Genomic DNA, 288,358 nt, shown 5'->3' on the forward strand with positions numbered 1-288,358 from the left:
ATGAAGTTTATTCCAGTAGACCCGATCTGAAAGATGAACCATTGAAAAATCCAGATGTTGTATATTACACTGATGGTAGCAGTTACCTGCATGAAGGTGCCAGACGAGCAGGATATGCTGTGGTCACCAATGAGGAAGTTGTGGAAGCTGAAGCTTTGCCTGCCGGCACCTCAGCACAAAAAGCTGAACTTATAGGTTTAACTAGAGCTCTGCAATTGGCAGCCGGATGTAAGGCAAACATCTATACTGATTCTAAATATGCCTTCTTAACCCTGCATGCACATGGAGCTCTATGGAAAGAAAGAGGTCTAATAGGAGCCCACGGGAAGGCCTTGAAATATGGACCTGAAGTAGAAATCCTGTTAGAAGCAGTATGGGCTCCAGAACAGATTGCTGTAATGCATTGCAAAGGTCATGGACGAGGAAGGGATCCAATAACCAGAGGAAATCATGCGGCTGACAAAGCAGCCCGAGAGGCAGCCCAAAAGCCTGTGGGAGGATTTATAGCAGCCCTCATACCAGAGGTAGTTCCAGAAGAAGTTAAACCTCACTATACCCCAGAAGAGAGGAAGTGGGCTGAACAGGAAGGAGCAGTTGTGAAGGACGGTTGGATGATCCTGCCGGACAATAGGATTTATGTACCTCATCATCTAGCAGGCACAATTGTAAGAAATTATCATGAATCTACTCACCTTGGCGGTACTGCAACCAGAGAGAGTCTCAGTCGGAAGTTGTATATTATTAACCTATCACAATTAGCAACTTGCATTTCACAGAAATGTGTTCTTTGTGCTAAAAACAATCCCAGGCAGGGACCGGTACAACCTCCTGGAATCCAACATGTGGGATATGTCCCCATGGAAAGTCTAATTGTGGACTTCACAGAGCTGGTCCCTTCTAAGGGATTCAAGTATCTCCTTGTGTTTGTAGACACTCTTACCGGATGGGTTGAAGCCTTTCCCACCCGAACTGAAAAGGCACGAGAGGTAACTAAGAGACTCCTCACTGAATTGATCCCGAGGTTTGGATTACCTAGATGCATTGGAAGTGATAATGGGCCAGCGTTCATTGATCAAGTAGTACAAGAAGTATGTCGAGTCCTACAAGTGAAATGGAGACTGCATGCAGCCTATAGGCCTCAGAGTTCAGGGAAAACTGAAAGAATGAATCGGACTCTGAAAACCCAATTGGCAAAATTAACCCAGGAAACGGGATTGGGATGGGTAGATGTGTTACCCATAACACTGTTTCGTGTTCGGTGTGCACCCACAAAAAGACTTAAGTTGTCACCTTTTGAGCTCCTGTATGGGAGACCGCCCTCCTTTGTTCAGGATATTCCAGCTGATCTTAAACAAATAGGAGACTATGTGACACAGGGACAAGTGCAATCTCTCTCCCGTGTTTTTGTTTCTCTTAACAGGTGGGTCCTCGAGCGCACGCCGTGCAGCATTGCCGAGCCGATTCATCAGTTCCAGGCTGGCGATAGCGTATGGGTGAAAGAGTGGAAACGTGATCCACTCGCACCTAAGTGGCGTGGACCTTACACCGTCTTGCTCTCTACTCCAACAGCGGTGAAGGTAGCTGAGGTGACCCCCTGGATTCATCACTCTCGTTTGAAGAAGTCCGAAGGCAGTTGGACGTGCAAAGGTGACCCCTCTAATCCTTTAAAACTGACTCTCTCCAAAAACCCCTGTATCTAGCCCTACCGGGAACGGGCTAGGTCACGGGCAACATTAGACGACCGGCCTGCTGCAGCCACAACCTGGAAGCTGGCTGACCTGCGCACGCCTGAAGCTTGAGGAGCGTCTGAACCAGCGACTGTGAACGGGAAGATTCTCTTATACAATTGATTGACTGCCCCCCTTGTGGAACAATTATCAGAGATATTACTCACTGGGGATCCTTGGGATATATGTTTTGGTCTTGGTGGTTCCCCATTCCTGTCACTGGGGGAATTATATTGGGACTAATATTTATTTGCTATCACAATAAGGTACTCTTCTGTGGAAGGAATGCATATGCTAGACATCAACATGATTCTATTATTAATCCTGATCCCTTGGGAAGGGGAAGGGTCCTTGAATCTGACCAAATTGACTAAATATGGATTCCGCCATGACCACAATATGTGGGTAGGTTTAGCTGAAATGGTAGCCAATGTTGCAAATAGGACCAATTGCCTTGTTTGCTCTCTTGGGCCAGATGATTCAGAGGGAGGTATGCCCTTATTACCGATACCATTAGATGCCATTGGTATGGTAAGCGAAATACCACACCAAACAGAATTACAGAATTTCCACGGATGGAACTCAACTAAACCATTACGAGTTATACCTGTACAAGGGGAATTCTGTGTACATAAATCATCAGATGCAGCTGATTCTATCATGATAGGCTCTTCTCATTGTCACTATACTTGGGATTATTTTAAGAATAGTCATACCTGGGCACACGGTACTACCTATCGAACTCGGAATACCTTGCCCTGTGCACCTCCTTTTATTCATGCATGGAAAGTGGTATGGAACATAACTGTGACAGAAAAAGGCAATCTAACATACTGCACTGTGAACTCTCTACCTCTTTTGATATTTCGCCTTCTGTACTCCACGTACCAAAAACCTCAGACCCGATGGTTGTGGTGGATATGTGGAGAATGGGCATACAAGAAACTCCCTTCCAAATGGAGTGGGACTTGTTTCCTGGGATGGGTATTACCACCAATGTGGATTATGCCTACTAATTTGGCCAAGCGTACACGAAGAAACGCTGATATTTCTCATATAGCAGGAGGAAGTACCCAAAGTTGGAGCGGTACTGATGATTGGCCACCAGAGCGCATTATAGCCTATTATGATCCTGCCTCCTGGAATCCTGGTGAGCTCATACAAGGGGCACGGGATCCTATCTATAATCTAAACAGAATAATTCGATTGCAAGCAGTAGTGGAACTTGTAACCAATGCAACGGCCCAGAGTTTGAGACTTATTGCACAACAGTTGGATGAAAGTAGAGCCGCCATTTTGCAGCTGAAAATGGGAATGGATTATGTACTTGCCAAGCAGGGAGGCCTATGTGGAGTCTTGAACTTGACAGGGAATGCCTGTTGCTTTAACATTTCTGATAATGGTGAGGCAATCCGTGTGTTGGCTACAAAGATGGAGAATATAGCACATGTCCCAGTACAAACATGGGAAGGATGGGATATGGGATGGCTCACCAATTGGTTACCTAATGTCACAGGACTCAAAGGGATACTATTGTCTTGCTTGTTTTTCTTGACAGTAGTGGTAATGGTTTTATGTATGATGCCATGTATCATTTCATGTTTTAGAAGTACAATTAGCAAGATGGTTTCAAATGAAACTCTACCTCATATCATGGCCCTATACAGAGCTTTACCTCAGGAATATGATGAAGGTCAAGCTATCAAGGACACTTGGGACGAAGGTCCTTGAGCTTGAAAGGGGGGAATGAGGCATCAGGCATAAGCCTGCATTTTATTAATGTTTGATCAGGGCTTGTATATTAAAGAGGGCTTAGATTTTTAAAAGTTTCACGCCAGGCAAGAAGGCTAGCTGCTTAAGAAAACACTGACAGTGTTTTCTTCCTAGACAAGGGGCCCCTTGATTGATAGCAGAAAACAATTCTCAAAGTCGTAAAAGCTGGAATTACAGACTGAGAGCAGGACATTGACCTACATGTTACAGAAGATAAAAAAGCAGAGATAAACATAATTAGGAATGAGTAAAAATGATACCATGAGCCTCTCTTAAACCTTGAGCTGTATTTTCTAAGGCCAAGAGCAATGGAGAAGCATCTAGCTGGCAGAAAAAGAGCATTTCTGGGAAGTCTTTTTTAAAGGCAGTTTCTTTCTTAAACTGAGAGAGTTAAGAGAGCAATAAATATTGGGAACAGCTAAAGAGGAGAGCAGATGGCTGAAGGGGGGGTAAACTGAAAGGGTTCCTTTTAAAACCTGTTTTTTTACTGAGTTCCTTCCTTTCTATTTTGAGAAGCTTTATTCTTTTAAAAGGTTACCTATGATAATGTATGAAATATATTAGCTTAAATATATTGGCTTAAATGTAATTATGCAAAGGATTTAAGAAATGCTAGATTTTTATTTCATATAGTTGTAAGAGTTGTATTTATCCTGAAATTAAGTCAGTCACCAGCCTAGCCCCCTGCTAGACAGGAAGACGCCATCTGGGCGCTCCTGATATATGGTTGTCAGACATTTGTTTAGAAACCTTCAAAATGAAGGAGATCTTTCAATGTTGATGTGAAACTCAAGATCCTTGACATATGTTTAAGATAAAAATTTAAGATTAACCATTTGTTTTAGAGGGCAATAGGGCAAGAGGTGAGCTGGTAATTAATATTCCTTGTTGAGACACATGTAAGATATATTACTACTTATTTGTCATTTATAGATGTAACAATATATAGCTCTTTGTGCTCCATATAAGGACAGGAGGATGTGGGTGTATCTTTTGTGATTGGATATAGCAGGCAGCCAATAGGAAATCCAACCAGGCTGATTGGACAGATGCAGCCAAGGAGGAGCAAAGGGGGCTGGATTAAGGGAATATAAGTGCTGGCCATAATGGCAGGAGGCCAGGCCAGAGCTTGGTAACCATATACCACTGTGCCTCTCATTTATTTGTCTGACAAATAAATTATTATTTTAATTTCTCTATTGCTGCGTTGAATATTTCATTCCAGCTAAGCGTTAACCACAAGCAGGGTGCTACATAATGGGAGAGGGCAGCCTTGCTGCAACAATAGTACCTTTGTCATGAGTGGGAGGGGGAAGTTTAGGTCCTGAAAGAGATGTGGGATATGAGCTCCAATGCTGGAGAGAGGAGGGCACACATCCTTCAAAGAAAACAATTATGGGCCCCACCAGACTTCCTTTTTTATTGTGCATTCATGATGATTTGTGCTCATGTTGGCATTGGGGCGATTATATGTGTTCCTGCTTTTAATATTGCTTGCACCTGCAAAAGTTTCAGGGTTGACATACTGCTTCATTTCCAACTGCTGGATGTTCCTGTAGCTTCCTGCTGAAATCCGGCAACTTTTCAGACCAGAAATATTTGGAGGGAGGGGTTGTCCTGCCTTTGTTATACCATAGCGCCAGAGTGCCCCATCAGATATCCATAATGTGGCTACCTTGGGGGAACTTCACAAAACAACTAATAAAGCAGAATGATGTGTGGATGCTCTGGTATAAATCCACCACAAATGCTGTTATTATTGCAGCAATCAAATGTTGTGGACACCAGTCTGGGGGAAAAAGAAAGGTTATCAAACAATGAGGTAAGGCTACAGGAGAAAGTGGCTCACCATGTTTTTTTTGGGCATAGGCAAACTCGGCCCACCAGATGTTTTGGGACTACAACTCCCATCATCTGGTCCTGTTAGCTAGGGATGATGGGAGTTGTAGTCCCAAAACATCTGGAGGGCCGAGTTTGCCTATGTCTGGGTTAGAATCATAGAATTGTAGAGTTGGAAGGGAGCCTGAGGATCATCTAGTCCAACCCCCTGCAATGCAGGAATCTCAGCTGACAGGTGGTCATCCAACATCTGTTTCTAAACCTCCAAGGAAGGAGAGTCCACAACCTGCCAAAGGAGACCATTCCACTGTCGAACAGCTCTTACTGTCAGAATGTTCCTCCTCATGCTTAGTTGAAATCTCCTTTCTTGTAACTTGAAGCCATTGATTCAAGTCCTACCCTCCAGAGCGAGAGAAAACAAGCTTGGGAAACACTGTATGTGGTACAGAGGAAGCACTTTTTCTGGAAGGAACTAAAATAAAAATACATAAAATTCCACAGATATAGAAAAGATCTTTCTTGTCATCACTGATTTCACTGTCCTATAGATGCACACAACAAACAACCCATCAGGTTTAAAAAAATTAAATTTCATTGGCAGTGGAAGAAAGGGCATGGTGTGCATTTACATCAGGAATACCAAATTAAAAACAAAAACATTTTTTTAAGAACCACCAACCCAGATATGGAAGTTTGAACTAGAGGGTCAATTTCCATATCTATTGGTGAGGGGTGTGGAATAAAAAAATGTAAAAAGTTGCTTGGGTAGTATCATTCCCTAAAAAAAAGACATCCTCTACACCAGCATTAAGCAATAATAGAGAAAACTGCAGTTATTACAAGCCAGTATAATAATTTGAGGTGAGGACTAGTGATCTCCTCATCATACTTTGGGGTTAGAACAATCACTATTACATAGCTACAGGGTTTATTACAAAGAATATCCAAGATGATTAGGGTCTTGATTCAAAACCTATTACAATCAATGGAAAATACAGCATTGACTTTAATAGGGTTTGGATGAGGTCCTCGAAGAAGAAAAATGTAGAAAAATGAGCATATTTCACAACTATCACATTAACCGGCTAAGGCAAAACCATCCATCTTTTCTAATGGCATTTTACTAAAGATGGATTTGATCTATTATTGTATGTAAAAGCTGACTCCAATGTCTCAGGCAAGAGGCAAATTCACAAAACACATATTCTAGAATAGGAGAGAGAACCGAGCTATATTGTCAGTGGTGTTGACTAATTTAGTAAACAGTCAACCACCTTCCCACTATACTTTCAGAGTCTGTATAAAACTAGTTTTATGGTTGCTCTTATTAAAATCACGAGAGACCACTTCAGATAGTCTTGAAGGAATGGGTTTCCCAAACCCCAAAACTGACTGTGCAGGCAGTTTGAAACTGCACCCAAATCCCTATTTTTCCTTAGCTAAAATGCTTTAACTTGAGCTCTTGAGCCGAAACCCAGCTGTATAAACAAGTGCTCAGAGCCCTCTCCTTTATCAGTTTGTGATGGCAAGTATGGCCTTGACTGTACCAGTAGAACAGGGAAGACACGTCTGTTGCCTTATCTTATATCCTGACCACAAAAGATGCACAGACCTAGTCTGGGAACAGCGCCAGAGGGTGTTCTTGGAGATGGTAATCTCTTGCTCCAAGATAAGAGTAGGAACAGGAAGATCCTTTTATGGTCAGAAGTTCAGGAAGGAATATCCTTTTATGGTCAGAAGTATAGGAAGGAATACCCTTTTATGGTTAAGAGTGCCGGAGCAGGAACATCTGTGATGTCAACCTGCGTGTACAAGCTGACGTGGCTGGATTCCTGGGGAAGGGGGAGAGGGTGCCTGGAGGATATATATACTGCATGAAATTTCTCATTTCTTTGGACTTGCTGTGGACTGACCACGCAAGTGCCTTTCTGCTGTTCCGGAGAGCAGAAATAAAGAACTCTTTCTCTGAACCAACCCTCGGTGTCATTTGACTTCCTTCCTCCTGACCGGGAGCAACACAGACCCAATCGGTGAACCCCAATAAGGCTACAGTCTCTCCTTCAATTGGTCACATCCACACCGTGCCTTTAAAGTACTGTTATACCAATTTAAACCGCCATGGCTTCTTCCAAAGAATTCAGGGAATGTAAGGGGTTCTATTGTTTGACTATGCACTGTGTAAAGAAGTATTTCCTTTTTTAAAACTAATCTTACAACCTTCAGCTTCATGGGATGTCCACAAGTACTAATTTCATGAGAGAGGGAGAAAAACTTTTTTCCCTATCCATTTCCTCAATGCCATGCAAAATTTTATAAGCTTCTATAATGTCACTTCTAACTCGCCTTTTCTCCAAACTAAAAGGTTTCAAGTTAAAGCTATGGTTTTCCCAGTAGTGATGTATGGAAGTGAGAGCTGGACCATAAAGAAGGCTGATCGCCAAAGAATTGGTGCTTTTGAATTATGGTGTTGGAGGAGACTCTTGAGAGTCCCATGGACTGCAAGAAGATCAAACCTATCCATTCTTAAGGAAATCAGCCCTGAGTGCTCACTGGAAGGACAGATCCTGAAGCTGAGGCTCCAATACTTTGGCCACCTCATGAGAAGAGAAGACTCCCTGGAAAAGACCCTGATGTTGGGAAAGATGGAGGGCACAAGGAGAAGGGGACGACAGAGGACGAGATGGTTGGACAGTGTTCTTGAAGCTACCAGCATGAGTTTGACCAAACTGTGGAAGGCAGTGGAAGACAGGACTGCCTGGCGTGCTCTTGTCCATGGGGTCACGAAGAGTCGGACACAACTAAAGAACAACAACAACAACAAAAGGTCTCAAATGCTGCAACCTTGATGTTTTATTGTGATGCTATCCCCCTTTTTTGCCAATGGGTAGGCTGTTTGTTTCAAGAACATGGGAACTGGAATTGAGAGCTCATCAAACCTGTGATTGAAGATTGGATATTGGAACCAGTATATTAGATACTTCATAGATAACACTTCCTGTGAGAGATTTGAACAACCTCTCTGATACAACTGGGAGAGATGAATTGTGTCATTGTGACATCTTATCTGACTTTCAGGGAGCTTCCAGAACAGCTGTTTTATTGGGTATTCATGCTAGTACAGTCACAAAAAACTTGTGCAAAAATTATACATTGTCACCTCTGACATATTAATGCAGAGGTTATATTACATTGCCAGTTGGTGGCTGTTATCCCACACTTTTCAGTGCAATTTGACATTGTTTTTCTGAGCAGACCTTTTGCAGTGACAGGGTAATTCTCCTTCAAAGTGTGGGATAACTACCATGCATTGTACAAATAAATAAAAGGTCTGGAGGTGCCTTCTGTCTCTGTGTTTATTGCAGCAGAAGGGTTATGACCAGCTTCCTCCATCCAGGTCTTAATAGCTAGACTGTTCTTGCTGTGTTCATTTAATTAAGTATAGCCTCCTTAATCCCAGCTCTTGATGTACCTCTTCCTTTCCCTACGAGGGGAAAGTTTGAAACTGATACTGCGAATGTTCAAAGGCAAGAGTAAAAAATAAATAAATACAGCTATATGGCAATTTGTGGAGGGACATCTTGGGCGATGATCGCACTGAAGGAAGATTGAGCAAACAGTTGAAAAAAGCATTTAGACATTCTGTGCTTGCTACATGTTCTCGTTTCTCAGCTAGATGGCACTATAGATGTTGCCTCAAATGACATTGCACATAGTAAGAAGAGCGTGTGTCACTTTCTTCCTTCTTCCTTCTTCCTGGATGAGGCCTTTCAAGGGTTGTGTGTGTGTGTGTGTGTGTGTGTGTGCGCGCGCGCGCGTATGCACACATGCACACATGCAGGGAGTAGCAGTAGTACTGATACGAGGTTAGCTTGCTGTAAAGAATCTGCAGTAGCCGAAATATATATTCTTGTCACTCAAAACCCAGTTGTGCAAAGATACTTTTTGACTAGGACCATTTTTTCCAAGTAAATTTCACGGCCAAATTCACTCACAGCAAAGGAAAGCATTCCCTGGGGGAAAGGGTGCAACTGCATTTCTGAATTAATCCAAATTATTACTCTTTGGTTGGATTGCAAAGAATATATATATATATATATATATATATATATATATATATATATATATATATATATATATATATATATATATATAAAACACCTGTCACTTGGTAAGATGTCAAGTATCAAGAATGATGGAATATGTTGATGCCATATGTCCATAAAGTATTCTCCACATTTATCAACATTACGCTTAACCCAATTCTGATATATGGAGGTTTGCGGCTGAGACAGGCAACTTGACTGAGATTGATGGACCCCACTGAGGAGAATAAGAATATAAATCTTTGTCTTATCACAAGGCAAAAGGAGAGAGTAAGATAGGTATGAAGCAGTGGACATAATCTGTTTAGGTTTCAGAGAGACACTTGACATACTATGGGACTATAGGATAATATATCTTCAGGCTAGTAAGCAGAGTACAAAGACAACTACATACAAGCTTGTTTGCTTCTCTGTGTGGCAATGTGTGGTGTCACAAAGGGCGGACAGTCCCCCCACAAACCCATTAAAAACACACACACACATTTTCATTGTGCTATTCTCCCTTCTGTTTAGCTTTCTTTACTTCCTTCTTTTGTCTTTAGCAATGTTTCCCTCTCATAAACTCATTTCAACAATAGCAAACCTGAGCGTTTATGACTAGGATTTGCCCACTAAACCAGGAGATGCAAAAAAGGATGCTACATTCACCATGTTCTTGCTGCTTAGAGACTCCCAAGCACTCCAGCTGAGAGGAAAACCACTTCTGGGGGTCAAAGCAGGGTTCCTAGTGCCATTCATGTCAATGGGTGGAGTCAGTGGCGTAGCGTGGGTTGTCAGCACCCGGGGCAAGGCAAGTAATTTGCGCCCCCTAACCCGTGGATTTGCGCCCCCTAACCCATGGATTTGCGCCCCCTAACCTGTGGATTTGCCCTAACCCCAGATGTTGCGCCCGGTGCGGCCGGCCCCCCCTGCACCCCCCACGCTACGCCACTGGGTGGAGTGGCAGCCTCTCAGCAGCAGAGTCTCTACCGTTTACCAGGATTTGGAAAGGTGAGGTCAGGGCTTCACAGTCACACCTGCAGAGCCATTATACTATAAGAGTCACACAGCCACACCCTTGCTGTCCTCTCCTACCTGGTAAGTGGCATAGCATGGCTTACCGTGTCCCATTTTATATATTACACATGGTGCTTTTTTGAAAACCTAATGTACCTGTTGTAGGTGGAACACACAAATGCCTGCATCAAGAAAGTCTTTGATGCCCTTTCACTTTTCTATAACATGTATGTGGATGTGATACAGGACCAATGGAAGACCACTGCTGTACCTCCACCCCATCGGCAGTGGCATAGCAAGGTCAGGTGGTATCCGGTGCGAAAAATTTCTTGTCACCCCCCCCACACACACTTTGAAATCTAGTTGGACTCCCAAGAGACTGCGACCTACTCACAGAATAAAAAGACTGGCTGTGATCTACCCGTTGTCATTGCCAGGAGTTGCTGAGTTTTTTTTATGGAAGGATTGACCAAAGTTGTTGCCTGCCTGCCTGCCTCCTACCAGTGATATCCAAGGCAACACAATGACCAAGTACAACAATGCAATGTTGTCGTCGTTATACAATTCCATTCACCATATAGATGGGTTTATGAAGCATTTCTGTATCCTTCTGCTGTGCTGAAGAATAATTCCATGAAACAGTAGGTGTATCCAGAATCACTGGTCACTACGTCTGTTTGCAGACCACTTCGGCAGTGTTGGACGTCATAAAACATAGTTTTATGGCTTGTTTTCACCAGATAAGAATCTGACCCATTGCTTCTTTCAGAGATTTGCATAGTCTACAAAGACTTTCAGAGACTTATAAGACTTATGTTTATTTGGTTCTATGTTTTCAAGAGAATCCATCAAGAGTGGATATTTTGTGACTTTCAGAGATTTATAAGATTTCTGTTTATTTGGTTTTGCAGAGAGTACATATTTCATATATTTCATACAGTTCAATGTTCTGTATAGATTATATAAAGAGTTCATATTGACATCGCATTGTTGTACTTGGTCATTGTGTTGTCTTGGATATCACTGATAATTACTTGCAACACAGAGGTTTAATTGTTTGGTTACTGCAAGCCTCCTACAGCAGCCTGGGAGCGCAGGGCTGTCAAAACAAAGGGGGGGGGGAGGCTGCTGGCAAAGCAGCAAAGCTCCACCCCTTCCCACAACAGATCACGGTAGGCAGGAATCATGAGTGGGCAGTGCACCAAATGTCACACACCCCCCCCCCCCAGTAAAGACAGCCGGGGCGATTTGCCCCCACCGCCCCCACCTTGCTCCACCACTGCCCATTGGGTGTGCTGCTCCTGTTTAAAAGGCATGAGTTGGGGGGGGGGAGCTATTTTTCATATACTGTAGGTGTATTTGAGGTATGATGGACACAGTTGAAAATACATCAGAATCGCTGCTAGCCCAGAGATGGAAGGAAGAGACAACCCTGACCAAAGAAGAATGGCTGATCAAGTTGATGGACTATGCCGAAATGGCAAAACTATGAAAAATTTGGAGAAGTATTGATATGCAGATGAAAACAGAATTAAGAGTACCCATGGAAGGGATGGGGGGGGGGGGGGTGTTGTCAGAAGATTCAGAGTAATCTCGATACGGGAATGTGTATGATATTTTGATGTAACTTTATTCTTTTCCTTTTCTTTCTTTCTTTTTGAAAATCAAATAAAAAATATTTTAAAAAGAAAATACATCAGAATGGAGATGCTTATTGATCCCAAAGGTGTGAAATGTATTTGGGTGCAATCTATTGCAGGGGTGTAGCATGGGGGAGGCAGCAGGGCCATGGCCCCAGGCACACAATTTTGAGGGAGTGCAAACCAGGTATCCCCATGCAGGGACCCCTGTCCCACCCTGCCAGTCAATGGAAGTCTCTGGGCTCCAGAACCCAGCTTGGCCTCACCACCACATCCCTGCCCTCCTTGTTGAATGGCTGCTCAGCCAGTGGTGGCTCGCTCCTCACTCAGACGATGAACAGTCGCAGGCAGAGGGAGTTGGGCAAGGAGTAACCCCAGCATGACTCAGCGTGAGGCTGAGGCATTGGGGGGGGGGTCATCAAGGGGTGCATTGGCCAGGCTCCCCCCTGCATCGGTGGGCAGGCAGTGCAGAGTGGCCCCTCTTGGCTCCAGTGGCTGGGCTGGTGCAGCTGGCTCACCCTCCACGCCCGAGCACCGGCAAACACCACTACACCACTGATCTATGGTAAGGTAATCCTATGCCAGACCCATTGAAATGAATGGGATTAGGAACATTTTTCTCCAGAAATCATTCATTTCAATTGGGCTTGTGCTGACCTATTGCTACTGATCAGTCCCAATAACTCTTTGTCCTGGGATGCCGTTCCTGGCTTTGTTAGAAAAACAAGATTGACTCGCCACTTTTATTGAGCATGCCAAGTATTTTATATATATATATCTATATATATATAGATATCTTAGCAGCCTTGTAAATTAGGTGGTCTGTAATTTTAATTTCAGAACATCATTGTATCAGCAGTGTTACATTGAAGATGTCAGTACTGTTTAGACTGCTACACCAAGAAAGGCAGGCCCTGCAAAATGTACACTGTCTAGTGGTAATGAAAAGTATATCTGTAAGTGGTTTTGCAAATACTGATATACAAGCAAGCCAAATTGAGACAAGGAAGGATGTTGGTCTTTGCCAGCCCAAATGATTTCTTCTATCAAGTGTCAGATTTAATGGCTAAAACAGACCAGACCCTACTTAAATCTATCCTTTGACAATGCTAATTGCATATTGTATATCAATTTGTGCGTTTTGTTGCTGTCTATCGAACATTTGGAGAAAGAGGGTATTTCCATCTAGAGATAAGCTTGTTGTTCCCCAGAGAGAAGGTGTAATGAAGAATGAAGCAACTAGCCAAGAAAAATTGCTTGTCTGAGTGCATAATTAAGTTTGATTAAAATAGGAACTCCCTGCATTATCTGCTATAGGTCCGTATCGTTGAAACACCAGGAGAGGTACGGTGTTAGCTGGATTTATGAACTGAACTAAAAAGCATTGGGTTCAGAAAGTAAAAATAAAAATGAGAAACTTCCCAACTCAGATGTAATGGGATTTTTGGCTTTTAGCAATCTACGGTAAGTGGAGGAAATTCAGTAATGAAGAAATGTGCTGTACACAACAGTTGAGAAGAGATTGTGGAACAAAATTGGAGCAACCAGCAAATGCCTGAAGATGCCTATAGGGCAAAAGCAGGGATGGTTTTATGTTCTCAACCCCCAACCTGCAATGTGTAACATGGTCGTGTAGGGAGCGCTCTCTTTGGACATTTGGAAATTAAGTAGGAGTGGCCAATGTTCAAGCTGTCCATCAGCATTTGGCTGGCTAACAGGGATGCTGGAGTAGATGGACCATGGACCTAACCCATCAGCCTCCTTGTGTGTTCTTAGCATTGATGCCTGCAATTGGCAAGAAGTATATAGATTTTAGATTGGTTAGACCTGGTGTATGTTCATTTATTTGGTTTCTACACCATTCTTTATCAGGTATGACCTCAGGGTGATTTCCAAACATGAACATGATTATTATTATTAAGGATTATAGTGTTCTGCCCCATGGAGGCTGGTGCATTACAGAAAATGGGATGCTGCCCCATGAAATTCAGTCTGCCCTCAGGTAGCCCTTACCCACCTGGTTTCTTTCCACAGTGGTACCTCGGGTTACATAGGCTTCAGGTTACATACGCTTCAGGTTACAGACTCCGCTAACCCAGAAATAGTGCTTCAGGTTAAGAACTTTGCTTCAGGATGAGAACAGAAATTGTGCTCCGGCAGCGAGGCAGCAGCAGGAGGCCCCATTAGCTAAAGTGGTACTTCAGGTTAAGAACAGTTTCAGGTTAAGTACAGACTTCTGGAATGAATTTAGTACTTAACCCGAGGTACCACTGTACAACTGGTCCAGAGGATGGTTATGGCTGTCAGCTTCCTTCTTTTTTATTCTCCAGTGTTGGCTTTGTATAATTCAGCAGGGAGGAGGATGGGGACAAAACTAGAATTAGTTCTTCGTCATTGAGATTTTATGTAAAACGAAGGCATTGCATTGTTGCAATGATACCTTACATTGAAAAGTACAGTGCCCGTTAAATAGAAGGAAGGGGGGGGTCGAGAAGCTCCTCAGTAGGTCTCCAATTTCAGCAGGTTGCATTTTCTACGTGATGTTAGCTCTGTGGATCAAGCCACTGCAGTATTAAGCTCTTTGTTTTTGCACATTGTTACACTGGTAACTAGATGCCCAGAGAAATGTTTTGCTGTTGCCTGTAAATCTATAGCCATTAATTCAATCCCAACTCCCTCAAATGTAGTAAGAGTGACTGCAATCCTCAGTGAGTCGTTGGCAGTACGGTAGTCACATATTTTAGATTAGACCTCCGTTCCTTTCTGAACCAAGTTCTGTACCCGAAAAGCAACAACAGCTGGTCTCAGGAGCTGCAAGTGCCTGTTGTTTTTTTCAGATTGAGCATATGCTGCCAGTATTGTTGTTCCACCTGAGTCCAGTTCCCTTACAGCTTGCGTTGTCATCGTCATCGGAGTTTATGTGCCCGCGAACACGTAAAATGGTCTATGAATCCTGTCTTGGATGCTGTCCAGCATAATCATAAACTCTCTGGGGTCTACAAAATTCAAACGTCTCACTTAGTACCTGAGAGATGGCTTGAGTAATGAGGAAGAAATCTTCTTCCTTTCCTCCTGTCAGGCATAGCCCGTGCCAAATGAGCAAGCATCTGCTAGTGGAAGCAGACTCCCCTTGCAGCAGAAATCCCTTCATGTAATGCGAGGAGATGGGTTATCATGAGCGCAGTACGTGGAGCGCTTGGGGGAAGTGATGTCCCACTTTTAGGTACATTAGAAGTGCCTGAGGAGGGGGAGGGATCACTCGTGGATATTACAACTCTTACTGCTTTGCATTCTGGTTCATCATTTGCGTAACGACTTTGTAAAGTTGTGGAGCGCCTTAGTAATCTACTTACTGGGCTCGCCTGCACACGAATCTTTGCTGGAAAACCAATTCAACGCATTATTCTTCCTCAGCTTGATGGTTCCCAGATCTTTTGGTCTACAGCTCCCATGTGCAAGAATGGCTGCGATGGCTGATGGGAATTGTAGTCCAAAACATCAGGAAAACACCAAGGTGGGGAAGAAGGCTGCTAGCCATCGCTATCATTCCCATCTGACGGTGGCCAACTATGTCTGAAGGATAGTCACACCATCTTATCCAGATATAGAGCAGGTATCTTAGAAGATGCATGATCTTCTCCATGGGTAGGCAAACTAAGGCCCAGGGGCCGGATCCGGCCCAATTGCCTTCTCAATTGCCCGCGGATGGTCTGGGAATCAGCGTGTTTTTACATGAGTAGAATGTGCCCTTTTATTAAAAATGCATCTCTGGGTTATTTGTGGGGCATAGGAATTTGTTCATCCCCCCAAGATATATATATATAGTCTGGCCCCCCACAAGGTCTGAGGGACAGTGGACTGGTCCCTGCTGAAAAAGTTTGCTGACCCCTGGATCACTTCTCCCTAGCATCACAGATCTGAGTTCATTTTTTTTAACCAAAGGGTTAAAAGTTTTTCATGTCCTCTCTCTTTGCATATGGATTAGAAAATACATATTAAAGGCTTGCTGGCAGCTGTATCCTTTTCCTAAGGTCCACTTTTGTGCAGCTTGTCCTGTGACTCTTTCTTCGGCCAGTTTAAATGGCTGTAATTTGCTTCTTTGTGCTCATTGCCACGTTCCACTTAGCCCCCACTTTGATGGCATGAAATATGTACATCCCTTGGCAGGAGTGAGCCACCTTGGCCTGGCTCCTCTCCACCTCCTGTCAACTTCTTCACAGAAGTCAGTTCTGCCATCTTTTTGATGTTAAGCACCAGCATTCCAGCGGGACCCATCTTTTGTTCAGGCTCATCTTGTTCCAAAATGTCCCGCAGTCTCCAAGCATTTGGAAACCATACAGAAGCCAGTGTACATGTTAAAGGCCACTCTGCACATTACACAGAAGGCACACAGGAATTAGTTGGATACCCCTGGACAGATATGCTGACCACATTGGTTTTCATTCCATTTAGGAACTGCTTATGCATCGGATTGCTTCACATGGTGAGCTACATGCCAGTTTTGTTCAAATCCCTAAGCAGATGTATATTTCATGATGGAATTTCAAAATGTGCTGTGAGTTTCCAGTAGAAGTGAGATGGGAATGAGGGGCTTGCTGTTTTGTAATTCTGTTATCTACACTACACCATCAGCCTGAGAAGGAAAAGAAGATCGAATATGGGGGACTTTTATCAAAGGGGCAAAAAATGGGCTAAAATATTGAATTCAGAGAAGCCCCCTTGATTTGTCCTGTTCATCTTTCCCTAGGGAGGAATTCAACTCTGAGGCATCTAGGATAAGTATCTAGAGATTAAATTAGAAAGAAAGAAAATCTTCTTTAGTAGAATTAAAGGCAGAAAACAGATTTGGCAACATTATTTATTTACCAAAATGTATATACAGCTTGGTTCTAAGTGGTTTACAAGAACTATTAAATTCATTGATTTAAACAATTTAAAACACTTTAAAATATTTAAATTTAATTATAATTAACAGAAAAAATAAAAAGTTTTAAACACATCAACCTTGGGGGTGGGCAACACTGCTTTGCAGTGGTTCCTGTTCTATTTAGATGCTCATTTCAAGAGAGTGTTGTCTGGGGAGTGTTATTTGGCCTCATGAAGCCAACTTAGTGCAGTTCCTCAGAGTTTGGTTTTATCCGCCATGCTGTTGAACATGTACCTGACACTGCTGACTGGGGTCATCCAGAGTTTTAGAGCACATTGTCCACAATATGCTGATGACACACAGCTCTGCTTCTCCTTTACATCTGCAGGTGAGACAGTGGATGTGCTGAACTATTGTATTGCCTCGGTCATGGACTGGATGAGAACCAGTAAACTGAAGCTCAATGCAGATAAGAATGAGGCATTGTTAGTGGGTGGTTCCTAGGCCAGATGGATGGAAGGTGGCCTGATTTTGACGCAGTTACACTTCTGAATCCATTGCTTTCTCTTGCATACCCTCCAACATCTCTCAGAAGAAAATCAGAATGTGCGTCTTTCGGGCTGCACTCTCACATGAGTCACATGCAGTAATCCAACATCAGTAAAGTACACATAATCTAGTAAAGAATGAAACCTCTCCCATGAGTAATTAATTTTTTTCTTCAAAATACAGTGGTACCTCAGGTTACAAACACCTCGGGTTACAAACAGTTCAGGTTACAGACTCCACTAACCCAGAAGTAGTACATCAGGTTAAGAACTTTACCTCAGGATGAGAACAGAAATTGCATGGTGGCGGCAGTGGGAGGCCCCATTAGCTAAAGTGGGACCTCAGGTTAAGAACAGTTTCAGGTTGAGAACGGACCTCTGGACCGAATTAACTTCGTAACCAGAGGTACCACTGTATTTTTTATTTGATTTTACAAATATAAAATTATAACAATACAACCATACACATCCACAGTTAAAAGATTCTTCTGAATCTTTAGACTTCCCACCTTCCCCTCCATATGTTCTATTATTACACCTTTTCTACTACATCTTTTTCAATAGTTCATGTTTTATATAACTCCTTTAACTCCATACTACTTGCTACATAACAAGTGTTATTGCAGCCCTGCTAATTGGCTTACAGTGGTTTCAAAGATAAGTTATAAATTCCCTCCGTTCTTTGTTGAAATTTTGTTCTTCTTGGTTCCTGAGCTTTCCAGTCAGCTTTGGTAGGGACTTTATCTTCTTTCCATCTAACAGCATCTGTGCGGACATCGTTACATACACAAAGAGACTTTTCTGCTCCATGTGAGTAATTTTCAGGCAGAGTATAAAATGTGAATAATGAGGGAAAGAGGCAAATCTTGGGTTGTGATGGGGAAGAGCAATGAAAAGCTGAATTGAAAGAACAGCAAAGATTAAAAGGTGACGACATAGGTGAGTAAAATGCTTGCAAACAGAGATACTGTGAAAGCAGATGACTTAGTGAGGCCTTGAGTAGTCCCTGTGCTTTCAGTTTGGCTATGGGGTGTGATAATTTCTGCCCAAGACAGCAATCTTATGCACACTTAAGTGGCAGTAAGTGAACTCAGTGGGATTTACTTCTAAGTAAATATGCGTAGGACTGGGCTGTAAAACTCTGGAATTTTCTTCTGCCAATAAAACACACCAATAACTAAACACAAGAGGCTTATCAGATGTGTCAAAAAAATTCTACTTGATGGCAACGGGGGCTGTGCTATGACTTTGCTGCAGATTTGATCAGTCTGCACTATGTAAAATATTTTTATCTTTTAACAGAGGAAGGAGCGTTTCTTATCTGTTGAAACTATCAGATGTGATTTATTTTTATCGTTTGAGTCCTCCGCTGTTCCTGTGCTTGATTAATTTATATTAACATTGCCTGGGAAGAAAAGCAGCTCAAAATATAAAATGTAAAAATGGGAGGTTAAATACTCCCCCACCATCCTGGCTCATTCCTGTCTTCACAGATTGGTCCCACATCTTGGTTTTCGTACAGTGGTGTTTCATAAAGTACTATTTAAAATAAAACAGTATGTTTAATAAAAGCTCCATCGTACTTAGCACAGAAGAGATGGTGTCTCCGGGAAATAATTTGCAGCCTCTCTTTCAACATGGAAATGAAGGAGTGGTGAGACTGATGCCACTAGCAGGAGGTTAACAGACTTATTTGCAAGGAAGCTGCATTAATGTTTCTGTGCAATCCACCCACTGAACTATGGCTAGGGGTGCGGGAGAAATTCAATTTGCTTTACATTTTAATGTGAACCTGGCCCATATTATCAAATCTGATTCCCCCTTATGTTGGCGGGCTTGTAAGGTACGGGGAACATATTGGCATATATGGTGGGGATGTAATTATGTACACAAGTTCTGGAAGCAGGTTTGCAATGGAGATTGCCAGCAATAATGCCCCAAAATTAACCTTGGATGCTAAACTTTGTTTCTTATCCGGTTTTGATGATGTCAATAGAGACCTTACATCTCAACAATTAGTTCTGTACTGGTTTGTTGCCTCTCATCTAGTGATCTCTCAAGGGCAGAAGGATCCACCTTGTTATTCTATGGATCTATGGATTTAAAAAGTCATATTCATTGCAATTTCTGAAAAAAAGGGCTGATAAAATTCGAGCCACTAGGGGTGATGCGAATCGCCTTGCCTTTACTTCTGCTTGGGGAGCTATTTGTGATTTATATGACCAAACAATTTCATGGTTGGCACATTCCTACTAAATATGAGTTTATTTGGCAACATTCATGAATATTTGGTAGAAAAATGCACCTTGTATTCCATGATGGAGTATATTTTATGCCATTTTTTAAGCTTTCTGTGAATATTATGATTATTATATGATTATGTTACATATTTATTCTTCCTGTTTTCATGACTGTTTTTAGGTACAGATACAGTGTAGCTGCAGAATCAGCTGGCTGCCTCAATTAGTCCTTTGGAATGTTTTCCTCTATTAATGTCACTTTTAAGGAAAAGGCTTAAAAGGAAAAGGCTAGTATTGTGATGTTTTAATGAAATGCTCTGTATGTGATTTTTATATGTCTGTATTTTGTGTGTGTGTGTGTGTGTGTGTGTGTGTGTGTGTGTATAAAGTTTTTCAGGTTTCTAGGGAGATTCTGATCCTTATTTTCCTGTTCTGCTAGATTAGTAAATGCTGGTTTCGGTGAATGGAATTTGTCTAGGTAGCAAATGTTAGACAATGAGCTTTGCACCAACAAAACCTATTTAAGACAGCTTCTAATGAGATCCTCATAGCAAATAGAAATGACTAAATAGATGGATATAAGACTGAGATTAGAGGAATGCAGTCACGGACTCTGCCAATCTCCTTTAAGCTTCAAAAATCTCTTAATTATGTTACTAATCAAGGATCAAGATTGGTATGGCCTGCAAGAAAGGAAAGTGGAGACAGAAACACCATCCATCTGTTTCAATTTAAAATGAAATGCTTTTGTATCTCTGCAGCTCTTTTAATATATCTCTGGAGTTCCAATTCTTCCATTCAGATTTCTGCGTGTAGCAGGTGAAAGACGAAGTCAGGATTTGCAGGGACTTGTCTCTGGGACTTGTTTTCAATAGGACATGTTATGGAAGAGAGTTTCTTTGAGCATGTGCAGACTGGTGCTCCTGATACTCTTGCTAAGATGACCATTCTTTTGCTGAGCCCCCGGTGCTCACATTTTCTTGTCTGTGTTCTGAATTTTCTAGCCCTGCCTTTCCCTCTCGGGGGAAACTATATTTCTACTCAGTCGTTTCAAGCAGGCAATTACAGCTTTTCAATGTAACTCTAAATCCTTTGTACCAGAGCCTACAGTGCTTCAAAGAGGGGGGAGTCGCAAGCCAAGGAGGAGGGAGCACAGTGTACAAAAGAATTGCATGGCATGTGTTAAGTGGAGAGGTGCTTGTTTAACTTGTACAGAAGAATCAAGGACAGCCTTTTAGAAGCACTAATTTGGATTCAAGTTCAGTGTGCATTTGACTGGTTTGCTGAGGATTGATCCCTGCCCTTTCACTAAGACTCTGGTGCCTTATTAAAATATGACATCCTAGGAGTATATAGACTATTGTAAATGAGAGAAGTGCTCTTGCCTGAGATGTGATCCTATCTTTGTACTTCTTTGGAGAGCGGGAGACTATTGTATAGCTCTGCCTTAAGAGCACTGACATTTCTTATGCAATTTCAGTGGCATATGGTGAAAAGTAGTTTTCTGTACACATTCGTATTATTATGCTCCCAACATTTGCAGCCCAGAATTTTAATACTGATACCCAGTGCTTTTTTTCTAAAAAAATAAAATAAAAATGTTTACGGTACTCTCATTTTGACTCAAGAAAATCACCATTTTATAGTTCAAATCAGGGGAAATAAATACAGTAAATGGACAAAAGTACAAAGAACATGCGGGTGGCACTGTGGGTTAAACCACAGAGCCTAGGACTTGCCGATCAGAAGGTCGGCGGTTCGAATCCCAGCGACGGGGTGAGCTCCCGTTGCTCGGTGCCTGCTCCTGCCAACCTAGCAGTTCAAAAGCACGTCAAAGTGCAAGTAGATAAATAGGTACCGCTCCGGCGGGAAGGTAAACAGCGTTTCCGTGCACTGCTCTGGTTTGCCAGAAGTGGCTTAGTCATGCTGACCACATGACCCGGAAGCTGTACGCTGGCTCCCTCGGCCAATAAAGTGAGATGAGCACCACAACTCCAGGGTCGGTCACGACTGGACCTAATGGTCAGGGGTCCCTTTACCTTTACAAAGAACATGCATTACCTCATATTGCACGGCTGACAGCTCACATTAACTTCCACATTGACATGAGGTTGTGTGCACTAACACCTTCCCTCCTACTTCCAACACATTTAACGCTCGCTTCCATCTGAGACTCAGGAAACACTATGACAGGAAATGAGGCTGCCATCGGGGGTAGCAACAGAACTGACGATTCACCGTGCTAGAGAAGAAACTATTATTTTATTAAAAAAAATAGTTTCTTCTCCCGTTAGATTCACAAAATGTTTAGCGGTATGTGTACCCCTGCGCCCCCCCCCAAGTACTGCTGATATCAATATATAGACTTGTGTTTAGCCTCTTGGTTAGTTGTCTGTGGTGAGCAATAATCATTTCTGGGTGGTCTCCAGCATTATACAAAATTGGTTCTTGTCTCCGGTTCAGTTATGCATTCATAAAAAGCCCATTTTACTGGTGAATGTGTTTGTGGCTAGTAACTTATTTGGGCTTCTTTGTATAATTTAACCTATATATGCAGCTACCAGCCCCAGACACAACCCATCAAGTCCTTTAATGATATAATCATAACTTTGTGTGATGCTTCTTTATGTAGACTTGCTTCCTGTTTCGTGGTCTTTAAAACAGCCATGCAAATATCCATTCTGTGTTTCTGCAGTGATGCTTGAAACTTTTTCTTAATTTAACATTATTGCAAAAATGCTTACGGATGTGACTTCCAATGATATTAGAAGATGGGTTCTCAGGAAAGGAGGTAGGCCTCCTTATGAAAGCACAGTCACTAGAGGAAGCCCAGGTTCCTTCCTGAACTCCATTCTCTTAATTAGTCTTTCCCAACCTAGTGTTTTTTAGCTGATTTTGAACTACGACTCCCATTAGGGAGAACTTCATAGATTTTATGGTAGTTCTAACTGAAGCAGGAAGCAAAGACCTCGTTTATGACTCCTCACTTATCTCTATTTGCAAAATGTGGGTGCAAAAATGAATAAGCCATCAATGCTTGGAATAGGCCACCTCGCTCTCTTTGTTTCTGTGGGCTCATCAAGCCCTTTTTCAATCAGGCTATAAGATAGGGCTGAGACCAGACTGTTCCCTGTCTTCCAGACAATGTATTTTTCTGCAGTTACACAGAGAGAAAATATTGCCCTCCCACCTGAAAATGTTGAATATGAATATTCTGAGCATGCTCACAAAATTCAGATTTTCACGCCAATAATGAAAACACCCGAAGATCTATGAAACTGAATTTCAAATTCACTTGTCATATTCTAAAAAGATTATTTTGTTTCACAAACTCGACATTCCAACTACCCATAATCTGAACCTCAGTGCTAATAGATATATTTTGTTTTTATATAATGAGCTCTGTCTTGAAGGTGTATTTTATATCACAATCCTATGCATTTCTGCTTAGAAGTAGGTAAGTATGTGTGTGTTATATTCACTTTCTTTCAGCTTCTGTTTGCCCCAGTTCTGCATCAATTTGCAATTCTTTATAAATAAATGTATGCATGGAAATTCACGTTGTCAGAGCTGCCTCAGGTCCCAGCTCACAGAGGACCAACGCCAGTCCGTTGTTATATAAAATAGTCTTTATTGAAGTTCAGTTTCTCTTTTATAGCCACGGCGCGCAGCTCTACGTCTTAAACCCTAGACCGCCGAAGCTCCGTCTGAGTCTCCTCCCCCCAGACACCAGTTTAAGACCCTAGCCTTGCTCCACCTCTTCCTCTGCTCCCTCCTCCTCTGGGTCCGCTTGTCCGCCGAGGTCCTGCCCTTCCTAGACTCTTCTGACGCTGAGTCCCCTGAGTCTTCCCCCTCCCTCCGGCGAGCTTTAGGACCTGGTTCCCAATCCAGGCTTTCCGCTGTCCCGCGCGCCTGTACATTTGAACTTGGCGCGCGCGCCCAGCCTGCCACCTTCCTTCTGACCGTTATACTGCTCCTGTCGCTGCTTCCCTCTTCGGGGATGCTAGCTGGGTCTGACTCCTCCTGCCTGCTTGCTGGAGGAGACGCTGACTCTGACCTATGGGGCTCTTCCCCCCCACTATGCTCTGGTGGGGAAGCTGGTCCTGATTTCCAGCTACTGCTTTGGGAGTCTCCGCTGGCCCCCTGCTTCTGGTGTGTCCCCCCTGGAACCCCCCTTGCCCTGGCCATCGGCGCCCCCTTCTGGGAATCTTCTGATTCACTGGAGAGGCTTATGGAATCTCTCGGGTCACTGTCATTCTGCCCTCCGCTGCCCTCAGATTCTTCCCCTTCGCTCTCCATTTCCTCTCTCCCCTGCGCCTCTGCTCCTGAGCCCCTGACACATGTGCACATTTGCAAGGCATCTTAATTAATGCATCTTAATATAGGAATTTTTGTTCACAGTTTGGCCTGATATGAACATTTTTTGCAAGTAATTTACTTTCCCCCTCTAATATATGCAAGGCTTGCGTACTTTTTGGTTGGAGAACTGTACCACAAAACTGAGGGAAGTGTGAATTTCAAAGGATAGCTGTGTTTCTGTTCACCTATTGATGTGGGAAATTTGGTACATTTCGATTCAGATGCGAACTGAGAAAACCCTCCCTGATACCTACTCAGAAGCAAGCCCCATTAAGTTTAATGGGACTCAATGTCACAAAAGTGTGCACACGATTGCAGCCTTAAGAAAGCCTTAAGAAAATAACAAAGCATCGAGGATATAATTCTGTGATTCTGTGATTCTATGATACATGTGCTGAAGCTTCCCCATGCCTTCATGCATAAATAGCATCACTTGCAACAATGCCTGCCTTCCTGTCAATCACCCAGGCTTCTTTTCGAGACTCCCTGTTTTAACAAGCACTGAGAACAAACTGAGTTTTTCTAAGCAGGAAAAAATAGGATAGGATGGAAGAAGCTGACCAGATGTCCTAGAGCTTTGTGCAACATCTTTCATGCAGACATCTGTAGCATCTCTTCAATTTTACTTCAGGTGGGAGTTATCTCAAGAGGAAAGGTATAGATTTTCTTTTCTCCCAACATAACTCAGGGTGACCTTGCGCTTCAGGTTATTACTGCATTTTAATCTCTAGACTGGATGCTTAAACCCAACAGAAAAGCAGGGAGCTGCACATTGTTTAGAAAAGGATGTTCAAGTTGAAAAGGATCCATTCTTGGTGTTTAAAGTGCCATTCTGTGCCTTAAGGGGATCTAGTATGAAAACAAGAGTTGCTGTGTTGCTCCCATAGAATAAAAAATATCAAAGGTAGGGTGGTATATCTTCTAAAACACGTAGATTGCATGAATGTTACAAAATTCAAAAATGACAGTGAACAGAAGGAGCGGTTATGGAGTGCAAATAATTTGCCACCACGTGATCACATCCAACAGTGTTTTATCCTAGACTCTAGTCTAGATCAACGGTAGCCAGAACGGAGCCTTCCAAATGTTGCTGGAGTGCAACACTTATCATTGGTCATGGTAGTTGAGCGTGATGGAAGTTGAAATCCACAATGCTAGTGTATCTGTCCAGAACAACCTCTGAAGTTGTGGGAGTCTAGGAACACAAAGATAACCATTCATATGAGAGATAAAGGAATATCAGGTTGTATACAAATTATCAGGCCCTCCCTGCCATGCTTGAATACTCTACTCTGCTTGTCCTATGACCATGGGGACAAGGTATCAATGAACATGCAGATCTCCCAATTATTTGAAAACAAGATTTCCTAGTTCAGCTATTCATTTTCCCCATGATGTGAGTGGGGCAGGAAATGGGTGGATCCAGTGCTTTTTTTCCTTAAAAAAATGTTTAGAGGTACTCTCATTTTCCTACTCATATTGAAATACTGCCCCTCAATGAGGCCAAACGTAGGTGCACAAAATGTTTAGGTGTATGCAGACCCCTGCGTACCCCCAGAAAGAAAGAAAAAAAGCACTGGGTGAATCAGTAGCAGACTTTGGGCTCTCAAGTTTCAGTGGCAACCTGTGCGATGCTAACACTCCATTCTACAGCCTTGTGGTGGCGCCCCTCCTGCCCCCCCTGCAGCCCTGTGCCAATGCCACCTAACTGATCGCTACACCCTAAAACCGCCTCCAGGTGGATCCAAGGTCCATTTCAAGCAAGAATTTTTGGAGCTAGTAATGATGGGAAAGGCCTGACGTTTAAAGCTGCGTGGGATTCTTCACCTAGTGTTATGCAAGCATCACAGACTTGTGGCCTTGCTTAATCAAAGTTTAAAATTGGGATCGGGGCAAAGGCATGCACACAGGCTCATCTTCAGTCTCACAAGGATATTTTGAGCGTGTTTCTTCAATGCACTTAGCAGCTCTCCTCATGACTGGGACAACTTATGAGTCCTGGCTACAGGTACCACTCAGCTGAACATGCTTAAAAACCCTCTTCAGACCTTTGTGCTAATCACAGCAGCCTGCACACTTGAAGATGTTCAGGCAGGACTGCATCTCTGTTTTTACACCAAGTCTATTTAGGTGAATGCCTGAACATTGTCCCTGCTGGAAGAATTTACAGTGCTTTTTCTTGTCATTCTTGTGTCTACACGTAATTATTTCTTTGGCATGTTCCTTTTTTGGTGGCATTAAGGGAAACTGTGTCATGTTATTTTTCAAGGAGCAAGCAACTGCCATTCACCCAGATGTGGAAGGGTGGTAATTTTTCATTCCTTCCCATAAAAAAAAAATTCTGAAATTCTAGGCCAACAGGGAAACATTCTGACTGTACCACATTGGGAGGCTTTCAGGTTATTAAAGTACTGCGTATGTCAGCTGTCAAAACTCTTACATCCAGATGCCGTTCTTTCTAAGGAGCTTCTGAAAATGAACTTTCTGCACTCCGAGCTCAGCAATTTATGATTAAATTGGAAAGTTGGAGAAAGTCTCTGGGAAAAAAAGGAGTAAGACGTAGAGTAAAACAATTAGCCGTAAGATTATGGGGTGGGTGTTTATGTGTATAAGAAGCACCACAGACCAAGCAGCAAGTGTGATGTAGGAACAGATGCATTGATTGAATACATCCGATTCCTGGGGGTGGGGGTGGTGAGGTTCATGCAGATATATTCTTAAATTATTGTACTTTTCTATGCATAAGATGAGGTTTATTTCTTATGAAATAATGTCAAAAATGGGGGGTTGTCTTATAGACGGATAGTGCAGAGGTGGGACAGGGGACTGGTTGCTGCCACAAGCAGAAGATTTTCTGGGGTGATTGGGCAGGTGATTGGTAGCTGCGGCAAGGGCTGCTGTCGATTGGCTGTTGCCATGGCAATTGGGCGGGCGATTGGTGGCTGCTGGTGGCGAGCAGGCAGACAATTGGTGGGTTTAGCAAAGCACACGATTGCCATCGTTGGTCTGGCGGGTGAGTTTTCTTTTGCAATCCTCTCCCCAAAAGAAGCTCAACAACTCTTGGCAATCTCTCTCCCCTCCCCCCATTTTCTTAATTTTGTGTCCCCCAACATAAAAAGGTAAAGGGACCCCTGACCATTAGGTCCAGTTGTGGCCGACTCTAGGGTTGCGGCGCTCATCTCACTTTATTGGCTGAGGGGGCCGGCGTACAACTTCCGGGTCATGTGGCCAGCATGACTAAGCCGCTTTTGGCAAACCAGAGCAGTGCACAGAAACACCATTTACCTTCCCGCTGGAGCGGTACCTATTTATCTACTTGCACTTTGACATGCTTTCGAACTGCTAAGTGGGCAGGAGCAGGGACCGAGCAACAGGAGCTCACCCCGTCGTGGGGATTCGAACCGCCGACCTTCTGATCAGCAAGTCCTAGGCTCTGTAGTTTAACCCAAAGCGCCACCCGCGTCCCTGCCCCCCAACCTAGGTTACATCTTATACACAGGGTTATGTTATATACGGAAAAATACGGTAATATGCAGTTCTATGCATCCTTATTTCACAATACACCCAACAACCAGGATCAATGGGGCATGCTTCTAACTAAGGACACATCTGGTGGTGCTCTTTGGCCATGGTCCAGTGATAGCTTCTCCTGCTGCAGCCCAACTGAAATGAATACCCTTGCATACCTATTTGAGTTCCATGAGGCCTGAAGCAAAGTTTCTGGTGATGATGCAAGAAGCCACAGGTAAGCAAATGCTCCCCTGGAAAATCATTTCTTCCCACCCGTCACTGGAAGCATCTGCAATTGCGATGGTTGAACAAAAAGGTAGGTTTTCTTTCATGTTGACATCTAACATCCTATGCATTTGAGACTAAACTTGTCTCCACAGAACTTCCTCTGCCTTTTCTCTGCCACAACCTGCTTCTCTCTAGTGGTGCCACTGAATGGATTGTACTTTAGATCTTTCCCCAAAGCTGTCGTTTTATGAAATTGACATAAAAGATGCATAAGATCGCCTCTTGTCAGGAAGACAGTAAATTGGATTTCAAGTCTATGAAGTGTTTGCCAGTAGGTGTAAACAAGTGTGTTAGGCAGATAAGCTGCAAGAAGAGGGCCTAATATTACCGTGTAGCAATAACCCTGACCTATGTGCAGTAAAACGAAATGTACAATCTGGTTCAATAAGGTTGCTGCTGATGTTGGAATGATTTAATCGCCGTTCTCAAGATTGGTAAAACCAAGTCAGTGCTAAGATTAGGAAAGGTTTACTGAGTTACAAGAACACACAATACAGGAAATGTGGAGGTACAGAAGAATAAACGGATCCATGTGTGCCCTGAATCATCCTTAGGAAAGAGAGGTATCCCAAGCACGAACATAGCAAACAGAAATTTTATTTTTCTATCCATCATTCTCCAATCGATACTTTTCGGACAAGTTAGTCCTCACAAGCTCCTCTTTATTTATATATATAAAAAATCATATTTTCTTAAAATTTGGTACGGCTACACCAGGGTTTCCCAAACTTGGGTCTCCAGCTGTTTTTGGACTACAATTCCCATTATCCCTCACCACTGGTCCTGATAGCTAGGGATGATGGGAGTTGTAGTCCAAAAAACAGTTGGGAAACCCTGGGCTACACAGTAGTATGAACTGCTGGGCGCAGCCTTGGGATACATCTGTGCTTTTATGGCCACATTCAGGCTATACATTTAAAGCACTATGATACTGGATTAAATAGGCATGGCTTCCCCTAAAGAATTCTGGGACCTGTTGTTTGTTGGCTAGGAAGTAAGTTCTATTGGTTTCCTTAAGATTTATTTCTAAACAAGTATGTCTAAGATTGTGCTGAAAGGAGAGTTGCATAGACCTATGTGTGGAAGAATGGTACAATTGCCAAGTAAACATATTGGTCAGGTAAAGGTAAAGGGACCCCTGACCATTAGGTTCAGTCGTGACCGACTTTGGGGTTGCGGCGCTCATCTCGCTTTATTGGCCCAGGGAGCAGGCGTACAGCTTCTGGGTCATGTGGCCCGCATGACTAAGCCGCTTCTGGCGAACCAGAGCAGCGCACGGAAATGCCGTTTACCTTCCCGCCGGAGTGGTACCTATTTATCTACTTGCACTTTGACGTGCTTTCGAACTGCTAGGTTGGCAGGAGCAGGGACGGAGCAACGGGAGCTCACCCCGTCACAGGGATTCGAACCGCCGACCTTCTGATCGGCAAGTCCCAGGCTCTGTAGTTTAACCCACAGCACCACCCCCGTCCCTTCAAACATATTGGTCACTTTCCCCTTTATTTTCACAGGCTTAACTGTTTCCCCTCATTTCATTTCATTTCATCACAGACAACATCAAATGATCTTTCCTTGTTTGGTATTCTCAGTCTCAAAAACCTAACAGAGCGACACTAAGAAACCAAAAGGAATGTTATCGCTTTCTTCTTTGTCCTATTTCACACTCTTTACTTCATCTTATTATTAATTCTCTTTCATTGCAAGCTGTGTGTGTGTGTGCTATACACACCCTCACACATGCACTTTGCATTGCTTACTACTTCCTGGGCTGCTATTAGCAGACAGCAAATTAGATGGGGCGGGGAGTGGGGGATAACACCAAAATTACCATTCTTTATTCAATTATTCAGCATTAATTAGCAGGCTTGGTAGTTCAGGGACTGCTTCTCCTCATGTCGGAGCAGAGGTTTTCAGTTCAGAATGGCATCTGTCTCCCAGTGTTAGCGCAACAACAAAAATTAATAATGTATGGATTATGTCACAAAGGCAGAGGTGCCGCATTCATCTGTCTCCCTGGCATTTGAATGTCAGAAACTGCGAGCGAAACATTGCTGTCTACTGCAACCTCGGGGGTGGGGGGAGCCTCTGCACGCAGGAATAAATATTGATACTTAGAGCTGCATTAAACTTCCTATTTCTGACACATATTTTAGGGGTGGGAAATGATTCATTCTTTTTATAAGAACAGGACCTCTGAGGTGAAATGGCCATCAGACACAGAATTTTTGAAGAAGCTCATCCTAGACTTCATTCTGGCCTTTTCAACCACACACACACACACACACACACACACACACACACACACACACACACCTTTGAAAAGCTACCCATGGAAAAGAAAAGAGAAAGTCAAGGCTGACCAAAATGGCAAAGGCATCCTTTTGGGCTTGAATGCTTTTCATCACAATAAATTTCCAACAGTCTGCAGAATATACTTTCCTTCATCAACCCATTGTCCTTGGCCAGATTGACACATGTCTGAAACGAGAATGGCAGGTGGCAGCCATTTTGCCGACCATTGACCTCAGCAGAAAGTCACAGAACTCTCTTGCACCAATCGCAAAAGGGATTTGATTTTTTATTTATTTAAATGATTAATAACCTGATATTCATTGTTGACACAATTCCAGAGCATGGAGCAACATTAAAATGCACAAAAATGATATTTAACGTAAATACAACTTAATATAAACTCAATAAGTATACGAAGAACATTTCCAACGTTCTAGCCAAGTGACTCAAGTCTGAATATGATTCCCACCAATGCAATGTGAACTGGATGGTGTTAGTGCATTCTTGCTGGTTCTGTTGGAGCTCTGAGAAGGTTTAGATTCCAGCAACTAGGGTTGCCTTCTGGCAGGTCTGTCTGGAATGGGAACAGAGAGTAGGGCTCTGAAAGTCATTCTCAATCAAGTCTGACTAGCGCATTAAATGGTGGGGAGGATAGAGGGTGGCATTTTGATACCAATGAAGCCATGTGGACATGTGCAAGGACCACGGATCCCACAATAAATATCCATCTTGAAGAAACCTTGGTCCTTCATTGATTAGTTTCTGTTCATAGCACTATGAGGTTCACTGTGTTACATTTATTCCACTCCTTGAAGAAGATCAGCATAGGACATTTTCATCTCACAATACACCTTGGTTGTCAAACAGAAGCCATTCCAGAAGTCCATTTGACTTCCGAAAACGTTTGACAACCAAGGCATGGCTTCCGATTGGCTGCAGGAGCTTCCTGCAGCCAATCGGAAGCCATGGAAGTCACGCCAGACGTTCGGGTTCCAAAGAATGTTCGCAAACTGGAACTCACTTCCGGGTTTGTGGCATTTGGGAGCCAAAACGTTCGAGTTGCAAGGCGTTTGGGATCCAAGGTACGACTGTAGAATGCAGGTTCTCAGCTGTGATTTTTTTTCTTGTACTGGTATGTTATGAAATCACTGTGGTTGTGGCAATAGCTACCATGACACGAGGCTACATTCAAAGGAACACGTGATCACATGCTATATCCTCCATGCACCTGCATTACCAAGCATGGTTGGGCTGTGGCACATGGAGGAGATTTGAAGCATGTGAACAGCCCTCAGACAAACCCAACACATACTGAACTCCTTTGCTATAATTCTCTGCTGCATCTTCAAACCCCTAAGTACCCTCCATCTTCCATTCAAGTGGCAAAGCTCCTCTTGATTTTAATAGAACTGGACTGTGTCTTTCTAGATAACCTCAATAGTATGAAGTCAAACAGCTTCCTCGTTCCCTGGCATCCAGCATTTCCATTGCCACCCATGCATTCTCCAGTTTCAGAGCGCTGGATACTGCCCCTGGCTTTCCCTTTTGCATGCTGGTCAGCTTTCTGCTTAACCGAGGGAAAGAAAATAAAGAGGTAGGAAACCTATGCAGAAATTCTGCTAAGTTGTTTGCATTCCACTGAAATACTTCTTTAGCTGAAGGGAATCAAATCAATGAAATATGATGAAACCATATGCTCATTATTTCAAAAAGAGAGCAGCTGCTTCAGGGAGTATTGAAAAGATTTATTAATTCTACCAGTACTGCTCATTAAGAGTAAGTATCTCCGTACCTGTCTTGCTCGACAAAAACTCCTCAAAAGCAAAAATCCACCCCCACAGAGTTCACATGGATGTTCATTCCTGGCAGTGGTCCCGGCATTATTTTAGGGCAGAGAAAACAATATGTGAAACGGATGCTACTGGCAAAGTAGCGTCAGAAAAACAAGGAAGGAGGGGAAAAAACATAATTTCACAGGGTGGCAGAGGGAAGAGTTGTATAAGTGCCATTACAGTGTGGAAGGAAGACTGGCATAGAGGAATTCTTCCTTGTTAGGGGGCCATATGCGCTTTTAATTGAGTTTGCAAGTTTCCAGGCAGGCTGCCAAATGGAAGTCTTCCTTCTGGCAAGAAGGATCGAGCCTCCTCTCATGCTCTACTCCCAAGATGTTGCTGCAGAAAGATGTGTGCCCCCCCCCCAAAAAAACCCCAAACATTATGAATCTGGTAATTGATTATATAGGCCAAGCAATAAACAGGCCACTAGTTAATGCCCCAGAATTTTATCAAGGTCACACCTATTTGCTAGCGATGCAAAGAGGTGAACAATATGGGTCACAGTGGTACAGTCACCAGGGAAACTTTCAAAATGCAGGTGATCAGATGCTTGATTGTTATATCTGGAGCCTCACATTGACGCATTAGACATGACTTGTAACCCTTCTCCGGAGAGCACCGGAAGAGAGTGATCAGCAAAATGATATTTAGTAACTGCAGAGCAGTACAAATTGGGAAACAACCATTTTAACTGTACAGAGTATCTTATATTAGCTCTTCCCTATGAGAACGATTTCTCCAGCTATGTAGATTTTCTTACAAGCTGGGAGAATTCCTCAAAACTTTGCTACCTAAACAAATAGGGAAAGTTGGGGTGAACTTGGTACGTGTGATGCTAGTCTTTGGAAGTGTGAGCTTCTGGATGATGTCTAAATAAAGAGAATATTATTATTTCACTGGGTCACCATAATACAAGTTGGGAAACCAATTTTGGAGCTATCATAGGTTCTAAGTGTAGCATACAATAGCAGCAGCCAATTGTTATGTGCACAGCACTGAGTTTGCTTCATTATACAGGCAAAGAGTATGATGACTCAGTCACTGGAAAAGGACTTCAGTGGAACATAATTCCACTGGAATTAAATGGAACATAATTTAACAGATCCCAGAAACAGGTGAGATATCCATAGACAACTGATAGCACAGTCCTTGTCATAAGAAACAGAGATAATTGATTCCATGATATATGGGAGGGTAAATGAGAGGGGAGGAGAGGGTGGTGAATGAAGACAAAGGAAGGACAATGCTAAAAATCAATATTCAATTATTACATAAAGCTACGCACACAGACTGATAGCATGGTATGTTAAAAATGAAATAAAAATAAAGGCACCACAAAGGCAGAATTCATTTCTTCTTCATCATCAAATGTGCCACAAAAGCACACAGGAGGGATTAGTATGTGAAGAGGAAGTTAGTTTGCCAGAACGTTGAGACAATCGGACTTTTTAAAAAATGTTCCCAATAGTAGAGAATATGTTGCAATATGTCTGCTTTAAATATGTTCCCTGGGTGATAGTGGGGCTTGTCATGAGATGAGAGTCTCTCATTTGAAGGTCTCTAGGCTTTAGGATGCAGAAATTAAAATGCATCCCCGGGAAGGCTTCATGATGCCTCTCCTGATGTCACTAACCTCTGCCACATTTAACGAAGTCCCAGGCTTTATGGCTTCTTCCCTTTCTTTGATGGTGATTGGTTTTCTGGATCACCTCACTGCGGAGACACTTGTCCTCTTTTGGAGACAGTAAACTGGGATCGGACTAGGAAACTTCCCCAAACCTGATAGAAGTCAGCATACTTTACTAGATCATATTTATATGGAGTTTCATATATCCAGAGGAAACAAAAAACAATTTGCAATAATAAAGCAGTACAAATATAAAAATACTAGGAGTATGCACCCAAAGCGTTGGGGGGGGGGGATAATCTAAAAAAGCATAAAATATCTGCACCCTCCAGACAGAATGAGCAGCAGTAGCCACCAGAAAAACCTATTTTCATCAGTGTTTGCAAATACCCATATAAGGTGAGAAGTGAGAGTCTAGCATATAACTTTGAATGGACCTGAAGTCCTATCCCTTGATATAAAACGGCAGCACTAGAGGTCTCTGTTTGTTTGGAATTCAACCAGCTGCCTGAGGCTGAAGAGTAGCAAGAATAGGGCTTTTTTCCAGCTAGAATGGTCACAGTTTTAGAACTGTCTCCTTATCAGAATCCAGATGGTTTTATGGCCTTTAGCAGGCATCTGACCTTGCAAATTGAGATGGAAGTGGAAAGCACAGCTCAGACTTAGATGTCAAGGTTGCTAGTCCTGAATTCCTTTATCCTCCCTTATTTAGCTTTTGCTATCTGCAGAACCATCTGTGAAATAGTTATCTAGGCCAGTGGTTCCCACACTTTCCGCCTCTCATGGACCACTTGAAAATTGCCGAGAGTCTTCATAGACCACTTAATGATTGTTCTGCCTGTAGTAGCATTTGTGATGCATTGTTTGAGAAGCTGTATGGTTTTTAATAGTACTTTCATTGCTTCTTTTATTTCTTAGATATTGTATTTCCGTGCATTACAATTTACAGAAATTCAAGTTGTGCAATAAAATACATATGAGAAATAAACTTAACAATAAAAATACAATTAAAAGCAGACTGGATATTTAATGTGAGGCATTTGGAAGGTGTAAGATGGATTTGCTTCCCTCTAATAAAACAATTCTCTGATAAATGACCTTGATTGACATTGGAACAATATGGCCTTTATTTTGCACGAAATGAATAGTAAATCTCAGCCTTTTTATTTATTTATTTATTTGTGTTTTATTATTTTGCATGATATTTTCATGTCAATTTTTACCACAGTAGTGGTCCCAAGTCATTTTCGAGACCAATAAAACAACACCAATACTACCATACATTTCAAAAGGTGTTTTTTTTTTAATAAAAGGCACCATTTTAAAAACGTTCTCAATAAATAAATAATAATAACAAAACAAATAAATAACAGAAAACAAGAGTGAGTTCAGAGGTAGTGTGTACAAGGACTCCAAAGGCCTGGGACAACAAGAATGTAATACAGTGGTACCTCGCAAGACGAATGCCTCGCAAGACAAAAACCCCGCAAGACGAAAGGGTTTTTTGTTTTTAGAGCTGCTTCGCAAGACGATTTTCCCTATGGGCTTGCTTCGCAAGACGGAAACGTCTTGCAAGTTTGTTTCCTTTTTCTTAACACCGTTAATACAGTTGCGACTTGACTTCGAGGAGCAACTCATAGCACACGGTGTGGTAGCCTTTTTTGAGGTTTTTGAAGACTTTGGTGATTTTTGAAGCTTTTCCGAAACTTTTCCGACACCGTGCTTCGCAAGACGAAAAAAATCGCAAGACGACAAAACTCGCGGAACGAATTAATTTCGTCTTGCGAGGCACCACTGTAATTTAGTAAAGGAAAACTATTAATGGTGTGGCCATCCATGACTCCAGAGGTAAGGAGTTTGTAAGTTTGTAGGAGAACATCTGGAATTGTCGTCATATCTGACTGAAATAAGCAGGTGCTGGGGAGGAATTTCTTCTTCTCTGGGATGAAGATGACTTTAGTCTTCTTTTCTTCTTTTCCCTCTCTGTGTCTGTGGGCAAGGAAGGGGAAGAATTTTGATTGGGTCTGCATTTAAAGGTGAACTTACCTAATTCAGAAACCACACACAAACCAAAACACAGCCACCCCCCTCAATATGCGCACTTTGCGCCAGTAATGAATGCTCCACCACTGCCCTCTCAGCCTCAATGATGTGGTCCAAAGGAAAGCAGAGCAATGCATTTGGCACCAGCTTGACAAGCCCGTCACTTGTCAAGCCTGCCCGTCACTTCCTTCTTACAGCACATGAAGAAACTGCCTTCTTGACCGTTGGACCCACTATTGGTCTTATCCACTCAATCCTCCAGAGCCTGTCTTCACAAGCAAGGGAAGTCCCTGAGGGTTTGAAACCACCTGGTTTAGTCAGCCAGTTGAAGCCATTCCCAAGGTATGGCTGCTGTCACATGCTGACAGCTTCTAGGAGACACAGGTGGGGACCAAAGGTGGACAAACTACCCCAAAAATAGCATGACATGTCCCTCATCAGAGGTACTGTCTTCATCCTATCACCACATACACCCCCATTTCAATATAGCACTGTGAATATATAGCACATGACCAAGCTCCTGATATAATATCTACTCACAAGTAAATTACATTCACCCTAGTTGCCTCAAATAAAATAAAAAATGTTGTTTGAACCTCAGCTTTCTTTTCTTCCCATTGATTCTTCCCATTTTCTTCTTCTGAGGGATTAGGGACTAATTTTCCCTTGGATCACCTTTCTGTAAATTGTCACATGTGAGTTTACCATGGATGGGGGGATGTCTTTAACTACTGATATCCTCACATTATTTTTTTTTTAATGTTATTAAATGGAGCAATTGAGGCTGGTCCATTAGAGTGCATGGGGCACTGCTGTATCAGCGTCAATCTGCCCACAGCCAATCCTCATTTGCCTGCCTTCTTACAAGTCCAGAGGTCAGTGTTGCCTGTTTAGTATAGCTGAAGAAACATCTCCACTCCCATTCTTCAGCCTGGACACTGAGGTCCAGCTCCTAGGGCCTTCTGGCAGTTCCCTCCCTGCAAGAAGTGAGGTTACAGGGAACCAGGCAGAGGCCTTTTCAGTAGTGGTGCCCACCCTGTGGAACGCCCTCCCATCAGATGTCAAGGAAATAAACAACTATCTGACTTTTAGAAGACATCTGAAGGCAGCCCTGTTTAGGGAAGTTTTTAATGTTTGATGCTTTATCACTTTTTTATTATTATATTCTGTTGGGAGCCACCCAGAGTGGTTGAGGAAACTCAGTCAGATGGGTGGGGCATATGTTATTATTATTGTTATTGTTAAACTCTGCAGGAAGGAGAGCCATCCATGACTCCAGAGGTAAGGAGTTTGGCAGTTCGTAGGAGAACACCTGGAATTGTCATCATATCTGCCTTCCCTCAACATGCCTTCCCTCAATATGCCCAGCTGCCCCTAAATGGAGGTGCATGTAACTCAGGTTTATCTCACGTGCAAGTTGATTTTATAACATATGGAGCACAGTTCTTTTCATCACATGTGCACCACTTTACACTGAGGTAAATTCTGTCAACGTCATTGGGATTTTACCAATGTAAGTTGTCTTTGATTTGCTCCATTTATCTCCGGTTGGCTGTGGGGGGAAAAAACAGTCCTTAGCAGAGGGTGTAATTTGCTTTGACATTCAAGTTACAGGCAATAAGGGTTGATTGCCAGTAAATTATACCAAATAAGCTCTGCCAGTCTTGATTTTGGAGCAATGATGAATAGAAAGCTACCATCATTTCATGAATGGAAATATTCCTGTGACACGTTTTAGAGGTTTTAAGGATAAAAATGCAGCAGAAAAGAACGTTCAAAGTGTTTGCACTACAAGGCCCTGCTCCTCTCCACACACAGGTAGTCAAAAGACAAAACATGAGTTGGTAACAGGCTGTAGTGTCAGCGTTAACCTGGCAAAATTCTGTATGTCAAAGGTTCTAGTTCATGGGGTCAGCAAACTTTTTCAGCAGGGGCTAGTCCACTGTCCCTCAGACCTTGTGGCGGGCCGGACTATTTTTTTGGGGGGGGGGGTGAACGAATTCCTATGCCCCACAAATAACCCAGAGCTGCATTTTAAATAAAAGCACACATTCTGCTCATGTAAAAACACCAGGCAGGCCCCACAAATAACCCAGAGATTCGTTTTAAATAAAAGGACACATTCTACTCATGTAAAAACATGCTGATTCCCAGACCGTCCGCCGGCCGAATTTGGAAGGCGATTGGGCCGGATCTGGCCCCCGGGCCTCAGTTAGCATACCCATGTTCTAGTTCAATCTGTGACTTCTCCAGATAGGGCGGGAGGAGGGGGGACTCTGTCTGAAATCATGCAGAATGGAAGTTTTCACACTTTTCACTCCCAGGACCACTTGAGAAAATTACCGAGGTCCTCCAGTCACAAAATGGCGACCCATGGAGGCAGAGATTGACATAATCAGCTATCATTTTCTATTGATAGCTAATTCATCCAGTGGTGCTGACTTGGCCCCCAGATTGTAGGTGCCCAGCGGGGCATCACCTGCTGCCTCGCCTTCCGATGGCTTTCCAATAGTACGGCCACGGCAACTGGGGTGGGCCCTCCACCTCTGCTGTGGGGTCTCTGTTGGGCACCCGCAGTGGAAAGTTTGTGGATGCCAAGATACCCAGGACCCCCCAGAGTTGAAACCTATGAATTCATCTTTCTTAAATACTTTGACACAGCATTTTCCAGGTGCCAAGGAGTTCCATAGCTCAGCTTTCTTGTTGTACAGGCATTTGCTCTAGAGATATTGTGGCTCAGCCTCCCCATTTTAGTCAGAATTCACTGCCAGAGGCTCTAAGCAAAGGCCTCTTATTTTTAGTTTTCCCTTCCTACTGTGTTACATGCCTTTCAAAGTTGTTGTTTTTTTTAAAAAAAACTCCTGTAATTTCTTCTCCTGTTCTCCTTTCACACTCAAGTTGTACCTTATTCTTAATTTTCCATAATTTCTTTCATCCCTCCTCCCTGGTCCTTTTCATTAGCTTCTTCTTGCTGTAACAGCTTTCCTTTCTTTTCTCCTCTCTTTATATTCTCATTTTGTTTGATGAAGAAGAAGATAAAATAAATATTAACCTTTTACTGTGTATAGGGTGTTAGGAGTGGGGTAGTGCCTTTGGTAGGGGGCGTGCCATGTTCCTTCTGGGCTGCTTTGGCCTTCCTTGTCACCTAATCTAGTTGTGTTTGGCCACCTCACATTATCTTGTGGTCATTTTGTCTGTGAAGGGATACATTTTTGCTTATGTCACAAACAGTGTATGGAAAAGTGGAACTTTCATTTTTTTTTCCATTTTTACTTTTCAGATGTATACATGATTTTACAATCATTTTGACATTTTAAGAAGTGACTTCCTTCCCCCTCTTTCTGCAGTTCCTTAAATGTATTTTTAATATCTTCTGCATATCCAAATTAACTTATTTATCTTCTTTAAATATATGTTCCTATGCAATGCAGGTTATTACAATAATCCTGCCAGTGTTTTTATCTGTTTACAATTTATCTGTAAATATTCAATAAACCATTTCCATTCTTTTATAAAAGGTCTGGTATCTTGATTTCTTATTCTTCCAGTAAGTTTCGCCATTTCTGCATATTCCATAAGTTCTTGTATCCGTTCTTCCTTTGCTGCGACTTCTTCTTCTTTCCATTTTTGGGCAAGTAACATTTTTGCTGGAAAAGTGGAACTTTTGAAGACAGAGCCGAAAAGCAACTGACAGGGAGAAACAGCGATGGAATTATAACTGGCCTGAAATGCTTTGGTGTTACATCAGTCTTCCCTGAGCGAGATGTTTCAGATTTTTAGGACTATAGCTCTTGTTAGTCCTAATCAAGATGGCCAATAGTGGGGGATACTGGGAGTTGTATTCCAAACCACCTAGAGGGCATTAGGCTGGGTAAGGCTCTGTGTTACATGATCAAGTTTAAACAGAAACAAAAACCCTCTAGCGCAAAAGCTAGAAGAAGGGACCTTGCTTTTAATCCAGCAACTGAAATATAAATCTGATACTGGGTTATGTCTAGGGGAAAAAGAGGTTAAGTACTACATGAAAAGATATATTACATTCTTATTTGTCCGGAGAGATTCAAACCGTAGATTAGGCTTCCTTTGAAATGCTCGTTTTAATGACGTTTTTGCCCTTTTACACAAAGCCAGGGCATCCAATCGATAACAATGCATGGAAAAGGAGCACCATCGCTTTGAATCACCCACACACATACTTGAAACACATGCTTTTATTTCTTTGTAGGGCTCCTTTGAAGTACTGACCTAGCCTGGCTCTATCTAGTTTATGAAATCTGACATAATCACACTGCAGAGTAAATTTCCAGTAAGGAAGGAGGGAAAAAGAGGATTTCTGCATCTCCCCCTAACCCTTTCAGCTCCTCCTGTTCTGTTCCTCTGCTACAAATGTATGGAAACGCTACAGGGTATACAAAAGCGGCGATGTAGTATTTATAATATGGCACCATTTGTTTGGAAATGTATAAGAAAGAAGTTTAATTTGCACACTTTGAATTGTGTGCTGATAGTCGAAAAGCAAGACAGCATATGGCCAGGAATATTATAATTCTTTGTACAGCTAACATTATTAAAACTCTTATACTCTCTGAATAGATAAAAATCTTACTAAAAAGTTTTAAATGTGCAAACAAATTGCTGAGGTCCCTGAGTCACAACGCAATAAAAGAGCATTTTTAATTTATAATACTCCAGAGGGAAATGTGTTTAGCATTGCTTACTCAAAGAGAATGTGAAAAGCAGAAATAATTCACCAGCAGCTGAATGTTTGGAGTTCTTCAAAATAGTCTCTCTCAGACATTATGAAATCAGGGCCTTTCTTTGAAATTGATTAGATCTTTTGCAAACACACCATCCCTGAAATCTTCATTGGTGATACCCACGTAATTTCTATGCTGTGCACTGCCTCACAGTGATGCCACTGAACTTTTTAATTCTCTGACTTGGAATACAAAACTCAGCAACTTAGAATGTTTGTCGTTGTGTGACCTCATAGTTCCCTCCCTGCGAGAAGTGAAGCTACAGGGAACCAGGCAGAGGGGCTTCTCAGTAGTGGCGCCCACCCTGTGGAATGCCCTCCCATTAGATGTCAAGGAAATAAACAACTATCTGACTTTTAGAAGACATCTGAAGGCAGCCCTGTTTAGGGAAGTTTTTAATGTTTGATGTTTTATCACATCTTTAATATTCTGTTAGCAGCCACCCAGAGCGGCTGGGGAAACCCAGCCAGATGGGCAGAGTATTATTATTATTATTATTATTATTATTATTATTATTATTATTATTATAAAACCAAATGAACTGAAGGCAACTTACAACAGCATTATACCAATAGCACTTGCCAAAGGAAGGTGGCTGTAGGTGTGTTTTATTTTGTTTTTTAAGGTAAAAAGCTGAGTGAGTTGAGGCCAATGAGAAATTTCTTCCAAGGATATGCATTGTGTGTGTGTGTGTGTGTGTGTGTGTGTGTTGTGATCTCCTCTAGAGTACACTGTGAGGAGGAAAAGAGGAAAAGCCTCCAAATGTTGCTAAGAAATCATTCTTTATCAAACATAATTCTTGTAAATAAGAAGCCCAACGTGTTTTGGTTGTACAAACAACTATCTTAAGCAACACTTAGGGAAGAGAAAATACAGTTATTCTATCAAAGTAACATATCTCTTGGCTTTTGCTGCTGGTGCCCCCCCTTTTTTTTCTTACTGACTATGTGCCTCATTTTCTCCAAGTCTAAAATCCTCACTTTCTTTTGCCTGAGGTAACTGGCCTTTACCAATCAGAACAGAACTTGGACTTCCATTCCTTTCTTTCTGCAATTTCTCTACATACACTATGGCGAATTGGTACTTAACATATACACACCAATACTGAAATTGAAAAATAAATAATGAACTGTATTTTCAGCATCACTCAGACATAATGCACCATCTTTTCCAAAACTTATTTAGCAGGTCGTTCATGCCCCACCTACGCATATGCATGTGTTTTGATATACATTCACACCATTTCATTGATGGTCATAGCAGGGACCGTAATGCAGAATACTAATGGCTAATGTATAATACTAATGATTAACAGGGAAACGCGAATTGTCAAAATGAAACTGAAAAATTCCTCTTCCTTCCATGATTCTCACAGTTGCCGCTCATGATAGCGACACACAGATGCTTGGCAAATGGTACACCTGGCAAAACTGCCCAAGCATTGAGGCCAACTTTTGAAACCCTAACTGTATCTCCCCTTCATCAGAAGAATTTCAGGACCTGGGACAGAACCTTTTTGTTTTATCTGTAGAATAGCCTCCCTTGGAGGATTCCCACCTGGCTATTGAATTTGTTGTGTACATTGTATTATATATTTAAAGGAGGGAGACAAACACACCTCATCAGGGTGGGTATTTCATAAACAGGGACCACTACCAAGAAGGCCCTATTGTACCGTAAGCAAAAACTGAGCAGCACCAAACAGCAGCAGCACCAACTGATCATAAGGTTGTGTATGTGTGTGTGTGTGTGCTTGTGTGTGTGCTTTTTGAGGTACTTGGGTTCCAAGGCTTTGTACAGAATGCCCAATACTTCAATTTGGATCTGCTAGCTCACATGCAGCCGGGGCCATGCATTTAAGACTGGATGAGTCATGGTCCTACACCATCTGTCAGGCAAATTCTGCAGATTCCAGACCATATTCAAGGGCATCCCCCAACTCAAAATTGATTTTTAAATAAATGGCAATAGCAAAATATACAAATGTTTAGTCAGCCCTCATGGTTCTTTTGTGTGTAGGGTTTGATTTGGTCTTCAGTTGTTACGGCTGGATTATGCCTTCAGTAAAAAATTTCTTGTTGTTCTTTCTCTAGGCAATGAATGGGGGGAAACTTCTCTTTTTTGGTATTCAAATAAAAGACAACAATAGTCTCCTCCTTACATAAAGCTGAGCATAGACAAAATAAACCCTGGATAAAAGACAAATGAAAGCTTGGAGGCACAGAGATGCCGCCTACCTGCAATGCAGTTTTGTAATACAAAGTGTTTGCATAGTTAGGAATATTGTATCTCTGCACTGTCAGATTAAATACAGATGTTACTAAGAATCTACCCATAAACATAAAGTTTCATTACTTCCATATATTGCGCCAAAAACCTTGCTTCTCTGTTAGGAAGCTGTAAAGACAAGACAGGCATGGAATGCTGACACAACATGTATTTAACTAGCATTTACTCAGAGTAAACCCATTGAAAATAATAGACTTAAGTTAGCCATGGCCATTAATTTCAATGGATCTACTCTGAGTAAAGTTGGTCAATACAACCCACACACTCCAAGCTAACACTAAGATAAGCTCAAAACACTGCACTCACCAAAATGATTTTAAAAAATAATCTAGAGGACCCCGAGAATGATACAAAAAAGTGGAAGGTCCTTTTCACAGGAGTACGCTCTCAAGATATAGAACATATTTCAGCACAGCACCACCACTGACAGAAAAAGAGGATTCTTTTCCAGATTTAGCCATGATTCTGTACTAGTTTTCCTCTCCTACAAATTTTCAGAATCTCTCAGTATGCATTTCGAATATCAACTATATTGAATGATGCTCAGCAGAACAGCTGAGGAAACATTACTGAATATGCATTAGGAAAGTTGGAATCCCTTTCTAAAATTAGTTTCCCAGGTTTTCAGTATCATACATCATCTGAACGAGTCCACTGTGCTTTCTCCACTCCAAGTTTACTTTGGAAGTACCATTTTTCAGCATAATAGCTGTTCTTTTAAATTTTAATTTTAATGTGAAGTGTGAAAATGACAGTTTAAACCAATAAAAAGTCCATCCCCTTTCTGTCTGTAAGTTACATACATCATGTGTGGTTCTCCTGATGTTGCTGGACTGATGCTCTTATTTTCTTCTTCTTTGGTGATCCCTCGTAGCCAAGTGAGATTGTCTTCCATAAACACGGTTTTAACTATGAGTCCGTAAGTGACTGTGGAGGCCAATTCTGGATCCACATGTCCTTCCACAGTGGGGACATTGGTTTCCGGGCGGGAGTTGATCACGGTGTGGACTTGCCAAGTCTTAGCACGTTTCTCCCTTGCGTCTTGAGTTCGAGTGTCTTCAAAGCCCATGACAACTTTGGTAAAAGCTCTTCTCCAACTGGAGCACTTGCAGGCCAGTGTTTCCCAGTTGTCAATGTTTATACTACATTTTTTTAGATCTGCCTTGAGACAGTCTTTAAACCTCTTTTGTTGACCACCAGCATTACACTTTCCATTTTTAAGTTCGGAATAGAGTAGTTGCTTTGGAAGACGATCATCAGGCATCTGCACAACAGGACCAGTCCAACAAAGTTGATGTGGAAGAACACTGGTGATCTTTGCTTCTTCCAGTACACTGATATTATTTCGCCTGTCTTCCAAAGTGATGTGTAAAATTTTTTGGAGACACTTGATGGAATCCTTCGAGGAGTTGAAGATGGCATTTATAACTGGTCCATGTTTCACAAGCATAAAGTAAGGGTGGTAGTACAATAGCTTTGTAAACAAGCAATTTATTTTCCCTGTGAATGTACTGGTCCTCAAACACTCTGTGCTTCAATCGGGAGAAAGCCGCACTTGCAGAGCTCAGGCGATGCTGGATTTCGGCATCAATGTTGGCCCTTGTGGAAAGATAACTGCCTAGGTAGGAGAAGTGATTGACATTTTCCAACGTTACACCATTGAGTTGGATTTGTGGCGCTGCAGAGGGGTTATTGTGTAAATGTTAGTGCAGAACTTTGGTTTTTTTGGATGTTGAGTGAGCCAAGCTTTTCATAAGCTTCTGCAAATATATTTAGGGTGGTTTGGAGGTCATCCTCTGAGTGTGAGCACACTACGTTGTCATCAGCATACTGAAGCTCTTTGACGGAAGTTACGGTAACCTTACTCTTTGCTTTCAGCCTGCTCAGATTGAAGAGCTTTTCATCTGTTCGATACATGATCTCTACTCTGGTGGGGAGTTTCCCTTTGACAAAGTGTAGGATCATGGCAATGAAAATAATGAATAGAGTTGGGGCAATAGCACAACCCTGTTTAACACCTGATCCCACTGTGAATTGTTCACTCTGAGAGCCATTGTTATCTGCAATTGTTGCTGTCATATTATCATGGAGGAGCCAAATGATGTTTACAAATTTCTTTGGGCATCCAGTTTTCAGAAGTACAGTCCACAGGGTGTTACGATTTACAGTGTCGAAAGACTTAGTCAGGTCAATAAACACCATATACAGGGGTTGGTTTTGCTCTCTGCATTTTTCTTGAAGCTGTAGAGCAGTGAAAATCATGTCCAGTGTCCCCCTAGAAGGCCGAAAACCATTTTGGGTCACCTCGGATATGGTTAAGAGACAGTTTGCTAAGATCCTTGCAAGAATTTTGCCGGCTGCAGCTAATAGAGAGATGCCTCAATAGTTTCCACAATCAGTTCTGTCACCTTTTTTTTAAAGAGATTGAAAATTTTGGCATCCCTAAAGTCTGCTGGGATTTCTTCTCTTTCCCAGATTTTTTCGATGAGCTTGTGAAGTTGTTGTGCAAGTTCAATTCCGCCCACTTTGAAGATGTCGGCAGGTATCCCATCAGGCCCACTGGCTTTGTTGTTTTTTGTTTGGTTAATAGCTGTACACAACTCTCCCAGGATTGGAGATACTGCAAGCTCATCTCTAACTTGTTTTTGAGGAATTTGTGAGACGACCTCAGCAGCTGCTCTGCTCTCAGTTCTCTGCTCTCATCATCCCTGGCTGGGGCTCTCAACATTGGCCATGCTGGCTGGGACTGATGGGAGTTGGACAACATTTGGAAGACCATAGGTTCCCCACCCTGTTCTGCTCAACTAATAACACTGCGGTTTGGTGCACTTTATGTTCTTCTACGTGGATGTGGCTTTGTGACTTTCATCTTGGTCCTCAACTACAGGGGCATTCAATGAGATGTGCTTGGAGCAGTTAACAAGACATCCTTCCATAGATGAGCAGGGCATCAAGTGTTTGCCCTGATTCTGAAAACTGTGGCAGCTTTCCCCTTTGCTTGCCTGGAGGCAAATAAATTTATCTCTAGCTGTGGGGAAGCAAAAGCATAGGAAGTTGCTTCATACTCAGTCAGACCTTCTTGGTGACTGCTCCCAAATTGTGGAACTCTGTTCCTAGAGAGGTTTGACTGGCTCCCTCCTTGTTGATCTTCTGCCAGCAGGTGAAGACTTTCTTGTTACAACAGCTTTGGAAGCTGACGTCTTTTAATGAAAAGGCTGGTGCTGTGCTGCTTTTATTGTAAGTATTTGAATGATTTAAGAGAGAGAGAGAGGGAGCATTCTATCAATGTTTAATTGTCTTTTAAAAGATGTTTTTAGAGGTTCTTACCTTGTGTCCCTGTCAGGTAAATTGGCAGGAAATAATAATGATAATGATGATGATAATGTTGTAATAATAATAATAATAATAATAATAATAATAATAATAATAATAATAATTGTCTATCTCAGTATTGTCTGCACTGATCATCAGTGACTCTCCGGGGTTTCAGATCTGTTGTTCTCTCAAAAGAAATTGACTTTGGGGGGAAAATAGAATCCAATATTACATTCATTACTTTCTGATTAAATATATCAGTTAGCATTATGCTAAGATAATGGCTATGGAAGCAATCACAACTAGCTCTCTATTGCATATATTGAGGCAGTTGGTTTTAAAATGGAACCATGGTAATGGTTGCAGTTCATAAATACGGGCATTATTTCATCAAATTTCAGAGGGAACTGATCTTTTGTAGAAAGAGGTTATATGTTGGTGGGAATGCTCTTAGTATTATCTGCATCTTTTGATTCACGCTGGGCCTTTAAGATGACTTTTTTAAAAAGACAATGTTTTGATTGCTGTCTTCATTATGCATCCTCTGTGCGTCACCTAGACTGAGATGTTGTAATACTTATTATAATCAGAGGACACGTCTGTTAATTGACAGCCCAAGTTGATAGTGAACTTTGGTAAATGCAATCTAGAGACTACCAACATCATAATTAGACGACATCAGCTTGTTTTGTAACAGATAAAAACTCCCGGGGCCAATTTGCATGTTCATTTTTTTCAGTTTTGTGAATACAAGAGTCATGCTTCTGCATATCTAGAACAAAAAAAAATGGTGTGCAGAATGGTAACACACAACTGGTAATTCCTACAATTCACTGGAGCACACAGATCTCAGACTGCTGAGAATGTCGTGAGTTCCTACTTAATTAATTGTATTGTAGACAAAGTGTGCAGAGAGGTGAGCGGCCTCTAAATTTGCAAAGTATGAAAGCAAAGGTCATATTTTAACCAATCCTATGTCTTCTGGGCTCCAGGAAAACAATACGGTATCATCAATTTTCACTTGTTGTCTTGATTAGGCTTTTTTCTAGCTCATTAGCGATTTCACACATTTGTTGAGGAGAGTCACCACTCCACCTGATATCAAGGACCACAAGCACAATTACTGCCTCAGCTTACTCTTCGCTCTGTTGGCATGGGACTTACTGAGTTGTATCCAACGCTAGTTTCCTCAGAGTAGACCCATTGAAATTAATAGGTATGACTAACTTAAGCCCATTAATTCAAATGGGCCTACTCTGAGGGCTGGATACATCCCCTAGATGGGAATGTCAGAGAGGAGTAACCATGAATTTGGCTAGGGTATGAACACCGCTAGGTCTTGCAGCCACATAGCACAGTATCCTGTCAGTATTACTGTATCCATGTGGATTTGCTTTTTGTTTGCAAGCTGCTCTGTGTTGCTCTAGGTAAGATAGAGTGACTGACGAATTTAGTTAATAATAATTATAATACTAGTATGTTTCCCATGCTCTGGTTTCCTTCTCACTCCCTTGCCCTAGAAAAGAGAGGGAAATGCACACTCAATTTCCTCAGGGAGCTCACCAGATCACCAGCAGATTCTTCACACTTTGCTGATTTCCCTCCATCTAACCTTTTGCTAGGTAAGCTGTTCACCAGTGTATTGTGAAACGCCAAATTTCTCAGAAACATTGTCCTGGTGAAAGCATTATTATGAAGATGTTTCTAACTGCGAAGTTCCCTTGTACTGCCTATCCAGAAAAAGATACAGCTGGGACCATGTTTTAGTGACCCAGCCACGAGCTGAGCAGGGGCAGATTGTGTGGGGCTGCCCCACAGAGTCACGCTCTTCTTGGGGGGCAAGGGCAGTTCCCTGGGAAAGACTCCTGAGATCTGCTCCATCTACCGTAGGTGAGGAGCTCATTTTAATGTTCTCCTAGCTATATGGGAGCTGAATCATTGTATAATGCGATCTCCAGTTGGTTTGGAGAATGTCTCGGGGGCACCACAGAGCACAAACGAACTGATGACCTGCTCTGAAATTCAAAGAGTGCTTGCCTTTCAAAAGGGCAGGAGGCACATCAAACATGCTGTCCTTTGCGCTGGCCTATTCTTCTTAAAATAAACCATTGATTCCAATTCTTTTCCCTTCATGTTCAGCTTTCTCCCGTGACCTTTGTGCCTTAGGCCAATCCCCAAAGGCCGCAGCTGCCTCTTAAGGAAGATGATATTATCGACCAGATTCATTTCCTGCTAAATAGTATTCATCAGCATTTGAATCCCAGGGATGTGGTCCTTTAGGGACAGGGCTAGCCAATATGGTGCCCTCCAGATGTTGTTGGACTACAAATCCCATCAGCCATTGTCAGGATGGAGATGGTGGGAGTTGTAGTCCAACAATATGGCCATCTGTCATGGATGCTTTAGCTGAGATTCCTGCATTGAAGGGGATTGGACTAGATAACCATTGGGGTCTGTTCCAACTCTACAAATCTATGATTCTAATATCTGGAGAGCACCATGTTGGCTACCCTAGCTCTGATATTTTAAGCTGCCAAAGGTCTTCCTTCCTTCCTTCCTTCCTTCCTTCATTGTTTTTTGAAACAGCAGTTTATCTTGATCCAATAAGGAAATTTGTTTTGTTTTTTGTGTGTGACAGGGTTTTTGTTTTCTTTTTTGGCTTAGAAATTTTGTTAAAAGAGCTAATTCAATGTAAGCGCAGCAACTGTCAGTCCTATCCCTGGCTAATATACAAACACCAGTCTTTCCCTGGCAGCAGTGCTGTCATCAAGTTTGAATTGACAATAATGACAGCATACATATAATTTTAGGAAAACATCTCCTTACCTAGAAAACCACCGGTGCTAAAGCAAATACAATCTCTGAAATGTGGGGGGGGGGGGGTCAGACAAGGGAAGGAATTGATGAAAATAAAGTCCTTGGTGCTGGTTCTTGATGCAAGGCTATTGAAAATACACACACACACCCTTTAGCATTAAAGTGATGACCACTCCAACCTTGCCTATTGTTGTTGCATGATTTCCCTATCCGAGCACCTGTTGTACCATCTGTACAATGTAGACAATTGTGCATGATATCTGCTGAAAGGGAATTGAATAATGTTAAATTTTTGTGGAAGAAAACCTAATAAAATATATATATTATAATAAAAATATATTTTTAACATATTTCAAACATTTTGAATACCATTTTTATTCTACGTCACCTATTGATGGTGGCTGCTGGCACAAGGAACATTCCTGTTCCTGGCTTCATTTTGCTGCGTATTGTGTATTCTTGTTTTTAATTATTCTGTATTGAATTTTAATATTCTTTTGTTCTTGGCTGTGCAGGCAATATTTATTGCTTTATCAAGAACAGATAATCCAGTGGAACACAAGAGCCAAATAAAAACGATTACAGTCAGTGTGGCATTGTGGGTAAATCTGCTGACCTTCAATGGTTGGTGGTGTTGCAGCCAATGGTTGGTGGTGTTGCAGCCAGACCGCAGGCCATGGCTGTGATCTGGTGAAGGGCTGGGTCAGAGGGCCAGCAGGTTTTGGGTGGGCATTCCCCAGGGGGCGGGTCCAGCCAGCCAATGAGCACTGCCCAAGTCTGCTGGACTAGGACTAAGTTGCTGGACTAGGACTAAGACCTAGGAAACTCAAATTCAAGTTCCCATTCAGCCATGAAGACTGCTGAGTGACCTTGGGCCAGTCACTGTTTCTCAGTTTAATTTACCTCATGGGGTTGTTGTGAGAATAAAATGGAGAGGGGGGGAGTGTGTCCGCCACCTCACCCTCCTTGTAATCATAAATAAAATAAAATAAAAACAGGAGGGCAAAGAATCAAATCAAATCACAGGTCAGAGGTCAGAGGTCTTTCTACATTTTTTTTAAAAAATGACAGAGAATAAAAATGGTATTCAAAATGTTTGAAAGATGTTAATACAGTGGTACCTCGGTTTAAGAACAGCCTTGTTTATGAATTACTCGGTTTACGAACTCCACAAAACCGGAAGTAGTGTCCCGGTTGGCAAACTTTACCTTGGTCTAAGAACGGAATCTGAATGATGGAAGGGCACCAGCGGCAGGAGGCCTCATAAGGGAAAGTGCGCCTCGGTTTAAGAATGGTTTTGGTTTAAGAACGGACTTCCAGAACAGATTAAGTTCGTAAACCAAGGTATCACTCTGTGTGTGTTTGTTTTTGTTTGTGTGTGTGTGGTTTTATTAGTTTTTTTACACAAAATTTCACATTATTCAATTCACTTTCAATATACAGTAATAATTTCTTACATTTTTACTTCCCATCCTCACATCTGTGATTTTCCTGTTGTATTCCTGTATCTGCTGCCATAACTGCCATTTATTTCCCATTGTATCCTAACTTATGTGAAGACAGTGAAAAGGTCCTCATTCTGTTGTTGCCCGAAGCACTTCCTTTTGTTTCTCTTGAATCTCCTACAATGCAGCTTCACTGGATGACCTTAGGCTCTAAAACTACGAGAGAAGGAGAAAAGAGGTCTTCCTATCCACTTTCTCCAAACCATGATGCATCATTGTATACACACCTCTATTATTTGCTCTGTTGTTTACTTTCCTTACATTTTAAAAAGAAGAGGGACGGAGACAGTGTGTTGAGAATCAAGGGAAAAGGGCATCTAATTGGGGTGATTCCCCCGCCCCAGTTTCCTAGAAGGGTCAGTCAGTGAAGCATCTAATGAAGAGAGAAAGAGAGGGAAGGAAGGAGAAACATTCTGTATGCAGCTGAAGGATTCAATGTAGGATTCGAGAGCTATTGTGGCAGGATATAAAAATGTACTCATAAGAGCTGACCTTAGCAATGCTCTCAAGGTGAGACAAAAAATGAAATTGCCAACAAACATATTACAACTAGCGATTAAGTGGCTTTTTATACACTACTGGGAACACTGGCACAGGCAGTTCTGATGCAGAAGACAAGGTAACTTCTGATTACCTCCTGCTGTCTCTGTGTGGTGGTCTGATACCCAGATTTCCAAATTACTAAGTTTTCCCTCCCACAAATCCCCCACAAGATAATCTGGGGTAGTTTGTAGGAATTCGTGAAATTGGTGTTCTGTGAGGTGGGTGTGATTAACGCTGTCGCAGCTTATTCTTCTGTGTGCTAAGATTATATTTATGGGTTCACAGGACTGGCATCTGGATTTAACTAAGGTAAGATACTCATACAAATAATTTTCTCCAAGGGCATGCAAATATTGCGAAGCAAATTGATAGGCCTCTTCACTAACTGAACAATTTTACTTCATAAATTATCTGCCGATATGATGGAACACAACACTAGGCTCTTCACATTAACACTGGTCAACAACAAATTTGTTGTCTGCATTTTTTCAGCTGATTTAGGATGAATCTGATGCGCTGAATCCAAAAATCACATTGGTTTTGCTCAATCAGGTCAAGTTTTAGAGCTATGGCCACATGTCCTTTTTTACGTTTTTGTTCACATGTACGCTTGTGTGGAGCATTTTAGAAGAAGTTGGTGGGGGTAAAATGCCATGTCGAATAATTGTTTTGATTGGAAATGATTATTTTAATGACAAGAAGTATTCAGGTCCGATAGTTCTGGGTGATTATGTCGAAAAGGGATCAGTTTGAAGACATTAAAACCTCGAAATCTTCCATAAATTCGTGCGGCTGTATAAATTGGTGGGATCAACAGAAAGAACCGGAGCAGCCTCAAGTATCCTGATCTTCAATCAGCACGTCATCATGTAGCTCATTGTGATGAAATTCCAGTGCCTGTCTTTGGAGAACTTCCTGACATTAGGGACGAAGATGCCTCCAGTGTTGAAAGACATGAAGAAGAAGAAGTGGTTCTTGAAGATGATGCTCCACATCCATTTTCTCAAAAGGAGTTGAATGATCTAGTTCACGACCTCAGCTTGTCAAAGGACTCTGCCGAACTGTTGGCATCCAGATTGAAGGGAAAAAACCTCCTCTCTGACAGTGCTCGCATCAGCTTCTTCCGCAACAGGCATCAAGAGTACCTCTGTTTTTTCTCGGAAGAGAAGGACTTAGTGTACTGTGCAGATATTGCGCAGCTTCTGCTCAAGCTTGGAGTGCCACAGTATGAACCCAAAGATTAGAGACTGTTCATTGACAGCAGCAAGCGATCACTGAAATGTGTTCTGCTACACAACGGCAACCAGTTTGCCTCTATATCCCTGGCTCACTCGAGTACACTGAAGGAAAACTATGAAGCGGTGAAGTATGTGCTGGAGAAAATTGGTTATGATTAGCATTAGTGGTTTATTTGTGTTGACCTGAAGATGGTGAACTTTTTGTTGGGACAACAGTCTGGCTTCACCAAGTACCCATGTTTTCTGTGCATGTGGGATAGTAGGGACCGTGCTCAGCATTACATGAAGAAGGACTGGCCTGTGCGGGAGGAATTGGTCCCTTGCAAAGAAAGGAACATCATCAACGACCCTCTGGTGGACAGAGACAGAATACTCTTCCCACCGCTGCACATCAAGCTCGGCTTAATCAAGCAGTTCACCAAGGCTCTGGACAAGGATGGTGACTGCTTCACTTACTTGTGCCAGGCTTTTCCAGGATTGACCATGGAGAAGTTGAAAGCTGGCATCTTTGACAGTCCTCAGATCCATCAGCTCATCAGAGATCCAGAGTTCGGAAAGTCAATGAACGAAGTGGAACTGGAAGCGTGGAAGGCATTTGTTCTGGTAGTGAAGAACTTTCTTGGCAACAATAAGGCTGGAAACTATGCAGAACTTGTCAACAACTTGCTGACTGCTTTCAGAAACCTGGGCTGCAACATGAGCGTCAAGATGCACTACCTATTTTCACATATGGACCGGTTTCCTGAGAACCTGGGTTCAATGAGTGACGAGCAGGGGGAGAGATTCCATCAGGACATGAAAGAGATGGAGACCAGATATCAGGGTCGGTGGGACACAGTCATGATGGCTGACTACTGTTGGACTCTGAAGAGAGACCTCCCTGCCACTGAGCATTCATGGAGTTGCAAGAAACGGAAGTTCAAGCCCTGAAGTTTGAAAAATGGTGAAGCAACATGCAATTTACGTGTACTTACCTTTATCAATGCCCACCATTCAGTTTACAGTAAACCTGACCTGATGGAGAGAAACGGATGCCATTTCCTGATTCAGCAGTGCAAAAATACCCTAAATCAGTTGTAGAAATCTAGACAACATTCAAAAAGTAAAAAATTGTTGCCCAGTGTTATTTATTAGCACCAAAACTTCCGTATGCCTTTCTGAAGTACTAGATCAGTTAAGATATATAATACAGTTCCACGCTTTGGATACGACAGGCAACTGTAAAATAAACAATATGGGACTGGCCTATCAGCACAAACAAGAGGGAAGGGCAGACACGGCTATTAAAGCACTGGGTCTCTGAGTGTAAAATGATAGTGCAGAATCATAAAAGCTATGCTTCACCGTGATCACACTTTTACAGTAACCTACCAGAGCCAAAATTGCTTCCAAAATCAATTAGTACACTGCTTAAATGAAGAAAACCTCAGGGAAACTCAGGAATGGGGTTTTCGTGTGAACGGGCTGAGTTTTGTAGTCGAAAGAAACTACCAGACTGAGAGAAAGTTAGAGGTGCTCTGTTTATTTCTTAAAAGTATATTTGGCCTCCTCACTAAGCCGTTATTTTGAATGTGTTTTCTTCATTTTTGAGATCAATAGAAAAACACCTAAAGCAAGGTTGACTGAAGCTTCAAACCCATGTTGGAATGGATGCAGCATTTACGAAAGCCAACAGCACCAGTAAAGCATCAAACATGAGCATAGCCATACCATAATAAGCACAAGCACACTGAGCTATTGTTATAATTGATGCTGCCACCAAAAGAGCAAAAAGAAAGGCTTCTTTTAGCCTCTAAGTTTCGCTGAACGGTATTATACATCAGGTATTGATACTCTGTTTTGTTCTAATTTATATAAGTAATTTGAATCACTTCCTAGCAACAGAGAATAACTCAAAACAAAATTGTACTTTGCCACTGACTCCACACAAGTGAGCAAAAGTATGCCTACCACAGCAAAATACACATGTGTATTGCATGCAGGGGAGCAGACTTGCTCCCCACATTGAGGGGGCTGGTGTTACATGACCCATCCTGTACCCGTCCGGCACACCAGTGCTCTCCTGGCAGCGCCAGAGGCTGGGGAGGGTGAAATTTGCCACTGGGCAGGTGACTCTGAAGTTTTAATATCAATAAATAAATGCCCATAAGTGGGGCAGGAACCCAGAAGTTGCAGTGCTTGTTGACAGCGGAAAGATCTTGGGAAAAGTTTCTGTGTCTCTCAAATTGTCTTTGTTTGTCCCTGGCTAATGTCACAAACAAAAGATATTTGCAGGAAGGTGAACAAAATGATGAACGAGATTGTTCTCATGTTTAGATGGCTTCAGGCCAGTTCACACATGCAGTTGTTTTGGAATCACAGTGATTATGGAGCTCCTGCCAGGCTTGTATCCATGGGCGGCAGAAACAAAAGCTTCTGAAAAACAATTGTGATGTCCCGTTGTCTGCTAAAACAACAGCAAAGAAAATGGGAAATCAGTCAAAAGGGGAAGGAAGTCTTCCAGCATCAAATCGTTGGGAATCATCTTGTAATTCTTTGGAAAGCGGCCCTGGCAAAGAAGTGGACTTTAATTAATTCCTGATGAATAGACCCCTAGTGGAGGAAGCGGAGGAGTCTGCAAAGAGACCAAGCAGCCAGGAAGCATAAACGGAGAATGTCTTGTGCCTCAGAACTATTTCAGATGGTAAGACAAATGCAGTGATGTTCAGGGGGAATTTATTTATAGGCAAGCATAAACAAAAGAAGCTGAATGATGAAAGGCCTTATTGGGTGAAGTATTTTGAAAGTTTCAGTCTCAACAAATCTACGGCGGCAGTATTGTTAGTGGGTCAACAACTCCCTCCAGCTTGTTTATTATTGGTTATTAAGCATCAACAGCATGTTCTTGCTTTGTAGTTGAAATGGAAGGACCCAATGAAATTGTATTTATTTGTTCATTAAATTGCTATTCCACCCTTCACAAAAACATACAGCATGATTGCAAATGAAAACAATACTCCAAATACAGGCAGAGTTTAAAAGGCCATAGAGAAGAGGAATGTTTTCACCTGGCACCTAAAGATACGTAATGAAGGCGCCAGGCGAGTCTCTGTGGGGAGAGTGTTCCACAAGTGGGGAGCCATCACAGAAAAGGCCTATTCTCGTATTGACAGGAAATTGAAGGTTGTTCAGAGTTTTCAGAGTTGTTCAGAAGGTTGACAGAGTTTAAAAGGCCATAGAGAAGAGGAATGTTTTCACCTGGCACCTAAAGATACGTAATGAAGGCGCCAGGCGAGTCTCTGTGGGGAGAGTGTTCCACAAGTGGGGAGCCATCACAGAAAAGGCCTATTCTCGTATTGACAGGAAATTGAAGGTTGTTCATTAGCTTCAGCCGGTGCAGGATCACCCAGACCAGATGAATTTATCATTGCCATATGAAAATTGTACTTTCCAAGAATCTCCAACTCCAGTTGCCAACTGGACATGTCAGCAATCAGATGATAGAGGTGTGTGCATAGAAGCAAGATATGGAACTCCAAATGTGTGTCTGCAAAAAGAGCACATTTATAGGCCTCTACGAACATGAGTTTGACCAAACTGCGGGAGGCAGTGGAAGACTGGAGTGCCTGGCGTGCTCTGGTCCATGGGGTCACGAAGAGTCGGACACGACTAAACGACTAAACGACTAAACAACAACAACAATAGGCCTCTACGCTTTCTTATCAAATACAGGCAGAGTTACTTCCTTTTATCGGAGAGAGGATCTGTACATTCAACAGCTGGGTGGGTGTGTTTTCCAAACATGGGGGGGGGGAGAGTTCTGGGTAAAGCTATTGAACTCGTTCATTCCTGCTCCTTATACACTTCCTAAAATCACAGAGACTTTATCATAAAAAGTGGCAACTTTAAACACAGGAATTGTTTAAAAATATAGGTTTTGCCTATTTTTCTTTGCTTTATGAGTTTAAGTTTCTTTATGGATGCCAATGTAAATTCAAACAGTTTCATGGCTGAGGCAAGAAACAAACAAACACTTGAAGACATTTATCTGTGCAGTCAGAAGCTAACTGAACTTTTGCAGATGGGTGTACAATGCACCCTCTAATTTTCCTTGGGGACTTCCACCAAATCTCAGGCATTCTTCAATGTACTGTAAGTTTTGAGCACATCACTCTCCCCTGGTTCAAGACTATAAATGTATCAGCTTTTAAGGATGCACCTGTTTACACAGGCATTTGCTTGATCCTTCAACCTGGACCTCCTGTTTTAATTGCTGTGCTGTGTATTGCAGTGGTTTTCAACCAGGGTGCCGTGGCACCCTGGGGTGCTTTGAATGATAGGCGTGCTGCAGGCAACACTGACCTCTGTCCCTCTTTCCTTCCCTCTCTCCTCAGATGCTCTTTTGCATCTCTGCCTCCCAAAGCAGCCCTGGCTACAAGCTCCTCAGGTGAATGGTGCCTCTGGGGCTGGCCAGGGGGTGCTTCCCAGGCCCCTGTGGGGCAGTGTGAGGAGGCACCTCTCTTTGGGGCAGGGGGGACAGCTCAGAGACCAGGGAAGGCAGCAGCAGCTGCCCAGAGGACTCCAAAGGAGAGGGAAGAGGCTGAGGGAACACTCCACAAGAGAGGGTGTTCAAAAAGGGGTGAGGTGCTCCCAGCTCTGCAGGCAAGGGGTGACATAACTGGGCTCCTGAGCCCCACAAGGTTGCTGCAGAAGGAATGTAGTTGGTCAAGGGAGCCGTGGACTCAAAAAGTTTGAAAACCTCTGGAGTATTGTACAGTGGTACCTCGGGTTAAGAACTTAATTTGTTCCGGAGGTGAGTTCTTAAGCTGAAACTGTGCTTAACCTGAAGCACCACTTTAGCTAATGGGGCCTCCTGCTGCTGTCGCGCTGCCAGAGCACGATTTCTGTTCTCATCCTGAAGCAAAGTTCTTAACTCGAGGTACTATTTCTGGGTTAGTGGAGTCCGTAAGCTGAAGCGTATGTAACCCGAGGTACCACTGTATTGCATATTTGAATGGTGGATGTTTATCAGTTAACTGGAATGTTCATTGTGTCTTTTAATTATGGATGTTTATATTTTAATGTTTGTGTAACTGGTTTTTATATTTTGTATACTGCTTGGAAGCCTATTTTTTGTAGCATCATTACTAACAACAACAACAACAGCCTGTCAATGCAAAGAAGCAATCATCTGGTTGATAAATCACATGACCCCTACTTGGGGTGTTTACCCTTCACTCAATTACAAGCATGCAAATGGGAGAACAGGGTTGAAAATACTGGTCGCATACCCTCCATTGGTCTAGCCCAGCTTCGATCCATACCTTCGGGGTAAAGATTTGAAGGGGGTTTCTGTTGCACACACACACACACACACACACACAGGTTCTTCACATGATTTAGATATAGATAGATGATGATAGATGATGATATAGATGATGATAGATGATGATCTAGATGATGATAGATAGATAGATAGATAGATAGATAGATAGATAGATAGATAGATAGATGATAGATAGATAGATAGATAGATAGATGATAGATGATAGATAGATAGATAGATGATAGATAGATAGATGATAGATAGATAGATGATAGATAGATAGATGATAGATAGATAAACATAAGACTTTTATATTTCAGAAATTCTTCAAGGAGAAGAAGTGAGAGTTTTAAACTATGGTAACTTCACCATAGCTGGACTTCAGAGAGCAAGATTCGCACAAAATGTTCACATGAATTATACACTTTGGCCAGCCAGGGAGGTGGGAGAACCTTACAAAGGAAGATGATGTGTCTACATTAGGTGTTTACATTGATTATCACTGCAGCTAAAGCCATCCTTCAATTATAAAGATCAAACACCTCTTCTGCCTCTCACAGTGTGGAATAACAAATACTGCTCCGGTGAAGAATGCTCACTTTGCCTGGTTAAACAATCAGAAATCATATATGTAAACACTGCTAGAGCTATATATGCATTTCTCTTTGTTCAAAAGTCAACGAGGAATGCCAGAAAGGACTTTGGGTTCTTTCACATGGGTAAAATTAGCCTATTATTAAGGTACAATAGGACTAATTTCACGCTATGTGTGGCCTCTGGATGCATGGTGCATTGGTAATTGTGGATGTTATTCAGTATGAGCATTTTCACTGCAAACATCTAGAAGTAGAATTGTACATGCCGATGAACCATTTTTGACAGATGAAATCTTCACTATAGCAGTTGAGTATCCCCCCTTGCAAAGCCACACTTCCCAAATCTTTAATATCCCAAACCGAGCCTTTCAAGTCTAATTGGACATTCTCTCCTAACAGTAACTGAAAGTTTTTGTCTTCTGTGTGTATGCATTAGGTCTATTATATTGATGGGTTTATTATTGGCCCAGAATATTGACAAATAAGAAACATCTCTAATATAATATGAAGTAAAATCGAGGAATAATGTTGAGAAAGATGCAAAGTTTGTTGAAATGATATTTGAAGTTGTATTTTGATTAAATAAGACTTGTAGGTCTCTTCTCATGGCTAAACCAAAAATCCCTGCTACACCATTCATTGGAACATCTTTCCCCAACTTGATGAGCTGTATATATTTGGACTACAACTTCCATCAGCCACAACCAATATGGCTAATGGTCATGAGATTATAGGACTTGTACTAGGTTGGGGAAGGCTGTATTAGGGGGAAAGCGAGGATGGATTGAATGACCTGAGCCAGCATTGCAGTTGCCATCAATTGTGGTTAACAAAACACTTTGGAAATAACAAAATGCCTGGTAAATAAAATAAAAATGTGGCCATGAGCAGTAAAAGTGAAAGACTCTCCTGGATGATCAAACAAAACCATTACCATTTATTTGAAGACAGGAATTATACTGATATATACTTTTGTGGAAATTAACATCATCTTGCATTAAGAAGCAGAACAGGATGAAATAATTTATTTCATCCATTTAAATATCTCAGTTCTATTGACTAGGGCCCTGAGGGACTTGACATCTTTCCACAGGGCCTGCAAGACAGAGCTGTTCCACCAGGCCTTTGGCCAGGGCACAGCCTGACTCCTTCCTTTGGCCATCTTCACAGAACTCTAGCCCAATGGTTGCCATCAATTTGATTTGAATTAATTTTATAATGAAATGATTTTAGAATGTTGTATTATTTTATTGTTGTTAGCTGCCCTGAGCCCGGCTTCGGCTGGGGAGGGCGGGATATAAATAAAAATTTTTATTATTATTATTATTATTATTATTATTATTATTATTATCAGAAGCACCAATAAGAACATAAGAAAAACCCTGCTGGCTCTGGTCAATGGCCAAACTAGTTCAACATCCTTTTCTGACAGTGGCCAACTAGATGCCCATGGGATGCTCAGAAGCAAGTCCTGAGTGCAGCAGCATGCTCCCCAATTAAATGGATGGAAGATGATATAGAACTCTCCCAGGTGAGAGATGGGAGAGGTGTTAGATGGTCCTGCAGGTAATGCACCCACGAATGCTTCAGGGGTCGGGAGAATATCTTACGTAGGCAGTGTTATTTTTCTAGAAAAAGAGGTGCCGGAACTCACCATGAACACCTCCCTCATTATCTTAGAATGGCAATGGCGCCCACCTGAGAGGTGCTGTAACTGAGTTCTGGCGAGTTCAGGCTGGGAAAAAAAGCCCTGCACATAGGGATGCTTGGCAGCGTTCCTTTGTATGTGGGTAGTAATGTTGCAGAGTATAATTGGTTTGCATGTGAGTGGTTGATTGATAGAGAAAATGTGTGAGATAGTGAATGACAGTAGTGGTTGGGTGGGATGGATGGTGAGAATGAAACTGGGCAGATGGTCATATGAGCAGCATGTTTTATATCGTTTGCGATTGTACCTTATGCTGCTCTCCCACTTTATTGATTCTGTGTTAATGGATGCTGTTTATGTATTTGATTTTGTTTCTTATGTGGACCATTTTTACATTGTACTTATTGTGTGTGCTCATCTCTGCTTGTGTATCTATCTAGAACTATTTTTTTCCAGATGTACACATAATTACATTGTCCACAAATGGCAACAATATTAATAATAATTCCTAGCAACCGGTATTCAGAGCTGTACTGCCTCCAACCGTATTTTCATGTGAAATCTTTGTTGGCCATCTGTTTTGAAAATTGGACATAATTGTTCAGTCCTGAAGCAAACATTAGATGTCACTTGTACAGGATTGCCGCTACCCTAGAAGGAACCACCGCTTGACATTGGATAAAGCTGCTGCTATTCTGAATAGTTCCATGGGGATCTTATCCCTCAGCCGAGGGGATTAGCTATCATTTGATGGAAGATGGACTACCGACTATCTGTGTTTTACACAGTTACTGTGCGCCGTGTACAGTATATCTAGCAAGGTGTCATCCTAATGGCCCCTGGGTTTACCCTACTGTACTATCCAGCCTGCCACTTCAGCAAAAAAATAATAGCTCCAGCAGCCCTAGTAGGACTCGAGAGGTTGTGAGAAGCCATTTTAACTAGAATGAAAGGGAATCCGATCACATTGTGAACAATTGCATTGCGGTATTGTATGTAATTACACTGGAACATAGCTTTGCTTTTAAAAAAGAAATCGCCTAGGTGGATTTCGGCGTTATCTCCTTAGTGCATAAGAGTAAAAGTCAGCCACACTGTCCAACTCAAATGCTGAAAAGTAATCTGAACAAAATGCTTCAAATAGTGACTTGTATCTTCCCATTGCAGCTTAATCTGTTTCCTGGCTACTCTACACACACACACCCTTTCCTCTCCCTCTCCCTACAGCGTAGTTCACATAAGCAGCAAAAGAGGTGGTAATCATACCTGCGAAATGTACTGCCAGGCTAAAGATGGGGGTTTGCAAGGTGTAATGGTCCCCATGAGAAAGAAAAGCACAATTGTTTCAGGAGCGGCATACGATTGCAGAAACTATAGCTGATCCTATACATGCCTGCTCAAAAGTAAATCTCTATAGGGCTTACTCCCAGTTCAATCAGCACAGAATTGCAACCTAATTATATGTAATTAATTGATTCAATGGGGGGGGGAGTGTATGGTCAAAACAAAAATGTCTGTGAGAAAGATGGTCACACCACTGTCAGACTTCTATTACTTTAAAATACCCACTTCCTTTTTTTAACCTGATCAAAATTTTATAACAATCTAATCGATCAAAAATCCCAGCTTTAATTCATAGACATGGAAACACCCTGGTGTTATTTAATCAGTCATTCATTCGTCAGCCAATCAATCAATCAATCAATCAATCAATCAATCAATCAGGGGCAAAGTTAGGCTAGAATTCTTCTCTCTGACACCTAGCTTTCTATGTGTGGTGAATAAATACTAAGACTGAAACAATTGTGTACTGACTTACCTGAGGAAACCCCAATTAAGCCCAATGAGATTTATTTCTGAGTAGGCATGTGTAGGGTTGTCCTTTTAAGGAGTTGAAAACTGCTATGCCCCAAACTAATTTAGGCTGTGATACATGATCCATTTACATCAGAGTACAGTGGTACCTCGAGTTAAGTACTTAATTCGTTCCGGAGGTCCGTTCTTAACCTGAAACTGTTCTTAACCTGAAGCACCACTTTAGCTAATGGGGCCTCCCGCTGCCACCGTGCCACCGGAGCACGATTTCTGTTCTCATCCTGAAGCAAAGTTCTTAACCTGAAGCACTATTTCTGGGTTAGCGGAGTCTGTAACCTGAAGCGTATGTAACCTGAGGTACCACTGTAGTTCCATTAAATTTCACAAGGTTACTCTCAATAGGCTTCCTTCAGCCAAAAGGGTGAGGGCACCTCTGGAAACGTATCTGCACAATCCTATTCATTTTTGTTATGTTGCCATTAAAAAAACAACTGGGTTGCCATATCCCATTGCATTCGCTTGACTTTATAGCGGCAAAGAATTGTTCAGATCATTGTCTGCTAATGCAGTTCCAGTATGGAATTATGTTGTATTGCATCTGGGAAAACAAGCTTCTCTCCTTGTCTGAGACCTCTGAATGAATTACGTCTTCAAACAAACAAACAAACAAACATACTAATATGTGAATAGCTCAGTTCATTAGAGTGTGGTGCTGATAACGCCAAGATTTCAGGTTCATTCCCTGTATGGGACAGGACATATTCCAGCATTGCAGGCGGTTGGGCTAGATCACGGGTGTCAAACACAAGGCCCGCGGGCCGAATCCGGCCCGCCAGACCTCGTCATGTGGCCCCTGTAGCTGCCGCCGGCCGCCAGCCTTCACCTTTTATTCTCGCTTTTTTTTTTTTGACACAAGAAAGCCGCCTCTTCAGCGCATGCGCGGCAGCCTACAAGTCAGAGAACGTCTGCCCCCTAGCGGCGCCGGCTGTTCTACACAGGAAACCTCCACTTTACATTCATTCAGGAAACCTCCACTTGTTTTTATATTGAGCGCATGCCATCCTGTGATGTGACAGATCCAACGGCTGCCTGAACCCTTCTCTCCTGTACTGTAAGTCCTACAGATACAACCGGTCCTTTGAGGGTGACCAAACTGCTGATGCGGCCCCCGATGAATTTGAGTTTGACACCCCTGGGCTAGATGATCCTAAACGTCCCTTCCAAGTCTACAATTCTATTTCTTTCCCAGAAACAATGTTCCTCCTTTGTTACCAACGGACATAATTCCTATTAGCCAATAGGTGGCACTGGAAGCACTTCACATTACCTAGCAGTCCCCTTTGAGAGATAGATGTTCTGTTTCACAGAAGTAAAGGTATATTATGCACACAAATTAAAAGCCAAGGCACATTTAAAATTCTATCATTAAAAACATTACACATTTTCAGATCGGAATTATGGAACTATGGAGAATTGAAGAGAAGCCCTGTTAATATGAACAAATGGACTACGTTATTTGTAGCTTTGCTATAGAGAGTTTGAAGGCAGATTGTCTAATAATGCAGTCAAAGCCAGCGACATCCTGGGGAGCTTTCTACTACGAAGCTGAAAATCTAAATATCTGGTGGGAGTCAGGAGCTTTCTGGAAATTGGTTGATATTATTTTGTGGTGCCTGCCCAGATACCAATTTGCGATTCCTTTAACTGCTCTCATTGCTAAATCCTTGGAGAAAAGAGAGAAAAATGCATCACCAAGTCATATAATTTAATTTTTCCTCACCTGCATTCATCTGAATTTTATTAAGACTCAATCTCAACAAGCAACCTTGTCATTCAATTCCCGAATTGTTCTATGAACAGGCAGAAATAAATTAAATGTTTCTGACTGCATTTCAAAGAAGACTTGGTGGGCGGGTGTTAGGAATGGGGAGGGGATAATTGTCCAACTTGGACTATGTTTGCTGAAGTAGCATAGTTTTTGGTTCAATCAAATGACATCCCAGGGTCACTGGACAGAAGGGTCCCCTCTCTTCACCAGCTACCCAAAACAAAGAGAGAATCCGTGTGCGTGTGCCAAGACCAAACAGAAAAAAGGGGAAAGGAATAAATCACAGATTGCTAAAACCACATTTTAGGTCAGCAAAAAAGCTAACTGGAAATGAAAGAGTTTGCCCCCCCCCCCCCGAAAAAATCACTTGATGTCTGAGCATGAAGAACTACTTGAAAAAAATGGTGGGCAGCTTACTAGGGTTCAAGCATAGGGTAAAAGGTAAAGGACCCCTGGACGATTAAATCCAGTCAAAGGCGACTATGGGGTTGTGGCGCTCATCTCGCTTTCAGGCCAAGGGATCAGGTGTTTGGCCACAGACAGCTTTCCAGTTCATGTGGCCAGCATGACTAAACCACTTTAGAGCCAGTTTGGTGTAGTGGTTAAGAGCGGTAGTCACGTAATCTGGGTAACCGAGTTCGTGTCTCCGCTCCTCCACATGCAGCTGCTGGGTGACCTTGGGCTAGTCATACTTCTTTGAAGTCTCTCAGCCCCACTCACCTCACAGAGTGTTTGTTGTGGGGGAGGAAGGGAAAGGAGAATGTTAGCCGCTTTGAGACTCCTTAAAGGGAGTGAAAGGCGGGATATCAAATCCAAACTCTTTTTCTTCTTCTTCTTCTACTTCTGGTGCAACGGAACACCGTGACAGAAACCAGAGCACACGGAAACACTGTTTACCTTCCTGTCGCCTTGGTACCTATTTATCTACTTGCACTGGCATGCTTTTGAACTGCTTGGTTGGCAGGAGCTGGGACAGAGCAATGGGAGCTCACCCCATCGTGAGGATTCATACCACCGACCGGCAAGCCCAAAAGGCTCAGTGGTTTAGACCACAGTGCCACCTGTGCTGTACTGGGCCGTACGGGGGTTCAGGCATAGGACCTCTATACAGCTTTTTGTTTGTCACAGTATATCTTCCCCCTTTCTCAGCATGCCTGTGTCTTGCCTCCACAGAATTTTCTACATGATTTCAGTCCAACTCCATGGATTTACACTTGATCTGGATCCACACAGATTAGGACATCCTAGGCCCTAAGCTACATCAAGTTTAAGAGGCTCTATAGCTTTAGCAAATTCTATATTATTATGAAATCATATAAAACTTTAAGTTTAAACCATTTCATTAGAGGCTCCTAATAATAAGAGGATCCACTGTAAACTTTTGCTTACTTAGCTTGTATTTCAAACTAGCCCTGGATTCACGTGACTTCTTCATTTCCTTGTTTATGAGGGGCTCTCTTTATTTTTCAGTTTTTCACATGAAACCATTGTGTAAACCAGAAGTGCTAACGGAATGTATTCACCAGAGGTCAAACACAGGTCTCCATGCTAAAGAAATGTCTCCCCACCACCCAAATTCTGAATGATTGGCACTCTCTGCCAGAAGTTGTTGTTTCTTATACAAATGCTTTCCCTTTGGCAGTCCTGGAAATGCCTTATGATCTATACTTAAGAATCAGCATAGAATCATAGAATTGTAGAGTTGGAAGGGGCCATGAGAGACATCTAGTCCAATGCAGAAATCTTTTGCCCAACCCACAACCCTGAGAGTCACGGACTGAGCTATGACTACACTAGACTACAATCTTCCAGTACGTAGAATTAAAACATCTTTTAACCATCTGTCTCCTTCCTTCCCCCATCACACACAGTAAAACATGCCATGTTTCTTACCCAAGATATGGTCTGAAGTCACATGATGTTACCACCTTGCTGAAGCTAAGCAGGCCTGGGCATGGTTAGTGTCTGGATGGGTGACCACTTGAGAAAAAAAACATATATGCTGCCTTAAATTCCATGACAGAAAAAAGGTGGGATTTAGATGTGTTAAATGAAGAATAGGGAACATGCGACCCTCCAGATGTTGTTGGATTCCAACTCCCATCAGCCCCAGTGAGTATGGCTAATAGGAATGAGGGGAGTTGTGATTCAGTAACATCTGAAGGACCATAGGTTCCCCACATCTGTCTCAATTAAAAAAAACAAATATTTACCCAGTCTACAGTGGAAATTTCCTCTCCTTAAAACACAGCCATAAGCAATAATTTTGAAATATTTATATTTATATTTATATCCCAGCCTTCCTCCCAAAGGAGCAAAGGATGGCAAGCAGCAAAACAATACTTATTTCAAAACAGTTTAAAACATTTAAAACCATTAAATGTCATACCCTCCAACATTTGTCCGATGACGATAAGGATGTCCTATTCAGCAACAACAACAACTTTGTTACAGTATTTATACCTTGCCCATATGACTGGGTTGCCCAAGCCACTATAGTATAGTATAGTTATTTATCTCCTTGGCTCAGGGTGGCATAACTCCATATTATCCAACATTTCTCTGATGAAAATAGGGGCGTCCTAAGGAAAAGCGGGACATTCAGGGATCAAATCAGAATCTGGAACTGCTTCTGTAAACCTGGGACTGTCCCTGCAAAATAGGGACACTTGGAGGGTCAGAAATGTTTCAGAGTTGCCACAATGTCCGTCATCTTTATCCATAGATTTTGGAGCTTTTGAAACAGAATTTTAGTTCTCTTGATGACTGCACAAAGCTGTTTTAAACCACAATCTACATAAGGGTTTGTTCACAAACAGCCGGGCCAAATGTAATTAGTTCATTAAAAATGTTGTAATGGGAAGCCCCTGTAAGACATGAAGTGAATAGTTTTCAAATCGGCGCATGCATCAAAAGTAAGTCACTATGCGGTAAGGTATAGTAATTTCTGCGACAGTTCATTAGAGTTGTTTCCAGCTGTTACCTAGTCCCAGGAATTTCTGGATGCTTTGAGTAACTGCTATTAACATGTTCATCAAGGGAAGAACATTTCTGGGCTTTTCGCTCTGTTAGAATGCACTTCGTTAACAATAAGAACAGTATTTACAAGATATTTGCATTGACTCAGCACTACAGTTGTACCTTAATTACCATTACAAGGAGCTCTTTATATATTTCTGCCTGCATTGTCTGCTGCCATCAGGAAAATTAATGCCTCTTGTACAAAGCAATGCATTATTATTGCAGTAGCCTTTTGCAATGGGCAAGTCAGCTGTATTACTTGCTAACGAATCAGAAAGGGCCCAGGAGAACTGGAATACTTACAGTTAAGTTTGGTAAGCTAATTTTCATTTAAGAGGCAAATCGTTTTGAGGTATATATATATATATATATCCAGGAAACGGCAAATCAGGGCTCTCAAGTATTGGGGTTTCAAGCTGGATGTGAAACCATAATTGCTATTGCATTATTTTATTTTATTTTGCAAGTGCAAGGCATTGGGGGTAGGGACCAGATCAGGCCTCTGGCAGAAGAGTTTGTTCTCTGCTGGTTCCAGTCTAGCTCAGGGGTCTTATGCCTTCTGTTTGCACCCCATTGATGCTAATTCTGTGAGTAATGTCATGCCTTATTTGGTCCTCAGGTTCTCAGAAAAGCTCTGGAATATTGTAGTGATGTCCATTAACACAAGAACATAGATGGTAAAGGTATGGAATGGGGAAGTGAATTTAGGAGAATTTGGGAAGGGGAAATGAAGAGTGTGGTTAAAAATGGGTTGGGCTTATAAAACATGGAAATAAAAAGAAGTGCTGGGCAGACATAGGAGAGCTGAGATATAATTTGAGATATTTTACTGGAGGGTTTGACTGCTTAATGGCCATTGCAGGCATCATGCTCTCAATCAGGTCCTTTGCTAACTGCAGGTTTGGGATGCAGGCCATGTTGCTGGGCACGTTCATTGTGGCCATCACTTATTCAAAAACAGGGCTGGTTTGTTTGTTTTCCATTTGAGGGTCAAACAGGAGTTGGAATAAATCCATAGACAATAGGAGGAGGAGGAAGGTGGCTCTCTAGATCACAGGTGGGGAACTGGATCTGGTCAGAGAGCCACATCTTTATTGCCACATGACCCTGTGCTCCTAATTTGACAGGAGGATGGGGCAACCCAGCTGTCAATCACCTAACATCACAATGATGTCAGCTGACCCGTTTTTGCCTGCATAGTTAGAAACCAAAACACCCAGGCAAAAACCAAAATGTGTGCAATACTTTCCAAGCACCAGCAACTAGCTGATAATCGCCACATGGGACGCACTGTGCAAGGGGCTTTGCAGGCACCAGGAATCAGCTGCCTGCAAATCCAGTTTTGTCTAAGACCTGGCCACACCTGATGACTGTATAGGTTAAATAGGGAGGCCCCTGGGGCAGAGGTTGCCCACCCTTGCTCTAGATCAACAGGATCCACATACAGAAGGACTGTATGATCATTGTGAGCATGGGTTCGCTGACTGCATCAGGACCCAACACCTTGGCCCTCTGTACCTGAAGGAGCATCTCCACCCCCATCATCCAGCCCAGGCACTGAGGTCCAATGCCAAGGGCTTTCTGGAGATTTCCACACTACAAGAAGTGAAGTTACAGGGAACCAGGTAGAGAGACTTCTTGGTAGTGGCGCCCACCCTGTGGAATGCCCTCCCATCAGGTGTCTGTTAAGTAACTGTTAAGCAACTATATCACTTTTAGAAGAAGAAAGACCTGTACAGGGAAGTTATTAAATGTTTGAAGTTTTATTGTCTTTTTAATATTTTGTTGGGAGCTGCCCAGAGTTGCTGGGGCAACACAGTCAGTTCGGCGGCATATAAATATTATTATTATTATTATTATTATTATTATTAAAGAAGAATCCCTTCTCCAAGTGTCTCATGCATGCTCAGGCCAGGTAAACTGTTCACAGTTTTTAAGGCAGCAGCAAGTAGTTATGGGGAAAGACTTCTCAACTGAGAAGAGTTAAGAAATTATTACTGTAGAAATGATGGAAAGTATTCCAAGAGGTACCATGCTAAGAGGTACCAATTCAAGTCAGCAATTGGATATCTTCTGCAGAGCAAATCTGAGACCTACATAGCATCTAAATAGTAAAGAATCAAATTGAAACATGTTCAGCATCAAGAAGATAACACCACTTTGTCTGGCAAAAAAACCTATCTATACTGTAACTATTGTCCAGGAGCAATTCCTCCCAGGTATGAAAATTCTCTGCTTCCTTGTTGCCGCAACATCCTGTGTTCTTGCATCTATTGCTAGAAAACGCTTTTGTTTCCTACTCGCCGTTCCTTTGCTCTCCTGCTCTGACTTAAATTAATGCCTTGGATTTCCTTGTCCTTCTGGTTTGTACTCATTCTCAAGCTGTAATCCTTGGTTCATCTCTGACAATCTCCTCTGACCTTCAAGGGCTGATATGGATTGGCTTCTGCCCAACACGCCTATCTATCCAGCTTGATTTCCGACAACAACACATTAACCTTGATAGCCTTGAAGTTGGCCACCCACACATTGAAGGGAAGTAAACATTCCTTCTGACCGGTCATGCATATGAGGGTATGCATGTGTGCAACGTTTTTAGAAGAAAGTCTGTTCATTGTATTCATCTGCAAGGCTGAACCACGATCAGAAATAACCACAAATCCTGATCATAAAGTTGGAAATGAGCAGATATCAAGACATGTGTTCAAGCTGAATATGCAGCTTGACTCATAAAATGCAGGGAAATATTATATCTTGTTCATGGTCATTGACAATCTCTACACCAATTCTAGTGTAGAGCCCATTAGGAATGGTGGAGATTTTCACAGTAATCAAACATTAATGCAAGCTCCATGGTGCTCTTTTGGTCTTCGAAGGAGTGAGTCAGGGGTAGGCAATCTAAGGCCCGTGGGCCGGTTGCGGCCCAATCGCTTTCTCAATCCGGCCCGCGGACAGTCCTGGAATCAGCATGTTTTTACATGAGTAGAATGTGTGCTTTTATTTAAAATGCATCTCTGGGTTATTTGTGGGTCATAGGAAGTCGTTCATCCCCCCCCCCAAAAAAAACAATAGTCTGGCCCACCACATGGTCTGAGGGACAGTGGACCAGCCCATGGCTGAAAAAGGTTGCTGACCCCTGGAGTGCGCTGATTGGGTTTCATGCAAGTACCAGCAATATGTAACAATGCCTATTTTAAAAAATCTCAGACACAACATTTTCAAATCTAGGCCATTATACTAATGATACTCGTTTGTTGTCATTCTTCTGAGTTACATCAGCACTGATGTGCTGAAATGCGCATTCCTTGAACTCTGTTTTACTTAAGTAATTATAGTAGCCATTAACATTCACTGGTATGTTTCTGGCCCTGTTGTTTTGTGTGTATAATTCTCCATTACATGATTGTGGGGTAGGGAGGTAAATGGTACCAGTAGGCTTATAATAACATAGGGAAATAAAGTTTAAAAGAAAGAATAGTTCTCTGAGCTTCTCACAGAGGTACTTGAGGTAATCCTTTCAATGAAATGGCTCACTAATCTGCACAATCAATGTTGCTTAGAAGTATATGCCCTGAAGCAAAAAAAATATCATGGACAGGGTGAGGATGAGAGAGTACTGGAGAAGGGTGGTGATGGCTGGAAGCAAACATTTTATCTATACCATCGTAGATTAATTTGCTGGGTGGAGGATCCAGCATTATCAGTTGTGTGGGGGGTGTCACACTTCAATGTCAGACTAGGTAAAGGTAAAGGGACCCCTGACCATTAGGTCCAGTCATGGCTGACTCTGGGGTTGCGGCGCTCATCTCGCTTTATTGGCCGAGGGAGTTGGCGTACAGCTTCCGGATCATGTGGCCAGCATGACAGCTTCTGGGTCATGTGGGCAGCATGACTAAGCAGCTTCTGGCGAACCAGAGCAGTACACGGAAACGCCGTTTACCTTCCCGCTGGAAGACTATGCAACCGTAAAGTCAAGAGAAGAAAGCCAAGTGCTACAAGTGTTAAAGAAAAACTGTGCAGACAAACAACAACAATAATAATTTATTTTTTTGTACCCTGCCCATCTGGGTTGCCCCAGCCCCTCTGAGTGGCTTCCAACATAATATACGGTACAACAACACAACAGAACATCACACTTTAAATGAAACCTTCTCAGTGTCACCAGCATCCTCAAAAAAAACCTGTTAGGTGCAGCAACACAAATGGGGATTGATGGCTGAGTAAACTTTAAAAACAGAAAAACAGTAAAACAAAAGGACTTTGTTCAGCTGCATACACAAGCCTCATTAAATTCCTTTAAAAATCTATAAAAAAAGGGAACAGGACATGTCAAAATTCATGTGACACAGCAAGACCGATAAATTACAGTGTTCCTGGAGGCATGCAAATGGTTACTTGATGATGGGCTATGAATAGCAGTAGCGGTACTGTAAACAGTGGTATTCATTATGTAAGCAAGGCTTGCCACATTGTCATGGGGTTCAAATATAATACAGTCATTTTCTCAAAGCACCAGATCAGAAAAGGGAAACTAAAATGCTCATGTGGATGGACTGACTCTCCTATGAAGAAAACGTTTGGGACCTTTCCATTTAGAGAAAAGGCATGGCAGGAGTTTATAAAGTTATGCATGCCATGGATGGAGAAAGTAGATGGAAAAATGTTTCTCTCCCTCTCCCATAGCACTTGAATTTATGGACATCCAATGAAAGAAAGTACTTGGAATCATAGATTTGAGAGGGTCATCTAGTTCAAGCTCCTGCATTGCAGGAATTTTTTGACCAACATGGAGCTTGAACTGTGAGGATACCCAGAGCTTACAGGGTTAACAGCTCAAGGGAAATGACATCCTGTCACTGCGGGGGGGGGGGGTGTTCTCATCTTTGTTATGTGAACATTTTTACTTTCTGTTTTGGCTGCGATTAGGAGAGGCATCATGTCTTTGCTTTCTCCTGGCTGAACCCATGAGATTTAAAGTCTCATGCTCTACCAACTGAGCTATTCAGAGGACAGCACATAGGACTCATCAGTGGCGGAGGAAGGGAGGTGCAGGCCACTCCAGGTGGGCATACAACAGGCTCACAAAACTTTTTAGGAGTGACATGGTGGCTTAGGTGCCTGCAGGTTCCGTGCTGCCTGAAACGGCAGCATGGGACTTGCCTCTGACTACTGCTTCTCCCTCAGCCACCCTACAGCAGAGGGGGAGGCGGCAGAGAGGCTGCAAGCGTCGGAGAGGCTCGCCCCGCCTTGATGTGTGGATCGCCCCACCCCCAGAAGCAGGACTCCCCCCCCCCGCACCAGGCAGCTGAGCGGCTAGCTACGCCGCTGAGCTCATGCACATTTACCTTTTGCGCCACGCTTTCTAGGCACAGGTCTGTGCTTTAAAGTGCTACGTCTGAGTGTTTTTAGGGTTGTTGTTGTTTTTTGTCTGTCCCGACACTTTCGCCACCTAAAGCCATTTTTTTCTGATTCAAACAGCAATTCGGATGAGCCCATAATCAAACTGAGGTCCAGCACCAAGGGCCTTCTGGTTGCGAGAAGCAAAGCTACAGGGAACCAGGCAGAGGGCCTTCTCGGTATTGGCGCCCGCCCTGTGGAATGCCCTCCCATCAGATGTCAAAGAGATAAACAACTACCTGACATTCAGAAGACATCTGAAGGCAGCCCTGTTTAGGGAAGTTTTTAATGTGTGATATTATAACATATTTTTAATCTTTGTTGGAAGCCGCCTAGAGAGGCTGGGGAAACCAGCCAGATGGGCAGGGTACAAATACGTAATATATTATTATTATTATTATTATTATTATTATTATTATTATTATTATTATCATCATCATTATTATTACAGTGGTGCATCGCAAGACAAAATTAATTCGTTCCGCGAGTTTTTTCGTCTTGCGATTTTTTTCGTCTTGCAAAGCACAGTTTCGAAAAAGTTTTGGAAAAGCTTCAAAAATCACCAAAGTCTTCAAAAACCTCAAAAAAGGCTACCACACCTCGTGCTATGAGTTGCTCCTCGAAGTCAAGTCGCAACTGTATTAACGGTGTTAAGAAAAAGGAAACAAACTTGCAAGACGTTTCCGTCTTGCGAAGCAAGCCCATAGGGAAAATCGTCTTGCGAAGCAACTCAAAAAACCAAAAACCCTTTCGTCTTGCGAGTTTTTTGTCTTGCGAGGCATTCGTCTTGCGAGGTACCACTGTATTATTATTATTATTATTATTAACTGTGGGACTTGTTCCAAACAGGAGCCAGAAGTGGCCACCAACCTAGATGGTTTAAAAAGAGGATTAACCGCATTCATGGAAGGAGAGGGCTACTGATGGCTACTCATCACGATGGCTTTGCTCTGCTTCCACATCTGGAGGCAGGTGCTTGAAGCCACGTGAGGGCAGAGGGCTCTGGTGCTCTGGTTCCACCTGCTGATTTCTCACAGACACCTGTGAGAACAGGATACAAGACTAGATGGGCCAGTGGCTATTTCTAGTCCTCAGGAACTTCACCAATTAAGCATATTGTATCTACCGGGCTTGCACAACGTGTGACCTGTCAAGTCGCATGCAGCCCAGCCATGCATTGTGGCAATAAGGACTTTGATCAAGTTCCTGCTTTTGCCCCCCCCCCCCCACCACCACCACCACAGTGCGCACCCTGGAAATGATCTCTTTCAGCTACCACCTTCTGGAAGAAGGTACAGGGTTATAAAGACTAGGACTAGCCGCCTGAGAAACAGTTTCTATTCAAATGTGGTTTTGGTTTTAAAGGCAATGTAAGGTAGTCTCTAAGGGACACAGGTGGCGCTGTGGGTTAAACCACAGAGCCTCTTGGGCTTGCCAATCAGAAGGTTGGCGGTTCGAATCCCTGCGATGGGGTGAACTCCCGTTGCTTGGTCCCTGCTCCTGCCAACCTAGCAGTTCGAAAGCACGTCAAAGTGCAAGTAGATAAATAGGTACCGCTCCGGCGGGAAGGTAAACGGCGTTTCTGTACGCTGCTCTGGTTCGCCAGAAGCGGCTTAGTCATGCTGGCCACATGACCCGGAAGCTGTACGCCGGCTCCCTCTGCCAATAAAGCGAGATGAGCGCCGCAACCCCAGAGTCAGTCACAACTGGACCTAATGGTCAGGGGTCCCTTTACCCTTTACCTTTAAGGTAGTGTCTATGGAAATATATTGTATTTAATTATGGGGTATCAGAGTTTTTAGGGGGCTAACCAGGCTGGGATAGCTGGGATAGCAGGCTTGTTGGTTTTTGAATGTCTGATGTAGATTTATTTCAGTTTCGTTGTTCTGTATGGGACAATAACAATAAAGATTATCGTATTGTATCGTAAAAAAAAAAAAAAGCCTAGCAGGTCCTAATATGTGGCTGGGGCTCTTGGCTTGGCTTGGCTGAGTCACAGGTTGTGAGCCCAGCCCATAAGGACCACCAGGGAAACCAAAACACCAGGGAGACCATAACAAAACAAGCTCTGCTTTTGTGACACATATGCTGCAGAAACAATAATTCGTGAGTCTGAATTTGTTAAAGGTATGTGGCTATTTCTATTGGTACTTTCCAGGTTAATGATGAAAGGCGGATCCTCACTCTAATGAGGGATTCGACATGCTGCAGTCTGAAGAGGAGACTTGTTAATAAACTCTCATTGAATGATCACCCGCTGCTAAGTGAACAGGCTTGGCAGGCATAAATAAGAGACAGTAGCTGTTCCAAACTGCCAGAGGTCTTTACAAGGGGATGTCCATGCTGCTACACAAAATTATTAAGGGAAGTGACTGGGAGCGGGAGACACAGTATCCAGCTAACTATCAGAGAAATGACTTTTTATCTCTTGCTTCATTGCATTCAATCTCCAATTAGCTACTAGACAATGTTTAAAAATATTTCAAATGTGGGTGGAATAAATAGAAAAGGAAGCACTTTTCTGAATATTGCATGCAATAGTGTGGATCGAATGTGGTCATTAATAATATAATAATTTTATTATTTATATGCCGCCCAGCTGACTGGGTTGCCCCAACCATTCTGGGTGGCTTCCAACAAATTAAAACATGAAGCACAGTAAAACATCAAGCATTCAAAACTTTTCTATACATTCATACCTCATGTTGCATCTGCTTCAGGTTACGTGTTTTTGTGTTGTGTCCTGCAGCAACCTGGAAGTACTAGAATGGGTTACTTTCTGGTTTCGTCCCTCACACATGTGCAGAAGCGCTAAATTGCACAGCACATGTGCACAGATGCACCACTTTGGCTTGCATCAGTTCCGTGTTACGGACGGGCCTCTGGAACAGATCCCATCTGTAAGATGAGATTCCACTGTACAAAACCTGGATGTGATCTATGCCTTCATGTGCATTTTGGGTACCATGTCTTTGTTTGTTTGTTTGTTTGTTTGTTTGTTTGTCATCTCTTCAGTAACTGCTGTTGGCACCCATCTGTCTTGGGAGAGTTGCACCTTTGCGGTTGAAGTCAAACTGTTGGAAGGTTGCAGCACCTCCTGTGGCTGTAGAGATGGATAGGGGAGAGACATGTTTTGTTGCAGCTGGGGCAGATGAAGGTGTCCGTTTGTGCTGCTGCAGATGCACCATGACATTTCTTCTCTCTGTGCTCCTCCCAGCAGTCATTCCTTCTCAGGTCACCGCTATGGATGACCATCTATCTCCAGGTACTGCAGTTACAACATGCTGCATATACCATTATTCTCTGCATTTGTCTTCTAAGGTGGCATGGATGATATTGGATCTGAATGTGTACCAAACGCCAGAAATTCTTTTCCAATTAAGGTCTGACAGCAGCCGACTGACTTCCAACTAATCAGAGTCAGATACAAACAACAGACTGAAGATTTCCACAAATTCAGATGCTACAAAAACAGAGGTCACTTAACCTGGCAGTGAAAAAACATGCAATGTAGGCATCATTTTAGAGAAGGCATTCCACAACTAGGGTGCCAACACAACCAGTAACCAATTACACAGCACACTTCCAATAAAGAAGGCAGCTGAAGAAGAACTTCAGCAGAAAATCTCAAGATATGGGTCCTAAACTGTTTAGGGCTCAGGTAATAAGAGTTTGTCAATACTTACGTAAGTATATCCTAAAGCCCTCAGCCACAGTAATAGTTCACATGAACATTTTCCAACATAGGTTTCCCAGCCTGCCAAAGCAGATCTTGTCTAGCATCAAGAGTGCAATTTTATGTGAATTTTTAAAAGCAATGATGCTTCTGTTAACCCAAAATTAAATAGATTAATGGATGAGAATGATGCCCGACTGGTTTTTTTCTGGCTTGTTGTGAAACATCCAGGGTTCTGGCCAGATTTATGTTTTCCAGTCTGTGGACTCTGCCGGTTTGTACAACCCAATCATCATGCAAACTCAGTTTCAATTGCTATTGCCACAGCAGCCTTGAGGCATCATAGGAACATTCTATTTACAAGGCAGTTTTGGGGAAGACTCATAATGCAGCAAGAAGAGTTTTACAGAGAAATAGAAATAGAAATTGAAGGTTTCAGCGTAAAAAGAAATAGCTAGAGGAGCGATGAGACAAAAAGAAATGTTAGATACCATCGCATCATTTGAAACACACAAGATGTTGCAAGGGAGCAGTCAACAGGCCCTTTGCATCTTGTGCCTCAGTAATATCAGAATACAAAAGATGTTGTAGGGTGGTATTTCTAACAGGGCATTTTTAAACATATAATGTGTGGATTAAATTCTTTACCCCCTTCCAAGCCCTCACGAATCCCATCCTGTGAACAAAACCACACACACCCCAACAAAGTGCTCTTTTATACAGCTGTACCTTGGAAGTCGAACAGAATCCATTCCAGAAGTCCATTTGACTTCCAAAACCAAAGTGCAGCTTCTGATTGGCTGCAGGAAGCCACAGAAGGCCCATCGGACGTTCAGCTTCCAAAAATAGTTTGCAAACTGGAACAGTCACTTCTGGGTTTGCAGCATTCGGGAGCCAAAGCATTCAAGAACTAAGCTGTTCGAAAACCAAGGTACGACTGTACAATGATCTGAATAAGTATAACCCCCCACTTTCATAAAATAAATCAAGGTGGTTTACAAAATTAAATCCAACCAAAGCAAAGCAAAACATAAACCAGTATCTGTAAAACCTATTTTTTTGTGAGCTGCACATTGAACTGATGCAACCCCTCCACTCTTTAGCAAAGAGGGAAACAAAGGGGATTGGGTGGGGTTAATGCCACAGCTAGTTTGATTTTCACTGGGATGACTAAGTTCTCACCATCTTGCAGGAAGAAAGAGCCCATAGACGTTGGTACATTCAGTCTCCTTGGAAGTTCAGTGCTTGCATTTCCTTTTCGGCCGCTGCTGCTCTGCAGGACCTTTGTTATCAGTGGTGGACACTGGGCCTGGTGTTAGTGAAAACAAAATATCAATATCTGCGTGTATCTGCTGAGAAGAGGGAATTGTTTCAGATGAAGCTTTTGGAAGGTTCACCAGAGACTATCACATTGCCACATTAAAATGCTAAGGTTAATTAAATATGAAGGGTGGCGTAACTGTGAACTCCTGACATGATTCAGCAAAGTTGGGTGTTATAAAACGACAGTTTTATAACACAGTTTTTGCAAAGATGAACACTTTCAATTAATTCTGAGTCATAGCGAGCACACAGACTTTTGGCTTGCACACATAACTCCCTGTGGCATGGAGAGAAAGGGAGGAGATCTGCATAGTGCAGTGCTCATTCTGCTTCTCAGAGTGACGAGAAGTTTCAGTGCTGTAGCACCTATCTGGGTTAGGTTTCCTTTAGAGGGAGGTCATTGGAGGCTTTTTGGTGTTTATTTGTATTAGGGACGCGGGTGGCGCTGTGGGTTAAACCACAGAGCCTAGGACTGGCCGATCAGAAGGTCAGCGGTTCAAATCCCTGCGACGGGGTGAGCTCCCGTTGCTCGGTCCCTGCTCCTGCCCACCTAGCAGTTCGAAAGCACGTCAAAGTGCAAGTAGATAAATAGGTACCGCTATGGCGGGAAGGTAAATGGCGTTTCTGTGCGCTGCTCTGGTTCGCCAAAAGTGGCTTAGTCATGCTGGCCACATGACCCGGAAGCTGTACGCTGGCTCCCTCGGCCAATAAAGCGAGACAAGCGCCACAATCCCAGAGTCGGTCATGACTGGACCTAATGGTCAGGGGTCCCTTTACCTTTTTAATATTTGTATTATGCACAAATACATAGGTTGAGCATAGGTTAAAGCACAGCATAGTGCTCATCCAGACTTCCTTTTGTGCTGGATTTCTAGGCACAGATCCATGCTTTAAAGTGCCATGACTGAGCACTATTATTATTATTATTATTATTATTATTATTATTATTATTATTATTATTTGGCCCGGTGCTTTCCCCCTTGCTGATTGGCTGGTTTGAAGGGTCCCTTTTGTCAGGAACCCACCCTGCAACTCTGAGGCCACAGGGCATTCCCAACAGGTAAGGTAAAGGATCCCTGGACGGTTAAGTCCAGTCAAAGGCAACTATGGGCTTGCGGTGCTTATCTAGCTTTCAGGCAGAGGGAGCTGGCATTTGTCCACAGACAGCTTTCTGGTTCATGACTAAACCACTTCTGGCACAACTGAACACTGTGACAGAAACCAGAGCGTACAGAAACGCCATTTACCTTCCCGCCACAGTGGTACCTATTTATCTACTTGCACTGGCATGCTTTTGAACTGCTAGGTTGGCAGAAGCTGGGACAGAGCAACAGGAGCTCACCCCATCACGTGGATTTGAACCGCTGACCTTCTGATTGGCAAGCTCAAGAGGCTCAGTGGTTTAGACCACAGTGCCACCTGCGTCCCTGCATTCCCCACTACACCTGAGAAGCATGTGAGGCCAAGCGGCGGGTATCGAGTTAGGAGCACGAGTCACCACAAACGCTCCCCACCGGGAAAGTGGTGAGTGGCCATTTTCTGAACTTGGCACTGCCCGATTTTTCTGCACTAGCCACTAGCTGATGGCTTACTTTGTGCAGCCTACTTGATTCATGCAGGAATGTGAGAATAGTGGAGAAGGGCCATTTCTCAGCAGTAAAACACCTGATTTGCCTGCAGAAGGTCCTAGGTCTAATCCTCAACATTTCTTGGTAGGGTTGGGTGAGACCTGTGCCTGAACTCTTGTAGGGTTGCTGCCAGTTCATGTGGACAGTCCTGAGCTAAATGAACCCCTGGCATGGCTCATTATAAGGTAACTGCATATGATCCTAGGTTCCTATGCTAACATGAACTTTAAATCCGTGTGCCTTCAGAAATTTCATAGGGCCAGCTGCCTCCATGCTCATTTCAACAGGTGGGATTAGATAAATGCTTTCTAGATGACCTACAGATACCTGTGAGTTCCTGCTTCTCCCATTGTTTGCAGTGGGATGATCTAAGTCTCACTTGAATCCTGACTTTGCTTTTACCACCAGAGTCTTTTACAGTATTTTCCTTTTTGCAAGTCTATGGGGTTCATCCCAATAGCAATTGTTTGATGATAACTTCTGTGTTACAGTAGCAAAGCTTCATCTCTCCTGGTATTAGCACTCTCCCCTGTGTGTGCAGAATGCACAGCACTGCCCTATCAGATCAATCACGAATCCTGCACTTTCTGGAAATCCTGGGAGGAAATTTGTCGCCTACAAACTGCATGCTAGCAAAAGCTACCTGGCAAGCTGTTGGAGGCAATGTTTTGCCAAGCCGAGTTGTAAGGAGCAAATTATTGCTCCCACTTCGCCAATCATTCCATGCAGAATGCTTTCCCTGAAGTTGAAATTTCACTGATTATAGTCAATAGTCCTTTGACTCACCTCGTTCATGGTGTTCCTTGAAATTTACTGTCTACAGTTAGCATGCTTTGTGCTCGCAAAGGGGTAAGTGCCCTCCACAACTAGGCACAGCTGTTCAACGCAGCTCTCTTTCAGGCTCAGGGAGTCTCTCCTGTGATCTAAAACTCTACTACAATTTACTTTTGTTGGCTTGAAGCAACCGTCAATTTGAAAGGGATTTTGCAGCTTGGTAACTGAACTACGTGATGATGTTGGAAAAAAAGCAGAAACAGCAGCCGCCACCTGCTGATCTGGCTCATTTTGTGTTTTAGCAAAGTTTCCAGCTAACACGGGCTATTGAAATTTGAACTGGAAGAAATGTTTCTAGATTGTAATCAAGAGAGGTCTGATCATCACCCCAATGGAGATGAGGATGAATGGGGAAAAGGAATTTGAAAGAACCTATTAGTGACTATCCAGATAAAGTGTTTTCAAATGGAGAAGCATATTTAGCGCTGATCTCCTCAGGGTTCTTGGAAAGGTTAACAGAAACTCAATAACTGATCAGCCAGTTATACACTCATGCAGTAGCAAAATGGGAAAGATCAAGGAAGACTGATAGAAAGTCAGTAAACCTATGGGTTAGTTCCATGAAAATGTCAACATACATGCCCATTTTTCATTTTCATACATGTTTAGCATGTTCTGTATCTTTCTAAATGTAATTATCTGAAGTCTCATGATCTGGCAGCAGTTTTACAAATGGCCTTATGTATGAACAGAACTATGTAAGATGACTCAGAATTTCTATTCCCCCCACCCCCCAAAAAGGTTAAGTTAAAGGTGTCTCCAAGAAATATGCAATAGGTGAATGGCCCTTTATTGTATTAATAGTTTTGCTTCCTTATTCAGCAGAAAATAAATTGATGTTAGGAACAAAACTTACGTTGCTCGAGTATGCTACACTGGCCACAAAAGCAAAGCCCTCCCTCATATATTAATGGAAGGGTGAACCAAGCACCACAAATACACTGTTTGTGAGTTTAGATTTGTTGTACTGTCGTTGCTTTCAATCTGATACTTAACCCATCAAAGAGACAACTACTGAACCTGGTTGCAAACCTTGCACTCCATACTTGAAGTGTCTCTGCCCTTCCTACTGAAAGCTGAAATTCCATTGTGTTAAATAAATAGCTCATTGTTTTCAATTGTAATTAGAACAGCATTTGTTTCCCTAAACCCCTTCAGAGTTGGAAGATTCAGGGCAGTTAAAAAGAAGTGATTCTTCACATGCAGCGTATTGTAAAACTATGGACCTCTCTCCCACAGGGAGCCAGTGAAGGCCACCAACTTGGATGGCTTTAAAGGGGGATTGGACAAATTCATGGAAGAAAGGGCTACTGATGGCTACTAGCCATGATGGATGTGCTCTGCCCTCCACGACTGGAGGCGGCAATGCTTCTGAATACCAGTTGCTGGAAGTCACAGGAGGGGAGAGGGTCCTTGTGCTTGAAACCTGCTTGCTGGTACCCCACAGGCATTTGGTTGACCACTGTGAGAACAGATGCTGGCCTAAATGAGCCATTAGTCTTAAATGAGCTCCCCAATGAGCTCCCATTACCTATGTGCCACCAGCAGCCAGAGAGTTTTCCGGCAAATCGTTGAGATTATATTGCAGTTCAGCAGTGCAATTCTTTAGGTGTATATTCAGCCATTCTGCTGACTTTTAGAGGGACTCACTTCTAAGTGTGGATAGAACTGCTGTCTTAACTATTCCGTGTTTGTTCTGCCTCTGCGGGTTACTTGGGCTGCCTTTCAGGTTGGTTGCGTGCTTGTTTTCTTCTCCTTTTAATACTATATTCCAATTGCCTTGAGGCCCTGCCTTGTGAGTGGCTATGTGAAGGGCTGAGCCTTGAAAGGCAGGATACAATTACCGAGATAAAGAAACAAACATCTGCAGCCGAATTTGGAGCTACGTGTGCTGGAAGACTCGGGACAGACAAAAGAAAGTACTTATTTACGCACCATGTAGTTAAGACTATGGCATTTGCTCCCATAAGACACAGTGGTAGACACCAAGTTGGATAGCTGTCAGGGGCTGGACTGAGGAGGAGTGGTGGGAGCTGCCACCCCCTTTCTCTGCACTTTCCCAGGAAGAGGAGGACCATGTACATTTCGAACAGTGGTTTGCTGAAGGGCAGAGTTCAGAGGCTGACAAGGGAAAAGGCTGGGATATCTTGGGGGAGCAGGAGGAAGGAGAAGCACCGGGGGAGAGTGTGCTGGGCCTGGGGATTAACCCAAGCAACACAGTCCAGCACAGTCCAAGGATTCCACGAGGAGTCAGTCCAACAGTGCCAAGGCAGGAAACCAGGCTAGGTAGGCACAGGGTCTCAGGCAGGTTCTAGCAAACAGCAATGTTGCTCCCGCCACCTGGGGTGGGGTCTGACAGCCTTTTATGTTTGTTGGGGTAACAGCCAGTCCTGATCCCCCAGCGACTCACCTCCCTGTTTCGCTCGAAGGTGAGCACTCCTCCTGCAAGTACTCAGGTCTCTCCTTCTCTCAGACCTCAGTCTCTGCAGCTCAGGAGATATCAGTGGGTTACTAAACTCAGAGGCTGCCTCAGCCTCTCCTGACCAAACCGGTAGTGGAGCTGCTGTAAGTGATGGCCCAGCTGAAGGCAATGAGGTCATTCCCAAATCTGGAGCCAGGGTAGGCTCAGGCCCCTGACTTGGCCCAGCTGGTGTTTGTTGCAGGGGGACCTGTGCAGCCTGGGGCTCTTCAGAATCAGGCCCCAGACTTGGTCCAGATGCTGCCTGAGGCAAAGGATCCAGTGCAGACTGAGACTCCTCTGGTTCCGAGTCTGAGTCTGAGTCCCAGGCCATCACAGAGAGGCAGTTAACAGACTCAGTGTCTCCGTAAAGCAATCCTGACCCACCCTCTCCCCAAACCAGACAGGCTATGCGAGTAGCAGAACATAAATTTCAGAGGCAGAGAGCATTGATGAGCCTGCACAGGGGTGATGTAGATTAAGGGGGACCGAAGGGGTGGGACTTGACTTGGAGCAACGCCATCATTATAGAGACAGTGCTCCTTTGTCGCTCTCTGTGAATACTGAATAAATTACGTGGTAAGAGCTCCTTTCGGTTATCTGCCTCTGGATTGCCACCAGGGGAGGGATCATAATTCCATTAAGCCTTGCCAGAGCCTTGACAAAGGCTTTAAAAGAGGATGAAATAAATTGGGGGGGGGGGTGTTACCCACAGCTACTTGGCACAATAGTTCTTCCTCCATAGTGGGTGACAGTATACTTCTGAATACCAGTGTGCTGGTCCCGAGGGCTAACCATGTGGCGAGGTCCAAGTCCAGTCCAAGGTCAAGGGTCCAGTATGGAGGCTGTCCGTCAAAGCTGAAGCAGGCTCCAAGGCAGGGAGTCGGGTGAGGTCAGGAACTCTGGCAGAAGAGCAGGACAGGTTGCAGGCAGGAACAGGCTACGAACCACATTGCTCCCGCAACCTGGGACTGGGGCTGACTGGCTTTTATCTGCCCCGAGGCATAGGGCGGCCCCAGTCCACATGTGACTCGCCTCTCCTGGCCTGGAGGTGAGCACTCCTCCTGCAGGAACTTAGTTCCCTCCGCCTCTCTGCCCTGAGCCTCTGCAGCTCAGGAGAGGCTGGAGGGTTACTGGACCCAGAGGCAACCTCCTCTTCCCCTGACGGGGCTGAGAGTGGAGCACCTGCAGGCTTCAGGGGCCAGAGCAGACTCAGCTGGTGCCTGCACCTGATGATCCAGCACAGGTGAGGACCCTTCAGGCTCAGGCCCCAGCCCCGGCTCAGCTGGTTCTGGAGGCGGGGACTCCTGTGCAGGCTGGGATTCCTCAGGTTCAGCCTCTGAGTCCGAATCCCGGGCCATCACAACCAGTTCCTGGAAGCCACAAGTGGAGAGAGTGTTGTCATGCTCAGGTCCTCTTTGCAGGCTTCCCACAGGGATCTGGTTGGCCACCAAGAGAACAGGTTGCTGGACTAGGCGGGCCATTGATCTGATACTGTAGAGCACTTCTTATGTCAGTTCTCTTGAGTTTTGTGTATTTATTTACTTATTTTGAAAGGTGCTTGGAGACTCAGGACAATATGATGAGTTTGCCACCAAAGTGCCGATCTAGTTGCATCCTCCTCTGTGAGCAAAAGGCTGCTTAAAATGCCGTAACGTGGGTTTTGCGCAAGAGTGTCTTTTCACATAAAGGAGCGCAATCAAGTAAATTAATATACTGTATAGCATGCTACAAGAACAAAATCCGACCTGTCATTTGATTCTTGCTTATGGTTCTGTGATATACTGCAGGAATTGTATGGCTGGGAAGAAAACAATTCTTTATGCATGGAGGTAAGCATTCCATCTTGAGCTCAAGGGAGTGTTGCAACGAAGCATAATTAATTATGCTAATACAAGCCGAAACTTACCAACCTCGTCCCTAGTCAATTTATTTCATGCTTTGTACTGACTATGAAACATTACATTTATGTTGCAATGGACAATCAATATTATATTTTCTAAATTAGTTGTGAATGTTCTTTTTTCTTCTTCTCCCTCTTAGGGCTGCTTGGGTTATATTTACTTAAATCATCCCCCCTCCTCATTTCCACAGTTCCAGTTTCTGTCTAGGAAGAAGGGGGAACGAGACTTTCCTTTTGAAGTACCGGAAAAGAGTTCACTCAGGTAAGATCTCTTATTGACCAGCCTGTGGAAATGTTTCTCATATTCGGTGATGAACTAGCTTTGAGATGGAGAGCTTGTGATATATGAAAGCCTTTTGGGGTGTTGGATTTGCAAAGTAGACCAAGGAACTTTGCAGGGAATATCAGTGCCCCATTCTCACCTTCCAATGAACACATGAAATCCTACTGTGGCAATGCCAAATATAGAAATCTAACAAGGATAGGATTTTTCCTTGCCCATTCCCAGGGGTACCTGAAGCCTGTCCTACATGCTTTAGTTTTTTATTTAAAAAAAATAAAATAAAAAATTGAAAATATTTCAGTTAAACAAAATACAGTCGTACCTTGGATCTTGAATGCCTTGCGACCTGAACATTTTGGCTCCTGAACGCCACAGACCCAGAAATGAATGTTCTGGTTTGTGAACATTCTTTGGAACCCGAACATCTGACACAGCTTCCATGGCTTCCAATTGAGTGCAGGAAGCTCCTTGCAGCCAATCAGAAGCTGAGCCTTGGTTGTTGAATGTTTTCGGAAGTTGAACAGACTTCTGGAACAGATTCCGTTTGGCAACCAAGGTAAGCTTGTAAAGTGAAAAAAATGGAAAAGGAAACCAAAAGCTGCATAAAAAAACCTATAATTCTATACATATTTGTCTAAGACAAAGATATATAAATGAAATTATTATTCTAATACATATACATTTATTTATAACCTAAATTTTTATAAATGCTTTCTGGTTATAATATTTGTCCATACACAGTCTATCCCTATGAGTTCATATGATGCAAGAGTTGTCATGTCTTTTATCCATTGATTAAAGGGGGGCATAGATCTATCTTCTCAGTGGATCAATATCAGTTTTTTAGCCACAGTGAGGGCACAGAGAATCCTTTTACATTGACCAGTTGTCAAATTCCATGTTGTGGGTAGGTAACTTAAAATAATATTATCCTCTGACATTGCTAGCTTCCCCCCAAAGTAATATTTAGACAATCTAGTACTTTCTAGTACTGGCATTGATGAGATTCCTGCATCGTAGAGGGTTGGATTAGATGGCCCTCGAGGTCTGTCCCAACTCTATGGTTGTATTATTCTTTTTTGTAAACCGCTTTGAGGCTTTTCCAATCAAGCAGTGTATACACTTTAAGGAATAAAACGTGAGCTACATAAATAGTAAAACAATGAAGGATGTGCAGAAAAATGCATCTATTAGTGAACCATATTGGAGGGAAATGCTTGCGAAAATGTGTATGTTAGTCAAATCTGCACACAAAACTGCATTTACTGGGATAAATTTGAACTAAAGTACCAATGAATGCTGGTGAATTTTTTATTTTATTTTTTTTAAAAATTGCCAGTTGCTGTAGAAATGTGGAGAACTGGATTTAAGATTGGAAAGATGAGAAATGGAAAGAAGCTGAAATTGACAGACTTGTCTATTCCTAGACGGAGTCAGCATCCAGGGATGAAGGGAACTGGATCCCAACAACATCTGGGGTTAACCCGTCATGCACAGGGAACGACCCAAACAAGTGCTGCTTATGCAAAGCTGTGTATGCTTTAGGCCTTGTTTTTTCCCCTTCCTGTTGTCTGAATGTGAAAAAGCAGTTAAAGCAATGCAAACAATTAAATCCCAAAAAGACCAAAGTGAAGGGAATAATTTGTAACAGAGTGTCTGCTGCTATATGGTTGATAAGCCTTCGGTGTGCGTACCTGCAAGAAATCACCAGGAGCAGGCAGTGTGTACAAACAGGCTTCTCTTGCTAGATGAATAGGACAGGAAACATCTGGCCGAATGGGAACTCTTGCAGTGATTAATTTAGCCGCGAGACAGCATTTTCACTTCTATGCAGAAGGGGGAAAACACTTTCATAGTCAAACTGCGGTCCAATATTTGTCTCTGCCGAAGGAAGCGGAAAGTTTAACGTAGGCGAAAAACACTCCTCTTTTGTTTCTTTTTTTTAAAAATAAATTTTTATTGGATTTTCACATACAAAGTCAATTTAATAGACATAAAGAATGTTTCATTTCTTCTCTTATATACAGATGAGGGTTCTCTAAGTCAGGCACACATTGAAAACATTGTACTCAAACTTACATGGCAGAAGTAGCCTGACCAGGTGTAATAATGCTCCCCACTTCACACAGTCACCCTCCAGCTCATAGAGGGTGACTGTGTGTTGTTTTCACCCTATTTCCAGAACACCTAAAGAGGACAACATGCACACCCCTCAATGTGTTGTCCATATCCCCATGCTATACAACTTCTGAAGCCATCAGAACTGTGTTCACAACTTTCCATTCTTGAACCTAGTTATTGCCAATTGCTCAACTAGGTGAATGAAAATGACCTTTCTTTTCCAACATTTCTAAATCTTGGAAGCAGCGCAGATGTTGCTGCAGCCAGTCCTGCAAAAGTTATATGATGTCAAAAGTGAAGGCTCATGTTGAATCCCTCTTTCCCTTCTTTGAAAAGTAAACCACAAGTATGAAGACACCAGGCTGTGGATGTTGCATTTTGGAAAGGGGGTCAAGGAACATGAGAGGAGGGCTGTGGGGGGTGAGCTATTAGCTCTGCCCCCATCCTTGTCATCTTCCCTGAGTTGGAGAGTGACTGTATGGAGGCTGTGAGAGTCACAGATGTATTCCCAATAGATTGTTTACTTTGTATATAAAAGAGGCTGCATTATTGTTTCTGATCGCCAAAGGTTTACTTTAGGCTTTCTATAGAAATGGGTAGTGGTGTCAAATGACCAGAGCTCAAACTATGTAAAATGTAATGTAGACAACTTAAATCATGCCAGATTTTATTAGATATGATTTAGCTGATCAGCAGCAGCACTACACGATTTCACGTTTGTCAGAGCTGCCCGAGGTCCCAGCTCACAAAGGACCAACGCCACTTCGTTGTTATATACAAAAGTCTTTATTGAAGTTCAGTTTCGCTTTCACAGCCACGGTGCGCAGCTCTACGTCTCAAACTCTAGACCGCCGAAGCTCCGTCTGAATCTCCTTCCCCAGACACCAGTTTAAGACTCTAGCCTTGCTCCACCTCTTCCTTTGCTCTTTCGTCCTCTGGTTCCGCCTGTCCACTGGGGTCTTGCCCTTCCTAGACTCTTCTGACGCTGAGTCCCCTGAGTCTTCCCCCTGCCTCCGGCGGGCTTTAGGACCTGGTTCCCAATCCGGGTTTTCTGCTGTCCCGCGCGCCTGTACATTTGAACGTGGCGCGCGCGCCCAGCCGGCCACCTTCCTCCTGACCGTTACACTGCTCCTGTCACTGCTTCCCCCTTCGGGGAGGCTAGCTGGACCTGACCTCCCCTCTGTTCCCCCACTCTCCGATAGAGGCGTGGTCAGCCCTGACTCATCTTCTCTCCCTGCTGGAGGAGACGCTGGCCCTGACACATGGGACTCTTCCCCCCCACTGCGCTCTGGTGGGGAAGCTGGTCCTGATCTCCCACTGCTGCTTTGGGAGTCTCCGCTGGCCCCTTGCTTCGGGTGCGTCCCCCCTGGGACCCCCCTTGCCCTGACCATCGGCGCCCCCTTCTGGGAATCTTCTGATTCGCTGGAGAGGCTCATGGAATCTCTCGGGTCACTGTCATTCTCCCCTCCGCTGCCCTCAGATTCTTCCCCTTCGCTCTCCCTTTCCTCTCTCCCCTGTGCCTCTGCTCCTGAGCCCCTGACAACGTTGATTTTGCTTAACTATACATTGCCTTCCTTGTAAATCTGCCATGTTAAGCAGAAACTGCTTATTCAAAGAAATAATAATAAAAAATTGGGTTTAAAATAAAATCCAATCAGTTCTTTCCTTTCAGAGACCAACAACATTGACTATTGGAGTCAATCAGGAAAACATGAATTTCACTGGTGTCTGGCGACTTGAGCCAATATATCCTGCAAAACAATTAGAACCATCTGTGGTTAGCTAAGCATTTGATGAAGATTATAGCCAACAAATTATAGTTTTAGCATGCAGGGTGAAGAAAATGTGTTTACCTCCTGATGCGGAAAATAGTTTATGCTCAAATATTCTTACCTGTGCCAAATACAAATGAACAACGTTGGCAAGGTGGTGGGAACATAGTCCTCTTGCAGGAAGAAATTTGTCAGTAACTTTTATGGCCATCCTTCCATAAAGTCTGGAGTGTGCCTTACTAGGTTTCTAATCTATCATTATTGATGTAGAGCAGGGGTGGAGAATCATTTTTCAACCCAAGGGCTGCATTATGGCAAACCTTAAGTCAATGGAAGACAAGGCAAGATGCAAAAGATGTGGGTGGGTGGTGTGACAAGAGTCAATGAGTGGGTGAAGCAAGAGATGTGACCCATTTTTGTCCAGTAGGCAACACTCCAACCACCCAAAAGTAAGAGGTTTCTAAGCCCCTCCTCTCAATATTTCCATCCAGGAAAACAAAGGCAGCATGACAAATTCCAGTGATGCAAAAGAATTTGAGGTCATGGAGCAGGGCTGGTGAAGAGGTGTTACATTATATATTATAGAAGCCAGGGGAACCACATCTGACCTCTTGGTCTGAAGCTCCCCGTTCCTGACATATGGAGATCCTTTTGCATTGCTGGAGAGGCCAAGTAGTCACTTTAACCATTTTAGCGACTGCACTGCATGGCTGGCTCAGGTTCACCTAGTGTTGCAAGTCAGACTTCACTCATCCTGTATTTTTGTCTTTGACTTGTGATGCCTAAATGCAGAACTTTCTATTTATCTCAGTCAATTTCATCTTCTTGGTTTCAATCCAGAGGTCTAATCTGTTGAGATAATTGTGAATCTCGATCTTGTCTTTTATGGTGCTAGCTACGTACACCTCTCAACTTCACATCATTTGCACATTTGAGAAGCAGCCCCTCTCCGCTTTGTTGCCCAAGTCATTTATAAAGTACAGAGCCTAAGAGGGAGCCCTGTGGTACTCCACCCAAGGCCTCCAGGTTGATACAGAACTTTGGGGCATGGTTGCTCCAAGCTGATCCACCTAACAGTGGCACCATCCAGCCCACATTTTACCAGGTTGACATCAAGGATATCATGGGAGATCATGGTCAGGAATTTATGAAAGGTAATAAACATACCAAAGTCTTTTGGAGTCAAAGAAAATTGTATGCATAAACTGACATGGGAGGACAAGATGAAGAAGGAGGAGTCTTCATCTGAAAATAATTTGCCACGTTTGCAAAGCATAGCTTAATAACTGAAGGTGTTGTGCTTTTCAGTAACTTACAATGGAACAGGTGGAAAAAAATATCACTAGATATTAGAGAGAGCCACTTCCCAGGAAAGGGTCATTGATGGGGAAACTTCTACATGGCTTCATTTTCACATATTACTCTTAGTATGTGTGAATGGGGTTTAATTCTACAACTTTGCCAAATAACAGTGATCCGGACTGATTTTGTCAAAACCATCTTCCTCTGTTTCTAAAATCTGGTCCACCTACTTGTCAGAGCCTTAAACTCTGCATCTCCAAAAGATTTGGGTCAAATCTTTTCACTTACTCCCCATTTCACAACTGAATGATATTTGAGAGAAACATGATCCTGGGCAAGGTCATTTTGTTAGAATCGTATTTGTTATCAGGGAATAATGATCATACTGCCATGTCAAAGTGACAGGAGTGAGAGTGAAGGCCTCATTCTATCTAGTAAAAAGTAACGAATCAGCAAAACGCTCTGGACTGAGTAGGAATGGGTGATTTGGGTGAGACAAGCTTGAAAATAGATAAAGTGAGGCTTGTCCAAGATGAACACTTCTCTGGCAATGCAAAAGGAACTACACACCTCAGGAGTGGGGAACATCAGACCCAGAGGTCAGATGTAGCTTGCCAGGCATCTCTAATATGGTTTTGTGAGTCTCCCCAGGCCACACATCTTCACCAGTCCTGCTTCATGTTCTGAAATACTTTTGCATCACTGGAATGTGTCCTTGAACTGTCATGCTGCCTCTGTTTTCCTGGGTGGGAAGATTGGGAAGAGTGGCTTAGAAACCTCTTAGTTTTGAGTGGTTGGAATGTAGCGTATTGAACAAAGATGAGTCAAATTCCTTGCTCCACCTGTGGAATGCCCTCCCATCAGATGTCAAAGAAATAAACAACTATTGGACTTTTAGAAGACATCTGAAGGCAGCCCTGTTTAGGGAAGCTTTTAATATTGGATGAATAATTGTATTTTAATATTCTGCTGGAAGCTGCCCAGAGTGGTTGGGGAAACCAAGCCAGATGGGTGGGGTATAAATAATAAATTATTATTATTATTATTATTATTATTATTATTATTATTATTATTATTCACCTGCTTGTTGCCTCTTGCCCTTTCTACCACTACATGGGACCGCTGGAAGGTTTCCCATAAAAAAGAGCCCTCAGACTGAAAAAAGATTCTTCTCCCCTGGCCTACATCAATAAATATGCTGCAGAAACCTAGGGAGGTAGAAAGCACACCTGAGATTTTATGGAAGGATATCCAGTGATACTAATCAATGTTTTTAAAAAGTTGCCGATGAATTTCATGAGGACTATGTTCCCACCACCTTGTATTTGTTGATGGTGAGGGCTCTGCATTTAGGTAATCTCATTGATGTTATATTTAATAACTATTGTTTGCTGCTTTTTAAAATGGTTATAAATTAATGTTAATGTTTATTGATTTATAATTTATTTAAATCATACACACACACACACACACACACACACACACACACACACACACACGTGTCTTTCCACTTATGCACAATGGACTCACGCATGACTGTGTATATGCACGATGCCAGGAAATAAGTAAATAATTCAATTCAATGGTGGGAGACAGCTGGAGAGTCCTTGTGGCTCGTGAGGAAACCATGAAGCCCTGAAGAGAGCAGAGGCAGAGCGGGGCTTTGTTTAGGCTGCTCTGCCTCCCCTCCTAACAGTTGGCATGTGGGGTAGAGCAGCCGCTTTCCCATGCATCCTCCAGCCTCCTGCCTCAATTCTAGTTGTGGAAATTTTTGGATACAGTATTTTTGGTGTGGATTGAAGAGAGCAGCAGGGAGGGCATTTAAAGGATGTTTTGAGAGTGCCCCCCCCCCCACTTTATGTGACTTCACTTATGTGTGTGGGCCCCCTGGAATGTAACTCCTGCATGAGTTGGGAGTACACGTGTGTGTATGTGTGTGTGTGTGTGTGTGTGTGTGTGTGTGTGTGTGTGTGTGCCATCCTTCCTCTTGGGATCTTACTCAGTGCAGCAAAATGTAATTTATAAAATAGTTGTACAGCCATACCTTGGAAGCCGAACGGAAGCCGTTCTGGAAGTCCATTCAACTTCCAAAACTTCTGACTTCCGAGGTATGGCTTCTGATTGGCTGCAGGAGCTTCCAATCAGAAGCCACGGAAGCCGCACTGGACGTTTGGCTTCCAAAAGAACATTTGCAAACCGGAACACTCACTTCTGGGTTTGCGGCATTCGGGAGCCAAAACGTTTGACTGCTAAGGCGTTCATCAACCAAGGTACAGCTGTGTTTATAAAATCAGGGGGGAAACACAAGAAAAGCAAAATTACAGCAATTACTAACCACCAGCAACCATTCTCAATAGCCTGGATAAAGATCCATGTTTTGAGCTGGTGACTGAATGCCATTACATTGGACACCAGCCAAATTTCAGGGAGCAAGGATTTCAAAAACCTCCCCAGTTTCCAGCACCCAGGGTCAGGAGCAGCCTCTTCACTTGCCTTGGCATTGTGCATGAGCAAAAGTTTATAATACACTTCATAAAGGGACCCCTGACCATTAGGTCCAGTCGTGACCGACTCTGGGGTTGCGGCACTCATCTCGCTTTACTGGCCGAGGGAGCCGGCGTACAGCTTCCGGGTCATGTGGCCAGCATGACTAAGCCGCTTCTGGCGAACCAGAGCAGCGCACGGAAACACCGTTTACCTTCCTGCCAGAGTGGTACCTATTTCTCTACTTGCACTTTGACGTGCTTTTGAACTGCTAGGTTGGCAGGAGCAGGGACCAAGCAACGGTAGCTCACCCTGTCGCAGGGATTCAAACTTCTGATTGGCAAGTCCTAGGCTTTGTGGTTTAACCCACAGCGCCACCCGTATCCCTATACACTTCATACTTGACTTCAATTTACATGTAAATACCGTACGACACAGCACAACCAATCTGATGCCTATCATTACAAAAGAATATATCTAGGAGGCATGCATGATGACACTTGTGTAGCCGCATTCCACTGAGATTCACATCAGCATGAAGGGCAGTGCTCAGCTCTGGGCACTGCAATTTCCCGTATGCTGACATACTGGAAGTTCCCTGTGCATTTAAAGAAACTGAGCCAGAGAAAGGCTTTCCTTTTTTAAAACTGCAGTTTAGTGCTCTCTGCTTGGTCTAGGCTTTCCCCTTAGCTGCCCCACGGCTGTTACAAATACTAAGGATTGAACACTGTGGCAGACTGTCTTGCCAGAGTGGTGCATGCTCTAGTTATCTCCCGCTTGGACTACTGCAATGCGCTCTACATGGGGCTACCTCTGAAGGTGACTCAGAAACTGCAATTAATCCAGAATGTGGCAGCTAGACTTGTGGCTGGGAACAGCCCCCGAGACCATATAACACAGGTCCTGAAATACCTTCATTGGCTCCCAGTACGTTTCCGAGCACAATTCAAAATGTTGGTGCTGACCTTTAAAGCCCTAAACGGCCTCAGCCCAGTAAACCTGAAGGAGTGTCTCCACCCTCATCATTCTGCCCGGACACTGAGGTCCAGCACTGAGGGCCTTCTGATGGTTCCCTTGCTGCAAGAAGTAAGGTTACAGGGAACCAGGCAGAGGGCCTTCTCAGTAGTGGCGCCTGCCCTGTGGAATGCCCTCCCAGCAGATGTCAAGGCAATAAACAGCTACAGTGGTGCCTCGCAAGACGAAATTAATTCGTTCCGCAAGTTTTTTCTTCTTGCGAGTTTTTCGTCTTGCGATGCACGGTTTCCCATAGGAATGCATTGAAAATCAATTAATGCGTTCCTAGGGAAACCACCTTCAGACCAGGTCCGGGGACAGTCTGTTCCCCGACCTCTTCTGAAGGCTGGGGGGGGGGGGAACAAGGGCTTTTTTCCCACTGCCAGCCTTCAGAAGGCTGTTCTGAAGGCTGGCGGTGGGAAAAAAAGCCCTTCTTCCCACCTCCCGCCCCGCAAGCTCCGGGGACAGGAGGGCTTTGCTGCCGACCGCCAGCATTTTAAAAGCCCCTGCTGTCCCGGGGCGATTTTAAAATGCTGGCGGGCGGGAGCGAAGTCTCTGCTGTCCCGGGGAGATTTTAAAATGCTGGGGGGCGGGAGCGAACGCTTCGCTCCCGCCCGCCAACATTTTAAGATCGCCTGGGGCAGCAGAGACTTCTCGCCCAAAGCAAGGGGAGCTCTCCGAAGGGCTCCCCGTGCTTCGGGCGACAGGCTGCCGCCCCAAGCCTCGCGCACCCGGCGGGACCTCCTGCCGGGTGCGCGAGGCTTGCAGACACTCGCCCGAAGCAGGGGAAGCCCTCCGGAGGGCTCCCCGTGCTTCGGGTGACAGGCTGCCGCCCCAAGCCTCGCGCACCCGGCGGGACCTCCTGCCAGGTGCGCGAGGCTTGCAGACACTCGCCCGAAGCAGGGGAAGCCCTCCGGAGGGCTCCCCGTGCTTCGGGTGACAGGCTGCCGCCCCAAGCCTCGCGCACCCGGCGGGACCTCCTGCTGGGTGCGCGAGGCTTGCAGACACTCGCCCGAAGCAGGGGAAGCCCTCCGGAGGGCTCCCCGTGCTTCGGGTGACAGGCTGCCGCCCCAAGCCTCGCGCACCCGGCGGGACCTCCTGCCGGGCGCGCGAGGCTTGCAGGCACTCGCCCAAAGCAAGGGGAGCTCTCCGAAGGGCTCCCCGTGCTTCGGGTGACAGGCTGCCGCCCCAAGCCTCGCGCACCCGGCGGGACCTCCTGCCGGGCGCGCGAGGCTTGCAGGCACTCGCCCGAAGCAGGGGAAGCCCTCCGGAGGGCTCCCCGTGCTTCGGGTGACAGGCTGCCGCCCCAAGCCTCGCGCACCCGGCGGGACCTCCTGCCGGGTGCGCGAGGCTTGCAGGCACTCGCCCAAAGCAAGGGGAGCTCTCCGAAGGGCTCCCCGTGCTTCGGGTGACAGGCTGCCGCCCCAAGCCTCGCGCACCCGGCGGGACCTCCTGCTGGGTGCGCGAGGCTTGCAGACACTCGCCCTAAGCAGGGGAAGCCCTCCGGAGGGCTCCCCGTGCTTCGGGTGACAGGCTGCCGCCCCAAGCCTCGCGCACCCGGCGGGACCTCCTGCCGGGCGCGCGAGGCTTGCAGGCACTCGCCCAAAGCAGGGGAAGCCCTCCGGAGGGCTCCCCGTGCTTCGGGTGACAGGCTGCCGCCCCAAGCCTCGCGCACCCGGCGGGACCTCCTGCCGGGTGCGCGAGGCTTGCAGACACTCGCCCGAAGCAGGGGAAGCCCTCCGGAGGGCTCCCCGTGCTTCGGGTGACAGGCTGCCGCCCCAAGCCTCGCGCACCCGGCGGGACCTCCTGCCGGGCGCGCGAGGCTTGCAGGCACTCGCCCAAAGCAAGGGGAGCTCTCCGAAGGGCTCCCCGTGCTTCGGGTGACAGGCTGCCGCCCCAAGCCTCGCGCACCCGGCGGGACCTCCTGCTGGGTGCGCGAGGCTTGCAGACACTCGCCCGAAGCAGGGGAAGCCCTCCGGAGGGCTCCCCGTGCTTCGGGTGACAGGCTACCGCCCCAAGCCTCGCGCACCCGGCGGGACCTCCTGCTGGGTGCGCGAGGCTTGCAGACACTCGCCCGAAGCAGGGGAAGCCCTCCGGAGGGCTCCCCGTGCTTCGGGTGACAGGCTGCCGCCCCAAGCCTCGCGCACCCGGCGGGACCTCCTGCTGGGTGCGCGAGGCTTGCAGACACTCGCCCGAAGCAGGGGAAGCCCTCCGGAGGGCTCCCCGTGCTTCGGGTGACAGGCTACCGCCCCAAGCCTCGCGCACCCGGCGGGACCTCCTGCCGGGCGCGCGAGGCTTGCAGACACTCGCCCAAAGATTTTAAAATGCTGGGGGTCGGGAGCGAAGCGTTCGCTCCCGCCCGCCAGCATTTTAAGATCGCCCGGGGCAGCGGAGAAGTCTCCGCTGTCCCGGGAAGGCAGGCGGGGGGGAGCAAAGACTTTTGCCCCCCGCCAGCCTTCAGAAGAGGTCCAGGACCTCTTCTGAAGGCCGGCTGTGGGCGAAAGTCTTTGCTCCCGACCGCCAGCAATTTAAAACAGGTCCCCGGAGATTTCCCTATGGGCTTTCATGTTGCGAAGCAAGCCCATAGGGAAATTCGTCTTGCGAAGCGCCTCCAAAACAGAAAACCCTTTCGTCTTGCGGGTTTTCCGTCTTGCGAGGCATTCGTCTTGCGGGGTACCACTGTATTTTACTTTTAAAAGACAACTGAAGGTGGCCCTGTTTAGGGTAGTTTTTAATGTCTGACGTGTATTGTTTTTAATATTCGGTTGGAAGCCGCCCAGAGTGGCTGGGGAAACCCAGTCAGATGTGTGAGGTATAAATAAATTATTATTATTATTATTGTTGCAGAATCTTAGAACTATAGAGAAGGAAGGGATCCAAAGGGATCTAGTTCAACCCACTGCAATGCAAGGGCACTTCTGAAACATTGAGATCATGCCCTCCAACATTATGCAGCCCAAATCCGGGACACCCACTTCCTGGCCCAAAATCCCTTGTTGAGTCATATGACCTGTGCAAGATCGCAGACCCAGAAAAAGCACTTGTTTGGGCACAGTGCCCAAAAATGTGCATTTTGGGGTGCCGTGCAAGATCAAGGACCTGAAAAAGCATTTCAGTGTGAGATCCTGGACCAAATTCATGCAAGAGCAAGGAGCCCAAAATGACGATCATGCTCTCATAGGGAGAAAACAGGGTGTCCTGGTTTTTCCAGGGCAGTTGACAGGTATATGATATGCCATGATAGTAGAATGACACAATGTTCCTATTAAAAACTGATTGCTTCTATCAGCATTAACGTAAGTGGGCAAAATACGGTTGGAGATGTTGATGCTGGAGTTTCAGAGCTGTGAAGCTTTCATAAATTAACACCATCACATTGGAAAGGGCAATGTATTTCTGTGACACACTTGTCCTCTCCACAGGCTGAACTATGCAGCGGTGCTGCTGGAAATTGGTTACAGATATAAAAAAGAGGAACTAGCAAGGAATTCTTTCCAAAACACCACAATTAAAAACAAAAAACAGTTCCGCTTTATGTTTTCCATTACTCTGCCCTCTTTGGGTTAAAGGATGCAACATGGCACTTAACCTTGACTGCTTCTGTCTAGATCAAGTATCCGTGTTTTCCGTTTTCCAGGAACTATCTGTGGTTCTGTTCTTGTCACTCGTTTTCTGCAGAGAGATACACTGTGCACGGCTAGCTGTTCCATGGAAAACAGCTGCCAGTGCTTGTCATGCCATCTGTGGTGTATGACTTTGGGACATAAGCAACAGCTCTGTGGAAAAACTGTGCCAACTTCCATTCTTAGTTACAATTGCTACCCCATTGGCATCAGTGGGATGGCACCGATACAACATAGGGATCTAGCCGATTGATTTGAGCCGGGAAATAATGAGCACCAAGGATAACCTTACCATCAGGTGACTCCAAGCATCTGCTTACAGTGACACATTGCAGGGGGCTTGTACACTGACAAAGGCAGTTTCAATTCTCAACACGACTTTTGCACATCACCTTTTTGTGAGGAAGATCAGAATGCATGGACCGCCGGCCGATCTGATAGCAGGCACAATAGTTACAAGCCCTCCTTTGGATCCTAGGTGTCGCCCCAAACATGTGAGGTGGGATCCAGAGGCAAAGTGAATCACAGTAAATATTTCCCATGTATTTCTGAATGCTGCTGCAATAATACACAGAAGTGAAAAGACCCTGGAAATCATGGAAAGTGTAATACTGATTCCTGAATGCCTACCATGATGCAGCTTTTAACACTTCCTGTTGCCCAACCTTATTAAGTAATAATAATAATTTATTATTTATACCCCGCCCATCTGGCTGGGTTACCCCAGCCACTCTGGGCAGCTCCCAACAGAATATTAAAAATACAATATAACATCAAACATTAAAAACTTCCCTAAACAGGACTGCCTTCAGATGTCTTCTAAAAGTCACATAGTTGTTAATTTCCTTGACATCTGGAGGGCATTCCACAGGGAAGGCGCCACTGTCGAGAAGGCCCTCTGCCTGCTTCCCTGTAGCCTCACTTCTCGCAGTGAGGGAAGCGCCAGAAAGCCCTCAGAGCTGAAAAATGGGGGTGGAGACACTCCTTCAGATATACTGGTTATTAAGTTTAACTCTGGGACAGAGAATAGGTGATAACTATCTGTAGGGCACAGCAGGCATCTAGGAAAAGGCCAGATTGGGTCTGATTCTGAACGGATCCCAGTGGAATAATGGAAATCCAGTGACCAAACATAACTCACATGGTTAGTTTGACATGTGCACATTAAATCTGTGCAAGAACCCTAGTTGATCATACAGAAAGAGAGAAAGCTAAATGTAGCTATGAAACAGATCATTGCTCAGTCGGTAGAGCATGAGACTCTTAATCTCAAGGTCGTCGGTTCAAGCCCTACGTTGGGCGAAAGATTCTTGCATTGCTGGCGGTTAGACTAGATTACCCTTGTGGTCCCTTCCAACTCTACAGTTCTAGGATTATGTATTTTTTATTGTATCGACATAGATTATAACAAAAAAAAAATGGTAAATAAAAGAGTGCTTAAAACAAGGTTCAAATAATCACTATGTATCAAACTGATCATTATATAAGCAAAGTGGGTTAAATCAGTGCAGGCGCTACATCCAAACAGCTCAGATTTGTTTAGCACTGGGCAAGCACAGAAAGTAGCAGCAGAAAAAGAAACACAAAGATCTGTAGTTTTGCACGTTGCCTGGCCAGTCCTATTTAGACTGGGCTACCTGTGCTGACCTATTAATACCCTGATCAGCCACATGGAATAGCAGGTATGAAACAAATCCCAGAGTTGTCAGGTGCCAGCACCAAACTGATATACCTGCAATACCATCTTGCTTGAAGGTCTGCATCAAATAATTGTCTCTTTTAGACCATAAGAAAAATCGATAGGTCTTACTAGGTGGATTCTCGCAAGTATGGTTTACCTTTCAGAAATGTAATCTCCAGAATGCAAGAAGGTTTTCATCATGCACATGCTTTTTCAAAAGTCCCATTGAATTCCTTGTGAGTAAACAAACTTAGGATCCATGTCACTGGCAGCACAATCCTACACACGTTCACTCGGAAGCACATTCTGTCCTGTTCAGTGGGGCTTACTCCCAGGGAAAGCGTGCATAGGGTTGCAGCCTGGTCTCTGGCTGTGTACACACCATATGTTTATAGCACCCCACCAAAGATTAACTGTAGTTTTTAAGGGTGCTGGGAGCTGGAGTCCTGCCAGCAGGTGAAGATCTTCTTCCAACAGGCTTGGGGGAATTGACTGCTTTAAATGAAAGGTCTGGAACTGTGCTGATTGTAATTATGTGTATGTTTCAAACTGATTTTATATATGTATGCAGTTTCAATTCTATTAATGTTTCATTGTTTATTAAATGGTTTATTTCTTTATTTCTTTTTTTAAGCGATTCTTGTTTTTATCTGTAAGCTGCTTAGAGTCCTGTAAGGGAAAAAGGTGGGGTATAAATAAATCAGGAGTGCCTGGCCAGTGTGGTGTAGTGGTTAAGAGCGGTAGTCTCGTAATCTGGGGAACCGGGTTCGCGTCTCCGCTCCTCCACATGCAGCTGCTGGGTGACCTTGGGCCAGTCACACTTCTTTGAAGTCTCTCAGCCCCACTCACCTCACAGAGTGTTTGTTGTGGGGGAGGAAGGGAAAGGAGAATGTTAGCCGCTTTGAGACTCCTGAAGGGGAGTGAAAGGCGGGATATCAAATCCAAACTACTCCTCCTCCTCCTCCTCCTCCTCTTCTTCTTCTTCTTCTTCTTCCGGCGTGGTCTGGTCCATGGGGTCACAAAGAGTCGGACACAACTAAACAACAACAACAACAAATAAATCAACAACAACATGTAATGTGAATTCCCAGCTATTAACAGGTGTCCCTGTGTCACTGTGAGCGGAAAGCAGAGAACTATTTTCAAACAGAAGGCACATTCCAGTTCACATAGGTTTAAAATAAAGGAGAAAAACAGGGAGAACTGCTCTGAGGGCTCCTCCAGACCACCTGTTTATTTAGCATTCATCCTGATTTGCTGGTCTTTATTGATTTTTGTTCTGGTTAATTTATGGGGTAGTTATACGACTGCACTCATCCTGCTTCGCTTGCAGGGTGTTTACACAGATTTGTTGTGCTGGAGTAGTAGGGAATGAGGTGGGATGCTCTTCCCGTGCCAGTGAGCAAGGAGGCCAAAGTGGCTGTCGTAGATCTCTCCATAGGGAACACCATGGAACCAACTCTCCCTGACTTGGGTGTCCAGAAAAAGGCGGTTTTCCAGGGAGGAAAGAAGAGGACATCCCTCATTGGTGCTGCTGAGCTGCTACAATTTGTACTGGTGGTGGCAGGCACTCCCATTCATTCAATGGGGCATTTGAACCTGATGCCACTTGGAGGCACAGGAGCCAACTTCTAGGGGCTGAGGTAGCCCCCCATAAAATGTTTGAGTGCTGGACCCCCATGGGCAGGGGAGGCAGCTGCCACCCCCAATCAAGTAAATAAAAAAAAATACCTAACTAACCAATCACACTGCAGATAATTCAGTTCTGCTCCCTAACAATACATCAAGGTATACCTCAAGGACTGCCTCTTCCCATGTGAAGCTACCCGGACCCAGAGAACATCTTCTGAGGCCCTCCTTCGTGCACCTAGAATCATAGAATCATAGAGTTGGAATAGACCACAAGGGCCATCAAGTCCAACCCCCTGCCAAGCAGGAAACACCATCAGAGCACTCCTGACATATGGTTGTCAAGCCTCTGCTTGAGGTGCAGAGGGTGGCAACACAAGAATTGGCCTTTTCTGCAGTGGCTCCCCATCTGTGGAATGGTCTCCCTAGGAAAATCCATCTGGCGCCTTCATTATACACCTTTAGGCGCCAGGCAAAAATGTTCCTTTTTAACCAGGCCTTTGGTTGACCTGATTGACCTCCTATACCCTTTTAGAATGTGGCTCTTTTTGTGTGTGTTATTGTTCTTATTTTAATTGTATATATTGTGATCTTTTCTGTGAACCACCCTGAGACCTCTGGGTATAGGGCGCTATATAAATTCAATAAAATAAATAAATAGAATAAATCCTGGCTATGCCCACGCATCCCTCCAAGTTGATGGGCACCGCCATTCAAATGGTGGGTGGGTGTGCCCTGCCGTGTGGGGTAAGGTAAAGGTAAAGGACCCCTGGACGGTTAAGTCCAGTCAAAGGCTTACCTGCAAACCCTGCCCCACCCCAATACAGTGGTACCTCGGGTTAAGAACTTAATTCGTTCTGGAGGTCCGTTCTTAACTTGAAACTGTTCTTAACCTGAGACACCACTTTAGCTAATGGGGCCTCCCGCTGCGTGATTTCTGTTCTCATCCTGAAGCAAAGTTCTTAACCCGAGGTACTGTTTCTGGGTTAGCGGAGTCTGTAACCTGAAGCGTATGTAACCCGAGGTGGTTGTTGTTTAGTCATTTAGTTGTGTCCGACTCTTTGTGACTCCATGGACCAGAACATGCCAGGCACTCCTGTCTTCCACTGCTTCCCGCAGTTTGGTCAAACTCATGCTGGTAGCTTCGAGAACACTGTCCAACCATCTCGTCCCCTTCTCCTTGTGCCCTCCATCTTTCCCAACATCAGGGTCTTTTTCAGGGAGTCTTCTCTTCTCATGAGGTGGCCCCTTCATGGATCACTGCCTTGCCGTGGCGAAGGGGCTTGGATAACTCAGAGAAGCTATGAGCTATGCCGTGCAGGGCCACCCAAGATGGACAGGTCCTAGTGGAGAGTTTTGACCAAACGTGATCCACCATGAGCAGGAACCGGCAAACCACTCCAGTATCCCTGCCAAGAAAACTCCTTGGACAAAGACAACCCGAGGTACCACTGTATTTTATTCAAGTTAGCACCCCTGCTGGGATGCGTGGCCGAGGATCCAGGACGTGGCCAAATGGTTGCCCCCCACATCCCGTCCCTACGATCCTGATCTAGTTATGGGGCAATTTGTGTCCCCCCCCCAACACCCCCAAACCCTTCAGGGCGCAGTTCAGCGTCCTTAGGCGCGCTCATGGCTCGGCCGCTCGCGTGCCGCCGGGCCCTGCCTTCCCTGCCGCGTCCTCGCCTCTTCTCCTCTCCCGCCGCCGGGAGCCTTGGAGATGTTGCGGCTCAGGCAGCAGGCGCCTCCCCGCCGCCCGGCAGCCTCCGCCCCACTCGGCGAGGGCGGCGGCGGTGGCAGCGGCTCCTGGTCGAGCCTCCCCGGCTGCCCTTGACACCAATCCCCCTCGGAGCGGCAACAAAAAGCAGGCAGGGGCAGGTGGCGGAGAGGGACGGCGGCGCGCCTCCTCCTCCTCCTCTTTCTTCCGCGCGCGGCCTCCCAGCGACTCCAGCCCGAGGCGGCCGCGGCGCACAAAAGGCGGCGGCGGCCTCTGCAGGCCACGTCATGGGGAAATAAATAAATATCGCCCCATTCAGCCAGTGGCAGCGAGCAGGAACCGGCGGCGGCGGCGGCTGGAAGATTAGGACCAGCCCACCCAAACTAGACACACAGAGAGAGGGAGACCAAGCCAGGTAACGTAAAACGGAGCCATCCAGTTCATCTTTTTTTTTTAATTAACAAAATAGATGGGCAGGGCGGCCGGGTTTCATCTAGGCAGAAGGGGGCCGCCGTCTGTTCCAGCCCCATTGTCTCCGCCGCTTCGTGTTTGAATGTCCCTGCTTCTGCCGCCCGAGTGTGTTGCTAACTGTGTCGGAATGGTGTCGCTTAAGCAACGAGAAGAGCGCCTGGTCTGCTGCTGCTGCTGCTGCCGCCGCCGCCGCCGCGATCGCGTTGGCTTTGGGATGCGAGGCGCCCAAGTCCGAGCTCACACTGTGGATGATGCATCACACACGGGGGAAGCGGGCAGAGCAGGCGCGAGGGGTGCGGGGTGGGCGGGAGACCCACACTATGAACGGCCGCCGCCGCCAAAGGAGCAGCGGGGAGTTGCAAGCAGAACACGGTGTCCCACCCCCCGCGCCCCCGTGGATGAGAAGGGCTTGGCTACCACCGGCCTTAGGGACGGATGGATGGGGAGCGCGATCGGAGCTCGCCTCCCTGGCTGCCCCCGTCCGATCAGTGACCTCCAGAGATGTACCCCGTGGAGAGAGAGCGCAATGCCACTCACCCACGTAGACCCAAGTGACAGATGCCCATCCCAACCACCATACACCCCTTAGAGCCACTCCCACGCTCCCACGTAAGCCCCCCCTAAAACATAGCAGCCAACATAATTTATTGGAGGGGCCGCTCCCAAAGTGGATGGGCATTGCCGTGGTGCGCGCGCGCGCGCGCTGCGTTCGTCATGTGGCCTGGGGCTCACCTGAGCGCCCCCGACATTTTATTCAAGTTGGCACCCCTGCACCACGTTGCGTGTGCGCGCCCGATCACAACCGATCCCCCCCTCTCCTCCCCCCCCATCACGTTGCTCCCCGGTTCCAGTATAGTTCTTTAGCTAGCGGGAAACGCACTCCCTTTTCGGAGAGGGGCTCTTCTTTCTCTCTCTCCCCCCCCCCCCAAAGGAGCCATTTTGAATGGGGGAGTGGGTGGCACGGTGGAGAAGGAAGGCTGCTTGCCTGGGCCGGGCACCGTGGCTTGCAAGAGCTGCGGGTTTGTGGGTGGGTAAACAGAACGCGTGCCGCTACGTCGCTGGTGCGCCTTTGTGTCTGCGCTGCCGCAGCAGGAGGAGGTGGCTAAGGCATCGCTCGCGTGTGCGCGCGGGTCTCCTTCTGGAGCTCCTTGCCGAGCGCGGCCCTTGCCTCCGCCTCCGCGCCGCGAGGGGACTCGGGGTGGATAGGATCAGGCGGTGTATTTCTGGGCAGGCAGGTCTGCGTGGGGCTGGCTTTTCTTTCTCTACCTCCCCCCCCCCCCCCCCCGCTTCTTGGTAGTCAAATCCTCCAAGGGTCAGGCGCCTGGAGCCGGATGATGCTCTTCGCGCTGGGCGGGGAGGCGGCGCGTCAGAGGCGCGCCTTTGCGCAGCGCGTCTCCTGGTTTCCAAGGCCCCACCTCGGCGGCGGCCAATGGGAGGCGCGCGGCGGCCAGCGAGGCTTGCGAGGGGATGAAGGAAGCGAGAACTCGATCCGTCGGCGAAGGGAGGGACGCCGACGTCACGAGAGAGGGGGGCTTGGCCGGCAAGCTGCAGCCGGTTGGCTCTGGCGGGCGCCAGGCCACGTGGAGCGCGGCGCAGCAGCCGCTGGCACCGTCGTCGGCCCGCACGCCGGAGAAGGGCACGCCAGGCTCCTCGCGGATGCAGCCTCCTCATTCATTGCTGGCGCCTCCGCAGGGCAGCTTGACCTTGCCGGGCAGTTTCCGTTTCGCGCCGCCTGCAGAGCTCCGGAGCTGTCCAAAGAAATCGTGTGCACGTTTGTTTTTTTTGCGGGGGGGGGGGGGAATCGGCTCCAAGGATCTGGAGGGGGCTTCCTTCTGAGTAAATAGATCAGGCAGTAAAGGAGGAATCTAACGTAGGATGGTGGGTTTTGTCATGGACGTGTGATCCTCAATTCATTTCATTTGCAAGGTCGTTGGCTTATAGCGGACCGTCAGTATAGTGGCTTTGCTGCTGGGACTTCTGTGTGAGGCACCGAATAGTGGTGGCCTTAGGAGTCGACTCCAATAAGAGTCTAAGGACACCTTAAAAACGTGATACATTTCTTGTTACTTGAGCTTTCCAGTACTAGAGCCTACTTCTAGGTGCATGAAGTGCTTTGTTCCAAAAGTATGAAAAACAAGCATTGCATCATATAGTAGTTGGGCTGAACTGGGTGGGTGGGGGAGTGGTCAATCTTGCCCTGAATATAGAAATATTTAACCAAACCAGTTTAGCCAGTTCCATTTCAACTTCACTTTTTCCTTTCCTCAAACTTAAACCACACAACCTTAATATAAGAGCTGTTGATAAGGAAATCATTTCTTTAAGCAGAGTGGTTTCTGAGGCTTTAAAGAAACAGCAACATAGAAGTGGTATTTAGAACAGAAAATGTTTTCTCAAATCCATCTGAATTTCATTGTTTTACATCAGGACCCATGGCCAATAAGCGGTGCATCAGTGGTGGGGAACCTGTGACCCTTAAGATGCCATTAGACTCCAGTCTCCATCATTCCTGGCCATTGGTCAGACTGGCTGGGGATGATGGGAGCTGGAGTCCAGTGACATCTGCAGGGCCATAGGTTCCCCATCCTTGTAGTCAGAAGAGTCCCAAGTCATCTTGCTGCCTGAGGCAGAGGACAAGAAGTCATTCCCATTCTTAGTACCAAGGTGAGCCAGATTGGCGGTTGCATCTTCAGCACTGGTGATGGACGGCATCCTTTGCTGAACCTGAGGCAACAGGCTAGCTTAGGGGCACAAGGCAGATCACATGGAGCTCTTTCCTCTTAACATCTTGCTGCAGCATCCCAGCATTTGCCTCCCGAGGCAGCTTCATCACACTGTCTAATAGTAGGTCTGGCCCTGCCTGTAGCAGACCCACTAGTGAAACCTGCTGATGAATCTCACCTGATTCCTTGGGCACCACAGGTCAAGATGGTGCCCTCAAGGGCTGAATGGTCCTGACATCCATTGAACTTTATCAGAAATAAAACCATACAGTGCACCTTAACCATGCATAGCAAAATACAAAAGGAAGATATAATCAACATTGGAGAGACACAGGTGATCTAGGCTTTTTTGTTTGGTAAAGGTCGGCTGATCTTCTAAAAGAAAAATCTGAATTTGTTGCAGTTATTTTGTTTCACACAGAAGAATGGCAGCCCTCAAGTTAACAATCAAGGGCATCTCTTGTTAAATAACTCCATTTGGCAAACTTGTGAAAGAATTCTGGCTGTGACCCTTGTCACCAGACAAAGTAGCTCATACTAGGCTAGATGGTCCAATGATCCATGAAGGCTTCATATGATAAAGGTAATGAATAGAAAACACCCTTAAAATGAGACTTGTCACATTTGTCATGCATTTCAGTAGAAAAAATGACAAGAAAAGCTTGTTGTGAGGTGGGGAGTCAAGTTCTGTAGTCCTACAACCATGTATGCAGTGGCCTCCACAGCCAGTGCAATTTTGGCCCCCCTGCTACTGCTACTACTACAGTGCAACAATATGTAGAGCATCATGAGTTCAGCATAGATGTCCACACACCTGGAGTTTCCTGTGGTTTTCTGAGCCCTGCATTTCAAAACAGACTTGCAGAGAGGCACTCAGATGTGGGGAGAAGAATGTGCCATTGCAGATTTTTGCTTCACAGTGATTAATATACAGTGGTACCTCGGGTTACATACGCTTCAGGTTACAGACTCCACTAACCCAGAAATAGTGCTTCAGGTTAAGAACTTTGCTTCAGGATGAGAACAGAAATCATGCTCCGGCAGCACAGCAGCAGCAGCAGCAGGAGGCCCCATTAACTAAAGTGGTGCTTCAGGTTAAGAACAGTTTCAGGTTAAGTACGGACCTCTGGAACGAATTAAGTACTTAACCCGAGGTACCACTGTACAAATTGGTTATTTAGCATGCTATTTGTGTTAGATGAATCTTAAGCAGTAACTTTACTTCTTTATACATTTTTTTAAAAAAATCATTTTAAAAAGACACAAAAACCCCACACCTACATACATAAGTCACCATGTCCATAAATGACAAACCTTTTCTGTTAGCGAATTGCCGTCTACCTTGCCCTTAAAAAAAAAAAAAGAGAGAGAGTATCTGAGTTTTCAGTGCCAGTGCTGCACTATTCATGTACAATCTTTTTTTCTAATCCATGTTGTGTCCTGGGACGCAACAGTCCCAGGGAAATAACCAGGAGTCTAAAATGATATAGTTCTCTCAAGCAAAAGACCTTTTGGGTTGTCGCCAAAGGCTGCACCTAAACTCTTATGCAAGTGCACTTGGGCTCCCTGCCCAACAGTTTGAAAACTCGCAGGCTACAGTTGTAAGCTCACAAGAAACGAAGCTTTAGCAAGAAGCCAAATGCTGACAGTTGCCTAAGGTACTAACGGAAGGTTAAAGTAAGAATGGGGTGGGGGTGGACATTCTCACATTTTACCTGTTCCATTATGTTTGCATGTGTTCCTGCAAGTTCTCATTCCGGAACTGAACGAGAAGGTACGTGCCGTGTTGAGCAGCATTGATCCAGTCAAATTTTAGCTCTTAGTTTTGGGTGCAGTTTCAAATGTGGCAAATTTTGTAAATCGTAGAGAATAGCTGGTGCGTGATATTGATAAAGCATAGCCATGTGTGTGTTTTGGACACTAGGATTTCAGTCCTAACAGCATGTATGTGAAAGTAAATTCCATTGAAGTCAGTGATATTTACCTCTGAGTGATTATGTTTTAATATCCCTTTTTAAGACTCCCATTTACATGCACAAGCATGTACTGGTGGACACAGCACACCCCAGGAGGAAGAAATCAAATATGTAATATCAGTGGAATTGTAGGAGACTGTAATGAGATGAGATAAACTGCTTATAATAGAAGGCTACTTGGCCAACCATTGAGGCAAGTAAGAATCACTTCCAGGGGATCATATAGAAAAGCGTTTATATATGGAAGGGAAACAGTTCTTCCTTTTCGCTTTAGACTCTCAGTGTGCCACAAATGGCTATTGTGTGTACATGAGAGCAAGTATTCTAGCTCAGAATCAACATTTTGAAAAGTAACATTTGTGCTTCTGTTTGTGAGGCTCTTGCCAGTCCTCTCACCATTGCTTTATTGTTCTGCAACGGCAATTGTACGGTGTTGTCTTTTCCTTCTCCTGACTTGATTATCTCTGTTCCTGAAAGATAAGCTTTGTATCATAGGGGCTTTCCTGTGAAGCTCATCCTATTTTATAGTAGGCCATAGCAGGCTTATGTTGGGTTAAGCAGCTAGGCAAACTATACCTGAGTGTAGACTTTGAAATGAGCATTTGCAGCTATTGAGGGGGCCATTGCTTATCCCATCCTCTTGTCTGTCTTGCATCTCCCCCACCATCTCCTTATGTTACGTTCATCTTTCCACTCTGCCCCTTTCCTCTTCTCATTTTCCAGAGGAAGAGGAATGCATGTCAAAGACAAAGAAATCATTAGTGTCCCCAGTGATGGCTCCTTTCCTAAGTCAAAAGTGAGAATTGGTGGTGAGGAGTCTTACTAAATATTTAGCGAAGGGATAAGAAAGAAGAAGATAAGAAATGTATGTGTATTTGAAGGCAAACCAGAACATTCCATTCCAAGATTAGGCAGAGAGGGGAATACAGCATTATAGCTGGCAAATTACGTCGTCTAGAGTGGCTTTAGCAATTCAAAATCGATAAGCACAGATAGGGCTATCGTAGACTTCATTCCAACAGCTAGAAGGCCTCCAGTGTACAGAGGGAGTGACAGTTTACTGCCCTATGGCATGTGGAGCCTGCCCTATGGCATGTGGAGCCCCCCCCTGCACTGCTTTATGTCCACCTCCCATATATTTTTGTTAGGTAAAAGGAACTACACTAAAGGAGTTCCTGGGCTTGCTCTAGAAATATATCTGCCTCATCAGAAGCTATGGTTCTGACCTGAATTCTATGGGTGGTATCAAACAAAGTAGTTCTGCTAGCACAATGGGTTGCACAGCAGAACTTCACCCCCTCTTCCGTCCCTGTGTTCCCTTCTACCCTCCTCAGATCTGGTGCAGAGGGTTCAGATAACCCCCTGAACAGATTTTGGAAAATGGGGGAGGGGAGAGAAAGGGGAAGTTCTGTTGTGCAACCCAAAGTCCTTGTGCTAATGGAACAACTTTGTGCTAATGGAAAAACTACATTTTACTTCGTTGTGCAGCTGTGTTTTGATTTCCCCCGATCTTAATCTTCTCTTTTGTTTTAGTGTAAGGAGATACAAAGTATTGTGTGCTTAGCGGAAATGAATGAATCTGTCAATTTCAGTTCTCTAACTTTTTCAGTCTCCACCCCACAACTATTCCGTTATCCAGAATTCCATGGTAATTTGCTTTTTAAAAAAATCATGAGTTTTTGTTTGCATTTCAGTTTGAATTTCTCCTTATAAACACATTTTTTGTCTGCAGCTTTGACTAATATGCCCATTTTTGCAAATAATTTCTGTTAATGCAATGCATTTCAAATGGTTATTTTCACTAATACAGTGGTGCCTTGGATTACAGACGCTTCAGGTTACAGACTCTGTTAACCCAGAAATAGTACCTCGGGTTAAGAACTTTGCTTCAGGATGAGAACAGAAATCTTGCGGCAGCGGCGCGGCAGCAGCAGGAAGCCCCATTAGCTAAAGTGGTACCTCAGGTTAAGAACAGTTTCGGGTTAAGAACTGACCTCCAGAACGAATTAAGTTCTTAACCCGAGCTACCACTGTACATGCATTCCCTTGTGCTTTCCATCCTAATATATTTATTTTTGTGCACAAGTGTTTGGCTGGAGAACTACATCGCAAATTTCAGAGTACGAATTTCAAAGCATAGCTGGGATTTGGTTTGCACATTGGTTTGAGAGATGTGGAATAAGTAGTTTTTTGTTAAAATGCAAACAAAATTGAACTTCTCCATCCCTAGTGGTTAGTCAGAGGAGGACTGGCGAAAGAAACTATGTGGTTCTGATGCTACAGAAATAAAATGTATGTCCCTATCCCTGAATTTTCTGGTGCAGTCTGAAGTGGAGGTAACTGCTGTGGCTTAACGAAGCAACAGAGCCTGCTAAAAGGGAGTCTTAGCATAGGAGGCTTGTTTGGCACTTGAAGAAGCCTGTATGTTACTTGGAGCATGTAAGGTCAGAGTGTTGACACTCAGGAGGCAAAGCTCTTTCATGCTATCATTCAAGAACAGCTGGGATAGCAAAGGGGATGGCGCTCACACATCAAACTCAGTGGTGCAGTGTGTTTTCTCAATAGAAGCGTGAGGCCAAGCAGCGAGGCAGTGGTGTGTGCAATGGTGTACAGGGTGGTTGGTCAAATAGATTTACTGCTTGGCTGTCTTCTTGGGAGCAGCTGCTACATCCCACAAAGAGCAGACAAACTGCACGATGGCCTTCTTGTATCTCAAAGTAAGTTTCTACACAACAAAGCAAGCAACACTCATCCGTATGTGCCAGACTTCCAGTTACAATTCAGTATGCAACTGCAATTTCTCGTATAGTACAGAAGCAAGGGTTACCGATGACGATAAGGTTCGAAAATACATACGAGATGTAATATGTGTGCATTAGGTAGGGATGACAGTGAACTTGTCGGGAATAACTATGAGCTCTGCTTCCTGAGCAAACCCAGGTGCAAAGCCCAGGTGTGCTCAGAAAGCTCCTTAATATTCCCTAAACCATCAGCCTGATCTCGTGCCCTGCAGGTGCAGTTAGAAGTTCACCTTCGTGCCACGGCTGTAAACAGCTCTGCACATAAGTGGAGATGCAGTCAAAAAAGTCTTGCTTTAGTACTCAAAAAAGTGCTTGATTTCATTGAATTCGGAGTGCTGAAGACCGTTTTTCTGCCAACTTGTTGGTTAGAAAGGAATGGAGCTGTATGGTGAGGCATGCAGTTTGAACCCGTGCATGCTTGCTTGAGAGTAAGTCTTCGTGGTTTATTCAGGAAAGTGGACGAAGATCAGGATTGTGAGCTGGGGAGATAGAAGTGTTAGAGGACTGCATATTGTCCTCAGCTGCTGTCATTGCAAGCTTGACCACAAAGTACTTCTACTCCAGAGATTTTCTGCAGCAGGGAGCTCTTAACAGTTTTGCTCGTGAAATTATTGCCTCGTGATAAAGTGCCATGCAAATTGGATGGACAGAAACATGCACAACAAAGCATTAGGCAGATCGAGAGAGTAATATCTGCTTTTCCACAATGGTAGATTTTAAATTTATTTCAGCTGACTGTTTATAGCAACATGAATTGCATAAGACCTTAGCGGCTGCTTAGAAACTTCTTTTAATGTCAAGTGCTGGCAGGCAGGCAGGCAGTCAACAATGCAAGACTCAAATGCCTCACATTAACTTTGGGGTGAGGGCACATTGTGGTCCAAAGTTTCTGTTCTGGGATTATTGTGATTATTTTTAAAAGCTCCCCCACCCCAACAAGTTTATTGTTACCTATGGCCGTGTTCTCGTTTCAAAAAATCTTTGAAGCAGAAAGAGTAATGTTTATGTCCAACGATTTTCTGCCAGACCACATAGGAACCCAAAGGAGGAGAAGATACCAACTTCTAAATCTGAACACTAATGTTTAGTGGAATTTGGAATTATCAAACGGCATGAAGCTCAGTGAAAGGTCTAAAGAAATTGATAAGCACATAATGCTTTGTACATCAGTAGGAATCCCGCTTGAAATTGGGAACAAATCTTTTAGTTCTAAAACCTTGGTCTGGTTTTTGATCTTGGTCCTAAGTCTGACATTGCCTTCTTTCTTCAACGAGCCAGTATGGTGTAGTGGTTAAGAGCAGTAGACTCGTACTCTGGTGAACCGGGTTCGTGTCTCCGCTCCTCCACATGCAGCTGCTGGGTGACCTTGGGCTAGTCACACTTCTCTGAAGTCTCTCAGCCCCACTCACCTCACGGAGTGTTTGTTGTGAGGGAGGAAGGGAAAGGAGAATGTTAGCCGCTTTGAGACTCTTTCGGGTAGTGATAAAGCGGGATATCAAATCCAAACTCTTCTTCTTCAGTGCTGGCAAGAGGAATGTGAAGAATATTAGACGTTCTCTGTCTGCTCCCACCCCCCTATCCTGTTGTGTGAATTGGATCCCTTGGGTTGTTCTTGTTGAGCTGCCTTGTTAACCTTTCAGGTCACCACATCCAGCCAATTGTTTTTGCAGTTTAGACAAAAATCACTCTTCATAAAGGCTCTGTTTCCCTGCAAACTCTTTCTTATTTATCTAGCTAAAAATGCTGCTGCAGGTTACCAACCAAGTATGCATTCCTGACCTTTTCTTATTACTGCCACCCAAGAAAGGTCACCCTGCTGGGTACTGCACTTTAGGTATAGAATTGCCCGACCTGAATGCATCTGACTGAACCTCATTTGGTCAATGGTTCAGCATACTTGAGCATTTCCAAGAAGCTAGCCATGATCACCCACCCTCTGTTGCGCAGCATGTAGGTAGCAGAAAGGACAGAGTATGTTGCATCAAACATCTTAAAACTTCATAATAATTTGGCCTCCATTAATTATCTTTTGGTGCACTGCTTTTGCGTGTACAGTGCTACCTCTGGTTAAGTACTTAATTTGTTCAGGAGGTCCGTTCTTAACCTGAGACTGTTCTTAACCTGAAGCACCATTTTAGCTAATGGGGCCTCCTGCTGCTGCCGCGCTGCCACCATGCGGTTTCTGTTCTCATCCTGAAGCAAAGTTCTTAATCTGAGGTACTATTTCTGGGTTAGTGAAGTCTGTAACCTGAAGTGTATGTAATCCAAGGTACCACTGTATTTTCCTACTTCATTTGCCCTTTGCGCTTTATGTCCACCATTTTTGTTTTTTAAAAACAATGTTTTGACCATTTTTTAGTACTTATCTAATTGAAAGATTTATGGGGATGTTTAGTTAGTCTGACAGCACCAAGCTGAACTCTGTAGCTGAGTTCCAGTCTGGTATGACTGGTAAAACAGCATGTACTTTTGGCCGTTCTTTCGGTGTTGTTCAAATGATGTCAGGAATCACAGTGAACAAGAAATGAATTGTTTCCCCATTGAACCTGTTTGAGAAATTAGAAGCTGCTATTTGAACTGTTGCTTACCAGCGTAATTTCTAGGTACAAATTTATCTTCATATTGTAAGTTCTAATAGTCTGGGGGGGGGGGGAGGAGGAGATATCCATAGGTTTTGAGGGTTACTGATTTATTTGTATGTTTTGGAATACTAATAGTAAACAGAAACAGAAAGATCATTCTCGACAGCGGAAGCAGTTCCCGCCTTGTACAGCTGTGGGCAACTTGTGGGCAAGGGCGAGAAAAGCTTCCCATGCTATTGGCTGGCCAATGTCATCAGCCCCGGTTGGCGGTGGGGAGTGACAGGACTCCCCTACCTCTTTTGACATTAAATTGACCAATCAGAAGCCAGTGGAGTGGGAATTTGGAGATGGACCTGGGAAAGTCTGTTTCCACCCAGATCCACGTCTCCAAATTATAAAAGCCACCTTCCAACAATCCCCAGTGAGCATCCCATCCTCCCACTCTCTTATAAATTTGGCTCCACTTGAAGGTAAGCAGGTGATGTATGTGTTTATGACCTTGTTGAGGAGTGACTGAGTTGCCATATTTGTGGCCAGGGAAGAATTTGCCTGCAGACCAATTGGGCCTGTTTAGAGGTTTTCCCTGCCTCGCAGCAATTGCCACAACGTCTTGGTGGGAAACGGCATTGGGTTGCATCTTTCGTCTAATTAGGGGTGCGTGAAGGAGCTATGCCCCCCTCTCCTCAGGATCAAAGTATCAGCACCCTGGTTATGGAGTCCAAGGAGGAAGATCCTGTCCATATGCCCAGAAAGGGACTAAGGGGCCATGGAACTCCCCAGTTGGCATCCTGGAGGGGTCACCTGTATTTGATGTGCATCATATGGAGATCCTTAACCCAGGATTGACCCTGATGGAATTAATCAGCCAGCAACCAGGATGGCATGCCCAGTGCTAAAGCGAAAGCCTACTTACATCTGTAATCAATAAAGTAGCCAGTTTGATCTCCCCCAAAGGTTGCAATGTTGTTTATTGCTTCCTATGCCCCTCCCTCAGCAACCTCAAGCTTCCTGCGATTGGCCTGCAAAATAATTTGCCAGAAGCAATTGTTTAAGGCTTTTAATGCATTTATTTAATACAAATATATCCAATAGTTTCTTGGTCAGATTTAAGTTAAATGTCTACTGGGGATAATTTGTGTGTGTGCTGCTAACAAGTGGAGTAAGTGAGAAATCTTGGATGCATTTCTGTAGCCAACGACACTGAAATATATGGTGCATATATTTTCACTTTGTGTCTATCTAAAATGCTGTATCCGTGAAAAGCAAATGTATTCACTAAACAGCTAAACAATAGGATTCTGCATTTTGTTTGATGAGTGCATTTGAAATTGTTGTTAGTCCTAGAGATGAATCCAGAGGATAAATGCAGGCGACATATTCCTTATTCACCCCATCTTTCTAATGGGCTGGGTACTTTGCTCTGCTCATCAGAAGTTTCTTACGGCAGTTTTCTCCCCCATATAATATTAATCTCTTCTCGTAAAGTGTTTTGAACTTCATTTATGAAAAAAGGTCAAATAGGAGGTATCTATTATTATTCTAATCGTTGCCATAAATCAGTTCGGGTGTCACTCTGTTCCATGCAAATGAACACAGCACAGCTTGTATCCTAGTTGATTTCCTGTCCTCGTTTCCCTTCCTCTGTTCCTTCTGCCAGTCCCTTAGGAAGTTGTCTAAAAGCTGACTCTTAGCACTTTAGAAATGGTGGCACTAGCCATTTCACTCCACTGTCAACCTGAATGAAAGAAGGAACGAATGAATGAGCACATTAATGAAGGGGGTGGGGAGGGGGAGAGCAGAAACTTATGAAAGGAGAAAGACAATAGGGAATGGCAAGAACATCCCTTGCACAAGGTGAGGATGAATGCTGAGCACAAATAGGGAGGGAAAGTGAAACAGAAAAGATTTTTTTAAAAAATAAGTTGTCTAATTCATTGCGTTCAAAAACCCTCTCCTAGAGCAACTGAACCAAAGCTGTAAGACAGGTGGGGAATAGGGTCCCTATTTTTTCCACCCTCCCATGTCAGCTAAAGGTAAAGGTAAAGGGACCCCTGACCATTAGGTCCAGTCGTGACCGACTCTGGGGTTGCGGCGCTCATCTCGCTTTATTGGCCGAGGGAGCCGGTGTACAGCTTCCGGGTCATGTGGCCAGCATGACTAAGCCGCTTCTGGTGAACCAGAGCAGCACACGGAAACGCCGTTTACCTTCCCACTGGAGTGGTACCTATTTATCTTCTTGCACTTTGACGTGCTTTCGAACTGCTAGGTGGGCAGGAGCAGGGACCGAGCAACGGGAGCTCACCCCGTCACGGGGATTCGAACTGCCGACCTTCTGATCGGCAAGTCCTACCTGATGTCATAATGATTTCCGGTGATTGACACTTGTTAAAGCTCAAAAGGAGGTTGATGTAACCCCTGATCAGTGGTCACAGTAACCTCTTGATGGCACAGCTTTACGGGGCATGCCTTCAGAGGGGCTTGCTATAACTGCCAATCAGCTGTTTACAGGGATTCCTTGTCAAGTCAGTTTGGAGGAAGTGGTTTGCCTTGTAACCATCTCCTCTGTGTGATACGTTTCCCCCCTCTGCAGACATCTGCGATTTGAGGAAGTGGTTTAAAACCAAACTGCTTCTCAGCTGCGCTTGCGTCCTTTATGAGGAACTAACTCCTTAATGCAGTCAAGCCCAGCAAGGCTCCCAGTATCGTTCACTGTAAGCTCCCGATGGTTCCTTTGCAGCCGCAACTGTACCTGCTCTACACCTGGTGCTCTTATAAGAACCGAAAAATAACTGTCACACTAAAATAGTTAACATGCTAAAGAAGAAGGCCACCTAAACTACTCATTGCCGTATTTTAGAGTCTCCACTGCTATGAGAGCAGAGATATTTCCAGACCCCCCAAGTGTCCCTATTTTCCAGGGACGTCCCTGATTTAGAGAAGCCATCTCAGTTTCTGATTCGATCCTGAAATGTCTCACTTTTCCTTGTTGTTGTTGTTTGGTCATTTAGTCGTGTCCAACTCTTTGTGACCCCATGGACCAGAGCACGCCAGGCACTTCTGTCCTCCACTGCCTCCCGCAGTTTGGTCAAACTCATGCTAGTAGCTTCGAGAACACCATCCAACCATCTCGTCCTCTTTTGTCCCCTTCTCCTTGTGCCCTCCATCTTTCTCAACATCAGGGTCTTTTCCAGGGAGTCTTCTCTTCACATGAGGTGGCCAAAGTACTGGAGCCTCAGCTTCACGATCTGTCCTTCCAGTGAGCACTCAGGGCTGATTTCCTTCAGAATGGAGAGGTTTGATCTTCTTGCAGTCCATGGGACTCTCAAGAGTCTCCTCCAGCACCATAATTCAAAAGCGATCAGCCTTCTTGATGGTCCAGCTCTCACTTCCATACATCACTACTGGGAAAACCATAGCTTTAACTATACGGACCTTTGTTGGCAAGGTGATATCTCTACTTTTTAAGATGCTATCTAGGTTTGTCATTGCTTTTCTCCCAAGAAGCAGGCGTCTTTTAATTTCATGGCTGCTGTCACCATCTGCAGTGATCATGGAGCCCAAGAAAGTAAAATCTCTCACTGCCTCCATTTCTTCCCCTTCTTTTCCTTAGGATGTCCCTATTTTCATTGGAGAAATGTTGGAGGGTATGGAGTTATCCGACCCCCAAGCTGTCTGAAGGCTATCCTGTATAGGGAAGGTTTTTTTTTTATAAAAAAAATTATTATGTTTTTATATACAGTGGTACCTCAGGTTAAGAACTTAATTCTTTCTGGAGGTCTGTTCTTAACCTGAAACTGTTCTTAACCTGAAGCACCACTTTAGCTAATGGGGACTCCTGTCGTGCCGCCGCTGCATGATTTCTGTTCTCATCCTGAAGCAAAGCTCTTAACCCGAGGTACTATTTCTGGGTTAGCGGAGTCTGTAACCTGAAGCGTCTGTAACTCGAGGTACCACTGTATGTTGAAAGCTGCCCAGAGTGGTTGGGCAATCCAGTAAGCTGGGTATAAATAGTAAAATTACCATTGCAGAATGGGACGTCCCTATTTTCATCAGAGAAATGTTGGAGGGTATGTATTTTACCCACAGGCCCATAAAGGGTTGGACATAATAAGATGAGACTGCTGGAGGCCCTCCTAGGTTAGCACCATGTTCTCACAGTGGCCAACTAGATTGCTGTGGGAAACTTGCACTCTGTGGGAAACAGCGTTCTACATTTTGTAATTTGCAGCAACTATTCAGAGCCTGTGACAATGTAGGTGGAACCTGGCCATCATGGCTGGTTTCCAAGGAACTTTCTTTCAAATTAAGCCTGACTCGGATCACACCTGAGGGCTAGTATCCTGTGCACATTTACTTGGGTGTAACTGAACTCAGTGGGAATTGCTTCTGGGTATGGATTGTGGTACTGAAGGGGAATATTACTCCTAGTTTTCTATTAAGTAATAAAGAAATGTTCTTTGTACCATTTCTGGTAAAGGAGGCTTATTGGAAATATTTGCAGTGTTGGGAAATATCATCAGCTGATTCATGTGGGAATCCTTAAAGCACAGTCTGGAGCTCTTAAGTTGACTAACTGGAGACAAGTTATCGGCAGAAGGTGAACCCAGGATCTATTGCAGTTCCAAAGCCTTGCTTAATACTCTAGCAACATTTCAGCAACACCACTGGAAGAACCACTGGCCAAATATTCAGCGATTTTCTTTTTAATCCTTTTACCCCTTTAAATGTTTACACACTGAATGTTTTACAGGGGGAAATCAGCTAAGTAAATGTTTGTGTGAGGAGATGGAGGTTTTTGCCCTGTCTGTAATCTTACTTAGTGGTAAAAAAAGGAGAATTTATCGGTGTGTGCACACATAGAAGAACACAGTTGTACATAAAACAGGGTTGGACAGAGGGTAACATTATTGATATATCCCTGGGTGACTTGGTAAGGGTTTCTATCTCCCAGCTTTTTAACAATAGCAGCAACAAAATGACTGCCCTGCCCCAAATTATACAGCTGATAGAGAGCTTGGAAAGACCAGGAGTGGTGTTTTGGGTTCAAGGATGTTGGACATCATTTGGTACTGCTCCTCCAGTTCCTAGGTCCAGAATAATTTAGTTTTTAATGTCTTACTGTTGTGCCAAGCATGGAGTAACAATAATAAATAAAAATGGTATTAGTAATAATTAGGGCAAAGGTTTTGTGCAATTGATATATTATCCAAAACCAGTTTGAAGTCTATATTGTGATATCAGTTTCATAATTTTTGACCTGGCAATATATTATGAATCATGGTGTGTGTGTGTTTGTGCGTGTGTGCTATGCAAAAATCACAACATGGGAAAAACCATGAAGCCAGCCAATGCTTCTCTCAATTCCTGCAGCCCCTGTTAACTCTGTCATCTCAGTTCTCCCCTGCCTCATGCAGGGGGCAGTGAATCACAAAGAGCAGGCGCTGGCAAAATTCACAATGCAGGAAAAACCATGCAGTCAACCAATGCCTCTAAATAGCTCCATCCTTATTTGAGACATCACGATATGTCAGTATATCACGATGTTTAGCTGGTGATCTGTTACAGTGTTGAAAACCAGATATTGCCCAGTCCTAGTAATAATAACAGCAAAGTAGGAACAGTAAGCGTAAAGTCTTCGTACTTCTGGTGTAGACATGGGAGAACTAGTTCAATAGTGTTAGGGCTAAATGTGATGCATCCCTTGAACACTGCCTGTTTTCAATGACACATTGTGGGTTGACCCATGAACAGGAATCGACCTTCCTGTTGTATTATGCTCACTGGTTTTAAATTGCACAAAACAAGCATGGCCCCAAACTCTTCTTTCCAGTCTTCTGAAGGGGCCTGTTGTAGGGAGACCTATATTAAGTAAATAGAAAAAGAACAGGAGGAGGAATGCTGAACCATATCCATACTTATAATTTCTGCGACAGTTAACACAGAAATAGGAGATGGGACCCTGCCTTATTTCCAGGGTTAAGACTATACAAAGCCTTGTGCGAGATCAAATGATGGGATGGGTGGATTTCCCACAAGTCGTTCTTCCGATGTAAGAGAACTCTGTTTTCTGGAACTAGCCAGCTGGGATTCTTGGTTTCACAATTCTTACTGCTTCAGTGGGTAATTTCAATTGTGTTAGTTGACTCCTGCCAAGTTCATTAACCTTTTGTGGCTTCCCCTTCCTCCCGCCTCTAACAACTTCCAGAGAAAGGAACTGTTTGTATTTGTTTTGCTAAAAGGGTGGACTTGAATTCTTGAGATGAGCCCCGCTGAGGACGGAACTTCTTGTGTTTGGTTGAACTCTTACCACCAAGGGTGACACAGTTTTGCTCTTTTGACTCTGCCAGGAGAGAATCCATCTCTTTGTTTCCTCACCTGCAACAGTGTTTATTTGGATCCTGCTGTGGGGAGAAATGGACTGTCTACTTCCATGGCTGGAAGGAAGCCCTCAGAAACTGTTCACTATCCAGAAGAGAAACGGGCTTATTTCAAATGTCTTTGTCTCTCCCTGCAGCCGAAGGATGAGTGAGCCTTTGTGTCAGGGAACATGTCTGCTGGCGTGACTTTTCTTAGAAGCATGAAGGGACAAAAGTGGAGGCAAGGAGACAAAAGAATGGTAGTAGAATAGAATTGTAGAGTTGGAAGGGACCACAAGGGTCATCTAGTCCAACCCCCCTGCAATGCAGGAATGTTTTTGCCCAGCTTGGGGCTCAAACCTATGACCCAGAGAAGAGAAAATTTTCAAATAGCTTACTTCATATGGTTCTCACTTGGAGTCAATTCCGGCAAATGCCTGGCTAGTGTAGTAGCATAGTGGATAAGGGCTAGATAAGAGATTGTGCTTTTGTGTTTGATTACCAGACTGTGGTTTATCAGTTAGATAAATTACTGTTTGGTGATTAATAGGGAGCATGGCATCTGCAAATAGTCTAAGACATTGCAATGGAAACTCCCATAAATCTCAGATCAGATCCAAATTATAATACAAACAAACAAATAAACACCTAGCATCAAAAAGAGCCTTCCATGATAAACATAATCTATCCCTTCTTTATGATCTTTTCAGCCATAGGTCAAGGCAAATAACTTTTTATGCATCCAGGTTTTGGGGTTTAAAATGTTCATTATGCTGCCTCTGTGCAGGAATTTCATTTTTTGCGCTCTCTCTCTCTCTCTCTCTCTCTCTCTCGGTTATTGTTGGTTTTTCCATTGTCCCTTAGTTGGATTAATTCCATAAATTTAATTCAGTCAGTTGCTTGATCCGTTTTATCTGCCCAATTTTTCATCTGAGTAAAACAATAAGTCTGACGAAGAAAAAGGCTTTCTTTGTTTTTAGATGATGTAGGGGCACATCATATCAGGCACTAGCTTTGAAGAAGTTTCCCCTGATGTATGTCATAGAAGGGGAAAGCTTCTTTTAAAATGGTGCCTGCTGCTTACAGTTTTTGAAAGTAATTGCGCAAAAACAATTTACAAGTTTTTTTGTCTTCTAAAAAACAAAAACAAAATTTAAGATCTGCCACTGTGTTCATCTGTGGGACCTTTTTGTTTTATCAAGTTGTTTTTTTTTAAAAAAATGAATGAACGGAAACAGTTCATTGATTGAATTTTCAAAGTCTAGCATTCAGAAGATGTGTAATGCTGAGCTGCGGTAGGTCACACCCAGTAGCTGATTCCACTAAGCAGCAGGTCATTGGAGACACCACTAAAAAGAGATATCAATACAGTGGCACCTCAGGTTAAGTACTTAATTCATTCCGGAGGTCCGTTCTTAACCTGAAACTGTTCTTAACCTGAAGCACCACTTTAGCCTATGGGGCCTCCTGCTGCCGCCGCACCCCCGGAGCACAATTTCTGTTCTTGTCCTGAAGCAAAGTTCTTAACCTGAGGTACTATTTCTGGGTTAGCGGAGTCTGTAACCTGAAGCGTATGTAACCCGAGGTACCACTCTATATAGAAGACACTCTGAACAAGATACATATATTCCAAGATTTCTGTTTCATGACTGTCTCTGTCTGTCTGTCTTTCTGTTTTATTTCTCACCCACCTGTGAGCTTAGTCCAGGACTGGTACACCGTAGCCTGCATTGAATTCTTTCTGATTGGTTGATCAAAATTCCATCTTATTAATTCCTATTACCTGTCATCTAAAACTTCAGTCAGGACACAGCCAATGTCTGGGTAACATGATGAGCTTTTTGGTCGACAAGAGATGCTACATATTGATTTGAATTGGTTTTGACTTGAACTGTAGCCTAAACAGCAGATTCTGACACCTTTTGCCTTACCTCTCAAAATACCTGGCCCTCTGTGTTACAAACTTATGGGCAGTATCTGGGGATGTTGTCCAGCTTGCAGTGCACTGGTTTGCAGTACTTTCAGGGTAGGGGGTGGGTGGGTTAAAGGTCTGTTGCAGAGACCCATGGCGTGTCGTTTTGATAATATGTGGTGGCTTACTGTCTGGATTCCTGTTAAATTCAGGTTCATTATGCTGGAATAACAGCCCTGGTATATCTTGTTTAATATGGAGCAAAGGTTAAGTATCTAATAGGTGGTAAGCAGGACTTTGCATAAATAGGGCTTGGGAATGACTTCCACGAATGAACATTGTTAAGGAATGTGTCCATTGTTGTAAACAGAGGAGCCCGCTGAGCTCTATGCTGTGATTTTGTGTTATTTCTGACATGATTTCCTTATATAGTTCTCTCCACCCTGAAAACTCTGTGCTTTTATAACCATAATAATTATACTGGATGCCCTAAAGAAATTTATCTTATGATCACATAACACTGGAAAAATAAAATGTTCTCTACCTTTTAAGCTTTAACCTTTGTCCTACTTAACACAGTCAAGCATGCAGCTATTAAATAATTCTGATACCCCTGTCTTATTATTACTTAATCCTGGCATGCCGCTGTTATCTAAGCTAATAAATCTTCAACTGTATGTGTTGGAGCTATGCAAATAATTCATTAAAAAGTTCTTTGTTCGATGACAGTTGCATCCTTTTTTCCCTCTTTTTTGAAAAAATAATGAGAGACTGAGAAAGGTATTCTTTCTCAATCAAGACACTCCTTTAGTTTCTATTGCAAGGTTGTTGTTTTCTTCACCCAGGTTTGCAAGCCTCTGTTGCACTCACCAAGTTCAGGGGAAATATTTTCCATGACATTTCCATGCTCAGAAATGGATTTGGTCACTACTGGATGTCTTAAAAGCTTCCAGCTGGGCCCCAAATAAGTGGGGGTCTTGAAGTCACCAAGAGACCTTGTTCTCTCAACTGCAGCATACATGCCATGGATGGATCTCTTCTCTCTTCTGATACAGAGATCCCAAGGAGAGCCAGAGCCACACCAAGCAGGCTGCAATCATTTCAGAAGCTATGCTTTTGCATACACAGATCCTGTTGCAAAAAAAAACCCTGCTGTTGCCTTTGCCCAGCATAACTTTGCATGTACATGTTAGGTAGTGTAAATGACTATTCTGAGAGCCAGTGTGGTGTGGTGGTTAAGAGCGGTAGACTCGTAATCTGGTGAACCAGGTTCGCTTCCCTGCTCCTCCACATGCAGCTGCTGGGTGACCTTGGGCCAGTCACACTTCTCTGAAGTCTCTCAGCCTCACTCACCTCACAGAGTGTTTCTTGTGGAGGGAGGGAGGGAAAGGAGAATGTTAGCCGCTTTGAGACTCCTTCGGGTAGTGATAAAGCTGGATATCAAATCCAAACTCTTCTTCTATTGCTTCTGAACAGCGATAGTGCATGATCCTGGATGCACAGAAACAGGCAGGATACCAGCCTAGACTATAGCCTTGGTGCAGTTGGAGTCTTCCCTTCTTTCTCTGTCCCCAGATGACTCAGACTGGTTAGCAAGGAAGCTTCATTCTGCACTCCGCTTCTAAGCCCAAGTTTGTGCCAGTACCTAGGCTACAAGACCGAGCCTGTCAGGAATTCCCCTTAAAAACTAGTCCTGTCCTGTTAATCAATTTCCCTTGGTGGTAAGATTCCATTTGAATGTATGCTCACAGTAGTAAAGTAACATTACAGTTGAAAAACCAAACTGTGGGTGTTATAAAAGCAGAATGCCCTTTTTACTGCTATATGACAAGGGGGTGGGGAACATGTAATGGCAACAGCTGCCCATGAAGTATGTGGTATCATATTCATCATATGTATTTGGAAGGTTCAATGTAGCACGTATCCTATATTCCTTTTTTACCTCCAGGACAGTTTATTAGTAGAAAAGGGACAACTAACAAGTTTAGAAGATGAACAGCTAAGAAGGATATGGTGGTAAAATAACCACCATCATATTAGGGGATTATCTAGTGTTCTGAAATATGAAGGTTGCTGTGTGAAAACCAAAGCAGCTAACAAGACATTTAGTATCAATATGTGCACTCAAAATCATTATAAACGTAAACTTGTCTTTCTGGGAAAGCCTGTAAAAGTGAATATTTGCATTCGTATTTTATGGCATGTATACCATGCTGGGTCTTTTCTAACTTGTCTTCCACAAGGCTGGTTGATGCCCCAGTGCTGAAGGACCCGATCCAAGCTGCCTCAAAACAAACCTTTCATTGTGGCACCACAAGGATGTAGATGACTGTAGTGAATGGGCAGGTATAGTGAAGCTAAGGCAAGTCTTCAACTATGTTAGTGCCAAGTTGTGCAGGGGCTTTGTATACTAATGGTAAATTCGGTCCGTTAGCATATTGGCTTCCTATCCTATGCAAATTGTGTGGGGCTTGGTATAGACTGTGACAATAGTGGGGGGGGGGGCTGGGAAATGTTAACCCCTAACTGCAGTCCCTGTCCCTCCCCTACATCTGTTCAGAGAGTTTAGGGAGCCTTCCAAACAACATGGACAATTGTATGAGAGGGGCACAGGGAGGCTGTAGGGGGAAAGGAAGAATCTGCAGAAAATCACCTCTGCTTCTCTCACACTAGCACACCTTTCCATTATATCAAAATCCATCACACATAATGATTCACACACGCCCTCTTAATAAGACTTGCTTCTTATCCTCTTAATGCACAAAGTCTGGTTGAAAAAAGATGGTCTAGTTTTCTAATAAAGTCTGACCCAAGGAGCTGCTAAATTCTCCCAAATAAATGCTACCCTGCAATAGACTTTGCAACGCTGGAGGATGTCATGTTGCTTATATAAGGAAACTTAATTTTTATTTTACTGCTGCATTTCTGAGGTTATAGAAATGATTTTCTGTGTCACTTCCACATGCAGCACCATTGCAAATATATATTGTATAATTGTGACTATGACTCTTCTAAACAACGGTAGTGTTTCATTCATTAAAAATATAATACTTCAGTGCTTTTAATAAATGATCATTATTTCTGTGAAGTAGCACTAAAGGGTTTAAAAAGAAGTCCTCCTAACCTTCTGCACTAAGTACTCTGAGATGCCTTTTCAGTTTTCAATTGGTTGCCTAAAATAAACAAACAGCATGCTTTATCACTGACCAATCAGGATTACAAAAGGGCTTTAAATGCTCATACTAAAGTTTCTATAGCCAGGAGAGTTAATTATTGTCTTTGGACAGAGGTCTTCTACCAGGTAATTCACCACTTTCTCTTCCATTTTTACTTAAAGATAGCAGACAATGTTGGACCATAATAATGGATATTAATAATTAGCAGTAATGAAATGATTATGGGTTGTTTTGCATTGTGCTAGCATGTTGGTGTAATTATTTAACTGCATGCATCGCATATATATTAGGTCATTTAGGCTGCAACTGTGTAGAAACTTACGTGAATTCAAGTTCCATTGAATTCAGTGGGGCTTACTCCTGAGCAAATGTGTTTACATACCTCTAGCCCCAGCCTTTTCAAAATCAGATGTGTTCCTAGTCATTTCAACATAACAAATGCGACAATTTTACTGTGTTACAGGTGATGATGGAAACCTTTTCATGAATAATTTGAAGAGTATGTGAAAGGCCTGGTTATGAATTTTTCCAAGTTCTTATTTTTTTCCGTAAAAAATATTTTTAAGATATTCTTGTGATATGGTTTCATTTGGGAATCAGTCTATATATGTATTCCTTCTTTCAACTGACTGTGCCTGATTTATCAGTTCACCAAAGCCTTTGCCTAAATTAGAGAGCCTAGCAATTTTCATGAAAGCTAATCACTTATGCAGCTAAAAAAAGAAAAAAACGCTCTAAAAATTAATCAACCTCTACCTGTTTCATCAAATTGGCAATACCTTTGAGTAATTAATGAAACGCTACCTGCTACAATGATGAAATGTCTGCAGAATTCACAAAGGGCTGTGGTTATTTTGCAGATTTGACAAATGAGCTTGAAAATTCACCAGTTAGGCAGGGGATTTGCTTTATTCCTTATTTGTTGATTCCTGAGATTAGGCTGAACTTTAGTTTATTTCATGACCTATTAAGACACTGCTGATTTCCCCGAATTAGTCAGGGACTTCATTTAAACTGTGAGAGTCAGGCCGAAGTAGTCAGAATTTTATGTTGCAAGCAGAGGAGTTTCTTCATTTCAGCAATTTATATACTGCTGAAACTTGCTCTAATTACCACTATTAAACATTTATTTAGCGCCAATCGTTGTGCTGTATGATGTTACCAGTTACACATGGAAGAACTTTTCATGACTTAAAGTGGTATTTTGATTTTAAACGTAAAACCATTTATGATTACTATTTTACAAATATAGCAATTGACAGTATACTTTTCACAGTGCAATCCCAAACATGCATACATAGAAGTAAGTTCCATTGATCTTCATGATGTTTAAACCCAGATCATATATGAATGGAGCCTTATGGTGTAATCCAATTCTCTCTTACCTGGGAGTAAACTCCATTGAATTAAATGAGTAGGCGTGTAGGATTGCATTGCCAGCATGTATACATCTGTAGATGGCAATAATCTGGGAAATTATCCATTGTTATGCATATTGAAACTACTTCCAGACTAGATTTAGTCAACGTATCTGTGCATTAAGTGAAACCGAGTGGGTGGAGGATTTAATTAATGCATGCTGGATGGAAAGGGGGAAATGGATAGACTAGGCAAGTGAAAAAAGAAAAATGAGGACTGTAAAGCAAAATTTATGCTGGATTTCAAGGTGAGGACAAAAAGTGGAAATATAAAGTGAAAGGGACGAGTGGCAATAAAAGAGACCCGACTAAAGAGCTGGATGTGCTTGAAACAGCACCCAAGAAATATGTTGAATGGTTTCGCAGAATAAGAAGGGGGAAAAAGAGACTCATAATGCAGGACATCAGAAATGAATAATCTTTTATGAAATAGTCCAACTTTTATAAGCATGCATTGCCTTGTTAAATAGATACATCTCAAGGTGAGACACCTGATATGATTTCTGCCAAGACCACCGTTATTTTCCCAATCCAGAGATCCACGTGTGCTTCTGAGACAAACAAAATTATTTGAAAACATTTATCTTAGGCCTTTTTAAAAAGGGGGTGGGTGTTTTAGAAGTTGCATTTGTTTTGGTGGCACACAATTTCATATCACTTTGGTGCCCAAACTATACACTTTCATTATAGCATGCTTACTAACAGCCTTTGAGGGTGCTGCAAAAGAGATGGGCCAGAAATCCACTGTGCTTCAAGGCATCATCTTTCTTTCATTTCTAGACCACCCATTGAGCCAAGTCCTCTGGGCAGTTTACAGAAACATAAGCAGTATCATATCATCCATAAAGCCATATCAATGCAAAAACTCAACGTCCACTATAAAATGTTACCAAGAAGCAGCATAAAAACAGACTAGCATAAAATTAACAGGAAAAACCAGCAAGAGAAAGCATTTCATGCCTTGACATTTTTTAAAAAAATCAAAACATATAACTGAAACTAAAAGACCCTGTTGAATAAAAAAAAGTTAAATTCGCTTGGCCTTGAAAATAACATAATATAGGTGCTAGTAAAACCTTTTTTTGGGGGGAAGATATTCCATAATTGGGGTGCAACCACCAAGAAGCCTCTCTTGATGCCTGGCCATATACAGGCTGGGAATGTATATGAGAATCCTAACATAGTCATGTTTGTACCACAATTGGACCTGCTGTCCTTATTGAGTAAACTTCAAAATATTAGCACTGAGCATGCCATTTGAAGAGATGTCCTCTTCAGATGCAAAGTAGTTTATACCACCGCTCCAGGTGAATGTTGAGTTCTAGAGATTACAAATAAATTGTTGATCATTCGGAGAAGGATACAGTTAAGACACTGGCATTCTTGCAGGATCTTGGTCAGATCCAGCCAGGCACCTCTTACATTCTTAAATGATCCTGAATATATCAAGGTAAGATGAGCCTGGTAGATCAAGCCAAAAGTCCACCAAGGTGGTGAACAAGAAGAATTTGAGTGCAGCTGCACTCTCTGCATCTGTAATTCCCAGCAATTGGTATTCAAAAACATACTAACTCTCACAACAAAGGTGGAACAGATCTATTGTGGCTAGTGGCCATTGATATTCCTTCACCTTTAAGTAGAACTTTAAGATCCCCAAAGCCTGCGTCTCTGTTTAGTATTCCTTATGCTCTTAGTGGTTCCTGAAAAGTTGCTTTAAAAGTAGCACACAAATTGACTTGCCAGGATACCTTCCCGTTTTGTCAAACAGCCAGAGAGAGAGAACAAGAGACTTAGTTTTGTAGCATTTTTCAGTTCCTCCTGGGTAGCCTCAGAGGAAGGAAACATCTTGCCTGACCCACTTAGTATCAGACACATTGGGATGTAAGGTAGGTGGGATAAGCAAGAGCACACTGTGCCATAAAACCACACTAGAATAATAAGAAGGTGGTTGGTTTTATGGTACTGACATTGCGTCTGACAATCCATTTTTGATCTCCTATTACAATGCAAGGAAGTAAGGAGATAAAAATTATCAGGAAACCAAGAGTATCCAGAAACTGCAGAAACACAAACAGGAAAGCAAGATGGGATGAACTGGAAAAAGCAAGGGATTTTTATGCAGAAAAAAAATTCCTATTTGAAACTGAGGTTGTCTATGTGCTTACAGGGCACCCCCAGGGAAGCACATAAGTAGGTTAATGTCATAACATGTTTTGCAAGAAAGGATTAGTGTTAAGTTGCAGGTACAGTGGAGCATATGCTTTGAATGCTCAGGCTCCCAGTGAATGGGGCAACACAAATGATGTGAGAGAGAACAAAAAGTTTAAAATGGCATATGGATCCAATAGTGTAACTCTACTAATAGGACCGGGATGTGGGTGGCACTGTGGTCTAAACCACAGAGCCTAGGGGTTGCCGATCAGAAGGTTGGCAGTTCGAATCCCCGCGACGGAGTGAGCTCCTGTTGCTTGGTCCCTGCTCCTGCCAACCTAGCAGTTTGAAAGCATGTCAAAGTGCAAGTAGATAAATAGGTACTGCTCTGGCGGGAAGGTAAATGGCATTTCCGTGCGCTGCTCTGGTTTGCCAGAAGCGGCTTAGTCATGCTGGCCACATGACCCGAAAGCTGTATGCCAGCTCCCTCGGCCAATAAAGCGAGATGAGCGCCGCAACCTCAGAGTCGTCCACGACTGGACCTAACAGTCAGGAGTCCCTTTACCTTTACCTTGTGAATTTTTCGCTGATTTCTTGCAGCCCCCTGTTTTATCCCCAAGGTTGTTCCCGGGGGGGGGGGGGGTGTATGGAGAGATCTATGAAGGTCGCCTTTCCTTTCCTCCAGCAGCAACCTCTGCTGGCTCGGAATCCCTTGCATAATGGAAGGAGCCCTTCCATTCACAAAAGGGCATGGCTGGATATGTCCCAGAATCTTTCAATGGCATGATATATACAGTCACATGTAAAACATGACAATGCTTAAGTTTAGTGTGGGTGATCTTTATCACACACAAATTTAGTGGCAAACAACCTATATCGTAGGAGAGAATTAAAGCCATAATGCTGCTTTCCCTTGTTTGTTCTTTTTAAAATTGAAACTACCCAAATCTTATGCCTCCATTTTGCATTTAAGCCTGTAATCCTAAATACACTATCTTGGAAATAAATCTTCCATGAATTCACTTACTATATGTGCACTTCATTTTCTTATTTCTTGAAAGGAATTCTGGACAATTAAGTCTGTCTTCCTACACATGCAGAGAACATCTAGTATGTAAACAGCATTTGGAATAATATTATGAATGCTTTCAAAAGAACAAAGTAAACTCACTGAAAAGCTTTAAAAGAAAATACCATTGTTCTGACTTGCCTTTTATTTGTGTAGCCCAAAGTAGAAATCACCCAAGTTGTTTCTGAGTTAATTATATTATTTTTACTTTAGATGACAACATTGCAGTTGGGAAAGAGGAAGGGAGGAAAGAGAGATCAAATGGGCTTTGCTGAAAAATATAGGATTTAAACTGTCAACTTTGTAGGTTCCATTTGTGCTACGCTATTATGTGAGGCAATGGTTCTTACTACTTTACTTGTTCTCAAAATGCAGTAACTCTCGCCTACTGAAAATGCTTTGGGGTTGAACCAATAAAAATAATTTGAATTTTCTAAATAACTATTGCTTTTAGAGGATGCATTTGAGCAAGAAATCAGCTCCCCACTTCAAAGAATAGTTAATGGTCTTCAGATTCTTCTCTCTCCAGGTGCGCCCTGAATCATAGATTTCACTGACATGCGCATGAAAATGTACCGTTCGTTGTGAGCAGGCAATTTTTACCTCAGTCTTTTATGTAGTTTTGAATAAGTGTGTCTCTGTTGCAGTTATAATGAACTTTGTTGAAAATCTACGGTATGTCCATTCGTACATGGAGGATTAAGGCAAGAGGGAAATGGCTGCCATAGCAGATCAACACTATCACTGAAGGTATTACCTGCCACAAATCTGCCAGGGATATGCCCTCTCTCTGTTAGCTCTGGTGCTGCTAATGTCACTGCAGGCAACGACTGAAGGGAGAAAGGACAGTATATGAAGTATCCGAGAGAACAGGAGATAGAGCCCCTATGTATCTCAAGGCAACCTTTCAGGCTGCATGCCCTGCACGTTATGAACTAGGCAGCACTTACAAAGAGCATCCAAAAAGGTGACAATCGGGTCCGTAAGTCAATAAACCAGAACATGGTTAAATTCCAATACATGGAGAACCATAATGGAAGGAAGCATGCACCCACTTGTCCACAGCACAAGTCAATTTTTGACCCAGAGGCTTTCAGAGATACAACTCAACTCATGGCACTTTAGGAAGTGGAGCCATTTCAGACAGGTATGGAAGGGAGAGGTCAAGTGATAAGGAGAGGGAATGTCAACATTTCCATGGTCAATAGCTTAGTCGTGTCAGGAGGCCCCAACCCATTGATTTCACAGGCTGGAAGGCCCATGTTCTGTCAAGTCAGGGGTCAGAGGTTTGCTATGACAACAGGCTCTCTTCATATTATTATTGGAATGCCCTTCCACTTCCCTTTTGTGAGGCAGAAATTGGGGCAAGCTTAAAATACCTTCTGAAGATCCATCTATTTAAGCAGGCTTTCCCTTGCTCATAAGATTCATCACACTGCTCTGCTTTATTATGCATTGACATTTAATTGATGCCTTATGTGTTATTTCTAATGTATTTTTTTGCTTATCTTGTTGCATGTAGACTTTTTAAAATAACCTTACTGTGTTTTTATGTATGCGTTTTGTATGCTTAGGAATTTGGCTATTAAGTGGTACATAAATGTACATAAATCATCTTCCTGTTTATTGGCTGAAAATAGGAGTATTTAAAAACAACAACAACCAGGTTGACTGTACACCAGCCATGTAGTTCTTAAACATACACAAAACACATACACAGCTGCAGACAAAAAACGGCTTGAGAAAGAGGTAAAAGACATGCTTTGCTCAGTTATTTCTGGTCAAAGCACTGTTGCCCCTGTGTTAAAATCTACTGGGCAAGGTCAATGCAAAATGAGGAAAATTTAAACACCTTGTATACAGAAAACACTTTATTCTCAAATGCCATTATGCATTGAGCAGATCGACCAAAGAGCTGTTCGCACAGCTGCAATTCCCCATTTTCCTTTCAAAATTTGGGTCATAGTCATTAAAAGTTGCTGCATGGGAGTTTGCTATTACCTAGGCTGCAAATAATTCCCAACTTGTAGCTGGGCATTTTATTCGGGGGGGGGGGGGCGGATAGAGAACTGAGAGAGCCCTCATAACTGGCTTTTTAAAGTTCATTACACCTTCATTCTGACACAAACGCTCCTCCAGCTCTCAGATGACAAATGTTACTGAGAGATTTTTATGGGCTTGTTGCAATTTTAATTTTAGTGTGCATTGTTCTACATTTTCACTTGAGGGAATTGCATTATAATTTTCCCGCTCTTGGTACTGGTTTCTTCAGACTTCATTTATTACATTTATATTTTGCCAAAATGTATCCAGAATAAGAAAGGGGGTAACAAAAAAGAAAGTGCTTCAAAAGAATGTAAGTTTTGTTAACCCCAAATGACAGTAGTAGAAATCTTGCCCCAGGAAACAAAAATGGTGTTTTCTTTCTGCTATTTTCTTCTTGCATACACTTGCTGTAAGAATTTCTAAAGTCACATTTCCCCCAAACAATTGTCCAAAAAACCCCACAAACTCTAGCAACAATGAATCTTTCTTTTTCTCTTTTGTAGTAATGAAACCACATTTGTAGAATTTTATGGGTCAAGTGGGGAGGGAATACCTGATAGTGATAAAGAAAGGCGGGGGGATCAGTTTTAGGTGCCATTTCAGTTTAAGAGTTTTCTCAGTTTGCTTTGAGACAGGGCATTTATGGGATTGGTCAGGATGACGCACACATGGTAACTCAAACTGTGAACATGAAGGAAAGTACTGGGAGGAAAAGAAAGAGAAGGAGATATGTACAAATTGAAATTGATGCCCAAGGTTCCTTAGTAATGGATTTTTGTTGCCATTATAAAATTTCCAGGGAGAGATTAACAGCATCTTGTCTGCTTCTAGGACAACTGGAAGTGTTCTGCGGCTGACTAGGAGAGGTTACAATGACTCCCTGGGACATTTTTAATGTCATCTTGTGCCTCCAAGTCAGGGACACTCTAAAAATGAACAATAGGGTTCAAGACTAGCACAGTCCAGCCACTGAAATATGAAATTTGGTTTACCTAGAGGTTTGTGAACACATTGTGAAGAACATTTGTGCCTCTTAATACCACAATTGGAAATAAAATAATTAGAAAATGTATAATTAGGAAATGTCCAACTGATTTCAATGGGTGCCCACTAAGTATAAGTCTGGATTCAACCTGCAAGTAGCATTTGAGCAAAAACTTAGTTGTTCTTCCTTAATTAGAAGCGGGAGCTCAGAGTTTTCAAATAATATTTCAGTAGTACATATGACTGTCTCATAGCAACCCTTCTCGCTTATATCAGCTTGACCTTCTCCAGGTCAACTGATGGTCAAAGCTTGTGGTGGCTGGAATGCCAGATGACTAAGAGCAATGCATTCAATGAGATTGCAATGGAAGTCTTTCCTAACATGTTAGTAGAACTCCTTCCCTGCCAACGAGTTCAAGAGGAGCTTTCAGCAGGTTTATTAATTTCTATTTATAAACCTTGGAAACATTCTAGCACACTGTTCGCTCTCACTGAATAAAGGAGAGCTAAATAAATTGTACCCAGTCAGAAACTGGTGGTGTATTTCTGAACGCTTTATGTTGACTTGCTATTACACAGAATTGGAAAAGTCCCATAACGCTGTTTCATAGATTGTGGGTACAGTAAGCCTTGGAAAATAGATGTTAGCAGAGAAGGCTATCCAACAGGTACGTGCCATTAATATGAGACTGCCCCTAAAAAGTACATTTCACAGTTGGAAAAAACAATGGTGTGCAGGAATTATGAAGATTGAGGCTAAGGTAAAGGTTGGTACTTAATGGGGTCAGCATTGCAATTTGCAGTTCTTGGTGTCAGAAATAAGGGAATGAAAAAGAATCTTCTGTTGTCTTTGTAACACGAAAAGAAACAATGTTATCTTGCTGTTGAACTGTTTGTTGCTTCTTGATATGAAGAAGAAAAGGCTTTTTTGTGGGGTGGGTATGGAGTTGTTCTACTCCAAGTAGACTCATTGAAATTAATGGAGTAATATCAGTAATGTCTATGAATTTCAATGGGCCTACTCTGAGTATGACTCACAATACAGCCCGTTGTTTTGTGTGACATACTTAGTCTACTCTCGCGAGGCATCCCAAATGAGCAGCTTTGGGGAGCTGTGTATGTGTGCACTCCTCCTTGGAGACACGACACATGAGTTGACAGTAGCCATGGGTCTATCTTTGGGTAATGACGGTGATCAACAAGCCCATGAAAAGATCTCCCAGGCCTTTAAGATGATGATTGTGAATGGAAATGTACATGATGGCAGCCAACCACTGTCTTCCAACCTAGTAAGATGGGATGGTTTCAAATGGAGGCCCTAGAAGGCCTAGACCCTTTGACTTTCTTCTAGCAACCCCAGTCCCAAACTACTTTTCTCCTGGTCTTTGAATGTTGGGGTCAGGTCGGGAGGGAAGGATGTCACAGTGGGAAGTGATGAGCAGATGAAGGTTCAACATGCTGCCTATCACTAGGATCCTGTTTTTTCAAGTGTTTGGTGGTGACCTGAGGACCAAACTACAGATAACACTAAAACTCATAGTTTGTCCCAGCTTGTTTTCAATTGATAAATGGTAACTGGGGGGACCCATTGCAGCGTGATTTGGGTGGTGGTGACAGGATCATCCTTTTACCTTCACACACCATGGTCTATTTCTGAAGCTGTTATTTGCATCCACGGCAAAGCTACACTTGCTTCTATGGCAGCTTGACTTCTGGGTTCAGTAGCAGATTTGGAGGGGGGTTTTTGGATGGGGGGAACAATGAAGGAAGGGTTTTTAAACTTTCTATCACAGGCCCAATCCTGTTTAACCCTTTTAATCCTGACAGTTGCTATTTAATGTCATTTTAAAGCAAAATAAAAGAAACACACAAGGCCAAACCATTCAGTGTAGTGTGCAGTTTGGCTCTGAGTTTGAAGAAGCAAGCCTTCTGCCATCATGCGTAGTCCTAGACATCATGGGAATGGAAATGCCTGAGAGCTGACAGGCGAAACTTTAGAGTTTATAGGAAGCTGAGACTGATTGATGTGGGGGAAAGCTGGAAAAGAGTAAAGTAACATTCCGAAAGTGTTAATAAAGTTATTAGGGTCCGTTGTGCTGCATGTTATCTAAAGCCAGGAGAATGGCAAATAGAAATGCGGCAGGGTCTATGAATATGTATACCAAACATGACACACATACTAAGTAGAATCACAACAGACCACTTGATTGTATTATTTTGTGTAAATTTTGCCTCTCCCTCAGTTTTTGGTGTTAGGTCATCTGACTGGAAATTCAAGACTCATTAGATTGTAAATTCTCCAAGGCGGGCACTGTGACTTTCATTTGTCTGTGAGACACTTATTTTAATAATACAAAAGTCTAAGTAATGCCTGTGAAGTTAACAATGTTTCCCCTGTAAGTTATTTCTCTTTCTGCAACATGTTGCTCCCTAATCCAGTGAATTTGTATAGGCCACTGAGCTCTGATCTGGACCCAGTTTCCCAGACTAAGGTGGGCTTCCCCATTGATTCCAGTGGGTGATGAAGACTCATGTGTACATATTTTTAACCTGAGAGCTGCATCCACATCTGGACTGGGATCTGCAGTCCACAATCAATTTTTTTGGTGTATACTAAGGTAAAAGCCTCAGCGCCTAGGGCTTGCCGATCGAAAGGTCGGCGGTTCGAATCCCCGCGGCGGGGTGCGCTCCTGCTGCTCGGTCCCAGCGCCTGCCAACCTAGCAGTTCGAAAGCACCCCCGGGTGCAAGTAGATAAATAGGGACCGCTTACTAGCGGGAAGGTAAACGGCGTTCTGTGTGCGGCTCTGGCTCGCCAGATGCAGCTTGTCACGCTGGCCACGTGACCCGGAAGTGTCTTCGGACAGCACTGGCCCCCGGCCTATAGAGTGAGATGGGCGCACAACCCTAGAGTCTGTCAAGACTGGCCCATACGGGCAGGGGTACCTTTACCTTTACCTTTAAGTGTATATTAATCAAGTGTATACTAAGACTATGTGAAGTTTGATCATGTACATGTGCTGGGGCAGGGGGTTGCTGCAGAAAATGGCAAACCTTTGTCACGCTCCCCATTCTTTCTCCTCTAGTTATGGCAATATGGAATACCATCATGATCTGCATTTCTCCATCCTTCCTCCATATCATTGACTTTTGTGGGGAGATGCAAGAAAGCTAATGATGTGGAACTCCTCGTGGAGTTCACATTCTTGGCAGTAACCTCACATTCATTGTCATTTTTAGTTTTGCCCTAAGTCTCACCGAAGTTCCCTGGGTGCACATTAATGTTCATCCAAGTGGCAGTTTCCATTAGAGCTGAAATGATGGAATCAGAAGGGTGTCAAAGGAATCAAATAGCATAAGGTTTTGGAGCTAAGATTCTCTTTGGGATTGGCTGTCCATTCAACACTTTCTAGATTTTGGCCTAACATTCAGACCAACAATCAGGGGCTCATATTTGATTTCACAGCTAGGAAAAAAAGTCAAGATGAAAAAGGAAAAGATTAGAAGAAATATGAGAGAGAGAGAGAGAGCGCACACACTATTGTTACAGTTCAAGTAGAGTTATGTTAAGGCTGTGTTTACACTAGCACGCCTAAACTGGGTACACACCAGACATACCCTGCTGTATAACTGACCCACACAATTTGCGGTGTACCAATTTGGTGCAGAGTGCACGCACATCCCAACAATGTGATTGTCACTGCAGGTAGGCGATATTTGGAGCGATTAGCATCTGAAGTGTCAGAAGAGATGTCAACAGTGACTTATCCTGTGTTACATCTCTACAAGCTTATGTTAACCCATAGCAGCACTGGAGAAGAAGCTGTAGATGCAGTTAAAGGGGTAACAAGTAGGAAACCCAACAACAACAACAAAATACAGCATGCCATTCCCTTCAGGGGTTGACTAGTACAATGGCAAACAAATATTAGAATGGTTTCTGCGATGCTACAGATAACTGAGAAGTGAACAGCTCTGAGCAAAGTTACATAAAAGGTAAAGGGACCCCTGACCATTAGGTCCAGTCGTGGACGACTCTGGGGTTGCGGCGGTCATCTCGCTTTATTGGCCGAGGGAGCCAGCGTACAGCTTCCGGGTCACGTGGCCAGCATGACTAAGCCGCTTCTGGCGAACCAGAGCAGCACATGGAAATGCCGTTTACCTTCGCGCTGGAGTGGTACCTATTTATCTACTTGCATTTTGACGTGCTTTTGAACTGCTAGGTGGGCAGGAGCAGGGACCGAACAACGGGAGCTCACCCCGTTGCAGGGATTCGAACCGCCAACCTTCTGATCAGCAAGTCCTAGGCTCTGTGGTTTAACCCACAGCACCACCCACGTCCCCAAAGTTATATAGCTTTTGTTCATTGTCCAATGACGGGGGAAATGAGATAGCAAGTTACAACAAAGATGCCAGATGGAAGAACTTAAAAGAACAACGGAAAGAGAGAGAACAGAGTTATTTAGAATGATAACTTAGAAGGAGTTTAATTAGAGAAGCAGCGAGAACAAGCACTTTTAACACCAGCATAGGATGTTGCAATGCAGTTTCCTCACGCCACAATGTCAAGCTGTGACCTGACAATAACCCAGAGGAGTGTGGAAGGAACTTTGGCAGTGGCTGCCTGTGTCCTTGTGAGTGTGACTGTGTCCTCCTGCTTGAAGGAGAGCGGCAGAGTGTCTGGCTGACGGGAATGTCTAGGGTGAAGGGTCAGATAATAGCAGACTGCGCAAATCATGAGGAAGGGTGCATGCCGTGATAGGGGAGGCGGAGAAAATGTTTTCACCAGACACCTTGTTCAGTACAGCTGATATTTTAATGCTAGCTTGGCAGAGAAGTCAGCAATGAGCACAGAACTGACCAGATCCAAGAAAACAAGGTCCGTTGTGTGTGTTCATAATAAACACAATTGCTTGGGACTAGACTGTCACGTTGGAGAACCTCCACCCACCCCCGACCCTGGCTTTTACCTGAATGCTTAAGGAAGAATGATTATAAAAATATTATTTATATTACAAATATTATAATAAAAGTAGTGTGGAAGATCACTAAGATCCATTTGAAACTATGTGGTGTTGTTGTTTTAAAAAAGAGAAATGGACAATGTTTAAAAGATACCCAAAGAGAGCAATTCTGACCCACCTTACCTAGGAACAAGCTGCATTGAATTCCATATGACTTACTTCTGAGTAGAGATGGGAAACCCAAGTGCCTATTAGTATATGGTATGATAGCAGATCACCAAAGAACAAGTTCCATCCCCAACCCCATCTTCTACCCCACCCTTTTTATTGCTCTTCACATGATTGACTTAACCTCAATATAGTTCAAACCTTTAGTAGTTTGGAATGAAATTATTTGTTCTGGATTTGGTGGTATGGGAGGGAGCTTTATGTTGTAGGTATGAAATAAACAATAAAAGTTTATTTTATTTTTTCAAGAACAGCAGCTAGAACCTTAGAGCAAATATTTGCAAAGAGGGAGTTTACCAGAGGCAGGTCTCAAATACAGCCAATGCAATCATGCAAATAAATCTACACAGTTTACTAGTGCACCAAAACTAGCAGTTATTACTGAAATAAAAGCCTGTTGCGCATGTATACTTGTCTTATAACCCAATCCATATATATTTAGTCACTGAGTTAAATGGCGCTTACTCCCAGGTAATAGGATTGCCTCCTTAGTCCTCTGTGGTGCAACAATAGTCTAATCAAAAGAAACCATGTCTCTTCCAGTTTACAAAATCTTTCCTTCCTATTCACCTGGAATCAAGTTTTTCTTACCATAGGACAGGTCTAGGCAAACTCGGCCCTCCAGATGTTTTGGGACTACAACTCCCATCATCCCTGACCACTGGTCCTGTTAGCTAGGGATGATGGGAGTTGTAGTCCCAAAACATCTGGAGGGCCGAGTTTGCCTATGCCTGCCATAGGAGATGTGGCAAATGCCATGTAGGGTAACTTGATTGTTTTGTTTCAAAAGGATTTAGACTAAGCCTTCGGATCACCTGATGCTGCCATGTTTAGCAGTGGAACAGACCCTGCAGGTCCAAAGAGGCGTCTTCCTCCAACTGTGACTAGTGGCCACAGGAGGCATTTCGTCTTCACCAGGGTACACGCCTGCATATTAGAATGCAGTCCCTTTAACTACCTAGTAGGCTTCCCCCATGATGGCAAAGCCATACCCACATCTCTCTCTGCAGGAATATCTAAAACATCAGATGGCTGTAGACCAGTGCTGAAGCAACACACCTCATTTCCTGCTGAGTCTAGCACCCAGCCCAATCCTGACTTTTGTTCTGCAGAGAGCTCTCCATGGTCCTGACCCCTGGCTGCCTGACCTCTGCCATGCCATACTATGTGCCTGATCACCCTTATATCTTCCGGCCAATTTTCTCAATTTGAGAAGATATATTATGCATGTTGTTTGTTAATTGTTCAAATGAAGTGCATTCACTGTTGCGTTGTCATCTGCTCCTGACAACCACCAAAAACAAGTGGAGGAGGTTGATCATTTGCCTATACCAGGATCTATTTCTACAGTAGCAAAACATGTCCAGTGGAAATATAACAAGCTTCTCTTGGCTCAGTTAACAAGCAAGTAGAGTTTCCAAGTGCGTGAAGTCTTTGTTTCCCCTCCAAGTCTTGAATAACAGCCAGTTGAATAAGCAAAACGCCTACCCTTAGCATGTAGAGTTTAGCCTTTGTCCAAAGGAAATGGAAAGTCACCTTCACCACCTGAATTAAGATTCAGTTGCTGTCCTGTGCATACATACATGTATCTGTTGATTTCCATGTTTTTCTTTGATTTCCATAAGGCTTACAGCACAATCTTAAGCATGTTCTTTTTCCTTTCAGAAGTAAACATGAATCCCACTGAATTTTAAGGATTTTACTCTCAGGTAGGCATGCATAGAAGTGTAGCCTTACACTCAGTTAAGTACTATAGGGTTGCAGCCTTAGAGTTCAGTTGTAACACACAGAGTTAAGCACTGTTACAACGGCTCTTATCTCTAAGTGAGTGTATATAGTGTCTCAACCTTAACCACCTAGAACTACAGTTCCCATTATCTTGCTGACTGGGGCTGATGGAAGTTGGAGTCCAACAACATTGAAGGACCACATATTGCTTATCCCTGACCTTGTCTACAAATCCCTGACCTACAGAATATTGTCACTAAACAGTTATCCATACCTAGCACCAAAAACTTAGGTGAGCTGAAGGAAGTTCTTCTTCTCAGTGTCACATGAAAGAGGAAAACAATGCAGGTCAACACCACAATTTTCCTACTAATATTACCAAGCTCTTGGAAACTTCCAGGACTTCTGTTTTGATTTAAGATTATTCTGGACTTCCAAGAAATCAGGACAACCTGGAAATATATTGCAGAGCCAATCTAAGGATGTCAGATATACAGTACCTTGCTCATCTACATAACTCCCTGCTAGACCCTAATATTACTCCACCCTTTGCTTAGCACAGCAGTGATGGGAGAACTGGAGGGGGAAATCTCCTCTTCCTTCCCTCTCTGTCACTCCATTGTGCTTGATAACAGCTTTGGGGATTAGGGAATAGTGACGAGAGATGTGTCTGGGGATTTTGAAAACATGAGTCAGGGGAGAATTTTGGAGCTTGTGAAGTACAAGTTTGGAAGCGGACTTATGACAAGACACAATGTTTATTTCCCAGCTTGGCTTAGGAAAACTTCACTGGCATCTCTGCTTCCCTTACATGTGGCATCCTTCATTAGAATAATGGAAGGTAGGATTGAGCTTGTTCCTTGCTAAGTGACTAGACAGAATACTGCCTGAACGTACTGCTTTGTATTTTTGGATCTACACGGGCAACAGTTGACTATAGAAAAAAGGCTGGGTGTCCTGGCCAAATAGTGGTCCACATGCTTACTAAATGGCATACACAGAATTTGGGCAAATCCTAAATTGGTCGTATGGCAAGTCCATTGATCCGAATGCATCGTAAATGCATTTACAAGACTGGGTTGTCCATAGATAACTAGCACGGGTGACTCAAACAAGTATTCCTCAAACAAGTGGGAAAACACACCGTTTTGTGAGTCATGGTGTCTTTAATTGCATATTATGCAAGATAGATTATATACTCAGCTTTAAATTGAGAAACGACAAGGATTAACATTTTATTGCATCAGATAAAATATTGCATTCAATTAAGAACCTAAGAAGAGCCTGCTGGGTCACGCTAATGGCTCACCTTGTGCAGCATCCTGTTGTCACAGTAGGCAACCAGATGCCCGTGGGAAACACAAGCCATACCTGATCACAGAGGTGCAGCACCGTATTTTTCACTCTATAAGACGCACCAGACCACAAGACGCACCTAGTTTTTGGAGGAGGAAAACAAGGGGGGGAAAATCTGAATCTCAGAAGCCGGAACAGCAAGAGGGATCGCTGCGCAGTGAAAGCAGCAATCCCTCTTGCTGTTCTGGCTTCTGGGATAGCTGCACAGCCTGCATTAGTTCCATAAGATGCACACACATTTCCCCTTACTTTTTAGGAGGGAAAAAGTGAGTCTTATAGAGCAAAAAATATGGTACTTTCTCTGTTTGTGAAGCCCGGCAACTGGTTTTCAGAAGCATTTGCTGCCTCTGTCCACTAAGGCAGAGCATAGCCATAATGGCTAGTAGTCACTGATCACCTATCCTCAGTGAATTTGGCTAAGCCTCTTTAAAAGCTATCCAAGTTAGTGACCATTGCTACCTCCTGCAGGAGCAAGTTCCATAGTTTATTTATATTCTATAGATTAAGCCAGGCTTCCTCAACCTCGACCCTCCAGATGTTTTTGGCCTACAACTCCCATGATCCCTAGCTAGCAGGACCAGTGGTCAGGGATGATGGGAATGGTAGTCTCAAAACATCTGGAGGGCCGAGGTTGAGGAAGCCTGGATTAAGCAATGGAGATACTATTATTCACAATGCGATCCTAAACATTTTATAAACAAGCCCCATTTTGTTCCATGGGACTTACTCCCATGTGTATAGGATTGCCGTTGTACAGTGCAATCTTATATATGCTTACTCAGAATTAAGTCCAAAAGGCTTGCTCCCAATCAAGCAATGTGCTTGATGCATCTTCCCATCTCTTCTGTTTCTCTGTGAAAGTTACTAAGATGAATGGCTTGCAAAGCAAAACAAAAGCTTGCCTGCTGGTTCATCTCTCTCCTTCCTGAAGCATCAAATGCCTTTCCCATTTAAGCATTGCATTTGGCCCAAACGATCCCACGTTATCCCCCTTCGAACTTGGCAGGGGATGATTTACATGAGCAGCATGTACGTAACATCTGGTTGGGAAGGGTAGCTGAATAACTTTGTGCAGTAGAGGCATGAAATGAAAATGGCAAGCTAGTGTACATAATTTGGGGCTCAAGGGCCCAGTTTTTTTCCTGAGCAAATCTGGCTAGGCAGATCTGACAAAAAAATAGTGCCAGCTTGAGACATGTTAATGTGGGCAAATATAATCAGCTCCCAATTTTAAGTTAGACTAATTCAAACAATGGGCAGATGCTGTTGGAAGACAGCAGAGTCATTTCCCATTTAATCAAACTATAGTCTCGAACAGTACTTTACTAGCAATGACAGCGTTGCCCAGTGGTACACCTAAGCTTTAAAGGCAATTCAGGAGCTTCACTTATGGCACAGGCAGTAGATGCCAGGAGGTAAGAGAGGCACACTACTGAGCCATCTCAGCTTTCGAAAAGTAATTCTGAAAGGCCTCTCTTGTAGAGCGAGGAGAGCAGGTAACTCTTCACAGTGAAAGAAACTTCACATATGAAAGAATAGGCTTAAAAATAAGAGCAAACAATCTCAGAAGGATATCTTAGAATACCATCAAGGGATGGCAGCTGTGTTCCATTTTTAGGATATCAAGTTAACAAACGTTATGCTTTCAACAGTAGCAAAATAATAATGCAGAAAGCACTATTTCCCTCCACTAGATCCAGCATCTTACAATACACATGGCTTTCTTCTCCTCCATGCAGACAGGTTGTCATTTATCTTCTGATGTCTTCCTTTCCATAGCATAGATTCATTCATGGGTATAGTCAGCACTATGTGCTGATTTATACAGCCACCTGCTGTTGTTGTTGTTGTTTAGTCGTTTAGTCGTGTCCGACTCTTCGTGACCCCATGGACCAGAGCATGCCAGGCACTTCTGTCCTCCACTACCTCCCACAGTTTGGTCAAACTCATGCTGGTAACCTCGAAAACACTATCCAACCATCTCGTCCTCTGTCGCCCCCTTCTCCTTGTGCCCTCCATCTTTCCCAGCATCAGTGTCTTCTCCAGGGAGTCTTCTCTTCTCATGAGGTGGCCAAAGTACTGGAGCCTCAGCTTCACGATCTGTCCTTCCAGTGAGCACTCAGGGCTGATTTCCTTAAGAATGGATGCGTTTGATCTTCTTGCAGTCCATGGGACTCTCAAGACTCTTCTCCAGCACCATAATTCAAAAGCATCAATTCTGCTGTTGAGTCTCTCTTAAATGATGGGAATAGGGATTCACCTTTTCCCACAATACATAGTAAGGCAGCATTGGGAACATCTGACCTCGGGGCCTCATAAGGTCAGCTAGGCCTCCCAATTTGGCCTTTGATGTCATGCCTCTGTACCAGGCTGAGGGGAAGCGACTTTTTTCTGTCTCTAATCTTTCCTCTCAAACCTCTTATGAGGGTTGTTGGCAGGCTGCCTGCGTCATACCTGACAGGGGTTTTGAACAAAGGATATCAAAAGTAAAGCCTTTCCCCTGCTCATTCTGGTCAGCCATTCCCTCTTCCCTTACTAGGCAGTGTCAGTCCTCACCACAATATATTTTTATATAACTTTTTTACAATGGGTGTACTTTGGTCAGACAGAGCAAAGCTCCAAACATTTCATCTAGCCCTCTTCAGTTTTCAGAGTGCCTCTGGACTCACAGAGAGCTCAGAGACATTTGAGGGAGACCCATGCCCACTCTTTAAAATGCTTTCCTTTTTTGTCTCTCCCCCCCCCCCCCAGCACTGTTGTCCATTGTGGTACCATCTTTTTATGGGGAAAGGAAGGGATTGTGGGGTCTTAAGTCTGTGCCCAGTGGTCCAGACGTACCAGGCAAAGAGAATCAATGTCTGGTTGCATGTGTAAATTGTGGCCCAGTGCCATTGCTCGGACTTTGTTCTGCCCAAACATCTGCTTCGTAAGAGAGGCAGTTTGGGACACTGGTTAGAGCAGGAGCAGAGAAGGTATTCCAGATATTGTTGAACTCCAGCTCTGATTGTCTTCAGCTATGGGATAGTCAGTGTCTGTCCTATCCTCTATCACAGGATTGCTAGGAAGAAGGGAGGAAGCTTTCCCTGCACTCCCAGGAGGAATAGGGCCACTGTAAAAAGAGAAAAATAAATATAAATTTAACACACACATGGACCTCATTACAAATCAACTAAATAAAACCAGACAGACTTCCTGTGGTGTTTCCTCCCCAGAAGTTAATACCGTCACTCAAGTGCATTTTAGAAAGAAACCCTTGAGTTGCTTCCTCTGTTATTTTGAAAAGCTGCAGCCTTGTACAGTCGCTGCTGTGACTGAAGAAGAATGATACAATAAAACAAGGACTGCATTTGTTCTGCAGAGGTGGGGTGGGGAAATGTGCAAGGCCAAAAAACCCACAACAACACCACCTTTGGGGTAGCTGGAACACGTAAGCTATAGAGTTTGTGCTGAGGTGGGTGCATGTATTAGAATGGAAGCATTATGTGTTTGCATATCTTTGGAGAATGGAGTGAGCTTTGTGTTTTTAGCTACATCGGTGCCTCTGAAAGAGTGACAGCAGAACATGGAATGCAACACAGAACTCCTGATGCCAGTGTAAAGTGGCACCTCACCAGAGGGCAGCCCAGAGCTTAGTGGCAAAGTGTCTACTTTTAATGCAGAAGGTTAATTTCCCCCCAAACTCCAGGTAGGATGCTTGAAACCCTGAAGAAGATCTGCTAGTCAGTGTCCAACAGGGTGGGCTACTTGTGGCCTTCCAGATGTTGTTGGATGGACTACAACTTCCATCCAAGTGACTTTTCTCCGTAAGATCCTTGGTGCCCCTAAATGCATGAGTTATTTAATCTTATGTGCTGAAACTTGCCAACATCTGATGGAAACCAAAGCATGGCTCTCTACAATCAAGGCCTGGCTGAAAGTCCACTTTAGAACAACATCTAACTCCTTCTTAATCTCTATGCTTGAAGACTGCATCTCATCCAGATGGTATAGAGCAAGTCAAGACAAAATCCATAGTTTGGGCATTGCTCTCGAGAGCCTTGAAGCATGTGATGAAAATCACATATTCCAATTAATCAAGCAGTGGCCCTACGACCACAAAAGACAGTGCTTGTTACCTCATACTCCGAGATCTTGTTCTCCTGAGGCCTTAGGTATTACAACACCCTACGGAACCTATGTCAAATATCTAAAGGATTTACTACTCCCTTCCCATCGAAGAACCTTTATGCTCGCAAGATTAAATGCTTTCCCTTCTGCAGTGACTAAAGGCAGATTCTCACACACTCCATATCAAGCCCGTTTGTGTGGCTGCAACCAAGACGTACCAGATTCAATGGACCACATTCTGTTAGATTGCCCTTTACATACCAAACATCACCAACTGATGCTGAGTAAAATGTTGGATCTCCGGCCCACAACTCCGAGAAGAAATCAAATGAGGTTTCTCCTGGCAGATCGGGACAAAGATACCACTGCTCTAGTAGCTTCCTTTTTAGCCACAATTTTACCCGAAAGGGTTACCAACGAACCATCCCTTCGGGAAATAGACTGGGCATAGCAGAATATCTAAGTGCACACAACCACAGTGTGACCTTATAACCCTTGACAGCTTCACCCGTGTCCTTTTAACCATCCCAGAGATTTGAAGCATTTTATATTGCGATGCCAATAAAGGTATTTGATTTGATTTGACTCCAACTTCCATCAGCCTGGTATCTTGGCCCAGTGATCAGGGTTGCTGGAAGTTATAATCCAACAACATCTGGAGGTTCATAGGTTCCCCCACCCCTGGTGCAGATGATACTGGTCGACATGGGTCTGACTCTGTATAAGGTAGATTCCTGTGTTCCATGGAAGTAGCCTTCATTGGGTCCGTTGAGCCCAGACTGGTGAAAATAGACTCTGAATGTGTGGGGAGGCTGTAGGAAGGGCTGTGAAAGCAGCCTCGTTTACAGCATGGGTGCACATTTACACTGGACTGTTAACATTCGAAGGATTTGAGAGGCAGGTGAATTTTGTCCCCTATCACATGCCTCTGCTTGTCTGACGCATTTTCTGAATCATGTGTCCTCCCTCACCCAAAAAAGAGAAGGGCAAGCCAAGCCCTTATATGTATGCACCTTTTGTCATCTGTGACTTTCACAGGGAATCTTTCAGTGTCCTTTACAGTTGCTATAAAAACGTGTGTGTGTGCTGGAAACCCGAAGCTGTGTTTGTCACATGCTTTCAAGTAGGAAAGAAAATGTTCCTCTGCTTTCACATAGTATCACATGACACCCATCCTTTATCTGGACGTAACTGGCTGAGAGTGGTTCAGCCAGGTATTCAACTAACATACTTTTCTTCCTTGTTTTGTTTTTTTTTAATTATTATTTAAATGGGGCCATTAGCTTACTTATTACAAGCAGTTACCCAAGTGTTTTGGATTTGATAACAGGAACTAACAGAGAGGCATGTGATAGTTTCCAAGGAAGAAAAAAAAAAGAAAGAAGAATCCAGCTATGCAGGTGTCTTGCAATAATAAGTTTGAGCTGCTCCTGCAGTTTTGCCATTCAAATCCAATTGTGCCTTGGCCTTGGAGGCATTTTCCCTCTTAATATTGCCCTATGACATTAATTTCAAAGTGAAATGCCATTCCCATGTCATACTTGGAAGAATTCCCTCCCTTAAGTTGTTTCGGTTTGTTAACGCAGAATTTTGGTGGTCTCGGTTCTTTTTACTGAGTTGCATCAAATATATGTGCCGAGGCACAAGAGAAACTGTACTTTCTCAAGTTTTGAATCTTTTCTCTCTTGCCTTCTTGGTCTCATTCCCACGTGTCTAGTGTGCGTTGGTGAGCTTTTGAATCAAAAACAACCCCTTTGTAATCTTCCCATGCAAAAGTGAATTTTCCAACATTTTTTTTTTAAAGGCACACAACATTAATAATGTTTCAAAAGCTATACTTCTGCTTTCTGCTCAATTTCACAGATCATCTAGTTTCAATAAAGGTAAAAGGTAAAGGTACCCCTGCCCGTACGGGCCAGTCTTGACAGACTCTAGGGTTGTGCGCCCATCTCACTCAAGACGCCGGGGGCCAGCGCTGTCCGAAGACACTTCCGGGTCACGTGGCCAGCGTGACATCGCTGCTCTGGTGAGCCAGAGCCGCACACGGAAACGCCGTTTACCTTCCTGCTAGTAAGCGGTCCCTATTTATCTACTTGCACCCGGGGGTGCTTTCGAACTGCTAGGTTGGCAGGCGCTGGGACCGAACAACGGGAGCGCACCCCGCCGCGGGGATTCGAACCGCCGACCTTTCGATCGGCAAGCCCTAGGCGCTGAGGCTTTTACCCACAGCGCCACCCGCGTCCCTCTAGTTTCAATACAAAACTACACGTTGTTTTTTTTCCTAGTTTCAATACAAAACTACAATTAGGATGCTTTTTAAAAAGTATACTGAAACTAGCCACATTTATTCTAAACCGGGGGGGGGGGGCACTTGTGGGGCCCTGATCTGGAATGTGCTCTCTCTGATCCAGATCAGGGGCCTATGCCAGTTTCCTGACTAAGTAGGAGAAGGGTGTCAGTAGGTAGGAGACAAGGGGTGGTTCCCAATCTAGATCGGAGCTGTGTGACTTCTTTTCCCCCCACATAAAAAGCATGCCTAAATAGTATATTTTAAATAAACAATTCTGTTTCTCATAGGGTAGTTTGGCCCTCATGCCAGCCGTTCCAGGGCACGGATTTCCTGGCAATCACCTTCTCTTTCTCTTACGTTGTTGATGACACATATAGAAGGATACTCAACCCCAAGCACACCGTCTTGCCCCAGTGATTGAGGGAGTCTGGGCCACGCAATGTGTGGATGCCATGTGTGCAGGCCACGGGGCATGCTGACATCATGTGCACACGCTGCACGATGTGCTGACGTGTCGTGACAAGTTTGGGAGACATCTTGCAACCTTCTGAAAAGTGTGTTGTTGTTGTTGCAACCTTCTGAAAAGTGTGTTGTTGTGTCTGACTCTTCGTGACCCCATGGACCAGAGCACACCAGGCACTCCTGTCTTCCACTGCCTCCCGCAGTTTGGTCAAACTCATGCTGGTAGCTTCGAGAACACTATCCAACCATCTCGTCCTCTGTCGTCCCCTTCTCCTTGTGCCCTCCATCTTTCCCAACATCAGGGTCTTTTCCAGGGAGTCTTCTCTTCTCATGAGGTGGCCAAAGTATTGCAGCCTCAGCTTCAGGATCTGTCCTTCCAGTGAGCACTCAGGGCTGATTTTGCCCTTTATGACGTTCCCTCCAAGTAGATAAATTGAACCTATCTCTATTGCTGTTGCTTCTTTCTCTTCTTCTTCGGTACTGATAAGAGTGTTGAAGGCACACATTTTCTTTAAAGGAGGGTTATGCAGGAATAAACTAACAAGAAAACATCTTTTTTTATGGAAAAGCCTGTGAAATTGCATCTCATGCATGAAAGAAACAGTGAGGTTTAAAAACAGTACAGTCCCTTAAGAACTGGGAAGAATAACAGCCCATCTAGAACACACATGTTGTTGCTGTTTATAATTTTTTGTTGGAATTTCTGTGAAATAAAGGGCATCTGTTTGGCACCGATTCAGCCCCAGCCCTTTGCAAAATCAGCTGAAGTTATCTGTTCCACTTTCACACTGATTAGTAGAGGAAAGGGAAAGATGGAAAGCGGGGAAATGAGTGTAATGCAGTCCTCATGTAATTTGAATAGTGTGTGTGTGTGTAGACCATTTTCTTATGATTAATTTTTATCTTGTAGCTGTTTATCAGCTTCAGGTTTAAATATGAAAGAAGCTAGTTTACCTGCTGCTGCAATTCCATCACAGCCCAGTTGCCTGATGGAGCAACACACTGTTGTTTATTTTTTGACAGAATTATAGAAGCATAGAATTGTAGAGTTGGAAGGGACCATGAGGACCATCTAGTCCAACCCCCTGCAATGCAGGAATATTTCACCCAATGTGGTGGCCATGACCTTGCGATTAAGAGTTTCATACTCTGCCTACTGAGTTTATTTTGTCTACATTTTGGGATACATAAGAAGTCTGTCATCAGGCATGCAGACATAGCAGTGAAACAGATAATATTCTTGATTATACACACAAACATCTAAAACAACTGCTTATGTACAGCAGGCTCTTGTGCATTTAATTTCGCTAGGCAAGGGAAGCATCATGCATGCTGGTGGGACCAGTGTTGTGCCGTAACACTTGCACAAAGGGGCGGGTTCTTTCTTTGGGCAAGTAGCGGGACTTTGGTGCTAGTCATTAGCCGCCTTGGATACTGGTTTACGATATCAGGCCTTAACCTCATTTTTTAAAATGCTGTCAGCTTTAACAACAGCATCAAGTTTAACAAGCCTTCACACACAGAGATTATTGATGGATGTTCAAGGTTTTAGAGTTGCAGTAAACAATGAAATGGTTTAAAGCCGAAAGATTTTGAAAAGCACCTGGACAGTAACAAGCAGTGATGAGCTTTTGAGCCCTTTGGGGATTGAGGGCCAGTTCTGCTTCACAGCTGACTACGTGAGAGGGTCAGAATAGTAGACTGCAACAGAACAGAACAACAGCATGAGATCCATCAATTGCAGATGTAATGTTCCTTCTTGTCTTATAACCTCCAACACCCTGTCCCATCTCCATGCCTTGTTGGCAACTGCAGCTTCAGGACAAGGGGATTCCATTTTGACATCATGCCCACTCTAGTGGAAGTATTATTTATTATTATTTATTCAGCTTATACACCGCCCTGTGCCCGGAGGTCTCAGGGCGGTTCACAACAAGACCATAACATATAAAATCAAGCCAAAACCAGAAACCCAATACCCCCCCCAAAAAAAGCCACATTCTATTTTTTTTTTTATTTTTTTAAATATATATTTATTAAAGTTTTTCACATAAAACATATATTATATAAACACAAATCAACATTGTCCATTTAGCATCTTTCAATTGTTACATAAGACTCCCCCACACCTCCCACATACACTTGCATCATTATTAAATTAGTTTCAAACAAATTATTATTTTACTCATAATCTTGATTTAGTTAGCATATAATTCATCCTTAGATCTAATTTAGTGATAGACAGTTATTTTCGGCTCTGGCATCCGATTCAGCACTCAACCAAATTACAATATTTTTGTAAATAAGTCTTAAATTTCTTCCAATCTTCTTCCATCCTTTCTTCTCCCTGGTCTCGAATTCTGCCGGTCATTTCGGCTAACTGCATGTAGTCTATCAGCTGCATCTGCCACTCTTCCACAGTGGGTAGCTTCTGCGTTTTCCAATTCTTGGCGATCAATATTCTTGCTGCTGTTGTTGCATACATAAAGAATGTTCTGTCCTTTTTTAACACACCCTGGCCTACAATACCCAAGAGAAAGGCCTCTGGTTTTTTGGTAAAGGTGTATTTAAACACCTTTTTTAATTCATTATATATTGTCTCCCAGAAGGCCTTCACTCTAGGGCATGTCCACCAGAGGTGGAAAAATGTTCCTTCATTTTCCTTACATTTCCAACATTTACTATCAGACGAATGGTATATTTTGGCTAATTTAACAGGAGTCATGTACCATCTATACATCATTTTCATCACATTTTCCTTCAATGCATTACATGCAGTGAAGTTCAACCCAGAGGTCCACAACCTTTCCCAATCTTCAAACATAATATTATGCCCAATGTCTTGAGCCCATTTTATCATTGTTGATTTTACCATTTCGTCTTGTGTGTTCCATTTCAGCAGCAAGTTATACATTTTTGAAAGTACTTTAGTCTTAGGTTCTAACAGTTCGGTTTCTAACTTTGACTTTTCCACTTGGAATCCTAACTTTTTGTCATTTTTAAACAATTCTTTAATCTGAGCATAGTGTAACCAGTCTCGCACTTTGTCTCTCATCTTTTCTAAACTCTGCAATTTCCAGTTGTCTCCATCCTTTTCTAGTATTTCCCAATATTTTGGCCAGTTGGCCTCCATATTGGCTCTTTTTCGAGCCTTGGCCTCCAGGGGTGACAGCCACCTCGGAGTTTTGTTCTCCAGTAAGTCTTTGTATTTTATCCAGACATTAAAAACTGATTTTCTAACAATATGGTTCTTAAAGGCCTTATTTATCTTAGCTTTGTCATACCATAAATACGCATGCCATCCAAATGCATTGTTAAAACCTTCCAGATCCAAGACATCCGTATCTTCAAGAAGTAGCCAATCTTTTAGCCAGCAGAAAGCTGCAGCTTCATAGTACAACTTTAAGTCTGGCAGGGCAAAGCCCCCTCTTTCTTTTACATCTGTTAATATTTTAAATTTAATTCTGGGCTTTTTGCCCTGCCAGACGAATTTAGATATGTCTTTCTGCCACCTCCGGAAGCACTCTGTCTTATCTACAATCTGTAATGTCTGAAACAAAAATAACATTTTTGGTAATACATTCATCTTGATGGCAGCTATTCGGCCTAACAAAGAAAGTCTTAATCTTGACCAACTATCCAAGTCTCTCTTAATTTCTGACCAGCATTTTTCATAATTGTCTTTGAATAGACTCAGATTTTTTGCTGTTATATTTACCCCTAGGTATTTGACTTTTTTAACCACATTTAAATCTGTCTCTTTCTGAAACCGTTCCAACTCAGTATCTGTCAAGTTCTTCCCCAACACCTTAGTTTTTTGTTTATTTAGCTTAAATCCGGCCACTCGACCAAAGTTTTGTATCAGTTGTAATACATTTTTCGTACTAGATTCCGGCTCCTGTAATGTCAGAACTAGGTCATCTGCAAAAGCTTTAAGTTTATATTGTTTCGCTCCGACCTGGATCCCCTCCACCAACCGGTCCCCCCTAATCATATTCAGTAGCACTTCCAGAACCGAAATGAACAGTAATGGGGAAATCGGGCAGCCCTGTCGTGTGCCTTTTTCAATTTTGAGCTCTTCAGTAACCACATTGTTAACTATCAGTTTGGCCTTTTGTTCTGAATATATTGCATCAATCCCATTCTCAAACCCCCGTCCCACTCCCATTTCTTTTAGGTTCCCCTTCATAAATCTCCAGGATATGTTGTCAAAGGCCTTCTCCGCGTCTATGAAAATTAAGACTGCTTTAGTGTTTATGTTTGTTTGTAAAAGTTCCAATATGTCTATAATGTTCCTTGTATTAGCAAACATGTGTCTGCCCGGGAGAAAGCCTGCCTGGTCTTTATGGATTATCTCACTTAGAACTTTCTTAAATCTTCGTGCCAGAACATCTGCAAATATTTTGTAATCCACATTTAAAAGGGAGATGGGACGGTAGTTCTTAAGTTGTGTCTTCTCAGTTTCCGACTTTGGAATCAATGTGATAAATGCTTCTTTCCACGATTCAGGCGCCTTCTTCCCCTCCATTATTTCGTTACTGACCTCCAACAGTGGCTGTATCAAGTAGTCCTTCAATATCTTGTAGTAGTTAGAGGTCAGTCCATCTGGTCCTGGTGATTTGCCCTGTTTCAAACTCTGGATGGCCTGCTCGATCTCTTGTCGTGTTATTTTGCCATTCAAAATTGTTCTGTTTTCTTCTGACAGCTTTGCTAGTCCATTTCTCTTCAAAAATTGTGTAATCTCTGTTTCATCTTGTGGCCCTTGAGTGTATAGCTTTTTAAAATATCTCTGGAAACACTTTCTAATCTCTCCCGGATTCTGGATGTTCCTTCCTTCAACCTCTAAGTTCGTTACTGTATTTAATCTTTGTCTTCTTTTCAACTGCCAGGCTAGCAGTTTCCCACATTTATTAGCCGATTCAAAAGTTTTTTGTTTCATTGTTTTAATCTTCCATTCTATTTCCTGATTTATCAATTTAGAATATTGTGTCTGATGAAGTTTGATTTCTCTCAGGATCGGTTGGGACTTCGGGTTAGATCTTAACTTCTTCTCCAACTCTTTGATGCTTTCCAAAATTTTATCTTTCTTTTCATTTTGCAGTCTTTTCTTTAAGGAATTCTGTTGAATCAGGAACCCTCTCATCACAGCTTTGCTTGCGTCCCAGATAGTTCTTTTTTCCACCGTAGTATTCAAATTAATCTCAAAATAGTCCTTTAAGGTTTTTTGGGCCTTCTTTACAATTCTTTGATCTCTAAACAGGCCATCATTCATCTTCCATCTAAAGGAGCCGGTTGGAGTCAGTATCATATCCATTCTCAAGGCGTTATGGTCGGAGCATGTTTTGGGGCAGATTTCCACCTTCCTCACCTTAGGTGCCAGACTTCTAGTTATCCATATTTGGTCGATTCGTGTCCAGGTCAGTTGGGCTTCAGAAAAGAATGTTCCCTCTCTTCCCAAGGGGTTTCTGACTCTCCAAATGTCAACCCAGTCCATATTGTCGGTCATTTCAAAAAAAGTCTTAGGTAATCTTCCTTCTTTAGTGATGTTTTGATTCAATGACTTATCCATGTTCGTTGATACGACCCCATTCATGTCCCCCATCATGATGACGTTGTTATAATCCAGATAGTCCAGCATAGTCTCGTGCAATTTCTTATAAAAGTCTGATTTGCCTTCATTTGGAGCATAAATTCCTAATATCAAAATTTTTTCTCCTTGATATTGTACTTCTATTGCGAGGATTCTTCCACTTTCATCTTTAAAGAGAAATTTTGGTGAAAGGCTCTCTTTTGCATAGATCACTACACCTCTCTTCTTGACTATGTCCGATGATATAAATTCTTGACCAAGCCTTTTATTTATTAACACCTTTCTATGGAGCCTAATCACATGTGTTTCTTGTAAACATATAATGTCCAATTGTTCCTTTTTTAATATATGAAAGATTTTAGACCTTTTTTCGGGGCTGTTACAGCCATTTATGTTCCAACTCAAAAGCTGCAGAGACATCCTGGGCAAGTCCGGTTATTCTTTCTGGGGTGGTACCTTGTTCTCTGGTCCTTGAGGATCCGAGGGGGCGGGTTCCCCTGGGGGTTCCGGCGCTGGCAATCCAAGTCCTTTATGGAGGTATTCTCCGTGTGTTCCCAGAAATTTGTCTCTGTCTTCCGCTGTTTTAATTTTGATCTTTCTCCCTCTATAGGTAAAGGATAATCCTTGTGGAAACTCCCACCTGAAGAAGATTGCGTTGCTTCTTAACAATCTTGCCAGTTCTGTGTAGTTAGATCTGAGATCCAGCAACTGTCTAGGGATGTCCTTGTAAATTTCAATTCTCTTACCCAAAATGTCTAGTGACCTTTCGTAGTGCAGGCCCAAAATCTTGTCCCTTTCCTCCTTTGATCTCAATGTTATCAAGCAGTCTCTGGGCCTCTCTATCCTTTTGACTCTGCCAAGCCTAAAAGCAGATACTATTTTGAAGTCTTTTTCCTCTAGATTCCAAAACTTGGCAATTTCCTTAGTTAGGAATTCAGTAAAATTATCTTCTTCCACCTCTGGAATCGACCGTATCCTCAAGTTGGTCTCCTTACTTCGCAGTTCTGACATCAAAAAATGAATCTGGTGTTCTCCAACTTGTTTGCTAAGTGGTCTTACTTCTTTCTCAAGTTTTTCCACTCTTTGACCAGTATCTTCAGCCAGTTTACGGTTTTCACCTACAGCCTCCTTTAATTCTCCAATAGCCTGGGCATTCTGTGCCACTTGCCCAGTCAACTTGTTCAAACTTTCTGTGTTCTGATCAATTTTAGCTGTATGTAGGTCAGCCTTCTTGTCCAAAACCTCTAACTTCTCCAAGATTTTATCCAAGACAGAGCTACTTGTCCCTGAAGCCATATCTTCCAAGTGCAGCTCCTCTGTCTCACCCTCCCCTGTTTGTAATAGGGAGGCCGCCTCTATGTCTGGAGGCAAAGCGGAAGGCAAGGCCGGCACAGATGATCTACGCTGTGAGGCTGCAGATAAAGTTAAAGTTGTTTGTTTAGTTCTTCCTCTTCTCCTTGCGCCACTCATTCCAGAGTTGTCTGTAATCCAAGGTCAATCCAAGTTGTTCCCATGAGAGAGTGAAGTCCCAGGTGCAGTAGTCAAACAAAGGCCAGGAAAGGGAAAGTAAAACAAAGTCACTGCTGTAAGTCCAAAATCCTCTAGAGGGAGCTTAATACGTCTTCAGGGAAAAGATCAAATCCAAGTTAAACTTGTAAATTTAAGTCCATGTCCACAGCCTCCACAGTGTATTATTTTTAGCAGAGTAAACTTAAAGCAAAACAATGTTTCTACAGTGCCTTGACTGCATCAGTTTCAATGTGTTCAATTCCAGCTCAGAATGTTTCAAAATTGAGTTCAATGTAACCAAAGTTGCAGACTGGTGCTCAGCCAGGCAGCTCCAGCACCAGGGGTTCTTACTTATTTTGTAATCCACTGGTACCACAGAAGAAGAATATCAGTGCACCCCAACTATCCCAAGAAGAATCAATAGCTCAAAGTCTTTCACTCAGAAATCTGCTTTTAAGGGTGCCGGCAATTGGTTAAAGCATAACTTTTTGTCTCCACTCCTCCTGCTCTTTGCTTAAAGTTCAGTATAGTGGGAGGCAGGCTTCCTGCTTATCCTCACTCCGTTTTCAGCCAAATTTCAACTTTTTTAAAAAAGTTTTGAAAGTTTCAGAAAAGTTCTCAAAAGTTTCAAAAAGTTGATAAAAGTTTCAGAAAGTTTTCATCGTCCAAATTTACTCACGGGTTGTAGTTTCCAAAGTTCCGAAAAGTTGCAGGAAGAAAGGACAGCGCTGACCGGGAACAGCAATGCGGCTTCACTCCGCTGTTTGCGGAACGACCCACAGCGCCGCTACCCCCTCCGCGATCCGGAGCCCCTTACGGGGTTCCTTCAACGTTTTGGGGGCTGCTTTTGGCGCCCGCCGGGTCCCGGGACCACAGGCTTCTGCTACCTGTGGTTTGCCTAATTGGGTCTCCGCTTTGCCGTAGCGGACGACCCTTTCGCAGCGGAGCTCCTTCTCCTCAGTCGGAGAAGGCAGCCATTGCCGGTCGCGCCGCCTCCGGAAGTCAAAAAAAAGCCACATTCTAAAAGGGTACTGGATGTCAATATGGTCAACCAAAGGCCTGGTTAAAAAGGAATGTTTTTACCTGGTTCCTAAAGGTGTATAATGAAGGCACCAGACGGACTTCCCTAGGGAGAGCATTCCACAGATGGGGAGACAATGCAGAGAAGCCCCGTTCCTGTGTTGCCACCCTCCGGACCTCTCAAGGAGGAGGCACATAAAGGAGGACCTCAGAAGATGATCTGAACCTGGTAGGTTCATATAGGAAGATGGGGTGTGATGGAAGAACTCTATATGCACAAATACTGCATACACAACATCTGCAACATAGGCTGTAGTAAATCCCTTCCACCGTGACATGGCTCTAGGCATGTTACTTCTGAAGGAGGAGCAAAATCTTTCACCAGAGTTCTGAAGTTGAGGCAGTTGTATGATTTCTGTAGGTCCTTGTAGACTGCTATCCAATTCCAGCATTTCAAACAGCTTGAATCAGACAGAATTAATGTCATCTAAATGCATCATCTGATAATCTTAAATGGAATATTTCCCTATGACAGATTCAAATGTGACATCCACGTATCATATCACATTATATCCTTGTGAATCTGGTTCATCAAATATATTAAATGATACAGTTGGTTACTATGCAATAAGGATGGATTTGATTTTAATATTTCCATGGATTTAAAAGCACTGGACGTGTTCAACTCAGGACTTGCTATTCTTTGACATAAAATCTTCTCTCTCTCTCTCTCTCTCTCTCTCTCTCAACTCTTCTATTTGATGTTTATTTGATGTTTTCTTTCTCCTTCTTTATAAAGGGAAAACCCTATTATTCCTTGAGCATCTGATATCATTCTTCCTTTTCACACTGAGACTTGAGGACTGTCTGCCATAAAGATTGCTCATTTCCTTAAAAGTTCACCCAAATCACATAGCTTCTTTTGTACAGTATATAGTTTTGCAGCAGAGGTTTTGAAATGTTCATGCATCTTCTTGGTTACATTAAAAAAGTAATATTTCTGTGAGTTAAAACAGAGCAGAACAACTGCATTTCCAGACCACAGATTTTTTGGTTAAAGTATTATCCCCCCCTTCGCCTCCCGGTAAGCAACAATTACGATTTCTTATCATAGCATAGCTTAGCCAACCTTGTTTAAATACAACCCTGAACCTTTGCCTGACTTAACACACTGAACTCAAGTGGCTGCAGGGTCGATGAGGCCGAGCGACGCTTAGTCACAAGGATATGAAGGTGACCTTGCTCAGCTGTGGCGTCAGATATTTTATCTATATCTTCCAATGAGTTCCCTAGCTGTATCCCTGAGTTGGTAGCACAGATATTAAATATAAAGAACCTCTTATAAATAAGGAAAGCATGTCGAGAACACTGGATTCTGTGGATGGGAGATGCAATTAAAGGCCCTGAGAAATATTTATGCAGGAAGCATTCTGATATGTCACTTTTGCCGGTATAGGTGATGCCTCCCCCCCCCCTTCTTAAAAAATAGCGACAATTAATTCTGTCATTCAAAACAGACTCTGTTCTCATTTCCTTTCCTACATTTAATACAGATGCATCTTTCCATTATGAAGTACTTTTTTTTAAAAAAAAATGCTTCAATTAGCAGGCTAAAACTTCAGGCACTTAGGAAATAACAAGTCCAGAGCGTTCCAAACTTTTCATGTCAGTGCCACACTTTTAGACATGCATCATAATTCAGTTTTACTAGCAAACTGGAGGTTAAACTAACCCCTTTCCATCTTTGGTAGGAGCGCGGGGAACATTCACACGACACACCCACACACTGCAGCCGACACACTAATGTGTCGCGACACACAGTTTGGAAATTTCTGCCTTACACCATCCTCCTCTGGGCTCCATGTAACTCCACAATTGATGTCCCAAATTAAGGTCAGTTTCCCTGGTAAAGGGTCTGGCTCAAGGATAGTCATCAGGAGAAGCTTTAGTAAATCAGAAGACTGGGCATTCAGTTAGGATGCAGCATGAGTCAGAGGCAAGGATCCCGTCCTCAGGTATATTTGGGCCACTTCGGAAGGAGCCACACAGCTGAGAACACTGAACCTTCAATTAGTTTGGAAATAGATCAGCTACTGTTTTGTAGCCTTTCAACGTTGGTAGTTTGTTGGCAGTGGCGTGCGGTCAATGGACTAGGGGGACTAGACTAGTCCCTTAAATGTTCCCCTGGAGCCTCCTTCCCAAAGCTTGGGAAGCTTCTGCCTGGCTAAGAAAGGGAGGCACGATGCTCACATGCACAACACTGCAACGTCACATCTATATTGTGGTTCGAGGACCCGACCCCCGCGAAGTAAAATGAAGACACAGGGACACGTGATATAAGGTTAATGGGCTGGAAAAGGCCACAACTTTATTGATTACAGCAATGAAAAAGGTATTGGCTTAGGCATTGGATCGCGAAACAAGTGGGTTTATTCACCAGGGGGTCAACACCTGTTGATGCTAATCCAACTATAGGCTCACCCCTGATGTCACCGAGGGTTGTGCCATGGCCTCCCGCCAAGCAGGCTTCGGACGGAATACACGACCGCCAGATTCCTTTAACGGAATACCCCTAGAAATTGAAGGCATAGGCGATGGCCACACCTAGCACTTCGACACACCACAACACATTATTCCAATGCCTAACCTACCCACCAATACCACCAAAAAGTTGTGATGATTGCTACGAGGTAGGCGAAAAAACCAAAAGGCCTAATGCCAAATGGAAAAACTCCTACCAGGCCCCCCGGGCAACCGGGGCGACCAACCTAAGGTCCATAGCAAGGCCAATGACCTAAGCCTAACTCAAAGGGAGTGGAGGGTGGGTGACTCGCACAGGACGACAGAGAGAAATGAGGCCGGGGAGAGGCTGGCACTGCAGTATAAAGGCTGCTGGACACGCCCCCCCCATGGCACCTGGTTGGACGGCCTCCGGGGGGGGCGTGAGCGCCAGCCAGGTGAGCTGGAAGCAGGGGGCAACGCCCCCTGCTAGGAGCGGTGTTCGGGCTCCCGTCCACAACCACTCCCCTCTCTTTCAGGGAGGAGAGTCTTTGCCCCAAAGCTGCAGCCTCTGGCCCTGACTGTTCCCCTACAAAAAAAATCACTGCACACCACTGTTTTGTTGAGCCATTTGGGATTGACCAGCTGCAGGACTTCCTATTTTCCTTTGAGGCCAGAGTGCCACTCTTTTGCTCCTTCTCCTTTGAAATACTATAAAAGACATTGCTTCTGTTTTCATACTGTGGTGGCATGTGGGGGTAACCCCTTCCTAGCTAAATCCTTGTCCAATGGGCCTTTCTATATTCCAGTACATTTTGGGGGGAATTGAATTCATGAACCATGAGTGCGGGTCTGTCGAAAGCGAAGTAAATGGAAGAGTTAAAGACATGTTGTAAAATGTGCCGTTGACATAAAAGTGACTTAAAAGCACTTTGCTTTGGCTGGATTCAAATGTCAGCTTCATCAAGCAACCCACTGGCTTTTGATAAGCCACTCATATTTATGTCGTTATCATTAGAACGGGAATTATAGAGGTGTCCTTCGCTATATAGCTGCGCAGAATTCAGATAAATACATCCCCATTCTGAGTGTTAGAATTTTAAAGGGCTAGAATTATCCTTACGTATCCGTAAGTGGCTGACATGCTCAGAAATGTTTGAGTACACTTTAGCTTAGCAAATGAGCAAATGGCTGCATGCTGCTCCGTTTTCACCTCAAGCCAATGTTTCTCTTGGCCTGGGGAGACTTAATAAATTTGTTCACATTAAAGCACGTCTATGAAGTACATAAAAAGAGCCCTGCTGAGTCAGACCAAAGGTCCATCTAGTCCAATATCCTGTTTCTCACAGCGACCAGCCAGATGCTTCCGGGAAGCCTGCAAGCACCCTTCCCTGCTGTTTTTGCCCCTCAGCAACTGGTAGCCAGCTCAATCTCTCTCTCTCTAAACACGGAAATTCCATTTAGGTATTGAGGCAAGGAAAAGTTGATAGATCTGTGTTAAGCTGCATGAAAAAGAAGAAGAAAAACCTTTAAAATATGTAGGTCTTACAACTTTACTGCACAGAGGGCAATTAAAAGAAACCCCAGAGATGCTAACTATGAAACTCAGGACGGGAAGAAATGGTTGGAAGTGCAGCAGCAGAGATCATTCCGTTTGTAACTGAAAGGTTAAGTCTGTTATCAGTAATTCAGCTGGACAAGAGGGGTGTTGGAGGTGTTGCTTAGCAACCAGGCAGTGAGGCCTAATATTTGATGAGGGAGCATGTGCCCTGATTAGCTGGGTCATTCAGGGGGTGTTTTCCTTTGTATGTTTAGTTGAATGTCTTCCTGCTGTGTATGTACAAGGCCAGAGTTAAGAAAGACAAAACCCCTCTGTGCCTTTCTTTTCAAGCTATACACTGTGCTTTGTTCAGTTTCCTTAGTGAAGTGCTCCCAGAATTTCTCTTCCCTCTGGACTCTCTGGTCTCCTTTATTGAAGCAGCTTTGCTAACACCAGTAGCAGAATTTTAGATCACCCTGCCTGAAGTGGGTGTAACATACAAACAGATCTTCCTTCCTAATGCCGGGAACCCTGTATATCCATTCTCTTCCTTCAAAGAAGTGAATGTTTGGACAAAGGCATACAAGCAGAGATGTGCAATTTGGGATTGTTCGAAACTGTCATGTTTGAGCAAGCTGTAAAGCCTTGCCTCATCTTCATCCGTTACCACACACCAAAGCTAATGTCAAAAAGGCTTTTCTTGCTTAGGCAAGTTTTATTTTATTTTTTCACAGCCAGGCTTAAGCAGGTGTGGAATAAGGGCAATCCATTTTAATATAGCATTGCATCTCTTTTTATTTGGTATTTCATTGTGTTGCCTTGATTGCGTGGTGTCTTTAAACTGCCGTTATGAGCTTGAAGAGCCCTAGGGGTGGGTGGAATAGAAATTGAAGTAGAGTAAGTATATGAGTGGATATTCAGCCTTCATTTTTCCCTTTCTTCACATGTGCCCTGAAATTGGACCTGTCTTTCCTACCCATATACCCCTGAACATATCTGAACACATCTTTTTGCAACCCTGCAGGGATGTTCACATGGCCCACACTCATACACTTTCACTGAATGCCATTGAGAGTGACTGGGATGACACTTGATAGTCTCTGCACTCCAACATGGGCACCAGACATGACACACACACATCTCCAGTGGCTGCACAGTCATGGAATCATGGGATGGCGGAGTTGGAAGGGACCTAACAGGTCATCCATTCTAGCCCCCTGCAATGCAGGAATCACAGCCAATCCAGCAATTAAGTGAAGAGATCTTCACAGAGTACCGTATTTTTCCGTGTATAAGATGATACCTTTTCCTTAGAAATAATAGGCAAAAATTGTGGTCTTATACATGGATAGCAGAGGGGGGGGGGGCAGGTGATTGATGGCAGCAGCCAGCAGGAGATTGGCAGTGGCGATTGGGCATGTGATTGGTTGCTATGGCAAGGCCTGCTGATGATTGGCTGCGATTGCAGCAATTAGACATTGATTTACAGCAGTGGCGAGGCGTGCATGCAATCAGCTGTGGTTGCGTCGAGTGGGCAGGTGGGATTTTGGCGGCGAGTGTGCAGATGTTTGGTGGCCGCGGTGATGCGTGCGATTTGCAGTGATGGGCAGGTTGTAGAGCTATTGCGGTGGTGACCCCCCCAAAAAAGCTTAATAACGCTGGGCAATCTCCCCCCAATTTTTTTTTGTGGTCCCAAAAAATAGGGGTCGTCTTATACATGGGGGCGTGTTATACATGGAAAAATATGGTATGTATGTGGAAGCATGTGCATAGGAGTTCCTGTACACTAGCAGATCAGTGCTCCTACCAGCCAGGAACAGCCGCTACAACCATTCATTGTACTCATGGTAGGCCTCTTCACCCTGACACAGAACTCCTAGCCAGCTAGAACATGGTCAGTGCACACATCAGGGGAAGGGGGAAAGTTAGGAGGACAGGATAGGTGGCAAAGGCTTGCTGCCCCTTCTGTGAAACACATGGAGGGCATTCAAGTAAATTCCCTTTGTGCCCTTGACTCTGACACTTGGAGGTTCACTTGAGTGCCAAGAGTGAAATTCAAGAGCTCTTAGAAAGTATCCACAGATTAGTGGGGAATTTTGATGGGTCAGGGGTTTTATATTGCTTGCTATAATACAGTTCAGTGTGAATGAATGCTTCACACTTGCCAAAAGGCTTTTAGGGACTGGACAGCCTTTGGATGACTCTGGTGTTTTTCATCTTGGCCCTCGTCCACAAAGCAGGTCAAAGCAATGAGTTATATGACTAGTTGTTGTTGTAACCACTTCACGAGCTGCAGATGGTTTCTTATTACATAATGAAGCACTATGAGGAGGTTTTATTAACCAGTTAAACCACATATTTCACTTTTACTGATCCTTCATCCAAGTTGCTCAGAATGGTACATAACCATAGAACTTTACTTTGCTTACTTACTCCTCCCTCCCAATCAGCACCCCCCATGTCTTTTGGAATTGGGGTAGCCCTCTAGATGATGCTAGAATACAATTCCCATAACTCATTGGCTGTGCTGGCTGGAGCTGATGGAAATTGGGAGTCAAACAACACGTTGGCCAGTCCTATTTTAGACCATAAGCCTGAGGGAAGCCACCACCAACTCTGGAGCAGATTATGAGGGTCTATGGTGTTGGGGGGGGGGGTTGCTGCTGCAAGGAAGAGGAGAGGAAATTCTGATGTTCAAGTCGCAGTCTGTTTCATCCATGGGACTGCACCATGGGACACAACCCTATGCTGTTTATCAAAGAGGAGCTGCTATACTGTGCTCTTGGAAGATGGGTCACTGTTGTTTACCAAGAGGCGGAGGGGAGAGGCAGCAGGGTACTGGGTGAATGCATTGCAAGGAGTGCTGGATTGGCTCTGCTGGTGTGTTTGCACCACACTGGCATCTTCACCACCCTGCCTTGCTCCTTCCTGGGAAGCAATAGTAGCATACCTAATAAGAAGTGAGCATCATGGCTCACCCTTGTTGAGCCACTTCTGATGTTGTTACACCTTCTTCTGCTCTTATGTGTACTAATATCCAAACCCCTAAAGTACCCTGCCAGTGCATTTCCAATTTCAAGGAATGGTCTTGGGCCCAGTGAACAATTCTTTGGAAATCTAAATTCAACCACATCCAAATGCTTATCATTAAGAAAATGCTAATGTTTGTGTTGGGGAAATTAACACAGATGGACACGCAACGTTTGGCTGGGGTCATGTGATCAAACATTTATGCAAGTCGTCAGATATTCTGGCCAATCTGAAAAATAATCAGTGAAACCATCTGTCCAGCCTGGCATCTTCCTCAGTGTCAGAGGCAGTTAGATATCGATACCACTGTGGGAGTCAGTGTCTATCGTTGCTTAACAGAGGAGTTATTTATAGCAAATGATGATGATTGTCTCTAGTTATTAGTTCTCTGGTTAATTATAGGGAGCATAATTGCCACGTGCATTTTCAAAACAATGTCAGGCTTTTCAGGTGGCACTCTAGGTAATTTGTGCAACAATAGGAAAGTATTATGGACAAAGCACAGACTAAATGAATTTTTGTAGGAAAATTGTGGCATTGCAGGCACCCATCACATTTCCCGCATGCAGCAAAATGCAGCTTGGGGAAGTGTTTTTGATGAGAAAGATGTCTCTCAAAAAATAAAAATAAAAACATTTCCAAGTTTATTTATTTATTTAAATTGCATTCTCTGGCAGTTGTTTTGCACTTTAAGAACACCTGAGGAAATCATTCATTCGATGTCATGCCCTGTGTAAATTAAGTGCAGTGTGCCCAATCCTTTGGCTTATGTGTTCCCCCCATCACCTTTCCTGGTGTAAAGGCATAGAGGAGATTGGAAGCTTTTCTCATGGTGTTCAACAAACTGCTGTTGTTGTTTTTTTGGTTAAGTCCAAATTCAGGCAAACCATAGTTTATCTATAGCTTATGAATAAGACAGGATCATAAACCATGGTTCGATCCTGGATTATTTAAAGACATTTTTGTGATCATCAGCAAGGAAATGAAATGAATGTGTTTATTCACGTAGCCCATCTCCCCCCCTCCCCCCCCCCCCCGGAACTGGATTGTAATGGAAGTACTTTCTGCATCCTCTTTCCTTTCCAGCCTCCTACTGACAGTTGCATAAAATGAATGGGTCAGCATAAACCATTAGCTAATCGTGGGGGGAAATAAGTTTTTTTGTTGGTGATGTAGGCTTCCTATATCTAGGTTTATGGTTTAATCCCACAGAGCAATTAAACCAAGAAACTGAATGCACATGCACACAAGTATATATACAACTAACTACAAATATCTTTCCATATGCTTCTCAGTGGGATTGTTACAGTGGCCTCCATACAATGCACAGATACATGGTACACTGGTGCACTTTTCCAAAGAGAATAGTTTTTTGTTAGAAATGTCTTTTGTCATTTTTGCCCTTACACATCCTATACAGTACTACTGTTGTTGGCATCCATTTGTCTTGAAAGACAATGGAGTGCACCTCCAAGGGTGAAGTCAAACTGCTGTGTTTGTAGTGACCTTCCCAGGGTGCAAGCCTGGACAGTGAATATGGATGTCCTGGGATTCCCAGGCAACCAGACCCCTCCTTGGCCTCGCTGATGCGGTCCAAAGGAAAACAGAGAATATGTTTGGCACCACGTTGGCCGCAGGAGTTGCAGACTACAGTGTATACACAGTTCATGCTTATACAATTATGCATAGCATCGTCCTGAATTTTCAAGGCATTAGACTTTTGATTAAAAAACTGCAGTTTTGAAGGGTACAACCATATGTGAAAGTAAAAACCACATATCTTCCATCTATTCATAGCTATAGTCGGGGGGAAAAACCTGCAGAATTAACAGTTCAATCCTATACAGGTCTACTCAGAAAAAAAATCAATTGATTTCAAAGGAGCTTGCTCCCAAGTTAAGTAAGGGGGTAGAGGATTACCTATTAAAAGACCCTTTTGTTAGCCCCTGCCGTTATCCACTAATGCACATGCTATTGTGTGTGGTGCACATAAATACCTGGATTTTAAAAATCTGGCCAAATTATTTATTGCTTTTGAATCATTATGGGGGGGGATGGAGACAAAAACATCCATGATATTTGTGCCCCCCCCCACTGTGCACACAGAAAAAGTGTGGGTCAGCATCCTTGTAAAAGTTGATGTTCATCATCTCTGAAGATTCTAGGAATAACAATGCCATCCTTTGCAGAGCTTCTGCCTTACATCATAACGAACACATTTTTACAGCAGTAGCAGTTTGTGAACCCATCTTTCAGTTCTCATCCCAGTGCAAGCACACTCCAGTGCAGACAGTCTGGGGATTATCACTGTAGAGAATGGGATAATAATTCTTGCTGGCTCTGCCTGACCTCCAAAGATTGGTCAGGTCCTTTGCATAGAACCTGCCCATATGGAAGACATACCAATGAATTTTTGTGCATGGATGCAGGGGAGTTTGTGCGGGGAGAGCCTTATGTGCACACATTTTATCCATTTTTAAGCTCCAATCAGTTTGTGTGCATCAGGAGCAGGGTCAGCAGACATGATCTGGCAATATTTTATGTGCACTGATTATTCCTATTGCAGTAATCTGCATAAGGCTATAATGGAGTACAATAATCAAGTGTAGCAAAATCAGATGATGTACATGCACATCTGAAATGAATTCAGCCTAAGAGAGTCAATGTAGGACACTGTTACAGTGCTAGATTTGGGTATGAAAGGACCTCAATCAAATATTTCCTCAGCTGTGAAATTCACTGGAAAGCCTTGTGTAAATCATCATTAACCCTCCATTCAGCTTCACAGAGTTGTTGGGAAGCTACAGCATGCCATGGATCCCAGGGATAAGGTGGAAAGAACATGCAGGCATTTTTTTATATTCTGTATAGATTGACCTCTAGTGGAAATTTTAAAAGAAATCTATGATAGCTGTAGTCTGGTTAGATAAACAGGTATCTGAGTGTCACTAGAGAAAAACATGACTCATGCCTTTCCCTTACAGATCTGATTAAATTTCTCTCCTGAAACTGACACCAAAGTCATTGCACAGATTGATGTTCACTGTGTCCCGCTTTCCAAAAGAATTTGCTTTTCAATTTATTATGCTTCTGCAACACATGACTCACCTGGTTTGTACTGCAACTGCTTTCCTTGCTGCTCCTCTGCTAATTTGAAAGCTAACTGGTTAAGGCCAGAGTTTCACTTTTCACATTCATTTTTCTGGCATCAGTGTCCAGAGCATGACCAAACTTACATTCACACATGACACAAACCGTGTGACTTGGATTCATGTGCTCCCCCTTCTGTCTCATCCTCCAGTGTGGCTGCGAGTAAGGTTGGGGCTGAAATTTGGTTCAGTGTGCATTTAAAGCAGAATCTATTAAATTAGCATGGCAATTAACATTGCAGGGGGTTGCACCAGGTGACCTGCTGGGTTCCTTACAATTCTCTGATTTTATTCTGCAAAACAATACATGAATTGAAACACACCATCCTTCCAAATTCGCACTTCTCTGAATTTTGCAATGCAGTTCTCCCTCCAGGTGCGCAACCTGAACATAAAAGCATGCACTGGGATGAATGGTGCACAAAATGCATCTATTTGTGTAAATAACATGCAAGCATGCATTATATTGAGATAATTGGCTTTGCAAAAATGGGCAGGTTTAAGGGAAATTGCACACATATTATGCAAACTTGCATACAAACGCATGCATGAGGAGGAGCTTGCACAAAATGTTGTTGAATTTTTAGGAGGTCTTTTTAAAAGCAACTGCAAGCTGATGTGGAAATGCAGAGAACTGAATGCTGGGAAACAGAAGGAAACCAACATTGACAGATTTGTCATCACCTTGCCATGAGGAGGAGTTTGGGAGACTTCACTTACTTCTGTTTACAACTAGCCCCTGCCCCTTTGATAATGTCGAAGTTAAAAATGTTGGCCCATAATTCAGTTAAGCATTTATCCTTGGCACTCACTCCGAAACCAGTGGTGCTTAACTTTGGCTGGGTCGTGCCCTTAACGCTGGGGAGTTTTTATTTATAGATGTGTTGTAGAACAGCCTGTATTGATGCTAAGATATTTCAGTCTTTCGATCTCCATTTGTTTTACCTGGCCACAAACGCTGGCTTATACAACAACATGTTTATGATGGTGGGGGAATGTGAAACTGCTAAGGGATTGGTTTTTAAAGAAAACGTCAGAGTATATTCCCATTTGATGGGACTAAATCCCATTAAATCCAAGCACAAGTTGGCTGTGGTTTGAGCTAATAAAATGAAAGTTACCTCTTCAGGGGGGTGGGGGATGGATCTTCAGTAAGGGATGCTCAGAATGTATTACTTGCAGTGATACTATCTAAAAGCATTTGCTCTCGTTTATGCTATTATGTGCCAAACAACTTACACCTTCCGAAACAGAAACATGGCAAGTGATGAGTGGGATTGACAAAGTTACCAGCTCTGCACAGAGTTAATTTGAAATTCAACAATTTAGGCAATAACACTGTTACTGCCAGCAGGAGATTAGCAACATCCATCCAGCAGTTTTCTGGAATGTGATTTTCTCACTGGGTATATCCTTAGAAAGGAGCCTGTTTTGATACTGGTAACATATTCTTTCTGTATAGTCTCAGAAAATGTATCTAGGGCATTTTTTTGAGTACCAACACTGCATCAATTAATGACATGATACAAAATTTTAAAAATTCACAGAAGAAAATTTCTTAAAGACATGTACATCAAGCTGTTCTTACCATTTCATATGTGATTTGGTGACAATAGGTATTTTATTAAATATTATTTTTTTATTACAGTTTTTACTTTAAGGAACTCAAAGCAGCACACCCCCCCAATATTATCCTCACAGTGATGGATCTGCAGTCGCCCACAGTTTTACTCGAGTGGGGATTTGAAATTGGATCTTCCTGGTCCAGACTGTGCTCACATTAATTTGAATCAAAGGTGGTTGGGGGAGAAATGTATCAAAATGCAGTATTTACTAAGGAATGACATAGTAGATACAGTTACAGATTGTGATAACATTGTGTTTACACAGTTTTCTAGTAGTGGCAGCGCATTGGATGCAGAATAAAATGGCAGTGGGTCCACAGCCCTTGTCTGAAATCTAAGCACTACACTCCTCTTCCTCTCCACAACTCAGACGATGCCAGTGTATGGTGGTCCCATTTTTGCCAATGACAAATCTCCCACAGATTTCAATAGGTCTAGATTTAGTAAGCTAAGCCCCGGCATCTCATGCATTCTGAGAAACAGTTTATTTCCCATGCTTATTGTCAGAGTTCTTTGAGAAGTGTGTGAGCCCTATTGCATGCAAACAATGAGTTGTGGGCAAAGGCTTTTGAATTTTCAGTGATTGGAGGGAGAGGACTATTGCCCTTATGTTCTGCTTCCTACAGGTATCTGGTTGGCCATTGTGAGAACAGAATACAGGGCTAGATGGACCAGTGAGCAGCCTCTCCTACATTTTCCTCCCAATGCTGCCCCAAGAAGCCAAATTATTATTATTATTATTATTATTAGGCCATGTGGGGCATTCACAAGGTGACCATGTATGAAACATCAGCCATACCTCCCATTCTTTGTGTGAAGTTGGCCTGAGAGACCCACTGGTGTGTGTATTAAGGCATAGGGAGCAGGGAAATAAAAATGGGCTGAGTATGTTCTGCATACACAGAAAGATGCTAATAATTTCTAGGGATGCTAGACTGGAAGTGCGACACTATGGGTTAGATAATACAGGGGTCAGCAAACTTTTTCAGCAGGGGGCCGGTCCACTGTCCCTCAGACCTTGTGGGGGGCCGGACTATATTTTGGGAGCTGGGCAATGAATTCCTATGCCCCACAAATAACCCAGAGATGCATTTTAAATACAAGCACACATTCTACTTATGTAAAAACGCGCTGATTCCCGGACCGTCCGCAGGCTGGATTGAGAAGGTGATTGGGCCTCACCCGGCCCCTGGGCCTTAGTTTGCCTACCCATGGATAAGAACATAAGAAGAGCCCTTCTTACATTCCCACATGCCCCAATACCAGATTAATGTTTATCTTCCGCCCTCTCCCACTGTGGTTGGTCTGACTGCATATGGCCTATGTAAGCAAAAATCTCCTTGGTTAAAGAGAAGGAAGGGGGCCTTTTAAAAAAGTTTTATACAATGGCTTTATAGTGAAAGATTAAGGCATCTTGGGAGTTGAAAGCAATTTGTGTGTATATATTAGTAGGTAGTTCTTTAGTTCTCAGACCAAACACATAGTAAGTTTGCAATTCAACATCCTTTCCCCCACCCTCCCCAGAAATAAAGTACAGACTGACGTTTTTCCTTCCGTGCATTTATATTTTCCTTTGCCCCAGTAATTTTAGGGGTGTTTTTTCCCCTGCGTACTTCAAATGAATTCTTTATATTGTCCGACTTTCAGGTGGATAAACACACATTTTTGACTACGTAAATGCCACTTTGTTTAGTTTGCCATGCTGAGGTGAAACATCCCACCACTCAGTACATGCTTAGTGATTGCTTGTGCCTTTCCAGGCTAACTACCATGGTTTGGTCTATCGCACAAATCCCATTCAGTTCTGTTGGAGGACTTAAGAAGGACTTCCAGGTGCCTTAAAACTGTTGTTAAATCCCAAGGAGATTCCAAGCTAATATTTGTTAAACACCCTTCTTTCTTTAAATGTTGACGGCAGTCCTTTTAAACTGCCCTTAGCTGCTGTAATACAACTTGGTGTACTTAATGCTTGTGAGGCACGGGGATTTAAGGAATAGTAAGAATGATTAAAATAGACTGATAAGTGGATCAGGATTTCTGCTGCAGTGACAAGCCAGCAGTTTGAACTGTGAAGAGAAAGGTTAGCTGACCCTATTAAAGCAAGTGTGGCGGAAAGGCTCTGAACAGGTTTGGGTTTATATTATTTTATTTGTGGGTAGGCAGGACCAGGGAATTGTCAAACAGCAAAACGGCATTTGATCAGTTTTATTCTTATATTAACCGTTTCTGCCAACTTAAGGAGTAGTCCCCATGCTATTGGTGTCCATATCATCTTCTCAGCTTATTTTAGCTCCCTTAATCACTGATCCTTCGGGCAACTAAATGAATGGAAGATGTGCTCTTTCAAGTCCCATTCATTTCAGTGCGCCCCCATGTGGTTGTTTCCCTTGCTTGAGGTTGTCAAGACTGAGCCATGGGCAGCTGTTGGAGGTGATCCGAGTCTGGGAAAGGGAGCTGAGGAATACACCTGAGTACAGACCCAGTTCATGGCCCGAGATTACTTCCTTGCCAGGGAAATGTTCCTAGATGCAGTTTGTTTAGCTCACCCCATAGGACAGCTGCATGCAAAACCAAAAACCTGGTTCTAGGAATGTGTGCAGTTTGAAATACAAAGCAAGACAGAGCCTGTACTTTGTATAAGTGGGGTTCAAGTCAATTCGGTGAGCAGTTTTCTCCACTGTACATTGTTGCTGTGTCTTTGGAAGCATGTTGAACAAGTTTATTCAATAGATTCTTAAGTCACTGTGATCCTTGCAGCTCTATCAGTGAGGAACTGCAGAAGTTGCACACTGGTAAACATAAAGGGCAAAAAAAAAAAAAAAAGGCCACCCCTTGATATTATCAGAACTGTAGCCTATCCTACAATAAATACGGAGAATTTGTAAAAATAAAAATAAAAAATGGGAGAGAGTCGAGCATTTTCGGAGCTTCTCCTGACAAGCTATTTATTGTATTGAGAGTTGATTTTGTCAGTTGGCAAGCAGAGGAATATTAATGAAGCATTTGCAGACAAGCAGTCTAAACAGGTTGATCATGATTGACTAGAATCTACAGTGCATGATATCAAGATGAATTATTTGTCATGGCTGTTTCTCTGACCTTGTTATTTCAGTTTTCATCCTTTTAAAATGTTTGGTATGGTATTCATTGCTGCCTGTCTTTGTCAACCAATCCTATTGCTGCGGTTCAGACATATTTGCTCATTTTCAATATGGATCTCAATTATACCTATCGGTCCCGATCCAACTGGTCTCCATTGCATCTTCCCATCCATTCATGCCAATCCAAGCTAGGGGGCAATATGATGTGTGCGGAAAGCCACTTCTGACCTCGGGAGGAAGTGGTGTTGTGGGCTTCATGCCCTCAACACTCGCGCGGAGGCTGGTTCCCAGCCCGATGCGAACAGGGGAATCCTCTGGGCCAGCCAATCGGCTGGCTCGGGGTGTGTGGCTTGCCACATTTAAGGCAAGCGCGGCAGAGGCCCTTCCTCTTTGCCACCAATCAGCTGGGGAATTTCCCACCCCCCCCACCCAGCCTATAAGGTTTCTCCTTTGACCTTGCTATGGACTTCAGTTGGTTGCTGTTAAGGGGGCTTGTAGGAATTTTTCCACTTGGCAAATTGGCACCAGCCATTTGGTTTTTTTGCCTACCTCGTGGCAAATCGTCACAACTTCCTCAGTTTGGCGGTTAGGCATTGGTAGGGGAATTGTTATGTAGATTAACGGGGGGGGGGAGGAGTGCCATCACCTCCCCTGGTTTATGAAGGGTAGTCCAGTAAAGGATTCGGGAGGGCCTGGCCACGTCCAAAGCCTATGGAGGCCAGGGCCCAAGGCACGCCCCCGAGCGGTGACCCTGGGGGAGTGCCTAGTTGATGTGCATCAGCAGGGCTCCCCCTGCTGGTGTTAACCCTTCCCGGCCTTCAGGCAGACAGACTGAAGCCGGATAATCGATTAGGACCAATGCCTAAAGCCAATACCGCTCATCACCTGTAACCAATGAAGTTGTGGCCAATTTTAGCCCATTTAGAAACAACGTGTCTCGTGTCTTTATTTTCACTGGTGGGAGGCGGGAACTCACCACACAAATCAGAATGACTATTTACAGCTGGATGGGGTAACACCTGTAGTGGCCACTGAGTTGATGTGGAAGGAGCTCTGTTGCTCCCCTGGCTTGCCAACACAGCAGGTCACTGGTGCTTCCCAAGAGTGCAGGGGAGAGGGTCAAGTCAGTGGGGCTTGGTGTGGTGCAGGCACGGCATAGATGAAGCATCAGGAGCATCAAACAGCAACCTGCTGTGTGGGGAAGCCAGAAGAGTAACAGAGCACCACCTTCCTCACCACCTCACTGGCACCTACCAGGTACAGCGCATACCCAAGGGTGCTGTGTGCACCCTTCCTCTTCCTGATCTGTGCATGCAATGCCTTCCAAAAGCAGAATGATACTACCCGGCTGTTCAGGAGAGGAAGTAGGAGATGGAATCAGTCCCAACCATTGTCTTTTCCCTGTCAATCAAACAGGTTCTGTAGGGACTTTCAACTTAAAAATAAAAAATAAATAAAGGGAATTGTACTGTGTTGGTGCTGACCTTTAAAGCCCTAAATGGCTTCGGTCCTGTATACCTGAAGGAGTGTCTCCACCCCCACCGTTCATCCCGGACACTGAGATCCAGCACCAAGGGCCTTCTGGTGGTTCCCTCATTGCGAGAAGTGAGATTACAGGGAACCAGACAGAGGGCCTTCTCTGTAGTGGTGCCCGCCCTGTGGAACTCCCTCCCTTCAGATGTGAAGGAAATAAGCAGCTATCTTCTCTTTAAAAGACATCTGAAGGCAGCCCTGTTTAGGGAAGTTTTTAATATTTAATGCTGTATTGTTTTTAACACTAGATTGGAAGCCGCCCAGAGTGGCTGGGGAAACTCAGCCAGATGGGCGGGGTATAAATAATAAATTATTATTATTACATCCAGCCTTGATTTGTCTGTATGAGTTCTGTTGTATCAGAGCTTTCCAGTCCCATTGCAAATAGAATAATTCATTTGAGGCATATTGAAATTTAACAGCTATACTTCTTTGTTTGTTGTTTGTTATTGGGGTAGTGATTTTCTCATTAGGCAAGGTGTCTCTGATATATCATTAAACAGGACTCATCATGTTTTCTAGTAGAAACACTGGGAAAAGAATCTCTTCATTAGTCTGCAGAAGGCTCCGGTGATGGAAGGCTCTGTTCCTATGAATGCTCCAGTGCACTGATTTACATGGTGTTATTTTTGCAACAATTACAATTATCGTGTCAATGGTCTTCGGACATGTTCAACCCTTGATTATAATCCACATTACACTTTTGTGTGTGTGTGTGGACAGGTATGGACAGTATCTGTCAGCACAGATTAAACAAGATTAAATTAATAGTCATCTGGACACCAACAATGGGGAGAGAAATAGCCCAATGCTTTTAGAAATTTCTGTCACAGCTATCCTGTGTGTAAGGACTAGGTTTCTCAATTGGTCCCATTTTAGACTACAGACAGGTGCTCATGTGAGGAGCTACTCCTGAACATAGAAAACTAACTTAGTAGGGAGAAGGTTAGGACTGAGCCCCCATTTCTGACATTTAGTTTTCTTTTTGAGGAGCATTCAAGTGGTTCACATTCTGAGATAAGGAACTACACTTACATTACCTCCTCTAGGTCTGGCCCAAGACATGTAGACATGTGAAGCGAAACACAAAATGCCCCCATCCCACCCCGCGGGGGACAAGTTTAAAACCAACATTGGGAACTTGGGGGGGGGGGTCAAATCATCCTTACCCAGCAGTTGATGTGGGAGAATCAAAGGCCATGCTGGGGGGTGGGGAGAAAGGGGCCAGCTCTGAATCACTCCAGGTGGATGCAGACCCTAGAAGACCCCAGAGGGCAGCCACCATAATTTCAATTTTGTTGAAATATGGCATCCTTTTATAAAACACTTTACTGGCTAATCTGAAGAACGGCAACTACCAAAATCACAGATTGGACTTCAGCAAACTTGACTAGATTGATCCACCCTGGAAGGGGGCAAGTTGGGATTTTGTTTCTCTCTCTTTTTGTAATTGTTATATATTAGAAATCAATAAAACTATATTTTAAAAATATTCCTCCTCAGTGGTGGGAGGAGAACAGCAGTGCCCCCTATTTTCCAAGAGACTACGAGGGTGGGGCTGTGAGGAGGAGGCAGATTCAGCCTCCAAGGAGTGCACTGCCGCCATCATTGCCATCTTAGAAACAACAGCATGAAATACATTCCTTGGAAGCTGGATCTGCTGCCTCTGTGGATCCTGCCTGCCAATGCAGTCACCTCGCCTCGCCTCATGGGTGAGCCAGCCCTAACCTCCTTGGCCTCTTATATCTAGAACTGTACAAACACATACCCCACAACTGCCCCTTTTTGACCGGTACATTCCGGATTTACACAAGCCACTCCCAGAATACCTCAGACATTGCCAATAGCAACAAAGGCTTCCCCTCCTTACCTCTGGTCAACATGGCGGTGTCCAAACACTGAAGCTGGCTCACCACTCCACCTTCCATTTTCCCTCTATGTGTTTTCTGTGGAGGTCTGTGGGTGGGGAGTCAAAGTGTGCAGTGATGGTGGCAGATAGGCAGGCATGCGAGTTAGCTGGACGGTGATAGCAGCTGCGAGAGGGATGGTGGAGGAGCCGCTACGCTAAGAAAGACTCAGGAAGAGGCCTAAGGACATGGGCATGCAGGAAGGGTAGGGGACAGATATAAACATTACAAGTTTACATTCAGACAATTTGTACAATCATTTTATGAGATTCTCTGAATCTCATGACTTCCCCCCTTCCCCTACATGGGTCCTTGAAACAAAAATTAAAGCTGCATATCAGCACATTCTCCACAATTTTCATTTTTCCAAATTATCTATAATCTTCATTACTTTACAAGTGTTTCTTGTAGTCCAGCTAGGGTTTTAATTTGCTTACAATGTTCTCCTAACTAATAAAATTTCCCCTTGTCTTCTTGATTCCCGAGTCTTCCCGTTAGTTTTGCCATTTCAGCATAGTCCAACATCTTGGCCTGCCATTCTTCCCTTGTTGGGATTATCGCTTCTTTAGGGGACAGATATCAAGGCTGCAGCTGGAATGTGGAAGGAGGGAAGTGGGAAGGGCGACTGTTTTCTGGGAGAAGGGCAGCTGGGAGGGAGGTGGGCAACTCAAACGGGGAATTGGGAGCTGTGTAATTCAGTTCTTTTTTTTAATCCCAGTTTTGTTACTCATTATATAACCAATCTTTATTTTCAGATTTAATAGCACTAAAGGTCACTTTTCACATTCACATAATGAAATAACAATGTTTCCATCAAGCCCTTCAGGGTTCCAAAAATGTTGTTTCATATAGTTTAATTCAAGCCATGTTCTGAATGAAGTTTGGACTTTGGTTTATATTGGAAATGCTTTTACAATTTTGCATGCATGTATGTATATACAGTATGTCTTTTAAATGGTTTTAATCTTGGGGTTTTACTACCTTTGCAAGTCACTTTGAGTATTATTCTTCATGAAAATGTTACCTAAAAATAACTATTAATATGTGATGCTCCCTTAAGGCTGAGATCAAGCATTATTTTACATTTTAATAGAAGTACTAGATATAGGCCAGGCCCACATATGGTGCAAATCAACCACACTTCACTGGAGATGGTGAAGCTGGGTAGATTGATACTAGAAGTCCCAAAATGTCACTTTACCATCTGTGATTAATTGCTAAATACAACCGCAGTGGCTTGGATCAGTGACCTGGAAAAACTACAGTATACCTAATAAGGTTCTTCCAGTAACCCTTGCCAAGGTTTTCACCCTCCCTGAAGGCTACCTTGGCTTTTATAGATGAGTAATTGCACTACATCATCCACTGACAGTCTTACTTGAGAATCTGCTGCTGGCTAAAGCATTGGATAATAGTTTTGTATTATTGTATTGAATTGGCTACTATATATGGACAGTATGCTGAAGAAAGAGGAAGCTATTTCAATAACCTTTTCAACTTTCTTTTTTTATTCCCCGCTGCAGCCTACTTGTAAAGATTAAAAAATGCCGCCCGCAACGACGCCGCAGTACGCTCCCCCGGACGGTGGATGGGGTTGGGTCGTGGTCTTTGGCAGTTTCATCTCCATTGGATTTTCTTATGCATTCCCTAAAGCCATCACAGTCTTCTTCAAGGAGATACAGGAGATCTTCGGCACATCATATAGCCAGATAGCTTGGATATCATCGATCATGTTGGCTGTCATGTATGCAGGAGGTATATGAGAACCTAACTTTTCTTCTTTTTTGCCTGTCAGATGGTCTTACAATATTAAGCAAAGTTCTGCTCCATGATTTTGCAGTTCATGGCTTCTCTAGATGTGTTTTCATAAAGAACCGCATATTGTTTTCTTCTGCTTCCTCTCCTAAACCCTTCCAATAACTATCACTCTCTGAATGCATGAGCGTTCATTTCAAACAATGATGCAATTGGTTTTGCTGCCGTGTATCGTGCAGAAGTGAGGGCAGAAGGCCCACTGGGATCTACTAGTGGTTGGCCGTGTGATTTAAAGTAGATCAGCAAGGATTTCTGATTCCCTAGTGTGTAACAGAGGTAAGAACAAAATGACATCAAGGAAATAAGGGGAAATGGCCAGGATAAGGTATGGATTTTTGTTTGGAGCGGCTGTGGAACTCAGTTTAGCTCTAGTAAACGGTAAGGGGACCCCTGACCATTAGGTCCAGTCGTGACCGATTCTGGGATTGCGGCGCTCATCTCGCTTTATTAGCTGAGGGAGCCGGCGTACAGCTTCCAGGTCATGTGGCCAGCATGACTAAACCACTTCTGGCGAACCAGAGCAGTGCATAGAAATGCCGTTTACCTTCCCACCGGAGTGGTACCTATTTATCTACTTGCACTGGCATGCTTTCGAAATGCTAAGTTGGCAGGAGCAAGGACCGAGCAACGGGAGTTCTGGTGTCATAGGTTTTTTTTTAAAATTCTAAGTGTCTTTTGTATTGGCAGATCCTAGGGTTTTAGGAAAACAACAACAACCCCAAAATAGATTCCAGAAGTCTTAAGTCTGCCCATCCCTGATATAAGAGATGGAGAAGTTAAGAAAGGGGAGCTAGGTGGACTACCAAAAAGCTCTCTGTAAGCAGATGCTGAGATCAATAAATCAAGCAAAGCACAATCATGAACCAATAGATGGAACACGGTATCAAGTTTTATGGATTGATAAAAACAATAGGAATAGTGATCCTGGAAAGTTTACTGCTGATAGACATGTCACACTGAAATGGAAAGTAATGGATAGTAGAAGTCATTGAATAAAGTAACAGAGCAGGCAACTGACTTTGACCGGCAGCTGTTGAAATAGTAGCAAAAAATAGAAGTAACTGTTTGTTTTGCTTTTTTAATGAACAAAATGAAAGATGATTAGGATTTGAACCAGCCTTACTCTGCCTGAAGTCCTCAAGATGTTTTGGCATGCTGGTTGGGGATGATGGGAGTTGTAGTTCAAAACACCAGGCTGTGGAAGGCTGCACCAGGCTGTGGAAGGCTGATTTAAAATATGACCAATTAATTTGCTGCTTAGCAATTTGCTACTTTGCTAAGGTTCATGGGGTACCTTAACTTTCCCGTTTATTGGAAAATATAGCATTATCAAACAACTCAAGTAATACTGTAATTTGATTCCATTTTTTATCAGCATTGTCTTTTCTGGTTGACGGAGAATGTTAGAACCCTGACTCTTCACCCTGTTGATTTCCTGTGTGTCTTCTTGAACACTTTGCTTGCAACCACCCCTGATGCTAATGGATAAATTTCATGCTGCCTCTCAGTTTAGCACTGGCGTCGACCAGTTTCCCATTGGTGTCACTATCTCTTAGGATAGGAGAACATCTTGAGAACTTCAGAAAAATTCATCTTTTTTGTAGCATTTCATTCCACCTTATACTGCACAGTACATAGAAACCTAGAAATGTTATCTGCCTGTCCAGAATAAATATCAAGCATAAAAATAAAAAATAAAGGATTTTGAGCAAGCTCCACATTCTATAGCAAAAGTAACAAGTTAAACAGTGAAGCGGTTATTTTCTTATCTTGCTGTATGGCTTTAATGTGCTAGCAGCAGGTAGCCTTCCCAAAGCTAAACATTCTTTGAAGCCACAGCCACCACAAAATAGCTTCCCAATAAATAAAGCATCAAACAATCACTGGCAGAGGATGAAAAAAAGCAAACAATTATAATAATGTTTGGGAGGGAGTTATTCCTTTGGGTTGTTGCTTTTCCTATCAAATTTGATTGTTTGATTTTTAACATTTGTTGTACTATTGCTTGAATGAAAGCAGGAAAAACATAGCATGTCAGGTACCTTGTTTATGGCGAAGCCTGGCAGATATCTTGAAAATGTTGTGGGCACACTGTGTATCTCTTAATGCTAATTAGGAAGAACCTGAAAAACATTTGAGATCTGACACACTCATTATGATTTAGCGCTCTGCCTATTAATCTTCACAGCGGGGTCGTTGGGTAAGTGAGAGTCTAAGACTGAGGATCTCTGCTTCGGAGACTTCAGCCTCCTGAGGTAATTAGCAGGCATCTGTGTTTCGGTAACAAGGTATTAACTTACCTTTCAATATCTGGGAAAAAATGAAACTAATAAAAGACATCCAGGAAGGAGCTAAAGGAATGTTAATTATGTTTATCACTTAACTTCATACTTCGAATAAATGTCATGAAATTATAGCAGGCCATCTGGCAAATCCATATGGTCTCCTGGATTCGTGGTTAATTCCAACAGATAGGTCAAGCACAGTGTTCATCCCCACCCCACCTCCTTCAAGAAAGCAGAGGAAAGATGCACAAAGTTGAATGAATCAAGTTCTGTATAAAAATTTCACTTTGCCCCTTAGGCACGCTGTGGATCTGCTCCTCTGTGGAGCACATTTGTCAGTAGGAGGCTTCCTTATTTGTGTTTCCAGGGCTTTTTCTTCTTTTTTTCAGCCACAAGACTTTCTCAGTAAAGTCAGTACAAAGATCCTCAATTAGTTGGGTGTTGCCCTAAACTAAAGGTATAGTATGGCAGCTCGGTCCTCTCAGGCATGCCTGACTGCTACGTTAGTCTAACGACAAGTAGGAAGTAAAGCTATTTTGCTGCCATTTTCTCCCTCATTAAATTCAGACACTTTCCAAACCTTCATTCATATGGTGGGCTAAATAGTACCTTTCTTCTGCAAAATAAATAAATAAATAAATAGCATACTATCATCAGGATTTGGACATACAGTGGGATGGCACAGGACAATCAGTGCACACTTATACATATTTTGCTTTTAGTTTTATACTTAAATCTCCCATCATTTCACAGGAATGAATTGCTTTTCAATTTGTTATGAACACTGGGAAATAAATAAATCCCACAGCTGTTTGCCCATATTCATACATTCGTTGCACAGATGTACTATCTGTAATGTGGTTACAAATTGTCATAGTGCAATTGCAGTTTATCTACACTTTGAAAGAAAGTAACATGCCTCTGGTTCTCATGACCAGAACACCTGGATTGTGTGTGATAGTTCCAAGAACCAAAGGAAGACAGAGATAGAATTTCATCTTCATTCTCCCCCAACCTCTGGACTTCCTTTCAATTCATGCCCTTCCATCTCTCTTTCTATTAGCCATCCCACACCCCCAAAATTCCAAATGGTATGTTTTTTGGAAGCAGGATACATTGCAAACAAAGAGGAAGTATCTGCAGATTTACGTGATCTGCTTTTCTGCAGAATTCAGTTTTCCTCCTTTGATACGTTCTTTGGATACCATATTGCATTTTACTGTGGAAACCGTTACAGCTTTGTCACAAATGTCTGCCTTTTAAGGTTACCTTAAACTGCAGCAAGCTCCTGTTGTTTTTGTTCATAGGACAACTAAAAAATAGTTCAGTGATAAGCTCTTGGGGTTTATTTTGAAGGTTAATTGGAAAAAGAACATTTCATTTGCTGTGTTCAGAATATTTGCTAATGTTACTCAGTAGGCTCTCAGTACATAATGTGGGGAGGCTGTGTTGAAAGTTTAGTTAGCAAAAGAAGAGAGAGGGGAAATAACATATAATAAAGCAAGTAATGGTGCGGCGAAAATGAATAAAGGGGAATTGCCTGCCCTTCAAAACACGAGCACTCAGACTAGTGATTGGCAGCAAGTTCAGAACAAGCAACGCATTATCAGTTTATGGAACATATTGTCAAAGGATATTGTGATATCACTAGCGTGAGTGGTTCTTTAAAATGTTTTTAGACAATTCTAGAAGGCTAGGCTTATCAAACTGAAGTGGCAGAACGTCCATATTCAAGGTCAGTGCACGTTTTGTTAACGTATGCTGGGAACAAACAGCAGAAGAGAATTATTTCCATCCTCGGTTCTGCCTTTATTGTAAGCTGCAAGGGGCAGCCATTGTTGGACACGGAGTGCTGAACTATGTGGTCCAAATCCAACAAGGCAATTCAGACATTTTTAGCAACATTACTGTGAAGATAAAATGGTATGCACTGCAAAAATGACAGTTGCAAAATTCATGTAACACAAACACCAGATGGCTGCCTTTAAAAAAAGAAAAGACAAAGACAAACAAAACAAAAAGTTTTTCATATGGCTAACTAAGACTCCAGAAATTATTTCCCTAAACCATCAATAGTATCTTCTCAGTTAAGTAAGACATTGGTTTTGAGAAAACAAAACGGGCAATGACTGGGAAATTGCTTGATGTGACCTTTGTGTCCTTTGCTGTGTGGGACAAACTTTTACCCTCTATTAGGATATTTACAGCCTTGAATTTTAAGAACCTCATTTAGTGTGCCCTTGAAAACACAACTTCCCAATTTCCAAATGCCTCCTGGGCGTGAGGGACTACTTCACATTTGGGTGTTTTTTTTACACACAGAGAGACAGACATTTTTACATCATGCTGAATTAATTTGATATTTGCTGGTAGAGGTGACAAAGTAGTAGGAATTGCGACTTTTGCTGCCAAACCTAGACAAAAACACCAGAACTAGTTTAATGGAGTGTGTGTGTGTGTGTGTGTGTGTGTGTGTGTGTGTGATCAGAATTGTTCAGGAAAAGAAGTAGAATGGAAGCATTGAAGGTGACAGCTAAATCATCCTTCCAATATTATTAAAGTGATGCTTCTGCATTTTTAAGAATCTAAAATACTGAGGTTGCTGGACAAATGTAGATAAGTTCAGTTGTCAATATTGTATCAAAAACTTTCTCAATAAATAAATATCGTTTTCAAAGAAAAAAGATGATAAGCAGGAAAAGGAGAGTTTATTATAAATGTCAAAAGGCATATCTTTATGTACCTATAGGTTAAAGTGTTGGCTGTGACAGACCTTCTCCTTTTTCTTTTTGCTGTTGTTTTGCAGTGTAATAAGCAGCCCTCAGCCAGCTGCAGTTATTGCATACACTCTTCTCCAGGAGTAAGTACCACCAAAATCAGTGGGACTTGTCTCTAAGTATACATAAGCTTGTGCTGTAAATCCAGTTAAAACAATGGGATATATAATATTTGCTAGAAAGAGCAGAAACTCCCTGTTTCAGGTGGGATGCCCTGGTACCCAGACAGTGCTGCATTAGCATCTTGGATTTCTCCATTCATTTGCATGGACAAGTTTCCCTTCTACTCCAGGAGACATGACTTCTCCTAGAGAGGATCTAATAAATTACCTCTCCAGCCATGTAATGTCTTTCTCTGCTTTTTCATTCCTGGTGACTTCAGTGGTCTGAATATTCTATCATCTCACATCACACCAAGCCTAACAGTCTACTTTAGTTCCAAGAGTCCCAGAGCCAGATAGTTAATTCTAAGCACAGTTGCCTGGCACTAGGGTTTATTGAACAAATGGCACTTCAGTGTGCAAGTGTTGAGGAGTCTTTATTCCTCCTCCAAGAATTGCTGAGTAAACCAGGTTGTGAAAGGCAGTCATAAATAAGTAGGAGCTTCTTTAAAACACCGTATAAAGTATTAATACCTTTAATTTGTTTAAGCTCTGTTCTTTGACATTTGCATTAGTTTTAAGGGTGTGTAAACTAACTTGGGATGTGTTCCCATAAAATGTGACACACACAAAAAATGGAGCCTACAGTACTTATGAAAGGGTTGAATTACTGCTAGGGAGTATGAGACATCATTTGTCAGCATAAGGTATATATGCAACCATCTTGGGAGATACACACATTATAAAATCATAGCATTTTAGGGTTTTTAAGGCATCTTCAATGTCATCTAGTCCAACCCCCCTACTCAGTGCAGGAATTTAGGTACAGCATCATCTATGCAGCAGCTCATCAGCTACTTGAAGGCAGCTGCCATGTCTCCCCTTAAATTTCTCCTCTCTAGGCTTTCTTCTCCAGATACAGCTTTTCCAGCCATTCCTCTTAGGACTTGGTTTCCAGAACCCCACACCATTCTGGTTACCTTCCTTCAAATTGTCAATACTCTCTGTAAAAATGTGTTGTTGTACGTATCTTCAACTGAAACAGCCTGTGTAGTGTGTGCCAAGAATGCTGTGCTGGGAAGCTGAAATCTGCCACTGTTTCTCAGTTATGAAATATCCACTTGTTTGTTTTTAAAAGTGTATTGAAGCAATCATAGGCTAGCTGTTTTCAGGCCAAGGTTCAATGGCTTCTATTGGGGAAACATGATACTGCTGAGTCACAGTACGAGCTACTGTTTGGCTCATAAGAACAGAGCGCTTTGACAGTTGTACCAAATGATGTCCAGAGAATGAAACTGTATCACCATTGCACCAATGTTTTGCCAGCACTGAGCATAGATAAGCAGGGCAGAACTGTTGGTGTAGCTAGAATCCTGGTCTTATGAGCAAACAGTAGATCTTCAGTGAACCTTCAGATGTATTTCTGAAGGCAAAGTTGCTCTCTTAACAGCCTGATCCTTTTGTGGGATGTGGCTGTTGTGATGCAAGCAGAAGCTTCATTTATAGAGAAATCCATGGAAGACAAGACTGCCAGTGGCTCTTAGCCAGAACGACTGCATGCTACCTCCAGGATCAGAGACAACATGTTCCTGAACACCAGAGCATAGGGAGAAAGAGATATTGCCCTCATGTTCTGCCTCTCCGTTGGCATCTGGCGGAACATTTAGGAGAAACTGGTGGATGCCAGACTAGATAGGCCTTTGGTTGGCCTTTACTTATGTTCTTATGGCAACTGCTAGTGCTGCATTTTGTACAACAGTGAAGTATTGGTAGCTCTTTCCACTCTCCCTTCAAAACCTCCTTGGTGTATCCCTCAACAATTACAAGGCTGCACTATTTGCTTCTAGGAGCTGTCAATCTAGAGTGTTATACCTCTATTGTATTACCCCTGGCTTCTTTTCACCCTGTATGCCCCAAATATGCCCTTTTTGAAACGTTCTTCCACTGGTGGCACTGATTCCTATTTTGATACAAAGGCCTTCTTGTGGTGTCTTTGTGCAGAAGCCCTGGTCCTTAGCTTAGGTTTTCAGCAGAATATCTTTAAAAGGGGGATAGACCAATTCATGGAGGATAAGGTGATCAATGGCTACTAGCCATGATGGCTGTTGAAATATACTCGGAGTCAAGAGTCAATTTCATGCTCTTTATTCAGAACATAGTGGTGAGGAGGAATGGAAGTTCCCCCAGAATGTCTGCTTTATATACATTATTTACACAATGGGCCCCATGTGATTGGCTAATTCCGGGATTCTCCTGTAGGCCAATCAGGTTGCGGATTCACTTCCACCTGGAGCTGGATTGGGTGGCTCCTGTGGACCAATCAGACTGCTGCATTCTGGGTCCTATTGTTCTAGGACCAATCAGACTGCTGCATTCTGAATCCTATTGTTCTAGGACCAATCAGACTGCTGCATTCTGAATCCTATTGTTCTAGGACCAATCAGACTGCTGCATTTTGGATCCTATTCAACTCAGTACATAACAGCTGTGTTCTACCTCCACTGTCAGTATGTCTCTGAATGCCAGTTTCTGGCAACCACAGCTGGAGAGAGTACTGTTGCATTCAGCTCCTTCTTGTGATCTTCCGATAGGTATCTGTTTGGTACTGTGAGGATGGGCTGGGCTGGATGCTGGATCCAGCAGGCTCTCCTTATCTTCTCAGTGTTCAACAGAAGCTAGAATCAGGCTTTTAATCTTTCCCAAGTTCCCTTTGGTGATCAACATGTGCAATAAATATATTTATGGGGGAAAGCATAATCCTGTCATTCACAGGGCATTAGCAGTTCACAACTTGTTGGACCCAATGTTCATTTTTCATGCACATATTTTTAGAAGGAAATCTGCCTCTCAGTTTTTCTCTCTCTAGCACAGCTTGGCAAGCTGTGCTGCCTGCTCCCTGTCATGTCTTCTTTTCTGACTTTTGTGTGTGTGCATCCAAATTACTAAAGCATTTGTTCTAAGTGATTGGATTGTTAATTTAGATAAGGGAACGGTGCTCTAAGCTAGCCTACCGTTGGCAGCCAGATCTTGCACTCACAAGATGTAATAAGCTTGGAATTATTTTTATGGTGAGAAAACATGTTTTATTCATCTAATTTCAGCTGTCCTTGCATCTGTTAGCTTCCAAGTATAAAAACAACCGCAAGTGTTATTAACTCTGATCCCGTTTCCTTATATAATAAAAAATTTAAACCCTGATTCACAGACTTCTTCTGTAGTTTGGGATGCACAAGTCACTCACGCAGCTGCCAAAGAGCATAAGAGGATTTCTGCTGGATGAAACCAACGGACTATTTAGTCCAGCACCCTGTTTTTCCACAATGGCCAATGAGATGTCTATAGCAGGAATGAAGAACCTTCATCCTCCAGATGTTGTTGGACTCCAACTGCCGTCAGTCTCATCCAGCAAGGCCAGTAGCTGTGGATGATGGGAGTGGAGTCCAGCAAAATCTGGAGAGTCAAAGCTTCCACATATCTCTCCAGTAGGGACAAGCAGGACATAAACACACTAGCCCTCTCCTCTCCTCCTGCTGTTTCAAAGCAACTGGCCTTTCAAGGCATGCTGCCTCAAATTCTGAAGATAGCACAGTGACCATGACTTGAAGCCAGTGAGAGCATCATTTCCCATGTACTTGTCTAATATTCTTTTAAAGCCATCAAATTTGATGACCATCACTACATTTTGTGTGAGTTAATTCCATACTTCTATGTGCTGTACGTTTGTGTGTTCTGAATATCCTACCATTCAGCTTAATTGGAGAGCCCCAGATTCCCGTATTATTAAAGGGGAGAAATGTTTATCTGTATTCACCTTCTCCACACCATGTAATATTAATTTATTATTTATTATTAAAATTTTTGTATAACGTATTTATGTATGTATGTGGTGCTGTAGTCTAAACCATGGAGCCTCTTGGGCTTGCCGATCAGAAGGTTGGCGGTTCAAATCCCTGCGACGGAATGAGCTCCCGTTGCTCTGTCCCAGCTCCTGCCAACCTAGCAGTTCGAAAACACACTAGGGACCGCTGTGGCTGGAAGGTAAATGGCGTTTCTGTATGCTCTGGCTTCTGTCATGGTGTTCCGTTGTGCCAGAAGCGGTTTAGTCATGCTGGCCACATGACCCGGAAAGCTGTCTGTGGACAAACACTGGCTCCTTCGGCCTGAAAATGAGAAGAGCGCTGCAACCCCAAAGTCACCGTTGACTGGACTTAACCATCCAGGGGTCCTTTACCTTTGTGTGTGTGTGTGTGTGTGTGTGTGTGTGTGTGTGTGTGTGTGTGAATGTATCTACTCTATCATCTATCTATCTATCTATCTATCATCTATCATCTATCACATCTATAGACCACCTTTATCTTCCAAGGAGCTTAAGGTGGTATACATAGTTCCCCTCTTCACCATTTCATCCCATGGTACGCAGAGAACAAGAGTTAAGAGAAGTAAACATGGCAGTCTTTAATTTAGTGAAATAAGGAATTAATTTTGAATAGTGTACCAGGTAGAAAGAATCAATTGAAACCAAATTGTGTAGTGTTATCTAATGGCTGGAGGGGATACAGCCCACAAAATCTGAAGTCGATCTTCAGCTGATGAGAAATCATTGTCCTCTAGGTTTAGACTGTGCCTTGAACTGCTAGGTTTGGTATTCATCAATGCACCTGCAAAACAGAGATCTCTGTGCTGGTGCATAACAGCTTGCCTAATGAATACTTCCGGAAAACTCAAAAATGCTTTTGTGACATTTTGTTTGAGCCTAATAAAGGCATTGTTCCACTGTGCCTTTTGGAGTTTTTCTACAGACCAACACAGCTACCTTTGCTTTTTATGTGCCTTGAAATCATCCCACATTTACCCAGGAATCTGATTTTTAATTGGAACCCAAAGGTGCTTTACCACAAATTTTCAAAAGTTGTTAAAAAATAAAATAAAACTACCAGGTAATCATGACAAACGTCAAAGGGCTGAAAGAAGCAACTTGCCATGAGAACTTTGCTTGGTGCAAAGCACTTGACTTCCACCACTGTCACCGAAAGCAAGTTTTTGAAGAAGGGCGCAGGCATGTGGCTGCATGCTGTCTGTGGCCAGTGTGGTGTAGTGGTTAAGAGCAGTAGTCTCGTAATCTGGGGAACCGGGTTCGCTTCCCCGCTCCTCCACATGCAGCTGCTGGGTGACCTTGGGCTAGTCACACTTCTTTGAAGTCTCTCAGCCCCACTCACCTCACAGAGTGTTTGTTGTGGGGGAGGAAGGGAAAGGAGAATGTTAGCTGCTTTGAGACTCCTTCGGGTAGTGATAAAGCGGGATATCAAATCCAAACGCCTCCTCTTCTTCTTCGATACTTTATACTGAAACAAACTTCATAAAATAATTAAAGTAACATGATGTTGAAGGCTGGCTATGACTCATTCTCGGTCACACTTCTGACATTACATGGTTTGGGAAAAGCCAAGAAAATCATATCCCATATACATTCCAGAGAGACATTGAATTGGGAACGTTTTAAAAAATGTATCTTTTTTATTTGATTAGATTCACATCCTGCCTTTCCTCCCAAAGGAGCCAAGGGTGGCAAAGTGTCAATAGGTCACGTTCCTTTATGGGCAGCTTTCCAGCGGCCCCTTAGCAAGCAATTCGGTCCAGTAGCAGAAGTGGGTGGGACAAATGTAAAGCTTACTTCTGTGCCCTAGGTTAGCTTCTATACACCCATTCCATCTTCCAGGTGAGCAAGAGGTATCATCATACATGCATACACACATCCCAGTGAGGTTTAAAGACTCCGGGAGGCTCTGAAGCATGATTATTTAGAGGCATGGCCTTGGGAGAGAGAGGTGGTTGTGACAGGGCCAATTCCACATGCATGTGTGCGCCAATAATCACTGGAACCAGACACAGAAAAGAGCATGACTTGCATTTGCTTTGGTTGCACAGAACTGCAGTTAAAGGTATTTGCACTGTCATATATATTGCTGCTTCTAAAGCTGTCAGTTAATTAAAGGTTTGTTTGTAGGTTAACTAATTGCCTTGTTTTCAAGCAGCACATTGATTAATTAAATTGTAAATTAAATGGAAACTACAGTACCATAATAAGGGTGGGTTTCTTTGGTTGTCGTTGAGGACATTTCATCTGTCAGCTAAGTGACATTTATTGTTTGGAGGGGGAAATCATCCTCCACAAATATATGTGCAGATTAGGCTATTTTTGTAGGCAAGCCATAAACAAGAAGCCATTTATAGGGGCCCACTGATTAAAAGCAGATGGGAATTTACATTTCTAATGCAATGGATTGATTGCAATGAAGACGCGCTGGATGTAATAGGAGTGCCAGCAATCATGAGCACCATCCGCTGAACGTCTTGCTTGTTTGGGGGAGTGGCACTGTAGGGCAGGTGAATGACATGGCTTTCTGGATCCTAGCTTACACTTTTCCTACAAATATAAATCACTGGCAGGCAGTGTATACAACTGAAGCTGCAACGCTGATAGAGACCACACACTCATGTACAGAACACCTCACATGCATACTCAGCAGGCAATAGCCTTGCTCTTCACCTCTCTTCATACAAAAACATACACACAGTAATGCACCACACAGAGAGAGAAGAAGAAGAGGAAGACATGCAGCCCCAACAGCTCCTCTGCCAATTTGTGCCAATCAGCAGAACAGCAAAGGGGCTGTTCCTCCTCACTGCATAAAATGGCAAGCAAAATCGCCCTCTCCGCTCTTCAGAGACCAGAAGTTCAGGGACACCCATGCCTTGGAGTTCCCTTACTTTGAGACATCCTTGGGGAGGTAGCTCCAAAGAGCACTTCTGCTGCCACTTGTTTGCTGTTAAATTTTAAGGCTGGAGTTGCCCACCTTTCCGGATCAGTGGGCACATTTTGGGTTTTGAGAGTGTGCTGTGGGTGCCAGTTACAAAATGGGTGGCATGGCATAAAGCATAATTAGAGAGAGTTACAGGCATGGTGAAGCTTTCCCCAAAAATCTATTTCCTTACTAGAAAAGCCTAGGCTACAATGCCAGGCTTTTCTAGTAAGGAAATATTGTAAGTTAACAGGACTCCTGGGCCTACTGTCATTATTGGCAATTGCACAGCCTGAGTACCTCAGGCTGTCAGAACCTGATTGGCTGAGTTAGTAATACCACTGTCAGCCATATGCTTAAAATCCTTTCAAACAATGTTGACGGACCCCTTCTCAATCTTTATTTATCCCTCCTTTTAAACAAACAAACAAACAAATGGAATGAAGTAACATTGAATTGTTTTATCTTGTCCTTCTTGGCGAAAATATAAATAAACCAAATAGGAAGCGCGAGGAACCAGAAATAAGGGAACAATGATAGAGCTGCATGCTTTATTTAGATAACTACTTGCTTAAGCTCTCCACTTTAATACTTATTTGCTGCTAAACTTATCTCTGCTTCTTACTTCCTGCTCACTTATGAGAGACTTAAGCTAGGAATGGCTGTTATCTTTTACATGTAAAATGTATTTTCAGAAAACCAAAATCTTCTCATTATCTCCTGGGAGTGTTCCACATTGCTTTTTCCTTTCACCTTCCTGTGGTTCTGTTGCAACACAGATTATCCCATTGGGGAAAAAAAAGGGGGGGGACCCAGGCAGAATATTATCATCTCATAAAATCTGGGATGGAAAATGAAAGCACAGCTTGCAAGAACCTTTTGTCAAAAGCAAAACCATCTTTACATTTGCAGGATGCAGTGCAAGCTTCCTTCTTATGGTGATAGTTAAATAAAGAAAAGCTGCTCACCTGATTAACAGTTGCAGGGAATCCGTATTATCCCTGACCTTGGAGTCAGGGGTCATGTAATAAAGCATCCTGGAGATTTAAAACAGCAACCTCAGGACACTGGGCTGATTGGGACTAAAACTTGTGAGCTTTCTCTGTTTTGCAGGTGTCACCTGAAAGCAACTCCTCTGTAGTTGAGAGAATTACTGCAGCTGTAAAACAAGGGTACAGTTGCTAGCAATCTCATGTCTTCCCTTAGCTGAACTGAATTCAGGCACTGAAGCAACTGCTACGGCCTGGTGATAATGGGAAACTAATAAATTACTTGACCTTAATAATGAAAAATGCAAAAGGTGCTTGCCCATAGTTATAGTTCTCCCACTCCTGAATGTAGTGGTAGCAGAGAATATATTAGAAACAAAGGAACAACGACTGATCTGATTGCCAAACGATTGTCCTCGTTTGATAACCTTGTACATTGTATATACTAGAGCTGTGTGCCTATCAACTCTCAAAAATTATCCATCCTATTTGTAAGCAGAAAAATAGCCAAGGTGTTGGCAGGAGTAGTGGGTCAGTTGCATACATCTTCTATTCTCAAAGACATACTCTGGTTGCCACTTACTTCTGGGCAGCCATTCAAGATGTTTATGTTGACATGAACCATGAGTTATCTGGGGCCCAAATATCTGAGAAAACACCTTCTTCTGGGTGTCTCTGCATTAAGATCAGCAGAGGAGGTTTTCCTGGTGTTTCACTTGTTAAATGAAGTATGGAGGGCAGCAGAAGGGCATGAGAGGATGGTCCCCAGGCTGTGCCACAGTTTAAGGTTGCTGCGGCCATGCCTCCTACTGGCACTGATTGGACAGCGGGGCTGCCCATGGGCGGAGCCCCACCTAGTGCCAGCGAAGCAGCCGGCTGGCTACGAGGAGGGTGTTAGTCTCCGCCCCCAGCCAGATCATTGCAGGACCCAATGCCCGGCCACAACACCGCCCACCAAAAAAGGTATTCAGAAACGAAGTGTGGAGGGTAGCGGAAGTCCCTTTTCAGTGCTGGCTCCACATCTTTGGTGGTTCCACACAGCGGCAGAGGAAGCCACTCGAGCGCCTGGACCAGGGCACGCCGCCCATAGGGGAAGGGCACACCACAGGGCCACCGGAGTCCGCCTGCCTCCTCGCACTTAGCCGCCCTACAGCTGGGGGGGGGGGGAGGCAGCGGGCAGACCATTTGGGCAGCACGGAGCCTGCGCACACCCAAGCCACTGTGTCTCTCCCAGGAGAGATGTGTGGCTTGGGTGCGCTGCAGGCCCCGCGATAAGTGCCGCCCGGCATTTTGTCACCCCCCTCAGTGGTGACACCTGGGGCGGCCCGCACCTACTGCACCCCCCTTCCCCCGCCCCTGGTTCCACATCACTGAAGTGCATCTTGTTTCTTATATTCTTTTAGATGTCAGAGTTGGGAATGGAATGGAGGAGATGACGGACTGGAATAGTGAAAAGGAGCACTTCACATTGTAACATTTTAGGGCAGATTCCAGTTGTCCAGAATTGTGAAACGCTGGGGTACTGCGTTCATGTGCGCAACCGGTAGCATGCGAGTCTACTGTACAGATGTAGCCTTATAAAAGCTCGTTGTGCTGTAACAACGCACCACCACCACCACCAAATACCTTAAGCATATCTGCCATTTCTGCAGGTTTTCAAAATGAAAATAGGAACTGGTAAATGCACATTAATTTCAAACTGCTTTATGCCAGAATATTGTTTTGTTCTGTTTTTTGAGTGGATGCAAAGAATGCTGTCACCGTATTATTGTTACCGCTTTCTAAACAGGAAGGCTGGGCCCATGTAGACTTAATTTTTTCCCCCATTTTAGCTCTCAAGTGTTCCTAAGCATTTATCTATTGCTTTGCCTCCAGTCATTTTTATCAATAGGAAAAAATAAAGGCTAACCTTTAGATGTCATCGAGTTATGAAAGGAACTGCAGCAGTCCCTGTTGTCTCGTTTCTAACCTATTCGAAAACAACCTAGGCTGGCACGACAACCACATTGTTCTGTGCTTCCTTTCTCCTCCTTGGATCACCTATATTGCTATATAATGTTTGCGCATTTCTAAAAAATATTCGCTTGGAGACACACATTGCAGCTGGGCCAAAACACGCAGGGAGAGTGTTAAGCGGGACTTGTGTCAAGAGACAAGTGACAGTATCCTGAGGACCTGAGAGAGAAACTTGGAGGTCCTCATCTAGCCTCTGGGCCTGATACCAGTGTCTCAGAAGGCCTACTATGCAATAGCCAAGCCAGGAAAGCTTCACCCCAGCTTTAGTAGCTTTTTAGCAATAGCCTCACCCTCAAGGCACACCATGAAGTACTCATTTATCTTATTTATTTATTTTTAAAAAATAATATTATTTATACCCCACCCATTTGCCTGGGTTTCCCCTGTCACTCTGGGTGGCTTCCAGCAAAATATTAAAATACAATAATTCATCAAATATTAAAAGCTTCCCTAAACAGGGCTGCCTTCATATGTCTTCTAAAAGTCAGGTACCGTATTTTTCGCCCTATAGGACGCACCGCCCCATAAGGCGCACCTAGTTTTTTTGGGGGGGGGAATAAAGGAAAAAAATTTATTTCCCCCCCAGGCGCGGTGTGCACCGACCCCTTTCACTCTCCAGGCTTCGCGCAACTCTCCGCAAGCCGCAGGAGCCCAGCGCAGGGCTCCCGCGGCTTGTGGAGAGGTGCGCGAAATCTGGGTGCGCTGAGCTCAGCGTGCCCAGCCTTTGGCATGCAGGCAACTCTCCACAAGCAGCAGGAGCCCAGCGCCGGGCTCCCGTGCCTTGCGGAGAGCTGCGCGAAGCCTGGAGAGCAAGAGGGGTCGGTGCACACCGACCCCTCTCGCTCTCCAGGCTTCAGTGACAGCCTGCATTCGCCCCATAGGACGCACACACATTTCCCCTTCATTTTTGGAGGGGGGAAAGTGTGTCCTATGGGGCGAAAAATATAGTAGTTGTTTATTTCTTTGACATCTGATGGGAGGGCATTCCACAGGGCGGGCACCACTATCAAGAAGGCCCTCAGCCTGGTTCCCTGTAACTTTGCTTCTCGCAGTGAGGGAACTGCCAGAAGACCCTCAGAGCTGGACCTCAGTGTCCAGGCAGAACGATGGGGGGTGGAGACACTCCTTCAGGTATAATGGGCCGAGGCCGTTTAGGACTTTAAAGGTCAGCACCAACACCTTGAATTGTGCCCAGAAACGTACTGGGAACCAGTGTAGGTCTTTCAGGACCGGTAAGCATGGATGAATCTTGTCAATATATGTCTGTCAGTTTCTCATTTTCCCAGTATTAAGCTCAGTTCTCTACATTGACACATGGGGGGGGTGCACACTTGTGCACCTGTAGAGACCAAGTGTACCTGCACTTAGTGTGTGAACAACCCTACTGATGCCATTAGAAACTTCCCTAAGGGGACTAATAAGAGCAGGGCGGAGGAAGGCAGTGTTCATTGGGACCATGGAAGGGAGTGAAACTCTAGCATGCCACAGTCCTGAACCTGATTTCTAGACTCCATGCTCACTATTTAGCATTTTAAAAATTAGCCACAGAATGATGAGCCAACTGCATTTTAATCCTTAGTTAAGGATTCAGGCATCGGGACACGGGTTAAACCACAGAGCCTAGGACTTGCTGATCAGAAGGTTGGCGGTTCGAATCCCCACCACGGGGTGAGCTCCCATTGCTCGGTCCCTGCTCCTGCCAACCTAGCAGTTCGAAAGCACGTCAAAGTGCAAGTAGATAAATAGGTACCACTTCACTGGGAAGGTAAACAGCGTTTCCGTGCGCTGCTCTGGTTCGCCAGAAGTGGCTTAGTCATGCTGGCCACATGACCCGGAAGCTGTACGCCAGCTCCCTCGGCCAGTAAAGCGAGATGAGTCCTGCAATCCCAGAGTCGTCTGCGACTGGACCTAATGGTCAGGGGTCCCTTTACCTTTAAGGATTCATGCATGTCCCATAATCTTTCTGTAAACCACTTCGAGGGTGTGTGTTTTTCTACAATCAAGCAGTATATACATTTTTTATGGGGGTGCATTAAAAACCACAGTAGTGGTTGGTACCAGTTAGGGCTAGTGGAGCATATGATGGGAAGGTCAGTAAGAAGAGGAGGCCGAGTAAATGACAGGTGGAAGCAAAGCGGCTAGCCGTGGGGAACTGGCTAAGGGCACACTGAGGTAGGTGGGGCAGTGCCCCATTAGCACTAATGGACCATCCTCCCTTGGGATTAGGTATAGGTTTTCTTTAGAATGAGAAAAATGTTAGGGTCTCCCCCCCCCATACATTTGTATGCTAGAAGCATACAAATTCTATGTTAATCTATTTTTAAAATATATATATATATGTAAAAAATTGCTTCTTTCAGCCTAACTACCCGGCCAAAGATGCTTCCAGATTGTAGCTCAGGTTTTCACGAGTAACCATCCATGGCAGAGAGGAAAGGAGCACCCACTGAGATTAATGGGTAATATTTCCAAAAGCTTGGTCTCAGCAGGAAGTTTTAAATGTTTCACTAAGGGCATTTGTATAGCAAGCGACAAGGCCCCCCTCGAATCTCTCATTAAGCGCGGGAAAAGTGCATAAATTTTTATCGGCTCCATTGTTAAAAAATTTATATCATTTCTCACTTCACCGGGAAGAAGGATTGGGCTTAGCTGTTCTTGGTTTGGCATCTCATTTGCAGAAGGAGTAATCTTTTGTGGCAGCATTGCACTGTGCGGGTCACCTGCAATAATGTTTAGGTGAAACCTCTGGAACGTTTTGAGTGCAGGAATGGCTGCATGGCGCTTAGATTCACAGAAGCGCAGAAGCCCTTGGGGGATTGAATTAATCACTGTTAAATGCTAAGCACGGTGAGGGCGGGAATCAGCCTGTCTATTCCTGAACAGGAAACATTTATTAATTCCACCAGGCACCTTACATTTGCCACTGAGTTTCTTAATGCTCACCCCAACACATTTTAACACTTAAATAACAAACCAGCACTTCCCAAAACATTGTAGAGGAGGCCATTTGAAAGTTGTATATTGCATGAAGATTCTATTTCTGCTTCTCAGGAAGAATATTTCAGTTGGAAAAAGAGGTCCATGGGTAGACAGAGTTGGAGTGGAGCACAGAGAACCTGAGTTTATATCTGTAATCAGCAAAGAAGCTGATGAGGGTTAGGGGAGACTGGCAGAGAGGGCTTTTGGATAAATCTTTCTCTAAACTGTCTGCCCACCCATGAAAGACAAGCTACAGATGTCAGTCTAACATCTGGTGCCTTCAGATGTTGGACTGATATCTCCCATCATCCCAGAGCACTGGCCATGCTGGCTGGTAATAGTAAATTATTATTATTATTATTATTATTATTATTATTATTATTATTATTATTATTTATATCTCGCCCATCTAGCTGGGCTTCCCCAGCTAGTCCGGGCGGCTTACAGCATATCTAAAAACATTAAACATCAAGCATAAAAACCTCCTGATACAGGGCTGCCTTCAAATGTCTTCTACAAGTTATGTATTTCTTTCTTTCTCCTTGACATCTGAAGGGAGGGTGTTCCACAGGAAGGGCACCACTACTGAGATAGCCCTCTACCGGGTTGGAAGTTAGAATTCGCAAAATGTGGAATTGCCATGTGTTTCCCATTCAGACCCCACATCCATCCATGAATGTGGGAGAAAGCAGTTTGGTGAGGGTGATGGTGACATGGAAAAAGCTACAGTCGCTTTTCTCCACTCCCTGCCTTAACTCATATTTGCAGCCTGCTTTGGGTTTTGGATTAAAAAGAATATGGAGGCAAGAGTCACATAATGTGCAATTAGAAGTTCTCCCCCTTGGGATTTCAAGAATGTTGATGGAGCCAGTTTGAATGGAGGGTTGGTAGTGGAAGCCTCAAACCCAACTCTTAGGAACACAGGAAGGTTCTGAATACTGAGTTAGACCACTGGTCTATCTATCTAGTAATTACTGACTGCACTGACTAGCACTGGCTTTCTGGGGTTTCTGGCAGGGGTCTCTTCCAGTCCGTCCTGGAGAAATGAGAAGTGAGAGGGCTGTGTGCATTGGCAAGAGGAATTATTTTTTCCACGGTGTATCTAAAATCTATGCAGCCTCCCATTGTGTACCCTGTGAACAATTTGAACATTGTAAACAAGGGCAACACCTTGATTGCATTGACGTTCCTGTAGTCAGCCACTGGTCCTTATCTGTCCAAAGTGGAGCTTGCATCAAAAAGCTGCACAGCCTTCCTTGCATCTAAGTTTCTGATTTAAACCACCCCTTTTGATGTCACAAAAGGTGCCTGTTGCCACCTCTGGGGGACACTGCACAGGTGAGTGTTTTCAACATCCGTAGTCACTCGGTGTTTCCAGTGCCATTGTATAAACAGTGGAAACAATGAGCAGAGGTGATCAGGGCCTCTCTGAGCAGGCAGTGGTGCTGGAAGTGATCCGGAATACACAGAAGCACTCAATAATCTTAATCAGAACATTTATAACTGAAGCTATTGCGCTTTGGAGAGATAAAGCAGTTGCCTGAATTAAGCAGAGATACAGCTATACCTGCGTCGAAAGGACTTATCAGTCTGTTTGGAATCGTAAGTGTGTCGCGTGGCACCTTTATAGCACACCTCAGAATTAAATCAACACCAAGGCAAAGAAGATGGCGCCAGAAAGGAGCTAACTTCTACTGCTTGCCTCAATTTAGCTCAGCTTCAGTAACCAGTGCTCTTGTAGCATCCCAGATAGAGTGGTGCAATTCACTCTGTGTTGAGCTACCCCTGAAGATAGTTTGGAAGCTGCTGGTGGTGTAGAATGCTTTAGTCCAGGAGTAGCAAGCAAGGATCATATCGCTCCAATCCTGAAAGTACTGCCCTGGCTGCCAGAGAGCTGCCAAGTCTAACTCTAGGTCTTACAAATAACATAAAAAGCCATTAGTGACTTGGGATCCTAGTGCTTGAGTTGCAACCTGCAGGCAGTGCCCTGATCCTTGCCCCATCTGTGGAAGAGACTAGGAAAGTAATGACAAAAGACAGGGCATTCTCAGTGCCACCCTCTGCCCCCAGTTATGGAACATCTGATTGGCCCGCACAGTCAAAACTTTCAGGCAACAACTGATTACATTTTTATTTAGGGAAGCTTTCAGATCACAAAGCACATTGATTTCCTGCATGTGGTTCTGCGGATATTCATGCCTGCTGGCTTTTTATATTTTCTATTGTAACTGTTATTTTAATATTATGTTCCATTTTACGGCTTTATTGTTGTGCTGCTTTGACATGTCAGAGGATTTTGCAGATGGTATCATCTACCATCAAGCTCTTGTTGTTGACACTCAGTGACAGGTCTCAGGTTCCATCCTTGGGGTTTCCTCCAGGTGTTACTTGAGTACTTGCAGAGCTGCTGCCAGTCCATATGGACTATCTTGGCCAATGTGGACCAAATGATCTAACTTGTTCCTATATTGCGTATTACATTCCATTGCTAGCCCTGCATCTCAGCATGTGTCAGTTTTTCTGTCAGCCCTCAAAAGTGTTGCTTATTTGGGAGAAGTACAGATACATTTTACTTACTTGAACATGTTTGATTTTAGCCTTTGAGATGCATAGGACAAATGTAGGTATGTAATTGTTCTTGTATCCTGGCTTCTCTTTGACTCGCAAATGAATGGAGTATACCTATTACCTAATACCTTTCTACTGATAAATGTTCTTCTGCCTGAGAGCACAGCAGGATATGGATTTTATGCCAAACAAATCTTCATTCCTTTCTGGGTTCTTTAAACTTATCTGCCACTACCATAATCTTACGTAGTTTCGGGGAACAAGGAGAAAAGGAAATGCTCTATATCATCTGTGTTTCTGAAAACATAAAAATTGTACTGCTTTTTCCTGTATTCTTATTTATATTGTTTAGGAAATCTGTATTGCTGATCCTAAATCTGTCTGTGCTTGACTTAAAATGCATCATATCATGCCCAAACCTTCAATTCACTAGATACACACAACAGATGTGAGCACTACTCATCATATTGAAATGTTGCAGTTTTCCCCCTCTCTCTTTTCTCTTCTTCCAAATGCTTTCCTACACATGGACCATAAACTACTCTCTTTTCTACATCAAAGGTGATGATCTCTATCAACCCAAAAAGATGGTTTTAGGGTTGTGCGACTGGTTCAGCTGCAGTGGGTGCCATGCTTCAGGGGACACCACAACAGTGCTGTAGAACAGAGTGAAAGAGGTGGAGGGCACCAAATTTTAGTATCGCACAGGTCGCCACTGAAATTTGAGAGCCTAAAGTCTTTCCTCTGCAAATACAAAACATGAAAATCTAAGTCCTCCTTGGGTGAAGAATGAAACAGAAGAGAGAGGGAGTAGGACAAGAATGGGCAACCTGTGGCCACCATATCTCGTTGAACTACAGTTATTGTTGATAATAATAAAATTTCTAGACCGCCTTTCATGTGAGGACCACAGAGCAGTTTACAATATGCATACCATAGTAACAAACAATAGCCCCCTCCCACAGTTTGAAAGACCATAGATTGTTTAGTTAGGGAAAGGCTGGGAGAAGGGGAGTGTTTTTGCCTGGCACCTAAATGTATGTAATGAAGTCACCAGGCGAGCCTACCGGGGGAGAACATTCCACAAGTGGGGAGCCACCACAGGAAGGGCCTGTTCTCGTGTTCTCTGGACTTCTCATGGAGGAGGCACCAAAAAGGTACTCAAATGATGGCTTACAACTCCTGTCATGCTTGATCATTAGCCATGCTGGCTAGGCTTGATGGGAGCTGAAGTCCAATGATATCTGGAGGGCCACAAGTTCCCTGTATCTGGCATAAGAGGTATGAGGCCATGCATGCCAGCCCCAACCATGCATTGAGTGGGAAGGAGGCTTCCAAGCATGTTTGGATGAATGAACTTAGATGCCTCTGCATGACCAATAACCCTATAGTGCAGCATTCCAATCATGTGGAGGCATCTAACCATGTTGAGAGGAATGTGGTTAGAAGCCCACTTCAGACCTTCGTGTTCAGTGTGCACCATGTGTGAATGAGAGCGATGGGAGTGGGTCTTGTGCACATGACCCTACTGCCCTTGTCACACATTCACTTCCAATGCCTGAAGAGGACTCTAAAGAAGGATATGCATGAAATTGATTTAGCAGTCTTACACCTACCTATCAGGAAGTAAACCCCATGCAGTTCAGTCAGGCTACATATACATATGTATAGGATTTTCTCTTTAGCTTCTGTTAAAACAGATTTCCCTAGCTGAAGAGAAGCATCTTCCCTAGCAGATTTCTCCAGCTGAAGAGAAGCCTTCATCTTGTTTCAGTGTTGCCTTTTTCACTTGGTCCGTCAAAGACATATCTTGGAGAATAGCATGAACATCATGCCATTGTCTGCAAAAAAAGAAAAATGGGGTTGATTAAAGAGACAGGCTGCTATGTAGCAGACACCACTTAACAAATAATAAAAATTGTTAAATGTGCAATTGCATTTGTGCATGGCCATTAAAGGCTTGATTACATGCTCGTAGCTACAATGTATTTGGATTTATATCCTTGGCATCTAGGCAAGAGGCTGTAGCATTATATTAGACTCTTAAAGTAAAAAGTAGGCACAGATTCCTTCGGGGTAGGTGGGTGGGGAGTCCACTTAGCAAAACATATGGAAACGCTGTGCATTTAAGTAATTTATTCACTGGCTAACTTTAGCATTAGGCTTGATATGGCAGGTAACATTTTCCATATTTTCTTATTTAGTGAAATATTACTGCGTCTGTAACCCTTTGTGTATCCCACCACCAAAGCTATATTTTATTATAGCGTTTAAAAGTGTGGGAAGACTCATTTAGCCTTTTGAAGGTGCTGTGTCGGAGGCCTATGTGATGGTTTTCCCAACGGAAGATTAATATGTTGACTGAGACCATATCTACATTATATACTTCAGGCACAATTATAGCACTTTAATAATCATGGTTTCCCTCAAAGAATCCTGGGCAACATAGTTTGTTAAGGGTGTGGAGAGTTGGAACCCCGTTTCCCCTCAGGGAGTTACAATTCCCAGAGTAGCTTAACCATCGTTCCCTCTTCCTAGGGAACGCTGGGAATTATATTTCTGTGACGGAATAGGGTTCTCTTAACAACTCCCAGCAGCTTTCACCAACTACAGTTCCCAGGATTCTTTGCTGGAAGCCATGACTGTTAAAGTGGTATAGGCTGCTTGAAATGAATGGTGCAGCTGCAACCTGACTAAGGAAGATGTTCTGACTAGATCTTGTCAGGTTCTGTAACAGGGGTGGGCGACCTGTCAAATTTCATATAGGGATGGTGGAGAAATTGGGGGCAGGGGAGGTCAAAAGTGAAAAAACTACCAAAAGGTTATTTCCACCCTTGAATAATATTGGGTTGTGTCCAATGTTAGTCATACTCAAAGGAGACCCATTGAAATTAATGGACATGTCCAACTTGGGTCCATTGACTTCGGTGGGTCTATTAACATGGCTGTATCCAGCTTATTTCTTGCTCAACGAGAGGCCAACATATCAAAAGCTAGGTTGCCTTCCAATATTCTCATGCTTGAAATCTTTTGACATATTATACTCTGAAAAAGAGGTCCTGGGGTTTGATTCCTTATCAGCACAGCATTCCAGTAACAAGGAGAGAATATTTGACTAAAACATACAGTGGTGCCTCGCAAGACGAAATTAATTCGTTCCGCGAGTTTTGTCGTCTTGCGATTTTTTTCGTCTTGCGAAGCACGGTTTCGGGAAAGTTTTGGAAAAGCTTCAAAAATCACCAAAGTCTTCAAAAACCTCAAAAAAGGCTACCACACCGCGTGCTATGAGTTGCTCCTCGAAGTCAAGTCGCAACTGTATTAACGGTGTTAAGAAAAAGGAAACAAACTTGCAAGACGTTTCCATCTTGCAAAGCAAGCCCATAGGGAAAATCGTCTTGCGAAGCAGCTCAAAAAACAAAAAAACTCTTTCGTCTAGCGAGTTTTTTGTCTTGCGAGGCATTCGTCTTGCGAGGTACCACTGTATCTTTATTGCCATACTGGATAGGCCTGCAAGTTAAAGATTGTCAAACTGAGACCTCCGCAAACACTAGGTTACAGCATATTTTACTTAACTTCTCACACTGCAAATGCAAAGTTTGTTCTTTTATTGGGGTTTTTTTTAAATGAAAAGCTTATACCTTGGACAACATACAGATAGATTTTCAGTAAAAACCAAATGCAGTGCTTGACATTTCACTTTATTGCAGAGTCGTTTTTAGCACTGGCTTTAAATGTTAGGCTGCTTTGGCTTCCTTTTTATTCCTTTTTCCTTTAAGGATGGTAATTTAGTACTTACAAAACTAAGACAGGTGAGATCCTGAAGGAACATATTTGGGGGTGGGGAAAATTCCCCCAAATGTGTCTGACATCCCTTCAGTCTTGATCTTTAATACATGCATTCCATTCTTAAACCCTTCAAAACTATACAGTATATTGCTCATGTGAGAAACAATGGTTTAACATAACAAAATCACAAAATCACAATGCATAACAGACTGAAATAAGTCTAGCAACTGAACTTCCTTAGAAATATGATTTATGACTATAGATTTTCACAATTTGTGGGTCTACACCACTGCATAAAAAGCCTTATCTCAACAGAATAGTACTACACTGGCCTATGTAGCTTCAGAGTTCATGAATGAAAATAGAATTATTTCATTTATGATTTATACCTTAGTGAAGCAGCATATAAAGAGATGCTGGACAGAGCAGTCTATTTCCGGTCTGTGTCAGTTTCACACGTGTTCATTCATAAATCCCTTCCATCTGGTTCCCAGTTTAATCTGTGCATTTCCACCCCAAGCATATTAAAATACATACTAGCCATACTCAGAGTTGACCCACTGAAATCAATGGGTAATTGGACTTGGTTGGTTCTCGCCATTTTATCACAACATGTACGTTGTTTGAATGTTACGGTTATAAACATATTTTATCCTAAAATATGCAATTTTTTGCATATTGGTATATTTTTGAGACATGAACTTCTGCAATTCAGAAAAGTATGAAATACAAAGAATAATTACATTTTTGACTATGAATTAATCATGGAGGTGCAAATGAGGTCAGTTTGGTGGCAAATGTTGAAAAAACAAAATTTTATTTCATCCCTCCTAGAAAGAGAAATAGTCAATGTCTATGCAGATTAAAAATCTGGTTGATTTCGAAATGTATTCATATCCATGATATACAACATGCGCATATACCAGGTGCACATAGGTCCTGTTATCTGTCACTTTTTCTGCACAGCCACTTTCTCTGTGGAACCCCCCATTTTGAAATAAAACAAAAACAATTGTTAGGCAGAACTGCCAGTGGGGACACTGATCTAAAAAGACTCCAGTGTCCATGTGTGATTGCCAGCGCATGGGAATATCACGTCACATCCAGCCTAAAAAAAAGGGTTTCATCTGTTTAAAATGTGGATGGAATGCAGTGTTGTTGACTGAGTCATTTGCCAGCCTATATTTCAAGTGGGAAACTTCAGCCCCAGGGGCCAAGACTTACCCAAGGCCTACAGCACATGCTTTGCACCTTCCGTGGGTAATTTTGCCTGGCTGGAATCTGTCCTTGGATGGGTGTAGAAACCTGCTACTTAAAAGTACACAAAAGTAAAACCCCCATTTCTTGCCTTGCCCCCTTTTGTCTCTGGCCCCCATGATATTGGTGATATTCACCAATACCATGCATTTGCTCTATTATTTTCACTAACAGAGGTGTTTGCGCACACACTTTACCCTAGCCTATGCATTTTTACGCATGTCACTCAGCTGGAGAGCTGTATTGCAAAATTCAGAGAAGTGGGAATTTCAAAGTGCCTGTGTTCTGGTTTTGCAAATTTATTTGTTTATTTAAATATTCATACGCCGCTGTTCTAGTCATACAAAAATACCAAAGTGGTTTACAACAACTTTGTATCTGAAACCACACTTAAAAAACACACACACACACACACACACAAACATACAATAAAAATTAAAAATCCAGCTAACTATTATGGAACTATTATGGAAAGACAGGACAGAATAGTTTTCAACATACTGTTTTGGAAAGTGCTGTTCAGACAGGTCCACCCTTAAACAGGGAACTGATTCCAAAATCCACCTGCCCCCATCCCTGCTCTTCAGACCCCAATTGCTGCCTTCATTTATCCACTCTCCGCCAGCCCATGTTATGACAGCAGCTGAAGTAGGTAGCTTCACTCCACTGCACAGCAGGCCCAGCCCTGAATAGGTTATACATGGGCAGTTGGACCTCTCATGTTCACCTCTGTAAGGATTAAAACTGGTCTGATTCAGTAGAAGGCTGCTGCAAATGCACTGATGTGAATAACCAGGTTTCTTCATATTTTCTGAGCTGAGTGTGAAGTCTTCTGTCCCTCACAGGAAATGCTCCTGATTTCCATTGCATTTATGCTTTCAGAAAGTAATTTCTCTCCCCCCCTCCCCCTGTATTTAGGCCCCATAAGCAGCGTCTTGGTGAACAAATATGGCAGCCGGCCAGTCATGATTGCAGGCGGGGTCCTGGCTTCATTTGGAATGATTAGCTCTTCATTCTGCAACAGTGTCCTAGAGCTTTATATCTGCATAGGTGTCATTGGAGGTAAGTATTAACCTGCTATCCCAGACAAAGCCCCTGGGTTTCAATTTTTTAAATGATAATTCAACTTTTGGTGCATGTACTTTGCACCATTCTTACTGGGTCACATGCAATTACAGCCCAGGCATTGATTAGCTTGTGGCAGCACTTATTATAGTCATCAGTACTCCATTTTTCTACAGGTTCTTTTAGCCTTTAATCATGTCACCATACACAGCAAGGAATACAAATCCAACTGTACCCAAAATGCCCCAGTTGCCCTTTACCATATTATGAGTTTATTCACGGTGTAGTAGAGTTTTATGTGGAAATTCTGTAATGTAGGAGCAAGCTCTAAATGCAGTGTTTCCAAAAAACGGGCTTCAGTTACAAGAGCCTGAGGATCGGGTTTGTATGATGTAACATCAGCAAAAGCCCTATTAATAGAATATCCATTCTATTAAACTCCCGTTCATATGCATGCAACCAGCAAACCGTTCGCTGTTCAGCACCCACCCTAACAGAGCCTCTAGATGGCTTGTTTTCTAGGCTTAGTTATACTGCCTAAGGCTGCTGCACACATGGTGACTGCACACTCAAGCGATGGTTTGCGTTTGTGAATGAGACACCACACACAGATCAAAAACGGCACACAGGATTGTTGTCCTTCAAACACAATACTTTTCACAACACGATGCTGTTACCAACCTACAGGCTGAAGTTGAGGCTCCAGTTTGTCATGTCCTGTCAATTCTTTCAGCCTTGAGTCACAAAGATGCAGCATGCTGACCTGGCTGTGCAAAGTTAACTGAAAGATGCATGGATCAAGTTATGACAGACAATCCTGTATGCTTTTTTTAAGAAATAAAAAAATCTGTAGCAGTAGCCATGCACTGAGTAGACATGACAAGTGGACTTCTGAAGACAGAGACTGATTCAGGAACTGGCAGGCCATGATGATACTGGCCTGTGCTTGAGCAGCTTGGAATAGCTTCACCATTCCAGCCGCCAAACTTACTGTATTTTTCTGTGTATAAGACACCCCCATGTATAAGACGCCCCCTATTTTGGGGGACTAAATTTAAAGAAAATGAGGGGTGATGTCCCAAAGTTGTTGAGCTTTTTAAGGGGGGAATTGCACTCGTGCCATCACCCCAGCAGGGCCATTGCTGGGGGTTGGCAAAGTGGGCAGCCGCTCCCCCCACGCCCTGGCAGGAAGCTCCCTAGGGCACGGGCCACCAGCCAGCTAACTGACACGCACAGCTTCCCCTTCACACCACTGCAGGAAACGCTCCCTAGACCTAAACCTCCCACAGTGGCATGGGGGGGGGGAGTTTCACTCCCGCCAACCAGCTGGCTGGTGTGCACAGCTTTCCCTCCATGCCGCTGCGGGAGACACTGGAAGCCAGTGTGGTGTAGTGGTTAAGAGCGGTAGTCTCGTAATCTGGTGAACCGGGTTCGCTTTCCCGCTCCTCCACATGCAGCTGCTGGGTGACCTTGGGCCAGTCACACTTCTCTGAAGTCTCTCAGCCCCACTCACCTCACAGAGTGTTTGTTGTGGGGGAGGAAGGGAAAGGAGAATGTTAGCTGCTTTGAGACTCCTTCGGGTAGTGATAAAGCAAGATATAGAATCCAAAACTCCTCCTCCTCCTCCCTAGAGCACGCGCCTCCCACAGTGGCATGTGGGGAGTTTCACGCCCGCCAACCAGCTGGCCGGTGTGTGCAGCTTCCCCTTCATGCCACTATCCAGCTTTTTGACATGATTTTTGAGTCAAAAAACCTCGTCTAATACACGTAAAAATATGGTAAATTCATTTACCTTATTCCCCCAATAGCTTTGTGAGGTAGGTCAGCCAAAGAGAAAGCAGGTCGCTCCAAGCCATTCCAGCAAGTTTCATGACTATATGGAGATTTGAAGCCAGGTCTCTCCTGCTCAAATCAAACCCGCTAGCCGCTGTGCTCCCGGTATGTGAGGACTTAGAATTAGGCTGTAGACTGAGAAAGAGTGTTATCCACATAGGATGAGTAACATCCATAGAGGAAAGACATCTTTGCTCAGCGAATATGACATGACTGCATTCAGGGCTATTCTTCCTTCTGGTAACCCAGCTGTAAGATTGCTAGAGGCAGATTGGCTGCCGGCGATGCCAGGCCTATTCCGCTATATTCTTCCTGTAAGGTTCCCAGTCACAGCACCAAACAAGGAATCTGAAATGTTTGTGCGAGTCTCTCCTCCATGGGAAACCTCGGGACCCCGCAATGATGTGGGAGGGCGTCATTTTCTGTGTAACGGCCCATGTCCATTAAGCATTTTAAGCCTTATTTTTATGTGTACCTATTCAAACCTAAGTAAAGCTAAAGGCAGAGGATTTATCCTTCTAAACTCTTGCCGTTTTCGTCAAGAAGGTGACATTTAATAACTTCTGTGAAATGAACCAGGAGCAAATTGGATTATAGCTTAGTAAAATACAGAAACAGTGTGCTCAAGGTCTTGATATCATTGTTCCTCTGTCACTCCGTTGTCTGCAACATGAATCGTGCGTTGCAGAGCTCTCGCTTTTATTGCACTGCAATTTGAGGGAAACGAGAGAAATTTTGTGTGGCATATCAGTGACATTAAAGCACATGGGAAGCAATGAATGCTCACGTTTATTTGCCAGCGCCAACAGCTTTTTAATATTTCTGGAGAATTACTAGCTGGCATTTTGGCTGTTTGTTGTTTATATGGGGTGCTTGGAAGGTGACAATTTGGTACTATTCTAGGGGAATGCTCTATTTTTCATGCTTGTGTGTGTGTGTTTTCTTTCTTCCTTTCTTTTAGGTTTGGGCTTGGCATTCAACTTGCAGCCAGCTTTGACAATGATTGGCAAGTATTTTTACAAAAAACGCCCCATTGCTAACGGACTGGCCATGGCTGGGAGTCCAGTGTTTCTAAGTACTCTGGCACCTCTCAATCAGTTTCTCTTCAATGTTTTTGGCTGGAAGGGAAGCTTCCTCATTTTGGGAGGGCTTCTTTTGAACTGTTGCGTGGCCGGGTCTCTTATGAGGCCCGTAGGACCCACACCAGCCCCTGCGGTCAAAAAAGACGTAGAAAAGGGGAAAGGAGATTCTGCTTTGCACAAGAACGACAAGAAGTCCGTTTGGCAAACCATCAACACATACTTAGATCTCTCCCTCTTCAAACACAGAGGGTTTCTGATCTACCTATCTGGAAACGTCATCATGTTCCTTGGCTTTTTTGCCCCCATTGTATTCTTAGCTCCTTATGCCAAGCACAAGGGGATCGATGAATATTCTGCTGCGTTCCTCCTCTCCATCCTGGCTTTTGTTGATATGTTTGCCAGGCCGTCCATGGGCTTGCTCGCAAACTCCAAATACATACGGCCCAAAATCCAATACTTCTTTAGCTTTGCCGTTTTGTACAATGGCATCTGCCACATCATGTGCCCGCTGGCCGAAGACTACACAGGCTTGGTTGTGTACGCAGTGCTTTTTGGACTTGCCTTCGGCATGGTGAGCAGTGTCCTTTTTGAGACCCTCATGGATTTGGTTGGTGCTAGCAGGTTTTCCAGCGCTGTAGGACTCGTCACCATTGTGGAGTGCTGCCCTGTTCTTCTAGGCCCTCCGTTGGGAGGTGAGTATGTCGATGATGGTCATGATAAGAAAATGGCAAGTATGCATTTGAACTCTTAAGAGACCTGCCGCCAACAGCTTGGCTGGTTGGTGCAAGTCAATATATGAAATTTAACTCCATGCCCACCTCATTCAGATTTATTTGCTTTCCTGGCCCCACCCTTCTGGAATCTAATGTTTCCTTGTCCACACATTTCCTTCTGTCCTTAAATCCTGTGTGAAAACATGTTTTAAATTTCCTTTCTCCTTGGCCCTTTGGTTTCCTTCACCTGCCCCCCCTCTTCCCTCCATGTTTTCATAAGTTCCCACCTCTCAATCAAGCAATCCATATCTTCTGGTCACCTGTCATCCCAATCAGATTTCTCCCCTCCCTCCATTCTCCACTGGCTTTCTTCAGACAGCACACAGTTTTATCGGACATGGTGAGCTTTTTCCACAGGCTCCCCTTTCTTCACCTTTCTCTTCCACACAGCATATGCAAAGATCCTTCCGTCTACCATTTCCTACTGTACCCTACAATATTATTGTTGGTATTACAGGTCTATCCTGCATTTCCACCATGAAGACCAAGGCAGTGTACATGCCTGGTTCCTGAGAATCACAAGTGCGGGGGATGCTGTTGTGGGCAATCCCACAAGATGCTGTTGTCCTTTAATGCAATGGTAGTCCTGTCTGAATTTCCTTTAATGGGTATAAGGAGGGAAGAGCAATGGATCACCAGATATTCTTATGCCTTTTATTTTCATTCAAAGTTAGGTGTGTAGACATTGATATTATTTTAATTTGCCCTGGTCTAAAGATAAAAAACCATTGAACAGAACACTGAATTATTGCAATTGAACTGAATCACGACCTTTAATTGCCATGCGAAAAGAGCTTTCTTCAATTAGAAGCTGGCTACTCTAGCTCTCAGTATGCCACCTAGTGGTGTATTTACCTCCTGGGTTAGTAATGATCAGTCCTGCTTAGACGGCTAGTTTCTCATTGAAGATTCCCAAACTTATTTTGGCATATACGCTTTCAGAGTTTCTGCCCTTCTTCTCTTACACCTGTCTTGCCATATACTTTTATTTAATGGTGGCAAACATAGCGTTACTTTCTGTTGAATCCCTTGACAGTCCATAGATGGGAAGGATCCCATCTTCCATTATATAGTTTACTTATTCTGAACTTTTTACACCAATGCACAGCCAAAAGGACAATTCATAGCAGCTCATAATCGATCAGCTGCATCTGTGTTGTTCTGGATTGGTCATTTTTCAGCAAACAGACAGCACCTTTCCTAATGTGAGTTCTCTTCCTGGTTCAACGCATGCACACACACCTCTCCAACCTTGCAGTTCTTGAAGTAAAGGGCCTTACACCAGTGAAGCATTTCCAGAGAGGTAGTTATGTTAGCCTCTTGGAACAAAAGAGTCTTGGGACATCTAAAAATCTGTCAAAATTTATTCTAGTATCAGCTATTCTAGTACTCAGGCTCACTTCATTAAATGCCTAAAATGAAATCCTAGTTAACAAGTATGCAAAGGAGAACATTGTGAGGTGAGAGTCAAATGGCAATGCAATGCAAAAATTACATTCAGTGATGAGCAGAGTTTAAATATATGTTAAATTTAACATTGATGAGCAGAGTTTAAATATATGTTAAATTTAACATATAAGAGCAGCAGATTGATGATGATTGCCTTAACTCTTGAACCATTTGCAAGAAGCAGTCAATCAAGCACAGAAATCCTGGCACTGTTGAGCTAAGTACAGTGGTACCTCAGGTTAAATACTTAATTCGTTCCAGAGGTCCGTTCTTAACCTGAAACTGTTCTTAACCTGAAGCACCACTTTAGCTAATGGGGCCTCCTGCTGCTGCTGCACCGCCAGAGCACGATTTCTGTTCTCATCCTGAAGCAGAGTTCTTAACCCGAGGTACTATTTCTGGGTTAGCGGAGTCTGTAACCTGAAGCGTATGTAACCTGAAGTGTATTTAACCCGAGGTACCACTGTAACACTATTTCTACTTGCAAAAGTTGCATTCGGACCTTCCTTTCTGGCTGCCAGGAGGGAATGATTTGTTTCAGCTTCAGTATTATTTGCAGGGATTCTCTTTTTATCTTCCAGGTATGCTGGTGGACATAACGAAAGATTACAAATACATGTATTTTGTCTGCGGTGTCATTGTCATCGTTGCAAGCATCTGGCTATTTATTGGGAACGCGATCAACTACAGACTTTTGGCAAAGGAGAAGAGAGCGGAAGAGGAGAGGCAGAGAGCCCTCAAGCATGCCGATTCCAAGGAAGTGGAGCCCTTGACCCACAAAGAGAGCGAAGAGACGGTCAGCAGATCGAGCAAACTGCCAGAAAACCCGTCAGAAAGAGAAACTAATATTTAATGCGCGCGCACAAACAAAAAAGAGATGTGGTTCAAATACTCATATTTATAACTTCCATTAGAAGTATTTCTTCAAAGTACAGGCCAGGTTTTATAGAAATAATAATCAGTTGCAATTCTGAAGGGGGGGGGGAGGAGTTTGCAGAACATAAAATAAAACCCGTCGCTTAGATCCCAATCTTCCCCTTCCATGGAGAGAGAGAGAGAAGGTGCAGAAGGATTCGCCGTAGAAGATCATAATTTCTTTCTCTCCCACTGTGCTGCCCCAGAAAAAGGTAACCATGGTGCATTTAGATTATCTGAAACTCTTGTATTTAGGGGGGGTTGGGGGGAGCTCTTTAGAAGGGAATGCTTCAAAAAGTGGTAAGCTAGATCTGCTGCATTTGGGATCCCTCCTGCTCATTGGTATTCAAGCCTGGCCCTCACAGTTTCAATGGCTGTAACATGGCCAACCACTCACAGTTAACGAAGCCTTTCTGCACCTTGCCTGAAGCATCTAGCACCTTGAAGCTCCTCAGATGCAAAATCTGTATCCACCAGCAGTGCAGAAGTAGCACGGTGCAGCAAAGGCGTAGGTTATGCTGTAGTCCTCTGTGGATCCAGACCCCATTCTGTTCTCCGTACAGGGACAGAATAGGATTGAGGCATTATATTGTGTTTTGTTTTGGTGTCAAAAGTATTAGGTCTCCTGTTTTTAACTTGGTGTGAGTGAGTCCGTTCAATTGCTGACTCGAATCAGGGTAGAACTTGGACGGCAAGGTCTTCCAAAAAAAACCAAACAATTCCTGCTACAAACATGTGTCTAATGCAAAAATAGGTGGTTGTCTAGGAATGGAAAACAAAGGTCTTAATCCTTCAGATATTGATCAATTCCTATTGACCTCTTCGCATGGTATGTTTTGGGCCAGAAGGTGGAAAGAGTGTGAAAACATGATTTTAAAAATGAAAGGTTACTGTTAACAGCTACCTGAGCAAAAAGCGCACAAAGCAAATTACTCTTTCATAAGGAACTTTCAGTGGATCAAAAGCTGTTTTCTTTCTGATCAAATTTTACTATGTGGATTTTCAAGGACAAACAAAATCAGATACAAGAACTGGTGGGTTTTATTGCTAAGCGCAATAGGTGTTTTAATTGTGGCAAATAAAGGGTCATTTCCCTTTGCTGTAATAGATTTGACACTGAAATATTTACAGCCTGACCCTAAGACTTGCAAAATAATACTTAGGATGGGTTGTGTCCAACTGCTGCATTGTTGCAATATCACAAATACGTAGATATGCTGGCACAGACGTTTAGGATCAGGGTATAACTTCTGAACAACACGTTGCCTTGTGCTCATCACTGTATTCCAGACATGTTTGAAATCTGCTTTACATTTGTAGTTGTCACTGCCACTTTATCCAGTTACCTCTGTTCTTGAGACCTTGGACTCAAAAGTGTATTTAGATACACAAAACTGACCCATGCTAACAAAATTCCTGCCAAGTAGGAGTTGGGGCAAATTTACACTGGTTGGTTATAATGTTAAAAATACGTTATAAAAATGTGACACCAGAGGGTGCTGCAGAGCAGCGATCCATTGGCAATGGGAAATTGCATTGAGAGCTATGTAACTTTTTATAGCGTTTAATAGCGTTTTTCCAGATCAGTGTAGATTCCAGCCTTAGTCCTTTACTACTGTAGACCATGTGTGCTCAGGCATTCATAGGGCTAACAGGGACCAGATAAAATAAATGTTGGAGCTGCATACAGTCTAGTTGGCCACCTTGGATTTCTCCCCGCTGTCAATATCAGAGACAGTAAGCTTTTTCGTCTCTGTAGGTAGATCAAATTATTTGAAGGCCAAAGAAATCTTCTGGCGGTTATCAGTTCCTTATGGACCAACTTGGTCCGGAGATTCAAAGCAAGTCAGTTGTTTCAGCCCAGTGTCCACAGAAATGTACCTATTGGTCATGCAGAACATTTCCCAACACTGATGAAATTGAAGTAGCACCAGATCAGGTCAAAGTAGTATGTATTGCAGCTGGTGTGTTTGTCAGTCTTGGCAAAGGAAGTCCTCAGCCTCATCCCAGCTGCATTTCTGAACTCGGTCTGGCCAATGCATCCCCTTCCATAAGCCCCTTTCAAGTCAACAGTGCATGTGGCCAGATCCTTCCGCCATTTCTAAGACCATGATGGCAATGCAAAACAAAACTGTCAACGTTGCGTTCGTGCAGAGTATGAGGTGAAACATGTGTTATGCACTATAGCGGGGTCAAGCGTTATGTCCTGCAGAACACCACTTTAACTTTATTTCAGTCTTTCATCTTTAACAGGCATGACCAACCCCCAAGAGATTGCAGTCTACTTCCAGTATAACAAAACTGGCAGTGATCTACCCATTGTCGTTGCCAAGAGTTGCTGACCTTTATTTAAGGGGAGGATGGAGGATTCTACAGAGTTGTTTAGCTTTTTTGGGGGGGGGTCACAATCGACCTGTATTGCCTCCACAATCAACTGGTAGATTGCAGTCAACCGGTTGAACGTGCCTGATCTATAAGGTCCTATAAAACCCAGTATTTGATCTGCATATAGATATGCTGTTATATTTTCCGTAGAAAATGAAAACGAGCCACCAATTTACAGTGTGCTCCCCACCCCCATTATGCCTGCAAAAGACAGCCATTCTTTCAAAGATGGACAAGGTGAACTGTAATCCTTGTGCTTGAGATACGCAATACATGCTGCTTAAACCAAGAACCAAAAAAGTAGAGTGCCCTCTCCATTCTGTGCCCCTTTAGCATTGAGTTTAACCTTTCTGTCCAGGAGAGGAGTGGAACAAAGAGAAACTTGTTTTAGCTTCGTGGAAGCAACAGCACCCAACCCTGTTTTTAATATGGATCACACTCGGGGCCTGTTTGTTTCAGCCGGAACTTTCCAGAACTCAGTTATGGCACCTCTCAGGTGGTTGCCATTGGCATCCTAAGAGAATGAGAGAGGTGTTGATGGTGAGTTCTGGCATCTCTTTTTCTAGAAAAAAAGCGCTGGTGACACCCAAACATCAGTTCACAAATGTGGGGGGGGGGGCTTTGAATGAATAGGCAGGATGGAGCAAAGGTAGTGGTGGGGTTGTCCTATGGTATAGCCCCTCTCCACCTGTAATCTGCTATACCAGCAACTTAATTGAACAGCAGACTATCCTACACATCCAATTAGACTTCTTTTTAAAGCAAGGATGGCTTCAGTCCCATACTAGGAAAATGTTCTTCATTATGACAGGTGGAACCAGGGTGAAGGGTTGTATATTGCAGGGGTCCTATTTGGGATTACAATGAATCTTGTACCACCATCCATGAACTCCCTATCAGTCATGAAAAGGCCAACCACTCTCAGAGCTGGCGGTCGTGTTTTTGTTTGACAGGAATATTTCCCCCAAAATGCAAAGCTTTATTTTCCCCCTGGATGAGTGACTAGGAGTCACTCATTTACATAAGAAAAATTGTAGTGGTGTCTTCAAGGACATAATTGGGACGAGGGTTCAATATGATGCTTGTTGACCCCAGATTCTGGGGTGAGGGACCGGTTTCACCTCTCCACTCTGCTGTGCTGTAGGCCATTTATTTTATCCCATAGAACTCAATTAGCAGCCTTTAAAAACCAAGCCAAACTTTATCTGCATAGCCCGACCCTTCACCTATTTACATATATACCTTGGGTTCCTTTGCTTGATGTGACACATAAATATATATAGATGGTTGCCACTTTTCCCTCCATATTAAGCCATTATTCATAGTTAAGCACACATGGTATAAATTAAGTGCATTGCTGTTTAACATTACCTGCCTGCAAGGAAAATGGTAATTTTTTTTAATAAAAAAAAAAACCACACACGAATCTCACAATGAATGTAGTTCAAGACAATGTTTGTTTAATATATGAGGAAGAGAAGGTGCAAAGCTCTCGGGTGGATATTTTAGAACAAATGTTTTAGAAGTGAAAATTCAGGGTTTGATTCATAAAATATGTATGCACTGTTTATGCAGCACTCCTTTCAGAAAAGTAGGAACGTTTTCAAATTCATTGAAGCTCTTTTTTTTTTAATAACCTCTAAAAATTTGACTATTTGGCAGATTCTCAAGCATATTAAATATGCTAACACCTCAAGGGTTGTTTTTTTGTTTTAAAAAAGAAGGGAGAACAAGGTGACACATTTGCCCCCACTCTCTTCTTTGCATATCTTATTTGTTGTTTTGGAATAATTTCATTATGTTTGTTTTGCTTGTCTTTATTTACATTGGTATTCTACGTACTGTAAAAGGAGAATGCAAAGCTGATCCAAAGCATCATAGCCTTTTTTGAGACCTAAGGCACTTAAAGCACATGTAACTCAGTCTGCTCAGAGCTGAACTCGTTGTCCAGGATCTGGATAACTATGTGGATCTCCTAGATCCTTTAACGTCCTTAAAAAAGAACTTAATTTATGAAAGTTAGCCAGGGCTGGCCCAACAGTTTTTTCCACCTGAGGTTAAGGAAAGATTGTGCCTCTACTCCATTCCATGTACTGGCTGGCAACTGTATTGCAACACTGGCGATGGGATAGCATCCTCAACCACACCTGAGAAAGCAGGCCAGGTTAGGGGGCTCAGGAAAGGTCATGTGACATCAGAGAAGCTGAGAGAACTCAGCAGGAACAGCCATGAGTGGCAACTGCCCCCAGTATTTGCTGCCTGAGGCACTTGCCTCACTTTTCCTAATGTTTGGGCTGGCCCTGAAGTTGACCATTGTGCACTTCAATCCTATTAAAGTAACATTTTAATATTAAGCAATCCCTATCAGTGCTATTTTTCTAGAAAAAAATAGCCATGAACATCTCCCTGGTTCTCTTAGAATGCAATATGTCTCCTCCACTTCCTCCTCCTCTTCTTTTCCTGTAAACCAGAGACATGCCTGAGCCGAATTCAAGTTCTGAATATTCTTGAGCTCTGGGAAATTCCATATTTGGTTCCTGTCAAATTATTTTATGGACATTTATGTCAATTTAATTTATGGACATTTCCTTCTTGCAGGGTGCTCTGAACTTTTTGTGGTTCCTAGATCTTATGCTAGATGATCAACCTTGGTGAAAGGACCACATATTTGGACCAATTCCCATCCTTGTGCCATTCTTCTTGCTATCGCAGAGCTGAGACAGAAAACCTCTGAAGCAAAGGGCCTGCTGTATAGGTGGAGGCGAACCCACATGACTTGGAACCCTGGGTGACCACAGATCTAAATCACGCACAGAGCCTGGGAGCCTCATCTGCTTCAGCTGTCTCAGCACTGATGGTGAAGGCAGAAGGAGCCACACAACTTTGAGAGTTTCATGCAAGTAATACCCAAAGAGCTCAGAGTATTTCTCTTGAGCTCCATTGTAGGATAATAATGGCATACCCTTTGGTGCTTGGATTGTCTTTGTCATGAACTATTGGAAGCATTTTCTTCCATCATCCCCTTCTTTTTATGTCTTAGTGACTGTTCTTTCCTGCTAGAGTCTCCTTTCTTGCTATTTCTAAGTCTGAAGATGAGTACAAAACCTCAAAAGAGCACCTATAACATATATTTCCAATGCAGTCGTCAACCAACCTCCGTCCACAATATGCAGCCATTTTGTGTACTGTAACTGTGTAAATAAGAACAGCAGCCCACCCAGCCTGATTTACATACCTTTACATCGTCAGAGAAAGAGGTGTTTTTCTGTTGTCCTAACATCAGCCCTTGTTAGGAGATAGTTGGAATGGAAGCAGGGTTCTACATATACAGACCAAGTCTGAATACCTTGTGGCAACCAGCACAATGCCTGCATAATTTTCTGAATGAATCAACCCCTAAATTTACACACAGTGGCTGGGATCCAAAAGTAAACTCCATGTGCAGCCCTGGTGGTGCTTGCTTTTTAAAAAATTAACCACTGCATTTCCCACTGCTAAAGAGACAATCCATTGGTCCATATAAAAAATAGCTTACCTCTTCTGCAGTGGAATATGTTATGGCCAAAACAGTAAGCAAAATCCTCACTGCACACAATTCTGTTCCATGCACATATCTTCCTGCTATGGATCCCAGCCAATATGTCTAATTTTTCTGGAATGTGTAAATAATGACATTAACATGAATGTACATGAACGTATTGAAAAGGTATATATATATATATATATATATATATATATATATATATATATACCAGAACAAATCCTTAGTCCAAAAGAATCAAAGTTGCCTGGTTCTTTGCAAGCCTTCCTTTATCAGAATGTAATCTTCATTATTCATATCTGCTGGGAATGTTTTTCTTTTTTTAATTGTGTTTGGTAAATAAAATTTATTTGTAACAGATGAAAAATACTTCAACAAATTATTATTTTTCTGCAACACAGTACTTGATTATTCTCATCTTCAGTCTTAACTTCAAGTATTTCTTAAAAGAGAGAATTGCAATATTTTATAACATTGCTGTACTACCCAGCCTCAACAATTCAATGTGGCCTGAAATACTGCTGCATATTTTCACTGCTGTCAGAGTGTAAGGAATTGCCTTTTTTAAAATGCGTGTGTATATGTTGTATAGATGATCTCTGAACAAATTGTACTCTGGGTTGTCTTTAAAAACAAAAAAAAACCCTGAGGTCTTGCATCGGTTTGCCAATATGGCACCCATGGGCACTAGTGTGCTCTCCAGCACCTCCTACGGCACCCACAAAATATTTCCTTTAGAAAACATTAAATATCTCCTCCAAAAAACACAACTCACATGAGACTGCTTGTTTTGTCTGCTCATTTCCTGTTTTACTGGTTCAGCCTCACATTGAGCACACATCCTTAAACTTGCCCACATTTCATTGGATGCCAGGAGTGGACACTGACTCTCCTTTCTGTTCTGAACAGAGGAGGAGTATAAAGACCTCTGTGTGTATGTGTATGTGTGTGATGGTGACTGACAAAGGTGCCTTTTCCCCAATGGATGAGGTGGCAGGCCATACCATTTTGTGGTATCCTCTCTCTTGTTTGTTCTTTTGGCTGTGGTAGGCATTTTGCGTGATGCTCCTGCGGCAGCCATTTTGTGGCTGCCACCAACAGTACGTTCCAAATGTGCCCACTGGCTCAAAAAGCTTGTTGACCCCTGATCTATGGCAATATACAGCCACAAACCATAAGCCTGTGCTGGGGCAAAGAATTTGCCATCTTGCTTCTTGGAAGTTCCGGGTAAGGAAGGATGCCTTAGCCATGAAAACATATGCATGAGCATTGCTTTTTTTAAAAAATAAAAAAGTACTCACATTAGGATTTTGAAAGCATGAAAACCAAATCCACAAACCATTTAAGCCTGATGTCACAGGATTGAATCACAGAAGAACTTGGAATCTAGTCAATGCCTCCACTAAAGGCTGGAGATGTGGAAGTTGCTGTAGGGAATTAGGGCAAGCCAGGAAAAAAAAATGTCCTTTTTGCTTCCATTAATGAAGGCACACACTAGATCAAAATCATTCCATGAGTGTAAGGATACCAATTAGATCTCACCCATAGCCTTCTTTATGGTTGTGATATGACAGTGATGAATGAGTAATATCATTGTCAAGACAAGCCTACATGAAGCATTTTCAAGTCTTGTTGATTCCACTGAAATTGATTTTAAAACGCTCGCATTTGTCTGGAGTCTGTCCACTTGCAACAGCCCTGCATCTTACTCAGGTGTTTACTCAGTAGTTGCTTGGCTTCAAAAGCACCTAGGTGATTCTGCTATTTTCTGCAGGCCCTTCCAGTTTGGTAGCACACCAGGAAGTCTCGCTAGGAGAAGGAAGTTTTTGTTGAACACAAAATAACAAGTCTGATTTCGTATGTGGTTCTGCATCTAATGTGCAGGCAAATAAAAAATGAACAGTGCACTGTAAAGCATTTAGTCTAGAGGTTTGCAGTTATGTACTCGACTTTGTATTTTTGAGGGTATGAAAAGATACTCACAGTTTGACCCCTGAAGTGGGCCCATCTCATACACTTTAACATCATTCACTTGCCTGTCCCTCTGGGTCCAATCCACACCACCTCTCAGAAGAAGGGACAAAGTGTGCTCCAGTTGCTGCTCCTTCATTTCATTCATATTGCTTGCTTGCTAAATGAAGGGATGTGAACAGGTAGTAACAGCAAGAAGAAGGAGCAATAAGGCCTGGTGACTCTGGAATGGTGGGGAGACACCTGTGGTTCTCCAAAATACAGGGATGAGTGAAGTGGTTGGACAACAACTCCCATCATCCCTCATCTTTGGCATTGCCAGCTTGGACTGATGGGAGTTAGGAGTGCAACACTTATCTGCAGAGCACCTTGTTGGCTGTCTCTTCTGCCTTTTCCCTCAAGCCCTTTTATCCTTCTCTTAACTGTTTCTCAGATTGTTGCTGTTATGTCTACTGGCATGGTTGCTTGAGAGCGAACAGGCAAGATCCCCACTGGTCTTTTCAAAGGCTTTATTATCGGTGCAAAAACATTTACAGTACAGTGCAGAACATCTCAATTCCATGTCTTGCTCAGTCACCAGCAGAATCTGAGAGTGGGCGGTCCTTAAACTTTCCCCAGCAGAGTAGTCTCTTGACCCCCATCCGACGCCTCCCCTCTCTGTGCGTAAACCTACTGCGCAGAGAGGGCGTGGGTAAAGGGGGACCTGCCTCCCCCCTGCTTTGCTCATGCACGGTGTCTTGGCTCTCTCTTGCATCCTCCGAGCCCTGCATCTCTTCCCCACTAGAGGCGGGGCTTCCCTCCTCCGCGGAGGAAGTGCTGCTGCTCACAATCTTTGGAGGCTCCCTGTAACCCAACTGCCCTTCCACCTCTCGCCTCTGAGCTGATAGCAGTTCCCTGACAGTTGCCTATTCTGAAGCTTTTCTTTAGACACTTCGGGCTTCCCAGTCTTCATCCTACCCCACAAAGCTAGCCCTGTCCCTAGGTCCTATGAGAAATGTTAACCCCAGTCATTTTCTTAAAAATGCTAAGGTTACAGATATTCTGCCTGTCTGATCTCTGAGCGCTTGGAGTGCTTGTGAGCATTCTGTGTCCTTATACCACTTCAGCTCAACAAGCACTATAGATTGCATATAGAGTAATGATGAAAATCTTTATGTCAATAAATTGAAATAGGAGGAGCTGTCCACAGATAAACTGACTTGCAGTAAACACAATCCAGCGATGCAGGACTTCCTCCTTAGCAATTCCAGTACCATCACTGAACAAAGCAACCTCTAAAAAGAATGAGGACAGAAAAGGCAAGGATATGTGATGTTCTGTAGCCAGAAAGTTGCCCTGCCTCTGTTCTAATCAAAGACTCAGAGATAGGAAATTAGCAGCCGCTGGGCATGGAATACACTGAAGAACTATCTTTAACTTTCCTGAAAAGATGAAATGAACTACATTAGAGTTTCGGGGTTGGATTCTTGGCAGTGAAGACTTACTGTGGAGATATTGAAGCTACAATCCAAACTTTCATCCAGTGGACTTGAATCCTGCCACTTTCATAGGCTTCCATACTTAACTTCGCAAAGATCTTTGTGATGATGTTCTAATTTAGGAATCTGGGCATAAGGTAGAGAGCATTTAGATTAATGCCACACATGTTTCACTGTCCTGGAAAGCAAGGAGTAAAGGGGATTGTCCCTCAGATATGGTTCTGTGAATCAACACCTGCTCTAGATAACTTGATGACCTAGGCTGGGTGCAGAGAAATGCCCCTTTTCATGCAGGGCTTTAATAAATAAGTGTTTTTTAGTAACCCCTTTGGGAAGGAAGGAAGGAAGGAAGGAAGGAAGGAAGGAAGGAAGGAAGGAAGGAAGGAAGGAAGGAAATGAGAGAGAAGTTACTATTGGATTCAATTTAATCTTGTTCAAGATAGTGCAACTGGATTTGTCTGAGTTATCATGCCTTGGTTGGCTCTGGTCTGGGTTACTTATGTGGCTTCCAGTGTTTAATATTCATGAATGCCCAAGCTAAAATGGCAGGATTGCAGTTTGTCCCACCCCCATATATTTCATGTTACTGACATACATTTCCAAATCTGTATGCAGGTATTTGGTATGGATGGATGAATGACTGCTTGCTTCTAGGATGCAAAGAAAGGCCATTATCACAATCCAGAGACAGCTGCTTTAAGATTGTCTAGGGCTTTCATGTGCAGACCAAAACTTCTGCCATTTTTATTTTTATTTTATAGAAACACTTCCCCTTGAAAACACCCTGGACCTCCAAAACATTTGGGTATGTGGTGCATGCGGGAGTGGCAGGGGGCTGCTACTTGAAAACATGTTTTTTTTACTTCAAGAAAGAAAATGAAAATCTATTTGCACAGATTAAGTTGTGCAATTCTCTGGCTTATGGCCCCTGATATTCATCTGAATTAATCATCTTTATCATCTCTCCTTTCACACTCCACTTTGTAAACATAGTCTCATTCCTCTTTGATATTTTCAAAGCAATATGAAGACACATGGTAGCTATATTTACTGTTTTATTTTTAATTTGAATGCCAGCACATTGTTGTTCTGTTGTTGATGAAGTTGTTTATTTCAACATATTGGCTAGATACCTTTTGACAACCATGTTTTTTTCTTTCACGAGAGGTGCTATTCACATTCCAAAGATGTTCAGACCCACAACAAACTTCTCTCTTTCTTGCCTCAGTACGCTGTTTCAACATGACAAACTTTTGCTGTTTATACTGTTTATTAATGTTGTATAAAAGCATACACTGTATTATGTTCTATTTAAATGCATATTTATTCTTTATTTCCTGTTAATTCCAGGCCTGTATTAGTATCTAATATGTCTAGAATCTCTCTATATAATTTTGAGAAGAATACCCACAAGAAGCAGATTAAGCAAGTGAAAATAAATTTCCCGTGTAAAGTTTCTGAATGGATTTGTCAGCTCTGACTGTTCTTTGTGCATATTTCTGCTACCTGGGCTGTGGTTCACTGGAGAGGGTGCCTTTGTTTTATGCATTGCTTACACATAGCAGATGAGCAGATTGCCATGGGTGCAAAGACTGTGTAACTCAGTGGTTGAGGGTGCCCACCAAGTTACGTTCTGCATGCAAAAAGTCATTGTTTTCATCTTTGCCAGGTAGGGCTGTTTAGGACTCCTGCATGAAATCTCGGAGAGCCATCTCTAGGCAATATGAACCAGAGGGAGGCAATGAGTTGCCACCCAGATGTTGTGGGATTATAACTCCTTTTATCCCTGCTGGCTAGAGGCTGGGGCTGATGGGAGTTAAGTCTAGCAGCAATCAGAAGGAATCGCATTGGTTCCCCTGGTATACATACTATGGAGTTAATCAGCAAAGCTAACAACTAATGTAAGAGAACTTAACAATGACTGCTTTATGGAAGAATAGAAGCTTTTTTCAGACTATTTAAATAAATATTATAATATGATGAATTTGCCAGCAGGATCACAACTATGAGCAACAGATAGAATTAGAGATTATCAGTGTTATTTTTCTAGAAAAAGTGGTGTCAGAACTCACCACGAGCACCTCCCTTGTTCTCTTAGAATGGCAATTCAGAGATGCCGGAAGCCACCTCAGAGGTGCCAGAACTGAGTTCCGGCAAGTTCCGGCTGAAAAAAGCCCTGGAGATTATTGTACTATGGTTATGATATAGAAGAAGGAAGACAGAGTGCAGCAAAGTACTAGTAAAACAAAAACAAAAACCAAACAGCAGAAAATGAGATGGGAAGTCAATACAGTGGTACCTCGCAAGACGAATGCCTCGCAAGACAAAAAACTCGCTAGACGAAAGGGTTTTTTGTTTTTTGAGCTGCTTCGCAAGACGATTTTCCCTATGGGCTTGCTTCGCAAGACGGAAACGTCTTGCAAGTTTGTTTCCTTTTTCTTAACACCGTTAATACAGTTGCGACTTGACTTTGAGGAGCAACTCATAGAACGTGGTGTGGTAGCCTTTTTTGAGGTTTTTAGAGACTTTGATGATTTTTGAAGCTTTTCCAAAACTTTCCCGACACCGTGCTTTGCAAGACGAAAAAAATCGCAAGACGGCAAAACTCGCGGAACGAATTAATTTCGTCTTGCGAGGCACCACTGTAAAAGAAAAACATTATAATTTGTTGCAATTTCATGTGGAAATGGTGGAAATTTAATAAAATATATTTAAATGAAAACACTGAGTTAGATAAGCCAATGCTTTGATTTGGTGTAAGTCAGTTCCCTCTGCCATTCCTTCAGAATTCTATGCATTCATTCTACAGTGGTGCCTCGCAAGACAACATGCAGTTTGCTGCAGCACTTGGTTTCTTTTGCTACTTTGCCTATCCACCCCCCGCTATATTTCAAAGTGCATTAATAAGTCCATACAAAAAATGACATTGGTGTGATCAGACATAATATTGCTCCCCAATTCTCCTTTGTGCTGTGTTTTGCAGCACATACGCTTCAGAGGGAAAGCCCCTCACAGAAACAATTCTCTATGCAACCAATCGTGCACATAGGAAGTTGCCTTATGTTGAGTCAGGACCATCAGCCCATTTACCCTAGTAGTGTCCACACTGACAGGCAGAAGTTATCCAGCATTCTGAGAAGGAGTCTTTTCAATCCTACCTGAGGAATGAACCTGGGACCTTCATACAAGGCAGATGCTCTATCGCTGGGCTATGGCCCTTTCCCCAAGCACCAAGATTACGTTTTTGTGGTGTTTTATTAACACAAACATGTGTTGTTAATACATAAAGGGGACCATGTGGCAAATTGTGCATGTGCAGAAATCCTTAAACAATTTTAATTTTTAAAATAAACCTGGATAATGTGGTATTTCTGCTTCATTGGTTTCACTTTGGAAACAACTGCACACAATTGGAACTCCAAAATCTGGAGGAAATTCAGAGACCATCCCTGCTCTCCAAACACACACATTTATTTATGTGCCATCCACAGCTCTTACAAAACAGCTGCGATCTTTGGGATTTGGAGACAAATCTCTAATCAGCCAATTGGTAGAAAGTTATTGAAATGGACATGAACTCTCGCTGCCTTTGCATAAGCTGCAATACTTAGCAACGTGCCTACCTAATTAAGTCTACTATTCTGTACACACTTACTTGGGAGCAAGACCTGTTGAACCAAGTGGAAACTATTTCAGAGAGGCTATGCATAAGATTGTGCTGTAAGGCTGAAAAAGAAGCCACAGACAAGCCTATGCTGAGCTGAACACGACGACACTCAGCAACATTTACCCCATCTTTATCCCTTCCCATCTTGAATGTCCAAGCCGAGGAAGAGTCATCATGCATAGTGAAGTCCTGCCTGCAACCTTTTCAGTATGGATTTAATATATTAGGTATTAGGGCCTAATAAAAGGAACCTCAATGATTTCACATGTTTTGTTATTTACATCCAGCTTAGAAGGCTTGTGAAGCAATGCAATGTTGCATCACTGTTCCTTATTAAATGCCTATGGTTTGTTGTCAACCAGCCCTCTTATGAGTCAATCAGACATTTCTAGTGCCGGATTTACGTATAAGCTAAACAAGCTATAGCTTAGGGCCCCACTCTCTAGGGGGCCCCAAAAAAATTAAAGGAAAAAACAACTGAATGTACATTTCCAAAATAATAATAAATTTATTTATATCCGCCCTCCCCGGCCAGGGCCCAGGCTCAGGGTGGCTAACACCAAATATAAATTACAACAAAACGCAATAGGGGGGAAAAACAGTTAACTGAAATACTGCTTAAAATACAGCTGTATTTTAAAATAAAACCTACATGCAGCAACAGTGTTTTGTGTTGTGTAGGCTCCTATGATGTAAGTAACGGGACCCGCCTGCTAGCCTGCTCCCTAAAATATCACTGGTTTGCTCATTTCTATATATAGGGTGCCTACTTTATGCATGAATAAAATACATACGGTATTTTGTTATGTGCAAATGGCTTTAGATATCTATTAGGTCCATAAATTACCATATAACATATATTCAACACGATTTCTGTTCTCATCCTTATACAAAGTTCTTAACCCGAGGTACTATTTCTGGGTTAGCGGAGACTGTAATGTAACCTGAAGCGTCTGTAACCCAAGGTACCACTGTAATTTGTTGTTGACAAAGGTCAGCTGGACATATAAAGGGCCCCATTACCTTCAGTAGCTTAGAGCCTCATCAAACCTAAATCCAGTCCTGGACAGTTCCATGGGATCTCCTCCCAGTGACGAATTGCAATAAAGATGGGGCAGTCAAGTCCCTTTAAGCTACATCCACCTTGGCTCTATCTTTTCTTGCCATTTGCCTCTCATCTCCTCTGGCTTACTTCATAACATCTGCAGCAGACTGGTTCCCTAGCTACTCGCAACAGTGTATGCTCGCTTGATCATGGAAATTATTTTCCTGTTACCCAATGAGCCAGGCCAGATGCTCAATTTGGATCCACAGGCACATTTAGCATTGACCATTAATTGTGCTCCTCACAGATCCATGGAGATCTAGGCTTTTTCCAGCAATTTAAATGGGGGGGGGGAATAGCACATTGCCATCCATATTCCCCCTCCCCCATGTAGGCTGTTTAAGAAACATCGCTTTTAAATTAGGATAGGACAATCCCCTTAAGGCCATGTTGTACATAAGAATTTAAAAATGCAATCAGAACAACAAGCAAAGGAAAATTAAATCTCAAGTACAATCATCACACAATCAAGGTCATATGATCAAGTAATTGCGATACCTGCTGGGGGGGGGGGAGTTTGCATAACATTCCCTGTTTTTAGAAAAATATGTATGCTCTGAGAAACAGGTCAAACTGTTTACTGTGTGTATGAAAACTTCCTGGATGCACATGATGTTGTTGCAACACAATGAATGTGCGTGCAAGAGTTACTCCTCTGCTGAAGGGAAGCAAATAATAATAATAATAATAATAATAATAATAATAATAATAATAATAATAATTTATTATTATTTATTATTTATAGCCCATCCATCTGGCTGGGTTTCCCCAGCCACTCTGGGCAGCTCCCAACAGAATATTAAACAGAATAAAACTTCAAACATTAAAAACTTCCCTAAACAGGGCTGCCTTCAGATGTCTTCTAAAAGTCAGGTAGTTGTTTATTTCCTTGACATCTGGTGGGAGGGTGTTCCACAGGGCAGGCACCACCACCGAGAAGGCCCTCTGCCTGGTCTACTTGTGTAAAATTGTGTGTGTGTATGTGCTTATGGGAGTTCAAACAAAGCTCTGGATTGGGGTCTGAAATGAGAAGTCAATGTTCTTCTGAGGGCAGGGGACCTTCAAAACATGTCTCTAAGAATCCCACAAAGTGGTGTTGCTTCAAGACAGTTGAGTGCAGAATATGCAGTGTTTTGTGCTCCTTTATTGTGGTGGCTAAATCAAGCACAGCTTGGTGTGTTGTGCTCCTGGTGAGAGCTGTGGTCATTTGCCTCAGTTACTGGAAGCTCATGCTTATTTATAAGGCATCTATCCAATTCTCATCATTTCCCCATGTGCTCAGTTATAAATCCACCACTAGAGGGGATCAAAGTGACACACACATCTCACACATCTTATATAGTGTGGTAAATTAACGGCTATGTGAGTTTGCATGGTATTGACGCACTCTTACTAACAGATGTAGGAAATCATATTAATTACAGATGTTGAAAACATTGGTTCACAGAATACTGTACTCACATGCATGAACATCACTTGCATTGTCATCAGATCACTAATCAAAGTAATCCTTGATTATGTACAGGTGAATAGATACCATCAAAAAACCTTTCTTTGAAATGAAGTGTTGTGATTGTGAAGCTTGCAATTGCTCATTCACACATGGCTTGCCACTTGGGCTGAAGGTGCCTTCAGTCTTCTGCAGAAGAGTTAAGGAGTTGGGCTACTTTTCATGGGACTGGAAAGCTGGGGTACACAGGCTTCATCGTTGGAAGAGAAAGCATGAAAAGACAACCATGCCACTTCTGATAATGTTAACTTATACACAATATCATTGTGGGCTTGGTGTCTGATAGTTGTCTTGCTCTAGGATTTTGCCTTACAGGGATGGCTGATCAGGGCCTGAGATTTGACAAAATTGCTAATGTTTTGTCTTCTTGATGACCCTCAATGGTGAGAATGCAGTTTCTTGATACAGAAATCTCTCTGGAATGTTTGACATGTGGAAACCAGTTTGGGAAAGGTGAAATATCTTGCCCTATCCATCTAGTTGCGTTTGTGTGTGAAGTGTGTGAAGTAGATTTTTGAAACAGAATTAGGAGGAAACTGACAGACACAGAGAGAGAGTTAAAGTCACTGGGAAGTACTGGTGTCTCTGTCAATAAAGACATAAGAAGCTGGATCAGACCAAATGTCCTTCTAGTCAAGTTTATCTAGTCTAGGAGCAGAGTGTTCATGCTGTTTGTCTCCACCTATGCACCACCTGTATAGTTGTAAATATCACAAAAAGATAGGTCTCCAGTTCACCCTTCTCTAAAGGAAACTGTGGCACTGCCAACATAGCTTAGGGAAGTGGAGAACACTCAGCAACATTCTCCTCTCAAGGTATGGCACAATTCAAACTCGTTTCTTTTCAGAAACAAAATAGGATGCAATCTACATTCCATCACAGTACATGTTTAACATGTTCCCTAGACACACACACGCACACAATTGTTTCCAATGGACCAGAATTGTACCCCAAATTATACTGATAGCTCTGCCTTTTATCTTGCCATTCTTTCAAAAGTCATCAGAGAACTTTTGAATGCTAGTTTCAAATAGCCCCTGTAGCTAATCGAAAATTAAATACATTTCCTAAAAATTCGAGCCCATTAATTGCTCCTGCACATTCCAACCCTACCCTGATCTTTTTCCCCTTTCCCCCTTTTCTGATTAGTAATTTCAATTACTTCAAAACACTGTGCTATTTTATCCATACCTTTTTTGTTTAAAGGGGGGGGGGGGAGAACTACTTAAAGAGCAATGAGATTGACACTAATAACCCTCCTTTTCAGTTTCCTTTGAACAAGCTCGTGTTTATAGCAAACAAAACAGATCCCAGGTCTTTCGCTAGATATTAATAAAAGCCCCAGGCTGTTTGCTCTTGCTTATTTACATGTACATGGAATTTGTTGGATTAGCAATGCCCTGTGAGTCTCTCCTGCATTATTGCCTACTGTGGCAATAGATTTCCTCTCAAAAGTCCACCTCCAGAGAAAGGGCAACAGGCAGATATAGTATTGATTCACGAGTGGAAAAAACAACAGAAACAGGAAAAAAGGTGGTTATATGGATGATGAAGAATTGCCCCAAATATATCACTTTTCCACCTGACAAAACACATTATCTTATAAACTAAGTGGAGGATCTAAAGGCAGAGGCCAAACATTTGTATTCAGCTTGGGTTTTACTTTGGTTTGAAAAATTATTGACCCAAATCCTGAGGCCTTGACAGAAACACATCCAGCCCAATGCTTAGTTATGTTGAATAGATTCTTTTTTCCCCCAGGCTGGGGGAGATGGGGAAATAAGGAATAACCCTAAAACTTTTGGTATCGCTGCCCACAGTTGTGGTTTGCTTATTCCGTAAGAACATAAGACTAGCCCAGCAGGATCAGGCCAGTAGCCCATCCATTAATTCAATTCACACTTAAAGGCAATTCTACCCAGTTCACCTTTCTGAAAGCAACATGAGAACAGAGACATAGCCAGCCGTCACAATTTGCACTTCTCCATCTTCCACAGCGCGGTTCTCCAGCCAGCGCTAAAGTATGCACAACAATTCACATCTTAGTGAAAATAACATACCAAAAAATCATTATTATATGGGGAAATATGCTTTGCCAAATGGGTCTCTGAGGCGAAATTGAGTAAAAAATTGTGTCAGTCTGGAGAAATTCACTCTAAAATGCAGCTGAGTTTTCATGGGGATCTAAAAAAAAAATCACAAGCTGAGGTGAAAATGCAGAGAGCAGAACAATAAATTGGGAAAATGAGAAACCAAGCAAAATCAAAATGGACAGATTAGCCCATCCCTACTCTGAGTGTACTCTGAGCCCAGGAAATTTGTTTTCAGCACCAGAACGAACTAAGCTGAGCTCAGTCTTTTTCACATAGAACTTTCTTTCTCTTTCTATAACCTCCTTGAAAACACAGGAGCGGTGGAGGCTGATACATATTTTTTCCTACTGTATCTGAGGTTTAAAGTTACCCTTTGCCCCTACCATCTCTCCAACTCAAATCATCTCCCTAACGCTGCTGTTAACCATATTATAGTTATAGGAAAGGAAAGTTTTTCTCCATTCGAGGTGTTTCAGTTTCAGAGACATCAGACACTATTTGCTCTGCTCCAGCAAAGGTATCCAGGTGTTTACATGACAAAGATTTCACAGTAATTTCACAGCTCTGCCTTGCCATAACTCTGTGTGATAGCTCAGGTCAGTGTTCTTTGTTGAAACCATAGGTCACCACAAAGAAAGTCCCTAAATTTACAACATTGCTGTGATGGAATCTCAACAGAGCACCTACAGGGCAATTCAGGGGGCACAAAAACATGCTTTGAGAGATACAGAATCAGCATGGAATAAACAAGCTATAATTCCATATACGAAATGGCTCATTCCCCAAGCTGTCTCTGTAACATATGAACCCCACCCTAACAAGCAACAGGAATTGATTGTATAACTTTTCTCCTCATCGTCCGGGCATCTGGGTGCAGGGTGAGAGTGATGAACTTACTCTGATCAGAAAGGAAATAGCAAATCTTGCTGTATCAGACATGCCTTATAAACCCATTAAACAAATCTATGGTAATCCCCCCCGCCCCGAGATTCATCCAGTGGGAAATTTAGCATAAAGTGAACAGTGTCCTCAACAATTCTTTGCCAAGCATGATGATTTCCTTGTGTGTTTGAATATCTGTTACCCACATCGGCTGTTGACACAGAGGGCCATCAGCTTTCCTTAATAAGGAAAAATGTTAAGCAGTAAAAATAAGTGTGCAGATTGTGGTTGTGCTCTTTAAGGCAAGATAAATCAAGTAAGAGAAATAGAAAGTTGTTTTTATAATAAAAAACAAACAGTAATTTTCTTCCAAAGCCAGTTCAGCACAAGCAAATAAAGAACTGCATCTATTTTGTATGTTGTTAGGGTTACCTGGGACTCTTCTGTAGGGTGAAACCGACACAGAGGGATCTTCAGGAAACAATACTAAATCACTGCATTTTATGCTCTTCCAGATGGGTCATGTTTGTCGGGGGCAGGGAGAGAAGAATCCAACTGGTTAATATCAAGTCCCATAAATGACCGTCTTGACACTTGTTTTCACTCATGGAATTTGCAGGCTTGCAATCCTTTATGTGCTTATGATCTCAGTGAAACTTACATTTGAGTAGACATGCATATGATTGCACGATGAGAGGTGTAAACTTGGGACTGTGTCCCCCTTCCCTTCCTGCTAGAAGAATAAGCTTCCTGCTTTGCATGAAGAGGAGAAAGAATCACCTTCACGTATGTTTCAAGGTGATTTACAGACATGCAGGTTCAATCCCTGGTATCTCCAGGTATAGCTAGAAATGTCCTCTGCCTGAAATTCTGGAGAGCCACTATCAGTACATGCCAGCAGAAACCAGAGCCAGCTAGACCAATGGTCTGACTCAGGATGAGGTAGAGTCCTATGTTCTATATAACCAAGTCCCATCTGGCACATGGAATCAATTGTGAACTTCTTTGGCTCTATTGTTTAAATAGCACTTAAATGGAAAGGGTGCTAACAGCAGTCCTGTCCGACCCCTTCTTGAGTCAGCATTATTCTCTGTTTAGAAGTACTTGACTGGTGCTCAAATGTAGGAGTGATTTGCCCGAGGCAATACTATGGCTTGGTCCTCCACTTAAAAGGTAAAGGTAAAGGACCCCTGGACAGTTAAGTCCAGTCAAAGATGACTATGGGGTGAGGCGCTCATCTCGCTTTCAGGCAAAAGGAGCTGCCATTTGTCCACAGACAGCTTTCCGGGTCATGTGGATAGCATGACTAAACTGCTTCTGGCCCAGTGGGACACCGTGACGGAAACCAGAGCACATGGGAATGCCGTTTACCTTCCTGCCGCAGCGGTACCTGTTTATCTACTTGCACTGGCATGCTTTCAAACTGCTAGGGTGGCAGAAGCTGGGACAGAGCAACGGGAACTCACCTTGTCGTGGGGATTCGAACCGCTGACCTTCTGATCGGCAAGCCCAAGAGGCTCAGTGATTTAGACCGCAGTGCCACCTGCATCCCATGGTCCTTCCCTTACAGAAAGCCAAACAATGGTTTAGCATGAACATGCAAATGTATGATCTCTGGGAGAGGAGACCACAGCCAGTTTTCTCCTCTCTGCCTTTCCCCTGCTGTTGCACCACACTTAGCATGTCATTGGAACCTGAGGTTGTGGTTCAGCTCTCTCCAGACTAACCACAAGTTGTAAACCAAAGGACAAACCTTGGGTACAGCTTCTGATTAGCTGGAGAGAGCTAAATAATAAAACTGGGTTTGGATGACAGTCCAAACCTTCGCTTAGCTCAGTGCGCTGCAGCAACAAAGCAACTGGGAGACAAGCAAAGTGGCTGCATGCTCCTGGCTGGGAGCCCGGACCCTCAAGCGTTCACACTAAACCGTGATTTGGCTTAGCATGATATGCAAACCAGGCCTATTAACGAGTTGATCTTTGGTTGCTCAAGTCCTTCCGACAGGCTCTTCACACAAATCTCCTAGAGACATTTTTGTGTTGGAAAAAAATACCGCTTATTTTGAATAATTTTCTTTTTTGATAGACAGTTCACTGTGAAGAAGAAGAGAATAATATTTGAAACAGGATACCGGGCACTGAATGCTCTATCGGCTAATTGGGCAATGGCAGTCAGAGTATTTGCATCCCAAAGTATCCTTAACTCCCCTGACTTAAATCTCTCCTGATGTATGCTCAGAAACCTTGCTATCCCTTGATAGAATCTATGGTAGAAATGGGCTCTCTCGGTAATTATTAAAATGACTTTGTTCTCCCATTTTTCTTAGCACTTTTGAAGAACCACTTCCAGCCCAGAAAATGTGTGCAAAATAAATTTTCGAAGCCAAGGTGCTAGGTCCACCGCCCCCAAATGTGATTGTTGCAAAGCAGTTCTACACCTGCTCTCGCACTTTGGAGCTGCAGACTTCAGTCAATGTACCAATGGAAGTCAGTCAGATGCTAAATTAAAAGCAAAAAGGTCTATTACAGTCGCTGATTTCCAATGGAGATGTATAAGCAGTCGGCGATAATAAATATGCACCCTTGCAATGGTGCTAATAGAGTATGTGCTAGGAATTTTATGAGATGGAAATGGGATGTAAATAATAATTGGTGATAGGTAGGTTAGCATACATCAGCAACCGGCGACAGGAGCTAAGCATGTTCAAGTCATTAATATGGTTCACTGTCACTTTGTTTTGTTTAGGGGGCTGGCAAGCTACCAGAGCAAGAGTATTCGAGGACTTTGTGTGGGTTTTTCAATTTACTTGTTTATATTGTATGATTAGGGACGCAGGTGGCGCTGTGGGTAAAAGCCTCAGCACCTAGGGCTTGCCGATCGAAAGGTCGGCGGTTCGAATCCCCACGGCGGGGTGCGCTCCCATTCTTCGGTCCCAGCGCCTGCCAACCTAGCAGTTCGAAAGCACTCCCAGGTGCAAGTAGATAAATAGGGACCGCTTACTAGCGGGAAGGTAAACGGCGTTTCCGTGTGCGGCTCTGGCTCGCCAGAGCAGTGATGTCACGCTGGCCGCGTGACCCGGAAGTGTCTCCAGACAGCGCTGGCCCCCGGCCTATAGAGTGAGATGGGCGCACAACCCTAGAGTCTGTCAAGACTGGCCCATACGGGCAGGGGTACCTTTACCTTATTGTATGACCAAGCAGGCATGTGCCTGCAATCCTATCATTACTGTGGCAGCCAAATTTTGTAGTGGGCCCTTGCGTGAAATACATTTGGCCCCCTTCCTCCAAAATTAGTTTGATTATACACTGGTATCCAATTACATTCCTTCTGATCAGTGACGGAACATTATTATAAGAAGAAATTAAGTTAAATATCAAATACATTCTTCAGCTGCCTGGATTCCTATCTGGCTCTCAGATCCCTCAGTTCCTCCAGGGCCACAGGAGCAAAGGAGGTAACAAGCCAGAGTAACAGCCTAAAGAGAAGCTCACTAACTATTGAGTGTATTTGAGTGCTAGCTTTGGAATAGTGTCAGTATAAGAGGTGATCTATACAAGGGACAATGAGCCACTTGTCAACATGCTGTATACTGGGTGCACAGTCCAGTGGCAGACCTACATTGTCGAGGCCCTGAAGCTTTAACTTGTATTGTTCCCCCCTTTGCAACCAGCAACCAAGGCTCTGTAACCACTGTTGTCTTCTTCAGTAGGGTTGTTCCACAAACAGCTTTACAACATCTGTGCTACTGACTCTTAAACTTTGGGATGGTTGAAATGCATACAACAACAAAATATTCCATTTGAGTCATGGGACTCAAATTGGGTCTACTAGATAAAAATAATAATACTTAATCAATGTGGACTAAATTTGCTTCTGGGGAGGAAGTGAGGAGCCATTTTGGCTCAGGTGCAGCTCTCAGTTTCCCACAGAAATCCCAAGCCAATGGGTATCTATAAAGAAGAAACTTTGGAGAAGTTTGATTCACACAATCAAATTCCATCCAGTGTATTGAACTCTATTAGGGTCTATTAAATGAGCAGTGCCAGTGTTTGTGATGGTGTGAGGCCTTCAGAAGACTCCACTGAGAAGTGGACCTTGGTGAACTGCTTAAATCTGAGAGAAGAAAGAGATCTAGCATTATACAACGTGTGTGCGCGTGCAGGTCACATTATCTGATTTATATATTCTTTCATTTCCCCCTTCCACGTCTTCTCTAAAGCATCGCCGGGAAAAGGTAATTTGAAGTAGAAAGCGGCTCCTTGTAATGGCTATTTACTCAAGGCCTCTGACATTTAGGGAGAACAAGAATGTCTTTAAAGAGTCAAGCAGGTTTCATATCTGTGTCCAACAAATGGTTTGCATTTAGATCAAACAATAGTTCTGAAAACCTATTCATTTAGCTTCTTCTAAAGATATTCTTTACCTGAGCTTTTATGTCCCACAGCTCGGTAATAAAAAGGGTTCCAGAGGCATCGCTTGCTAGGGCGTTCATTTCCTATGGGTCTCCCCAGGTAACTGTCGGTTAAATTCTCATCTCGCTTATTTCCATTAAAAATCTTTATTGAAACACTTTCATATTTCCATCTTATTTTCATCCTCTGCACACTGGGAACAATTCTCATTTAATTCAAGCTATTTCTTGATATACATAATTAACTGTGTATTCTATGTTTCATCTCCTGAAGCCTTTCTTGTAGGGAGACAGAGATAGAGAGGGAGGGAGGGAGAGAAAGAGAGAAAGAGAGAGACAATATGGCCACAAATGAATGTGTCAGGGATACAGTCTGGCTGCAAATATCTGGAAATGGAAACTTTATCTTCTTAGCTATCAACAGCTTCTGTTCCACAGATTTAAAAAATGGCCCCAAAATGTGACTTGATCAAAGTCAACGCATGCTCAAGATACGCTTGCAATTCTCTTCCTGGAGACTTAGTTTCACAAAAGGAATCGGGTGCTCCTGACCCTCTCTTGATTCAAGGCTCCACTGCTGAGAAAAGAACTCGCAACACTTTTTTTACAAAGCAACAACAACCCTTCAGGAGGAAAGCTTTTTATTTTGTAAATACAGCTGGAAAATAGCCCCCCCCCCCCCCGTCTTCAAGTGACACTTAAGATGCACTTATGGACAGATTGGGGAAAATTCTGGAAGAATGACTTAACATTCATGGCTTGTACTTCATTTAAATGTTGGAGATGTTAAAAGGAAAGGAAAGGAAAAGGCCGTTTGGATAATCCTAGCTCAGTCCAGTCCCAGCTAAAGAAGACTGGTAAATTAAGTTAATGGAATATGCTGAAATGGTTAAAATAATTGGGAAATCTAGAAATTAAGATGACAACAATATAAAGAAGAAAGGGAAATGTTTATTGCATATACACAAAAGCAATGCACATAAGTAAATACATTAGCAGGATTTCGAAAAACAATGTATTAAAAATGGAAGAAAATAGAAGTTAAGTTTTTTTTGGACGTGCGTAAATGAAAATAATAAAATGGAACCAGGGGAGGGGATGGAGGGAAGTCAAGGGATTCAAGTAATCCCAAACTAAAGATTTATTATGAATTGGTTTTTTTTAAAAAACAAACAAACCCAGTAGTGTATTTTTGTGTTTATTATTATTTTGTTTTTTGTAAAAAATCAATAAAAATATTATTTTTAAAAATGCACCTATGGGCAGGCTGCCATACAGAGGAACCAGCGGCGTAGTTAGCCCATGGGCAAACTGCCCATGGAGGCGGGGCAAGCCACCCACTGGGCAGGGCATACTGCACAGAGCCTCGCTACTGCTTTCCCCTCAGCTGTAGGGCAGCTGAGGGGGAGGCAGTGGGCAGATTCAAGTCCCATGCTGCCGTTTCAGGCAGCGCAGAGCCTGCAGCCGCCTGAGCCACCGCAACGCTCCCAGTGTCTCTGCAGACCTCGCGGTAAATGCTGCCCCCCTGCAGCCCAGTGTCCCCCACCCCCCAGCTACACCTCTGAAAGGAACTCATTTGCACTGTGTTAGGACAGTATCAAGTTCAGAGGTGCCCTGAGTTGATCTTCTTCCTGAAAATATTAATATCACTTGGCTAGGTTCTGTAGAACTAATACCAGTGTACTGGGAGAAGCAAAATCACCAGCGTTGAAGCAATGATTCTTCAACATCAGCTTCGTTGGACTGGTCATGGTGTTCAGATGCCTGATTATCATCTTCCAAAGCAAGTACTCTATACCGAACTTAAAAATGGGAAGCGTAATGCTGGTGGTCAACAAAAGAAGTTTAAAGACAAGGCAAATCTTTAAAAATGTAGTATCAACACTGACAACTGGGAAACACTTGCCTGCAAGCACTCCAACTGGAGAACAGCCTTTACCAAAGGTGTCATGGGCTTTGAAGACACTCAAACTCAGGACGCAAGGGAGAAACGTGCTAAGAGGAAGGCACGCTTGGCAAATCCATACGGTGATCAACTTCCGCCCAGAAACCAATGTCCCCACTGTGGAAGGATGTGTAGATCCAGAATTGGCCTCCACAGTCACTTACGGACTCATTGTTAAAACCGTGTTTATCTTACTCGGCTACGAGGGATTGCCAAAGAATAAGAGCATCACATTCATAGATCATAGAATTGTAGGGTTGGAGAGGAACCTGAAGATCATCAAATCATGTAATCCAACCCTCCTGTAATGCAAGAGTATGCAGCTGTCCCATGCAGGGATCAAAGCTGCAATCTTGGCAGTATCAGCACAATGCTCTAATCATCTGAGCTATCTCATGTCCTCATTGTCTGAATCTATCCCTTGAAAGTTTTCTCTGCACCCATAGGTAAGGCATTTCAAAGCATCAGCCAGCAGTCAAAGGTGATTCTCCCACTTTGCCTCATTTGGCTTTGAACTGTATCATTTATGCTCAATGTTGTGAGCTAATGTTGGCATACCCGCCTACCTACTCTGCCTCAATGCTGAATTTAAATTAGCATTTTCAAAAGATTCTTAAACCTGTTGTGATGGAGCTAATCCATTGATAGTCTAGAGACAAGCCTATTAGCTTAGCTGTCCAAAAGGTCAGCTAAATGAGAAATGTGGCATCATATGTGTTTTAAAGTAGTTTTTCTAATTGGCTCACAGAGGCGTAGTTCAAAAAACTACTTTCTGATATAAAGAATATATCATTAGGAGGCATAGCACCAAGGTCGGGCTTAGTGAACAAAATAAGGCCTGTTTACTTTTGCTACTTCATTCGGTTGAATGCTGTCTCAAGCTGCAAATATTTTCTTCTCCATTTTCCAAACAATTCTCCAGAATTCCATTTTTCACCCTTCGTTTTGGCACAACAGTAAGATATACGGAAAACCATAAAACTTTATTCTTCTCAGTTTTGTTGAAAAGAGGCAATGATTGATCCTTTTTTAAAACTGACAGAAAAAGGATACCTGGAATTATTCAGAACTCATGGAATAAAACTGCCTAAAACTAGTCCAGGAAGTCATTTATAATTGGGTGGAAACTTGAGTTGTGAGGCTAAATTTAAAACCAAAACCAGAGTTAAGAGGAGGATTGTTTATACAGAATTCTTTATTAAAATAAAATAATGATCATAGATGCAAAAATGCCAATTATAAATCTTTAATAGGCCAAACCCATATTTCAACATAATCCAGATAACACAAAGGCCTTCTTCAGTGGCCTAAAGCAACATCAAAAGAAACACTGTGCCCATGTTTCTTATACAGTTTCATATATATGCTATATTTGTCCTGTTAGAACTGCAGAGTCAACCTACCATCTGAGGGATTTATTATCCTTTTAAATGTAATACTGTTGGGATCCTATATATTTGCTATTTAATCTATTCTCCTTCTCCTGAAGCCTTGAGGATGAGGTTATGTCTCAAGTTAAACAAAAAGAAATCTATTGAACAGTGGATAGCCTCAGTTTGCACAGGCATGTAATCCGGGAAGGTGTATGACGGATAACAATAGCTTGCATCGAACATAGTTATACTCAGATTAGACCCATTGAAATTAATGGATGTGCCTAATTTAGCTCCATTAATTTCAATGGATTTACCGTGAATAAAACTTGGTTGGATGGATGCTAATATGGCAATGCTTTCTGTTTTTGTGAACTTGAAGATGTAAAGCATCGTTCCTGCTTAATTAAATTGTTTTTAACTATACTAAAATCTGCCTGAATGGTGCCTGTGCGACAAAATGCCCCCTTTCCCATTCTTTTTTTTTTTTACATCTAACAGTAAAAGCAGTACCACAGATAAAATGTAATGTTTCCCTCTGTAATATAAAAGCTGGTATAATCCCCTGGCTAAAGCTATAATCAGAATTGTAGCTGTGATCTTCAGACACTCATGAAGATGATGCCTTGAAACCGTCCTCCTCCCAACTAGCTCTACATGATTTGGGTTTTAACTTTAAATGAATAATTTAACATTGTTTTCACTTGGGTTGTTAACAAATTGTGGAAGCTGTTCCTCTAGCACTTACAAATTCAGATGTTTCCCCCCTCTGTTTTAATATTTTTTAAAATGCTTTTATTATTAGTCAAATGATGAATAAGGGATCAGCCATCACTTGCGAATCTTGGACTCAGAGGAGATAAGTTTGCTTATTTTATTTTAATGAACTTGTTTATACAAAATGAATAATTGCTTGAAAGAAACTTTTCTTCCCCTGACCTGAAAGCTTTTGATGCATTCTTATATTTTAGCTACATTTCCCCTTCTTACTTTTGCTGGCTGAATTTTAAAAGAGGTTTTTAATATGAGTTATTTTAATATGTGTAATCCCATCTGTGTATACTCAGAAATAGGTCCCACTGGGTTCCTTAGGGTTTTCTCTGAGGAAATGATGTGTAGCAGGAATAGCTAAGCTATCCACTTTCTAGTCAACAACTCCCATCATTATTGCCTATTGAGCCTGGGTTGACTGGTGCTGATTTGACACTGAGGTCTAAGTTTGTAGTCTTAGACACTTGTTTCCTTACTAGGAGCTACTGTTCCTGGTTGCTTCACTCAAGCCCCACACCCCCTCACCAAACCCCGCCTTCCTCTTCCTTAACATGTCACCAACCCCAATCCCTCATTCCCCTCAACTGTCCCAGCTCCCCTTGAAATGTGACCAAGCCAAACCCCTTCCCCTTACAGCTCACCCAAACTGTGCTCCCTCCCCTTATATACTAAGTAAACCCTAATTAAAACCCTAATGGTTGGGAGGAGAAGCAACGCACAGGCTACCTGTGTACACCAACTTGTACACCTCTTGTCTGTTTGCTCCTCATCACTTCAGATGGACCCAAGCCAAGGGAATTCAGGGCTGTCTCAACCTGTTCCAGCCATATGCTGGATCAATTCAAATCAACCCAAAAATTGTCCAGTGGCACCTTAGAGACCAACTAAGTTTGTTCTGGGTATAAGCTTTCGTGTGCATGCACACTTCTTCAGGTATCTGCACACGAAAGCTTATACCTAGAACAAACTTAGTTGGTCTCTAAGGTGCTACTAAAGGGATGCAGGTGGTGCTGTGGTCTAAACCACTGAGCCTCTTGGGCTTGCCGATCAGAAGGTCACCGGTTTGAATCCCCGCGACGAGGTGAGCCCCCATTAGTTGGTCCCAGCTCCTGCCAACCTAGCAGTTCGAAAGCACATCAAAGTGCAAGTAGATAAATAGGTACCGCTCCGGCGGGAAGGTAAACAATGTGTTGTGCGCTGCTCTGGTTTCGCCAGAAGCAGGCCAGAAGCAGCTTAGTCATGCTGGCCACATGACCCGGAAAAACTGTCTGCGGACAAACGCCAGCTCCCTCAGCCTGTAAAGCAAGATGAGCACTGCAACCCCAGAGTCGTCTGAGACTGGACTTAACTGTCAGGGGTCCTTTAAATTTACCTTAGAGACCAACTAAGTTTGTTCTGGGTATAAGCTTTCGTGTACCTGAAGAAGTGTGCATGCACACGAAAGCTTATACCCAGAACAAACTTAGTTGGTTTCTAAGGTGCTACTGGACAATTTTATTTATTTATTTTGACTGCATCAGACCAACATGGCTACCTTCCTGAATCTCAAATCAACCCAATTCATTTCGGGATCTGGGATCCCTACACACAAATACACATTTGCTTTCCCTGTTAACAAAATCACAGCAACCTTGTCTCAGTCCGAAATATGACAAGCCTATGTTTCAGAGCGAATGTGTCATTTTTTGTCAGTGGCAGAGCTGTATGTGAGTCAGGGAAAGGACAGAACTCTGAGAAAAGGCAGCATGATTGGAAAATGAAACCATGCTGTGCACCCCAGCTCTATAAAAAAATATTTATGCCCATCAGTCAGGGGGCATAGTACCTCTGATGATTGCCCTGCCGCCTTGGTTGATGGACATAAATATTCTTTTACAGGTTTGTATTCATGTAGCGCACAACTACGGTCTTCTAAAAAAAGATTATTTGCTCCTCTGAATTATTGTTGCTGAATAAATAATTGTGAGTTAGCAAACAACTACAGGCCAGGACTGTGCGAAAACATCTCAGGAAATAGATTTCTGTCAACTTTTTTTGTGGGGAGGGGGGTGGTCTTTCAACTTTCAGCTTCTTCTGAATTATTGGACAATGCCAGTTATCCCCTGGTGAATATTCAGCAAAATCACCTCCTTAAATTAGCCATCCATTAATTTTGGGTGCAAATGTGGGTCCAATTTTAATATTGTTTGCTTATTTATTTATTTTTGTATCTCTGAAAAGGGAATAAATGAACAGTCCCTTTGTGCACTTCAAGGCTGAAATCGTAGTTTGGAGGTGCATAAGTCTCACAGAGAGGCTGCACAAAAGGAGAGGGGTGAGACGTGAACATGGGAGTGAAGGTGGAAACAGAGGTCAAAGTGGGGCTGCAGAATAAACTAGAGAGAACAGGCTTCATAATGGGGTTGTGAAGATGAAAATGAGCTTATTAGCTGCCTGGGGTGGGAATGGAAAGTTCTAGTTGGTTAATGTGGAGAGAATGACAAGAGTTTGGTAAGCAGAGCAAGAAGGGCTGCTGCCCCTCGTACATTATATAACTGCATTATAAATTCTAGTTATTTATGCGCAGATTCACAAACACGACAAATAATTGTGTAAACAATCAATATATTTTGCCATTGGCTCCCAATTCAAAGTGTTGGTGCTGACCTTAAAAGCCCCAAACCGTCTCAGCCCAGCATACCTGAAGGAGCATCTCCACCCCCATCGTTCTGCCCGGACACCGAGGTCCAACGCCGAGGGCCTTCTGGCGGTTCCCTACCTGCGAGAAGCGAATTTACAGGGAACCAGGCAGAAGGCCTTCTAGGCAGTGGCGCCCACCCTGTGGAACACCCTCCCATCAGATGTCAAAGATATAAACAACTATCTGACATTTAGAAGATATCTGAAGTTCAGGGAACTTTTTAATGACTGATGTTTTAATGTATTTTTCATCTTTTGTTGGAAGTTGCCCAAAGTGGCTGGGTGGGGTATAAATTATTTATTTATTTATTTATTTATTTATTTATTTATTATATCATAACAGTGATGTCTGTTTACCCTGTTTCCTTTATTTTTTAACCATTTATACAACTCTTTATGTAACAGTTATGTAGACCCATTTATGCAAATAAGAAAGAAAGAAAGAAAGAAAGAAAGAAAGAAAGAAAGAAAGAAAGAAAGAAAGCAATGCCTTTGTATTGTATTTAGAGGCCTCTTGTAATCTGAAGCTATAAACTTCCATTTACATAGCTTGGGAGTAAATCTGGCACTGAGGCTAAGTTGTAAGCAAGCACAATTTGTGACACTGGACAACATCATTGCTGATCACAGCTTTCACTTCCACTTTCTCATCTTTGTGGAGTCGCTATGAGATGGCTTTAACTCTGATCTTAAACTGGCAGATTTTTTTAAATAACTGAATATACAGCCAGGCCCTAAGACAACCCCATGAAGGGAATTGTACTGGAAATGCTGTTAGTAAAATCCAGACCTCGGAGAGGGAGGGAAGTTCAATTCCCCACCCACTGTGTTCATTCTGCCATCCTTCTGAAGGTGGTGTTTGTAGCAAATAGCATCTTTGAGTGCAAATTGAAACTTCAGGGGAAATTGTCCAGGGGGAAATGTGCAAGGACAAAGGTTAAACACCTCTCTCCCCATGATGCAGTGCCAATCTGGATTGAGACCTCATGTGCCTGCTTTATGTAAAGCGAGGTGCCCTCATTATGTTTTGAAACCGCATGCTTAACATAATACGTTTTTCAGCCCTAATAATGAAAGAACTGGAGTCAGCATATTAATTCCAGAATTGTGGTCAGTGTTGCACGTTCCTGAGCTCAATGCCACACATTACATAAATTTAGTCATACAATACCGTCTCTCAGACGAAGAGAGCGTTTGGTCCCATTTCCGGAGTATCACTGTTCTTGCATTTAGAAGCTGCTTGAAAACACTCTATTGGAATGCCTTTACTGCTGAAAGGGCAATAAATTGGTTTCCACAAACCACATTTCTTTTACAAAAGGTTCTGTTCTTGGAACGATTGTGTTTGAAATTTATTCAGAGGCTTTCAGGCGCATATTGTGGCAAGCATTTGAACAGTATAAATAACATAGGCATGACATGTTTGGGCTCACCAGCCTAGCAACAGAGCTATTAATACCAAAGATATTTACTTCCACCTTCTGTGTACACTTGACAAATCTAGCATGAGTACATGGCTCCACATGCCACACAATCTATTTATACTGAGCCTTCTTGCTTGTGTTGTGATGAAAATTCTTAATCTAAGAATTATGAACTAGTACAGCTATATTCATGTGACAGAGAGAATGAGTATATTACATTCTAATTTGATTTAACCAATTATCTTTCTCTCTGCTTAAGGATTTCCAGTGGAGAGTTGTGGACAAACCGGTCTTAGTGATGTCCTAAGAGATCCAAAATCCTCCACCTTATAGAGATTTAGGGTTAAACTACAAAAAAAGTTGCAGTTTTAATGTTATCCTACCAAACTCATGAGGGACGCGGGTGGCGCTGTGGGTAAAAGCCTCAGCGCCTAGGGCTTGCCAATGGAAAGGTCGGCGGTTCGAATCCCCGCGGCGGGGTGCGCTCCCGTTGCTCGGTCCCAGTGCCTGCCAACCTAGCAGTTCGAAAGCACCCCCGGGTGCAAGTAGATAAATAGGGACCGCTTACTGGCGGGAAGGTAAACGGCGTTTCCGTGTGCTCGCCAGATGCAGCTTTGTCACGCTGGCCACGTGACCCGGAAGTGTCTCCGGACAGCGCTGGCCCCCGGCCTCTTGAGTGAGATGGGCACACAACCCTAGAGTCTGTCAAGACTGGCCCGTATGGGCAGGGGTACCTTTACCTTTTTTACCAAACTCATACTCCTTAAACCGAATTCATAATTTCTGTACATTGCAAACTGAAACAGCTGCCATTTGAAATTCACACTTCTGTGAATTTTTTGGTGCAATTTGTCAACGAATTGAAGAACAATGTGCATATGAAGACACAGGAAAAATTGGATATTGTGAATAAATGTGAACATAATGTTCCCATTATGTGAACATAATGTAAAAAAAATGCATTCTTCTGGGGGGGGGGGAATTCTTGCAAAAATGCATATGGTAGGTAAACTTGTGCACACAAAAATATACATTAGAATAAATGGACATACATTCAAATTTCCGCATGGGTCAGGAAGAGGCAGAATGAAGGTTCAGGCCACAAAGCATGCTAGTTGAATGGAGATAGGTCAGCCTGTACAGCATGAGACTCTTCACGGTCATGGGTTCGAGCCTCATGTTGGCCGATGGATTCCTGCATTGCAGAGGGTTAGACTAGATGACTCTCATGGTCCCTTCCGGCTCTACAAATCTATGATCTCTATGACCTCAATATAGTTTCCAGTATTGACCTAATGCAAGCTAAAAGGAGTCCTTTTCAAGACCATCAACTGTTGCCTAAGGGGTTATCTCAAAATGCACTCCAAGCCTTTCATAGCGATAGCTGTGAACTGCCATGACTCTTACACACTTGGGTTTCTTCTGAATTTCCTTCCCGCCACTGGTTCACTGCAGGTCAGCTGGGGTTATCAGGGGGCAGCTGAGTCTTTGGGCATGTCAGAGGGATTTCAGAGGCAACTGAGGAGGAGGATCTGCAGACAGACATAGCGGTATGCCATACCTGATCCGACGAAGCATAAGAGGATCAAAAGAAGAGAAGCTGGGAGATAATAAGCTTTCCTTTTTTATGAAGAGAATTGTAACAATTGTTCTCCTGGGCCTTATCTCTCACTCTTGCTATGAGTGGAGAATTTGCCACATATAAGCTCCCCTAGTTAAAATGAATGGAACCTCGTTCCCAGAGCATTCCCACTGAGAATAAGCCTTGATGTATCCCTATCCATTTAAATCACTTCTATTGAAACAAGAACCTTACATAGGAGGGTACTTGAAACATAGGAATGCGACATTCGTAATGCTAGCAGCGTGAAGGTGAGCCAGGTGAATGAGGCATATTCTCACAAGAATTATTTTGATAGCTGTGTACTCATTTGCCTCATCGCCTCCGTTTCTTTCTTTCTTTTTAAGGCATACTGTGTGGCCTTTCAGCTCACTACTCAAGGGTTGTTTTTGAAGGCATTTGTAATCAGTGTGCCCTTTGTCTGTGAACTGTCAAGCCTTCGCTGTGACTGTTCCTGACCGTGTTTCAGAAAGCTTTTACTCTGTGGGAGAAACGGAGCCGACATGGTCAACAATTTCATCACCGTTTTTAACTAACAGCTAATAAAGAGGGCAATCTACCAAGCTCAGCAAACTCCTTTCACTGAAGTGGGGCTTAGTGGTTTGGGATTCCTGCACAAGCTCTACTGAGCATTGCTTGGTGGATTCTATGAAATACTGTGATTTCTATTCATATATATATATATATGACGTGGGTGGCGGGACGCGGGTGGCGCTGTGGGTAAAACCTCAGTGCCTAGGACTTGCTGATCGCATGGTCGGCGGTTCGAATCCCCGCGGCAGGGTGCGCTCCCGTCGTTCGGTCCCAGCGCCTGCCAACCTAGCAGTTCGAAAGCACCTCCGGGTGCAAGTAGATAAATAGGGGCCGCTTACCAGCGGGAAGGTAAACGGCGTTTCCGTGTGCTGCGCTGGCTCGCCAGATGCAGCTTGTCACGCTGGCCATGTGACCCGGAAGTGTCTGCGGACAGCGCTGGCTCCCGGCCTATAGAGTGAGATGGGCGCACAACCCTAGAGTCTGGCAAGACTGGCCCGTACGGACAGGGGTACCTTTACCTATATATATATATATATATATATATATACACACACACAAAGTTTCCAAAAAATATACAACATACTTTCTTATCTTATACAATGTTTTGGACTTCCATCAACCACATCTTAAGATTTTTCAGTCTTTTATTTAATCTGCATTTCATTAGTTTCACTATTACTTTTAATAAAAGGTAAAGGGACCCCTGACCATTAGGTCCAGTGTGACTGACTCTGGGGTTGTGGCGCTCATCTCACTTTATTGGCCGAGGGAGCCGGCGTACAGCTTCTATGTCATGTGGCCAGCATGACCAGAGCAGTGCACGGAAACGCCGTTTACTTTCCTGCCTATTTATCTACTTGCACTTGACATGCTTTCGAACTGCTAGGTTGGCAGGAGCAGGGACCGAGTAACAGGAGCTCACCCCGTCGCGGGGATTCGAACCGCTGACCTTCTGATTGGCAAGTCCTACGCTCTGTGGTTTAACTCACAGCGCCACCCGTGTCCCTATTACTTTTAATAGTCCTTCACTAATAATTCTTTTCATACTTTTCTCTGCAATATTTCACATAGTTCTCCTTACAAAACTGCTTACAATCCTACTAGTGTAATCTGTTAATTACAATTGCTTTTCAGATAATTCACATATTTACTCCAGTCCTCTGAGAATCTCTGATCCCGCAGGTTTCGAATCCTTCCTGTCTTCTTATTTAATTCTGCATAGTCCATTAATTTCGTCTGCCATTCTTCTTTCATCGGTAGTTCTTCTTGTTTCCATTCCTGTGCCAATAGTACTCTTGCTGCCGTTGTTGCATATAAAAACAGTTTATTATCCTGTCTATTAATATCCTCCCCTACAATGCCATGTAGAAATGCTTCTGGTTTTATTTCAACATCTTTTTCATCTCATTATATATCATTTCTCAGAAGCTTTTCACTTTCTTACATTCCCACCACATGTGATAAAAGGATCTTTCTTTTTCTTTACATTTCCAACATGTATTACTTGTTTTATATATTTTAGCTAATTTCACTGGTGTAATATGCCATCTGTACATCATTTTCATCACATTTTCTTTCAACGCATTGAATGCTGTAAATTTTATTCCTTCTTTCCACATTTCCCCCCAATCTTTTAACTGTATGTTATACCCAAAATCCTTGGCCCAGTGTATCATAACCAACTTTACTTCTTTATCTTTCAAATGCTGGAAGGACTGTGATTTCTAAATGATACCATCTTAGCTTGAGATAAGCTTATTTCTTTCACCTGACTTTCTTGCAAAAGTAATCAAATGACACAATAGAAGAGCAAATACACCAGAACAAAACAAACAGCACAAGTTGAAACCATTCAGTGCTACCAACAGATAAAATGAAACACAAAATTGGATAAAAGATCCAGCACTGCTGCCTATCCAATAGAATTAGTTCAGTAATTATTGCATTTACCAACCTACACAGGAGTATAAAGTGAATAATTTTGGGTTCATGTCTGCTACCTTTGCAAGAAACTTGTGAAAACAAGAGAGATGAGATACTAGCTTTTCTAGAAATGGAGCTTTATTCAGAAGGTAAACAAAATAGCAATTTAATCATTAAATATATGCACTCTCATAGTGAGTAGAAAAGGTGAAAAGTGATACAGGAAAAATTGGAGAGAGGGAGGGAGAGTTATATCTTTCGTTCTTTACGTTCTGTATGAAACACAAGGAAGGAGAGTGAGGATCCTTAGTGTCAGGTCAAATTGAAAAAGAATGCAAAAAGGGAAGACTTGCTTGGTGATTTCAAGGCATTGCTGGGTGGAGTCCACTGGAACTGCATCAAGACAGTGGAGACAGAGGGGGAAGGATATGAGGCAGGGTGCCTCAGAGTGATTTTCAGCTTGTCAGAGGTGAAGTTGATAAATACAAAGAAGCATGAATAGAAGTATGGGCAACTGAAGTGCTAAATGGTGCCTCAGTGATCTAGCTACCAAAAAATATATGAAAAAAAATATATGCTGCAGACAAATTAATGCCACCACAGCACCAGTGTGGCATGATGGGAGAAGGGAAAACACACACCAGAATGGGGAGAGGTTGGAGGGAGAGCTCTATTGTGACAGAAAATCACTGTATTCAGAGGGAATGATGTGGAAAACAAATCCCAGTTAGTTCTTCCTATCCCCAAATAGCCTAGCATGAATGCCTGTGTACACATTTGTCTCCAGTTTGGCATATTTCTTACTCATGGAATCCTTTCACATGTATGGAATTCTCAGACCAAATGCCCCCCAAAAAACTTGGGATAATTAATTTTGCAGGCTTTGTATCGTCTGGAGGGTGTGGCATGGCTACAAATTTCACCCCATTCTGTCAAAAGGAAATTATAGGCAGACCCAACCACATACAAGTGGAGACTCAATTGCACATAGGCTTCCTCCTCCTTTACTGGGGACAATCTCACAAAAGACCAGACAACAGCCGTCCTCGTTTTGAAAAGCTCCCTACCTTTTCAAGATGTGTTTTTTTCAGAGGTTGTGGGACATCTGTGCTAGCCGAAGGCTCCATGTGAAGTGTTCAGTCATACAAATTGAGATGTTGTTGGAGAGACATCAGGGGAGGATTTATTAAAAGAAAACGATAGATATAGGGAAATGAAAACAGCTCAGGGGAAATTATTGTAATTGCATATTGAAGAATTCTCTGTGTCGTTAATTTCAATCTACACCCACATTATTAGCAGATCAATACAACAATCAAGACAGTATTGACATGTACTTTTTGACAGATGATACACCATGGGGAGAAATCCCTCCTCCCTCGTTCTCTCAGATTCTTAGACTAATCTCTCCTTGCCTGAGCTATTGAGACTACAAATATGAGCACTAAGAGCTTATTCTCTCCCTAGTCCCGCTTAGAAGAAGCAATGGACAGATAGAACAGCCAAACTGATACAGGGAATGTTCATAACACATTGGCATTCAGTAATAAGAGCAACTTCAGTGTTATTTCAAGTTGAATTGTTTCATTTACAACAAATATATATAAAATATTAGGTAGAAAATGTTAATAGTGCATACACACACAGAGAGAGACATATATATACACTATTATACTATTATACTATATTCTCTCTCTCTCTCTCTGTCTGTCTGTGTGTGTATATATATATATATAATACACACACACACACACACACACACATACACATACTCTGTCTGTATGTGTGTGTGTGTGTTTGCAAACAAAGAATCTCAGAATGCCTTCAGAAGTGGTGAATATTGCTTTTGTTTTCCTGATTATAATGCTAGTGCTTCTGTTCTGTTTTCTTACATTCCTTTCACACTGCAGTACCTGTTGCATTATGGACCTGTGGCCTTTTGACCTATAATATTGGTACAGTGGTACCTCGGATTAAGTACTTAATTTGTTCCGGAGGTCCGTTCTTAACCTGAAACTGTTCTTAACCTGAAGCACCACTTTAGCTAATGGGGCCTCCTGCTGCCGCCATGCCGCCGGAGCACGATTTCTGTTCTTATCCTGAATCAAAGTTCTTAACCTGAAGCACTATTTCTGGGTTAGTGGAGTCTGTAACATGAAGCGTATGTAACCTGAAGCGTATGTAACCCAAGGTACCACTGTATGTCATGCTAAATTTCATCAACCCCACAATAACAAATGTCATTGGACAGCATCAGTGCTCCCCCACTCTTTCCACACAAGAGTGCTTCTGTTTCCCCATGATTCCCCCATGAAGAAAAAAACCAGGAACGAACTGTGTGCTGGTATACTGCCCCAGATTTTGCCACTTTACTCTTGTGATTTTCTGGGTTTAGTGGGCTGCAAATGGTTTTTCCCCTGCAAGCGATTAACACAGAAATGAGCACTGAACTTTAACTATATTTTGCTAGATTTCTGAAAGTTGCTTCTATTTTGTGGGAAAGCACAGACATAATGCAGAATTTAACACCTAGGGAGACGTTGGGAAAATGGAACAAACTGCCACATGAATGCAGCCTCAGGCCCTTCTCTGCTGCAGTGTGTAGAGAGAGGAATTATCCATCTCTGAATTTCATATTGACATCTGTAGTACTGTGACTCATTGTAGAATCAAGACTTCCATTATGAGTTTAAGTCTCTAGGAACACGTCTGATATACCCAACAAGGAGGTTCTTCAGCTGACTTATCCAAAGCAAACCATTTGGAACGCTCTGCACAATGTTTTGCCCCTTTCAGGATTGTTTCATTCTTCATTTCCATAAATGCTAAATTCACTGTGAAACTAATAAGTAATAAAAAATAAAACCATATGCTGCAATAACAAGATAAAAGTATCTTTCTTTTCCCAATGGCCTTTACTTAGGACAGTTAATATTTGGCAATGAATCAGACACATTACATTTCTTTTCCACAGATGATTGAATGTGGTTTGATGTCTTTTCATTAGACTCAGGACATGAAAGGCTTGTAGTTCTGAATATAATTTTCTGGTGGCAAAGGGAGAAGTCATTTTCCTTGACCATGGAACTGCTAAGAAGTCATATATGTGAAGTACAAGGACACAAGGCTCATCATTGTGTCATAAATGTAGAAGAACACATTGATTGCTCTACTTAATATTTACTGATTGGCAACTGAATGTGTGAACTCACCCAATATACTGTATGCTATACTGTGTTACAGGATTTGGCAATGGCGATGGTGCTGGCAGTGGTAAACGCTCTGGCAGTGACCTTAAGAACGTAAGAAGAACCTACTCGATCAGGCCAATGGCCCATCTAGTCCAGCATCATGTTCTCACAGTGGCCAACCAAGCCCCAAAGCAGGACCTGAGTGCAGTGGCACTCAGTGATTGTCTCGAGTGTCCTGATTTCAATGAGATGCACAGGAAGTATTTGAATTGGCTGATCCAAGAAAGGGTCAGAGCAAGCTTTGTGACATTGGAAGAAGCTAGTGAAGTCTGTTTGTTTTGTCAGGAAGGAGGAAGCAGGGGGGGGGAGAGAGAATGGACTCAAGGTGGAACAGAGCGGAAGCAGCCATAGATCCAACATAACTTTCAATTTTTCAACGTAGCATTTCTTTAGAAGATGTTTTTAGAACAACCAAGAATCCTTCAGCAGTAGAAGCTCAAAGGAGGCAACAGATCAATTCTCTGGTTCATCTTGTGTGGGTCCATAGGCAGCAGAACCCACTTTCCATTCCCCAAGCCTCAAAGAATTACCTCTCCCACCAGATTCTGATGGCTGGTCCACAGACTCCTTAGAGGATCAAGAAATCCCTACTGAGAGAGCTCCACAGCTGCAAATTCCATTGCTGCAAAGGAGTCAATGGCTGCTGCAGCAGAAAGCCCCAGTCCTCTAATTAGCCCAGATGTAGCACTCAGTAGGGTGGGGTCACCAGTCAATGACTATCTTGCTCTGCTATAGTTGCTCCAGGACCTTTCTATAACAACTTGGATGTTTGGCCCCAGCTACAGGAGCACTTCTTGCCAACCTAGCAGTTTGAAAGCAAGTAGATAAATAGGTACCCCTCCGGCGGGAAGGTAAACAGCGTTTCCGTGCACTGCTCTGGTTCACCAGAAGCGGCTTAGTCATGCTGGCCACATGACCCGGAAGCTTTACGACGGCTCTCTCGGCCAATAAAGCAAGATGAGCGCCGCAACTCCAGAGTTGGCCACGACTGGATCTAATGGTCAAGGGTCCCTTTACCTTTACCTTTTACAGGAGCACTATCCATGGTCCTGAATCCACACAGTCATCTCTTGCAAAGCTGATGATTCTTGCCTTGCCCTGCCTTGCCGCCCTTCTTGCCTGGTTCCCGAGACAAGACTTTTGTTGTATCCTGTACTTGAAATTTATGTTCAAAACCCTTTGGGAAAGCAATTTGCTTTTGTTTCTTCTGTTCTGCAGGGGCACATTGTACAATTACAGTAGTCTATAAATTATATTTATATATTTATATTGATTTCATTCATATATTTATGCACCACTTAATACCAAAACAGTCTCCAAGTGGTTTACAAAAGAAAACTAACATTAATATAATATAATATAATAATCTAATCTAATCTAATCTAATCTAATATAATATACCTCAAACTATGACTCTAAAATGAAACAATACTCACAATAGTACATAATACATTAAAATACCAGAAAGGCAAAAAACATAACAGCTTTAAAAACACATTAAAGAGTCAAGAGAAGGACAGATGAGTCTTGAATTCTCCTTTGAAGCTCATTGCATTTGGTGGCTTCCATACTGTAAATTGTAACAGAAGGAATTTTTAATAGAAGGAGGAAATGGCCATTGCTCCACAGCTTAAGACTTACACTTCTAACTCATGGGCAACAATGACAGCTACATAATCAGTGATAGCTTTTGCCAAACCCTGCATTTTCTTTGCACTTCATCCATTTAAATACTGAGCAAACTAGATGCCACTTAGCTTGTGAGAGCTAATGAGATCACAGCTCAGAGTGTGATAGCTGCAGGCACTGTGCTATAACTGCTAATTTGCTGAAAAGTGAGAAATGACTATAAGATTTGGCATGTTGTGGTAACTGTTGCAGTACATGTCTCTTCCCTCATGGCAACTGCTACATGAGGTGATAGTCTTGGCCTTCCCATTCTGAAAGATCAATCAGATTCTACGGAACTTTGATTTTGAAAAAGAGGCATTTCAAAACAAACAGAGTGAAACCCTGATTAAACATTCAGCTGGAACTGGGGAGAAGGAAAGGCATTTTTCCTTCTCCCTTCCCCCCCCCTCCTGGCCACATGACTGTGCAAATCCCCCCAAAATGGGTTCAGGGCCCAGATCCAGGTTGGGACCACTCAGCCCCAGATTGGCTCAGGTTTCAGTAGGGCTGCTACAAAGCACTGGACCTTGATCCCTGTGCACAGCCCTAACTGAGGCCTTTGCGGAGACGCAAAACATTGTTCTGATACTGGCCAATATTAGTGGCCACCCTGCATAAAATTACTACCATGAAGAGCTGCTAGCAGTAACTACAGACCATACAGAGCGAGCTGGACCAATGGTCTGGCTCAGTATAAAGCACTTCTTATGCCTCTTGTTCCATTTCATAATTATTCCAGGGGTTTGCTCTGCTCTGGCATTTCATTTTTTTCCTTGAAATCCAGTTTAAATTGTAGGAATTGGTAAAAAAATAAATAAATAAATCTCAAATTGGAAGTATGTGCAAGTGGAAATAAAAGGACAGATTTTTCGCATTACTAATAAAGCCCTCAAACCACGCAAAGTGCATTTTATTTCATGCATTTCCCAATTGCCTATTAGGCCCGAGGGTCGGAAAAACAAGGAAAGCACTTACTACAGAGGGGCAGATTTTAACAAAGTTTTGAAATTGGCCTGCCATGTAGGAAATAGTATTGGGTCTTCAATAATGGCACGAAATGAATGGTGTGTGTGTGTGTGTGTGTGTGTGTGTGTGTGTAGCTCACTTTGCTATCTCTACAGTGTGAACTCGATGGATTTATTTAAAGTAAATAAACAGCATTCTTGGCAGAACCAGATGTTATATATGACAATGTGGATTGTAGTTCCATTTGTGTTTCACAAGCTGGTCTCCGACCGTAAAAATAAATTATTATTATTATTATTATTATTATTATTATTATTATTATTATTATTATTAATGTGGATCATTCATTTTAAAAAGCATTTTTGTTATGTAAAATGCAGCTTGTGTTATGTGAAGTGTGTGTATTTGTAATGAATCCGCTGTGGTGTAAACTATTATATGTCCATTTCATATTTTTATGTTGGTGCAATCAGTGGTCAAACAATAGCAGTTCGAAAGCACATCAAAGTGCAAGTAGATAAATAGGTACTGCTCCAGCAGGAAGTTAAATTGCGTTTCCGTGCGCTGCTCTGGTTCGCCAGAAGCGGCTTAGTCATGCCGGCCACATGACCCGGCAGCTGTACGCCGGCTCCCTCGGCCAGCAAAGCGAGATGAGCGCCGCAACCCCAGAGTGGGCCACGACTAGACCTAATGGTCAGGGGTCCCTTTACCTTCACCTTAGGAATGGAAGAGGAATCTTTTAAACAGATGGATTTTGGCAGTTCTGTCCTGGTCAAGCTTTGCCTGCATTGGATTGCCTCTTGCATTAAGTTGATTTTACATTGTAGTTAAAAACAACAACCAGCCAACTAACTTTATGCAAAATTATATTTACAATATGCATATTATAATACACATAAAACAGTCAAGTCTCATGTGGTACTACATTTCTGAACTAGGTATGGCTAGATAAGTATTTATAGACAGTTGTATTGTTGTATGTAGGAATTTATGTGCTCCTTCCTGTTGGAAACATGCAGTGTATAATATGGACATTATAATATGTGTATAACAAGGCATATAATATATGAAAATTTAGCAGAGGTTGGGGGGGAATGCTTGCTTCTTGCTGAGCAAAATGGGAATTAGGAAAAATCCATGAGGATAAGCATTGAGATTTCCAGAAAATTGCCTCCCTAATAAAAATAAAAGCCTCTCTAATAAAACTATTCAAAACTGATTAGGACAGCAAATAGATTGACTACTAAGCACTTAAGGTTTCTTTTCTTACAGTGCTTCTGAAAGGTACAGATGCACTAATGGACATCACATTTTTTTCTAATGACAGCCTGGCATCCAGCTATTGGTTGAAGTGCCTTTTTCCATACTATCTGCCCTGGGTCCAACAGTCAGTAATAGAGCTCTTTTCATCATCTTGTTGGTGGGCATGGTTTGCAACATAGTGAAACATGAAAAAGGCTTTCCTGTTGTGGCCCCTTGTCTACGGAATGCCCATTCCCTGGAGGTACAGATATAATATTTATTCAAGAACGAGAAATCATCTTTTCCTTCCAGGTACTGGGAGAAAATTAGTAAGATTCAGCTTTAGTATTCTCAAGTTGTTGTTCTTATTGTAAGCTGAATTTAATTGCTTTCATCATTGTTCTGATTGCATTTTTTTGCATTGTTGGAAACCACCTGGATGTGCTAAAGAGTAGTCTAGAAATGATGTAATGATACACTACAATATAATATGCTCCTAAATGATCTGATGACCCCTGCTTATCTCTACATAGAACATTGTACATGGGGCTAAGAGGTGCTACCCAAAACATACCTTGATCCATGAGAGGGTAAAATATATTGCCCAATGGCTAGTCTTCTCTCTTTAGGAAAGGTGCTTTGGTAGCTACCATAGAATTATGGACCCTCCAAAATAAGTGCTGTTACGTGGATCCATTTCTATCAAGCATCAATCTGATGTTGAGCATCGTGTCATAAGAAAATTGGGCCTTCCCACAAACTGACTCTAAACTGATGATTTCATAGGAACAACTTGTGATCCAAGAGCTTCGTCCCAGTACCTTGGTGACATTCCAGGGACTCCTGAGTTTCTCTTCTTAGATCATACTCCCCTTAATTATTGCAGTGGACAATAGCTCAGGACTAGGACCCCATTGCAGATGTGTGATGTCAAATCCACCGATGTCTTCCCTGTGAGAAGCAGTTCTGAGCATGAGTCATATTTCAGAAGCCGAACATTTTTCTGCATTTGCTACTTCCACTACAAGCCTTACTCAAATGGCAAGTTCTTAAAGACCAACAGATTTTTTTTAAAAAAAAATCTTCTGCTAATAGCAACTTCACAACATCTTTCTGAGCTGAAAAGTGGCACCGTCGACAGTGAATCAAGTTTTCCGACAGGAGCTCTCATTAACAAATGCTGTTCATTTTTTATAGCGAGAAAGGCACGAGCAAGAGTGTGAAACACTGTCAACCACAGAAAAAGAGAGATGGCTGTAAAGTGCAAGTCAGTTTTATAGCTGGCATTATCATGAACAATGTCCCCATTATCTTTAGGTAGGGGAATTCTTATCCTGTTATTTTGTCTTGAGTTTGAAGATCCTACATATATTATTCTGGCATTTCAGATGCTGGGGTCTTGCTTCAGCAAAAGGTTCTGCTGAAGTTTTCCCCGTGAAAATTCATGATTAGGTAGGAGGACATATTGAGGAATTGGCTCCCAGTATGTTTCCGAGCACAATTCAAAGTGTTGGTGCTGAATTTAAAGCCCTAAACCAGGGGTCAGCAAACTTTTTCAGCAGGGGGCTGGTCCACTGTCCCTCAGACCTTGTGGGAGACTGGACTATATTTTTTTGGAGGGGGATGAACGAATTCCTATGCCCTACAAATAACCAAGAGATGCATTTTAAATAAAAGCACACATTCTACTCATGTAAAAACACAGGGCACATTTAGAAGGTGATTGGGCTGGATCCGGCCACTAGGCCTTAGTTTACCTACCCATGCCCTAAACGGTCTTGGCCCTGTATACCTGAAGGAGCATCTTCACCCCCATCGTCCATCTGGACGCTGAGGTCCACCTCTGAGGGTCTTCTGCCAGTTCCCTCACTGCGAGAAGCAGGTCTTCTTCTTCTTGAAACATTCTACTCTCCATTCCACTTTCTCTTGGCCATTCTTTCACCCCCCTGCAATCTTTCACTAAGGAAAGTTTTGGAGAGTCCTTTGTGAAGCGTTGAAAGCCTTTCAAAAGCCTCTTTCTCCATGTCTAGCCTTTCTTTTGGGTCTTAGCTAGCATAATGGCCCATGCCTTTGCTGGACCCCCTGAAGAGCTACTGCCAGTCAGGGTAGGTGATACCAGATGTATGGACCCATCTTCTTACCCAGTGAATGTAAGGCAGTCTCACATCTTAGAATCACTGCTTGCTGATTATGCACATGTGCTAAGCTAAAGAAGCTTATGTGATGGTCTGCTATGAACCCAGCAGGGTTTATTATAATCACTTTGCTTCTAAAAATCCAAATTAGTGAGAAGTAATAAAGAGGCAACAATTAGCAGCATGATTTTCACAGATTTATGAAACTGTTGAAGTTTCCATACATTGTGAACTATATGGGCATTAAACGATTCCAAATTAGGAATCTGACGGAAGAAAAAGATATTTTCATAAGTTTGTGTGAGCACCTGTTTGTGCTTCTTTTCCCTGGAGAAATTCTATCCAGGAATTATAAGACAGGTACTGTGCTGTCCTATGTTGATAGCAGTATGTCAGCAGCTTTGTGAATTTTGCTCTAGTATCTTGCTCCGAGCCTCTGCCTAAAGTAATTGAGTCTCCCCAAAGGGCACTTGAGTCTTTGAACCTTTGGAGTCCCTTGAGGTTCCTACAGTTCAGATTCCAAGGAATACTGATCTTTCCCTTGATGCATCCATCATTGTCAAAAATACTCTGGACCTATTCCAACACAGAGACAAAAATTTGCTCAGGCTGGTGTTCAGGAATAAACCAACAAACATTTCTGGAAGACGCAGTATAGTAATGTGTATGTGTACATAAAGTACACACCTGCTAACATGTGTCAACATTGTGAGACGGGAGAGAATTCTTTGAAACAGGCACACTTTTTATATGAGCCAAGAAAGCTCATATATATCAAATTGAGCCAAGGTCACTACACTACTGTTCCATGCTGTGCCTGAACAAATCTCTGAGACCAGGCAAATTATTCTGGGTAACAGCTCACCAAGCTAGGCCCCAGACCATGAGGTTCTTGGTTCAAGCAGAAGGACCACAGATTCACAGATATCTAAGGAGATACAGTAATAACATGTTGATTAAATTTCTCAATATTGTATTATTATTACCCCATCTTTCCCCTGACATAATAAAATATGATAAACATTGAGATGAAATATCCTCTGAGACACCCAGCTGATAACTGGCCTTGCATCTCTAAACAGCTTGCTGCCTCATGAATAAGGGAATTGTGAAATTAATATCATACCATTCCAAGCCTGGTTCAGATGTCACAATCTTGGCCTGATCTGATCCTAGATTCATATTCTGGAGGTAGCTCTTGAACCAGTTTCCCCTCTTAGCTATCGTAGAGAACTGTGGTATAAACCAAGATATCTTCACCAAATATGTGGGTATGAGTGGAGGAAAGAAGAAGACTGGCAGTGGGGCTGTGGCACGAACTCATTCCTGGTCCAGTAACCATGGTTTGTGATTCGCCGAGCTGGGCTATGCAGAGCTATTGAGGCATTTCTGCCATACCTCTCAGAGCTCAAAATGGCACATGATCACAGCTACAAACTTAAAGTATGCTTACTTGGAGGGAAGTTCCATTGAATTCATTGACACTTATTTCCAAATTAGCATGTTCAGACTAAGGGCTGTTCTTTGTCTCAGAATGTTAGACTTTCTCTTTTTTTATCTTAATCCTAGCAGCTGAGGAAGAGTTTCACACTACACCAGCGGAAGCAAAATAAAAACAACACGATAAAAGTACTTCTCTCAATTACCCCAACTTTGCATCTGAAAGAAATACTTCATTGCGGATTAGCATGGCCTACCGAAACCATCTTGATCCTCTCTTCCCAGCTCTTTGAATTCCAAAAGAAACCCACCCCTTGCATTCAGCACAAACTAGCCTGTCACAGATATGTTTTGCTTTCTTATCATGGATGCTGTTTGCCATTAGAAAGAACAGCAAATGGAAAGAGAGTGCCTGCAAACTAATTAAGCCAGATGGATGCTCTCCATTCTAAAGCCAGCATGATCAAACAGCAAGCACAGTGGAAAGTGCAGTTGGCGGAAATCCTCTTTCCTGAATCTCAGCCATATTTAATGTGCTGAATGGCGCACATATGATAAAGGATGAGACATTCAAATAAAAACATATAAATGATTTAAATAAATTAAAAAAAACAATCTTGCTTGTTATGCTGGAATCTTGCCAATATAAATCACATTGGCTCTGCCTGTCTGGAGTACATGTTTCCTGCTCTTGTGATATGGATTGTAGGAGTGGAGCAGGCCTCCAGAGAGCAGAAGGAAAGGCACAATTGCAGCGACTATTGGTAACCTCTTACTTGGGAAAAGGAATTAAGAAAGAAGTATAATAATATAATAATTTATTATTTGTACCCCGCCCATCTGGCTGGGTTTCCCCAGCCGCTCTGGGCGGCTTCCAACAAAGATGAAAAATAAACTAAAATGTCACATATTAAAAACTTCCCTGAACAGGGCTGCCTTCAGATGTCTTCTGAATGTCAGGTAGTTGTTTATCACTTTGACATCTGATGGGAGGGCGTTCCACAGGGCGGGCGCCACTACTGAGAAGGCCCTCTGCCTGGTTCCATGTAACTTGGCCTCTCGCAGTGAGGGAACCGCCAGAAGGCCCTCGGAACTGGACCTCAGTGTCTGGGCAGAACGATGGGGGAGGACACGCTCCTTCAGATATACTGGACCGAGGCCGTTTAGGGCTTTAAAGGTCAGCACCAACACTTTGAATTGTGCTCGGAAACGTACTGGGAGCCAATGTAGGTCTTTCAAGACTGGTGTTATATGGTCTCGGCGGCCGCTCCCAGTCACCAGTCTAGCTGCTGCATTCTGGATTAGTTGTAGTTTCCGGGTCACCTTCAAAGGTAGCCCCACGTAGAGCGCATTGCAGTAGTCCAAGCGGGAGATAACCAGAGCATGCACCACTCTGGCGAGACAGTCCGCAGGCAGATAGGGTCTCAGCCTACGTACCAGATGGAGCTGGTAAACAGCTGCCCTGGATACAGATTTGACCTGTGCCTCCATGGACAGCTGTGAGTCCAAAATGACTCCCAGGCTGCGCACCTGGTCCTTCAGGGGCACAGTTACCCCATTCAGGACCAGGAAATCACATCAGCTTCTCTAGTTAGAGTTTGCATGTAGTCTAAGGCTACCAGATTTTTTTCAATGAATCTGGGGACTTTAAATAAATAAATGCTACATGTTCGGGATGTTGATGCTGCAGTGATGGCGGTGGCAGAGGGGTGGCCACAGCCTTGACCTCAACCACCATGTTTCCCCTTACTCTGAGGCTTCTATCTCCTTTCTCCATGAGCCCGGGCAGCCCCTGAGTTGTTGGTTCTTTGGTGGTGGTGGAGGTGGTGGGGAAGCAGTGTGCGGTTGCGCGGTGAGTCAGGCATGGAAGGCGGAGAAGGAGGGCGTAGAGCGGTGGTGGCAGCGAGGCTTGGGCAGCACAAAGCCTCCCTTCCCATCGGAGCAGCCCCAATCCCATTCCTACTTGTGTGCAAACAGGAGGGGGTGGGGATCCCTCAGCTGGGAAGGGAGGCTTCCTGTTGCCTAACTGAGAGATCCCTGCCCCCTCCTGCTTGCACACAAGCTCTGATAGGCAGGCTGAAGCCTCCCTTCACAGCTGAGAGATCCCCACGCCATTCCTGCTTGCACGCAAGTAGGAGTTAGGAGACTGCTCCGATAGGCAGCATGAAGCTTCCCTTTAAAACTTAGTTGCTGGGGTTGGGGAAAGTGGAGGCAGCCCAGAAGCTGCATCTTAGAGCTGCTGCACCACCATCATATGGGGACTTCCGAGCAGCTCCTGAAGCCAGCCAGAGCCAACTGCTCTGGGCTGCTGGGATTGCTGCTGCTGCTGCGTTTCCCAGGGACATTAGATGAAATCCGGGGACATTCTGGGGATGAAATTTGTCCAAATCCGGGGACTGTCCCCAGGAAACGGGGACGTCTGGTAAGCCTAATGTAGTCCAATCCCTAAAATGCAATAATCTTTTTGCCCAACATGGGGCACAAACCCACAAACCTGAGATTAAGAGTCTCATACTCTACCGACTGAGCTATCCCAGGAATGTGGTGACATTTCACAGGGTGCCATCTATCTGTTGGTGAGGTGCTCCGCTGTGGGCCACAGGTAGGGCAGGTGGTGACACACATTTCATCATCATCACCACCATCATTTTACCATCTGTTTTGTGCAAGTCTGGTATACAGTTTAATTTGTATCTCACAGCCTGACTCCCTCCTTTGGCAATCTTCACAGAATTTTAGCCTAATGGTTGCCATCAATTTGATTTGAATTAATATTATAATGAAATGATTTTAGAATGTTGTACTATTTTATTGTTGTTAGCCGCCCTGAGCCTGGCTTCGGCTGGGGAGGGCGGGATATAAATAAAATTTATTATTATTATTATTAAACATTAAAAGAAAATTGCCATGTGCCCAAGTAAACAAATGCCTGGGTGCATGCCCACAATGGACCTCAGGTTTTCAGAACTGAGGGAGGCAGTACTCATTGAGGGGAAGGGACAACAACACACAGGGAAAATCCATCCTATCAAACGCCATCCACCAGGTGGATGAGAAACATGGAGAGTTCAACTAGAATCGCTTATACATGGCTGAATGTGCGCAAAATAACAAATAGAAAAATTGCACCTGTTGCAACCCAGTTATGTGTTTACATTCTGATGTGTGCACAGACTTCTTCCCCTTAAGACTTAAAGTATCCAGTTCTATTTACAAACCAGATTTCAAATGTTCTGTAACAAATGTTTTTCCCCCTTTAATATTTGTATATGTGACAGCATATGCATGTAAATCTATGCTGGCCTTTGTTGTCCATGAGACAGATTTCTATATACGTATACTGGTGTGTTTAATGCCATTAAGGCATTAAGAGCAGAAAGGTTATTTTGCGTTTGTGGAGTTGAACTCTCACTATATCTGTCAAGGTATTGAAAAATCCTTTTCCTTTTATTAGAAACCTCCTCCCCCAAATATCTTCAATGATATATATACCGTAATTTCCTAGGCAAGAGACTTCATTCAAGAGTGTGATGCTCATTTCTTCAGCCTAAATGAGTTTCTGCGGATTATCTTTCAGACCAGCGATAGCTAATGCAGTGTCCTCCAAATGGACCACAACTCTAATGATCCCTAGCCATGCTTCCAGTCCTCATCCCCACTAATGGGAGGGCTTTGGCTTCCTTGATCTGCCCCTGACATGATGATAATAAGAGCCTGCTGGACCAGGCCAATGGCCCACCTGGTCTAGCATCCTGTTCTCCCAGTGGCCACCCAGGTGCATATGGTAAGCCCTCAAGCAGAACCTGAGCCCAAGAGCATTCTCCCCTCCTGTGGTTTCCAGGAATGGTCATTCAGAAGCGTTTCTGTCTACAACCATAGCCATCATTGCTAGTAGCTATTCATAGCCTTATACTCCACAAATGTGTCTAATCATGTTTTAAAGCCATCCAGGTTGGTGGCCATCACTGCTGCTGGTTGGAGCAAGTCCCATAGTTTCACTACACACTGCAATAAGAAGAACTTCCTTTCGCTTGTCCTGACTCACCCCTTTTCCTTCATATCACTATTAGTCTAAACCACGGAGCCTCTTGGGCTTGCTGATCCAAAGGTCAGCGGTTTGAATCCCTGCAACGGGGTGAGCTCCTGTTGCTCTGTCCCAGCTCCTGCCAACCTAGCAGTTCAAAAGCATGCCAGTGCAAGTACATAAATATGGCGGGGAGGAAAACAGCCTTTCTGTGTGCTCTGGCACTCGTCACAGTGCTCCATTGTGCTCTGATAAGGCTCCAGGTACGTTCCCTCATTACGCAGAGTATCCAGCAGCAGGGAAGGACGAGAAATATGAGCTACATTGCAAAGAATTTTACTTCTAGTTACACAGACAGAAATGAAACATCCTCTCTCTGTGAAAGCAGAGAGACAACTGAAAACAAAGGAACAGGAAGCCAGTAAACATCACATCCATCTCCCGTGAGACTTCCAACAGTCTGGAATCCCTGGAATGTAAACAGAGTCTTGTGACTCCAAGCACTGCACAGTGGCATAAACAGAAACCAACAGTTTAGTCATGCTGGCCACATGACTTGGAAAGCTGTCTGTGGACAAACACCGGCTCCCTTGGCCTGAAAGCGAGATGAGCGCCGCTACCCCATAGTCGCTATTGACTGAACTTAACCATCCAGGGGTCCTTTACCTTTTACTTTACCTTTACTATTAGTGCACTGGTGGTAGAGGATATAAAGTTACACAAATGAGACTTCCAGGAACAATCTTTCCCTCCCTCCACAGCCCTCCTTCTCAGCACGCAGAAGGGGAGAGCCACAATATCCAGTGGCTTTTCAAATGCCCTCCCTGGGACTATTGGATCGCGTCCTAAATACTTGTATTGCTTCTGATAGCAGGCATGTGAAAAGTGTGTGCTGAATCAATAAGCAATGCTGGAGATGTCTCCCCTCCTTTTTGTTATATGACTAATTAACTTTAGCAAGTACTTGTCTCATAGCAACCCATATCTGATAAAGAACACCTGCCAGCCCATATGGTTTGGGAAGGAATTTTCTTGTTTAATAGAATAAAAGTACTGCTCCTCAGCTGTCTGTAACCATTAGTTAGCAGGAATTTTGCAAGGGAACTGGGGGGAGAATGAGGATTGTCAAAGCTCAACAAATCTGCCTTTCAAAAATGATCATGTCCAACTGTCATCCCTGGTAGACGTTTGTCTTCAGAGGATTGCTATCAATAATGCACAGCTATAATATTCCGGTCCTTCCATGCATGTTGCAAATAGCACTCAGTCCCTGTAGGATTGAACTCAGTGGTATGGCGAAATCAATACAGTCTTGCAGAATTGCAAAACAAGCTCTCATTATATTAACTGTAACTCATAGCTGCGGCAGCTGCGATGAATTCCAAGAGATTACCTGGATAAAAGTACAAACAAATGTTCAAACAAGCTAATCCTCAAGTATTTGTTAACCTGACAGTCTCATTTTTGGCAGAGGAGGATGACCCTATGTCACTTTGAACAAAGTTTTGCCTGAGTAATTAGATGAAAGGAACCTGATAAATATGAATCTTCCCAGAAGTTTTTTTTGTTTTTTTAATCCAAATCATTTCTGATAGATAATTTTCCTCTTTTATAACAATAGAAGTTTGCCCAGCGCCTTCGTTATACACCTTTAGGTGCCAGGCAGAAATGTTCTTTTTTAACCAGGCCTTTGGTTGATCTTATTGACATCCAACACCCTTTTAGAATGTGGTTCTTTTGGGGTTTTTTTAATTTGGTTATTGTTTTTGGTTTGTTTTTATATGTTCTGGTCTTGTTTGTGAACCTCCAGGTATAGGGCGGTGTATAAATTGAAATAATAATAATAATAATAATAATAATAATAATAATAATAATAATAGAACTCAGAGTCCCCCATTGAAATTCACTGGCAATAGATTCAGGACAGAGAAACGTAAATGTTTCACATGAGACATAATCATGATTATCATCATGTGATGAACGAGAAGAAGGTCATATCACATGGGGAGCATTGTTGTTGTTGTTGTTAAGGTCCCCAGGTGAGTCAAAACATTAAAGCACAATATTTAAAACAGTTTAAAATAACTTAAAGTCAAAGAAATGAGCTGGGTCCTAAATATATATATGCTTCAAAAGGCAAAGTAAAAGGAGACATCTTCTGCATTCACCACAAGCTGTAGAAATGAAGGTCCTAAATAAGCCTCTTTGGGGTGGGATTTCCACAATGTAGGGACCACCACAGAGAATGCTTTCTGGTCTACCCCCCCCCCCAGCTTCTGAGGGCAGTGGAGATACTAAGGCACACTCTCCTCTGCACCCCACCACTGTTTGAGCTCTGGCCATTTCCTCAGTCAGGTTGCAGTTGTTTCTCACAAAAGAAAAGGGGGAAAATTTTGTGTGTTAAATTTTTGGAAACACCATGGCAACAGTGATTTGGAAGGTTGGGCACTCCCTTTGTAATGGCATGATCAAACTCAGGATTCCCTGAATAACTGATTTGCGTCATATTTTTTTGAGTACACCCAGAGAGAGGGTTCATATTCTGTGTGTACAGACACATGTACACACCCACACCCAGATGACTAGGAATTATTTAAGTTTTAATTACATTTTATATTTCCTGCTATGAAACTCTGTGTGCTTATGCAAATATCTGGTATAAATGAAATCCATTTTCAGCCCTTGAAAAGGCTTGCATAATGTTTCCAAGATCTTAGAGTGAACTTGTGTTGCTCTGTAGATATAAAAGCTTATACCGCTGGGATAAGAACTGAGGAATGCATGTCAAATGTGATTAGGACTGAAGAAAGGGCAGTGGTTGGGAGGGGGAAAAGAAGGGGATGTTCTTCAAAGTTACCATTGACAGGTCAGTATACATCTCATATTGAGTGTGTGGAAATCAATCAGATTCACTCTGGAAATCAAGAAGATTTAAATCAGATTTACAGGAGCAGTTCATGAACCATCGTTACATGTTTCTACTGAGATCATCATAAAAACAGTGATCTGCAACTACCTTGAGCAAATGATTCAAACCTAAAGACTGAAGGTTAAGCCCCGTCATAGTATATGATGATGCTTACCATCAGTTAGAGGTGATCACTTGTTTCATTAAGGTATGAGATATATAATCGATCAGTAGATATCCCAGTGCTTGTTCTTCAGGTATAAGGAAAACTAACCTGAACATCTCTTTGGACAGTGAATCGGACTGGATACATCACCCTCTTAATATTGCATGGTATGCAATATTAATATTAATATTACTCTGCTATGCCTCTGCTATGACTGTTCCACTAGATGTTTCTGCTTCACTTTGGCAGGATCATGCAGGCAGGATCTGTTCCTATGGCAGAGAGGAGATCTGATCTGAGGGTTCACACTCCAGAGCACTGGAGAAGGCTGTTAGTATGATCTGTATTGGCAGAGGGTGTAGAAGCAAAATTTAAGAAAGGGAAAAACATCCACAAAACCTGCTTGTGGTATGGAGTAGCAGTCAAGCATGGGCATTTTCAACCAGCTTCCACATAAACGTCTTTTTCTGTGCTGACCCTAATCTTTTTAGCATAATAAAATGTGTGTGTTTTTCTAAGAGTCATCCTCAGAAGTTGTCTTGCTTGAAATTGAACGGGGAAGGGGGGATTGTCACAGTAGGCATTACCTTCACTTAGCGTTGAAAAATACTTGGCATTGCCTTGACTTGGCATTGAAAAGGCCTCAGAGAAGGTCCAGAGAAGGTCTTCTTTGGAGATGCTATTCCATAACTGGCGTGTCATTGCCAAGAAGACATACTTCCTTGTAGCTACTCAGGCCATCACCTAATATTTAGGTAAGAAGATAATGGGCTTGAAAACATTCTCAAGGGGTTTCGAGCATCAAAAACAAGACAAGGACATGGTAGATAGATAGTAACAATATCTATAATATAGATCTAGAACCAACTTGTGTGATGTTTGATGTATGTGTGTGTGTGTGATTTTTATTGGTTTCAAGTTGGTTCTGGATCCTGCTGGGATGCCGTCAGCCCACTAAAACCCTACATTTATTTCAGTGACTAACAGAACAGAAATTTTAAAATTCTCATAGCAAAACGTATTTTGCTGTAATAACTTATTTACCTTCTCCACTCCTGCCCTATATGGTCACTTAATAGCTTGTGGCCAAGCAAGATCCCTGATCTTGATCAGCCCAGCCACCTGAGTTCATTTTTAACTGGAGGTTAAGAAGTTTGAACGTGAGATGCTATGGCTTTCCCCTGGAAATTCATTCTCTCGCCAACTGGTGGCAGATTTTCCCACCCTGAGACTGAAGTCTTTAATGGTTCTAAAGAAAAGATCCTTGTTAGAGGTGCTCATGGTTAAATTAGGATTAAGTCTGCATTGGCAAAGCTTGGTTATTTTCCATGGAGAATAGGTTCTGCTAAAATTATGTTGCTTTTCTAGTGTGTGTGAGTGTGTGTATGTGTGTTTTCTCTCTGTTGTGTTGCTTACATTAATTTGCCTTGGTGTGCTATTTCTTTCAGTGTTTACACTCACAATGTCTGTTCTCTATTCAAAATATTGGCAGCTAACTTTTCTGCCTTGTATGATTAGCCTGCATTTCTGAAGTTGGACCCCTATTATAGATGTTTGGCTTTGCAAGGCATTAATCCCCCCTTCTGAAATGGTTCCTCCTCCTAAGTATATATATTTTTAAACCTCCCACCTCTCAGCACCATTGTGCAATTTGTTATGTTCCGCAGACTGATCTGCTTCAAAGTTGTGAATATTATAAATAGAGATGGCAGTGAAATCTGAAGCAACAGATTAATTGCACTCCTTCTCTCAAGCTGCATGAAACATAAGGGAAGCTATTTAGTGTTCTTGAGTGAAACGAGGAGCAGCTGATCTGAATTCTCTATTTCATAGTCCAAAACTCTAAAATTGCAGGGATCACAACAGAAGAATTTGCCACAATTCCCAATCAGTTTTATAAATACTGATAATGTTGGAATGTCTCCCTTTCTCCTTAACACACCGTCAGGCCACCTAGTTGGTATTTGGTAAATGTTAAGTGGATGTTAAGTCAAAATCGACATATTGCATTTAGCATCCTGTGCGGTTTTGCTTCTCTTTTTCACAACAAAAGGACAGTGCATACATTAAACAAAATTGAAACTACATTCTTTACTGGCCTGTCTTATTCTTTTCAAATTTATGCATAGGTTTGCAAAGAAAGGATTGTGTTCCCCTCTACATTCAGACTACATGTCAAAGAAACCTCAGTTCTGCCATCAGAATAAGAACATAAGAATAAGCCTACTAGATTAGACCAGGCATCTTCTTCAGCAGAGGAGAACAGGCTTCAGACTTATGGGAGCTGCTTTGCTTTTTAAAAAACTAGAACTCCGAGATCCACCAACTGGAGCCAGGTGCAAAAGACAAACTTAGAATTAATGAATTTCAAGCCCAGCAATTTGTTTTGAGCAGCAGAGCTAAATTGGGCTTACAGTCCCTCCACACAAAAATCCGCACCTGGTTATCATCCCACACACTTCTTCATTTCAGCAGCAGAATTTGGAGCTGTGTGTCAAGGGACTGACATTTTGTTGTTGTCGTCATTGTAAAACAATTATCAGAAATCATTGCTGACCTACTTCAAATCGCCATTGGCCATGCTATCTGGAGTTCAAAACATTTATAGACCAGGTTGGAGAGGGTTGGATCAGAACATATCAATCTAGGGATTTGTTAGCAAACCTCTTTGTCCCTGTTAAAGGTTCTAAGTTGGGTCAGTCAATCCCAGTCTCTATTACTGTGCCAGCTCTGTTCTATAGTTTCCAACACTGACTAGTCAGAAAGCTCTGGCAAGTAGAACATGCAAACAAAGACCCTCCTCATTGTATGTCTCCAGCTTCGAATATTTAGAGATATGCAGTTGCAAAAATGCTAGACTGTTGATGGGGACAAATGCAGGCACACCTCATCATCCCTGATCATTGGCTTGGCCTGAAGGGAGTTGTGGTCCGTACATTGTGATTCAAGCATTGCTGTCCTCATGACTCAATTACTGCAATGCCCTCTGTGTGCTCTACATTTGTATCTGGTCTAGAGCCCCAGATGATGCAAAATGCTGGCATAAACCTACTGCATCCTTCCCTTTATCATCTTTCCTTTAGAACTGAAAACATACACACACGGAGAGGGGAGGGACAGCTATTTAACATATTGCTTTCAAAACTCTAGCTTTCAAAAATGTTGATTTTTTTAAAAAAACAAACACACACAGCTGAAATGGCATAGTGACCGGCAATAGGGGAATGGAGGCATGCCAAAAGTTTGGCATTAAGTTCAGGGAGACAAGAAACAGTAAGTATGGAAAAAGAAAAGAAAGGCTTACAGCTCCTCTTTCTTGATCAGAGTAATCAGCCCACCAAACCTTGGAAGACCTTGGGAATCCCTGAAATAATAGGCACACAGTAGTAAATTGCTCCAGATACAAATACAATAAAAGCAGCCCCCAATTGTTCATTTTGTAATGGATGATAGCTGGGGATAACTTGTGGCTTCTCTTAATGACTTTAAACTGAGGAATAAAATCTAGATAGAATTAAGCCCTAGAAAACAAAATAATTTGAAATTCCAGTACTTATTGTGAAGACTTATGAACGATAATGGATTGAAAATAAAGAAAAATGCAAAGGATGCCTTCAAATAATTAATTTAATGTTAGGCAGAACACAGCTGTTTTGGTTGCTATACCTATGCAACCATGTCATTAAATTCAGATCTCTAATTAACTGACATCTGTTTCTTGTTCAGCTCCAAAATGATTCATTGGAATCATTTGTAGGAAGATGTGCTTTTCTACTGAAAAGTTCCCAACCTTCCTCCCCCCCCCCTCAAATGATTGAAGCTGGTAGACAAGGGGGTGGAGACAGTTTCAGAGATGGTTTTCTAAGCAACTATATTTATGGCTTGTTTTATCTTTTTGTTCAGTGTTGTACAAGGTCCGGGGTGGCTGGTCCTATTTCGTCAGCCAAGGTGAAACGGGAAGATGCCACCCTCATCCCACACCAAAGCCTTGATTACTAGGGACAATGTGGCAGCAATGGCTTCCAGCAAGCTCTCGTAAGATCTTGCAGAACTCTTGTGAGACTTCTGTGAAATATCATGGGGAGCTCCAGCCATCCGACTCTGGTAGCAAGGCAGGTGAGGCACCCATGGAAGAGCTATCTTGAGAGATTCCACCACCCAAGGCAGGCTGGTTCACTCTGCCTCATGGGCAGAATGGCCCTGACAAAGTCCTGGGTTGAAACAACATCCATTGTGATATATATAGTGGTACCTCGGGATAAGAACTTAATTCATTCCGGAGGTCCGTTCTTAACCTGAAACTGTTCTTAACCTGAAGCACCACTTTAGCTAATGGGGCCTCCTGCTGCCGCCATACCGCCACCACACAATTTCTGTTCTCATCCTGAAGCAAAGTTCTTAACCCAAGGTACTATTTCTGGGTTAGTGGAGTCTGTAACCTGAAGCATATGTAACCTGAAGCATATGTAACCTGAGGTACCACTGTATATGTAAACATGGGCCAAGAACACTTGAGATTGGGAATGAGAGTTGCCCTTTCTCATGTTTATCTTGAACAAGTAGCTGTCCTCCTCCTCCATCTTTATACCTCTCATATGCCAAGATGGATTCTCAGACAGATACCTTATATCTCTACCCAATCATGGAGGTCTTTAGGACAGTCACTACAAAAGAGGAACACACAGGTGTGAAGGAGGCATATTTGTGTCAGGGAGTGTGGCCTACATCCTGATACAATTCCACTGAATATATGAGGGGGCTAACCAATGAACAGGGCCATAATTATATTAACTCTGTGATTTCTAGAGTTCTGGGAAATTTATTCCACCACCAACCTCGTTATCTTCCTGCCCAAACTACTTAAATTCATCACAGAAGCTGTTATCACTCAAACCAGCATGTATAGTTTATAAGAAAGGGGTAAACGTTAGAAATAATTTCCTGGTGGTACAAACTGTTCCAACAGTGGAAAAGACTGCCTCCAATGACAGTAATGATCCTCCATTATGGATTCTTTTTTTCCCTTTTTTTTAAGCAGAGGGTTCATTAAGCAGAATCTTCATTTTCAGTAACTTTTTTTATCAGAATTTGTAAGGTTATCTATCAGGGATCAGTGAATTTTCTGCACTGAGCAAGGGATTCAGCTAGATGATCTTTGGAATGCCTTCTGTGATGCCATCTTGAATTCAAATGCAAAAAGCCGGGGAAAGGATGTCAGAAATGATCAAATATTTTTGGAAGCGTGCAAAATTCAGACGAAGTAAACCACTCTAACATTGATTTCTTTTTAAAAGGCTAAAATAATATTGGTAAGTCTCGCTGCAGTAGAAACCCCCAACTGTTCGCCTGTGTTTCTATTCCTTCTGTTCTTGGTAGGATCGGAAATACTGCGAGAAGAGCATCTTTGTGATGGCTAATTTAGGCTTCTTTTTTGTTTCCCTGTGGGCATATTTCAAGAAGGAAACATCTGACAGCTGCAGGAAGCTACCCACTGTCTTGAATACGATAATGAAGAGCAGCTACGTTGTAGCTCAGCATGGCATGGAAGTGTAGTGTTCTTGCAAAATACAGGTTTCAAAACCCCTCCCATTCAATTTGATTTCCACTCTGCTGGTAGGGTGTGTGTGTGTGTGTGTGTGTGTGTGTGTGTGTGTAGAATCATATTCCTAAGAACGTTGGAGCACAGAAACTAGGGCAAATGGCTTCAATTTTGGAAAGCACCTTGTGTCATTCTTATGTTGCTGTTGTTTAGTCGTTTAGTCGTGTCCGACTCTTCGTGACCCCATGGACCAGAGCACGCCAGGCACTCCTGACTTCCACTGCCTCCTGCAGTTTGGTCAAACTCATGCTGGTAGCTTCGAGAACACTATCCAACCATCTCGTCTTTTGTCGTCCCCTTCTCCTTGGGCCCTCCATCTTTCCCAACATCAGGGTCTTTTCCAGGGAGTCTTCTCTTCTCATGAGGTGGCCAAAGTATTGGAGCTCAGCTTCATGATCTGTCCTTCCAGCGAGCACTCGGTTACATGTAATTAAGTTATTTATTTCTTACAGTGGTATCCCACCTTTCTTCCAAAGTATTCAAAGTAACCTGCATGGCTTTCCTCCTTTCCACTTTATCCTCACAACACCCCTGTGAGATAAGCTAGAATGAAAGATGGCGACTGACCAGTGGGCTTCATGGCTGCGTCACTGTTTGAACCCTGCTCTCCGAGGTCCTAGCCCAAGGGTTGTCAACCTGGTCCCTACCACCCACCAGTGGGCGTTTCAGGATTTTAGGTGGGCGGTAGGTGGTTCTATGGCACAAGCTGAATCCTCCTTCCATCAAGCACTGGTGGGCGGTAAGGAAATTTTACCATCAAGAAAGATGCATTAGTGGGTGGTAGGTATAAAAAGGTTGACTACCCCTGTCCTAGCCTGACACAAACCACTACACAACACATATTGGGTTGCTCATCAACAAGTCATTCCATTCAGAGACCTTCATTCATAGCATCTGTTACCAGCAGCAGGAGTCTACAGGGCAAGAGGAGGAGACATTCACTTGAACTCCTGTCCCTCATTGGAGCAGTCAGTGTCATGCAAACACTCCAGCAAAGCCAATCTGGTGGACCTTTGGAGGAGAAAGAACCAGTTTAAAAGGAGGGCAGGTAGGAGTGCTTAGGATAGGCAGCTGAGATGCCATTGCTTTTTACCATGGGTGGAGTGTCAGATGAATGGCATAGCTGGGTGGCTGGCATCTCCTATCAGTGTGGGTTGGCAGGCTTGATAACTGGCATTGCTCAGCTGTGTGCCAGCCTTTGAGCAGCACAGCCAGAGCAGGTCACATGGGCATAGGATTAACTACAGATCTCCTCCACTGACAGCCTAATCTGTTTTATACAAAGGCTGCATTTTTAAGAACTTTAAAAAGTGGGATATAAATGTAATAATAAATAAAATAAACAAGCAAGTATCTGAAGAAGTGTGCATGCACACGAAAGCTTATACCCAGAACAAACTTAGTTGGTCTCTAAGGTGCTACTGGACAATTTTTTAATTTATTTTGACTGTGTCAGACCAATTCTGCTACCTACCTGAATCTAAACAAGCAAAAACATCTTTGATAATGAAGGAATATTTCAAAGTCTAGAAAAGGGGTTTCAGAATCTAATCCCTCCCCCAACACAAATCCACTCAAATAAAAACATTTGATTGTGCCATTTTAAAAAACAGCAATCTTGTTCTATTTTCCTGCTCAGTCACTGCAGTTGAAGATGACAAGCTTACTTTGACATGGTTTTAATTAGTTTCCATATGTGGTCTATTTGTACCATGTGGCTCAAAGATTTTCTTTGTGTATTGGGGGGGGGGAGGCAATTTAAGCTGTTTCAATTATTTACCTGCATCAGTTCTGATGTTCCCCAAACAGATGGCTTCGGCATTTATTTATTTATTTAGTTTCGTGGATTCTTTTTTGGGGGGGGGGGATTTCTCTCTCTCTCGCTCTATCTCTCTCTCCTGTCATTCTGACTTGTTTAGATGGACCATTTTTCTCTCTGAGCAATTGTATTAGGAGCAGAAACAAAGACAGACAGGAGGTCAACTGAAGGATTTTCTGCTGTTAAACTCAATTACAAGCAATGACTGAAATGAATTTAAAAATGTCTTTCCTGAAGGGTGAAATGCATGCTATTCTCCGATATCTGACAAGACACTGCTTGAAGGGCCTTTCTGAGATGAACTCAGCTTTGATATCACCCCCCCCCCTTTGCCATTTCCTTCCCTTTTTGTGGGTGTGCTAAAAATACTGCAAAATAAAAAATCATTTGGTAGAGCCCTGTGATGAACTGTTCAGCTGACAGGAGCAATTTATTAACAAAACACAATGTGAAAAAACGCTTTCTTCAGAATCAAAACAACATTAAACAATCAAATGTAACATCAGCAATTGGGTCCCCCCTCCTTATTTCACCCCCGCCCCTCAGAAGGTGAGTGAGAAATAGGAAGGTATCTTATGCCCGGTCCATATTTGTCCATCTGACCTAGCACTGCCTAACTCTGCCTATTCTGACTGGTGGTGGTTCCCCAGCATCTCAAACACAGGATTTTCACATCATCTGCCACATGATGTACCAAGATCACAGAATAGAGTTGTGCACAAACCCCACGCTCCACAATTCGATCTACAACCTGATCCAGGACTTTGGATTGGTCCCAGCCCAACCTGGACCATTCTGGGGCTGATCCGACTCAGATACAAATCCCAGATCAATAGAGGGTGATGGCAGAGGTGGATTTAGGGGAGAATGATCGATTTGCCCACACTGGGCACTGAGCTGAGAGGTGGAATGAAGAGATAATCCCCCTCTTCCCTTGGGCTACAGCCACCATGAGAACCAGGCTCCCCTTGCCCTGTAATTAGGTAAAGGTAAAGGGACCCCTGACCATTAGGTCCAGTCGTGGCCGACTCTGGGGTTGCAGCGCTCATCTCGCTTTATTGGCTGAGGGAGCCAGCGTACAGCTTCCGGGTCATGTGGCCAGCATGACTAAGCTGCTTCTGGCCAACCAGAGCAGCGCACGGAAACGCCGTTTACCTTCCCACTGGAGCGGTACCTATTTATCTACTTGCATTTAGACGTGCTTTCGAACTGCTAGGTTGGCAGGAGCAGGGACCGAACAACAGGCGCTCACCCCGTCGCGGGGATTCGAACTGCCGACCTTCTGATCGGCAAGCCCTAGGAGTTATGGACAAACTTGATACATTGCTGCCTGCTGCTGTGTGAAGAAGTGGAGGCTCATCCATTAGGAAAAATGTGGTACTGTCTATCAACCTCACTCTGCCCTCACCTCTCTGCCTTCGTATGTGCAACCAGCCTAGAAGGTGGCACTGGCTGTCAGTTTCCTCCTGCTTGGTCTTAGTGTTGCCCTTGTAGAGGAGGAGGATGGGACCAAATGTAGAATTAGTAGCCCCCATCTGTCTTTGACTCCGGTTCCACCTATTATTGGTTTACTCTCCTAGCCTTCTGCCTTGCCAGCTCCAATGGACACCACCCGTTGCTGTATTTAAGTGCAGGCCAACTTTGGCCTTGAACACCTTCAACACAAACAAATAGCAGGCCTGTAAATCTTTATCTAGGGAGAACAATAAACGAGACTAATAAAGACCTGAGCTCTTCCACTACACTATCTGATTTTCTCTCTCTCTTTAAATTGACTAAGACTGCAGGCAATACTCCACATCTGATTCTTGCAGACGAAATGCAATTTGTACATCTCTATTATCAGTCACTATGTATGACCCACTCTTTATGTAGATCCTGTACTTAATTTGAATCTGTATGGTTGATTAGCAGACACTATTACCTGGAGAAAATGAGTTATTTTTTTCCCCAATTACCTAGCATGAATTATATAATCAGAATCTAGTTCATTGCATATTTTTGAAAGAAACTCCAATCAAAGTTACTCTAGCGTATGTCACATTGAGCAGGGAAAGAGAAGTTGTTAAATGCTTCCCGATGCTGGGTGTCAGGCTTTTCTGAGACGATGTACTAATCCTAAATTTATTAACAGTTATGTGAGAGCTTGCATATAGCTAATGGACTGGGCTCTTTAACACTCTTGGCTCTTAACAGTGCCAGTCCATATTCTGCTGGGGGAGTGTGTGTGGGTGTGTGGAATAGGATTTCCTGACAACTGCCCTCCCTACTCTATCACAGAAACACTGCTAATGTGCCATGTTCTTTTTAGAGCACAGTCCAGGTCCTGATCCAGGACTGAAGGGGGTACTTGGCAAAGACCATTATGCCATTCACCTCCTACTTCTATGGCAATAGTCAACATTCTGGTTTATGGGCTACAGACTTTCCAGTTAAGGAGGCAGACCAGTAGCAGGACTCTGAATCTGATACAGAAGATGAGGAAAGAACTGAAGCTGAGAAACATGAGATCCCATAAGAAGCTCTTGTGTCTGTGGTGCCAGAACTAGACCATTATAGGCCCTTTCCTCTGGGCCTGAGTAACCAGCGACTTCCCCATAATCTCACTAGACCAGTAATACATGGAATATATGTTAGGAAATGGAGGAAACCCACCCATCTTCAGATCAAAGTGTTGACCCTAATAAAGAGTTAGTCACAATACAGTGGTACCTAGGGTTAAGTAATTAATTCATTCCAGAGGCCCGTTCTTAACCTGAGGTACCACTTTAGCTAATGGGGCCTCCCGCTGCTGTCGTGCCGCCGGAGCACGATTTCTGTTCTCATCCTGAAGCAAAGTTCTTAACCCAAGGTACTATTTCTGGGTTAGAGGAGTCTGTAACCTGAAGCGTATGTAACCTGAAGCATATGTAACCCAAGATACCACTGTAATATGGAGCCTGGAAAAGGCTCTTTCTACTCTCAACATTTATTATAACAAGTTGTGCATATGGAGCTATCCATGGTCCTGCAACTTCTGACCAGCATGTCTTCAGCTTTGTTGCCTTTTCCCTGGGATCTGGCATTAAACCAGAACACTATATCTACATGGATTTCCCCTGCCCACCCATTTTAAATTTCCCACAAGAGAGACATTATATAAGGCACTCCAGGGCTCTGTGGGAAATTAAATATGGTGGCGTCCTATTATGTGGAATCTAAAATATGTATGCTATACATATAACATGTTAAAAGCATTTAAACCTCATGGTGTATTATATTTCTGTAGCATATTATAATTATGTTAATACATCCATAGTTTTATAAAGCTAAACGCATCATTGTAAATATCTGTGCATGTGCTTGCTATTTTAGGAAACCTAGACTGTATATGTGTATAACATTTTCTATGCTTTTATTTTTAGTAGCACTGGGGGAAGACACTTCGCATGGCAGAAGAAGGATTGAAACACAATCAAATGATGGACAGATCCCCTTTTTCCCCTGGGGGAGACTAAGTTTCTTCCAAGGTAAGTGGCGGATGGGGCAAAGCTGTCCCCACTATGGGCAGGGAAAGTATCTCCCGAAAATTAAGGAGCAAATTAGGAATGGGAGGGGGGAATTGGTGTGGACAAGCTAAGATTTTCAGAAAGTTCAATCTCTAGTCAAGATAGGTAAGCAAACCACTTGACTTTGAAGAAAAGAGAAAAGCAAGATCTGACCCTTTTGATATGAATACCTCACACATCCTATATTACAGTAATATCTCATTCACCAACCAGATTCACAAGGTAAAGTTCATAACACGAGTGCTGGCTAAGCAAAGCAAACAACATAAATTGCTGCTGTGCTGAGCAAAAGCATTTTTTAAACTGACTTACTTGGCTCCAGCACTCTTTGCAGAGCAAAGTTTCTGCTGATGGTGTGATGCGGTTGGAGCTAAGGTCAGAGTAGATAATCTGATTGATAATCAGCAGATTTACAAACTGTGTACCCAAAATAGATGTTGTTTCACGTGTTGTGAACAACAGCAAAATCCATTAACTCTTCCATTTAGAATCAGCATGTGGCTTCATGGCTACTGCTGCTATTTAGAATTAGGGACTGACGGTGGTAAACAATCTTGTTCCAAGGCACAAGCAAGGCTTAATGGACAGAAGGGCGGACCCTTGAGCTACTCCAATCTATTTTCCATTTGTTTGTCATTATTTCTAAATTCTCTAACACTTATAAAACTTTAATAAAATACTTATACGTTTTAAAACAAAAAAGGCTAATCCATACTAGCTTGGATCTAGTCTTTGTAAAGCTTTGAGTAGACCCATTGAAATCAATGGAACTTAAGAAAGTCATGACCTAATTCCCATTGTTTTTATTAAGTCCACTTGAAGCTTGATTAGGTATGGATGCAATCCAGTAATTACTCGGGGCTCACGTTCATGTTATCCCTATAACTAAAACTGAGGTCTCAGAAAAACTCAATGTGAGTAATCTCTGTGCAAACATGAGTTTAGTTTTGAACACCCACACTATTTGATACTGGGAATGATTTGGTAAAGAAGAGTGCCTGAACTTGCACCTATGTCCTGCACCGGGTTGTATGTGATCTATAAAAACACTTTATGACAGGGCAAAGTTTCCATGCTTCTGTGCTGAAAAACACTGCTATGCTGGAATCAGCATACAAACTGAACATAGGACATGTTTAATTAAATAATAATAATAATAATAATAATAATAATAATAATAATAATAATTTATTATTTATACCCCGCCCATCTGGCTGAGTTTCCCCACCCACCCAATTGAGTGTTAAAAACAATACAGCATTAAATTTTAAAAACTTCCCTGAACAGGGCTGCCTTCAGATGTCTTTTAAAGATAAGATAGCTGCTTATTTCCTTCACATCTGAAGGGAGGGCGTTCCACAGGGTGGGCGCCACTACTGAGAAGGCCCTCTGTCTGGTTCCTTGTAACATCACTTCTTGCAATGAGGGAACTGCCAGCAGGCCCTCGGCGCTGGATCCCAGTGTCTGGGCTGAACGATGGGGGTGGAGATGCTCCTTCAGGTATACTGGGCCGAGGCCGTTTAGGGCTTTAAAGGTCAGCACCAACACTTTGAATTGTGCTCAGAAACATACTGGGAGCCAATGCAGATCTCTCAGGACTGGTGTTATGTGGTCCTGGCAGCCACTCCCAGTCACCAGTCTAGCTGCTGCATTCTGGATTAATTGCAGTTTCACCTTCAAAGGTAGCCCCACATAGAACGCATTGAAGTAGTCCATATGCAACTATATGAGCCACACACTATGAGAGGGATAAGGATTAGGATATGGCCAGTAGGCCAGATCCTGAGCTCCCACGTCCCTTCTGGGCCACTCTGAATGGGGGGCAAAGCTGTCCTTCTCTTGATCACCTGACCGTGATGTCAGGTGAACCAGCTGCAAAGGAAAGAATTGGAGAGTGCTCTAAGTATTCCACTAATTCTTTGATTTCTTCCTTTGAAGGCCAGATGTGTTCAAGCTGTTGCTCTGAAGGAATATCCCCATGGCTGATCCCCAAAGAGATTGCAGTCAATGCCAAACAGTTCATCAGTGCTTACTACAAACCCCACTTTTGGCAGCAGTCAGAGGTTTCCAATCAGGAACTCTGGAGTACCGGTTGTTCCACTCAGTGGTGATGATTGCAATGCTTTTGGCAAGGATCAGCTGCACTCAGAAGCTCAGGTTGGAAGTTTTTCAGTGGACTTGCCTTTAGTGTCAATTGTGGCTGTGTCTTTATCTGCCATATAGGATGTCAGGTGTGGGGCAGGTGGCTGTGGTTTGGGGAAAACTTGCTTGGCCACTGAGAGAACTGGGTGCTGGACTAGACTGACCATTGGCCTGACTCAGTAAGGTTCTTCTCCCATTTTTGCATCCTTAATTCATTTCAGATGCTTCATTTGCTCACTTTAAATTACACTCATTCCTATTCCAGTGTGGTGTAGTGGTTAAGAGCAGTAGACTCGTAATCTGGTGAACTGGGTTCGCGTCTCCGCTCCTCCACATGCAACTGCTGGGTGACCTTGGGCTAGTCACACTTCTTTGAAGTCTCTGAGCCCCACTCACCTCACAGGGTGTTTGTTGTGGGGGAGGAAGGGAAAGGAGAATGTTAGCCGCTTTGAGACTCCTTCGAGTAGTGATAAAGCGGGATATCAAATCCAAACTCTTCTTCTTCCAAATCCAAACTCAAACACACTGATAAGAAGTGCACCAGGATGCAAAGTTTAGAATTATGGGAGATTTCGTTCCCCCATGGGGTGCAACACTTGGGAGAACTTCACCAACATCATTAAATGCAAGCATTCACTCCAGATTTAGGCGCTGCTTTGCAGCTACAGAGCAGTTCCTAACATTTTTGTAGTCTCTACTCATGGAAGAATGAATAAAGATAAATCCAATCTGAGGTAAGAATTTAAATCACCATCGGTGATGTTAAAAATTTCTCTTTGAATAATTTATATTCGAATTAAGAAATCTTGTTAGGAAGCCTTTCATTCTGAAACCAGCATTATTATGCTTAGGTAGGTTACATGTCTTTTACCCATTCCAATGTAAGCAGCTGTTAATGAATTTACAAATAGGAACTTGCAACAAAATGTTGCTGTGTGGAATGTTCTCGATCAGGGTTCCAAGACAACCAGCCTGCCTCTTTCTGGCATACTCCATTTCATTCCCTTTTCTCCTTCCCCAGTATTTTGCTCCACCTCTAACAGCCAGAAGGTGTTCCATCTCCATGTAATCTTCATTGGCCTGTTTGGGTGTCTGCCCCCCACCCCGCAAAAAAAAATTCTATTTTCACTTTTAAAAAACCCGGAGCTCCTTTGACCTTGACGATGGCTTCCTCGTGTATGTGGATACTGGAGAGTACCATTTTGGCTGCATACTAAATAGTATCTATGATAATATTAGCCTCAAGATCCCACTTGTCAAACCAGTCCAGTGGCCTTTTATGACTTGTGACAGTACATTTCATTACCCAGCTCTGTGGACTCAGTAAGTAAATAGCATGATTTAAGAAACTGCCATCACCTGAAATATTGCTCAGAAAACCAGAAGTGGAGAGTAAACCCACCTGGCTTAGCAACATCTCATCTGTTTCAATTATTCATTCCAATCACCCAGTTACAAGAAAGAGAGAAACTTGTATGTCATGTCAAATATTCATTGCTAATAGACAATCTGTAGCTACATTATAGGAGCTTAAGAAAATACGAAACACATCTCAAGGGCGACTGTGTGTTCTTTAGTTAATATTTCAAGCAGATGTCTGTTCAATAATTGAGTATGCATTTTTGTGTAACCAATCTTTAGGGGAGAGTGAAAGAGCAGTTGGATTATTCTTAAATGTTAAATGAATCCATAACATTTAACTAAACACAAAAGTCCTGGCAGAGGCACAGGGCATAGTTCTATTGTGCTTTTAATCTGGCATCCCGTAATACCCGCTAAATACTGAGCGGGTATCTCATTAATTTTTTGAATTTTTACTTCCCCTGTCAAATACCCAACTTCAATTTTGGTCCTTTTCATGTATAATGAACAACAGCAAAAACTATTTGTGATGTGTCTTCAAAACCTGAGGCCCAAACCACAAGTGAATACACAGGATTCTTTGCCATGCAACTTTCCTTCCTGTCATTTTGAAATCCTGAAAGTCACACACAGCACAGTTCCAATAAAACATAATCATGTGGATGGGCTTCCTGAATAGTTGTATTTCTAAATACCACATTCAATTATTTCACACTATTGATGGCAAATATCTCAAATATCTACAGTATGGTTCAGTGAAAAAGCAAGCTAAAGTTGCTGACAAATTATTCATACATTTGATGTATCCTCTGACCAGCCCTGTGATACTATATGATCATGGGTGCATTGGTCTGCATTTCTTTCTGGGAGACCATGACTTGTAATGAACAAATTAGGACTTACCCACCACCCTTGTCCTCTAGATACTGGTAAATTTATTAAGCTTATAATAGCAGCTTTCTTTCTTTAAAAACAATCTTTCTTTCTTTCTTTAAAAACATTTCATAGGATAAAAATAAAAGGTATACAATATCACTATAATAATTAACAATTCCAATTCTATATATACTTATCAAATATATAGAGATATGATTATTTTTATCTTATATCTATATGATATAGAGATATGCAGGTGGCGCTGTGGTCTAAACCACTGCGTCTAGGGCTTGCCGACTGGAAGGTCGGTGGTTTGAATCCCCATGACAGGGTAAGCTCCCGTTGCTTAGTCCCAGCTCTTGCCAACCTAGCAGTTCGAAAGCACATCAAAGTGCAAGTAGATGAATAGGTACCGCTCTGGCGGGAAGGTGAACAGCGTTTTTGTGTGCTGCTCTGGTTTCACCAGAAGTGGCTTACTCATGCTGGCCACATGACCCAGAAAAACTCTTTGTGGACAAACGTTGGCTTCCTTGGCCAGTAAAGCGAGATGAGCGCTGCAACCCCAGAGTCGTTCACAACTGGACTTAACTGCCAGGGGTTACCTTTACATTCCAAATTCCAATATACTTATCCATGAAAGTCTACATCTATAAGTAATCTGCTCATAAGTGGCAAATGTAGTCATTTCTTCAATCCATTGATCAAATGGAGCTGTACAGTTATCTTTCCAGTGCAGCATTTCACCCTTGTCCTCCAGATAAATTTATTAGGCTTATAAGAACAGAAGGGAGGATCCAATTATGGTAGTAACTATACATAAAGTGTGGAGGGCCCATAGGATCATGTGTATTAGCCCTAAGATCCCCACCCCTGTTGGCTGCAGCCCCAAACTGAGGCTGTGAAGATCAGAGGGGGGCAGTTCTTCAAGCATTCAGGTGAATTAATTCAGCATCTCCACTGCAATAAAGAACCATGCATTGTCAGTGTTCCCAGTTTCAAAAAAGACTTCAAGTACATTCAGCCAAACATGCATAGACTCCCCCTTTAGATCTTCCTCCTCAATGCTAAAAGCTCCTCCTGCTGCCCAATTGGCCAATGGTGGCATACCACTCCTCCAACAGGGACCTCAATTTGACGTAGGTCATAGGGCATCCCTTCCAGCTGGCCTTACCCTTAGTGATACTACCAGCAAGATGGGCTGGAGTGAGATACGCAGTTGCTTACCCCAATGCCTATAGTCAAACCTTCATATATGTAACCAGTAACATTGTCGCTTTATTTGACCCCAAAACCAATATTGTGTGTGTTGCCAAGTTATTTGAACCCTAGGGAAATGGGTGGACATGGGGCCTCAACATGCAATATAGTTTGGAGCAGCAGTATAATACGATTTAAGTACAACGCTATCAGAAGACAATATACCATATTTTGCTCCAAGTAAGCCTTCCAAACAACAATCTTCCATGATGAATTTCAGGGACACTATAATGTCTCTGGATTATATTACAGCTATCTAGCTATCAAGTGACATAGGCGGGAACTATGAATATTGAATCAGACTTCTCCCCAGGGGAAGTGCTGAAAAATACTCTTGGCAACAATAACACCATGAACTCCCAATTGGAGTACTAGATTCCCCCCCCCCTGCTGTGGTGTAAACCAATGAGCTTGCCGATCGGAAGGTCAGCGGTTCGAATCCCTGTGACGGGGTGAGCTCCCGTTGTTCGGTTCCAGCTTCTGCCAACCTAGAAGTTCGAAAGCACATCAAAGTGCAGGTAGATAAATAGGCACCGCTCCGGTGGGAAGGTAAACGGCGTTTCCGTGCACTGCTTTAGTTTTGCCAGAAGCAGCTTAGTCATGCTGGCCACATGACCCATAAAAACTGTCTGCGGACAAATGTCGGCTCCCTCGGCCAGTAAAGCGAGATGAGCACCACAACCCCAGAGTCGTTCGTAACTGGACTTAACTGTCAGGGGTCCTTTACCTTTACCTTTTTAAACCAATATACTAATAATTGCATCCGCGTTCAAACACTATCAAATGGTTTTTTTCCCAGTCACAGGGCTTGCAGTGACTATTATTATTTTAGTTATGTTTGAAATCATCCTCATTTGGTCTGCTTGCATGCATGAACAAATAGACTGCAAGACAGGCTGAATGAAATAATGTGATGGCACGGATAGTGTTGATGGCACCCAGCATGGATTCTTCATAGGTGGCTCCCAAGAGCTCCATAAACTGCTGAAGAGGAGAACCACATGGAAACTACAAAGCCGAAGAACCCCTAATGCTAACAGGCAACCAGCAATCACCTCCATTTGGGCACTGCCAAGACAAAAAAATGAATGAAACCACTCAAGTTCAAGCACATAGCCACCTATCAGAGTCCACAGACACATCAGTCAGTCCACACACACACTCAGCAACCAGCCATCAAACATACAAGTCACCAGTGAAACATAGAGGTCAAATGATGTATATGCCTATACTAGCCCTAGCAGTTGCATTATTCTCTGCTGTGATTGCAATGTGACACCACATTTTCAACGATTCTCACTGATGCACAGAATATGACAGTGAACAAGATGGCCTCTAGAGCTGTCAGTGTTTCTTTTGTCCTTGTAGCAAGTTCTTAGAAACCTTGATAATTAATTGTACTCTACAGTGAATTGTTGGGATGCACGAAGTTTTGCATCCATTTGTTCTGGAGATCAATTGTTTGTGTTTTATATGGTGATTTGCAAAGGCACTGTGTTCCCTCAGATGTTCATAATACCTCAAATCACTTCTCAGTAACAAAGTCACCTTTGGCTGATTCGCTCAATAAATGCTGTGACTCATATTAGTTGCATATTTAAGACACAAAATGATTTTTTCCTAGAGGTTAGTGGTCTTTGAGTGTGCGTTTTTTTAAGGTGCATTAAATCTTGATTTCAGAAAACATTTGGAAAAAGGACTAGAAATGAAGCAGAGCTCATTAAAATGTACCAATGGTTTACAAAATGCAAGTTGCCTGTTAGCAAAGAATCTGTGGGCTGTGTGGTTTGTGAAATTGTCTGGTATGACTGTGAACTGAAAAATAAAATAACATGACAGAAACAATCTGTTCACTTTGGGCTCAATCCTGTGCACAGATAATTGGGAGTAAGCCCCATTGAACATAATGGAAGATATTTTCAAGTACATATTGGCTTTTGCCATCACTTTTGCTCGCTAAATAGTGAGCTGACCTTTTTGTACTGATGTGCAGAGCACACACACAAACACACGTAATATTGAGCAGTCAATAAGTCCCTCTTAAAGTGATACAAATGTAACTTGTATTGTTGCCAGAGGATAGATTTGAGTCAAATGATTTCTTTTCTGTTTTCTATGCTGCATAAACAACTGCAACGGCTGCTACAAACAGTGCAAAACAGGCTGGAGGATGCATTCTCATGTCACATTCAATGAGTGTACCATCTGTATACACAGAAAGTCAAGCTGTGTACACTTGTACAGTTGTTCACATATACTGCTGAATGGGTGTGCAGTCCCACCATGCTGGCTGCTGCAGTTTAAGACCCCTGAGGCCACCCCCTTGCTAAAGCTGAACTGGCCTGGGTCTAGTTCAGAGTTTCCCAAACTTGGGTCTCCAGCCGTTTTTGGACTACAGTTCCCATCATCCCTGACCACTGGTCCTGTTAGTCAGTGATGATGGGAGTTGTAGTCCAAAACCAGCTGGAGACCCAATTTTGGGAAACCCTGGAATGACAGCCACTTGTATACCACCTTGGGTTTCATGAGGGGAGAAATGTAGGATATAAATGTAAGCTATCCAGCACATAGGGACGTGGATGGCGCTGTGGTCTAAACCACTGTGCCGCTTGGGCTTGCCGATCAGAAGGTTGGCGGTTCGAACCCCCGTGACGGGGTGAGCTCCCATTGCTCTGTCCCTGCCACTGCCAACCTAGCAGTTTGAAAGCACGCCAGTGCAAGTAGATAAATAGGTACCGTTCCAGCGAGAAGGTAAATGGCGTTTCCGTGCGCTGGCTGCTCTGGTTTCGTCAGAAGCGGCTTAGTCATGCTGGTCACATGACCCAGAAAAACTGTCTGTGGACAAACGCCAGTGCCCTCGGCCAGTAAAGCGAGATGAGCGCGCAACCCCAGAGTCGTCAGTGACTGGACCTAATGGGGTACCTTTACCTTTACCTTTATACCAGTACATAAAATGACTTTGCTGTGACTACATAAGAAGTCATTTTCGTGCAAGGAAAACAATTAGCTAACAGAGTCAATGTTGGTCAATGTTCTGACCAAAGTACTTGTATTATTTGGATTCCATATTGAAGTAACAAGGCCTGCCTATACTTCTCCATGAAATAATAGGGGAAATTAAGCAGAGAAGAAAACCCTAAGTACTAAAATTAAGACAAATCAGACTGTAGTACACAGTAATTTATAGCTCCTACCACATTACAACAAATCAATTTTTTTTATAGGACACTTGTTACTAAATTGTCAGTCCCAACTCCACCTCCTTCTCCATAATAATTTCAGTGGCTTCAGTTTCAAGAGGAAATCTGTGAGCCTCTTAATCTCTATTTGCGTTCTCTCTCTCTCTCTCTCTTTGTTTCAGACAGGTTTCTCTTACTCAATGTTGATAAGTTTTCGGTTGTTTTGATTTTTTTGCCCTGCCAATTTCCTTTCAAATGCATGTGAACGATTTTTGAAAACGCAGTGTAGATTTGTCTGTTCAAACAGGCACTGCCAATATGCTAATGAGTCCTGAGCAGGGAATGTTGCATAAACAACTCATATGGTATGCACACTTCTATTTGTATTTCTTAAAAAAAATTAAATATCTGCAATCACAGAATTATTCAGTCATGGTTGATGGGGTTGCAAAAGACCTTTTGGGTCATGTGTTCCAATCTGTCTGTGTGCAGTCAAATCTTCTCTAAATCAGTCTGATTATTTATTTTAATCTGTTCTTCTATTAGACCAAAGATCCCACGCCACACATCATGTTGTTGTCTAATTGTTGTCTAATTTTCCTACTGGAAAGTGTGACATTCCGTCTCCCCATTTAAAGTCTTGTTAAAGTCCCCAATCCCATCAGTTGCATCTGTCTAGCCATTTTATACAATTAACCCTAAAATATTGTAGTAATATTTTACCAGGCCATAGGAATGGAGCAAATAGTTTAAGTATGGCTGTATATGTTATGTACTGAAGTTCTCACCCTGGGCCAGCAGGGGGATACTGTAGATAGTTCAGGTCCACATATGCAAATAAGGGATTGAAAGTGACGTTCAGTGATTGGATAGTTACAGAAAATGGTTACTGTTGCGTTCTAGTGGAGCTCTATATAAGCAGGCTGGCTGAACCCTTCAGTTCAGTTCTGTTCTGGCCTGTGAATAAACAAGAGCTGTTTGAAGAATCGCTGTGTCGTCTGATATGTTCACCCACAACTTAACAGTATATGTCTGTTTTCTCTTGTAAAGATGAGGCCTATTTCTCAGTGACCTGTACTTAATCAGCAAAACCAAATGTGATCACCTGGGCTAGTGCCAAAGAAGAAGACTGAGAATATAATATTTTTGGCAGATAGACAGAATGGGCCTGAAGAATGTGATTCAAAATTAGTGGGTGTTGTAGCTTAGCCCTGATAAATGCAAATACTAGAAAGGCAAACGCCAAAATTCTCCACACACACCGGTAGAGATGTGTGAATTTGTCACTTTCAGTCACTCTCAGTTTTTCTAATCTTAACTGCTGTTTTCTACATTTCCATATCAGCTTCTGATTTTTTAATAAGAAATCCTCATGAAAATTTGTCAGCATTTGAAGGCTAATTTCTCCCCTCTGATTGCATTTTTCCTTATAGATTTTCACAAAGCTATTTTCCCTAATATAATGGATTTCTACCTGTTATGTTCACTAATATATGCACATTTATGCATATGTTAACTTAGCAGATGCATTTTCATATACAGTAACTGGATGAAGAATTGCATTTCACAATTCGGAGAATTGTGGATTTTGAAAGAAATCCTTTCATTTCCAAAATAACTTTTCCATGTGGCATGGAAAGTGAAAAGCTGCTCAAGACAGAAAAGCTCTAACCCCCTAGAAGCACACAACTGCATTCTGGCCTGTGTGTTTATTGGATACAGGTTTTGCACTTAATTAATATTAGATAATCCTCTCAAATAAAGGTCTAGTCTTAAATGTATGGGGGCGTTAAATGTCTTGCACAAATCGGGAGGTACAATAGCAATTTGAAGCCATCTAGGGTGTAAATGTTCCCTTTTGTGGTGATAATTACTTTATAACAAGGGTGTCAATAAAATATATCCCAACATCCATATTCTATTTTATACTCAGTTGTTAAACAAACCCATTCATACATATGTTTGCATTTTGTCCCTGTGTCTCGCATGGAGAATGCATTAATTAATTGCTACACAATGGAACTCAAGTGAAATAATAAGACCACATTTTAAATGGAGAGTGAATTCAACTATAGTCCATTTTGCTTGAAAGAAAACTAAGGAACAGATATCGATAGGAACTCTGGGTTTTGTTACCTTGAAAATGTAAATGCACAAAAATACATTATACATTCAGATAAACATCTCCAGCTACTGTCACATGAACTGAGAAGTGTCTGCAAAATAAACAGGAGCTAATGACTCATGCAAAATGATGCCAAGCTTCTGCAACTTAGTGTGAGAGCATAAACACAGCATACCTTACGGTTGTAGAGAAAGAAAATGTGGGTAACCAACCAGATGCTTGTGAAATCAAGCTACCTTCGGTGATGAGATCCTGAGCTGCTCTGACAGATGTATAATAATAATGATGATGATGATGATGATGATGATGATGATGATGATGATGATGATTTATACCCCGCCTATCTGGCTGGGCTTCCTCAGCCACTTTGGGCAGCTTCCAACAAAATATTAAAATACAGTAATGCATCAAACATTAAAAGCTTCCCTAAACATGGTGAGGAGCTTCTGCAATGTGGACTTTATCCTCTGCTAGGCCGCTCAGGTGCATAACATCTTTTTATCCTACCTATGTCTGTCTTGGCTGTCCTGGAAGACCTGCTCCTGCCTTGTAGGCCTTTTCCCACTTGGCCTGGGAAGGCAGGGCCCTGATGCATACTCTCCAACATTTCTCTGATGAAAAGAGGGACTTCCTAAGGAAAAGTGGGACATTCCAGGATCTAAATCAGGGACGTCCCTGGGAAATAGGACACTTGGAGGGTCTGTCTTTATTTTAGATCTTGTGATTTATGTTAAGTTGTGGGTGAACATATCAGATGACACAGCGATTCTTCAAACAGCTCTTGTTTATTCACAGGCCAGAACAGAACTGAACTGAAGGGTTCAGTCAGAGCTCCAGTATAGCGTAACTGTAACAACTTTCTGAAACTATCCAATCAGTGAATGTCACTTTCAGTCCCTTATTTGCATATGTGGACCTGAGTGAAAACTATCTACAGTATCCCCCTGCTGGCCCAGGGTACATAACAATTTATGTGGAAATAGTTTGGTTTCTTGTGTGTGTGTTTTGATGTTTTATTTATTACTTATGACTACTTTTGTTACGTTGTACGTATGTGCTTTTCCATGTTGTAACCCACCTTGAGCATGGTTTGAACTGTGGAAAGGTGCCATACAAATAAAGTTAAGTACGTACGTACATATGAATGCATGCATGCATGCAAGCAAGCAAGCACACCACCTTTCTCCTGTGATTGAGGGGGTTGGGGCCACACGATGTCAGCACACTGTGAGCACTGACATGTTGTCCCGCATCTTGTGCACAAGACGCAAGAGCACCCAAAGGTGTACACACATGGCTGCTACAGATTTTTGCCATTCAGGCAAGCAAGACATTCTTAGAGTTCAAGGATGTGTTCCAAGTAGACAACACAACTGTTATGTACTGAAGTTCTCACCCTGGGCCAGCAGGGGGATACTGTAGATAGTTTTCACTCAGGTCCACATATGCAAATAAGGAATTGAAAGTGACATTCAGTGATTGGATAGTTACAGAAAGTTGTTACTGTTGCTTTGTAGTGGAGCTCTATATAAGCAGGTTGGCTGAACCCTTCAGTCCAGTTCTATTCTGGGCCTGTGAATAAACAAGAGCTGTTTGAAGAATCTCTGTGTCGTCTGATATGTTTACCCACAACTTAACAGCAACTCTGATTGACAAACTGGGTCAGTGAGTGGTATGGCCTGGAGGGAGTTCTGAGGGCCAGAAAAATAGGCCCAGGTGGCCACATTTATCCCCAAGGCATGATGATGCCCTCTTCAGTTCTAAAATATTCATTCTATCATTTTTGAGGTGGAAGACTTAATAGGAAGTGATTAGCACCACTTGGTTGTTACTTCGAAGTTTAATCGTTTTATGTTTAATATGAAGTCACTGGATACTTCACAAACTTCTGAAAACTTTTTTGTTGCTATGTGATTTTACAGGCTTCCCCACCTCCACATGCTCACCATTTGACAACAGCAAAGAAATCAGGAAAATAATACATGAGGAGAAATGCCAGAAAAAGCTAGAAGATAAATAACACCACCGGAATGCATTTCAGCTTTTCCTTGGTCAACACTGTAGCATATTGGCGTTTATAACATGTCTATTCTTTTTTTAAAAAATGTAGATCTTATGATATGATAGGCTGCTAAGATCCAGATAAAAGGAAGAAGAAGGGAGGAAAAACGACGGAAAGGGGTAGGGTCAAATAGTGTAAGGGGATTCTGAGGCATTTTTCATCCTCGTTACACTCACTGCCACATAGATTTGTTCAGTATCTGTTGCACTTGTTACAACCTTTGTCAGAAGGATGATGAATCTGAATCCAGTGCTTTCTATATTTCTTGAATTATAGTCCAGTGCTATACTGTCCTGCCTTTCCCAGTCTTACATCTTTTCTGGGTGGCTGCCTAATCTTTTCCTCTGCAGCACCACAGCTTTCTTTTTTAAAAATATGTCTCTGTTCCTTACATTATTAAAAAAAAAATCTCAAGGAAAGGTTGACATGAGTAGCCTATATCTGACCCCAACTAAATTAAGTCATTTTGAAGAAATGGTGGGCTGGGCGAAAAGGACTGCCAACATGCAAAGCTGAACCGTTACATTGAGAAATAGCTTGGTCTGAACTGCTCTGCAGCGCTCCTGTGCTCCGATCTGATTTTGTCTATCTTTTGTGTGTTGATGTGCCACACTCAAAAATCGTTCAACTGCTCGTAAATTGCCAAATGCATCTTATATCAAGTTGTCACAATCTAAGTGTTCTAAGAGCACGGTGTAGAAGATTTAGGCACGAGGGCAGGTGCTCAATGTCAAACACTTTAAGTATGGCTTCCACTGAGAATTACCCATTGTTAATGAGATACAGAGTGTTTCTTTTTAGAAAAAGCTAAAATAAATCCACGGTAAACTGGTCTGGGATGAATGCAAGTACGACTAGAAGTGGGTTCAAACAGGTGGGGGAGTGCTGCTTACCAGGAAGGAGAGGAGATGGACTGAGGCAAGTCAGGGTGGTGCAAACACATCAGCAGAGACAATCTGGTGTACCCACTGCCTTGCCCCTCCAACTTTTGGTAAGCAATAGTGATTCCTCTGGCTGAGAAGCTAGCATAGCAACCCCTCCCCATTTAGTGAGCCACTTCTGATTAAAGTTGGTCATTTCCTGAAACCATCTAATCCATTCATCTATTTATTCCCCTCTACCGTTGACCACCTTCACTCAACGAACCACATTTCCATCCCTCTCCATATACTCTAAATGCACAATTTTATTTGTTGCCTTTCCACAGTTCAAACCATACTCAAGGTGGATTGCAACATGAAAAAATACATAAGTGCAACATAACAAAAGTAGCCATAAACAGTAAATAAAACATTAAAAAAATACACAGCCAAACTGAGCAAGTGCCACATAAATCACAAGATCAAAAGTAAAGATACAAAAAGACAATAGCAACACCGCTTCTCCAAAGGCCCTCCCTCCCACCACCAACACCAACAGCCCAAGGGTCTGTTCAGCAGCCTCAGCTTTTGTAGCTGGAGTCAGTCAGGGTCCCACCATCCAAGCCGAGATAAAAAAAGGCCTGCAAGGCATGCAGCAGGTCTTCCAGGACCTGTAAAGGTAAAGGTAAAGGGACCCCTGACCATTAGGTCCAGTCGTGACCGACTCTGGGGTTGCGGCGCTCATCTCACTTTATTGGCTGAGGGAGCCGGCGTACAGCTTCCGGGTCATGTGGCCAGCATGACTAAGCCGCTTCTGGCAAACCAGAGCAGTGCACGGGAACTCCGTTTACCTTCCCACCGAAGCGGTACCTATTTATCTACTTGCACTTTGACGTACTTTCGAACTGCTAGGTTGGCAGGAGCAGGGACCGAACAATGGGAGCTCACCCCGTTGTGGGGATTTGAACTGAAGACCTTCTGATCGGCAAGTCCTAGGCTCTGTGGTTTAACCCACAGCGCCACCCACATCAGTCAGGGTCCCACCACCCAAGCCGAGATAAAAAATGGCCTGCAAGGTCTTCCAGGACCTGTACCCAACATTATTCCATGCTATATTTAACTTCTCCCTCCAACTTACTTTAGAAGTCCATACTTCAAGTGACCTTTTCCCCACTGTCCTCCAAACACAATCCCCAAAACATGATTCATTACACCATGACCTTTACAAATTTCAGATATGTCTATTCTCTGCATATATCTGGCTAATAAAATTTTAACCTTCTGTGTGCCCAAGTTCATTCACGGAGAACATTTGCTTGTTGGCTATCTCATTCTCTTGGATGAGGAAAAGGAATTTGCATGAAACCTGGCTTATTTTCAAGTGAGCTTTCTTTTACAGCAGGGATCAGGCAGGGATTTCACTTGTTTGCAATGCATATAATTATCACAACTAGTTCCAGGAATGTCAGTAAACTATGAATCAATACGTCACTATAAACTGAGGAACCCACAATTTCATGTCAGCATCCCATGTTTTCATTCGAGGCTTTCAAAATATAATTCATCAAGAGGTGGGGGCATCAGGCTAAAATATAAAAATTAAGCATGTTTTAATTTAGAGATGGGATGCTGGTGGCGCTGTGGTCTAAACCACTGTGCCACTTGGGCTTGCCGACCAGAAGGTTGGCGGTTCGAATCCCTGCGATGGGGTGAGCTCCCGTTGCTCGGTCCCTGCTCCTGCCAACCTAGCAGTTCGATAGCACGTCAAAGTGCAAGTAGATAAATAGGTACCTGTCAGGGCCGCCTCAGGTCCCAGCTCACAAGAGACCAACGCCAAGTCCACTTTATTTACAAAAGCCTTTATTGAAGAACATTGTTTGCTCCACAGCCGAGGCGCGCAGCCCCACGTCTGTTACGCTTAGACCGCTGAAGTCCCCTCTGAATCAGTCCCGCCTCTACACCAGTTTAAGAGGCTTGTGCTGGTCCACCTCTTCCTGTCCTTTCTTTTCCGCAGGGTCTTTCTGCCCCCCTGGGTTCCTTCCCTCCTGGATTCCCCTGACGCTGAATCCCCAGACGCCTGCTCCCCCCTCCTCCGTGCTTTGGGACCAGGCTCCTCCTCCGGGCTCTCCGCATTTCCGCGCGCCTCCACATTTGAACTTGGTGCGCGTTCGCTACCTCTGACCTTCCTCTTGACAGTTACACTACTCTCTGTACTACTCTCCGCCCCCTCCGGCAGGACGTCTTGCCCCGATCTCCTTCCCCTCTCTGCTTCCTGCTCTGCTTCGTCTGTCACACTGGGAACTCCACCCTCTTCACTCCGTTCCGGCGGGGAAGCCGGCCCCGATCTCCAACTCCCACTCGGGGTTCCCCTGCTGCTCCCCTGCTCCTGACTAGTCCCCCCTGTGGCTCCCCTTGGCCTGACCAGGGGCGCCCCCTTTTGGGAATCCTCCGATTCACTTGAAAGACTCATGGAAACCCTCAAGTCATTGTCATCCTCCTCCTCCTCGTTCCGGGATTCTTCCCCCTCGCTCTCAGTCTCCTCCCTCATCTGTGCCTCTCTCCCTGAACCCCTGACAGTACCACTCTGGCGGGAAGGTAAGTGGCATTTCCGTAAGCTGATCTGGTTTTGCCAGAAGCTGCTTTGTCATGCTGACCACATGACCCAGAAGCTGTACGCCGGCTCCCTCGGCCAATAAAGCGAGATGAGTGCCGCAACCCCAGAGTCAGCCAAAACTGGACCTAATGGTCAGGGGTCCTTTACCTTTTTTTTAATTTAGAGATAACACCAAGATAATCATTGATCTACAATATTATTTTTTTTAAAAAAAGAAATGAATAAGAAACCCTGCAGGTGTTTCTTTGCAAGTGAAGAAGGAACAAGAATCTCTCCAATTCATTCGTTAGAAAAACAAAACATGCAAATGCATATCAAATACCACAATCCAGCCCTATCAAAAGAAGAAAGGAAATTACAGAAATTTGGTATATGTGTGTTGTGGAGGAGTACACATATATGCCATGTGTCCAGCATACAATGGCACTGTGTACTCAGCTTTGGGCCAATGATTGCACATGTCACCTTCCGCCCTCTAGATATTTCTGCACTACAAACCTCATCATCTCTGACCATTGGCCATGCTGGCTGGGCCTGATGGGAGCTGGTGTCCAACAATGTTTGGAGAACCAGTGACTGAAATGGTAATAGCACCACACATTGTATGTTAACTGAACAATTATGTCAGGCTTTGGGGAATCAGCTCCCTGCTACGGTAGCAACCAAGAAGCAGATAAATGACAAAAGTTCTTGTTGTTGTTGTTTAGTCATGTCCAACTCTTCGTGACCCCATGGACCAGAGCACGCCAGGCACTCCTGTCTTCCACTGCCTCCCACAGTTTGGTCAAACTCATGCTGG

The 288,358-nt window shown here is 43.1% G+C and overlaps 1 protein-coding gene and 1 long non-coding RNA gene across 6 annotated transcripts in view; both read left to right on the top strand.

Annotated features, from left to right (window-relative positions):
• The window catches only part of LOC144328962 (uncharacterized), a 7,308-nt gene extending 4,736 nt beyond the window's left edge, over positions 1-2,572 (top strand). The window contains exon 2 of the long non-coding RNA XR_013394342.1: positions 1,421-2,572. This is a non-coding gene — a long non-coding RNA (uncharacterized LOC144328962). The remainder of the gene's footprint in view (positions 1-1,420) is intronic.
• Positions 2,573-101,260: 98,688 nt separating this feature from the next.
• Positions 101,261-213,696, top strand: SLC16A7 (solute carrier family 16 member 7). Of its 5 annotated transcripts, none has more exons than XM_028745626.2 (5): positions 101,261-101,624; positions 174,034-174,265; positions 200,802-200,945; positions 203,743-204,555; positions 206,667-213,696. In XM_028745626.2, the coding sequence occupies exons 2-5, from the start codon at positions 174,055-174,057 to the stop codon at positions 206,936-206,938; spliced, it is 1,440 nt and encodes a 479-aa protein (XP_028601459.2). In that variant the 5' UTR covers positions 101,261-101,624; positions 174,034-174,054; the 3' UTR covers positions 206,939-213,696. The 5 variants fall into 5 exon arrangements, with proteins under 5 accessions (XP_028601459.2, XP_077790803.1, XP_077790801.1 ...); XM_077934677.1 differs by lacking the exon at positions 101,261-101,624 and adding an exon at positions 105,907-106,061; XM_077934675.1 differs by lacking the exon at positions 101,261-101,624 and adding an exon at positions 106,022-106,177.
• Positions 213,697-288,358: the final 74,662 nt, after the last annotated feature.

Source organism: Podarcis muralis, chromosome 10 (assembly GCF_964188315.1).
Source record: "Podarcis muralis chromosome 10, rPodMur119.hap1.1, whole genome shotgun sequence".
NCBI lineage: Eukaryota > Metazoa > Chordata > Lepidosauria > Squamata > Lacertidae > Podarcis > Podarcis muralis.

Coding starts and splice junctions, on each gene's coding strand:
- SLC16A7 (XM_028745626.2), top strand. CDS start 174,055: ATGCCGCCCGCAACGACGCCGCAGTACGCTCCCCCGGACGGTGGATGG. Junction 174,266..200,801: donor GGCTGTCATGTATGCAGGAG/GTATATGAGAAC, acceptor CCCTGTATTTAG/GCCCCATAAGCAGCGTCTTG. Junction 200,946..203,742: donor CTGCATAGGTGTCATTGGAG/GTAAGTATTAAC, acceptor CCTTTCTTTTAG/GTTTGGGCTTGGCATTCAAC.